This window comes from Aquarana catesbeiana, linkage group LG08 (assembly GCF_042186555.1).
Source record: "Aquarana catesbeiana isolate 2022-GZ linkage group LG08, ASM4218655v1, whole genome shotgun sequence".
NCBI classification, from domain to species: Eukaryota; Metazoa; Chordata; class Amphibia; order Anura; family Ranidae; genus Aquarana; species Aquarana catesbeiana.
The window spans coordinates 53,149,110-53,437,467 of NC_133331.1; the positions used below are offsets into that span (position 1 = coordinate 53,149,110).

The following is a 288,358-nucleotide window of genomic DNA, read 5'->3' on the forward strand; positions in this document are numbered from 1 at the left end:
AATTAAAGGCAGATTTTTTAAACAACAAACATGCCATACTTACCTGCTCTGTGCAACGGTTCCTCCTCTTCTCAGGTCCACCACCAGCACTCCTGTCCCCTCCCTCGTGCTCCCATAGCAAGCAATTTGCTTGCTCCTGAGCCGCTGATTAGTGTTTCCATTCGCACAAGGAGCGCGGCTCGGGCCTGCCCCAATGGCTCCTGCTGATGTCTCAGCCACTGAGAAAGAAGAGAGCCAGGAGAGCCACTGCTCTTGTGCACGTTGCTGGATCGAGATGGGGCTCAGGTATGCAAAAAGATTTTTACCTTCATGCATATAATGCATGAAGGTAAAAAACCTTGAGCCTTTTCAACCACTTTCAAAATGTACTGGTGGGTCTTATGACTTGTGCTGCCAAGGCAGAGCAACAGAGGGGAAATGACTGGTTCCTCCTAAAAGATACCTTACTCTACTGCTTCCTCCATCCTCAGCCAGCATGTACCACTGTTAACTGCTCTCTATTCACTTTTGCTGCTGTAAGCATACCCAAGCTGCACTCAAAAAAGAGACATGAGCTTTAGAATCTAATCATTGCATCTGAGATGCTTACTGAGCTGCTCTTAGCTTCATTTATCAAACCATGCATGTTCAGGTATGTTAATCAAAGAGTATCTCTGGCTGACATAGGCAGCATCTACACGATTAACCATGACGCAAACATACAAAAACATAAACAAGTGATACATAGAACATTTTAATGAAAAGGAAACCTACAGATTGTATATATCAAATAACAGCACTTTTCCAACTGAAGTTTTATTATATAAAGACTTTTTAATGACAGATGAAAACAAGCAAGATACTGGACAGCCCTGGTCATATTACCATTTTTGTTGATTTTGTAAGTTAATAGGTAATGTGTATGTTTAGAGAAAAAAAAACAGCTGACAACTCTGCACTGAAATCCCAGCAATATTGCCGGTCCTGCACATTGCTCCGATTTCCTGCGTACCTGCAGGGTGTTCAATTTTGATTTTCAGTTATATTTTATGTTTCCTGGAAAGGTTTTGTTAACTTTTGTCTTTATGGTCAACAGAACAAGTAACTTGACCAGGGCACCCAAACCTCTTAATAAACTTTTATCTACAGGATGATAGAAGAGAACTAACTACAAGGCACACAGTTCACATTCCAACACAAAATGTTTCTGGATAAGCAGCTTCTCATTTGTTCTTCCCTGGCCTCTAATCCAGAGTATAATGACAGATAGCAGCAAGAGTTTAAAGGCTTAGTCCAACACCTTATTTTCTCATATGGGTGGAGAGTGATGATGTCATCTTCCAGCTTTTTGGTATCTCTTGAGGATTTTAGATGCAACATCTCTTCAATGGAGTTTCCACACCTACACCATCATGGACTCAATACTTCTATTTTACTCCATGTAATGCCAAATAAATGTAAAATCCAATACAACTGAACAAAAAAACACAATGCAGTTATGCATTTTCTCTACCGTCTATTGAGGAACACTAGCAAAACAGAAAAGTTGTAAACTAGTCCCCGTATAGCTCTTCCTCTACACAGCGTGCCCCAGTTTTTGCTAGCTTCCTAGGAAGTTGGGCACCTTTTATTCAGCTCTGCTGAAACAAATGCCCTATTTTTTTCAAAGGTAAAAAGGGATCCTACTGATACTTCTATAAACTTGGACTTGTCAGTGACTATTACCCATCCCTTAAAGTTGTACTGCTTTTGGATGTCCCAAATGTTCTAAATTCCTCTGCCTTAATGGAAGATGGAGAAAATTGGATTTTTGTACTCGTAACATTTTTTCCTTTGAGTACACTGAGGGACGTAGGTCCTGCCCCTTTGCAACTTTAGCAGGCCCTTTAGAAATGTTCCTCACTAAACAAAGGCATGCTGAGCAGGGGAGGGGATTATATAGGAGCTGGCTTATAATCATCAACCTGCTGCTACTGTCCAATTACAAGCTGGAGGCTGGGAGGTGACCTGTTTTACATAACGTCCTTAAAGAAAAATCAGATTACAAATCTAGCTCCCTTGGAGCTTTAAACTAAGAGAATTCCAGTTAATCAAAAAAAGAGTTTAACTTTGATCTGGGTCGCAGAAGCAGGATTGCTTTGCTGCTTTCCAGTCATGATGCCATGAACTTTTATGTCAACTGACGCATAATAGCCTGGGCTTGGACTCCAGATTAGGAAGAAGCTGGGAACTGTGAAGGTGGTGTCACCAGAGTCCCAGAGAGAAGGTACACGGCTGGCAAAATGAAATAAACAGGCATATAGCGCAAACTAATATTAGCAGTGTCCACTTCTAATGTAAAAAAAAAACTAAAAAACTAAAAAGCACAAGCATAAAACAACTGCATTGCATTTTTACCAATGTAACTTTACGATATATGAATAAAATGCAGCCGTTCTGGAAAAGTTTTGGGTGGACCCACCCAAAGAGGTAAATTCCGCTTCTTTGCACCGTGCCCCTCCACATTTGGGGCTTTGGGGGGGGGGCACCTGGTTTTGACCCGCTGCCACTTCCAGCTCAGATCACCGCGACAAACTGAGCCAGATGTTCAGCCCCTCCTCCTTCTGCCACCGTCTTCTGGATCCCTGGACAGGCAAGTGTCCTTTTACTAAAAGTCAGCAGCTACAGAATTTGTATTTTGGGGGGGCTGAATTCCTCCCACCATAATCCATATTAAAAGGGAAAAATGGAAAAAAGAAGGAGAAGGTATGGATAGCACAGAAAAAAATTAAGGGGTGTGACATAATAAAAATGTAACAACTAAAAGACAGTCCAGCATATGTTTTCTGGGTGTCCATCACCTCACCTAAGTGAGGAAAACACAGACTACGAATAGTAGAGGGTCCAAAGGATACACAGCAAGTGCCGAAGGGCCACACAAAGCCCCCGGGGCTGCAACTTTGGCTCAAATTGTGTAGGGGCCAGCAGATGAAACCATAAAGCCTAGTGAGGGATGTCGGTATCTGACAGTCCTGGAAGTATCAAATGCTGAACAGTCTTCAGCAAGTTTTCCTTTAATACAGCAGAATTTGGGGGTGCAGCCAAGGGACAGTTAACAGTAATAATTTCCTTGGGAAGGATGCATTCTGTCTTTTTTTTAATGACAACAGAGTCTACTAATATTTCTTAAATACTAAGCAAATTGCGGCTCTTTTTGCCCTCTCTCAGAATTGGCACTGCTAAAACCAGTTTAATTTTAACTGGCAAACTTTATTTGAACTACGGCAGGGGAATACGGCAGCGAAAGTCCTCAAGAGATAGAAAAAGCAAGGAGACTATTTTTCTCTCCACTTATCACAATGCTTTTCGGTCCGATTAACCTGTTTAATCGTCACTGCATGTAGCAAACAAACATCATCAGAGAATTACAATATAACAATAGTGCAAACATTATCGAAAAATCAAGTGCTTATAAATGAAATGTATACAGAACCTCTACAGTTGACATTAAACCTAGCGATTGCATGGGCAGGTTTATAAAAAGTCAGAAATGAGATCTGCTGTAGCGTACAGGAACATGTGCGGTTTAATCCACGCTAGAAAAATAAGTGGGTGCTATAGAAAACCAACATTTCTTGCTAGAAATTGCACCTTTGACCTCTATTGCGACATTATTTTTTCAACAAGCAGCTCCAGTTTCTCAAGCTGTTCAAAAACAGGAAAAAAACATTAGCAAGGAAGCTGAATATATTAACAAACAACACAATCAACTGTAATGGCCAGTTCCCACCAGTGTGATGTCCAACAACAGATGTGATTCGCACCGCACTCCAAATAACATGCAATGTGCGATGCGGTTTTAGCCATACAGATAGTATGGCTGAATTTGCATCGCATTTGGACCAAACTCACACAGGATCCTTTTCTTTATCATACATCACGGGACACAGAGCCATAGTAGTTACCATGTGGGTTATAAAGGCCACCTTTAGGTGATGGACATTGGCAGACCCTAAGACAGGAAGTTCACTCCCTATATAACCCCTCCCATTACTGGGAGTACCTCAGTTTTTTCGCCAGTGTCTTAGGTGTTGATCACGTGTAAAGATGTGCTATGCTGAGCTCCACTGGAGTAATCCTTTGCTGGGCAAGCTATGCAGCCGGATCCAAAGTGTCTTTTCAGGCCAAATTGAATGGTACCTGGGCGTTGTGGCGGAAGAAACAAGGTTTAGCCCGTAACGCTTTTCTTGTTTGAGAGATGGACCTTGGGATCCAGTGCTTTGGTTTTTTCAGCCATAAAGCTTCCTGGCGAGGTGCTATACGGGTCCAAAAAAGTGTAGAGCCCCTGATATAAAGGGGCCCCGGTCCTTAAAGGTTTTTTTTAACAGAGCCCGCCGTGAGGGGTGAAGATTGGGTCTGTTTGGTTTTACCACAGAATCCCTGCAGCGGGATAAGATAAGTGGAGATTCCTAAGGAATTTTACATTTTCTTATGGATTTTCTCCCTTAAAAGTAAATGTCATGCCTAAAGTTACCACTGGGGGCTGTATAGAGCATGTACCTTATCTTGCTTCCATACCTCGCTCTGTGTCCGCAGAAGCTGCAGGCTTCCTCCGGCTAAGCAGTCCCAAGCCTCGGCAAGATGTTGGAGGGGGGATTTTTTTTCTAAAAACACCCCCCACCTAGGCAGAAGCTCTCCCCTCTCTCAGAATAGGCAGGGGAAGCCCAGATGGCGGATGCCGCTCCACTCTTTCACCGCCTCGGACGGCGGTTCTCCATCTCCTCCTCCACCACCACCCCGCCCCCCACACGCCGATCCCATTGGATCGGAGGCCCGCTCACGCGCGGGAAAACGCTCTTTTTTGAAAAGGGAGGAGGGGGCATGGTGGGAAGACAGAGGGGGCATGGCTTAGCACGGCGTTGGCATGCGGCAACGTCCAGCGCGGGACTGCATAATAAAAGCTCCATTTGCAGACTGCAGGCTGACGGAGGGACATAAGAGCTGATGCTGAAGGAGGGACACAAGAGCAGAAGGGGGCATGTAAGTGGTGACATAGGCATTCCCTAGGCACATTTACTGAGCATCAGGCTGAGCATTAATAGCAGCGGCAGTTGCTGGACTATTTGCTCAAGCAGTGGGTGCATTTTCTTCTGGCAGCACCTCTGCGTCTGTGCATCGGACTATGGACAGAAGGGGAGGTGGAAAAACCCCCAAAAAAGGGCCCAAAAGTGTCTCCCTCAGGCTCTAAGGACCCTAGTCTCATCTCTATAATGTCATCCTCCCCTGAGAGATCTGGGGTGGCTGGTCAGGGTGACCCATCGGGGCCGTCAAATGTTGCAACTGTTTCCAACACTGCAGCCCGTCTATATTACTGAGGAGGTTTTTTCCTTAGCTTTGGTGGGATTGGAAGAAAGGTTAGCGGCTTTAATCACATCTTCCCAGAGTGGGAGAAAAAGCGACAGGTCCCCTTCCACTACCCAGGACCCTCAATCAGAGGAGCTGGGGGCGGGAGAAGATGAAATCCCCTCAGGGGACCGTGAAGAGGCTGATGACTCCTCTTCTGAGGAGGAGAAGGACTTCCTTCAGCTTCACAATCTGAAAGATTAAAAGTGCAATCTCTTACTGAAATGGTCGGCTCCACATTTATACTACCCTTAACTGAGTCGGTTGGTAAGCCCACTTCCTGTTTGGGTTCGCTAAAGCCTCCTCAAGCTGTGCATGCATTTCCATTCCTTGTTGGAACAGCTTATGTATTCTGCATGAGATCACACAGATAAGCATTTTTTTCCTCCTAAAAAGTTCTCAGTACTTTATCCCATGGAGGAAAAATTCACGAAAAAGTGGGGGATACCAGCAATTTATGCTGCTATATCCTCTGTGAATAAAAGTTTGACTTGTCCGGTAGACAATGCTCAAATGCTTAGGGATCCAACTGATAAGAAATTGCAATTCCTGTTAAAAAACGCATTTTCTTTGGCAGGTTCAATGACTCAACCTGCGGTGGCAGCAATTGGTGTATGTCAATCCTTGAAAGACCAGTTTAAACAGGTGATCCCTGATCAGCAGGCCTAGGATTTAGCCGAGCTACCAGGGGTTTTATGTTTTGCAATAGACGCTATGAGAGATTCTATTCTTCAAGCCTTGCGCCTTACGCTTGGGCTGGTGCATATGTGTAGAATACTATGGTTGAAAAATTGGTCAGCCGAAGTGCCATGGAAAAAACTCCTGGCTAGTTTTCCTTTCCGCTGTGAACGGCTGTTTGGGGATGATTTGGATAAATACATAAAAAAAAATTCTAGTGGAAAAAGTACCCTTTTGCCAGTTAAGAAAAGGAGTAAACGTATTTCATTTAAACGAGCTCCTTCTCCGTTGCCAGGGGCATCATTCTCCAGGCAGTCACGACAGCCTCCGCCGTCAGATTCAAGAGGTAAACCTCAGGGTCAACCCCAGGGACAAAAAGTCTGGGGGAGAAAACCTACAAAGCAAAATACTAAAGCCTCCTTATGAAGGGGCGCCCACACTCGCTCGAGTGGGGGAAAGACTTCTGCAGTTCTCAAGGGTCTGGCAGGAAGAGTGTCGAGACAGATGGGTGATTTCCTCAATAGCTCTAGGGTACAAACTAGAGTTCCGAGAGTTCCCGCCTCCTTGTTTTCTCAGATCAAACGTTCCCAGGGATCCAGAGAAAAAGTCTCTTTCAAGCATTGGACCGTCTCTTGTCTCAAAAAGTGATCATGGTGGTGCCCATGGAAGAGCAGGGGTTGGGGTTTTATTCAAACCTTTTCACGGTGCCAAAACCAAATGGAGATGTCAGACCCATTCTAGATCTCAAGGATCAAACCGGTTCCTGAATATGCGCTCTTTCGCATGGAGTCAATCCAATCAGTTGTCTCCATCCTACAAGGGGGAAAACTTCTGGCATCAAACGACATCAAGGATGCATACCCCCACGTGCCCATGGGGGGTATGCATCCCATGTGTCATTTTCAGTGTACAGCTCTGCCTTTCGGTCTAGCTACTGCACCTCGGGTGTTTACAAAGGTCCTGACCCCTCCTCTGGCCAGATTAAGGGCCCAAGATATAACGATTATAGCTTACCTGCTCTTGATAGACCAGTCGGTAGCTGCTTATACCAAAGTATGGTCACCACAGTCAACTACCTGGAATATCTAGGTTTGATTCTCAACCTAGAGAAATCTTCCTTAAAACCATCAAGGAGATTAGAATACTTGGGTTTGATCATAGATACAGCCCAGAAATGGTATTCTTTCCCCAGGCAAAGATCAGCGCCATAAAGGAACTGATTCAGGTGGTCAAAGCAAAGAAGAATCCTTCTATTCGGCTTTGCATAAGGTTGTTGGGAAAGATGGTGGCTTCATTTGAGGCTGTTCCTTATGCTCAGTTTCATTTGAGACTGCTGCAAAACAGTATCCTATCGGCTTGGAACAAGAAGATCCAAGCTCTAGATTTCCCAGTGTGTCTGTCTCCAAAGGTTCACCGGAGCCTTAGTGGGTGGTTGATAACCAAAAATCTGCAGGAGGGAAAATCCTTCCTACCAGTTACCTGGAAGGTGGTAACGGATGCCAGCCTTTTGGGTTAGGGAGCAGTCATGGAAGAGGCGACTGTCCAAGGGAAATGGTCCAGATTAGAAACTTTGCCCATCAACATTCTAGAGATTCGGGCAGCGCGCTTGTCCCTGAGGGCCTGGACATTCAGGTTGTGGAATTGTCCTGTCAGGATACAATCTGACAATGCCACAGCACTGGCCTATATCAATCACCAAGGGGGCTCAAGAGGTTGTGCGGCCCAGAGAGGTGAATCATATCCGAACTTGGGCAGAAAACAATGTACCTTTCCCATTGGCAGTCTTCATTCCAGGAATAGAAAATTGGCAGGCGGACTACTTGAGTCGCCAGCAGTTGTTCCCGGGAGAATGGGCCCTTCACCCCAATATCTTCCTGGCAATATGTCGGATCCCGGACGTAGACCTGTTTGCCTCCAGGTTCAACAAGAAGATCGACAACTTTGTGTCAAGAACAAAGGATCCGCTAGCATGCGGAAGAGATGCCTTGGTGGTCCCGTGGAATCCGTTTTCACTGATTTATGCATTTCCTCCTATTCTGTTGCTTCCACAACTTCTTCGCAGGATCAAGCAGGAAGGGAAGTCGGTGATTCTTGTGGCCCAGAAGATCTTGGTAGGCAGAGATCAAAAGATGGCTGTAGGGGACCCATGGACCCTTAAACCATGTCCGGACCTACTCTCGCAAGGTCCGTTATTCCATCCTTACAAACGCTAAATTTGTTTGGCTATTGAGGCCCACATTCTGAAGAAGCATGGGCTGTCAGGTTCAGTGGTATCTACCTTGATTAATGCAAGGAAGCCGGCCTCTAGAATTATATATTAGAGTGTCTGGAAGGCATATGTTTCCTGGTGTGAATCCAGGGGTTGGCATCCCAGAAAGTATGTCATAGGAAGAATCCTTGCGTTTCTGCAATTGGGGTTAGAGATGAAGCTGGCCTTCAGTACTATCAAAGGCCAGGTCTCGGCCTTATCGGTATTGTTTCAATGACCACTTGCTTTGCATTCTTTGGTCCGTAGCTTTATACAGGGGGTAACACGGATTAATCCTCCGGTTAGGTCACCCCTGAACCCTTGGGACTTGAATTTAGTACTGTCCGTATTACAGAAACAGCCTTTTGAGCTGATACGACATATTCCCTTGGTTCTTTTGACAAGGAAGCTAGTCTTTCTGGTAGCCTTATCTTCTGCAAGAAGGGTATCAGAGTTGGCTGCTCTTTCTTGTAAAGAGCCATACGTAATTATTCACAAGGATAGAGTAGTATTGCGTCCTCATCCTAACTTTCTACCAAAGGTAGTTGGAGGTTTTCATCTAAACCAGGATATTGTTCTGCCTTCGTGTTTTCCAGAACCCTGTTCTACGGAGGAAAAGTCACTACATTCTCTTGATGTGGTGAGAGCCGTCAAAGTCTACTTGAAGGCGACTGCTCAGGTTCTAAAAACGGATGTTTTGTTTGTGTTGCCTGAAGGTCCTATAAGAGGACAGGCAACATTGATGTGGATTCAGTGAGTAATTGTTCAAGCTTATGGTTTGAAGAGGAAGATTCCACCTTTTGAAATCAAAGCGCACTCCACCAGGGCTGTTAGTGCTTCATGGGCAGTGCATCACCAAGCCTCCATTACTCAAACCTGCAAGGCCGCAACTTGGTCTTCAGTCCATACATTTACCAGATTCTATCAAGTGGATGTAAAAAGGCATGAGGATATCGCCTTTGGGCGCAGTGTACTGCAGGTAGCAGTATAGGCCCTCTGGTCTGATGGTGTCCTACTTTTGTTGCATCTCCCTCCCCTCAGTTAGCATTGCTCTGGGACATCGCACATAGTAAATACTATTGCTCTGTGTCCCGTGATGTACGAGGAGAAGAAAATAGGATTTTTATAACAGCTTACCTGCTACAAAAACTGAGGTACTCCCAGTAATGGGAGGGGTTATATAGGGAGTGAACTTCCTGTCTTAGGGTGTGCCAGTGTCCATCATCTAAAGATGGCTTATTTAACCCACACAGGAGCTACTATGGCTCTGTGTCCCGTGATGTACTCCAAGAAAAGGATTTTACAGGTAAGCCGTTATAAAAATCCCATTTTTTTTAGTTCTCAGCAGAATCAGATTGCGTGGGTGTTCACACCCATGCGATCAAAGTCATATCTAAATTTGTAGTTCGCACTGCGATATGCGAACTGATTTGGGGTGTCATTAACATTCAACTGACACTCCAAGCAGTTTGCTTCGGGCAGTGTGAACTGCCACCGGGAGACATGCGATGTGGGAACTCACAGTGGATTTGCAGGGTTCCTGTATCGCTGCAGTGTGAACTGAGCCTTACACAGTTCACGATAACAGTGGCACTGTATTGCTTAGAACACTACAAGCTAAATTTAACAAGATCTGGGGACTACAAGATGTCTTTGCCCTATCAAAGATTTTCTTTTCACTCCGCATTCTAATATCACCATCATCAAATTTCACCAACAGGGACACAGACATAATACAAACTTAAATCAGAACACCATAAACACAGTTTTAAGAAATTCAGATTTTGCATAAACAAACAGCCAATGCGCTTCACGGGTTTAGAAGACTCCCCTTTCAGGGCTCTTGGAGGCAACTGATGGGGAGCCAGTGGTGTGTGGGATCGTGCCTTGAATCCTTGCTGTCAATTCATTATAGAGAATATACTTGCCGTGATCCAACTTTAGGCTGCTTGTTAAGAGCAGCAAGATCATCATCCAAAACAAAAGACTCCAACCCATACACATCAGTGGATCCATACCACCTAGGCTCCAGAGCACTGAAGAAGTTGGTGCCTAGGGATGTGCTCAGGAGTGTTCATACATGAGTTGTATGCATGGATAGACAAATATGCAAGGGGCGTGGATATGTGCACCTTTGGGGCAGAGATGCCACCTGCGCTTGTGTTTGGCTGTCAGCTTTGACAGTTTCCTGGTGGGATAGCTCAGGCGAGTTTGGACTTGTGTCCGAACATACCTAAGCTCATCACTGGCAGTGCCAACTATACTACTAAAAGAGTCGTTTGTTTATCATTTTAAAATAAAACATGGAAGTTGTAGCAACCAAAATTCTAACAAGTTACTACGACACTTCTCGCCTATCAACATCTGAGATACATGTGAGAACAGATTGGACCTCGACAGTCCCTTGAAGAGTAGAGCTAATGAAAAAGATGCCTCTTACACAATAGTCTCCACCGTTGCAACCTCTACAAACAAAAAGAAACTGAGTCCAGCCCACTTCACAACATCTTTCCACACCCTATTCCTTTATCTACGATTTAAGGGATATTTGGATTTGTAATATAGAAAGTAAAAATAACTGAATTCTTGACTTACCTGTAAAAGAAATTTCTTGGAACGCATCATGGGACACCGAGCAACTTAATAAAGCTTACTAGCAGGGTTATGCACCACCTACAACTGACTGGACACTGGTAAGAAAAAGACAGGAGGTCCAGGAACAGTCCCAGGACCCCTCCAAATGAACGCTCCAGATAGGGCTAGAATCAGATGCAGAGACAGGTGTTAAAATAAAATAGGGTCCTGTTCCAGGGCAAGGAAAGCAATGTCACTCTGACCCATTTGAGTGTTTTGCAGCCCATCAGCAGAGCAAATGTTTGTCTGCGCTTTTGCATCAATTACCCTGCACTCAACTTCCACCATTGAGGGTAGTCCCCTATAGAGGGCTTATGCACCCTACTGCAGAAATAGGGTAAACATATCAGAAGGATACACAGAAACCCAGGTGTTCATCATCCTGTCGCAAAGTCCTCTTGGCAAAAGGGAGGGAGTACCTTATAAGGGCCTGTGGGTGGAAGGGGTGGTAATAGTACGACCTGTGGTTTAATGCAACACACAGTCACACACTGCGCGACACCCTGCACAAATCAAATAATGAGAAGGAACTGATATCTGAAAAAAGACTAACAGCCCGATGTCTGACCCTTGATCGTGCTCAAGGCCAGATGTATCTTGACTAGTTTGAAGAAAGGCCAGAATATGGCCAACCAATGGCAAAGAAAAATGATTTTCCTCACACCAGAATATATAAGATTTCCCAGTCCTGTGATAGATCTTCCAAGAAGTGGCCTTCCTAGCTTTTATAAGTGTAGGAATGACTGAATCCAAAACTCCCCTGTCCCTAAAGACTGGCTTCAAAAAAGGCATGCCGTTAAAGTCAGCAATCGTAATAAAATCAGACCTAACGAAAGGAAGTAAGGCAATCTGAAAGGGTCCAGGGACTGTCCCTGAACATGTATTGCTTCTGCCCAAATCCTGCAAAGTAGCCATGAAAAAAGCTGAAGCAGAGAACTGGTCCCATGTAGTCATCACAGCATCCACAGCTAATGCCCGAGGATCCCTGATCCTGGAGGCAAATCTGTCCAGTTTTGTATTGAACCTAGACGCCAGAAGATCCAAGTGCACCTATCAGTTTTTCACTCCTGGACTGTGAACCGTGGACAGGGCAGAAACATGAAGCTCCACGCAGACAAGCATGAGATCCACTTCCTCTTGGGCCACTCAACTTCTAGCGCCTTCTTGATGCTTAAAGCAGTGTTCCGCTTAAAATTAAAAGTCAGCAGCTACAATTACTGCAGCTGCTGACTTTTAATAAATCGAACACTTACCTGTCCCAGGGTCCAGGGTTGCGGGGGATGGAAGCCCCGCTCGTCTCCCTTTCCGCTCGGCGGCGACGGCATTTTAACTGTGGGCGCCCGGCTGTGGCTTCGCCTCGCGCCGTGATTGGCCGCGCAATCATCTGGGACCTGTGACGTGTCCCAGATGATTGACAAGAGGAAGGGGGCAGAGCTGATCTACCTTCCTGCACCGAGGGAAGTGACGTCAAGAGGCGCTGAAGGAGGTAGACTATGAGGGACCCCCTAGCAACAGGCATTTAGAGGTGAGTAAAAAAAAAATATTTTTTTTTTTTTATGCACATAAATTACATTTTTTTTTTTTTTTGGGTGGAACTCCACTTTAAGGCAAGTCACTTGCAAAAACACTGAAGACTTTCTGTCAAGGAAGGGATTATGCCTGGGAGAGGACTTCCTGTCTTTTTCTTGCCAGTGTCCAGTCACCTGTAAGTGACGCACATAGAATTACTAAACTGCTCTGTGTCCCGTGATTTACAATAAGGAAAGGAAAGTAGTCTACAAAAACCTCAAAAGTGTAAAAATACAAATCTCTGGATAGGTTTTAAACAATACTGAATCACAACCATACACAACTGTAGACTGCAGTGTGTACAGAGAACATATGATTCAGATATTATGTCTGTAGTGGCTTATCAATACTAGTTTGTCCTCTAGGATTCTGAGGATTACAAATCTAAAGAAGACAAGAATAGGTCACTTTGTGGCTGGGGTAGATAGAGAGAGGTTTTTGAAGATATGCATACAGATTTGAACACACTTTCCCTAAAACTTGCCATGTAACTAAATCTGTGCCCACTGCACCCCACAAAAATAGTCTGTGACCTGTTGCGTCTCACATACATTCTATGCATTAAGGTATAAAATTTCTGGGTGCAGCTCCCTGCCCCCCCTTATAGTTAACTGAGCCCCCATCTCGCTTCAGCACTGTACATGAGAGCAGCAGCTCCCTCGCGTCTCACCTCATAGGCTCACACAGCAGTGGGATCTACTGGCTCCTGCTGATGGTAATCACAGCCAATGAGGAAAGAGTGGGAGGCCGGGCCGAGCCAAGCTCTGTTTGTGAATGAACAATGTCCAATGTCCATTCACAGGAGCGTGGTTTGGGAGCGAGTCTGCCTGAGTACCCCCATAGCAAGAGGCTTGCTGTAGGGGCCACTTGGGGGGGGGGGGGGGAGATTGAGGCTGCTTTATGCAAAAGCATTGCACAGAGCAGGTGAGTATGACATGTATGTTTGTTTTTTTAAAGAAAATCCCAACCTTTACAATCACTTTAAATGCTATCCCCAGAGTTCAGCTTTAATTGCTTCTATCAAACTTCACACTGCAGTTTGCAGTTTTTGTGACAGAACAGTCGTCACCCTCTGATGTGTACACAGCACAGAAGCTGCAGAACCAGCAGAAATTCAGGGACAAGTCAGAGCAGAGCATTCTGCATGATAATGGGAGGATGAACAAGACGATGATAACAGACAGTCTAGACAGATTTGGGTTTGTGCTGCACATTAAAACAAACATCAAATCTCTGCTTGTTCTACATTGACGCCATTAGTGTGAAAATTGCTTTTCCGTCTCAGTGTCAATGAAATCCTGCGTCTTATGCCAAGATAACCCCAAGCAAACAAGTCTCTCTGAAATCTTCCACAATGGCTGAAAATTAAGTCAGCTGGAATATCAAAGTGGAAAGCAAACGATTTTATTTTTTCACTTTATAATATCATGGCTATGACAGACGGCGCAGTCTTGCAGTTTACTTACCCTCTTTCTGAACTCCTGGCAGCAGCAGCCATCTTTCTCTATAACAATAATATAAAAAACAAAAAAACAAAAAACAACGGATTAGAGGGGAGGCAACAAATAACATTATTTACACACAGCTGGGCAATGAGTATCCATAATAACATATAAAATGACTGCACTATCATGAAAAGAAAAAAAGTACAGTAGCTGCTGCCACTACAATGTGACAAGATTAGTAAGTGTCATTAGAAAAGGTAGTAAACCCAATAAAGTTAATGAGTGCTAATACATCATGTGTGCAAAATCAATGACTGAATATCCCCTGTGTCTATCAACACAGATAAATATACCATCAAAATGTGAACCCATGACTCACTACCACTAGTACGTGAATACACAGTTTCCGGTAAGAGTACCTACACTTCCCCCTGGGTGATGGATACACAACTCCCGGTGAACCTGTTGCAGATAATTGTCCACTACTGTCTCCCCCTGCATAGACTTGATTCTCATCTTCTATCACTAGATGTGTTTTGTTTGTCATGTGAACATTTTGATATGGATCACAGGTGGACCTTTTTACATAAGTTGGACTTTCTTATTTAACATATTGTGACCACTAGCAATTGATTTTACACTTATGTTGTTTCATTATCTATGCACTTTATTATTGGTATACCCATTTCGGTTATTCATGGGTTCACATTTTGATGGTGTATTTAATTATCTGTTATTATTATTTCTCCAGGGTGTTGCTAACATTTTATTGGTATGCATGTATACATATTGGTACATATACATTTACATATAAGTATACAGTACATAAGTATAGGCATATATTTATTGCTTTTCTCAGAAAGCTACCGTGTATAATTTTGTAGTGCTGAATGTGATAATATAAATGTAAAGGGGAGTGAGTGACAGGTACAACCAGGTTTGCAGAGTACAAATGCCAGACAGTAGAAAATCCAGGAAGCAAGCGGAGGTCAGGGTGGGCAGCAGGCAAGCACAAACTGTAGATGAAGCTTGGGTCAGTACACGGGAAGTCAGACACTGAATACAAGTAATACTAAACAAACAGGAGCTCAGAGAACTAAGAAGTTGCTCAGGCAACACAGGCTGCACTGTGCATGTCTGATATAGGGAAGCAAACTGGGATGCGGGCCAGGAAGTGATAGAAGGGACAGTATAGCACAGTATAGCAGGTGACACCCATAGGTGAGCACAGAAGTCAAACGCATATGAAAAGAAACAGAGCAGAACCACTGCAGCAAGAAGGTAAGAATTTCACAGGCAGGAAACTGCAGGCTTAACCATGACACCTGGCCACAAACAGGGGTAACGTGTTGAGTCTGGAAGCCACAATGTCCACATCTGGGTCCTTCATTTTGGAAATAGGAGATTGAAGATGGAGGGACCGTTTCCCTTGGTACGGGTCATAAGGACTGAGGAAATCCACCTTTTTAAGTGTTCACTCCCAGGATGTGAATAGCAGAGATTGCAGATTTGCTTTTCCATCTAGGAGATGGTCAGACTTCCTTCCTTCAAGGCTTTCTGGCTCCTGGTTCTCCCCTGACCGATATAGGCCACTGCTGTGGAATTTTCTGATTGTAGCCTCACTGGGTGTCCTTGAAGATGCGGGTCCAGGGGTGCAGACAATTTTATTACTCTGAGCTTCAAGATTTTGATGGGGAGCTTTGTTTCCCTGGATGACAAGGTCCCCTGAGCTGTAAGAGGCAAACATTCCTCCATAGCCGGTGAAGCTGGCATCTTTTGTCATCACCTTCCCTGAAGGTTGGAGAAAGGACTTTCCCATTTCTAGTGCTTGGAAATCCCCAAGCTAGGGAGTTCCTTGTTTGGCTTGAAAGAAACATAGCAGTCAAGAAATAAAGTGTGTTTTTTCTAAGACAGCATTATGTTATGAGGGGGCATTGAGGGGAACTGAGCAAAGAGAATGCTTATTTTCTTTTCCAATATTTTTATTCTAAATTTTTCAAAAGATATAAGATTCAATTTTTACATATTTTGTTTAAGGTGTAAGAACCGATAACCAGTTATTTATACACAATAATCAAAAAAGAAAAAACAAAAAGGAAGAGATAGGGAGGTTACACGACATGTTGTTATTAATTCCTTTTTGTGTTTCATGTATAGCTCGAGGAGTCGCAGGAGAATTCTCACTCCCCGACTCCTTGGCTTGGTGCAACCTTCTAATGATACTCCAAAAGCAGCCCTAGGGCTTCGATTAACCCCATACTCTTCGAGGCTTATTATATATAGTAAGGTAGAGAGAAAGAAAGAAATAGGAAAATGAAGAGTAGAGGGTAGAAGAAGGTGGGAGAGGAACACTCCTGTCTTAGAGCGAGGGATTCCTAGGTATCCCGTCGCATTATGTATTCGAGATATATTTTATCCAAGGATCCCATATTCTTTCAAACAATGCCATTTTGTCATTTAAGATAGCGGAGAGACGTTCATTAACCATAATCCATGACAGTTTAGATTTTATGAGATGAAAGGGGATCGTTGGAGACTTCCATGATTTAGCTATCGCTATCCTTGCTGCTACAAATATAAAAGTTATGGGGGCGTGGCCTGACGAGCTATGGAGTAGGACGTCTGCATAGAGAGCTCCTCTGCCCAAAATCCTACAACAGCCATCCTGCCTGTATCCTGTCAATCCTACCCAAAAACACACCCCAGCAGAGATACCCTGGTGCCTGCAAAGCCTCTGGAGCGGTTGGATTGCCAGGAACGCTCCCCGAGGCCGCGAAAACCGGAGCGCTCCGTTCTGGGGCCGGAAATCTAGGAAAGTCCCCGGCTTCGGCCTAGTGCCTGGAGCGGCGGCCATTTTGCTCCACCCGGCGGCGGCTCCGATCCGTTCCACGGGCGTGCTGGGACCCCCCGTGGCCCCTGAAGCTGTGCCTCTGTGCCCTGTACCAGCCTGTGGAGCGGCCCGTGGCTCTGGCCTGGCCCTGAGAGTGGCGGCCATATTGCTACACCCAGAAACGGCTCCACTAGTTCCCCTGGCCTGCCTGGCTCCCCTAGAGAGGACTGAACCGCAAGAACCTGTACCCCAGGACATCCTCAAAGAGTGCAGCACCCCGGGGGGGGGACCAGGTATGTGGTAAAGTGTGAACCTGCACACAAAACCCCCAAAAAAAAAGAGATCCTGTGGAGCGCTTCACAGGAATATTCCACCCCACGGGCTCCCCCTCCTATCCCGGGACAGAAGCAGACTATGTCCCCACCGAGACGGAACACTGGGACGGCAGACAAGCTCGCTCAATATCGCCGCCAGGACAAAGACATGCAACAAGATAATGGAGCCGGCGCAAGCGCGGACCCCGCTCCTCAGGCGACAGATACCGCCAAAGTTCTGGATGCCATAGCCGCCCTACAAGGTACCTTGACTGCAAAGATAGACGAAGTGAAAATTGATATATCCCTGATAAGACAGGACTTCTCAAAACTGAAAGACAGAGTCACAGAGGCTGAAACCAGGATCAGCAACGCGGAAGATGCCTTACACCCCATGAGACATACTACAGAGGAGATGCAGAGACAGATACAACAACTCCATGCCCATCAAGATGACATGGAAAACCGCCTCAGGCGTTGCAACCTCCGATTCATAGGACTGCCAGAGAAAGAGGAAGGCGCAGACCCAGCAACATACCTAGAAACGCTCCTGATCAAAACATACGGCCGAGAAGCCTTTTCAGCAATGTTTGCGGTGGAGAGAGCGCACCGCATTCCCGCGCGGCCACCACCACCCGGAGCGCCATCCTGCACATTCATCGCCAAATTTCTAAACTTTCGGGACAGAGACAAAATCCTCAAACTCACCCGGGAAAGAGGAAATATACAGATCGGGAATAGTCAGATTGCAGTATTCCCGGATTTTTCCAGCGAAGTGCAAAGGAGAAGAGCACAATATCAGGAGGTGAAACGCAGATTGAGGATCCTCCATCTTAAATATGCCATGTTGTTTCCTGCTAGGCTGCGGGTGGAGGAGGACGGAAGAGTACAGTTCTTCGATGACCCGGCGGCAGCGACAGCATGGCTGGATCGCAGAAACGGACCCGCTTAATCTGTCTAAGAACACGTAACAACAGTGAGTACTTTCTGACTTTGAACAAAACTCGTTAATACTAGGGTCGCGGGATCCTTTTTTTTGGGGGGGAGCCGGAGTCCAGCTGAGGGATATGAAGAATGGGGGCATACACAGCTTGTGTGCGGGTGGGGCGGATGGGAACAAGAACGCTAGCTCATGTGTAACGTAGCTATGGAACTTGGGGGATTATAAAATAGGATTGCGCAGGTTACCGGTTGCGCCTTTACAGTTTGAAAAGATTGGGGACAGTTTAAAGTGATCCGCTTTGCAAGACCTCTAAAGAACAGGAACGAACGCTACTATAGTATCCTGGAACAAGGGACTTAAATTAACCCGCTGCAAAGAGGGTGAAAAGGGCAAGAGGAACTCAATAACTGCAATGTGTGGTAGTCCTGAATATCAATGCTCCACGTTCGACAGGGGAACAGTCGCCCCTTTAGCAAAGTTGGATCAGCACAAAAGAAAAACTCATTTATTGCTTTTAAGAAATGTGCCTCCAGTGGAAGGTAACCGCTGGATGATTTGTTATATGCTGACAGTTTGGGTTTATATGCTCACATCAGGTTGGGGAGATGTGCAGCTGGGAGGGATGGGAACAGTTAAAGGGATATGTTACATGTTTTACTTTGGGAATATAAGAATTGTTATGACCTTAAAGTGGCTGAATAGGCAATACACAGTCAACAACAAATATGCATTAGCACACTGGTACTATGGAAAAGGCAGACTGAGGGGGTATTATCAGTATGAGATCTTACAAGATGGCAAATACACTAATCACATCCAGAAACTAACATGGCCAGTGTAAAGTTTTTAACATGGAACGTCCGCGGAATGCGGAATAAGGTTAAGCGAACCGCAGCATTAACATTTCTAAAATCACAAAAAGCAGATATTATAGCGTTAACAGAAACGCATATCACAGGTCAGATGCAGGTAGCCTTAAAAAAACCATGGATAGGATGGCTATACCACAGTACGCATACCAATCAATCAAGGGGGGTATCGATATTAGTAGCCAAAAGAGTGCCCTTTGAACTAATCGCACTAGAATCAGATAGAGTGGGAAGATACATCTTCCTACACGCCACCATAGGAGGCAACTCCCTATTGATTCTGGCATGTTATATCCCCCCCCCCTTTTTCGATTGAGGTAGTATTGAAGGGATTGGCATTCATGGCACAAAACCCATCAGTTCCAGCTATTTGGTTGGGTGATTTTAACCAAACCATGAATCCAAATTTGGACAGACCAGACCTGGGAGGTGCGTCCAGGAATGTGCCGCACCAAACCAGACTCTGCAGACTTTTTACAGAATTTGCGTTAACAGACGTATGGAGATGGCAAAACCCGACCAAAAAAGCATACACATGTCACTCGGTAAGCTGCGACACGATGTCCAGGATTGATTTTATAATGGCCTCAAATGCACTGCTACCCAAAATTACAGGGTCGGGTATGGCTCCACGAGCTCTATCAGACCACTCACCTTGTTGGATAACAGCATCTCTATTAAAAGCAGTGCCCACCTCTGGGTGGAGGCTGAATCCATTCTGGTTATCGGTCCTGCCAGATCTCGAGAGCGTGGGGCAAGAACTACAGTATATGCTAAACAACTTAATAACCACAGATTCAGATACTGCAGCATGGGACAACTTCAAAAACCAAGCCAGTAGACTATTATCACTAAGAATAAACAGATTTAAAATTTCATCTAAACTGCTATTACAGATGACCACTGACAAACTACAGGAACTGGAACAGGTATACGCACAAGAACCCAATACAGATAATCTCCATAAAGTACAAATGCAATCCAGAGTAATAACCCAAATGCACATAGAGAAAGCTAAGCAACAGGTTTTTTTCAAAAAACAAAAAATTTTTGAACACGGGGAGCGAGCAGGTAAATTACTGGCATATTTAGCACATTTAAATGAAAAACCCCCAGTAGTGGTGACCCTAGCCACCCCACAGGGAGAAGAGGTGACAGACCCACACCAGGTAGCAGACATATTCCTAAACTTCTACAGGAATTTATATAAAACTCAGACAATATACTCCGCACAAGAAATTAAAAACCACCTACACAGAATTCAGTTCCCTAGACTCACATTAGAACAGGCCAAGCAACTAGACGCCCCCATTAGCCAAGACGATATATCCGAAGCACTGTCCCAACTAGCTAAATCTAAGGCCCCCGGACTAGATGGCCTGCCACTAGAATTCTACACTGCATTCCCTGAAATACTAGTCCCGAAATTGCAAAAACTATACCAACAAATATTTGAACATACATCACTCCCTCCATCAATGCAGGAAGCACAGATAATAGTTCTACCTAAACCAGGAAAAGACCTCAGATACCCCGAATCCTACCGCCCAATCTCACTACTTCAAGTGGATATTAAGATACTGGCCAAAATTCTAGCATCCCGCCTAAACAAAGTTATTCTTTCCTTAATACACCCAGACCAAACCGGCTTTATGCCTGGGAAAAATACGGCCATGAATATAAGAAGACTTTTTCTAAATATTCAAGCACAACACGACAATCGAGGTACCAGAGTAGTGGTGGCCCTAGACACAGCAAAGGCCTTTGACTCAGTGGAATGGCCTTTTCTATGGGAATGTCTACAGGAATATGGATTCGGTCCCAATTTTGTACAGTGGGTACAAATACTCTACCAGTCACCAAAAGCACGAGTTTTCGTCAATGGTTGTATGTCAGAGCAATTTCCCCTTGAGAGGGGCACACGCCAGGGGTGTCCCCTCTCTCCACTGCTATATGCCCTGGCTGCGGAACCATTGGCCATAGCTATAAGAGCTGACATGGATATAGTGGGTCTCAGAATAGGCGACTATATAGAGAAGATCGGACTTTACGCTGATGACACGATACTCTATTTAGCGGATCAGGGCCCATCACTTCAAGCAGCTCTAGACACAATAGACAAAATGGGGAAGTTCTCAGGCCTACGGATAAATTGGGAAAAATCACAGATACTCCCTATAGACCAATTTCCCCCAAACAATATACACCCGGAACTACCATTAGTCAGAGTAAACACTATCAAATATCTAGGGGTACTGGTTACAAGAGACTTACGCAAATATACAGCCAATAACATAGAGCCATTGTTTAACATGATAAAAACCAAAACGCAAGCATGGTCCAAACTACCTCTGGGAGTAATGGGGAGGATAAATATTATAAAAATGATTGTCCTACCTAAGATCCTCTACATGGTATGGCATGCCCCACTATATATCCCCATAGGGATTTTCAAAAAAATGGAATCTATTTTGAACACCTTTGTCTGGGGACATCAAAGACATAAGGTAGCTTGGAATATCCTTAAAAACCCTACAGATATGGGGGGGAACATCACTGCCAGATCTGCAGGCATACTACATAGCGGCACAACTGTCACATATGCACCACTACCATAACAATGAAAGACAAAGATACAGTACACTAGTAGCGAGTAGCCAAGACAGTCCCTTATCTACCCCTCTTCAAACTATACTACGAGGGGGTCAGGTTCATAGGAAAGGTCCACAATTTAATGACGGGTTACTTAAACATCACCAACGAATATGGGGACTGGCCCAGAAAAAACTTAAAATAGGGAATATCCACACGCACACTCCTTTATGGGCTAACGACCAGCTTGTGGAACTCAAAAAAATCCCAGACCCTATTATGTGGGCCAGATATGGAATTATATACCTGCACTAAGTAATGGTAAGCGCTAGGCCCAAAGCGTTTCAAACTCTTAAGGAAGAATACTCTATTCCGCAACAATTATTCTTTAAATACCTACAACTCCGACATGCCTTACGTTCTCAATTCAGAAACGAAAGTAGCATCTTGGAATATCCCCAAATCCTGGATATAATTATGGGAGCCGATTCGCAAAAATTGATATCCAACCTTTACTACTCTATAAGATTACCCAGAATTAGAGAAGTGATGCAAAAAGCCAAAACAAAATGGGAAAGAGATATAGGAGCCATTGGTGAATCAGACTGGGAGGAAATTCTAGAAAATGTTAAAGTAACATCTCCAAAACTGTCTGACAGGCTAACACAGATATACATCATCCACCAAGCATACCTCACACCTAACATAATAAGGAAATTTCAACCTACACGGCCCGTAGTATGTCCTCACTGCCAGGCAGAGAGAGGTAGCTTCTTTCACTTAATCTGGAAATGCACTATTATTCAAACATACTGGAGTCAAGTGATTAAGTTCTTACACGACAAAATGGGTTCCCCTGTGGTGCTGGATCCAAAACTGTGCATACTCGGTCTTCTTCCAGACGTGGATATTGATAAATACCAAGCCACATTTATATCTGAAGTCCTGTTTTTGGCCAGGAAAGTGATTGCTAAGACTTGGATGCAGAATGTAACCCCCACCATAACAAGCTGGAAGAGGGATGTTAATAATTCCCTCCCATACAAGCAGTTGATCTACAAACACAGGGGAAACAGTCACAAATACTCAAGGATATGGGACGGATGGTTGGGAGACGGGGAGACGTGTATAGTAATGCGTGAAAACAAGAATATCAACACCTAATAACCAAAACGCACAACTATATAATAAACGTTCCAACTCAGTCTGTTAGAACTTTACAGAGCTATTAACAATAGATATATCTTTGCTATGCAATGCCAGCCTTGTAAGGCGCTAATGTATGTAATCGTACCACATGTAACAATATTGTATGTATCTATGCATAGATCTCAAATGTGCTGTATAAATTTATGCCTAATTTCAATAAAGACTATTTTCCCAAAAAAAAAAAAACAGAATCACAGATATATAAAAAAAAAATATAAAAGTTATGAGTTTTCGCATGTATTTCGATGCTTCTTCCACTGGGCGACCCAACAATGCCTGCAAGGGTGACTTGATAAGGTTCACTTGGGTTAATGAGTATATAAAGTTGTATGTACGGATCCAAAATCTACGCACTTTTGGCCAGGTCCACCAAGTGTGTATCATGGTGCCTTCAATGTTGCATCCCCTAAAGCACTGCGGGGAGGCCCCCGGAACAAAAGCTGCCACTTTCACTGGGACCATATACCATCTCACCAGAACTTTATAGTTTGCTTCTATCAAAGAAGTATTGATATAGGATTTGGATGCCTGGAGAGACAGTTTGTGCCAGTCTTCAGCTGTTAGGCTGATACCTGTATCTTGTTCCCATTTTTGCATATAAAACAATTTCTGAGAGGTTGATGATAAGATACTATATATCACTGAAATATGACCCAAGTGTTTGTCTATGGTTCTGCAAAAATTTTCCATTTGGGTGGATTTAGTTAAATCTGAACTACGGTTCAATGTATTTAAGAAGTGCGCTATCTGGGAATAGCGGTATATTTCTGAATTTGGTAATTGGTACTTTTCTTGCAGAACCTGTTTCGACATAACCCCTCTGTGGTCGCATAGATCAGCTATCCGTAGCAATCCCTTGTTGGTCCACCATTTAAATTCATGGGGACGGTGACCCGGGGTGAACATAGGATTATTTAGTATTGGGGCCAATGGGATATGAGGAGATTTAAAATTATAGGTAGTAGCCAGTCTATCCCACAAACCTACTGAAAAGGATAAAGTCGGACACATTATTGCCGGCCTATCCTTCAGTTTCATCCACATTAGGTGGCTAATCTCCTTATTTGGAAATAACGCTGTTTCCATTGTCATCCAAAGTGGATTTGATTGTCGGTATGGAATCGTACTAACTGAGATAATTGCGCTGCATGATAATATTTTATCTTATTTTATCAGGTCTGGAGAATGCTTATTTTAAACTTTACAGGGCTCTTAGTACCCAGAAGTGCCTGGCAAGACGGAGAATCAAGTGCAACCATAATCAGGCTCTTGCGCACAGCAGAAGAGAGCATATCTACATTGGCAAGCATATTGCATGAAGCCATAGCATCACGTGTCTGCAAGGCTGGGGATGGAAAATCTTCTGTGCCCTCCTCCAACACTGCCTTGGGGTCTACTTCAAAGTTTCCCATGTCTACCTCTTCAAAATGAAGTTAAACTTTCAAGTAGAGGTGCTGGAAGTGAAAAAAAAAGCCTGGTGCCTTTAGGTTCTGGGCAGAGATGGCTGAATAAAGGCCGGTACAAGAAATTCTGATAAGGTTGAAAAGAAATCTACCTTGGTCAGATAGGTTCACTTGTTGCAAGCCTGGGATAGAGGGAGAATGGAATGCAGAGGCCATTGTTAAAATACAGTGGGGACAGAAAGTATTCAGACCCCCTTAAAATTTTCACTCTTTGTTATATTGCAGCCATTTGCTAAAATAATTTAAGTCCATTTGTTTCCTCAATGTACACACAGCACCCCATATTGACAGAAAAACACAGAATTGCTGACATTTTTGCACATTTATTAAAAAAGAAAAACAGAAATATCATATGGTATTTAGACCCTTTGCTCGGTATTTAGTAGAAGCACCCTTTTGATCTAATACAGCCATGAGTCTTTTTGGGAAAGATGCAACAAGTTTTTCACACCTGGATTTGGGGATCCTCTGCCATTCCTCCTTGTAGATCCTCTCCAGTTCTGTCAGGTTGGATGGTAAACGTTGGTGGACAGCCAGTTTTGGGTCTCTCCAGAGATGCTCAATTGGGTTTTAGTCAGGGCTCTGGCTGGGCCATTCAAGAACAGTCACGGAGTTGTTGTGAAGCCACTGCTTCGTTATTTTAGCTGTGTACTTAGTGTCATTGTCTTGTTGGAAGGTAAACCTTCAGGCCAGTCTGAGGTCCTGAGCACTCTGGAGAAGGTTTTTGTCCAGGATATCCCTGTACTTGGCCACATTCATCTTTCCCTCGATTGCAAACAGTCGTCCTGTCCCTGCAGCTGAAAAACACCCCCACAGCATGATGCTGCCACCACCATGCTTCACTGTTGGGACTGTATTGGACAGGTGATGAGCAGTGCCTGGTTTTCTCCACACACACCGCTTAGATCTAAGGCCAAAAAGTTCTATCTTGGTCTCATCAGACCCTAGAATTATGTTTCTCACCATCTTGGAGTCCTTCAGGTGTTTTTAAGCAAACTCCATGCAGGCTTTCATGTGTCTTGCACTGAGGAGAGGCTTCGGTCAGGCCACTCTGCCATAAAGCCCCGACTGGTGGAGGGCTGCAGTGATGGTTGACTTTCTACAACTTTCTCCAATCTCCCAACTGCACCTCTGGCGCTCAGCCACAGTGATCTTTGGGTTCTTCTTTACCTCTCTCACCAATGCTCTTCTCCCCCGATAGATCAGTTTGGCCGGACGGCCAGCTCTAGGAAGGGTTCTGGTCGTCCCAAGCGTCTTCCATTTAAGGACTATGGAGGCAACTGTGTTCTTAGGAACCTTAAGTACAGCAGAAATTTTTTTGTAACCTTGGCTAGATCTGTGCCTTGCCACAATTCTGTCTCTGAGCTCTTCAGGCAGTTCCTTTGACCTCATGATTCTTATTTGCTCTGACATGCACTGTGAGCTGTAAGGTCTTATATAGACAGGTGTGTGGCTTTCCTAATCAAGTCCAATCAGACTCAAGTCCAATCAAACACAGCTAAGCTTAAATGAAGGTGTAGAACAATCTCAAGGATGATCAGAAGAAATGGACAGCACCTGAGTTAAATATATAAGTGTCACAGCAAAGGGTCTGATTACTTAGGACCATGTGATATTTCAATTTTTCTTTTTAAATAAATCTGTAAAAATGTCAACAATTCTGTGTTTTTCTGTCAATATGGGGTGCTGTGTGTACATTAATGAGCAAAAAAATTAACTTAAATGATTTTAGCAAATGGCTGCAATATAACAAAGAGTGAAAAAATTAAGGGGGTCTGAACACTTTCCATCCCCACTGTAGGGTGCTGCTGCAGGACAGGAGAAGTAGAGGCACTCTGACTGGTTTGAGTGCTATGTAGCCCATTAGCAGAGCAAATGTTTGCCTCAGCTCACCCCCCCACTCCCTTGCTCCTGGTTTACACCATTGCTACCAGTGAATGTATTCCAAAAAGGACTCAGGAGGACACCGGCCAGACCACTCGGTGACTGGAAAGTGGAGAGCTGTCAAAACCTGCCCAGCACAGTAACCAGGCTTCATCAGATTTTGACAGCTCTCCACCTTCCAGTCACCGAGTGATCCGGCCGGCGTCTTCCCAAGTCCCTCGCGAACATGGCTGAGGCTAAAACAGGGCGCCTGCTGATGCTCCTTTGGGCTTCCTCTTACTGACACTGTTCACCTGACAAGCCTGTTACACTTACTACAATGTGAGTGCATTTTTTGCTTTTTATTATTGCACCTATGAATAAAACGTTACTGCACTACAGATGGCTTGGTGCTTCTCTCTCTCCCCTTCCCCCCTGCATTTTGTTTTTCATACCTTCAAGTGACTGGACACTGGCAAGCTTTTGAGGACAAGCCCACTGGGCACCTCCCCTATAACCCTACCGCATTCTGTGAGTCCTCAGTTTTTGTAACAAGCAGGAATGGAATAAGTGAGGGTGGCCGGTGTCCTGTACTCAAAGATAAGGTATTTACAGGTAGATCAAAATTCCTCTTATCTTAATGGTAAAGTACAGGCCACGGGCAAAGTATTAACAGAAACTGGGACATTCCAAAGCAATGAATAAGGGTAGGCAAAAATTTGGCAAAAGAACTGTGCCAACAGACCCAAAAAGGGTCAACAGACCTAAATTTTAAGTGCAGCTGACTGGATTGGACATTCACCTAGTAAAAGTTTAAAAAGGTAAGAACAGAGGACCAGGAAGTGCCCATACAAAGCAAGACTACAGAGGACTGGTGCCAAAAAGGCCAAGAAATGTCCACCAGTCTGGTGGAATGAGCGCTTAACAACTCAGGAGATATGTCCTGTAGGCCCCTTTCACATGGGGCTGTCCGTTTTGATGGACATAGATAGATCCATCATAGATAGATCCATTGATCCCCGCTGACCGGACGGATGACAAAACCGTCTCCACTCACTGTGCAGAGACAGATGTCAGACCCCAGCTCTCCTTTATGGGGGATCAGGCGGTCCGTTTTCATCCGATCTGATGGATGGATGGAAAATAGGGTTTCCATCCGTCTGGATTTAGCAGATCGGATGTCAGCGGACATGTCACCACTGACATCCGTCGCCCCATAGAGGTATATGGAGCGTCTGCTCAGGTCCGTCTGAAAAACTAACAGGCGGACCTAAAAGGTCCGCATGTGTGAAAGAGCCCTTAGAGTGTAAGCTCTAGTGATTAGTGTTCTTCAGTGATAGCAAACTATGAAGCAGGGTGTCCTTTGCAAGGCCCGAGAAGAGAATAAATAGGGAGTCAGTCTTCCTGATGTAAGCTGTTGCTTTGAGGTAGACTAATGCAGTGTTTCTCAACCTTTTTTCAGTTAAGGCACCCTTCAGAACTAAGCACAATTTATCTGCACACCAGTCTGATGGCTCATTCACACCAGGAGGCGTTTCCGGGTGTCATGTTTTTTTAATGGGCTGATCTATGCACATTAAACATGGAGAAAAAAAATATCGCCATGATTATTCAAATCAGCCTGCACCAAAACGCATGGCACTGCGGAACTATGCATTCTATCAGGTGTGAATGCAAATGCATTTACTAGATGCTTGTGGGTGCCATTAAATTTCCCCTCCTAGCACAAATCTGCTCCCCCCCCCCCCCCCCCACATCGCTGCTCCTAGCAAAAGTTCCCCTCTCCAAAATCTCCACCCTACCGCAAATCCTCCCCTCCTAGCTCAAATCCTCCCCCAACCCAGCACAAATGTGGGTTGTGCTCTCCTTCCCCCCACCCCCACCCAGTCTGTATACAGGAGATGACACGAAACTCTCACATTAGGATAGTCTAGGGTTGATTAAACACCCCTCCTCACCCACAATTTCTGCTGCTGGGCAGCAGCAGTCTGGGGAGGAGATGGGGGCAGGTAATTAAACCCTGTAGATGCCGATCTCGGTGTGTTTTGTCCTAACTCCTGTTTACAGACAGGATGAAGAGAGAGCAGCCTGCATCTCCTCCTGGCTTTATCCTCCTCTCTTTACTTCTGTCGGCAATCCGGAAAGCTGTACGGGCACCTGAAAGTCCTTAGCAGTCAATAAGTTCAACGGTTGGTAGGATCTGGGCAGGCACAGCTTTCTGGGATGCAGACAAGGGTACAAATAGGAGCAGAAAGGCGTGAGGAGGTGTGGGCTGTGCTCTCCCCCTCCTGCCTGTATACAGGAGTTAGGACAGAACACACCGAGATCAGAATATACAGGCTCTTTGCGGCAACCCAGGGTGCTGCGGCACACTGGCTGAGAAATGCTGCTGTAATGGCTCTGACTACATCCAGGCAATGCAGAGAGATTTACTTTTGATGCTTTTGAGCAGGGAATAAGGATGGTTAAGACTATGTCTTCACTGAGGTTGATGCATCAGGCCACCTTAGGAAGAAAGGATGGTCTTGGACGTAAGGTTACCTGGTCAGTGTGAAAAATAAGGAAAGGCTCTCTGCAAAAAGAACTACTGGTCTTGGACACAAAACTACCGTGTTACTATGGAGAATGAGGAACAACTCTCTACAAGAGGACTACATTTTCAGACACAGACATCTGACAGGCATAACTACCAGAATGGGCACATTGCAGGAGAGGTCACCCACAGTAATAACTGTGATGGGTTCAAAGGGTGGTTTCTGCAAGGCAGAGAGAACCAAGTTGAGATTCTAAGGGAGCACAGGTGCTGTAATTGAGGTCTGATGTGACATATACCTTGAATGACAAGGAAGAGGTTTTGAAAAAAGAATAGACAAGGTTCAGAAAAATATGTTGCAATAGCTACCTTTATGGACATTTGTCGAAGAAACGGCTTCAGCACACTTTGCTGAGCCATCCATTACCAGCTTCTGTCCCACATCTATGTTTTCAGCTCCCTGCTTCTTCTCCATAGACACAGAATATATTCCAGCTTCCACTGAATGAGCCACAAGGACAACATCAGCTCCCAGAAGCAGACTGCTCAAGACTTGTGTCCCCTCAGAAGACCACTGATGGCTAACTGGGGCCACACCTGTGGGAGAGAAGGGATGTAATGATAATCTTTACAAAAATGTCAGATTTTATTATACTGACATTTAGGAATATCTTACCATACAGGCGACATCGTGTGATCTGCATGGGGGTGCACAGGAAGCTTTCCTTTACTGGGCGAAGGCAGGAGAAAGGGAGAGTCTCCAGATTTCCATAATCTGCATAAGCTATTTCCACTGTGGAGTCCAAAACTTCCAAGATGACAGCTCTGTACCACTGGCCATCTGCTGCAGACACAGTCACATGACATGCATCAGTCTAAATCTGTGACTAAAGTGGACTTTCATTTACAATATTAATATATGCACAACAGGCACAAAATCTCCTATCAATTATATCCAAAATTTTGGCTGACCATCATATTATTTACCACTTGTCAACAGGGAAAATGTTTAAATCTGCAGAGACCCTGAAGAATAAAATAGTGGAAGTTGAAATTTCTTTAATATTGCATGTTTTTCTCACAGCTATTTATCAAATGCATATTTTCATAGAAAACCGCTAAAATCTAATTTTAAAGTGGATGTAAACCCTCACATATACCCAGTGAAGTGAGCAGCCTGATATGATACACAGAGATGAAACAAATCTCCCATCAGAAGTTATATTTTGTTTAGAAAGTTTGAATCATGTGAGGAGATTTTCACGTCCTGTTCAGCACTGCAATGAAGCCTGGGCACAGCCATGATAGTTAATTGGAGGAAAGGCACACACCCCCTTCTCCTCATAGGTAGAGACTTTTAAAACTGTTCCTTGAATAGTTCAGCACTCTGCTAATCTATTTATAGCATCCTCCCCAACACAAGTCAGGCTGCTTTTATTCCAGTTGAAGAACTTGTCAGACGTTATCAGGCTGGAGCAGGAGACAGCTATGGGACTTAGTGCGCTTTGAAGATATAAGAAAACACTGCAGATGTATGCAAATTTCACGAATAAGGTTTACATCCACTTTAATGCAAACACCAATTTTTAGGTAAAATATAAAGAACGGGGTTGTGCTACATAAATGGATACCATACAGGTCAAGCTTTAAAATTGTGTGCACATGATAATCGCAAAAAATTATGGTACGCAAAATTCTTCATAGGCTACGCTTTAAAAGCTTTTACAGGTTATCAGTTTAGAGTTAACCAGAAATTTAAGGCTCTAGAATTATTGCTCTCACTTTTGACGTCTGCAGGCATACCTCATATGCATGGTGCAATTTAGGTTTACATAAACATGAGCAACCTACGCTATGTATTTGCATTGGATGTTTACAGGGTTGACGAGGATGCTTTTAATTTAATTTTTTTTTTTAACCCCCTAAAAGTGATCACTTTCACCTGAAAATCCATTGGTGGCTCTAAAAATCCATACCAAGCTCATGGCTTCAGCAGCAACCGTATTTTTTAACTCCTTGAATACCAGGACATTTTAAATGTACTTTGGTAGATAAGGGGTTAAGCTGGATTGCTTCGAAGGCTGTTCCCCTACAGAGAATGAGTTGAGTTGAATCTTAATATAGTGCGGTCTTATCCCGAAGGCAGTAGGGCTGCAACGAACGATTATTTTCATAATCGATTAAATGGCCGATAATTGTTTCGATTAATCGGTTGATAGGCTTAAAAAAAAAGTGTTGTGTATAACTTAGTTAATATGTAAAGTTTTTAAAAAAGGCAATTTTATTCTTAAATATCTCTCTGCAGTGGTAAATATAAATAACTATATGGTTAGGGAGCAAAATATCTAATCCACTCTGAGAATAACAGACAGAAGAGATATACTGTATATATTAGAGGAGATATACTGTATATACTATTAGAGGAGAGATACTATTAAAAGGGTGAATCTGGTAAATATCATCAGACTCAGAGATCATTTTTTTTTTTTTTTATTTAAAAACAAACAATGTCTTCCTTCAAAAAAAAAAAAAAAAAAAAAAAGGCATTTTAAGAACGTTTGTTCGATTTTCTAATTGTTAGTGGGGTCAAATTGACGTTCATTTTCAACCACGGTGACAAAAATAATAGAAAACTTCTTGGTCAATTTTCAGACGGTGTATGTAGTTTTCGTACATTTTAAAAACACAATGTTAAAAACAAGTGAAAATTTCAAACATTCTTTCATTCAGCGAATGTACAAAGATTTTTCGCCTGAATATTCTCTTCTGAAAATTGATCGGTGTGGCCAGTATAAGGCTCAGTACACATCTATGCAGTTTGCTTTTGATATGTTTCTGCAGTGCTTTTTGCTGTACGTTTTGATTTTTGCACACGTGATTTTGCTGCAATTTGCATTTTTGCATTTTTTTGGCCAATTTGTTGTTGGGCAGAATAAAAAACACAAATTGCTGCAAAAACGCATTACATGTTTTTCTGCAGCTTCTTCATTGAAGTATATTGAACCAAAAAAGCACCATTTTGCGTTAAAAAAAAGTCCTTGACCCTTTCCAAATACGCAGCGGCTGAAAAAAAGCATAGATGTGAATGTGTCCCATAGGAAACCATGTAAATGAACTGTAGTGCGTTTCTGCAAAAAGCACCAAAAAACAAATAGATGTGAACCAGGTCTAAGAGGTTTAGTAACATAATGGGGTTAAAATAAAACTAAAATTAGCCCTTTATAGTACAAAAAAACAAAAAAAAAACAAAAAAAAAAAAACAGATAATCTCTATTGTAAGGAGTTAATTTTTTTACTGTAGAACTGTGAAAGTAACATTTACAGTAGTGATTATTTGCTCTTTTTTACTATAAAAGGCTCAATTTAATTTTTTTAACCCCATTATGTTACTGGCCGATTAATCGATTATGAAAATAGTAAATGGATTATTTTCATAATTGATTAGTTGTTTCAGCCCTAGAAGGCAGTCTTGAGAAAGATGCAGATATGTTAAACATAGCAAGGGTGCCACACCAATGTTGATTAGAGCCCAGAAGGATGTTTTATTAAATGATAGACCAAATAAAAGAGCCAATGTGTTTCGGGGGGGTTCAAACACACCACCTTTCATCAGGACTCAAGTATAATTTGACTTCAGCAATAACTGGACTCACAGCTGTTGGGAAATTTTATTAGATCTAATATGAGAAGTTGGCATAAACTTTTTTAAAACTTACTTAAAAGCAGATCTTGGGATTTCCCTTTCCCAACTGATCCCAGGCATTAGAAGAAAAAAAAAAATGTTAAAAAGCTTTGTTTTTTCACCTAAAGCTATGATCACAAGACAATTCAGTCTCCTGATCTGTCTACTTTGGATGTCCACAACACTGCCTGCATGACCTGGACACTTCCAATTGCATATCCAGCAGCGGGGTCCTCTCAAGAATAATGTCAGTGCTAGGAGCCAGCATGGGCTTATTTGCAGTGCTGAATTAGTGGCCGCCTGCACCCGAAAACCGTGCCAGTGAGGGAGTCAGACAGCTGAATTCAATGAGTATATCTTGCTTTACAAGCTAAAAAAGGGGAGGTTAATATTTGCCAGATGATAGATGGGCATAATAAAGCAGTTCCGCATCTTGGGTCCTCCACTGAGGCATCCTTTCGACACTGCAGCATTATGAAGTCCAGAGCCACATAGCCTCTTCCTGTGCAGCCACCCGGTCACATATACACCCTCTGTAGTTCTCTGGACTGCAGGGGTGATGTCCTGATACCGGTGTCACTGCCAGAAAATTTTCCAAGGGTCCCAAAATATTCTGCTTCTTCCATACTTTAGACTGCAGTACACCCCCATCATGCCTACTGGGACACGCAATGCACAAGTGTTGCACATGTCACTTGAGTGAGAGCAGTGTGTTCTGCCCAAGGCTCAATGGCATAGGGATTGTCAGTGAAGGTAGGGTGTTCATGTGGCTGCAAATTATAAGTCGAATTTAATGGTGCTTTCAAGGCAAAGAAAATAAAAAAGGTTGCACATTGGCCAAGGGAAGAGAGAGCAAATGTGGGGATAGACTGTGCAAACTGTTGGCGCTATATAAATTGTGTATAATAATAATATAATAATTGATGTTTTATAAGCTTCAGAACAGTTTTCATTTTACTGACCTGAAAATTTGGCACAGCAAGCATCACCCACAGATGGTATATAGGCAGGCTGGTCTGTCTCCGCATTGCAATAACTAAACATATCCATCATAACTTGCTGCAGCTTCTCCACATCCACTGGAAGCAAACAGAGAAAATACGATACACTCAATGGCCACTTTATTGGTAAATCTGATTGTAAATGCAAATAATGTAATATTTAGCTGCAACTTAATATATAAAGCATGCAGACATGGTCAAGGAATTCTCCACTGAAGAACAGATGTTTGATTTAGGCAACTGAAATCAAAATAGCTGACCACCTGGGATATGCTATACCCACTACAAGCTGTACAACCCACAAGGAATGATGGAGAAAACAAACACAATTCAGTAGACAGCAATGCTATGGAGTCGAGTTTGACTCACTACCAGTGCCGTTGTCCATAACACTTGCAGGACTGATGTTAGTGGGGGGTGGGATGGAAATACAGCAGAAGTTCTGCAGTCTGGCAATGATGAAACAACTTTTCAAGCTATAAGCAAGCAAAAATTAGATTAATACATCACATCAGGTAAACAATTAAAAAGCTCTCAAAGCTATTAAGAAAGGAGGTTCCCTCTCCTCCAAGTCCTATCCTGCTATCCTCAACTCCCATTCAGATATACCCCTTTCCCATGTAGATGCAATTCTTTCCCCCTTCCCTTTTTCCATACCCTACCTATTCTTTAATATACGCAACCTCCTTACCACCAAATTTTTCCTTTTAAAAACAGAAGTTTGGACTTTTTTTTTTTTTTTACCGAATCATACTTACCTAGGTGGCTGCAGCATCGGTCCAATGCTGCATCTGTCCCCCGTCGGCTCGAACACTGAGAACCGAGCACTCAAACACCGCTGATCGCTTGGTTCTCAAAGCTCCCTGAGCAGAGAGCTCACTGGAGCACTGGGCTGTGGAGGGGGCTGGATCAGGCAGCTCAGGCTCTCAGCGGCTCACTAAGAGCCTGAGCCAGGTACCGATCCAAGCATGTGGGCGGATCCCGACGTCATTGACGTGATCTTGCCAGAGCCTGGACTGGCTCTGTGACGTCAGCCCGTTGTCAGGTGAAAACAGGTCACAGAAGTGCAGAAAGAACTGCACTTTTGTGATCCAAAGGAGAAGTACAGCCAAACGAGCTTTGGCTGTACTTCTCATTTAAGTACCGATCCCACACATCCAAAACTATCTTTTTTTTTTTTTTTTTTTTAAATACGGCTTACGCCCTACTACAACCTTCCCTGCACATCCCCCTAGACCTTCTATACACCCTATCCTTTTCCATACATTCCTAAACAGACCAAATTATCCTTGGACATAGCCGATTGGTTCTCCTTGGACAAATATAGCATCATATTGACCAAGAAAGAACCATCCTGAAGTTCTACCCATTCCACAATATAAACAAGTATGCACAAAAGACGGCTTTTTACTTTTCAGGTCAACGTGTAAACAATGAATAAACCGAGAACTGTCCAGGCACAACTATCCTCACTCCAATTTTAAATGGAAATATAAAAGGTAGAGCCTGAAGTTAGGCTGTATTACCAAAAGAACATAAAATTTCATGCCATAGTATAGTTGATGAGCATAAAAACCATTCAGGGATTTATGGTAGTTACTATGGAATTTGCTTCTTGGCAGGGAACAATGTAAATGGTTCTATATACTTTGTAAAGCTACGAGTACTGTGTTGGATTTATCACATAAATATACATACATATTTCTATACTAGTTAACAGACACAGATCTCTAGTTTTTCTCACCTCTGTTTTCTTTTGGGAAAACATATATCAAGTCCGGACTTCTCACTTTTAGTACACACGCAGCAAGCGGCTCATTTAGCTGCAAATCAACAGACGCCCAGCTTTGCGCCACACTGACTCCTAGAGATGCAAGAATGGGGTTAGGGATGCAAATACCACACCAATCACCATGTAAAAAAAGATTACTACTGCATTATCTGGAAGAATAAACCATTTATGTACAATCCAGGAAAGATTTCTAAAAATCACTTCAAGAATCCAAACAGGCACTAATGAGGTTTTACTTACACGTCTTTTCTATTTGATGTCAATGTGTAGGAGCTAAAGATTAATCTGCTTATAGGTTTTCTTTCCTGGTTCCCCTCTCCACCTTGATCAACATGCTAATGAAATTTTTAAAGAAAAGCTGTTTCATTACATACCTTATTTTAAACCCAGTGACAACATTCAAGCCTATGTGCTTCTCTATGAAATGCAGGCTGATCACGGCTGGTGGGAGGGGCCAGCAGGATGCTGTACAGAACTTCCTGAAATCATCACAGCAGTCTGCCTTAGTACTCCTCTCAACAGCCCTCCGTCCCGATGCAAGCAGGGATTTGGCTCTTGGGAGGAGTTGTGTAAATGTAAGTGCAGACACTTTCCAGAAATATACAGAATTGTGCCAAAATTCAGAATCACGGCTTAAAGAACAACTAAAAGCTATTTACGTCCCAGTACTATTGTAGTCACAGTAACCTATGGCCAAAAATCTTTCTTACCTACCTAAATCAAGAGAAATGTTCTCCACTGTCATTAAAGTGGTAGCAAACTCTGATCTACCACTTGTACCTACAGACATGCCCATAGTAAGAAAGTCTTACCTGTAGGTACTCTGAATATCTCCTAAGCTTGCACAGTTTAGGAGATATTCAGCGTGCACGCAGACAGTGACATTACCAGCGCATGCACTCTGAAGGTGCCCGTGCCGTAAATGGTGGCTCATGTGGGGGAGTGACGTCATCGCGCCCCCGGCCACTCTTGTAGCCAGGGGACACAAACCCGTAAGGAAGACCGGGGGAAGATGTCCGCTCTCTTAGCGGTGCCAGCGCGGCACTGGAGGTCTTTGTTCTAAGGCAAGTCTCTCATAATGTGCTAGTATGCGAAGCAATGCATACTAGCACATTATGACATATTGACATTGCCTTGCGGGGGGGGGGGGGGGGGTGTTTCTAACATCAACAGCGCTTTACTACCGGTTCAACACACTCCTGAACCATGAAAGGTATGACGAGAGGCTTATGCAAACGTAGTCCTCATTTAGACGTGCTTGAATTCTGAATGCCTATTATTGGATTAAGATGCGTCTCTGATGCAATTATGATGTGCTTGTAACATTTGCTTCACGTTATATAACACTTTGTTTTCTATTCTATGGATTCTTGTACTATCATCTTGGATAGTAACGCTTTAATAAACGCATCTCAAAACGTGCTGTAAACACCATAGGGACATTTATGGCACGTTTGCATCAATGGAAGCATTTGGGGAGCAGTAAAGCCTGCCAAACAACACATTGGGTCAATTTTAGAGTGATGACACAGAGGCAACCATGTTAACACTGGCCGCTCCAATGTATACAATTCTGACTGGCGTTCGTGGGGCTTCAAATACACCCATGAAGTGCCTGCTTTTAAAGCTAGTGTAAACTTAACCTAAAGCCACACAAGCCAATACAGTAGAAACTGGCCGACCTGCGGCCCATACGTACAGGTCCTTGTCCGTCAGAAGCCCATCTCATGACTGACTTCTGTGGAACGAGCATGCTGGAGAACCAGCAGCTGATCGGCATCTAATCAGCGAGAGCGCTGACAGGTGCGTTTTGGCGGGGTCCCCCTGTTAGAAGAACACAACAGCAAAGCGGGGACATCGCTGTACTAACATCAAATAGTTAAAACATTGAATAGTTAGTACAGAGACCTCCTCAGATTTTTGGTTTAGCCCGCTGGAATGAATTAAAGAAAAAAAGAAAAACATACTGTGTGTGCCAGGCTTTAAGCTGTCATATTTGGCTACCCTGCTGGTTGTCAACAAAACTAATGGAAAGAAGAATGGCGGCACATCCAGAAGTAAAATGCAAATCCAAAATGCCAAAAAAACGAAATCTCCCATAATGCCATGCATTAGAATGATTGACTGGCATGTGTTAACGGGAAGCAGTGGGAAGAGAGTGGACTAGTAAGCAGGCATGCATGGAGCTAGGCTTGGTGTACCAATGGCTTATCAGCATTGACTTGGAGGAAAAAACAGCTGTGACATCTATGCACCAAAGCTGTAGTTCTAGAGAACACATGTGACGAAAAGTGGCAACGCTGCATTATGCTGACTAAGCGGCAGCGGTGACATATGATTAAAGGAAGTGAGATAGGAGCTTTACCAATGCACAGATCAAAAGGTACCTTTATAAAATGTTTAGGAAAGCTAGGCAAAACATCCAAAAAAAACATTTATCATGCATAATTTTTTTTTATTCTACTTAAAGTGTTTGGTACCCTTAAAAAAAAAAAAAAAATGGATCCTGTTCCCTTAAAGCATGTAACAGCACAGTGCTTGTGCTGGGTAATTTGGCCCCCTGTATCACCTGAAATACCTGGCTGATTCTGCCCTCCCCCCCTGTAAACTGACCACGGTTTAACATGGCTGCTGAGCCCTGACACCGTGGTCAATTTACATGCCTCCATCATCCGCAGCCCTGTTCTGTCCTCCCTCTCCCCCCCTCCCTGCCTGTCAGCTCTGTCCACTCCGTGATCCTCCCCTCCTGCTGTTCTCATAAAACAATAACCTTGCAACAATCCCCTCTGCCATGTTAAAAAATGTCCCCAGTGCATTTCTTTTTTTTAAAAACGCAGCTGTGTACCTCATTTCAGAGCACCGATCACTGCACACATGACCAGTCGCCTCTCTCCCCCTCCTGGCTGATGTCAGCAGGGGGGTTCTCAGCCCCACCCGCTTTGCTGTCCGCTCAAAAGAGGAGAGAGGCGGCCGATCATGTGTGCGCCCATCGACACTCTGAAATCGGGTACACAACGGCATTTAAAAAAAAAAAAAATGCACTGGGGACATTTAACATAGCAGAGGGGGTAGTTGCATGGCTTAACCACTTTAATTTCAGCAAACTCCACACAATAAACCCAAGCTACTTTTGCCACCTACAAATACACAAGTCTGCTCATAGATTATTTGAGCTCTGCCAGTATTGCAAATTTAAAGTATAACTAAAGGCAAAACCTTTGTTTTAGTTTTGGATAGAGTGGAGAGTGATTAGGACTCCTATTAGGGTTTTATTGCTGTTTGTGCCCCCATTGTTTACCATTATTATTGAAAGTAAACGAAAATCCCAAAGTTTGGGTTGACACCAGAACAGGAATAGAGGGGAAATCTTCCAAGGGGAACTAGTTCCGTTGACATCCCAGGATTTCATCACTTTGTAGGGATTAGCTCTCACTTTCTGTTTTGGCTATGGGACAGAAGTGAAATCTCCCCAATGGGTCACTGATGGCAAAATAAATATATAAAAAACAGGTTATAAACATCCCTTACTGTATCCAAAATGGGGAAAAAAAAATGCCTTTTATTTTATTTTAAGTAAATGAAAAGGAAAGGGGGGCTGCAAACAGGAGGCCTATGCCAGTTTATCCTGGACCAACAATGGCAATTAAAGTGATTGTAAAGGTTCAGTTTATTTCTTTAAAAATAACAAACATGTCATTATAACTTGCTCTGTGCAATGCACTGTGTGCCCCCATAGCAACACGGATACCCAACACCATCTTACAGATGTGTGTATATTTACCTCTAGCCTCCAGAAAGGCTGATGACTGCTGATGACTGACCCGTGTGGACTTCAACTCTTGTGGTAAAGATGGAGAATCCTTAACTGAGACTAACCCATTCTTCAAAGGAGAACTAGTAGCATGGGTAGACACCAGCCTACCTGGTGATCGTACAGGTGAGTTGAACCCTCTTTGACTTGATGGTTCAAGATTAACAGAAGTTGATCTTCTGTGAGTAGGCAACCTGCCATTTACAGAGTTTGCACTTTTAGCACTAGTGTTAAATTTTGTCTGATAGGTTGGTGAAGAGTAACTAGAGTTGAATTCTTTAGGAAGCGATGGTGCAGCATTGCCAGAGCGGTTTACTCCAGAAGGAGACGCAGTGCTATTATGGGAAAATGATTCTTTAGGAGTAGTGATTGTTGCAGCCTTAGCAGAGCGGATTTCTTGAAGTGCAGGCTGAGTAGAGTTCAACTGGACAGGTTGAGAAGAATATAGATCTCTGTGAGATGATCCTACTTGTTCCTTTGCAGGAAAATCCTGAACGGGAGATACTTTTGTCTCCTTGGTTGGATTGGGTTCCTTGTTAGAGCAAACTTGGCTGCTGCCTTCATCTGTTTTCTTCGCTGCCGAGCCCGGGCCAGTCTCCACATCAGTGTCGTCCGTTTTAGAATCATCAGGAAGAGCAACTTTTTCAGCGAGGAGAACATCGGTTACGGCTTTACCGCTCTCACTCACCACCAACCTGACAATGTACCCATTTTCCTTTCTGCAAACTGCTTTAGCAAGCAACTTTATTCCAGCAACAGAGTCCTGAAATTTTTTAGATGCTATTAGATCCCACTTTTCGCCATGAGGCTTCACACCTTAAGAGAAAAAGAAAAACTATGAATTATTTTTCTTTTTTATTCTAAAGATTTATTTTTATAACATGTTATACTTACCTGCTCTGTGTAATGGCTTAGCACAGAGCAGCCCGGATCCTCTTCTTCTCGGGTCCCCCGCCGGCACTCCTGATTCCTCCCAACAAATGCCCACCATCCTATGGTGGTAATTTGTGCTGCCTCACTCCTAAGGCACCTCCTACCTGGCAGTGATTGACAGCTCCCGCTGCTGTCTCTTAGCCAATGAGAAGTGAGAGAGCTGTAAAAGTTCCGGCTCTAGTGCACATCACTGGCTTGAAATTGGACTCAGGAGAGTATAAGCGGGGGCTCAGGGGAAGCTGCACTCAGATTTTTTTTTTACCCTCATGCAAAGAAAGAATGCATGAAAGTCAAAAACATTCTACCTTTACTTCCACTTTAAACCATTAAAGGCATAGTCCACATTTTAAATCAGCTTTCATATTACACCCATATTCAGGGTGTAATCTGATGCATACAGTAGGTGACCGCGATATTGTGTCAATCTTGCCGCATTTCTCAGCGAGATTTGACACCTGCGAGCCCCGTCGCGGGAGCCAGCGCCGAGATGGCTCACTCATCGGGAAAGGAAAACTTTTTTTCCTTTCGCGATGAGCGACAGGCAGTGCTGACAGCTGTCTGGTATGAATCCTGAGGGGGGAACGCCGCGCCAAATTTTAAATAAAAAACCGGCGTGGGTCGTCGTCACCCCCCCCCCCCCCCCCCCCGGGGGGGCATACCAGGCCCTTAGGTCTGGTATGGATTGTAAGGGGAACCCCCTACGCCGAAAAATCGGCGTGGAGGTCCTCCCCAAAATCCATACCAGACCCTTATCCGAGCACGCAGCCCGGCCGGCCAGGAAAGGGGGTGGGGACGAGCGAGTGCCCCCCCCCCCGTCCTGAGCCGTACCAGGCCGCATGCCCTCAACATGGGGGAATGAGTTCCTTGGGGGAGGGGAGCGCCCTGCGGCCCCCCACCCCACCCCAAAGCACCTTGTCCCCGTGTTGATGAGGACAAGGGCCTCTTCCTGACAACCCTGGCCGTTGGTTGTCGGGGTCTGCCGCTGTCTCGCCTCTTTCTCTTCTTCCGATGTTGACACAACACTCTCTCCGGCTGGAATGCTGTGTGCGAGCTGCGGAGCCATTTATATAGGCGGTGAGCCTGCCCCCTTGTGACGTCACGGTCCCAGCATGCACAGGGACTCAGGTCACGCCCCCTTATGACGGAAAAGTCGGAAGGAGACCCCCCCGAAGTCGGAAGAAGACCCCGGAGCTGCCTAATAAAATTATTCTTAAAATCTGTGTACTGTGTTTTTTTTTTTTTTATTGACACTTTTTTTCCCTAGGTGAATGGGTAGGTGTACCATGTACCCCATACTCATTCACATAGGGTGGGGGGCCGGGATCTGGGGGCCCCCTTATTAAAGGGGGGCTCCCGGATTCCGATAAGCCCCCCGTCCGCAGACCCCGACAACCAACGGCCAGGGTTGTCAGGAAGAGGCCCTTGTCCTCATCAACATGGGGACAAGGTGCTTTGCGGTGGGGAGGGGGGCCGCAGGGCGCCCCCCTCCCCCAAGGCACTCACCCCCCCCATGTTGAGGGCATGCGGCCTGGTACGGCTCAGGAGGGGGGGGCGCTCGCTCGTCTCCACCCTCTTTCCTGGCCGGCCGGCTGCGTGCTCGGATAAGGGTCTGGTATGGATTTTGGGGAGGACCCCCACGCCGATTTTTCGGCGTAGGGGGTTCCCCTTACAATCCATACCAGACCTAAGGGCCTGGTATGCCCCCCCGGGGGGGGGGGGACCCACGACGTTTTTTTATTTAAAATTTGGCGCGGCGTTCCCTCCTCAGGATTCATAGCAGACAGCTGTCAGCACTGCCTGTCACTCATCGCGAAAGGAAAAAAAGTTTTCCTTTCCCGATGAGCGAGCCAGCGCGACATGCACAGTACCCTGTCGCCGAGAAACAGCGCAATGGTATCGCGCTGGAAACACAATCGCGCGGTTAGGTACTGTAGCTGCGCACACCAGCATCCTAAACTCAATCCCGCCGCCCCCTCTTTACCTAAAGATTAAAGGGATCATTCAAGAAAATCCTGCCAAATGCGGCAGAGGGACTCAGCAGAATGCAAAAAGATAGTAAATGCACATTTTTTATTATAGCAACATTTGTACATTTACTAATTTCTGCAAAAGGTGGGCTATGCCTTTAACGTACAAACCATATAAATTATATGTATAACCAATTCCATCGTAAAAAAAAAATCTATGTAGAAAAAAAAAGCGATAAATCTCTACATAAATGTTTCCATTGGTATCTACTATTAGATGTATTTACACTATTACCATCAACTAATCCTATGTCAATCACAGACTGTAATCGAAAAAAAAAAATGTGTTTCTGAAGAGCCATTGATACAATACAGCAGGAACCTTTAGGTGCTTGCATTTCAATTAAGATTTTGGAGATTGCAAGAACCAAAGGAACTCACATCAGTACATTTCAACCTACCCCTGTGGTTGTGGGGCTGCCCCTTTCCCACATACCAGTCCTATCGCTGAGGGTGGCTTCACTGGCAAATAGTCACAGGAGGTGCCAGCTAACCACAGGAAGTTTGCATACCAGAACTTTGGGGGTCCTAGGACCTTAATAGAGAAGCTGGAGTTGTAAACTATCAGCATAAATGGATCTTTCAAGATTAAAAAAAAACACTTCTGATTCGGTTTAAAAATAGATATTTAGGCAACTGGAGGTGTTTGTGTGTATTTCTGGACATTTTCATGAGTCCCCCAGGAACCCTAAACCCAGGACACACTACTAGGCAAAATACCAGTCCTGTTAAAAACAACCGCTGGCCAACCCCTTCCAACTTTAATTTTTGGTCTATCACTCTGACAGGCAGGCTCAGTTGACAACAGTGAGGTACCTGCCAGAGCTCAAATGTATCTCTCGGCCAAAGAAAGCCTACAAAGTCCCAGCTTTCAGGACTACAGAACTGATTGTGAGATTTATTGTAGCTGTCTTGGAAGGAGGTTCTTCAATATTGGCCATCAACAGACAATCCATGGCAACCTGTGCAATATCATAAACAGTGCAGAGATTGCTCACCTGCCAAACTGCATTTAACAGCTTGGAAAGGAAGCTGAAGGAAGTCGGAGGGGATTTTGCAGAGTTTATCCACCGATACTTCTTCTGTGTTTCCATAATCCAAAAAGTGTACCGTAGCTGCACCAGCAGAGGTAAAATCCTTCACCTGCCCACGATACCAATTGCCGTCATCTGTAGAAGCAAAATTATAAAATTTGGGTAAAGTTTTAAACAAGAGTAAGCAGCAACATGGTATTTTGTCCAGACTAGTTTTTGCTAAATTCACCTTTTAAAATGTCTGCAACAAAACCACTTTATACAGGAGAAAGCATCTATGCCCAAAAAAATGTAAGGAGGGGTTGAGGAAGCATCAATGGCACTTTCTGTTCGTGTTCGTTGTTGCTGTTTAAGACTACAAATCCTATCGTGCAATGGAAAATGTAGCATGCAATGGGTGGGCACATATTCCAGCAAGTGTTCATGCGTGTGGCAGACCAGGAGTCTCCTGGCTTCTCAGCCAAGCTATGGCTATGACCAGGAGTAGGCAGGACAGACTAGGATTCTCCTGGCATATCAAAGTTACACAGTGAGAGTGGGTGGACTGGTCCTCCTACTACAGTGACACTTCCGCTGTTGAAATCAAACTACAATGGAAAAAACACAGGACTGGTGGTCAGGAAAGGAGTAGGTATTTTCCGCCAGATTCGCCGACAGATTTGGTAATGGAAGGGATGTTCAGTCACCTGTGCATGCATACACCCGCTAGCAAGTTGCCTAATCTGACAGAACACTGTAGTCAGAAGAAGACAGCGGACCTCTTACTACACCCAGCTCCATTTTTAATTTTACAGTCATTTTAGCAATAAAGTTAACATAATATTTATATACATAAATCTACTGTGTTGACGTTGGTCATGGTTATTTGATGTTACATTTTGTAAGCCTAAAGTTTTAGCGCTGAGCATTACGGGGTGTACCAATATGGCCTTCATACTCCTGCCAGCTTGTTTCACAGATGTTAGTATACTATATTTATATACGCTGACTTAATTGCAAAAAGTACTCTCAAATTGACAACATAGGTGGGTGTACTAAAATTTCTGCTGCTGCCTTCTTCTGTCTCCATTGTCCAGTCAGATTAGGCAACCTGCTAGCGGGTGTACCCATGCACATTCCGTTACCAAATGTGATGGGTCGCCAAATTTGACGGACCACCAGCATAGTAGCCACCTGGCTAACATACTATAATATTAGTATGTTAGCTATACTGAGCCCTTGAAATTCTGCATTTCAAGTGAAACTTTTTTTTTTACTTTTGGATATATCAGAGAGGGATTAGTACATCTGTCATTTTTTTTATTCCAGTCTGTGCTCCCATTAGGGATATTCATGCTCTCTATTTGTCCTATTTCCTGTTATCACCGACAGTGGAAGAATATCCCAAATTTTGAAATGTCCCCAGAACAGAGGATGAAAAAACCTTCCAATGGGGACACTAGTTCTAGTGAAATTAGGGACAACCAGGGATTCCCTCACTTTGGAGGGATTTCCTCTCACTTCCTGTTCTGGCTATGGGACAAGGAGTGAAGGGAAATCTCCCCAATGTAATACTGATGGCAAAAAAAAAAAGAAAATACAGGGCAAGTTTTGGCTTTAAAGGGGTTGTAAACCCTCGTGTTTTTTCACCTTAATGCATAGGACAGTCACCGAACTACCAGCATCCCCCCGCCCGTTTTACTTACCTGAGCCCCTTCATCTGTTCTACAGATCTGTTGTACTGGGACACACTCTCCCTCTCTCCATGGGGTCTCGGCTCTTGATTGGATAGATTGATAGCTGCGCAGCCATTGGCTCCCACTGCTGTCAATCAAATCCAATGACGCGGGCGCCGGGGGGGCAGGGCCGAGTCTGGCATTCGTGTCTGTGGACACAAATGCTGGACTTGGGAGCACGCTCGCAAGTAAACCCCCTCTGGAGAGCACTTCTCCTAGGGGGTTATCCGGTGTGGGGAGGAGCCACGAGAGCCGCCGGGGGACCCCAGAAGACGAGGTTCGGGGCCACTCTGGGCAAAACGAGCTGCACAGTGGAGGGAAGTATAACATGTTTGTTATTTTAAAAAAGCAAAAAACGATCCTTTACAATCACTTTAATTCTTACGTTAAAAATTGAGCAGTAGCTGATGCTTTTATTGTTAACAGATACTGTATTTATTAGGGGTGCAACGGATCAAAAAACTTACGGTTCGGATTGTTCCTCGGATTAGGAGTCACGGTTCGGATCATTTTCGGATCAACAAAAAAAAAAACCTTAGCTAGACTTACCGGTGACGGTATTTCTACGAGCCTTTCAGGACAGCACCTTGGAGAGAGCGTAGCTCCACCTCTTAGACAGGAAACACTGCGTGACAACGCCCCTTTAAAAAGCAGCTGCTTCCACCATGCCATCAGTTGTTACCGAGAAATCCTCCGACATGCTGGAAAATATAATCAGACAATTACCAGGTCCTATAATTATACTTTACATATGATAACCAAGGGAGGGAAGTAGGCTGCTGTCCTGAAAGGCTCGTAGAAATACCGTCACCGGTAAGTCTAACTAAGGTTTTCTCCCTTCGCCTTTCAGGACAGCACCTTGGAGAGGATAACCGAGAAACTTACTTCAGGGTGGGACTACTGCCTGCAAAACCTTCCTACCAAATGATTGGTCCGAGGCTGATAGTAGATCCAAGCGGTAGTGCCTTATGAAGGTCGAAAAACTGGACCATGTGGCAGCCTTGCAGATTTGCTCAGGAGATGCCCCAGCCCTTTCTGCCCATGATGCCGCCACTGCTCGAGTAGAATGAGGTAATACCCCTTCCGGAGGTTCCAGACCCAAAGATATGTATGCCTCTTTGATGGCCTGCTTTAACCATCTTCCAAGGGTGCTTTTGGAAGCTTTACCTCCTTTGTGAGTACCTTCCATTAAAACAAAGAGTGAGGATGACTTTCTGATTTCCTTTGTTCTTTCCAGATATTTAAGCAGGCACCTCCTGACATCAAGGGTATGGAAAGCTTCTTCTCCTGCTCCCGAAGGTAAAGGACAAAAAGTAGGGAGAATGATTTCCTGTGTACGGTGAAAAACTGAAGCCACCTTTGGTAGAAATGCTGGATCCGTCCTTAAGACTACCCTATCCTGTAGACATCTCATGAAGGGCTCTTTAATTGAAAGGGCTTGTAACTCACTAATTCTACGTGCGGAAGTTACTGCTACCAATAAAATAGTCTTTAACGTCAAGAAACGTAATGATGCTTCTTCTATGGGTTCAAACGGTGCCATAGTTAGACCCTGAAGAACTAAAGATAAATCCCATTTGGGAAAACTAACAACAGGTCTAGGCTTTACTTTTGCCATTGCCCTAAAAAATCTGATTATTAAAGGTTCCCCTGACAGGGTTCTTTCCAAAAAAACTGATAAAGCAGCTACCTGCGTCTTGAGCGTACTTGCTGCTAACCCCTTCTCCAATCCCTCTTGAAGAAATTCCAAAACTGAAAATGTGGTACGAAAATCAAAGTTTTTACTGGAACACCAAGAATTATAGATCTTCCAGACTTTAAAGTAAATGTCTCTCGTCACTTTTTTTCTACTTGCAAGAAGGGTAGAAATAAGCCTCTCTGATAAACCCTTCCGTCTTAAGATTTGTTCTTCAGAAACCAAGCTGTTAGTTTGAGGTAAGCTGGATCTGGATGGAGAATTCGGCCCTGACTCAACAGGTCTGTCCTGATTGGTAATCTCCAAGCAGGTTTCACTGAGAGGTTCATCAAGGTTGAAAACCAGGGTCTTTTTGGCCAATAAGGAGCTATTAATATTAGCTCCGTGGACTCCAATCTGAATTTGGCTAACACCTTTGGTATCAGTTGGAACGGGGGAAAAGCGTAGGACAGATGGAAGTCCCATTTGTGAGCTAACGCATCTACTCCGAGAGCTTGATCCTGTCTCTGAAGAGAGAAGAAGACTGGTATTTTTGCATTTTCCTCTTTTGCAAAGAGGTCCACTTGGGGATGACCCCAACTCTTGGAAATCTTTTCGAATAATTCCTGATTGAGAGACCACTCTGCTTCCCTTATTTCTTTCCTGCTGAGGAGATCTGCTAAGGTGTTTTCCGTCCCCTTTAGATGGACTGCTGATAGAGAGGCCACATTGTTCTCTGCCCATCTTAGGATCTGATGCGCTAGACCCATTAGGGTTTTGCTTTTTGTGCCCCCTTGCTTTGTTAAATATAATACTGTCGTCATATTGTCTGACAATATTTGGACATGTTGATTCACTAGAAATTCCTGGAGGGAGAGGAGGCTTAAGTGAACAGCCTTTAACTCTCTCCAATTTGAAGATCTTCTTGCTTCTGGTTTGGTCCAAACTCCCTGAACCGTTTTTTCTTCCAGGTGAGCTCCCCATCCCCAGGCGCTGGCATCTGTAGTCAGCCTTCTGGTTACCGGAAAGACCCAAGGAAGCCCTTTTGAAACGTTTCCTAGGTTCCTCCACCACCAGAGAGACCTTTTTGCTCTTGCCCCCAAGTTGAATTTCTTCTCCAGAGGTTCCTGGTATGACCAATTCATCAGGATATCCGATTGCAGAGGACGGGAATGCAACCTGGCCCACTGTACCGAAGGAATTGCTGCTGTCAACAGACCCAGAGCAGACATGGCTTGTCTTACAGAGATCTCTGCGTTGGATTGAAGTGTTATCAGGGTCAACTGCATCTTCTCTATTTTCTCCTGGGGTAGAAAAATTTTCTGTTCTATCGAGTCTATTTCGTACCCCAGAAACCTTACCCTTTGAGATGGAATTAAGTTTGACTTCTGAAGATTGAGAAGCCATCCCAAACCTCTTAAATGTGTTTGAACTGTCTGTAGGTTGACCTCTACTTGACCCCTTGAGTCTGCAAACAGTAGCAGATCGTCCAAATAGGGTACTATTGAAATCCCCTTCAGTCTCAGGGGCTCCAAAGATTCCGCCATCACTTTTGTGAATACCCTGGGAGAAGAGGAAAGACCGAAAGGCAGAGCCCGAAACTGCAGGTGCCAAATCTCCCCTCCCCCCAGATTGACTGCAAGACGCAGGAACCTTTGTGATGGGGGCGCTATTGGTATATGGAGATAGGCATCTCTCAAATCGATGGAAGCCATATGACATTTGGGGGTTAGCAAATTCCTTACTGAGAAAATCGTATCCATCCTGAATTTTTTGTATTTTATGGATCGATTTAGAACCTTTAAATTGAGAATCAGGCGGAACTTTCCTGATGGCTTTTTGACCATAAAAATGTGGGAGTAAAACCCCTTCCCCTCTTGATCTTTCGGAACCTGGGAAATGACCTTCTGTTGCATCAGTTCCTGTAACAGAGACTTCATGGCCAGAGCCTTTTCCCGATCCTTTGGCAGGTTTGTGATGTAAAACCGACTTGGGGGGCTTTGTGAGAATTCCAATTGATAACCCTTTTTGATTAACCCCAGAACAAAAGGACTCTTTGTTGTTTTTTCCCAGATTGGTAAGAAGTCCTGTAGTCTCCCCCCTACTAGATGGTCATTGTTTTTTAGGGGTTTGTTCTGGGGTTCTAAAGAGTACCCCACCTCTACCTCTTCCTCTCTGAGAAGACCAGGGTCTCTTCTGTGTGTGGTCCTTTTCCTTATCGGTTTGTCGAAAAGGACGAAAATTTTTCCTTGTCTGCTGTCCTGTCAAGGACAGTCTCTAGTTCTGGCCCAAACATCAGGTCTCCTGAAAAGGGAATTCCGCACAGTTTTACTTTAGAAGCTGAATCCCCTGACCAGGTCTTTAGCCAGAGTGCTCTTCTTGCTGAGTTAACAAGCGCAGAGGACCTGGCTGACATCCTGATAGATTCTGCAGAGGCATCTGCCATATATTTTACTGCCTTAAGCAGGGTAGGGAAGGACTCCAATAAGTCCTTTCTGGAGGTACCTGCCACAACATGATTTTTAAGTTGCTCTAACCAGCACTCCAGATTCCTAGCCACAACCGTAGCCGCCATTGCTGGCTTAAGATTAGCTAGAGATGAGTCCCAGGCTTTCTTCAGTAGCCCATCTGCCCTCTTATCCATAGCATCTTTGAGAATACCCATGTCCTCAAAAGCTAAATCAGTCTTCCTAGATACTTGAGAAAAGGCAGCGTCTATTTTTGGTTTTTTATTCCACAATAGTTCCTCATTCTCCTCAAAAGGAAACCTCCTTTTGAGGGTTTTAGAAAAAAACTGTCCTCTCTCTGGGTTCTTCCATTCCTTTTTAATAGTGTCTGTTAACACTTTATGCACAGGGAACACCCTGTGTTTAATTTCCTCCAGCCCCAGGTACATCTTATCATGCACAGACAGCTGAGCCTTTTCTTCCTGGATCTCCAGGGTAGTATAAATTGCCTTGAGTAATTCATCCACCTCCTCAAGTGACAGCTTATATCTAGATGATCTTGACTCTTCTTCCACCTCCTCCTCCTCAGAGTCAATGGTTGAGGGTGGAATGCTTTCCCTTTCCTCCTCCGACTCACTTTCCACCTGTCTGGAAGTGGACTGAGGGAAACTGGAGTGAGAACTCTGCTCTTGGCTGGAACTCTGGCCGTGCTTTACAAGGGAACGCACTGTCCCTAGGGCCTCTGCTAACTCCTTCCTCACAGAAGATAAGAGCTCTTTGCACTCGTGAGGATTCTTCTTTTACTAAATCCACAATGCAGGATTTGCACAGTGGTTTGGGCCAAGAGTCCCTTAAAGGATTTTTGCATGAGGGGCACTTTCTCCCTGTTCTCTCTGATTTGGCAGTAGCTTTCTGAAACAGAGAAACAAGAAAAAACCCAGGTCCTTTAGAACTAAGGCTTCAGAGAAAAGTAGTACCTCCAGCCAACACCCTAAGTGCCCAGAGTCTCACTCCTTTGCTGAACTGCTAATGGAAACTGTTACCCCATAGCAGACAGCAGCAGGTTTTGAATAACCACATCAAAGATAAAACACCCAGTGATATAAAAGGAAAGAGGTGCCACCGCACCTCTCCTACCTGGGCCTGGCCGGGAACCTGGGCGCCTGCATCCGCCATTGCTGCTGACGATTCCGCTGTCTCCATAGTGCAATCCGCAGCTGCTGCACTGTGTACTAGGCTCCATGTGCCAAACAAAAGGAAGTCCCGGCCAGAGGACCCGCCCCTTCCTCCTGCGTTCCAGCAGCAGGAACCAATCGCTGCTACGCCCCGCCGGAAGTATCCGCCCACCGGAACTGACATCACCTGCTGTCCGGGATTCGGCGCCGCCATGCAGAGGCCTGGCATGGACGCTCTTACTGAGCACAACCGCGGCCCCCCGAACACCCCGGGTGGAAAACTTCCGGCAGACCATTACTCCTGTGAGCCGGAGAAGGAAGGGACACCGGAGCACCCTCCTCACGTAAGGGAAGGAGCTGGGTTGGTCTGAGTACCCAAACGTGGAGGTCCTGCCAAAACCCTCTCCTTGGAGAGAGCGCAGCCCCTCTGGTTCCCCAAGCAGTGCTTCCACCATGGCGGAGGAAACACTAAAAACTGATGGCATGGTGGAAGCAGCTGCTTTTTAAAGGGGCGTTGTCACGCAGTGTTTCCTGTCTAAGAGGTGGAGCTACGCTCTCTCCAAGGTGCTGTCCTGAAAGGCGAAGGGAGAAAATCTCCCCCACTGTAATATCCACAATCTCCCTATTGGCAGGGTGTGGCAGGGTATTGGCGGGTATATTGGCAGAGTATTGGCAGGGTATGGCAGAGTACGGCAGAGTATTGGCAGGGCATTGCAGAGTATTGGCAGGGCATTGCAGAGTATTGGCAGGGCATTGCAGAGTATTGGCAGGGCATTGCAGAGTATTGGCAGGGCATTGCAGAGTATTGGCACTGCTGCCATCCGATCTCTCCCCTCCACTGTACAGATCAGTACACAGAGGGGAGAGAGGAAGCGGCTTTGTTACAAGTGATCGCTCCGTCATTTGACAGAGCGATCACGTGCTAAACGGCCGCCGGGTGTACCAAGATGGCCGCCGCTCCGGAGCTAGGCCGAAGCCGCGGCCTTTCCTATGGCCGAGGCCACAGAGCGCTCCGTGGATCGCGGGTGTCCCGTACGGATCAACCTCCGCGGATCGGATCACGGATCGATGACGATCCATTGCACCCCTAGTATTTATTGGCGAACACCACTCACTTTTTCAACATGAAAATCGGGTGCAAATAGCGTGCGCGTGTTATACGCCAATATTTCAATTTTAGCTGCCTCGGAGGGGACAGGGAGGGGGGGTGACCAGCGCCGTCAGATTACATGCAGTGAGGATCTTCTGTTTACTGGGTGGCCTCTGTAATAGGAAGTCCAATCTCCTGGGCCACCATTGGATCACTGTTCTGTCTATCATAGGAGATTCTCACTGTATGCAATCTGTCGGCGCTCGTCCCGCCCCCTTCCTGTCCCCTCTAGGCTGCAGATGAGCATCGATCAGGCTGCACTGATGGCAATGGTGAGGCTGTTGCAATGATGGCAATGGTGAGGCTGTTGCATTGATGGCAATGGTGAGGCTGCTACATTGATGTGGACTGATGAGGCTGCATTGATGGCAATGGTGAGGCTGCAGATGGGCATTGATCAGGCTACATTGATGGCAATGGTGAGGCTGCAGATGGGCATTGACCCTTATTTTGCTTCAAAGTTCCTTATTTAAAATTTAAGTTTTTTTCCTGAAACTTCCCCCTTAAAATGAATGAATGTGTTATACGCCTGTGCGTGTTCTAAGCCGATAAATACAGTATGTTCTTTTCTTTACAACAGAAACAATCTTTTTATTGCCGATAAGGAAAAAAAATTTCTTGGAGATAAGCTTTATTTAGTGCACATTAAAATGAATCTATAAAATGGACACTTATTCTAATTGAGGTGCCGTGGACAAACTTTAGAAGGTGATAACAAGAGCACCTTGCTCACAAAATTACCATTGGGCTGTTTCCTACCTGGAAAGCTGTGGATAACGGTAATGCACACTGAGGTCATACCCACTGAATCCTCTATTAAGATCTAGCTAAAGTTAAAAGAATGGATAATAGAAAACAAATGCAAGTAGAAATATGAAATACATATATAGCATAAATCCTTGCATGCATATACTCTAGTTATTCTGGAAGGGTTATTACTGCCTCAACAGAAGTGGAGCATCAAGCACATCATCCTCAATTCCAACTACTACTAGTTTGCAGAAAATAATTATAAATCTTGCCTAGACTCACTGGATCCTGTAACAGTACTATGCACTGAAGAAGAATTGTGTCACTTACCAGAGAAGAAAGCTCCACACACGTCTCCTTTAACAGGTGTGTAGCCCTCAGACACATGCTGAACGCAGTACTGTCCCAGCGAGACATTTAAATCATTCAGAGAGCTTAAATCTGAAAATCATTCAAAAGATTTTCATTTACTTAGTGGAAAACAACTTACAGTCTATCCTTTGACAAGATTAAAAACCAAAAATACATAGTCTGTACATCTCTGCAATACTCGCACGTACAGTACCTTATCGTACAGTACCAAATCACTGCAACTGCATAAAAATAACTGGTAATTTAAAAGAAATCCAGTGATATATTAAAACTGGCACTAAACCCACCTTCTCCTTTTCAGTCAAGGAAGCCGTCATCTTAGCTTCTGTTTGTCTGGCAGCTACCATGGTGTTGCACATGTGATCAGTTATGACACCAGCTATTTGATGGTTTGACAGTTTGGTTGGGAGCACAAGTAAATGTGACAGTCAGCATTCCCAGCATGAACTGCTTTGTGAAACTGTTTAGAATCAATGGGTTTGGTACCACTATAACTTCCTGTAGTGAGCCAACAACCATGGCTGTACTAAAACCCCAAAAGTTGTTAGCCCTTCTCAGTTCTCCACCTTATGTCATTGCAGGAGGGGTTCTGTAGTTCACATCGGAGAACTGGGCAGGGCTGACAACACTCCTTGCCAATTCATTGAAGCTGAGCTATAGTTGCCAGTTCACTGCAGGAAAGGCTAGCTTTGCAACATCCAGTCCACCAAGGTCCAGGTGCGGCAAACCAAACTCAACAGGAGAAAAAAGGTCCATCTGTAGACCAGATATGTAGAGACCAGCCCAAGCAGAAATGTAGCGAGGAATCATGATTGAAGAAAAAAAAATAACAGAAAAGGGTTAGACTTTATCTTAGCAGGGCGAAAGAAAAGATGATCATCCTTCTACGAGAACAGCAAAAAAAAAAACGAAAAAAAAAAAAAAAAAAACTGATGGATGTTGGTAGTATAGGGGTTATCCTGGGCTGGCCTACAATTTTTGTGTCCAATCCTCCAGTAGGCAGCAGTATAAACAGTACAAGCCCTCCTGTGTTCTTTCATTCCTGGGAAAACAGAAACGTGATGGCAGAAAAAAGACCAAGTGGTTTATCAAAAATTATTTTTTTTTAATTGATACTAGAGCTGCACGATTCTGGATAAAATGAGAATCACAATTATTTTTTTGCTTAGAATAAAGATTATAATTCTCTCTCAATTCTCAGCGTAACATCATCTTTCACATTATACAAAAAAAAACTAGGCTAACTTTACTGTTTTTTTTATTTTAAATACATTAGCCACTTGCCGACCAGCCGCCGCAGTTGTACTGCAGCAACATGGCTCGGCTGCGTGAATCGCCATCATTTTACGTCAGTTCCTGAAGCGGCCACTAGGGGCCCGCTGCTCGCCCCAGGAGCCGATGCGAGACCGCCGGGCTCCCGCGATAGCTTGAAACATGGCAAGAAGCGGGACCCTCTGTGTGTAAACACAGAGATCCTGGTTCTCTGAGGGGAGAATTGACAGATCGTCTGTTCATACAAAGTATGAACAGCAATCTATCTCTTCCCCTAGTCAGTCCCCTCCCCCCTTCAGTTAGAACACACATTAGGGGAACACATTAACCCCTTGATCGCTCCCTAGTGTTAACCCCTTCACTGCCAGTAACATTTTTACAGTAATCAATGCATTTTTAATCGCACTGATCGCTGTATTAATGCCAATGGTCCCAAAAATGATGTGTCCGCCATAATGTCGCAGTCACGATAAAAATCGTAGATCACCGCCATTACTAGTAAAAAAAAAAATAATAATAATAAAAATGCTATAAATCTATCCCCTATATTGTAGACGCTATAACTTTTGTGCAAACCAATCAATATACGCTTATTGCGATTTTTTTTACCAAAAATATGTAGAATACATACCGGCCTAAACTGAGAAAAAAATGTGTTTTTTTTAAAAAAAAAAAAAAATGGGGATATTTATTATAGCAAAAAGTACAAAGTATTGTGTTTTTTTCAAAATTGTCGCTCTTTTTTTGTTTATAGCGCAAAAAATAAAAACCGCAGTGGCGATCAAATACCACCAAAAGAAAGCTCTATTTGTGGGTAAAAAAAGGATGTAAAATTTGTTCGGATACAGGGTCAGACGACCGCGCAATTGTCAGTTAAAGCGACACAATGCCGTATCACAAAAAAATGTGTATTTTTTTTCCCAAAAAACTACGTTTGAAGGATTGCTGAGCAAATCAGTGTGACATAAAATATTGCAATGACCGCCATTTTATTCTCTAGGGTCTCTGCTAAAAAAATGATGTATGTTTGGGGGTCCTAAGTAATTTTCTAGCAAAAAAGACAGATTTTAACTTGTAAGGAACAAGTGTCAGAAAAAGGCTTATGCCCCGTACACACGTTCGGATTTTCCGACGGAAAATGTGCGATCGGAGCGTGTTGTCGGAAATTCCGACCGTGTGTGGGCTTCATCGGACTTTTTCCATCGGATTTTCCGACACACAAAGTTTGAGAGCAGGCTATAAAATCAACAAAACCCATTGTCGGAATTTCCGATCGTGTGTACACAAATCCGACGCACAAAGTGCCACGCATGCTGAGAATAAATAAAGAGATGAAAGCTATTGGCTACTGCCCAGTTTATAGACGCGACGTACGTGTTTTACATCACCGCGTTCAGAATGATCGGATTTTCTGACAACTTTGTGTGACCGTGTGTATGCAAGACAAGTTTGAGCCAACATCCGTCGGAAAAAATCCTAGGATTTTGTTGTTGGAATGTCCGATCAATGTCCGATCGTGTGTACGGTGCATTAGTCTTAAACCACTTCCATCCCGGGCCTATTCTGGCACTCCACTCCTACATGTAAAAATCATAATTTTTTTGCTAGAAAATTACTCAGAACCCCCAAACATTATATATGTTTAACTGGCAGACACCCTAGGGATAAAAATGGTGGTCATTGCAACTTTTTATGTCGCACAGTATTGGCTCAACAATTTTTCAAACTTTTTTTTTTTTTTAAGTTTCATGAATTAAAAAAATAACAGAACAGTAAAGTTAGCCCAATTTTTTGTATAATGTGAAAGATGATGTTACGCCGAGTAAATAGATACCCAACATGTCACACTTTAAAATTGCGCGCACTCATGGAATGGCGCCAAACTTCGGTACTTAAAAATCTACATAGGCAACAATTTAAAATGTTTTACAGGTTACCAGTTAAGAGTTACAGAGGAGGTCTAGTGCTAGAATTGTTGCTCTTCTCCAATGCACGTGGCGATACCTCACATGTATGGTTTGAACGGCATTTACATATGTGGGCGGGACTTACGTGTAAGAGAAGCAGGAAGAAAGTGAGGGAGGAGAATAGAGATACAAATTAGGGGGAAGGAAGGAGAGAAAGGAGCAAATGAGGTGAGATCAGGTAAACGTAAGGGCAGTGTTTGGAGCAGTCACATTCTCTGCTTTGGCAGATTCCTGCTTCATCTATTTCTTCCTCCTCAGTTTGGAACACCACACAGTCTACGCGCTGGTGGATTACAGATTTAAAGCTCTCAGCCTCTTTTCGTACTAACTACATCCAGCAACAGGTACAGCCAAGGTCTCACCGATCCCTCAGCTCACTGGCGTGTGCACTATTTAAATGGTTTCTGATAGAGTTCAACTGCATTGTTTTCTCTAGACCTGTTTGACCCAAACTCTGCTTGTTCCTGACCTGGCTATCTGGATTGCCGCCTGACCAGGCCTCTGCTTCTTAAGGACCATGCAATTTGGATTGCTGATTGACCCAACCTGTGCTTGTTCCTGACCATGAAATATGAATTGTCACCTGACCGCTGCTTGTTCTTGAACACACTGTTTGGATTGCTTCCTGACTCAACCTCTGCTTGTTACTGACCAAGCTATTTGGATTGCCACCTAACTTGACACCTGCCTGTTACTGACCATGCAATCTATTTGTCATCAGTCAGCTTGTGATCAGTCTGCTGACTGCACACTAGTTGTTAGTGGTAGCACCACAGTTTTCTGATGCTCCTCCAGGGCATTCCATTGACTTAGAACACCTCTACCATCAGACACATTTGAGATCTAGCACCACAATTGGCTGTACTCTGCCCACAAGCGGCATGTGACTCTCTGGTCTTACCTTTACCCAACAGGTAGGAAAAGAAAGGGGAGGAGGGACAAAAGAAGAAATGGATTACGATAAGAGTAAGGCATGAGAAGTAAGGTGGGAATAGGTTGAATGGAGGGTAGAAAGGTTAAAATGTAATGAAGGGGGAAGCAGATATGTAGATCATAAAAAAAGGAAGGGTCCCTTACCTGTAAGATTATAAATGTGGCAGAAGAAGTCTCCTGGAGATTGCAGCATGCACACTATAACCTCTCTTTCCTGGCCAAGTGGGAGCTGTGTCCATCCCAGCTGTGAAGGTTCCCTGGGCGACACTTCTTCCTTCTGGACAGTTGGAACAGAGTCACTGGAAAATTTATCAGCCTCGCATAAACCAGCAGCAATAAGATGCTGTAAGACAGCCACTGGAGGTGTAGATGATTCGTCAATCAAATCCAAAGCAAGAGTGCCTTCAGACTCTGAAACCACCACAGCTGTGAACACCTTGTTCATAACAAGGGTGCCTATTGTATGAATGGCTTCTGAGCTCCATGTTCCAGATGGAGGCTTCACACCTGTGTCAGAAAAATCATTATTTTTCATAGATTCACACAGTCTGCATTACTCCCATCACTTGCAGGTTCTGTGAAATGAGGCCAAAGTGCTAGCCACTTGAATCAGTATGACCCACCTTGACAGAGAATTGTCACTTACCGGCCAAAGAGCACTGGATAGCGTGAAAAGGAGTCTGCAACATATCAATGTCAATGGGGCGCAGTCGTGATATATGCAAAGTCTCTGTGTTCCCAAAATCTAAATATCCAACTAGCGCTGTGTCTTCCGATATGTGTTTTACAATGCTAGCTCTGTACCAATTGTTGTCTGCTGCAAAAGGTAAAGGACACAGATTGTATACAGGCAATTTATCACCATCAGCCAAAACACTTAAAAGATAAACTTCAAGCTGCTTTAAAAAAAAAAAAAAAAAATCAATCAAGTAATGGCTCTCGGTGTTCATTAGTACATCATTAACCACTTGACCTCTGAAATGTTTTACCCCCTTCATTACCATGGCATTTTTTTACTATTCAGTACTGCGCTACTTTAACTGGCAATTGCTCGATCATGCAACACTGTACCAAATGAAATTTTTAGAATTTTATTCAGATAAAATAAAATTCTTCATGAATTTAGGCCAAAATGTATACTGCTACATGTCTTTGGTATAAAAAAAAAATTTCAGTGAGTGTATATTAAAGTGGCGTTCCACCCCCCCCAAAAAAAAAAAAAAATAGTAATGTGCTTAAAAAAAAAAAACATTTGGACAAATTTTTTTTTTTTTTTACTCGGCTCTAAATGCCTGTTGCTAGAGGGTCCCTCGTAGTCTGCCTCCTTCGGTGCCTGGGCTCCTGACGTCACTTTCCTCCTTTTTTTTTTTAAAATGGGAAACCCGCTTTAACTGATTTGTGCAAAAATGATGGCGTCTAGAAACTATGGTATATTTACGCAGCTATAGATGCTATACAGATCAACGACTTATAGTGTGACTGTGATAGGGTGGCGGGCAATCTGGTGTTAGCAGACTATATGGGAGGGTCACTGACATGGACATTGCTAGTGACACTAATACAGTAATCAGTTATACTGTACTAATGACACTGGCTGGGAAGGGGTTAACATCCAGGGGCAATCAAGGGGTTAACTGTCTAATAATGTATAAGGTGTGTCATGTGTGCTGTTTTTACTATACTATCTTCTTTTATTTTTCCCCCTGCTTTGTAGGGAGACGAAACAGCCAGATTGCTGTTCCCTATACAGTACACAGAGTTCTGTGTTTTTTGTAAACACACAGCTCTGTGTGAGATTGGTAACAGCCGATCAGCTGACTTCAGCCAAAATCATTGGCTCAGATCAACTGCCAAACAAATGTTGTGTCCAATCACAGCACGGGTCGGCAGGGGGCATGCACATGTGCACCCAAAACCTGAAAGAAATCCAGCCACTAACAGCTACCTTGTCCAGCTTGCCTGTGCCACCCGCAGTAAAACTACTGTGAGCGGGCAGCAAGTAGTTAAATATATTTTGTTAAATGTATTCTGCTTAAGTACCTGAATCTTACCTGGTAAGATTTACTCACTGTACAGCACATCGAGAGAACGAGGAGCAGCATAAAAAGTCAATTGACCGCAGCATCATTTGTCTTCTTAGACTTGCACATCCTTTGACTCTACAGTTTCAGTCTATCTGTTGCTATCTAAATACCCACACTGTCTCCCTGCTCCAGAAATCACCTCACTACAGGGCTGTGTCTTGTTTTGCACACTCAGAGGCTGGGATTACAGCATGGCACTTGAAGGATGGCAACTCTCTTTATGTTATCTTTGACTCTTTACCTCTACAACCCTTAAGCCTAGTACACATGGGCCGAATGTCAGCTGGTTAAAAAAATAAATAAATAATAATTCGGCCCATGTGTAGGTTTGTTTGACAGACGAGCATGCTGGAAAACCAGCAGCCGACCGACTCCTGATCAGCACTCTCCGCCAATGCCAGGGAGCGCTGATCGGAGTGTTCTGGCGGGGTGCCGCCCCCTGTCAGAACACAACAGCTCAGCGGGGGAAGTCGCTGTACTAACTTCGCACAGTAAATAGAGGCTCCAACCGGAGAGGACAGTTTTTTTACGTTCAACCTAAAAATGAGTGGCGCATACCAGGCTCTAACACAGATCTGATAGGTCTGCGATCGTGCTGAGAAAATTAAAATAAATTCAATTTATGTGCATCTTTTTCAGTGAAGTTTAGTTTAGTCTCCAAACAACGAAAACATTACTAAATAGAAGGGAGAAAATACAAATCTTTCATAAATAAAGGTTCTTTCACACGAGAGTTCTGTCTGTCTGTTTTTCATCTATCCATTGACAGATGAAAAACTGACAGCAATGCACTCCTATCAGCAAACAGATGATCAACTACAGTGCCTGAAGTCTAAATATTATAATATCTTACATACCGTGTATACTTGAGTATAAGTCGAGTTTGCACTTTTCTGGTGCAAAGAATGACATTTTCCAAACCGAATTTGGGGCCCCGTATCTCGGGGCCACCTGGTGCTAGGAACCAATTTGGTGAGCAAACGCAGTGGACCTAGCACTACAACATATCCAAAGCTGGGGTTCCTATGACCAAGTGGCCCCGAGATATGGGGCCCCAAAATCGGTTTGGAAAATGTCATTCTCTGCTGCAGAAAAGTGCTTAACATTTTCCAAACTGACATTGGGGCCCCGTATCTCGGGGCCACTTGGTGCTAGGAACCCCATGTTGTAGTGTTAGTTCCACTGGGTTTGCACACCATATTTGGGGTTCCTAGCACCAAGTAGCCCCAAGATACGGGGCCCCAAAGTCGGTCAACTGTGACCATCTGCAGCAATGTCATTTCGGGACCCTTTAGGTCCAGAGACCCCAAATTTTGGCTGCAGCTAGGGGGCATCTAGGTACCCTTAACAACTGAGTTTGAAGTTCGGGGGACCTATGGCTGCAAATGGGCACAGTGAAACATGCAAATGGGCACAGTGAAGCTGCAAATGGGCATTGTTGACCCTTTTGTCCATTTACAGTAGTTGCGCATTTCTCACCCTAGGCTTATACTCGAGTCAATGAGTTTTCCCAGTCTTTTGTGGTAAAATTAGGTGCCTCGGCTTATATTCGGATCGACTTATAATCGAGTATATACGGTAAGTCCACAGGTTTTTTAACCCCTTGGTGACAGAGTAAAACAAATGCTAATGCCTGAAAACAATTTTGACATGCTTTTCTAAAACTGTACATATCATTGTAACTACTGCAACAAGTGTATCCAGGTAAAAGATACCTCGTTTTTTTTTTCAGGACAAACTGGGCTTTCATTTGGTGATAAATGGTAATGGATATCCCCTGATCTTTGTTTTATTAATAAATAACTGGTTCAAAATAGTAAAAAATACAAATATTTTTTAAATTTAGCTGTACTTTATACAACAGATTCGCTGTTCTTGACACATCCAAGGTCTCTTAACTGTTCTCGGTCTGGCAAAGGGATATTCCAGAGCTAGCGGACGATGACTGGGAGGAGGGAATTCAGCGACATCTACCCCTGATGATATTGTCACGAGATAGATTTATTCAGTTGAAATTCTTACACCACACTTACTACTCCCTGGCACGCTTGGCGAGAATCTATCCTGAAAGAACGTCCAACTGCCCTAAATGTAGCTCAGAAAACGCTGACTTTTACCATTTGGTCTGGTCCTGCCCTAGTATAGTGGAATTCTGGAAGGCAGTCTTGGCTGACATTAACTCTATAGGGGAAATAAACATTCCATATAGCCCTATCCCCCTCCTTCTGGGTATCTGCGACTTCCTAAGGGTCCTTTCACACTGGGGCGGGGGCGTTTGCGGTAAAGCGGCGCTTTACCCGTTTAGACTACTGGAACACTTGTCTACTGCATTTACTGTTTGTTACACGCCTGTACTGTTTGCACCCCTGCTGAAAATTTTTCTGTCTGGGAAGATTTGTAACCCTTTTCCAATGTCTGTTCATTTGAAAAACTTGAATAAACGATTTGTTAAAAAAAAAAATTTAAGCTGTACATTTCTTGCTATTAAAATAACTTGCCACCAATGAACAAACCAAAATGACTTCTGCTCACGACGATCGCAGATATACACCAAATGTGTTCATTATTTGATGCTTGTACCCGTAGTAGTGCCCAGAAACAATAGGACGAATTTTGCTCATCTTTCCTAAAACACACTGACACTGGACCTTTGATCCTGACACCAACACTAACCTAGATCAAACCTTAATCTAGATATTGTTTATTTGTTTTTCACTCACTTTTGTTTGTATATATCATCCTCTTCTGCAAGGAGAAAACGATACAATTACTGTATATAATGTATACTGTACATATACAATGTATCTTTCTCTCCATTCAGACGATAAAGAAAACACAGGGGTGGGCTACACTGTGACTGATCACTGTGACAGCCAATCAGAGGCTATCGCAGTCATCAGGTGACAGGCAGTCCCGGGTCACAATTGTTGGGGAGAGCCCGGTCTCTGTGCTGGGAAGCGAGCGGTGCGATCAGGTATGCATACATATGGCCTCACAGATAAAGACATACTTCTGCGAGGTTGCAAATCTGTGTACAGGTGGCATCAAGGGGTTAATAAACAGCATCTGAAAAAAGTATGAATAGCTAATTAAAAAAAAATAAAAAGCCCTTAGTCGTTTACCTGTGAACTGGGCGCAGCAAACATTCCCAGGTTCTGGTAAGGAAATCACTGTTGTGTTTAATGCGTTGCATTTCTTGTTCATTGCAGCTACAAGCTCAGCAAGTTGTTCTAACAGAAAGGGGACAATTAAAAAAAAAATCTGAACGCACAATAAACAGAAGATATTTAGATAACCCAAATTAAAAAAATCCTTAAAAAACACAAAGTAAAAATGATGAGGCTTACTTGCAGTCTGAACTTTCTGACAAAAGAACATCTCTGGGTTATGGAAGACGGTGATGAGAGCCTCAAACTGATCTCCAACACTAAAGGAGTAAGGCTTTCCTTGCATGTCTGGAGACTCCGAACTGATGCAGGACGGCTTCTTCTCTATGGGTTCAACTGGGGATTTCTCCAGTGTGGGAACTAAAGGAACATGGTGGTAATGTTCATGAGATGGACAAATCACAGTCATTGTAATGTAGCCCGAGTTGAGTTTGAACAATACTACTTTTTTTTTAATACATAAACTAGACATGGAAAAAAAGTAGTTTTTATTTACAAGCTCTGCATGCTCACACAAGGGTCTGATATGGATTTTGGGAGGGGAACCCCACATTTTTTTTTACAAATTCCTATAAGGATTTGTGAATTGACTTTCACTCCTGTTTTATGTGGTATTTACCGAACGTTTTTGCTTTATGCGGCTAATGTTAGCAACAAACACATACGGGAAAGATAAAAACACTTAACTTTAAGAGAGCAAATTTTCCAAGGATGAGGGCTGCTCTCCAAGACTTAGACTGGAGGAAATATTGGCATTGAACACAAAACAGAAATGTGAATTCTTCAATGCGACTTAGAGCTGCACAATTCTTTTCAAAATGAGAATCACAATTTTTTTTGCTTAGAATAAAGAACACGACTCTCTCACGATTCTCACGGCATTACATCATCTTTCACATTATACAAACAAATTGGGCTAACTTTACTGTTTAGTTTTTAAATAATTAAAGTGTGTTCCCCCCCCCCCCCCCCAAAAATATGTGTTAGAAAGACCGCTGCGCAACGACAGTGTGACATAAAATATTGCAACAACCGCCATTTTATTCTCTTTGGGGGTTCCAAGTAATTTTCTAGCAAAAAATACCAGTTTTAACACGTGTCAGAAAAAGGTTTGGTCTTTCACTGGGTAAACTGACCTCATTTACAGACTGAAGTTCATTCCTTTGATCTAAAAGGAGGAAGCGTTACAATGTTTCTCATTATCTCTAGGAGGTTGTCTGTTTTTTTTTTTTATTGTATTTTGTTTCTTTTAACCACTTCCCGACCCGCGCACGCCGATGTACGTCGGCAGAATAGCACAGCTGGGCAAATGGACTTACAGGTACATCCATTCGAATTCCCCGCCGTGCCATAGCGTGCACGTGTCGGGAGCTCCGTGAGTCGGGTCGCGGGTCCCGCGGACTCTATCGCCACGGGGATCTCCGCGATCGCCTCACGGAGAGGACGAACGGGGAGATGCTGATGTAAACAGCATCTCCCCGTTCTGCCTAGTGACAAGTGTCACTGATCTCTGCTCCTTGTCATCGGGAGCAGTGATCAGTCTAGTGACACACACAGCCCAACCCCCCTACAGTTAGAAAACACTCCCCTAGTACTGATTAACACCTCCCCGCCCCCTAGTGGTTAACCCCTTCACTGCCAGTGTCATTTACACAGTAATCAGTGCATTTTTAATCGCACTGATCGCTGTATAAATGACAATGGTCCCAAAAATGTGTCAAAAATGTCCGACATGTCCGCCATAACGTCAGGCATTCTATGGGTACCTACAAATTCGACATTATGCATTGACTATAGCCCCGAACTTGCAGTTCTCTTCCCCATCCCCGTTTGAAACTATAATTTTAGCAGGTAACACACAGAAAGGTATCATATCGGGAATCTATAAGATTCTAAACGCCATCTCCCTTGAAGAGCAAGGCAAACACTCTTACATGCTTAAGTGGGAGAAAATCCTTGATGAGGAACTCCCACTAGCACAATGGCAGGCGATTTGGACCCAGACAGCAAAGAGTTCAATGTGTACACTTTATAAAGAAAATGCATATAAAATTCTGTTCTTCTGGTACATGACTCCAGATGTGCTCCATACAATTTTCCCTACTAGCTCAGATAAGTGCTGGCGATGTCAGGGAGCAAAAGGCACCTTCATACATATTTACTGGGATTGCCCACTGCTTACCCCTTATTGGAAAAGGGTCCAACACCTACTATCCCATCTTCTGGAAATGCAAGTTCAAGCATCCCCAAAGTTCTTCCTACTAGGACTATCACCACTAAAACTCCGCACACCGTATAAGAAACTCGTACGGCATATACTCACAGCAGCCCGATGCCTTATAGCCCTAAACTGGAAACGCCGTACTCCACCCTCTGCCGAAGATCTTTACTCTAGAATTAAAGATGTTGAACTGATGGAGAAAATGAAGGCTAGATTGCAAGACAGATTGGAGGCACATAACAGGGTTTGGGAGCTGTGGCATCTCCGGGAGGATCCACCATGACCAAGTACCAACCTTACTCAGATGGCTTACTTCATCTTCTCTCCCCTTCTCCTTTACTCTCTTCTATCCACCTATACTACAGGCTCTAAAGATGTTTAATCATAGGCATCGATTTGCAACTGCGTAACTGAATTAACATTTCTTATCAACAAAAGGAACTGCTAAAAGTTATACGTTGAGATATCATTGAAAATTAGCACAAACTCAATACCTTTATCTCTTGAGTATATGTTTGACATTTTAGATAGATATGCTGGATAATATTTGAGATTTTTTATGCTTCTCTATTCTGTATTGCTAACACGAATAATAATAAAAACTGTTATTTGAAAAAAATAATAATGAAGGAACACCATCATTGTTTAAATGTTAAAAGAATATAACAGAATATGTAAAAAGAAAATAGACACAAAAGTTCAAAAAAAAAGACAGATTGCAAAAGATAGGACAGACGCCAAACAATTCTACAAATATATTAATATAAAAAAGGTCAGTTCTGAGCATGTAGGCCCATTACAAAATAATCTAGAGTTTGTGAATGGGGACAAAGACAAGACAGGGCCCCAACAGGACCCCAGGAAACCCTATTTAACTCCCACGGTCCTCCTCCTGTGCCCTCCACTCCCCCAAATTGTCCCCCTGTGCCCTCCACCCACCCGCAGTGTCCCCCTGTGCCCTCCACCCAGTGCCCTCCACCCCACCCCCCACAGTGACCCCCTGTGCCCTACACCCCCCCCATAGTGTCCCCTTGTGCCCTCCACCCACCTGCAGTGTCCCCTTATAAGACCCACCCACCGTATCCCCCCTGTGTCCTCCACCCACCGTGTCCCCCTGTGCCCTTCATAACCCCCAGTGTCCACCTATGCAACCCAACCCACCTCCCCCCCCCCCCCGTGTTCACCTGTGCACTCGAAACCCCCCCCCCCCCCCCCCCCCGTGTCCCCTTGTGCCCTCCACAGCGTCCTCCTGTGCCCTCCACCCCCCCACAGTGATCCCCTGTGCCCTCCACTCCCCCACAGCGTCCTCCTGTGCCCTCCACCCCCCCCCAGTGACCCCCTGTGCCCTCCACCCCCCCCACAGTGACCCCCTGTGCCCTCCAACCCCCCCACAGTGACCCCCTGTGCCCTCCATCCCCCCAAATTGTCCCCCTGTGCCCCTCAGCCCCCCCAGTGTCCCCCTGTGCCCTCCACCCACCCGCAGTGTCCCCTTGTGCCCTCCACCCAGTGTCCCCTTATGCCACCCCCCCCCCGTGTCCCCCCTGTGCCCACCACAAACAGTGTCCCCCCCCTGTGCCCTCCACCCACCTAGTGTCCCCAGGTGCCCTCCACCCCCCCAGTGTCCTCCTGTGCACTCCACCACCCCCCCGTGTCCCCTTGTGCCCTCCACTCAGTGTCCCCCTTATGCCACCCACCCCCACAGTGTCCCCCCTGTGCCCTCCACCCACCCAGTGTCCCCCCTGTGCCACTCTGAGAGACACTGCGCTGAGTCTGGAGAATCCCAGTGATCTACTGTGTGCCCTGTGTTTTGGTATTTGCCCTACTGCGTGCCCCATGGCCTGTGATGTGCCCTGCTGTGTACCCCCTGATATGCATGTGTGCCCCTTGCCCTGCTGTGTTCCGCCTGTTGTGCTCTACTATGCGCCCTGTGATGTGCTCTACTGTGTGCCCCATGCCGTGATGTGCTGTGTACTCCCTGATGTGTCCTACTGTGTGTCCCATGCCCTGGGATGTGTGCTTCATAGCCTGTGATGTGCCCTGCTGTGTACCGCCTAATGTGACCTGTTCACCAATGATGTGCCCTACTATGTGCCACATGCCCTGTGATGTGCGGCATGCCCTGCTGTGTACCTCCTGATGTGCCCCGCTGTGTACCTCCTTATGTACCCTGTACCCCCTGTGATGCACCATGCTGTGCTCAATAATGTGCCCTGCTGTGTACAGCATAATAAACCCTGATGTGTGCCCTGTGATGTGCTTAGTTCCCTGCTGTGTGCCCCATTATGTGTCCTCCTGTGCGCTCCGTGCCATCCTGTGTGCCCCATGATGCGCCCTCCTGTGTGTCCCATGATGTGCCCTGCTGTGTGCCCTGTAATGTGCCCCATGCTCTGCTGTGTGCCATGTGATGTGCCTTACTGTGTGCCCCATGATTTATGTAGTTGGGGCTTTGTATAAGTGTGTCTTGCGTGTGGGTGGGGAAACAGGGGGCCCCATGATCTTCTACTGCCGGGGGCCCCATGAGTTGTCAGTCCACCCCTGTACAGGTGTCCACACTTGTAGGAAAATTGTTGATCAGGAAGACACCTATATAACCCTCTAATCACTGACGGCTCCCCACATGCTAAAGAAGCTCATCAGAGAGCGTAATGCGTACATGTGGGAGGTGCCGCCATTCAGGGCGTTTTTTGTTTTTTTATATCAACATGGAGAGTTGATGATATGCAAGTTTTTTTTACATACCTATGTGGGTATTTTTATCCTTGTGTGCATTTTTAATAAATATTCGAAGAGAGCACTATGGTGTCCCCTTGTTATTCTGTAGCCATACACGAATGATTGAGATCCCAGGAGGAGTTTAGCGTGGTCCAGGGACGCCAAGAGGAGAATCTATCCCGTGGCACTCAGAGACATACTATCAGGCGTTTGGGACTCTGTAGTGGGGTCAATATTTGGAGGTGAGCAGGCATTCCAGCCAGAGGTGGTGGTCACTGGATATTATACATTTTTAATTTTATGAATTATCACCCTGAGTTGTACAAACAGTGGAACTTTCACATTGTTGGGACTTTATTTTGATTTTTCCACGATTGTGTTTTTCATTGGTTGCGCTAGACCAGTTCTGTTTGAATCTTTAATCACTAGCATAGTACCACTGGACTGGCGCATGTGGTGGAAGCAAAATCTTTACCAAGTAACTATAGACCTGTTATTTTAACTTCTGTAGTTGGGAAGATACTGCAGAGCTTAACAAAAGACCACAGAGATGAGTTCTTGCCGGTAAAAAAAAATTTTAAGCAACAGACGGCATGGATTTATTAAAGACAGAAGTTGTCAAACAAATCAGATTTCTTATTATGAGGAGGTAAATAAAACCTTAAACAGAGGGGTGGCTGTGGAGGTGGTATACATGGATTTTGCAAAGGCGTTTGACACAGTTCCCCAGACACGGCTAATGTGTAAGGTAAAGTCCACAGGCTTGGAAAGATCAGTTTGTAAATAGACAGAAAGATGCCTAAAAGACCGAATTCAGAGAGTAGTGGTTAATGATTCATACACTGAATGGTCTAAGGTTATCAGTGGTGTACCCCAAGGTTCAGTTTTAGGACCCTTACTTTTTAATATATTTATAAATGATATAGGGTCTGGGATTTAAAGTACCATTTCGGTCTTTGCAGATAACACCTAGCTGCAGTGCCTTGAAAAAGTATTTATATCCCTTGACATTTTCAACATTTTGTAATGTTACAATAAAAAAACAAATGTATTTATTGGGATTTTATGTGTTAGACCAACACAAAGTGGCACATAATTGTGAAGTGGAAGGAAAATGATAAATGGTTTTCAACATTTTTTACAAATAAATATGTGAAAAGTGTGGCATGCATTTGTATTCAGCCCCCCCCCCCCCCCCCGAGTCAATACTTTGTAGAACCACCTTTTGCTTCAATAACAGGTGCAAGTCTTTTGGGTATGTCTCTACAAGCTTTGCACATCTAGAGAGCACCATTTTTGCCCATTCTGCTTTGCAAAAAAGCTCAGGCTCTGTCAGATTGGATGGAGAGAGTTTGAACAGCAATTTTCAAGTCCTGCCACAGATTCTGAATTGGATTTAGGTCTGGACTTTGATGGGGCCATTCTACTACATGAACATGCTTTGATCTAAACCATTCTATTGTAGCGCTGGCTGCATGATTAGGGTCAATGTCCTGCTGGAAGGTGAACCTCTGCCCCAGTCTCAAGTCTTTTGCAGACTAACAGGTTTTCTTCTAAGATCGTCCTATATTTGGCTCCATCCATCTTCCTATTAACTCTGTCCAGCTTCCTTGTCCCTGCTAAAGAAAAGCATCCCCACAACATGATGCTGCCACCGACCATGTTTCATGGTGGGGATGGTGCGTTCAGGGCGACGTGCAGTGTTAGTTTTTCGCCACACATAGCGTTTTGCTTTTAGGCCAAAAAGTTCAATTTTGGTCTCCTCTGACCAGAGCACCTTCTATCGCGTTTGCCGTTTCCCCCACATGCCATCTCGCAAATTGCAAACAGGACTTTTTATGGCTTTCTTTCAACAATGGCTTTATTTTTGCCACTCTTCCATAAAGGCCAGATTTGTGGAGTGCATAACTAACAGTTGTCCTGTGGACAGATTCTTCCACCTGAGCTGTGGATCTCTGCAGCTCCTCCAGAGTTATCATGGGCCTCTTGGCTGCTTCTCTGATTAATGCTCTCCTTACCCGGCCTGTCAGTTTAGGTGGACGGCCATGTCTTGGTAGGTTTGCAGTTGTGCCATACTCTTAACATTTTCATGTGATGGATGGAACAGTGCTTCATGAGATGTTCAAAGCTTGGGATATTTTTTTATAACCTAAGCCTGCTTTAAACTTCTTGGCCTTCATGATGCTGCTTGTTCACTAAGGTTCACTAACAAATCTATGAGGGCTTCACAGAACAGCTGTATTTATACTGAGATTAAACTACACACAGGTGGACTCTGTTTATTAATTAGGTGACTTCTGAAGGCAATTGGTATCACAAGATTATTATGTGCCACTTTGTGTTGGTCACATAAAATCCCAATAAAATACATTTACATTATTGGTTGTAACGTGACAAAATGTGAAACATGTCAAGGGGTGTGAATACTTTTTCAAGGCACTATAAGCAGTGGAATAATGTCCTTTCATGATGTTGCCTACTTACACGCCAACCTCAATGCACAGATTCACTGGGTAACTGTGTGACAAATGACTCTGAAAAAGTCACCTGTCTAGTGATGAAACCGGTCGGGAGGAGCCAGTGACGAGCAGTGCTGTGTGTACACTGTTGGCGCGTGAGGAGATCCCAGCTGTTAGCTGTATTCAACTGACCTTACCATATACGATTTATTCTGCTGAAAAGTGTGAGTGAATCTTTACCCTCAATTTATAGGGATTACATATCACACTGCCTGCGCAATGGTCCCTCTTCTTTTTTTGTTGTTTCATACTGCGGAAGTTCTTTGAAAGCCAGGAGCCAGCCCATGCTAATGAGCAGCTGAATATATCATCAGGGAATCAGGCAGAAATGTTTTTCCCCCTGCTGCAGCAAATTGGATCATGCTTTATTGGGGTTTTTTTTGCCCATCTCTGGATCAGCTGTGGGTATAGGACTGTGTATGTATATGTATGTATGTGTATATATATATATATATATATATATATATATATATATACACGGCTTCCCCTCCTATTGATTGCACTAGATCAGGGGTGCCCAACTGATGGCCCGCAGTGCCCTCTGATGTGGCTCGCCACCTCCAGCAAGCCCAGATCGCGGGTTTCCAACACGCCATCCCTGACCATCAGAAGAATGTGACGAACAGATCCAGTGCTAGAGGAAGCGGAGCTGATGCATTCTGTATAGTGCCGGCTCCTGTCATAGGCAGAGTGATACCAAATGCACTCCGCCTGTGACAGGAGCAATACAGGAAGCATTGGCTCTGCTCTCTACCGCAACTGCATGCTTCCTCCAGCGCCGGCTCCATTCACACTGATGCTGGGGATGGCCGAGGCTGCACTGATGGGCACTGAAAGGCTGCACTGATGGGCACAGATAAGGCGGCACTGATGGGCAGCACTGGTGATAAGGCACTGATTGGTGACATTGATAGGTGGCACTGTGGGCACTGATAGGTAGCGCTGGTGGGCACAGATGACTCCACAGCTGCTCTCCTTTATCGGGAACAATGCCCATCTGACAGCAACCGGTGGTCAACATTTTTTTTTCTCCTCACAAAAATAGCCGATTACCGGCTCTGTTTACATCACATGATCAGCGGCCATAGGCCGACAGTTGATCACGTGGTAGGGGGTCGGGATTGACCCCTTACTCCGATCTGTGATCAGCCGAGTCTCATAGACTCGCTGATCACATAGCACGCCGCGTGCACCCTGTCCGCGCTGTAGCCATCATTCGGCTATAGCGCGGACGGGAAGGGATTAAAAACACATGTACAAAAAATACCAAATGGCTGCTTACATTTAAAAATGCCTTCTCCTGGCATTGAGGATACTCACTTGTATTACTGCGCAGGGATCATCAGCCGCCCAGCTGATTAAAAAAAAAAAAAATTGTCACTTTTATTCCTATTACAAGGAATGTAAACATCCCTTGCAATAGAAAAAAGCATGACAGGACCTCTTAATATGAGATCTGGGGTCAAAAAGACCCCAAGATCTCATATTTACATTAAAATGCAATAAATAAATAAAAAAATTGTCATAAAAAAAAAATGTCCCTTTAAGAGCTGTGGGCGGAAGTGACGTTTTGACGGCGCTTCCGCCCTGCAGTGTCATGGAGATGGGTGGGCCATCTTCCCCTCATTTGTCTCCATGCACAGCAAGTGACAAGACGCGATTGCCTCCGCCGTTGCTGACGGCTCCGGTAATCGGCGGAGGGCACCGGATCACGGCAGGAGGGGGGGCCTCTCCCGCCACCAATAAAAGTGATCTTGAGGCAAATCCGTCACAGAGACCACTTTTATCTTGTAGCGGACCACCCGCTGAAAAGGAGGATACCTGGGTTATAGCAGCTAGTTGCTGCCATAACAATGATATCCTCCTTCTAACACCCAATGTAAAACTGCGGCGGGTGGTCCATAAGTGGTTAAATGTATTAATTATTTATCTTCATTTTTTAATTTTTACACCGTCTGTTTACATTTTCTTTTATCACTTTTATTCTCATTACAAAGAACGTAAACATCCCTTGTAATAGAAAGAAGGATGTCCTCTTTATGGGGCGAACCAGTAATGGTAAGCCTGAGAAGATCTGGCGATGGGGGGGTTCATGCCCCCTCCCCCCACTTCAGAAACCGTCCCAGCGGGCTCATGGAGCTCGAAACCGGTTTCATGGGAAAGCAGGTCATCTGGTGTTCAACCCCGGTAAGCCACTTGCAGACGGCAACGAATATATACGCATTGTGGTCAGCAAGTGGATAAACTCAACTAAAGCTTTTAAAAGTTCTCAATAGTATAATATTACTTTCCTTTATCAATATCACATATACTGTACTTTTAACGTTTTCCTGCAAGATGCCTCATGCAAAGGGAACTTTAAAAGAGAAATATGGGTTTTTTTTTTAGTTTCATACTTAGGTGGAAGCAGCATCTGTCCCCCGCAGTCTCTGCACTGAGAACCGAGCGATCGAACATCGCCAATGGCTCGGTTCTCTTAGCTCCCCGAGCAGAGAGCTGCTGACTGTCAATCAGCAACTCACCGCTCCGCTCTCCCTCGCTCATTGGAGTGCTGAGCTGTGGAGGGGTGGGGGGGGGGGGGGGGGGGGGGGGGGGGGCGGCCAGCTCAGGCTCTCAGCGGCTGAGACGGGGTGTCAGTTCAGGCACTTGGCGGATCCAGACTTCCATTGTTGGGATGACGCGGTGCCGGGACTGATTTCTGCGACATCAGCAGAGGGCAGACTTCATCCCGCTCTCTGCTAAAAACGGGTCACAGGTGTGCAAAACGAACTGCACTTCTGTGATCCATAGGAGAAGCCCAGCCACACGAGTTTTGGCTGGACTTCTCCTTTAATCTATGTTACCCTTTTAGATGTGCACACTCCTACCTGTAAGATCTCACTGCCACCAATGGCTCTGGGTCTCTACAAATCAGCAGTGTTCCCAATAAAGAGATCACAATGTCAGCAATGACATTTGAAGCAAGTCTGTTAAATAAATAAAGCCACGCCAATGACAGCTGCAACTGTATTGCTTTTCAGGTGAACTCTATGCAGAACTTTGGGTAGAGTCAAAGCAAGAAGAAAGGGCACATGCTTTACCAACAAAAAACAGTATCTGGTAATTAGAAACGTAACTGTTTTGGGTTATGTACAGTACGCAATTGCATGTACAAATGTAACCCAAAACCTTCCTCCTCACTTAATTTTTTTTATCTTGTTCCTGTAGCAGGAAACAGCTCCCCTTCAAAATGTATTCTTTCAGGACAGCTGCAGGGAAGTCAGATCCTACTGACATAGGCATGCCCCCAGAGCTACATCTCCCTAGAGCCTTTTCTCTACACACAGGAGTTGGCTTAATAAAATTAAAGAGTGCAGAATCTGAAACCAATCAGCTTCCATGTTTTTTTTTTGTTGAAGCTTAATTGAACAAGCTTTGAAAAAGCTTCCAGTTTTAGTAAATCAACCCCACAGTGTGTAGTAGTGTCTGTCACAGGGTAGTCTCTTTGGAGTCAAGGCAACAAGGGGAAGGAAGTCAATATATGCATGCGGAGAGGATTATAAAGAGGCAGAGATAGACAGAAGTCTGTAGAACATTAGCCAGGGTAGACAATCCTCGAGTTAGCAGTGCAGCAGAGATATATTGGGGTTGAGTTACTAAAACAGGAAAGTGGTTTCTGTGCAGAGCAGCACCAGATTTTGCAATCAGCTTTCAGCTTTTTTTTTGTCAAAGCTTAATTAAACAAGCTGAAGTTACAAGTGGATTGGCCACCATGCACAGCTGCACCAGATTTTGCACTCTCCAGTTTTAGTAAATCAACACCATAGTGTTGTCAGTTCAAAAGTTAGGAGCTCACTTAATCTCTGAAGCATCAGTAGTTTTTTGCATTTACAGTGCAATAAAACATGGGAAAATGTGCTACAGAGATGTACTGATTTTTTTTTTTCTGCCAAGACAAAACACTTCAATTACAGAAAATTAAAAAAAAAATAATTGTGTTTTAGCGTTTAGTGCACTGTGATCTCCCTCTAGTGGATGTCAGTATCTATACTGTTCTCCAACTATGCACATTTATCAGAAGTCATGGGAAAGCCTAAATTTAGAAACAATTTAGAAATAGAAAATAATTTAGAAATACTTTTAGGAAAAGTCTAAATTTAAGATACAGAAAGTCTACATTTTGTAATACTGTGCTGAACAAATAGAATTATTTGCAGAAGTATAAATTAATATAGAAGACAAAAATCTTTCACGCACAAAGCATGCGTACCAATCTGTGTCATACTTTTATCTATGAATAAATGCCAAAGTTAATAAAAGCTTCCTAGCAGCAGAGGAAGCTGGCCCATAAAAGGCTCAGGTTTTTCACGTTACAGAAACACTTTGTATGAACACTGCTGTGTAAACAGCCATATAAGAGGCACCATCTATTAGGATAACTGGTAGTCATAGAATCATCTCACCTGCTTCTGCAGAGTTCACTTCTGAATTGTGTGATGGAAATGAATATCCCTTCTCCTCCATTAGTTTATGCAAAAGCTTCCCTGTTTCAAAATCAAAGGCTGAGAATTTGCTCAGAGAAAAAACACAAAAATAAAAACCTAAAAAAAAATCATGTGCGAATATAATCGTTATTTTAAAAGATGGTACTTAAATGGAGCCCTAATTTTACAAGTCTGCATGAATAAATGTTTCAGAAAAACACAACCTTTTATCATTCCAAAGATGCTGAAAGCCCTCCCATATTTCTAATCAGACAGGTTGGCATTAAGGCTCGGTTCACACTGCCACGACCTGGGATCTGACTTGTGGGACCCCAAGTTGCATGACATGTGAAATCCAAGGTTAGTCAATGAGAACGGTCTTAATTAGCACTACTGAAGTCACTCCAACTTTGGATAAGCTTCTTGTACTACTTTAAGGCGACTTCTATCCGATTTGTGCCCATAGACTTTAATGGAGGTCACCTCCAAGTCGGCTCCTCATGTACAATGATGCGATTTGGATTCGACATTACAGGCATTCCTGAAAGGCGCGTCTAAAGTCGCATCAAAGTCAGTTAGCCAATCAGGAGAGAGAGAGGGGGCAGGTCCGAACCAGGGCTCCATGTCTAAATGGACGCAGGGAGCTGTGACTCAGCTAGGGTGCTCCAATAGCAAACTGCTTGCTGTGGGGGCACTCAACAGGAGAGCCAAAGAGGGACTCGAGAAGAGGAGGATCTGGGCTAATCTGTGCAAATCCACTGCACAAAGCAGGCAAGTATAACTTGTTTGTTATTTTTAAAGGGGAAAAAAACGAAACTTAATCACTTTAAAGCTCAACTCTGGAAATTACAAAAATAGGAATATTGACATACCTGTAAATTCTATATCTTGGAGTATAGTGTAGGACACGGAAGTTTCTAGTTAGACTACGTGGGTTACATGCCACTCTCTTCAGATTGGACACTGGCAAAAGTGTAACTGAACTGCCCCTTCTCACTTAGCATGCAAAATAAGATGATCAAAGAGCAAAGGAGAGGGGGGAAATAACAGTGTCCTTTCCTGTACTCTAAGATATGGAATTCACAGGTACAGCAAAACTTTTATCATCTCAATTGTATGGTACAGGATCACAGGAATTGGTTCTTTGACCACGGGGTGTCCCCAAGCAGTAATTCGAAGGGTGGACAACAAAATAGACAAATCAGCAGCAACAGGCCCACAGAAAAAAAACAAGGGTCAATGGACCCAGTTTCTAGTGGAGGCACCAAACAACCAAACTCAAACAGCGAAAGGACAACAAAAATTTTGAAAAAATGTGAAAAAAGGAGGTGGCCCTGCAACCTGTGAGAAAAACAGATGCTAAATGCTGTATAAAAGTCCATGAACCCCAACATCTCTGGAAAAATGTGCTTAAATAATGAAGAAATGTATTCCCGGGGCAAAAAACCCTAGAAAGAGTTCAAAATAACCACCCAGTTAATTGGAGGAGGAAGAAGGAATCCCGTAAAACAGACTTCCCTGTGAGGAAACATGAGAGAGGTCAGTTCCACAGGGAAGATGTGGCAGGTAGGCATAGATAACCCCACCACCCATGAAGGTGAATTGTAAATTTTTAGACAAGCATTCAAGGAAGGACGTGGGGAGGGAGAAAGACATCCCACAGAAGGCGTTAGAAGAATATAGGTGAAGCAAGAAGAACGGCTTCCAGGATACTTTGTCCTTGTGTAACACAAGAAAGAGGATGCCCCCAAGAAAGAAAAAAAAAAAAAAGAAGAGGAACCAAGGCAGAACTAAAGCTGGCCATACACCTATAGATTATCTGCAGATTTTCTATGGTTAGATGGAAAAAGTGGGAGATTCCTCCATCCACACAGTTTAGCGAACATGGAGAAATCTGTTGCACTTTTTCCATCTAACCATAGAAAATGTGCAGATAATCTATAGGTGTGTGGCCAGCTTAAGGCTTCCAGGGGCAACAGGGTGAAAAAAAGCTTGGCTCTAACGAGCGAACGAGGACCTTTTAAAGGAAGTAACCACCTTGAACTCAAGGAAAGGCTTTGCATTGGCAAGAGTCTAAGAAGGCCCCAGGGAGACCCAAAGGGTCTGCAGAGAACAACGAAGAGGAGCCATTTCTTGCAAAGAGATTACGCAGGGAGTGCAAGAGCCAAGATGTTTGGAAGTTACAAGGCCAAACCAAGTCCTGCAGGGTACCAAGGAACAAGTTCTAGGATGGGGTTTCCCAATTGTCGTACTAGGTGAGAACTACAGTCCCTTGAAAAAGTATTTATACCCCTTGTAATTTTCCACATTTTGTCATGTTACAACCAAAAACATAAATGTATTTTATTTGGATTTTATGTGATAGACCAACACAAAGTGGCACGTAATTGTGAAGTGGAAGGAAAATGATAAATGGATTTCACATTTTTTTTACAAATAAAAATCTGAAAAAAAAGGAGTAGGGTGCATTTGTATTCGGGGCCCCCTAGAACCACCTTTCGCTGCAATTACAGCTGCAAGTCTTTTTGGGGATGTCTCTACCAGGCGCATCTAGAGTGACATTTTCGCCCATTCTTCTTTGCAAAATAGCTCAAGCTCTGTCAGATTAGATGGAGAGCGTTTGAAGAGCAATTTCCAAGTCTTGCCACAGATTCTCAATTGGATTTAGGTCTGAACTTTGACTGGGCCATTCTAACACATGAAAACGCTTTGATCTAAACTATTCAATTTTAGCTCTGGCCTTATGTTTAAGGTTGTCGTCCTGCTGGAAAGTGAACCTCCACTCCCAAGGCTTTTGCAGACTCTAACAATAGGATTTTTATAACAGCTTACCAGTAAAATCCTTTTCTTGGAGTACATCATGGGACACAGAGCACCATAGTAATAACTATGTGGGTATATGGGCACCTTCAGGTGATGGACACTGGTATACCCAATACAGGAAGTTCACTCCCTATATAACCCCTCCTCCTACCAGGAATACCTCAGTTTTTGTAGCAAAGAAATATACCTAAACCCCAGAAAGAGGGGAGGGACCTCTGTGTCCCATGATGTACTCCAAGAAAATGATTTTACAGGTAAGCTGTTGTAAAAATCCTATTTTCTTTATCGTACATCTCGGGACACTGAGCACCATAGTAATCACTATGTGGGACGTCTCATAGCAATGCTATTTGAGGGGAGGGAGAGACAACCCGCAGGGCACCCCCAGACGTAGCCTCCCTGGCGGTTTTCCCGAGTGTGGCTCGGGGTTAAAATTCAGGACCATTAGCGGTAACCCCGAGCCACACTCGGGATTACATCGCAGGGTCCTGGTGCCTCCTTACTTACCTTGTCCCCGGGATCCTGCGATGTCCCCCGCAGTGTCCGAGGGCTCCGTCCTCCTCCGAAGCCTCTCCTTGCCAGGCTCCGTTCCCTGCGAGCGTCGCGACGCACGGGGGGCAGAGCCTAGCGGCAAATTAAAAAAAAGTAAAAATCATAACACATACAGTACTGTAATCTTACAGATTACAGTACTGTATGAAATGATTTCACATCCCTTTTGTCCCCAGTGCTTTGGCCCATGCCCTGCATGCAGTTTTACATGATATACACTGTTCTTTCTGCCTGGAAACTGGAGATTGTCCATAGCAACCAAAAAGTGTCCCTTTACGTCAAAAATGGCTTTAGACCAGCTAGAAAACAGCGATAGTAAATTAGAACACTTGCAGAATTGAGCGATAGTGAATTGTGGGGAAATTTATTTTATTACTATTTATTTTTATTTTTTTTAATTATTTATTTTTATTATAATTTATGTTTTTGTGTTTCAAACTTTATCATACCCGGGATATCTACTAGACTCTGGTTTGGACAGATTTAAGTGTGTTATTGTTAAGATTTACAGACCTACAATATAAAACGCCAAATTTCCATGCAAAATAATTGTACCGCTTTCAGCACCTAAAATCCGCAATAATCATACCGCCAGGGAGGTTAAAGACTTATACTGCTGCCTGCAGCACACTGCGCTCAAAGGCGATATCCTCATGCTCTCTTACATCCACCTGATAAAACCTGGTGAACGTATGTACTGAAGACCAAGTTGCCGCCTTACAGATCTGAGCCATGGAGGCCTGGTGACGCACTGAACAAGAAGCACTAACCGCCCTGGTAGAGTGCGCTTTGACTTAAAAAGGTGGAATCTTACCCCTTAAATCAGAAGTCTGAATTCTAACTTGTGAATCCACCTAACGACAGTGGATTTCGACGCTGCCTGTCCTTTCTTAGGACCCTCTGGCAGTACAAATAAGACATAAGTCTTCTGGATCTGAGCAGTCTTCTTTAAATAGACTTTGACCGCTCTCACCACATCAAGACAATGTAGTGACTTCTCTTTCCTGGAACATGGTTTTGGAAAAAAAGAAAGAGCAGCCAATTCCAAAATCCTCCTTCCTGAGGATATAGCAACCAAGAACACTAATTTCCTTGTCAGAAGGACTAAGGGAATATGCTGTATCAGTTCAAATGGCTGTTTTTGTAACACTGACAAAACTAAGTTCAAGTCCCAAGGGTTCAAAGGTGATCTAACTGGCGGATTAAGCCGCATCACCCCTTGTATAAAACCCCGCACTAAAGAATGTGAAGCAAGCGGTCTTTGAACTAAGACCGATAAAGCCGAGACTTGGCCCTTAATAGTACTTAAGGCCAACTTCATCTCTACCCCTACTTGTAGAAAGGCAAGAATTCTGCATATGATATACCTCCAAGGGTGCCATCCCTTGGATTCACACCAGGAAACATAAGCCCTCCAGACTCTATAATATATATAGTTTATGGAAGCTGGCTTCCTTGCATTAATCAAGGTAGAGATAACTGACCCGGAAAGCCCACTATTTTTCAGAATGTGGGTTTCAATAGCCAAGCCATTCAATTTAGAGTTCGTAAGGTAGGATGGAATATCGGCCCCTGTGAGAGTAGGTCTGGCCGTAGTGGAAGGGACCATGGATCCTCCACCGCCATCTTTTACGATTTCTGCATACCAGGACCTTCTGGGCCATGCTGGGGCTACCAGAATTACCGTCTTTCTTTCCAGCTTGATCCTGCAAAGAAGTCCTGGCAGCAACTGAATAGGGGGGAATGCATAAATCAGTGAGAACTGATCCCACGGGGTCACCAACGCATCTGTTCCGCATGCGAGTGGATCCCTTGTCCTGGACACAAAGTTTAACTTCATGTTGAATCTGGTCGCCAGAAGATCTAAGTCCAGAGTCCCCCATCTTTGGCAAACAGCCTGAAAAATGTCAGGGTGAAAGGATCATTCCCCCCGGGAATAACTGCTGGCGACTCAGGTAGTCCGCCTGCCAATTCTCTACTCCCGGAATAAAGACTGCCGACAGGCATGGAACATTCCTTTCTGCCCAAGTTAGAATATGGTTCACTTCTCTCTGCGCTGCAAGACTCTTGGTGTCCCCTTGGTGATTGATATAGGCCACAGCTGTGGCATTGTCAGATTGGATCCTGACAGGACAATCCCATAACCTGAAAGTCCAGGCCTTCAGAGCCATACGCACTGCCCGAATCTCTAGGATGTTGATGGGCAAGACTCTTTCGGTTCTTGACCACTGTCCCTGGACAGTTGTCTTCTCTACCACTGCTCCCCAGCCTGAAAGGCTGGCATCTGTCGTTACCGCCTTCCAGATAACTGGTCTGAAGGATTTTCTTTTCAGCAGATTCTGGGTTAGTAACCACCAACTGAGGCTTTGGGACACCCTTGGGGACAGCCGCATTGACAAGTCTAAAGCTTGAATCGTTTTGTTCGAAGCAGACAGGATACTGTTTTGCAACAGTCTCCAATGGAACTGGGCATAGGGAACCACTTCGAATGGAGCCACCATCTTTCCTAACAACCTAATGCAAAGGCGAATGGAGGGATCTCCTTTCGACCTGACCATCCGCACCAGCTCTTATGGAGTTGATCTTTGCCTGAGGCAAGAACACCATTTTCTGGGCTGTGTCTATGATCAGACCCAAGTACTCCAGCCTTTTTAGCGGTTTTAAGGAAGACTTCTCTAGGTTGAGAATCCAACCCAGACTTTCCAGGTAACTGGTTGTAATGCGCACGTTTTGCTCCAAACGAGCCACCGACTGGTCTATTAACAATAGATCGTCTAGGTACTCCAAGACTGTTATGCCCTGTGCCCTTAACCTGGCTAGAGGTGGGGCCAGCACTTCTGTAAAGACCCGAGGTGCTGTAGCTAGCCCGAAGGGCAAGGCTACAAGCTGAAAATGCTGCTGTTCTACCTCAAACCGCAGAAACCTTTGGTGAGTGGGAAATATAGGGTAATGCAGATATGCATCCCTGCTGTCAATAGACACCAGAAGTTCTCCTCCTTGTAGGACAGACACCACTGACCTGATCGACTCCATGCAAAATGAGCGGATCTTCAGGAACAGATTCATATTCTTTAGATCTAGAATGGGTCGGACATCTCCATTTGGTTTTGGTACCATAAAGAGGTTTGAATAAACCCCCAAACCTTGCTCTTCTGTGGGGATTTGTACGATCACCCCGAGCCAGTAATCGGTCTAGTGCCCAAAACAGAGATGGCCTTTTCCCTGGAACTTTGGGAACGTTTTACCTCAGAAAAAGAGATGGTGGAAACTCCCGGAATTCTAGTTTGTACCCTAGAGACACCGTGGAGATGACCCATCTGTCCTGAATTTCCTCTTGCCAGACTTCTGAGTATTGCAGAAGTCTTCCCCCCACTCTGGCGATTGCTTTGCAGGTTTCCGCCCCCAGGACTTCTTTTGTGCCTGGGTCTGACCCTGAGGCTTTCCTCTAGAGTCTGATGGTGGAGGCCGTCGCCACTGCCTAGAGGCGGATGCCCCTGGCGCAGGAGAAAGAGTACGCTTAAATGAAGGGAGTTTATACTTTCTTTTGACTGGCAAGAGAGTACTTTTCCCACTAGAAATCATTTGGATGTATTTGTCCAAATCACCCCCAAATAGCCGATCCCCATGAAAAGGAAAACCAGTCAGGAGTCTTTTGCATGGTGCTTCGGCTGACCAATTTTTTAACCAGAGAATCCTACGTATGTGTACTAGCACAAGCAAGGTGGGACACCTGGTGAATAGTCTTCCATGGCGTATATGGCAAAACATAGCGCCTTGGTAGTTCACCAAATCGCGGGCCTGTTGTGTTGTCCTTAACCTCCTTAAAGAGGAGTTCCACCGGGGGCTCCATTAAAAAAAAAAAAAAAAAAATTAAAAGTCAGCAGCTACAAATACTGCAGCTGCTGACTTTTAATTGGACACTTACCTGTCCCTGGGTCCAGCGATGCGGGGGATCGAAGCCCCGCTCGTCCCCCCCCTCCGCTCGTCGGCACCGGCATTTTAACTGTGGGCGCCGGGCTGTGGCTTCACAGCCTGGCATCCACTGCGCATGCGCGAGCGGCGCCGCGCGCCGTGATTGCCCGCTCAATCACCTGGGACCTGTAATGGGTCCCAGATGATTGACAGGAGGGAGGGAGCAGAGCGGAGCCCTTCCTGTGCCTGGGGGGAAGTGATGTCACCAGCCCAGGCAAAGGAACAGGCAGACTACAAGGGACCACCTAGAAACAGGCATTTAGAGGCAAGTGAAAAAAAAAAAAAAATATCCAAATGTTTTTGTTTTTTTTTTAGAATTTTTACAGGTATTTTTGTTTTTTGGGTGGAACCCCACTTTAAGGGCCTGTCTAAACTGGTCCTTTAGGGACTGACAGATGCCTATTGCAGTGACTGCAGGCTGAGTAACAACACCTGCCAAGGAAAAAAAGGATTTTACAGGAATTCCAACCTTTTATCTGTTGGATCCTTAAGCATTTGTGCATAGTCTACTGGACAAGTTAGACTTTTATGCACACTGGAAATTGCAGCGTCAACTGCTGGTACATTCCATTTTTGGTGAATTTCTCCTCCATGGGATAGAGTGCTGTGAATCTCTTTGGAGGGAGAACAAGTTTATCCGGGTGAACCCATTCAGCATAAATAAGCTGTTCTAGTAATGCATGGACAGGAAACGCATGCAAAGGCTGTGAAGGTTTTAAGGAACCTAAAGAATAAACAGAACTTTCAGCTAACTCCGTTAGGGGTAGCTTGGAAGTGGAACGAACCATCTCTGTAAGAGATTGTACCAGCAATTTCTCAGATTGCGAGGCTGAAAAAGGTTCATTCACCATTGTCTCCTCTGCAGATGAGTAATCGGTTTGTCTTTCCTCCTGATCGCCTGAGGGTAACACCTCATCCTCTACCCACTGTCCCCTTGGTAAAGGGTCTGAGGTGGGGGAGAGGGATCTAACACGCTTCCTATCCTTTTGGATGGAGGATGCTATTAAAGCCGCTAATCTCCCTTCTAGGCCCTGCAGGGCAGAGGAAAAGGCATCTTCAGTCAAGTATACAGGGGCTGAGATGTGAGAAGCAGCTGCACCAATTGGTTCCAATGACTCAACCCAGGCTTGCCACATCTGGTATTTCAGGAGAGGATGACAGTGTGGAGGCACGACTGGAGTTCCCAGGGCCTGGGGGTGGAATTTTTGGTACCTTCTTTGTGGTGTCTTTTTTGGAAGCCATAGTGCTAAGCACAAAAGCAGAGGCACTAAGTAAAAGCACTATTTGCTGAGCAATAGTCTAGCAATACAATGCTGCTATAAAGTTCAGCTTGGTGCTGAGTAAAAATGTATTTCCTGTACTGGAAATGCCTGTATGCATCCCTTACGTGCCCCAGCGCTCCTGTGTCCTGTGTGTCAGACCTCCATCTCTCCAGTTGCATCTGATAGAGATCTTCTGTTAATGAGAAGCATCTGTTTTAAATCCCTCAGGTGCGAGCTCTCCTCGGCGTCCCCAGCGCCTAAGCCACACCCCCTCGCCACTAACCACCCTCTAGTTTCAAATTAACAGCAGTCCGCGCAGCATTCGGGTCTGCAGGGGAGGACAAGGGGAGGCTGGGGAGTAATAAAGCTTCACTTTATGGCTATGTGGGGAATAAATACAACAAAGGGAAGCCGCCACCTGCACCCCCGAGAGGAGGGGGGAGTACAAACTGCTGTTGTACCTCCCAGCCCCTTAGTTCCCCCAGGGAGGAGAAGAACATGCTGCAAACTTTGTTCAAGATTAAGAATCCCCCCTGGCTGCTGAGACCACACAGGCTTCTTCCCTTACCTTATCCTTGCCGCAGGATACTGCTGTAACAGACAGATCCAAACTTCGCCCATCACGGCGGGCTGCGTTAGCAAACCTTCAAGGACCGGGTCCCTTTTTATCGGGGTTCCACTCCCTTGGACCTGTATTAGCGCCCGCCAGGAAAAACTTTAGGCAATGTAAGCATGACCAAAAAGCCCTGGGTCCAGCCCTGCAAGGAGAGGCGTTACAGGCAAAACCTCGTGCTTCGAATACGAGGCCCGGGTACCATCCACCTTGGCCTCAGTGGCACTTTGGATGGATGCAGTCTATGGAGGCTGTTTAAATCCGGCAAGGATCCCTCCAGTGGAGCTCTTCAGAGCACATCTTCACTCGTGACCAACAACTTAGACACAGCGAAAAAACTGAAGTACTCCTCGTAGGAGGAGGGGTTATATAGGGAGTGAACGTCCTGTATTGGCTATACCAGTGTCCATCACCTGAAAGTGCCTATACCCACATAGTGATCACTATGGTGCTCTGTGTCCCATGATGTACAATAAAGAAAGGTTTTCTTCTAAGATTGCCCTTTATTTAGCTTCATCCATCGTCCCATTAACTCTAACCAGCTTCCCTGTCCCTGCTGAAGAAAAGCATCCCCACAACATGATGCTGCCACCGCCATGTTTTACGGTAGGGATGGTGTGTTTAAGGTGATGTACAGTGTTAGATTTCTGCCACACATAGCATTTTGCTTTTAGGCCAAAAAGTTCCATTTTGATTTTACCTGACCAGTGCACCTTCTTCCACATGTTTGCTGTGTCTTCCATAAAGACCAGATTTGTGGAGAGCACAACTAATAGTCGTCCTGTGGACAGATTCTCCCACCTGAGCTGTAGCTCTCTGTAGCTCCTCCAGAGTTACCATGGGCCTCTTGGTTGCTTCTTTGATTAATACCTCTCCTTGCCCAGCCTGTAAGTTTAGGCGATCAGCCATGTCTTTGTACATTTGCAGTTGTGTCATACTCTCTACCTTTTCGGATGATGGATTGAACAGTGCTCCCCGAGATGTTCAAAACTTATTTTTTTTTATAACCTAACCTTGCTTTAAACTTCTCCACAACTTTACCTCTGACCTGATGGTGTGTTCCTTGGCCTTCAGGATGCTGTTTGTTCACTAAGGTTCTCTAACAAACCTCTGAGGGCTTCACAGAACAGTTGTATTTATACTGAGATTAAATGACACACAGGTGGACTCTATTTACTAATTAGGCGATTGGTTTCACTAGATTTTAGTTAGGGGTATCAGAGTAAAAGGGGCGGAATTCAAATGCATTCCACACTTTTCAGATATCTGTAAAAAAAAAAATTGAACACCATTTATCATTTTCCTTCCACGTCACAATTACGTGCCACATTGTGTTGGTCCATCACATACAATCCCAATAAAATACATTTACGTTTTTGGTTGTAAAATGACAAAATGTGGAAAAATTCATGGGGTATAAATACTTTATCAATGCACTCTATAACGTACTACAGATCCACGTGATGATCCAACAAGGCATTTGCAGCCAGGACACAATATTTAGCGGAACAGGAAAACCCTGTCTAACCTTGTCCACACTGCTGGTCTTTAGGGTCTGAATGCCATAGGAATGGGCCAATCCCTGGACCTATACAGCACCCAGCCACCAATGCACTTGTTAAACCACAAGTCAAGGAAAATGCAAAATATAGGATACAGTGTGGAAGCAAACATAACTGGCCAACCCTGCTGCCATGGAGTCCATGTACGGCTTCCAAGGTGTACACTGAGGGTAACTGATCCATAAGCAGTCAGATTTTGACAGAAGCGTCAGTTGAGGAAGGAAGGGGAAACTGATAATACTCCGAGGGGCAGTCCCAGCAAAATCTTTTACTCACGTCCAATCACTTGAAGGTAGCAGCATTTAACCCATTGTCTAAGATTTAAATCCTGTGTTCTGTACAAATAAGATAAAACTACTAATAATTTTACTCTGAATGCTCCGGTGGTGTTCCCTAGCCTGTCAAGCCAAGTTGTATGATGCATGGTGTGCAGGACAGACCAGGAAACAGACCACCGGCCTGTCAATTAGGTTAATTACTGATGAGAGTAGGCAGGATGGACTGGGAGACTGAGATGCCGGATATTCAGACTACAGCACGTCGCTATTGGAATTAAACTACAAGGGTGAAGATACATAACCGGTGGACAAGGAAAGGAGTGGGCACATCAAATTACATAAAGGATGTTGGCTACACTGAACCCTGGAAATACTGCACTCTATTAAAGATTAAGCAGTGGCTAATGCTTTGATTGCAAAAGGAAGACCATATTTATTGAATGTAGGAACAGACTTTAAAAAAGTTAAAGTATAACTAAAAGGCAAAAACGTTTTGTAGTTTTGGGTAGAGTGGAGAGGAATTTACAACGCCTTTCAGGATTTTATTAGAGTCTGTACCCCAGTTAAGGAGATTCACCCTATTTGTCAGGTTTACTATATTATCAAAAGTGAAAGAAAAAGCTGAAATTTTGAGTTGTCCCCACAAGAGTGCCAGTGGGAAAATGTTCCAATGGGGACACTGGTTCTGGTGGCCCTGGTGACAACTAGGGATTCCCCTCACTTTAGAGGGATTTCCTGTTGTACCTATGGGCCAGGAAGTGAGGGGAAATCTTCCCCATGGGGTACAGAAGGCAAAAAAACCCGATAGGGGTTATAACCCTCCCTTACTCTAACCAAAACAAAAAAAAGTTTTGCCTTTAGTTCTACTAGTGGTTGAAAACCTCAGACATCTGAACAAAGCATATCCTTCTATAGTGTGTACTTGTCCCAGTACAGAGCACTAAGTGTCATTTCTGTCTGCTGCCCCATTTCTCTACAAACTGCATGAATTATTATTATACAGGAGTTATGTAGCTCCCACAGTTTGCACAGCACTTTACAAAATAACAGTTAATAAAGTTGGGGGGGGGGGGGGGTGTCCCTTCCCTCCAATTAGCTCTTAGAGCTCTCCTCACTGAGCTCTCTGCACCCTTTTTTCTGTCACCTCAGACAAGCTTTATACATTCTGGACTTTAAACGGATGTACAGAAGAGATGACTGGAGGTAAACAGGTACAACTTATGTAGGAGGATTTGTTTCATCTCTGTGTATCACCTGAGCCAGTCACTTTACTGGGTATATGTAAGGGTTTACAACCACTTTAAGCTTTAACACAAGTACAGGCTCTATGCATTGACCCACAGTTTTCTGCAGTGCTGTAAAAGACAAGCAGAAGTTCACACCTGACTTTGGTAAAGTAACTTCAACCGAATATCGTGGCAGTTCCTCCTCTTCCACCTGGACAATGCGGAATAAAAACTGCTGTCCCATAAGTAATCTCTTCAAATCTACAAGACATTCAGGAGACCAGCCGCAGGGTGGCACAAGGGCATGGGCGACACGGCAATTCACAGCCTACAGAAGAACAAGGACACTGATTGCTGTGTAAAGCACAAACATAACCCTTCTTCCTTCCCTCCATTATAAACACATTGGCCAAAGCAATAAACTTTATACACAATATAAAAAAAAAAACTTTTACATATTTAAAATGAGTACCAACTATTTTGGATTTGATTCAATTTCCTGGCAAACATGGTGGAATACGAGTTGCTCGATAATAAAAATTTAGCTTTAGATCACCAGCACCAGAGTGCTTTCTCCGCATTGAAAGAAAGGAGTGAATCCAGTTTGTTACATTTATGGAAAATTATATTAACCACTTCCTTACTGGAAAAATGGAAATGGAAAAAGACCGGGAAAAAAAAAAAAACCCTTTCAAAGTTAGTTATAACATTTTGAAAACAGGTAATTTTTCTCCTTCATTGATATGCGCTGATGAGGCTGCACTGATAATCACTGGTGGGTGACACTGATTGGCAGCACTGTTGGGCAAAGGTGGGTGGCACTGTGGGCACTGGCAGGTGGCACAGAAGATGGCAGCTGCGGCTCTCTGTGTGAGGGACAGATCTCCCTCCGACAGAAGCCGATGACAGGCTCCCTCCCCCACCACCACCACGCTTATAGCATGAGGGGAAAAAATAAACAGACTACCAATCTTCTGTTTACAACACGTGATCAGCTGTCATTGGCTGACAGCTGATCACGTGGTAAGGGGCCGGGATTGGCCCCTTACTTTGATCTGCAGGAGTATCAAAATGGGATTTTTTTTCCCCATTTTTTTCTTGTTGAAGTCTGAGGCTAATTTATTGAGACGTCCTCTGAGGACTGTCTTATGTGCAAGCTAAAGGGTAGTGGGTGAGGTGTCAGGAGGGGAATTAAGCGTTACATTATATTTAATGCGGAGGCTATTTCTATTTGATGAGTGGGGTCTGTTAATAAGGCTTCATTGAGTCTCCAGGAATATGATGTTGATGTGAGGCCGATAAATCTGGTATTTAAAGTGCTCAGGCAATGATCTGACCAGGAGCAGGGGACTATATCACTGGTGTTCGCTAAAATTATTGGTGTGCAAAAAAATGTAGTCCAGACGCGAATATGAGTCACGAGGGTGCGAGAAGAATGTATACTCACGTGCTCCAGTATTTAGTGCTCTCCAATAATCAATAAGTTGTAAAGCATTCAGGTGAAAAAGTTTTAGTTAGGGTTTTGTTTGCTACGGTCTAAGTTGGGTTGCACATCCATGCCATGCCTCCACGCCTGTCGCGTTATCTCCGCGACGCAGCGGAGTCATCGCGCTATGGTGTGACTCTACGCCTGCTGTATGACTTCTGCGCTCCAGCGGCATCTTCACGTTATGGCGTGGCTTGTCCATCACAATCGGCTAATGGGGCGTACACGCAGTCGGACTTTTCGACCGGACTGGTCTGACGGAGACCGACTGACCAAATCTGGCGGACAATACGATCATGTGTGGGCTTTACTGGACCTTCAGTGGATTTTTCCAGTCGCAAATCTGACGGACTTTAGATTTGGAACAGGCTTCAAATCTTTACGTCGTAACTCCGCCGGACCCAGAAATCCGCTCGTCTGTATGCTAGTCCGACAGACAAAAACTGAGGCTAGGGCAGCTATTGGCTACCGGCTATCAACTTCCTTATTTTAGTCCGGTGTACTTCATCACGTACAAATCCGTCGGAATTTGGTGTGATCGCGTGTAGGCAAGTCCGTTCGTTAGAAAGTCCGTCGGAAGTCCGAAGTTTGTCAGACCAGTCCGGTCTAAAAGTCCGCCCGTGTGTACACGGCATAAGAGACGTTCACACACATTTCTCATTTCCAGGTAGTGAGTGTCGTTCACGCTCACACAATCAGCCACCTCACATGGCGTTAGAGGTGTAGCTTGCGGCACCCGTTGGGGGTTTTAAGTGGGAGGGTTGACATGGGGCTTCCTTTTTTCCCCATCGCCTTTCCATTTCATATATGAAGGACATACTTACTGGTAAGCACTATACATCCCATTTGCTGAGATACTCCTATGCACATTTTTACACCTTGCACTTTAGGTTATGCTTTATGGGTTTTGTTTCTATGTCATAATGGTATCAGTTTTTGATTCCTGCTCTACATTCAAGCACCTTTCCTTGCAACTCACAGCACTCCCCTTCTATTTATGTCCACAGTACTGAGGGATTGCTCTGCATAATATGTAGATTTATCCATTACTAATTACAGTCTGCTATAGCAGTATTTATGGGAATATTAATTAAATTATATATATATATATATATATATATATATATATATATTATATGTAGTGAGGTACCCCACCAGTACACGGGTCCAGGAATCTCAACCAGGCAGGGCTCCAGGGTATTTGCATGTTTGAGAGGTAACTGGCTTTTCAGTTTCCTGATTATTTAGTAAAGTCCGCTTTGGGACCTGGAGCCTGGGGATTTCTTAGAGATCCGGGTGGGATGAAATCCCTAGTCCTGGGTCCAGGTTTTTAGACTCACCGGCACGCTGATTGTTCAGGTGTGTGTGGGCCTGATGGTAGAGTCAGGACCATGGTTCTGGGATCCACCCTCCCAAGGAGTCCAGGCTTGCAAGGGAGAACCCAGAGAGTGCAGGTGTGCACTGAAGTAGCCAGGGAGTGCAGGCTGAAAGCTTAAGACCGGAGTCTGAGGTCGCTGACAGTAGTCAGGAAAGCTCCGTGTGGGAGCCTGAGCAGTGGTGCGTCTGCTACTGAAGAGAGCCAGGTGGGCTTGGTATTTTTGTTTGTAATGCTACATGTGTAAGCCAGAAAGCTGAAAGCTGGAACTTTGATTATATATATCCCAAGGCCGCCTCCTGAGGGATCACCTTTTGGAACCTCGGCTTAGCCGATTTGTAAGTATGGGGCTCTTTTGGGGCCTCTATTTGCAAAAAGATATTGTTTGTAATATATACTTTCAGTTGATACTTTGTTGTTTAGATGTACTGCACACAAAGTTCTACTCCTGAAGAAGCGAGCAATGGCTTGAGAAACACGTTGAGTTTTAGACGCTTGTATAACTCTATACAGCCAATACAACACATGTGAATGTTTTTAAGCAATTTGTCATTATGCTACCTCAATAGCTTGGCTTTTATGTCCATGTATTTACTCATGTTTTTAATAAACTATGTAACCATATTTATTTATACTTTTGTTGTCCCCCGTGCACCCCTCAATCAAAGTCCCATTTGCTATTTTTTGCTTTGTTAAGTTGGGTTGTAGGGCTGAATTGAAATCTCCAATATCATGTGTTGAGCTGTACCATTGTAGGAAAAATAGAAATAAAATAAAAATAATTTTAGAAAAAAGTTGTTTGCGCTTTCTTCGACGCATATACCTTAGCAATTGTTAGTTCTCTTTCAGCGAAATTTTCTTTAACTATAATGAATCTACTCTCAGTGTCCCTGTACACCTGTTGAACCTCCATATAAAAAGAATGATAGAGAAAAATTGCAACTCTTTTGGTTTTGGAGGTAGCGGTGGTGTAGAAAGATTGGGAGAATGCTTTTTGTTAGAATGTGGGGTGGTTATAAATTTTATATATTTTTTGAAACAGATAGAGCTTTCTTTTGGTGGTATTTAGTGACCACTAATGTATTTTTTCTTTAGCTATATTAACCACTTGACCTCCAGAAGATTTACCCCCCTTCATATCCAGGTAATTTCTTGCGATATGACACTGCCGTACTTTAACTGACAATTGCGCAGTCATGCTTATGTCCCTTTTCACCACAAATAGAGCTTTCGTTTGGTGGTATTTGATCACCTCTGCGGTTTTTAGCAAAAAAAAAAAAGACCGACAATTTTGAAAACAATTATTTACTTTCTGCAATAAAACACACACCCAATTAAAAAAAAATATTAAAAAATCTTATTTCTTCATCAATTTAGCCCAAAATGTATTCTGTTACATATTCTTGGTAAAAAAAAATCCCAATAAGCGTATATTGATTGTAGGCGCTATAACTTTTGAGTAAAGCAAACAATGGGATATTTTTATATTTTATTTTTTTCAGCGACTTATAGCGGGACTGCAATATTGCGGCAGTCGGACACGAACACTTTTTGAGGACCAGGGACACGAATACTGTGATCGGTGCTTAAAATGTGCACTGTCACTGTACTGACACTGGCTGGGAAGGGGTTAAACATCAACGTGATCAAAGGGTGTTGTGTGCCTAACCACTGTTTTAGTGTACTGTGGGAGGTGCTTTTACTAAGGGAAGACGTGGATCCTTGTCTCTGCTTTGCAGGAACACAGGATCCATGCCATCCCTCCTGACAGAGCGGCGATCTGCCTTGTTAACATTAAAGATCGGCGGGTGCCGGCGGACATAGAGTCCACGGTTCCCACAGTGTATAATCACAGCAGTAGCAGGCAGACAGCGCGCATGCGTGTTGCACTCAAAAGGTTTTTACCTTAATGCAGGTAATGTAACTTTAACCACTTAAGGACCCAGGCCTATTTTTGAAACTTGTTGTTTACAAGTTAAACATTTCAGCCCTGGAAGAATTTACCCCCTTCCTGACCAGGCCATTTTTTGCAATACGGCACTGCATCGCTTTAACTGACAAACAAAAGATACATCCTTTTTTTTCCCACAAATAGAGCTTTCTTTTGGTGGTATTTGATCACCTCTGCGGTTTTTATTTTTTGTGCTATAAACAAAAGAAGAGCGACAATTTTGCAAAAAAACACAAAATTTTTTACTTTTTGCTATAATAAATATCCCAATTTAAAAAAAAAAAAAAAAGAAGAAGGAGGGGGGGGGGGGGGATAGATTTGTCATTTTTTTTTTTTACTAGTAATTGACTACTGCGATATAGTGGTGGAAAAATCGGACACTTTTGACCCTTTTTTGGCATTGACATTTATACAGCGATCAGAGCTAAAAATAGCCACTGATTACTGTGTAAATGTCACTGGCAGGGAACGGGTTAACACTAGGGGCAATCAAGGGGTTAAGTGTGTGTGTTCCAACTGTGAGGGGATTGGACTGACTGGGAGAGAAGACAGATTGTTGTTCCTACTTAGTAGGAACACACGATCTGTTTCTCCTCCCCTGACAGGACAGGGGTTTGTGTGTTTACACACACAAATCCCCGCTCCTGCTCTCATGCCCGCAATCGCGGCTGGCCGGTGCGCTTGCTATGGCTCTTTACAGTAGCCGTGGTATATATACACGGCGATTCGTGCAGAAGAGCCATTCTGCCGCCGTATATATACACAGGAGCCGGTCGGGAAGCGGTTAAAATCTGTGTTTTTTTTTTTTTGCTAGAAAATTACTTAGAACCCCCAAACAATATATTTTTTTTTCCCAGGCAATAGTTTATGTCACACCGTATTTGTGCCGGGGAACATAGAGTCCGCGGTACCCGGAGGTCAGCTCCTGTTGTATCTAATCACAGCAGGAGCGGGTTGCCAGCGGCACGCAAGTGCGCCCCAGACGAAGTGTCGGATCACGTACTAGGTATGTGATCCAGCGCAGAGCAGCCGCCCTGCCGCAGTATATCTGAGGTGGGTGGTTGGGAACTGGTTAAAGGGGCATAAAACGAAAAGTCTGATTTCTTGACCATCACGCTTTTGGAGACCCTGAAATGCCAGTACAGTAGACCCCTTCTTTCCTGACACCATTTTGGAAAGCAGACAGGTATTTGCCTAGAGATATGGTGAGTCTTTTGAAGATTTGACTTTTGCCACCCAATTGTAAACATTGGCTATGTCTGTGATCAGCAGCACTGGCTATGGTTAGCAACCTTGGAAACACTGCCTGGCTACACTTGTGATGGCTGTGATTGTTTTCCAGCCATCACAAGGTAGAGAGCAACTCAATGGCTCGTTTACCTGTGATCAGAGTTGACCAAAGATGTACTATAAGAAAGGACATTTTAAATAGTCCAATTAGAATATGGTGTTCCTATAACATAACCACCCAGCTAATACTGAGTAGGTCCCTCTTTTGCTTTCAAAAAATTCCTGACCCATAGAGGCATTGACTCCACTAGATGTACAAAAGGTATGCCGTGGTACCTGGCACCAAGTCATCAGTAGCAGATCCTTTAAGCCTCCATTGCACTGCCTTCATTCCGCAGTGCATCCTGGTTATCTCTCCCCCACACACGTACCCGGCCATCCACATTATGTAAAGGGAAGTGTGATTCATCAGACCTGGCCACCTTCTTCCATTGCTCCATGGTCCAGTTCTGATGTTCACATGCCCGTTGTAGGGACTTTTGGCTGTGGAAACGTGTCAGCATTGGGCTATGCAGCCACATATGCAACACACTGCAATGCTGTGTGCGTTCTGACACTTTTCCAATAGAACCAATACTACCTTTTTAAGTAATTTCATCTACAGTTGCTATTCTGCCACTCTAATCACTTCTACTGAACAGAAAATCGCTGGCTGCAGATTTTGATAACGGGATGATGTCTGATGACCTAAGGACGTCCATGGGCAGCCTACGGTCCTGAAGTGGTTAAAGGAGAAGTTCACCTTTTGTAATGTAGCGGTTGACGGCTTGTAGTTCTCAATGAACTACCATGGCGCTGTTGAGTGATGTGGTAGTTTATTGATGCTTCCTGTTAGCATGTAACCGTTTGGCCATACGATGTACGGCAAAATAGCTTACACACGGTCTGCAAGAGCCCTGCATAGCACTCACGATCTGCTGATCGTGGGTGCAATGCTTTCCAGGCTTCCAACAAAAAAAATAACAAATGTACTTTTTTTTACCTGCAAAAAGGTGTGCATTTATTATTATTTTTTAAAAAAGGTGAACTTATCCTTTAAGCAGGAGTTACAGACTCAGAAAGTCCTCTATCCTTTAATACCTGGGTTTCAACAGCCATACCAGTAAAGCCAGAGACTGTGAAAGTGGGTGGAAGAGAGGGCTTTGAGATAAGATATCAAGCCTCTTTGGAAGAGGCCAAGGACAGTCTGCTGGAAGTTTGAGTATGTCTGTGTACCAGGTTCTTCTTGGCCATTGCAAAAAGCCACTAGAATCACAGTTTTCCTTTCTTGATTTAATCTATGGAGCAAGTGAAACAGAATCCACAGCACAGGGGAGGCATAAATTAACCTAAACTGAGACCAGTGCAGATAATTGGAGCATCAGGAGGAGGATCTGGAGGATCCCTGGTCCCTGCTGGTGTATATGGCGGTCAGATGTCCACATCAGAAGTCCCCCACCTCTGGCCTCTCAGATTGAAAACATCTGGATGAAGAGAAGAGACCATTTCCCTTTGTCCAAATGGTGATGGCTCTGATAATCCATCTGCCAGTTGTCCACTATTAGGATGTGGACCGCAGAGATAGGATGACAGTAAGTTTCTGTCAGAAAATCTTGTTTGCTTCCTTTAAGGCAGCAAGGCTTCTCGTGCCATCCCCCTGATATATGCCACTGTGGTGGCATTGTCTGACTGTACCCAGATTAAGTGTCCCTTGAGTAGTGAGGTCCAGTGCAGCGGGACAACATGGCTGTTCTGAGCTCAAGGATGTTGATGGGGAGTTTGGTTTCCTCCTCAGACCATTGCCCCTGAACTGTCACTGAATGGAACACTCCTCTCCAGCCACAAAGACTTGCATCTGTTGTAAGGCCTTTCCCGTGGAAGGGAAGGAAATACTTCCTATTAGAACTTTGGTGGTGATCTACCAAGATAAGGACATTTTTGCTGGGCTGGATAGGTGCACAAGTAAGTCGAGGGAAAAAGTCTGCTATTACCATAACAAAATGCACTGAGAGTTTTTGAATGGAATTTGGTAAAATATACCTTTCTCTAAGGAGGCTACCATTAGGCCTAGAACTAGAAGAGAATCTCACTGTTGGATTTCTTTTAGATCCAAGTTGTCAAGCATGTGCTCTTAAGGAAAGAATTTTCTTTTCTCGATGAAAGACTTTTGCTTGGGATGTGTCCAGTATCAGACCCTATTTTTCTAGGCAAAGGGAAGCCTGGAGAGCGGATTTATTGAAATTGATCGCCCACACAAAGGTCTGGAGCAGCTGAAATGTCCTGTGGACACTTTCTGATAGCTGCAAGGGTAATGTATGCTTCAGGAGATGGATTCAAAACTGGCTACAAGGGTGAGTTCAGAGGGTGGTGATAAATAGGGAGTACTCAGAATGGTCAGGGGTGGGTAGTGGGGTTCCCTAGGGTTCTGTGCTGGGGCCAATCCTATTTAATTTGTTCATAAACGACCTGGATGGGGTAAACAGTTCAATCTCTGTATTTGTGGACGAAACTAAGCTAAGCAGGGCAATAACTGCTCCGCAGGATGTCGAAAACTTGCAAAAAGATCTGAACAATCTAATGGGGTGGGCAACTACATGGCAAATGAGGTTCAATGTAGAAAAATTTAAAATAATGCATTTGGGTGGCAAAAATATGAATGCAATCTATACACTGGGGGGAGAACCTCTGGGGGAATCTAGGATGGAAAAGGACCTGGGGGTCCTAGTAGATGATAGGCTCAGCAATAGCATGCAATGCCAAGCTGCTGCTAACAAAGCAAACAGAATATCGGCATGCATTAATTGCTTCAGATCAACTTCAGAGATAAACGATAATTCTCCCACTCTGCAAGACTCTGGTCCGGCCGCACCTAGAGTATGCTGTCCAGTTCTGGGCACCAGTCCTTAGGAAGGATGTACTGGAAATGGAGCGAGTACAAAGAAGGACAACAAAGCCAATAAAGCGTCTGGAGGATACTCGTTATGAGGAAAGGTTGCGAGCACTGAACTTATTCTCTCTGGAGAAGAGACACTTGAGAGGGGATATGATTTCAATATACAAATACTATACTGGTGACCCCACAATAGGGATAAAACTTTTTCACAGCTGACCCCAGCCCTCCTCTGAATGACCCTGCACTTTCTGCTTCCCATCTCTACCCCCGACTCCTTCCCAGCAGCAGCACAAGATAAGGGGGGTGCACTGTGATATAAGGGAGGGTGGGGGACTTCTGATGGTAGGGAGCTCTTAACATATGATGTAAGGTGGGGGGATCTCTGGACTTCTAGTCTCACGGATACAAGTGTCCCTTTGAGGGCAACCATAATGCAGTGATGAAAAAGTGGAGATACCCCTATTTTAGGGCATCAAAAAAAAAAAAAAAAAAAACAAAGAAGGCGGCAGCTTCCATAATTGCTCTGTAACTGCATGATACTGAAATACAGGGTCATGCTGGTTGTTCATTGCCCTAGTCAAGTTAGCTGCAGTTTGACGTAAAAAAATTGCTTGAGAGCTGGTTACAGGTTTGAGCCTGCCAGGTTAAAGCAAACTTTTATGAGAATCTAAAATTTTCTATCTGCACAATCTTTGAAAAATAAACTGCAATAGGTACAGTGAAATGTTTGTATAGAAGGGGAGAAGGGGAAATCTTCCAATGGGAACACTAGTTCTGGTGACCTGGTGGTCCCCAAGGAATTCCCTTAATTTGCAGGGATGTTATCTCACTTCCTGTATAGGCTATAAGACAGGAGGTGAAGCCAAATCCTCTCAATGGGACACAGATAGTGTCCATGGACATACCCCAGGGCACACCTCCCGCACCCCTGGGGCACGGATTGGGCATGCCTTGTGATCGCTGTGTTCTTCAGACACAGCTGATCACAGATCGAGGTAAAAAGCCAATCACAGTGGCCCTTTATCATGTAATCAGCTGTATCCGAACACAGCTGATCACATTTAAAACAAACTTGCCATTTATCGGTAGTCCTTTTCTCATGCGCTGTCACAGCGCCAGGAAAGGAGAGCCGGTAAACGGCAAGTGTGAGAGAGGACATTTACACAAATAATCAGTGCAGCACCAACAGTGCCGCCTATCAAGGGCCATCAGTGCTGCTTATCAGACTCTCATTATAATCCAAACAAAAGAGTTAATACACAACTTACACAAGGAGGGGTGGCCAGGTCTAGATCTTTATGCATTGGCTGCAATTCACCAAACGCCAAAGTGTCCTGGCTTCCGTAGTCAATGTAAAGGACCTGCGCAGTCTTCATATTCATCTCCAAGCTGCAAACCAGAACACGATACCATTGCTAAAACAAAATAGAGCATGAGAAGTATATTACTTTTAAGGAATATCTACAACAATCTATCCCCAGATTAAAGTGTCACTAAATCCACATGATAAAAACGATCAATTAATGGTGTTATTACATGTTGTTCTTACCCGGTCACTATGGGATTCGTTTTCTGTATTCTGCAAAAAACCTGCTTAATTCGCTGTTCTGTCTCCCTCTTCTGTCCAAGTCCCCAATTCAGCTAAGAATTTTGCAGCTGTGGTTGCAACTCTGCACATGCTCAGTTTACAGCAAGTTTCTATGCTGAGCATTTTCTTCCCCATCACATCTGAGCAGCCCATGTGACTATAGAGTCACAGATGTGGGTGTATACAAAGTGGTAAAATGACAGCCCACTCCCTCCCTCCTCCTCCATGCCCACTAACCAGCTAAACACAATTGGGGGTGGGATATTACGTGTAGATTGGTAGAGCCTTCACCTCCCTCTTATTCTAAGACACAGGCTGGAGGGGCGTGACGCAACCTGCGTCTGCCAGAAAGCCACCCGACACCATGTTGTTGGCAAAAAATAATAAAGATTTAATTTCAAATATATATTTGTATGACAATTTAAAACTGTTTATTGATTTTAATTATTTTTACTCTGTATTCCAAAGGCTGTTTTTTTTTTTTGAGCATGTCAGCAGCAGCAGAGGACTAGAAGCTCCTGCTTATGTTTCCCTGCAGACAGACTGGGAAGGATCTGGGTCATGTGACAAGTATTCCAAAAAAAAAAAAAAAAAAAAAAAAAAAAAAAAGGTGCTTAGATGGGTTTTTTATTATTATTATTACAGTGCCACCATCCACATACAGAAATAGAAGGAATAATGTCATTTACACAGTGTGTGCTTAGCATCACTTTAAGTTAAAGATGAACTCCATACTTCCCTTCAGTCTTGGACACAGTTGTACTGGCTCCTCTACAGTACCAAAATTGTTTACTCAGATTTCACTGCACACTGTGAGCTTCTCACAAAATAAGCTGCAGCAAGTCAGATAGTGCTAGCTTAATTTCCTGGCTGGAGGACATCCAGAACCATCTAACCCTGTCCTCCAGAGTCTGACTTGTCCCTGGACCAACCCATTCATTCATTGGATTTTAGTTCTTTCAAATCATACAGGGTCAGGATTACATGCGGGCATTTACCTAGGAATACATGCAAAGGCAGCCTGCTTAGTAAAGCCCATTCCCCCAGACTAACATCCAGGCATTTTAATGTTTGTACATTTCAGAGAAGGACCAAGACAGGAGCCTGTGATGTTTTCAAGAAGCTATGGACAGCAACCTGTTGGGCCCTTCCTACCAGCCATGATCTACCTGCCTTGCACAGTGAAGCACAGAGACCCAGATTACATTACTGGTCAGAAATAAGGTATGCAATAACAACGAAAAGGTTTTATATAAAATTCTAACTGGTGTGTGGATAAATAAATGGAGATTTTAAAGTAGGGAAGACAAAAAAAAAAAAATTTGACTTACCCGTAAATCCGTATAACCCTACCCTACTCCTCAGTTTTATAGCAAGCCATGCAGAGTATACCAGGTAAAGAAAGGAGGGGGGGGCGTGGTCCGGACATGGCCGAGTGAAGTCGCGTTTGCACAGAGCTCCCGGACTCTCCTAACCCATCTTGGCAATTTTAGCTCTATTCTCGCAGAATGCTCTCAGCTAAGAAGCGCACATACAGACGGAATAAGAAGAAGCCCAGCCCGGCTCCTGTTACGCCTGCATTGGGGGACTTAGAGACTTTTTGGCAGGTCTCGCCCCGACTCTCCGGACCTTAAAATGGCAGACCCGTGCACCTCCCGCTCGCAGACCCCGGACCGCATGGCGGCTCCGGCCTTTTTTGAGGGATCCCGTAGCCCGATGCTCTTCTCCAACACTCCCAGCCTAATCGAGACAATCCCTGATGGCTCTCCCCGCCAGCCATTTATGGTAGGAGCGGACGCGGAACTAAAGGCTCTCTTACGAGCACTGCCGACCAGAGCAGATATTGAGGCCCTCGTGGGGAAGGTGGAGGAAGCCCATAGGAAAGAGCTTAACGCAGTGAAGCAAGAGGTACACTCGCTCAACACGCGCCTGTCTTCAGGAGAGACTTCGCTCGCGGCCCTGGAGAGGAGAGTGTCTTCCTTAGAGACGACTCAAGTAGACCACAACGCCTCAGCAATAGAACTCCAGCTACGAATGGAAGAAATGGAGGATAGGAGCCGTAGGAACAATCTGCGGCTCCGAGGCCTCCCAGAAGCCACGGGTCAAGCAGATCTCCAGGCCACAGTAACGGATATCTTTCAGGGAGTGGCGGGAGACCATTTACCGGAGAGGGTCGAAATCGACCGAGTTCATAGAGCCCTGGGCCCCAGATCATCGGATCCGACTAGACCCAGGGATGTGATTTGCCGCCTTCACCACTACACCCACAAGGAGGTTACTGCATGAGGAGCCTGGGAGGCGGGAGAGATGGAATTCGACGGCGCGCAGGTGAAGCTACTACCGGATATATCAAGATCAACCCTTATCCGCCGAGCCATCTTGAAACCCTTGCTGGACCTGGCACGGCGCTGTAATGCCACTTACAGATGGGGCTTTCCACTGTCAGTCACTTTCGTCAAGGAACAGAGATCCTTTCTCCTACGCTCCCCGGACTCCCTACCAGCCTTGTTTAACTTTCTAGGCACAGATCCAATCGATATACCCAACTGGCTGGACTACCTGCCTAGAGTACCTGGCCACCCCAATGCGATGCGGCCATGGGCACCGAGACCGCAAAGAACACAGAGAGGTGGACGTCGCCCCCGGTCTCTCTCCCAGGAGAGCCAGTGTGAAGTGTGAGTAGGCTTTTGTTTATCCCCCTCACAGAAGGAGCTGCTGGCCCACATCACTTGGACAGTTGTTGAATTATCCCTCCCACCATCCCCCGGGGGTGATCCCCACTGACCCCATGTGAACGTTCCCCCCTCAACGACTCTTGTCCCGCACGAGCTTAAACTATGTCACCTCGAAATAGAAGTTTTTTTTAAGCTCAGACGCAAACTCCTGACCCAATGTGGATGCCTGTCCGAGTGTACCGGTGACGTTTACCCTCATTTGCAGTTTATGCGGTGGCAGCACCTACCCATCTACCTATCACCCACGATAGGTTCCCTGGCGGCTTTCCTTTTGACTCTCTCCAGGCTTAGCACAAGACACTCCGGTGGCCAAGTCACTATCCTGCCTGCAGCCGCCGGCCCCCGGCTATCTTGGAGAGCCCAGTTGATCGGAGAGCACACCGGAGAATGACCCAATCTAGCCTCATTAAAACTTTCCCCATGGGTAGCTGACTTATCCTTTTGTTAGCAAGTCAGATGTGAGGTACCCAGAGCTTTACACCCGCTGAAGTTTTCTTTTTTATTGGTATATTCAGTATTATGTTTTATGGAGGTTTGATACGTGGAAGAAATCTAGATGGGGACTGTAATATTAACTCAAATCTTGTTATGTTATAAAATGCACGGTCACGTGGGAGCACATCATGCCTAACAAGAGAGAAGTTTGTCCGTGTGGGGAGGGGGGGGAGGGGGGATGGTTTAGGATAAGCTATGCTCATGCCTTCTGGGGGGGGACGGGCTTCCTCTCCCAGCTGATGACTTCGGCAAGGGACGAGTTTGACTGGACCTGCCATTGTATAGCTGTGTTGGTGGTCGCTTGGGGGTAACACCCCAATCTACATTGCTGAAGCAGAGATGTACCTTGGGTGTTGCACAATTACGGTGTGGGTCTATAGACGTACACACGATGGATCACCAATAGCCACCAGGCGGTGGTCGCGGGGGAGGGGAGGGCACCCCTAGGCGACCTCCCTAAGTAGACAGGTATTGGGGCAGCCGGTTTGACCACTTTTCTTTTTTTCTCTTTTTTTTTTTTGTTTTTTTTATTATTTGTTATGATGGTGGTTAATTTCAGTTTTGCTTCTTGAGTGGACCAAGATGGGTGGGAGACCCGGGACCTCTCCCGCGGGCGATGTCCACCCACACCCCACATAGGCCACTGCATATACCCTAGGTTTGGGGTACTATGCTCCATAGGTAAGCATTGTCTTACTGATTTAGATTTATAATTAGGTGTAGACAGCTGGAGTGTGAGTAGTCGCTGTTATAACACCTTTGTACTCTTCCTTCCTTTTTCTCTTCTTTCTACCCCCCCTCCCTCTGCTTCTCCCCCCCCATCTTTCCCTGAGTGCGACCCTTGTCAGTCTTTCCCTTTACCCTTCCTGAAGGCATGGCAGTGGACACTTTCAAGGTGACCTGCCTTAATGCTAAAGGCCTCAACACCCCGGAAAAGAAACGCATATTATTGCATGATCTTAAAAAAGCGCACACAGACATTGCGCTTATACAGGAGACCCATTTCAAAACAAATAAATCTCCTGCACTCCAGAATAGATCCTTCCCACATGTCTATCATTCTACAAACTGCAACGCCAAGTCCAGGGGGGTGTCGATCTTAGTCTCTAATAGGCTGCCTTGGCGATTCCAAGAAATGCTAGCAGACCCCGAAGGTCGCTACCTATTCCTAAAAGGGACATGTGGGGGAGGCTCAGTTCATGCTGGCCACCCTTTATGCCCCCAATGAGCAGCAGGCAAACTTTATTAGGAGAACGATAAAGAAACTGATGGAATACAAAGAAGGTCAGCTGATCCTGGGGGGAGATTTTAATGCACCCCTGGATCCCTCAGTGGACACCTCTTCTGGCACCTCCTCTTTGTCACAGTCTCAACGAAAATGTATCAAACAAACAATCTATGCACGAGGCCCATCTAATTGATATTTGGAGACTCCAACATTCGGGAGAGAGGGATTATACCTTCTTCTCTTCCCCTCACAAAGTATACTCCAGAATAGACCTATTCCTGATGCCACATGACCAACTACATCTGGTGGAAACATCCACAATTGGTCAGATCACATGGTCAGACCATGCGCCAATCCACCTCACATACACACTCACTGAGAGTCCCTCACCGAGGTCTCTCTTCTGGCGCTTGAATGAGAGCTTGCTGCAGATTCCGGAGGTGCTGGAGGATGTGTCTAAAGCCATGGACGCATATTTTCAGGAAAACGATTCCCAGGACTGTGACCCCGGTATCTTGTGGGAAGCGCACAAGTGTGTGTTACGGGGTGTGCTCATTAAGCATGGGGCCACTATTAAAAAAGAGAGGAACGCACAGCTTGCCAGGTTGCTCTCTGACCTATCTGTATTGGAATTGCAACATAAACAGTTGCCCAATCGAGACCTTGAACTGAAGTTGGGGACTTTGCGTGCACAAATTACAGACCTACTTCTCTATAAAGCAAAAGCTGCTCTGCAGTTCTTACGCAAGATGTCTTATGAGTCGGGAGAGAAATGTGGTAAGCTGTTGGCTAGATCGGTAAAGGAAATTAAGGCAGCCTCGTACATTCCGCAGATAACATTACCAGATGGTAGGAAGGCCTCCCTGCCGAAGCAAATCGCACAGGGTTTTCAAACCTTCTATTCTGACCTATACAATCAACCCCCCCACCCCCCTCTAGTCTAGCGGATATCGACAAATACGTTTCGGAAGCCCAAATACCCTCACTGCCTGAGGAAACTCAGTCTTTGTTAGAGGAACCAATCACATTAGAAGAAATACAAACAGCAGTCAAATCCATGAAATTAGGTAAAGCTCCAGGTCCGGACGGCTATACAATCCAATACTACAAGACTTTCTTATCGGTATTAGGCCCACGACTTGTGACATTTTTCAACACACTAGGGACGAGCTCTAACTTCCCTAACGAAACTCTCAAAGCCCATATTTCTTTAATCCACAAGGAGGGGAAAGATCCATGCTCATGTGGGAGCTATTGTCCCATTTCTCTTTTGAACGTCGACCTTAAATTATTCACTAAAATCATAGCAATTAGATTAGCGACACATCTCAATTCCCTGATCCACCTAGATCAAGTGGGATTCATCCCTACCAGAGAGGCCAGGGATAATACTAAGGTCCAGAACCTTGTCCACGTAGCAAAGACTAGAAAAATTCCCAGCATTTTTGTTAGTACCGACGCGGAAAAGGCCTTCGACAGGGTGCACTGGAACTATATGTTCTCAGTGCTCCGTCAGGTCGGCCTAGGAGACAGAATGAAGTGGATTGGTAGCATCTACTCGACTCCATCAGCACAAGTGAAAGCCAATGGTATACTCTCATGCCCCTTTCCCATTAGAAATGGCACGAGACAAGGGTGCCCCTTGTCTCCACTGCTCTTTGCCCTTTCCCTTGAGCCCTTCGTATGCAGGATCAGGTCGCACCCGGACATAACAGGACTTCAAGTAGGGAACACGCACTGCAAAATCTCAGCTTACGCTGATGATCTCTTGTTTTCCCTAACAAATTCTAAAATTTCCCTCCCCAATCTAATGCAAGAGTTCAAAACATATGGGGCAATATCAAATTTAAAAATAAACTTCACTAAATCTGAAGCTATGGGTGTTTCAGTCCCCCCCAGCATACTAACTGACCTCCAGTCAAACTTTAAATTTAAATGGACCTCATCAGCACTAAAGTATTTGGGCACGCTTATCCCCCCAGATGTAACAAGAACATTTGATCTAAACTTTCCTCCACTATTGGCAAAGACCCGGGCATTGTTAGATAGATGGCACTCAGGCTTCCGCTCCTGGTTCGGGAGATGCAATTTGCTTAAAATGAGTATTTTTCCTGAAATTCATTTATCTTATTCAAGCCTTACCAATTCATATCCCGTCCTCTTTCTTTAAACAGACCCACGCACTCTTTACCAGATTCATATGGGCACACAAAAGACCTCGCTTACGCCGCCTACAGCTAACCCTACCCAAACAACATGGGGGATTGGCAATGCCCGATATTCGCTTGTATTACATGGCCTCGCACCTGGGCCGTATACTCGACTGGAGGAGAAATAGTACTTCCAAACTATGGATAAAACTTGAACAATCACAGTCTGGCGTGCCTCTTGGGGGGGCGCTGTGGTGTGTTGGCGATCTCCCAAGCACTCTGAAAACCCACCCTCTTATAGGAACCACCCTGAGGAATAGCCACCAAATCACCTTCCACACATCTCTCACATCAACGACCTCACCCCTATTTCCTATTTTGGGCAACCCAAAATTTGAACCAGGTATGGAAGTAGTGGAACTAACGTCTCTTAGAGAGACAGGAAGGGATTGTGCAATTAAATTTATTAGCGGTGGGAGATGGCCGACTCTAGCAGAGCTCTCTAACCCAATGGGTATGTACCGTCTCACTTTCTGGAAAGCACGGCAACTACACCACTTTCTCCACTCACTTCCAGACCCGCATAACTTTACTCGAGACCTAACGTCATTTGAGGCACTCTGTTCGGAGGACACCCCATTGGCCCACATTTTATCACAAACATACTCCTTACTAAATACACCAACGACGCAACCCCACTTAACTTGTCTTGCCAGTTGGGAAAAAGACCTAAACTGTGCTTTTTCACCCTCACAAAGGGCTCGGATCATTACCCTCTCCCTCAAATCCTCGCTTTGCGCTAAGATACAAGAATCCAACTTTAAACTGCTCACTAGGTGGTACATGACATCTAGACTTAAAAAATGCTTCCCGGAATCCTCCGGGTTGTGCTGGCGATGTGAGGAGGAGGAGGGAACTTTGATCCATGTCTTTTGGACATGCCCTAAGATACAGCCCTTCTGGGGTGAAGTTAGGCGAATCACACAAAAATTCACTGAGTACATAGTGCCAGAGGACCCCGCCTTTTTTCCTTCTTCACCTCTCCTCGGTACCCATTAAGACATATAAAAAATCACTCGTGCGACACCTACTCAATGCAGCGAAGGGGTGTATCCCCATTTTTTGGAAGTAGACCCTCCCTCCCCCTATAAAACTCTGGCTTCATAGAGTGGAGGAAATTAGGTGGATGGAGGACTTGGTTTTGACAGAGCAACATAAGCAAGAGACGTTTAAACAGACTTGGGACAATCGGAATATGTTCATATTCTCAGATGAGGGTCAGCGACTCTTGAGCTGAGTCGGTGGGCCTCGTCTTTTTTGCCGGATATTGCGAGTGGACCTGTCTACCGTCATGTCTTCTCTCCCCCCCCCCCCCCCCTCCCTTATCTTCCCCTTATTTCCTTGTTCTTTCCCCCCCACTTCTCCCCCCCCCTACACATTTCTCCTTTTTCTCTTTTCCTACATCTTCTTGCTATCCTTTGGATACTTTTGTTTCTTCTTAGAGTAAAGTGGAAATTGGGTGCGGACCACTATAAACAGATAACTTTAATTCTAATACGAGCTGAGAATTACCACAGAATGTGCCTTAATGTTAGACAAGATATTTGTTTATGAACCTTATGTTTTGTAAGCCTGTTTGGCACTGGAATGCATATTTGTCTTCTACAAACCACAATTGTAACATGGTTTTTCTCAGTATAATTGTTTGCATCAGTGGGATCTCCGCCCATGTTTGGAGGTTAATAAACTTTATATTTGAAAAACAAAGCTTTAAGAAGAGTGTCTGGTGCTAAAATGATAGCTCTCATTCCTGCATGTGCGGCAATATGTAACGCAATCGTTTTCAGGCATAGACGTGTTTGTACGTGTGTATGGTTGGAAGTGGGGAGGCCTCAATCTTTTTTTTTTTTGGGGGGGGGGGGGGGGGGAATTTATGTGCTGGGGTTTAAACTTTACATTTTTACAACAAAAAAAGAATTTACTTTTTTTTTTTCAATCATGTGGTGATTATTTTGGTGACAGGTTCTCGTCAATGACACATCCGTGGTCCAAGACCCCAGATGTCTTCCCTGTGGTCCATGGAATGTAATGCAGATCGCACTGCATTACATTCTTTCCCAGCCTTAATGACCGAGGAAACTCAACAGAGACACAGGAGTGACGTCATATACATCACTTTCAGGTCAGCAACAAGATCCGGCGGCACCTATGCTGGTCCCGGGCTCGCAGATGGGCAAGCGGAGCCCAAGATAAATAGCTGGAGGAGCGCAGGGTGTGTGGCACAGCCAATTTGTCCTCAGGGAGCTCACCATGTAGCCCTTGGCGGCGATGCTCCATCCTCCTCCAGCCCAATCCCCGATCACCTTGAGCCGACAGCCCGCACTGCCTGCCTGAGACAGAGCCGTCCACCTCTCCAATGGCGACCTGGCGCCTGGTCCAGGGAACAGGCTGAGTATTCATAGACCCTGGGACACCCCCAAGCAATTAATAAGAAGGGTGGGTAACAACTAGGCAAACAGAACTGTGTCAACAGGCTCAACAACAATGGTTAACAGACCCAATATAAGAGTGATGCAAGACCCTTGTGGGCAAAAGCTGCATCCACAGTAGGTTGGGCATCCACCTGGTGTAACTTTGAAAAGGTACAACAGGGGACCAGGTGGCACCCTTACAAAGTTGGGTAACAGAAGCCAGCTGCCAGAATGCATAGAAAACACCCACTGACCTGGTGGTGTGAGCAAGCAAAAGTGCAGGAGGAGTTTTTTCCTTTAGCCCTGGTTCACACTGGTGCGGCTTTGAAATCATGCTACTTCAGCACAATTTAAAAGCTGCAGATCAGTGCGATTTGCACCTGTGATTTCATTGCGGCTTGCGACTTAGTTTAACAAAAGTTAATGCAAGTCACAATAAATTAGTCAAAAAGTACTGCAGAAAACGTTGACATGAGTCACTGCACTTTTAATTGGTTCCATGGCAATGGGGTGCAACTTGGAACTGTCAAATCGCATTAGTGTGAATGAGGGCTTAGGACCTGGACCTCCATCGATAATTTGTCTACCCTAACTAGCGATGGTGAACCTAAAAGCAGGAAGTCTTTTGCAAGGTCCTGAGGGCAGGACGAATAGGATTTCTGTCTTCCAGATAGAAGCTGTTGCTTTGAGGTAGACTCTTTATGCTTTGACAGTGAAAAAACAAAAATTAATTTGGATGCTTTGGAGCAGGGCACAATGATGGCAGGACTGGGTCTTCATTGGGGTGGAAGACTAAAACAACTTTAGAAAGAGAAGATGGTCATGGGCATAAGACTGTCTTGTCTTTATGAAAAATGGGTCCTTATGAGAAAAGAGTCGTTAACTCAGACATGGTAATATAATGTCCTGATTCAAGTGGGTTGAAGAAACCACTAGGTAAGAAAGAGGACTAAGGCCTCCTGGCAAAGAACCAGAAAAGGTTCACTGAAGGAATACGCAGCCAACTCTGAGACCCTGTGAGCCAAAGTAATGGCACTAAAACAACTTTGCATAAGGAGCAACAAGGGAATCTCTTGGAAAGGTTCAAATGGAGAAGTCTGCAAAACAGACAAGACCAAGTTCTGGTTCCATGGAGACAAGGTAGGTGGCACAGGCAGAACAAAGAATGAGATGCAATAGGTCTCTAAAAAAGTCAGAGATCTGTCCCTTCTGTTACTTAAAGCCAGGGATATCTTTACACCAAACTGGAGAAGGGTCAACATGCGCCTTGCAACATACTGTTGAAGATTAAACTTTTATACCTCACACCAGGTGAAAAATGCAATCCATGTATGGTGTGTACACCTTACTAGAGGTTGACTTTTTTGCTTGGAGGAGGGTAGAGATTATAAAGTCAAAGACATGCCTATCCCCCAGGACTTGGGTTTCAGCCATGCCATTAAAGCTAGCAATCGTAAAGCAGAATGGAAGAAGATCAGACCCTGAGACAGCAAATCTGGCCAATCGGGAAGATCCCATGGCTCATCTGTCACAAGATTTACAATGTCTACATAGAACATTCTTCTTGGCCACATAGATGAGCAGAATCACCAGAATGCCCTCCACCTATATCCTGCTCAATAGGCTAGGAAAAAAAAATGAAGCGGAGGGAAGGCATAGATCAGACAAAGCTTGCCCGAAGATAGCCGATTTGGGACTCAGACCTGTCCAATTAGTTATTAAATCTGGACGCCAAGGGATCCACATTTGGCACCCCCAACAAATATCTCCCAGCACTTCCGGATAAAGGGCCCGTTCTTCCAGTTTGCCATTATCCTCGCCGGGAATCTACACAAAGGAGGAGAGGGCCGGAGAGTGAAGACTGCCCAAGACCAGATCAGATTATCTTTTTCCTGAGTAGAGGGACTTCTTGCCCCTCCTTGTATGACAGCTGTAGCACTCTCTGACTTCACCTGGACAGGGCAACTTGAAGGTTATCAGAGATGCGCAAGATCATGATCCACATTTGGTCATGCTGCCTTGGCACACTGTCAGTCGGGCGGTGGGGGTTCCCTCCTGGTCCTGTCCAGGAGAAGGGCGAGTTGACCCCCGGGGTCCTCTGTCCTCGTCCGCCTCTGCAATGCGTCAACGCCAGTAGGTCATGGATGTTAGAGGTCTACTTAGTTGCACGTACTAGCCTTAAACACAGTTGCGTTTATGGCTGTTATGCCCAGTTTTGTGGTAAATCACACCTTATTTACGATGGTTAATGTATTGTTTTTCTCAATGTTTCTGATTCTGAAGGCCTTCCACTCAGTGCATCTCCCTACCACTCCCAAAAGTACCTTTTTATATTGCTTGTCTTGCTTACTTAGGTGATAGCAAAAACTTTTTGTTGCGCACTTTGACGCATCGACCACCCCCCCTTAGGGCGACCTCCCGGTTGCTGCACAATTCCTTCTGTGTCTCAGCCGGGAGCTCATAGAGTAGTCACTTGACCAACTTAGATTGCTCCCTCCCCCCTTCCCCTTCCTCCCCCCCTTACTTACCCTCTCCTCCTCTCTCTCTGATCCTGTCATCTCCTTCTTTATCCCCCTCTATTCCCCGGTGCTGTTGCTCTCTAGTTGGGTGGGGACGTGAACTTAAACTAAAAGTGATTGTCCTCCTCATCCTGTCAACGATTCTCAGCGCCCCGGCTGCCACAATGGCTCTCCTAAAGGTGACCTCCCTCAATGTACGGGGTCTCAATATCCCGGAAAGGCGTTCTCAGCTCCTAGCTGACCTACGCAGAACTAAAACCCAAATTGCCTTTCTACAGGAAACCCACTTTCATGGTGAGCATATTCCTAAACTGACTAACAATCTGTTCCCGATGGCATACCACAGTATCTCACCTATCTCCAAATCTAAGGGGGTTAGCATTTTAGTGGCAAAGTCTGTACCTTGGGAGTTCGGGGCGCAGCAGGCGGACCCCCAGGGCCGCTTTCTCCTGATTAAGGGCAGGGTGTCGGACGTTCAGGTCACTCTTGCCAATATCTATTTCCCCAATGCCGACCACGCACAGTTCCTGCGTGGGCTGATACCCAAACTGCTTGAGTTTACGGAGGGGATGCTCATTTTTGGGGGTGATATGAACTTTGCGATGGACCCCCTGTTGGATACCTCACGGGGTGCCTCCCATCTCTCATACGCTCGCCTTAAACGAATTAAATCTGATCTTCACTCACTTCGTTTGATGGACCCCTGGCGCCTCTTACACCCCAGGGACAGGGATTACTCGTACTTTTCACAAGTTCATCATTCGTACTCAAGACTAGATTACCTGCTCCTTTCCCATAAGGACCTGCCAAGGGTGGTGGACTCATCCATAGATGTCATTTCCTTTTCTGACCATGCCCCAATACACCCGACGCTCCAAATGGGACCAATGTCTAAATCTCCACCTTCGTGGAGACTGAACGAGTCACTGCTTCAATCTGCAGAGATCCGCGCGGAGATCCAAGCCAAACTGCAGGAATACTTTGCACTTAATGAAGCCTCGGTCCCCAACCCCTTGGTGATGTGGGAGGCACACAAGCCAGTTATCAGGGGCATTTTGATAGGCATTGGGGCACGTCTCAAGAGGGAAAGAATCCGTAGAACTGAAGAACTTCTACTTCAGATTAAGACCCTTGAATGTACACATAAGGCTAGCCTAGCACGCTCCGTATACCAGGAGTTACTTAAAGCACGTGAGGAGCTTCGCTCGCTTCTGTTGCATAAAACTAAAGAGAGGCTAGCATGGTCACGTCGTACAATGTATGAATTCTCTAACAAACCTGGCTCTCTTCTAGCCAGAGCTTTACGCGGTCCCCGTACCAAAACTTTCATCCCCCACATTCTGTCCCCTTCGGGTCGGAGGGTCTCTACCTCAACAGAAATGGCGGAAGAATTCCGTTCATTTTACAGCGGTCTCTATAACCTAGACAGACCCTCTCCCGATGCCCCTAACCCTACTGGGGGATCCACCCCACATGAATATCTAGCCTCCTCTGGCATGCCATCTCTACCGGCCGATACCGTGGAAGAATTGGAAGACCCCATTACGGTGGAGGAGCTGGGGGTAGCACTGACGAGTTCCAAGCCTAAGAAAGCCCCAGGCCCTGATGGCCTCACTCCAATCTATTTCAAAACATTCTTTGAGACGCTCTCTAAACCGTTAGTGGCTGCACTTAACTCAATCACGAAAGGTAACTCCTTCCCCATAGACTCCCTTAGGGCTTACATTTCTCTCATCCCTAAAGAGGGAAAGGACCTACTTCGGTGTGGAAACTACCGACCGATAGCTTTGCTAAACACTGACTTGAAACTATTTGCCAACTATTTGCCAACAGATTGCTCCCACACATACCAAACCTAATTCACAAAGACCAAGTGGGCTTTGTCCCCCAACGGGAACCACGTGACAACACAATTAGGGTGCTGAACCTCATACATGCCGCTAGGACCACGCGACGACCCCTTCTCCTGCTGTCAACTGACGCAGAGAAGGCTTTCGACCGTGTAGATTGGACGTTTGTTAGAGCTACTCTCGAACACATTGGCCTCCGGTCGTCGATGCTCAGCTGGATTTTATCACTCTACTCTAGCCCCACAGCGGCGGTTAGGGTCAACGAAACCAGGTCGGGTTATTTTAACATTCGGAATGGTACCAGACAGGGTTGTCCCCTGTCTCCCCTAATCTTTATTCTTACCTTGGAACCCCTGCTCTGTAAGATACGGGCCAACCCCCACATAGAGGGCTTCCGTAAAACATCTGGAGCCCACAAGGTCGCCGCTTTCGCAGATGACCTTATCTTCTTCCTGGCTGACCCCATTGCCTCACTCCCCGTCTTGCTCCATTCTTTGAGGGAATACGGGGCTCTGTCTCTATTTAAAATAAACATGTCTAAATCCTCCATGCTTAATATCACACTGAGCTCGCAAAATATCCGACAATTGCGCCTGAACTACCAGTTCCACTGGGCAACCGATACCATTCCGTACCTAGGAGTGGCCATCACCGCGGACCCCGCCGACCTTTACCAAGCAAATTTTGCCACTCTTCTACACAGACTTAAAACAGACCTGCAGCATTGGCACGCCCTCACTTTAACGTGGTTTGGACGCTGTAATGCCATCAAGATGACAGCTCTCCCGAGGATACTCTATCTTCTACAGGCCCTCCCCATACATCTCCCGCCCTCCTTTTTCAAGCGAATCGACACACTCCTCCGAGAATTTGTCTGGTCGCACAGGCAGCCACGCATCAAATTACAACTACTTTATATGGCAAAACGCAGGGGAGGGGTGGGTCTACCAGACGTAAAAGCCTACTACAGGGCAACACATCTTACCAGACTAATAGACTGGTACTGCCACTCAGAGGCCAAACAATGGGTCACTATGGAGATAGAGGACTCCGATGGTACGGCCAGGAGTTGGCCGTGGCTCTCCACTCCGATCCCGAAGTTCATCGCCGAACACCCAACTCTGGGAAACACATTGAGAGTGGTCAGAGAAACCTTTCGTAAAACCCGGATATCACCTATTCCTTCCCCTATGGTGCCGATCCTGGGCAACCCTGACTTCTTGCCGGGCTGCCAGGGGCCGATTTATAGAGCCTTATCAGCGGGAGATAGATGGCCACACCTCCACGACTTCCTGGATTCCGGTGGCCAGCTCAGGACGACCGCGGGAATAGAAGACCTGGACACGCCATTGGACTTCCTGAGCGGTCTCCAACTGCGTAACTTTTTACGCCGAAGCGCTCGAACTCTAGGTCCCCCACGCCCACTCACGGAATTGGAACGTATCTGCCACCGCAGAGAGCCCGTACGCCACTCTTTATCCCTGATCTACCTCTCTCTGATCGCCCCGGCTGAAGGCTTTGTGCCCCCCTTCCTTACTAAATGGGAGACAGAATTAGGAGCACATTTTGATGAAACACAAAAGGGAAAAGATCTTACACTTTGCCCAAAAATCTTCTCTAGCCACAAGGGTCCAGGAGACATGCTACAAGATTGTGACCAGATGGTACAGAGTACCATCCACTCTTCACAGGTTCCTCCCGCAGGTACCAAGTCTATGTTGGCGTTGTGGAGCAGGAGAGGGAACAATGTTGCACATTTTCTGGGACTGTCCCAAGATTAAACCTTTTTGGAAAGAGGTGACGGATACGGTCGAGCGTTTGACGGGTGTCGCACTGGAGGGAGACCCCGGGGCCTGTTTGCTGCACCCATCTAGAAGTCCAATTAAGAAGTATAAAGCTTCACTCACCATACAACTACTTAATGCGGCTAAGGCCTGCATCCCTCTATTTTGGAGATCGGAAATCCCACCAATGAAGATCCAGTGGTATGCCAGGGTTAACGAACTGCGGGACATGGAAGATCTTACGGCCACCCTGCATGACAGGGAGGAAACCTTTCGGGAGACCTGGCGCCCCTGGCAACAGTTCATCTACTCCGAGGCCTACCTCCGGGAGGTGACTTAGTGTGGACACTCCTTGATACGAGGGCCCCGCCTGGCTGGAGGGTGACACCACCACCCTCTTCTCTTTACCTCTCTCTTCCCCCCTTTTCTCTTCTACTTCCCCTCTCCACCTCTCCTCTCTATCTTTCTTGCCCCTCCCTCCCTATTGTCTCCCGCTTTTTCCCCCCTCCCTTCCCCCCCCCCCCCCCTCCTCCACTCTTCCTAGGTTCTCACACAACCCCCTATCCTTTTCCGGCTAAGGGAAGATCTGATCAGATATATTGAATATCATGGTCTACATTACTCTACGTTAGTTGCCCCTTGCCGGACTCTACTGATCGGCAAGGAATATCTCCACCCCCGGTCAGTGGAGAGCTTCTCTCTTTGTTATTTTGGTTTACTCTTATACCTGTCGATAAAGGATAATTACACGAGTCATCAGTTTACACAAGGCATATCTCAGGGAACTGCTTGCAAATGGACACTATGATAATCATTACATTAGACTCTCCCATGCACCCAGGCTCTGCCTTCACCATACAGATTGTGTAAACAAGAGGAATGTATATGTGTTACATCTTTAGTCGACGGTAGTTTCTGTTAAAGTCCTCTCCCTACTTCTGTTTTATATTATCCATTAAATGTTATAGATCTTGATAACATGTACATCAAACTGTAACATGCATTATTGAAAATAAAATAAAGGAATTTGAAAAAAAAAAAAAAAGAGATGCGCAAGAGTCAGCCAAATAGCCTGTAGTTCCAGGATGTTAATCAGTAACGTCCGCACACCTCCCAACAGCAAGAATCTCTGAACCGATTCTCAAAACAGCTGCAGCCTGACATGCTGGCATTCATCAGGATGAATTTCTCAGTACAGTACAACAAAAAAAGCAAATGCTCTTGCGCACAGGTGTGTTGGCTAGGTGGTCAAAAAAGATCAAAATGGATAATAGCTTTCGGCCTTGCTGCCCTCCAGGATAGGGATATCCTAGTAGTAAACAAAGACACAAAGAAAAGAGGGCGCACCAGCCTAGTGCATTATCTTTTGGTACATTTATTCAGAAAATATATTGAAAACTACTCACAAAAGTAGGAGACAATCACGCTTAAAAAAGGTCTTTGACATATGGCAGTCTGTCTACTGATTGCAGACTCTGAGTCCTGGAGAGCATACATACGAACCGCGACTGGCTGACGCGTTTCGAAGGCATTCCTTCTTCAGCAGAGCCTCTTATTTCTGAATAAATGTACCAAAAGATAATGCACTAGGCTGGTGCGCCCTACATAGTTACATAGTTACATAGTAGGTGAGGTTGAAAAAAGACACAAGTCCATCAAGTCCAACCTATGTGTGTGATTATGTGTCAGTATTTCATTACATATCCCTGTATGTTGCGGTCATTCAGGTGATTATCTAATAGTTTCTTGAAGCTATCAATACTCCCCGCTGAGACCATCGCCTGTGGAAGGGAATTCCACATCCTTGCCGCTCTTACAGTAAAGAACCCTCTACGTAGTTTAAGGTTAAACCTCTTTTCTTCTAATTGTAATGAGTGGCCACGAGTCTTATTAAACTCTCTTCTGCGAAAAAGTTTTATCCCTATTGTGGGGTCACCAGTACAGTATTTGTAAATTGAAATCATATCCCCTCTCAAGCGTCTCTTCTCCAGAGAGAATAAGTTCAGAGCGGCCGGACCAGAGTCTTGTAGAGCAGGAGAATTATTGTTTTATCTCTGGAGTTGATCCCCCTTTTAATGCATGCCAATATTCTGTTTGCTTTATTAGCAGCAGCTTGGCATTGCATGCCATTGCTGAGCCTATCATCTACTAGGACCCCCAGGTCCTTTTCCATCCTAGATTCCCCCAGAGGTTCTCCCCCCAGTGTATAGATTGCATTCATATTTTTGCCACCCAAATGCATTATTTTACATTTTTCTACATTGAACCTCATTTGCCATGTAGTCGCCCACCCCATTAATTTGTTCAGGTCTTTTTGCAAGATTTCCACATCCTGCGGAGAAGTTATTGCCCTGCTTAGCTTGGTATCGTCTGCAAATACAGAGATTGAACTGTTTATCCCATCCTCCAGATCGTTTATGAACAAATTAAATAGGATTGGTCCCAGCACAGAACCCTGGGGAACCCCACTACCCACCCCTGACCATTCTGAGTACTCCCCATTTATCACCACCCTCTGAACACGCCCTTGTAGCCAGTTTTCAATCCATGTACTCACCCTATGGTCCATGCCAACGCACCTTATTTTGTACAGTAAATGTTTATGGGGAACTGTGTCAAATGCTTTTGCAAAATCCAGATACACCACGTCTACGGGCCTTCCTTTATCTAGATGGCAACTCACCTCCTCATAGAAGGTTAATAGATTGGTTTGGCAAGAACGATTCTTCATGAATCCATGCTGATTATTGCTAATGATATTCTTATTACTAAAATCTTGTATATAGTCCCTTATCATCCCCTCCAAGAGTTTACATACTATTGATGTTAGGCTAACTGGTCTGTAATTCCCAGGGATGTTTTTTGGGCCCTTTTTAAATATTGGTGCTACATTGGCTTTTCTCCAATCAGCTGGTACCATTCCAGTCAATAGACTGTCTGTAAAAATTAGGAACAACGGTCTGGCAATCACCTGACTGAGTTCCCTAAGTACCCTCGGATGCAAGCCATCTGGTCCCGGTGATTTATTAATGTTAAGTTTCTCAAGTCTAATTTTAATTCCGTCCTCTGTTAACCATGTAGGTGCTTCCTGTCTTGTGTCATGAGGATAAACACTGCAGTTTTGGTTACTGAAGCCCCCCGATTCACTTGTGAATACTGAGGAGAAGAATAAATTCAATACCTTTGCCATCTCCCCATTTTTTGTAACCAGATGTCCTTCCTCATTCTTTATGGGGCCAATATGGTCTGTCCTCCCTTTTTTACTGTTTACATACTTAAAGCGGGGTTCCACCCAAATTTTGAACAATATCTGTATGTATTCTCTTCCTTGCCTAGATGCTGACATGCCGTTTAAAAAAATTTAAATCGCCGTAATTACCTTTTATTTTTCTATTCTTCTTTGCACTTCCTGGTTCTCCTCCCGTGGGATTAGGCGTGTTTCTAGCCTCTCCCAGACTCCTGGGAGCTAGTCTCAGGCTTCCCAGGATGCCACTGAGCATGTGCGGGAATGAGCGGTGAATGCTGGGAGCCCCGTACACACGGTCGGATTTTCCAATGGAAAATGTGTGATAGGACCTTGTTGTCGGAAATTCCGACCATGTGTGGGCTCCATCACACATTTTCCATCGGATTTTCCGACACACAAAGTTTGAGAGCAGGCTATAAAATTTTCCGACAACAAAATCCGTTGTCGGAATTTCCGATCGTGTGTACACAAATCCGACGCACAAAGCGCCACGCATGCTCAGAATAAATAAAGAGATGAAAGCTATTGGCTATTGCCCCGTTTATAGTCCCAACGTATGTGTTTTACGTCACCGCGTTCAGAACGATTGGATTTTCCGACAACTTTGTGTGACCGTGTGTATGCAAGACAAGTTTGAGCCTTAGCCAATATGGAGGAAATCTCCCCTGCCTCCTCTGTCCCAGTCTTCTACAGGTGATGCAAACATGGTCTTGGTTACAATTGAAATCAGCAGAACATCTCTATTAGCAAGGATTGATCATCTGGCGGAAGACTGCAATCTTATTATGAATGATCTAGATAAAATGCCAGGCCTCCTCTCGGAATCTGAAATATGTATCTCGGTGGTGGAGGATCGAACAGGGCAACATACTGACCTGCTCACTGAATTGAAAAACACGGTAAAATCTCTAGGGGAGGAATCGGATGATGCAGAAAATCGTATGAGATGTAATAATGTTAGGGTGCTGGGCCTCCCGGAGGGTTTGGACGGGGATCGTCCAGTGGATTTTGCAGAAGCCCTCTTAAAAAAGACCTGCTGGGGTTAGCTAAAGTCTCCCCGACATATGTGGAGGAACACACCCACCGAGTCACAATGGGTCGACCTACCCCAGGGGCCCCTCCTTGTTCTTTTCTGGTAAGTTTCCTAAACTAACGCGATCAAGACCGTATATTCTCGGAGGCCAGGAAGCACCTGAATATACAATATGGTAACGCACACATCATGCTGTTGCCCGATTTCTCTCTGGAACACCAGAAAAAGCGTAAAACCTTTACTGATGTTCGCCCCCGACTACGAGACCGCAATATTAAATATGGAATGCTCTACCCTAGTTGTCTGCAAATTCCACATGAGGGCCCCACCAAATTTTTCGACACCTCAGCTGAAGCAGATGCCTGGCTCAATAAGCTATGTTAAAGACAGTGTGCTGTTCTACCATGTGAGTCTCGGGGGCAACTCTGCGTATTGTTCTTACTCTAAATTGTTATGCATTTCCTGTGGTCTATACTGACTTGTGCCTCAGTTTTTTCATCTTCATTTACGGGGCCGGGAACTGTGGCTCCTCATCATTAGACCGCTCGGACAACGGATATGGCCTACAGGGGTCACCCTCTAAAATGTGTGGGGTATTCACGGTCTCTTGTCAATTTGGGGTTTAATCTATGGATGAATCTCCAAGTTACCACATCTTTTCCCAATTGCCAAGTTCCCATCCTTTCATGTCTAGAAGCTTCTATGTTAGGAGAGCTGTTCACATAAGACTGTACAAGTTGGACTTCTACACCCTTCTACTGGCTTACCTCGGTGGTAACAAAAGCTTGTGCTTGGGGATGTGAATTTTTCTGCCTTTTGTATCTGTTCTATTGCTATACTGTTATCCTGTTTTGGTCCCTTATTTTTGTGTCCGAGATATGGATTTAAAACTGATATCCTGGAATGTCAGGGGTCTTAATGACAAGTTTAAGATCGCTCATGTTTAAATATCAAACCCGTTCTAGACCACATATAATGTTTTTACAGGAGACTCACTTAATGGGCAACAAGATATTGGAGTTACTCAGGTCATGGGTACAACAAGCCTTGCATGCTACATACTCAGGATATGCTAGAGGTGTGTCTAGCCTTTTGAATAAATCACTAGCGTACAAGGTCCTACACATTATTACTGACCAAAGAGAGATACATTGTTCTACTGCTTGAAATTAAGGCAATAGTCTTTGCATTTATCCCTCTCTCCTTTCACCAGCAGCTGCTCTATGCCATTATAAACTGGCTCCCTTAACCTTCTCCTTGTCATACATTGCTGGAGACTTTAACTCTACTATGGATGCACAGATTGACTCCTCTAAGGGCTTATACTCCTGATTTGGCCAACCTGTCCCAGGCCTTTGACTTTACAGAGCCCTCGTGTTGGAAACACCCTGAGACTAGGGCCTATTCACGTTTCTCCACTACACACGTATCTGGTTCCCGCATTGACACAGCTTTTGGTAACTCCCAGGCACTAGCAGGAGTCAAGAGTGTATCCTATCTGCCTTCGGGCCTGTCTGACCATGCCCCACTGGAGTTATGCATCACATTGAAAAAAGTCAGCCACTCTAACTGCTGGCAGTTAGCGCTGAAATGGGTGCAGGACCTGAAGGTTGGGGAGTTAGTCTCTCCCAAGATGACACAAGATTGGGAACTTAGTGATGGTTCAGCTTCTCTCCCAGTGGTGTGGAATGCTTTTAAAAGCACACATATCCGCAATTAAAGCTGCCAGATCTGATCAATCCTCCCAGATACAACAGCTGGAGTGTGAAGTTAAGGCAGCTATAACTTTTTCTGAGTCTCCGAATTCAGACAACTTTGGTATGCTTGCACAGACGAGACTCGATTTGTCTCACCACATGCCCTCTGTGACACATCTCGATCTGCGTTCCTTAGCTGGCAGAATCTTCAAATCCGGGGACAAGAATGGGAAATTTTACTGACTAACATTATCAGGCAGATGCTAGGCCTCAAACTGTACATTCGGCCATAAGAGGTGCTGATGGCATCTTTACCTCCGACCCTGCTAGTATATTGCAGAGGTTTATGCACTATTTTGGCACTCTATGAGAGCCCATTTCGGGCCCATATGATGTCGCAATCCAGGAATTTTCGGGCGCTTTGAATTTGCTTACAGCAGATGAGGCTCCTCTTCTTTTTTTTTTTAACAGAAAATAGGCTCCTCTTCTTTAATCGAGCCATCACGATTGAAGATATTGAAGCAGCGATTTGCTCCTTTCCTCCCAAAAGATCACCAGGCCCTGATGGCATCCCATGAGAATGGTACAGGATGTATGCATCCACTCTTGCACTCAAGCTCCATAGTTTATACTCTCACTGTATAGAACATTTAACCCTACCCCCTTCCATGTATCAATCACATATTGTGTTAATTCATAAATCAGGGAAAGATCTGTCCAACTGTGCCTCATAATAGGCCCATCTCCTTGTTAAACTATGATCTAAAAATCCTAACTAAAAATAGGCTTTTTATAACAGCTTACCTGTAAAATTGTTTTCTTTTGAAGTACATCATGGGACACAGAGTCATAGTAATTACTATGTGGGTTATGGTCTACCTTCAGGTGCTTAACACTGGCACACCCTAAACAGGAAATTGTCTCCCTATATAACCCCTCCCATACCGGGAGTATCTCAGTTTTGTAGCAAAGCAATACACATGTATAGCAGAAAGAGGGGCGGGACCTTTGTGTCCAAAGATGTACTTCAAAAGAAAAGGATTTTACAGGTAAGCGGTTATAAAAATCCTATTTTCTTTAATCATACATCACGTAACACAGAGCCATAGTAATTAATATGTGGGATGTCCCAGAGCAATGCCAACTGAGGGGAGGGAGACACAACAAAGAAGGGCACCATGAGATCAGAGGACTTTTACTGCTGCCTGCAGTACACTGTGCCCAAAGGCGACATCCTCACATCTTTTTACATCCACCTGATAGAATCTGGTAAATGTATGGATTGAAGACCAAGTTGCGGCCTTGCAGATTTGAGCCATGGAGACTTGGTGATGCACTGCCCACGAAGCATTAACAGCCCTAGAGGAGTGCGTTTTGATTTGAGAGGGTGGAATCCACCTCTTGAAACCATAAGCCTGAATGATTACTTGTCGAATCCATTTAGAAACAGTAGATTTCGATGCTGCCTGTCCTCTTTTAGGACCTTCAGGCAACACAAACAAAACATCCGTTTTTCAAATCTGAGTAGTCGCCTTTAAGTAGACTTTGACTGCTCTCATCACATCAAGAAAATGTAGTGATTCTTCTTCCATAGAACAAGGTTCTGGAAAAAAAAATGAAGGTAGAACAATATCCTGGTTCAGATAAAAACCTGATACTACCTTTGGTAAAAAGTTAGGATAAGGACGAAATACCACCTTATCCTTGAAAACAATAATATGGCTCTTTACAAGAAAGAGCAGCCGATTCTGATACCGTTCTTGCAGCAGATATGGCTACCAGAAAAAATAGTTTCCTTGTCAAAAAGGACTAAGGGAATGTTGTATCGGCCCAAAAAAGGGCTGTTTTGTAATGCCGACAAAACTAAATTCAAGTCACAAGGGTTCAGGGGTGACCTAACTGGAGATTAAACCATGTTACCCCCTGAATAAAGTTACGAACCAAAGAATGCAGAGCAAGTAGTCGTTGAAATAATACTGATAAGAAACCTGTCCTTAGAAAGCACTCAAGGCCAGCTTTATTTCTCACCCCATCTGCAGAAAGTCAAGGATTCTATCTTTGACTTATTTCCTGAGGTGCAACCCCTGGTTTCACACCAGGAGACATATGCTTCCCAGACTCCATAATATATAATTATGGAGGACGGCTTCCATGCATTAACCAAGAAATTAATCACTGAACCTGACAGCCCACGCTACTTCAGAGTGTGGGTCCCAATAGCCAAACTGTTAAATTTAGCGTTTATAAAGTAGGATGGAATACCGCACCTTGCGAGAGAAGGTCTGGCCGTGGCGGTAGGGTCCATGGATCCCCTACTACCATCTTTATGATCTCTGCATACCAAGATTTCCTGGGCCCCGCTGGGGGCCACAAGAATCACCGACTTCTCTTCCTGCTTGACCCTCCGAAGAAGTCGTGGACGCAGGCAGAATAGGAGGGAATGCATAAATCAGTGAGAACCGATTCCACGGGAATTGCAAGGCATCTGTTCCGCATGCTAGCAGATCCTTTGTTCTTGACACAAAGTTGTCGATTTCTTTGTTGAACCTGGATGCAAACAGATCTATGTCTGGGATCGCCCATCTTTGACATATTGACAGGAAGATATCGAGGTGAAGGAACCATTCTCGCGGGAACTGCTGTCGACTCAAGTAGTCCGCCTGCCAATTTTTTTATTTCTAGATAGGCAAAGTACATTGTTTTCTGCCCAAGATAGGATATGATTCACCTTTCTCTGGGCTGCACAACTTCTTGTGCCCCCTTGGTGATTAATATAGGCCATTGCTATGGCATTGGGCAGGACAATTCCGTAAACGGAACTTTCAGGCCCTCAGGACCAAGTGCTCTGCCTGAATTTCTAGAATGTTAATGGGAAAGGCCCTTTCTGATCTGGGCCACTTCTCTTGACAGTTGCCTCTTCCAGGACTGCTCCCCAACCCCAAAAAAGGTTGGCATATGTTGTTACCATTTCCCAGGTAACTGAAGGAAGGATTTTCCCTTTTGCAGATTTTTGGTTATCAACCATAAACCGAGGCTCCAGCGCACCCAGCCTACAGCACCTGGTATTTCCAGGCGGTCTCCCATCCAGGCACTAACCAGTCCTGACCCTGCTTAGCCTCCAAGATCCGATGAGATTGGGAGCTTTCAGGGTGATGTGGCCATAGGCTTTGGAATCAGAGACATTAGGAATCTAGAGCTTGAACCCTTTGTTCCAAGCTGATAGGATACAGTTTTGCAGCAGTCTTGAATGAAACGGAGCATGAGGAACGGCCTTGAATGAAGCCACCATCTTTCCCAACAACCTCATGCAAAGCTGAATAAAAGAATTCATCTTGCTTCGATCATCTTAATCAGTTCCCTTATGGCGCTGATCTTTGTCTGGGGCAAGAATACCCTTTTCTGGGTGTATCTATGATCAGACCCAAGTATTTTAGCCTTCTTCCTGGTTTTAAATAAGATTTCTTCTAGGTTGAGAATCAGACCTAGATATTCCAGGTAGTTGAATGAGGTGACCATACTTTGGTCTAAGCAGGCTACCGACTGGTCTATGAAGAACAGATCGTCTAGGCAAACCATGATCGTTATACCTTGGGCCCTTAATCTGGCTAGCAGAAGGGCCAGAACCTTTGTAAACACTCAAAGTGCAGTAAGCTAGACCAAAAAGCAGAGCTACACACTAAAAATTAAGATTTTCCACCTTGAAAAGTACATATTACTAGTGAGCGAGGAAATAGGCATATGGAGGTTTGCCTCTTTGATGACGATTGACGCCAGAAGTTCTCCTTGTAGGAGAGAGATAACTGATTGGATTGACTCCATGTGAAAAGAGTGGTTATATTCAGGAATTGAATTTAGATTTTTGAGATCCAGAATGTCCATTCGGATTTGGAACCGTGAAAAAGAGGTTTGAACCAAACCCAAAAGATGGTCCAATGCTTGAGAGAAAGACTTTTTTCTTTGGATCCTTAGGAATGTTTGATCTGAGAAAACGAGGAGACAGGGAACTCTTAGAACTCCAGTTTGTACCTTGGAGCTATTGGACAAGTCCCCCATTCCTCTCGACACTCTTCCTGCCAGATCCTTGGGAACTGCATAAGAATTCCCCCTATTTGAACGAGCGGGGGCGCCTCCTCATAAGGAGGCTTCAGTATCTTGTAGGTTTCCTCCCCCAAGACCTCTTTTGTCCCTGGGGTTAACTCTGAGGATTACCTTTTGAGCCTGACGGCGGAAGCCGTCATGACTGTCTGGAGGCTGATGCCCCTGGCACAGGAGAAGAAGCTCTAAAACAAAAATACCTTTACTCCTTTTCTTAAATGGCAAAAGGGGTACTTTTTCCACTAGAATTTGTTTGGATGTATTATCCAGAACATTCCCAAATAGCTGGGTGCTTAGCGAAGGGTACAAGGCCTGAAGGATAGAATCTCTCATAGCAACTATTGCAAACATAAAGCTGCCAGATCCTGGGCCTGCTGAGCAGGATAACCTTGAACACCTGTTTAAACTGGTCTCTCAACGATTAACCAATTACTGTCACCGCAGGCTGAGACACTCAATCTGACAGTGAAAAAAAGTGTTTTTTTTTGTTTTGTTTTTTTTTTAAAGGAATTGAAACTTTTTATCCGTTGGATCCCTAAGCATTTGAGCATTGTCTGCCAGACAAGTCAAACTCTTATTCACAGAGGATATAGCAGCATTATTTGCTGGTGTACCCTACTTAGTGAATTTTTTCCACCATAGGATAAAGTGTGAAAACAATTTAGGAGGGAAAATAATGCTTATCTGGGTGATCCAAAAAAATGCTTTTCCAGCAATGAATGGACAGGAAAAGGCATGAACAGCTTGAGGAGGCTTTATCGAACCTAAACACTCAGTTAAGGGTACATAAATGTGGAGCAGACTATTCAGCAAGAGATTGCACCATCAATCTTACAGATTGTGAACGCTGATCCTCCCGCATTTGACACCTCAGAAGAGGAGTCATCAGCCTCACCACGGTCCCCTGAGGGAATTCATCTTCTCCTGCCCCTAGTTCCTCAGTTTGAGGGTCCTGGGTAATGGAAGAGAACCTGTTGCATTTTGTCCCACACTGGGATGTGATTAAAGCCGCTAACTTTTTTTTTTCCAATCATATTCTGGCGGGGAAAAAAAAAAATATTTTTAATAACAAACAGGGGCTGCAGTGTTGAAAACAATTGCAAACATTTCATGGCCCCGATGCTCACTCTTACCAGCCACCCCCTGTCAGGTGGAGGATGCCATTTGTAGAGATGAGTAGGCTTTCCAGAGCTTGAGGGACACCCTTTAGCTCTTTTTTGGGGGTGTTTTAACCCCCCCTTCTGACCTTAGCCCAATGCACAAAGCAGAGGTACTACCAGAAGAAATCGCATCCACTGCTTGAGCAATAGTCAGGCACTGCCGCTGCTATTAATGCTCAGCCTGATGCAAATAGTAAATGTGTCAATAGGAAATGCCTGTGTCACCAACCTCTCCCTCTTTGCTCGTGTCCCTCCGACAATTTTTGCAGCCAGCACAAATGGAGTTTTAACAACACACTCCCGTGCCGGCGTTGAAGGACGCCAACGCAGCGCTAAACCCCACCCCCTCCATCGCATTGCGCCCCCCTCCTTTCTCTTTGGAAAAACATTTTCCCGCGCGAGCATGGGATCAGTTTATGTGTGAGGGAGGGATGGCGTGGAGTAGACCTGAAAACGCACCGCCGTGCAGGGGCAGTGAAAAAAAAAATCGCCAATTGTTTTATTTAAAAAATTTTTAGCTCTCCCTCAACCTCGTGGAGAGGGGAAGTGAACGCCCAGGTGGGGGGTGTCTGGTGAAAGCAACCCCTCCCCCCCCCCCCCCCAAACTTACCGAAGGTCTGCCTGCTATCCGGAGGAAAAAAAAGTCTGCTGCTTCTGTGACACAGCGTGATCTCTGAGCAAAGCATGAGAAGGCTCCATACAGCCCCCAGTGGTGACACTTACGCACGACAACATTTACTTTTAAAGGAGACATTTCATAAGAAAATTTTAACATTTCTTAGAAAAAACACTTACCTTTCCCGCCGCAGGGTTTTCTGTGGTAAAACCAACAGACCCAATCTTCACCCTTCACCGTGGGTTCCGTTAACAAATGTTCAGGAACCGGGGATGCTCAGGGAACCCACAATCCTGGGCCTGTAATAGCACCCGCCAGTAAAACTTTATGGATTAAAAAACCAAAGTACTGGATCCCGGGGTCCAGCTCTCTAAAAAGAGAAGCGTTTACAAGCAAAGATCTCGTTTCTTCGGACACAAGGCCTGGGTACCATTCAATTCGGCCTAAAAGACACTTTGAATGGATCCGGCTGCATAGTTAGCCCCAGAAAGGATTGCTCCAATGGAGCTCAGCACAGCACATCTTTACTCGTGACCAACACCTTAGACACTGGCGAAAAAACTGAGATACTCCCGGCATGGGGGGGTTATATAGGGAGGCAACTTCCTGTTTAGGGTGTGCCAGTGTCCAGCACCTGAAGGTGGACTATAACCCACATAGTAATTACTATGGCTCTGTGTCCCGTGATGTACGATTAAAGAAATTCTTGCTACTAGATTGAGGATACTCTGGAATTTTCTTAGCATAGACCAAACTGGTTTTAAGCCGGGGAAATCAACTGACATCAATATACCTAGAGTATTTACTCACCTACAGTTGCCCTCAGTTGATTCTACCTCCAGAGCCTTAGCTGTACTTGATATTGAGATGGCTTTTGACTCGGTAGCCTGGCCATACATGTTTACAGTCCTGGATTTAAAGGGTTTTGGGCCAGAGATTCTAAAATGGGTTAAGCTTCTCTATTCCTCTCCATCAGCCCATATTAAACTGGGGGGTGAACTCTCTGAACCCTTTCGAGTTAGGAGGGGGACACAACAGAGCTGCCCTCTATTGCCAGCACTGTTTGCCATAGTGATGGAACCTGTGTCACTGGCCCTGAAGCGTGCCTCTACTGTGGTTGGCATCCGGGTAGGCACTATAGTAGAAAAAGTAGCTATGTATGTGGATAACCTCTTAAAGAAGCCCTTCATATTCTTTCAGATTTCTCTCAGTTTTCCAGATTAAAGGTTAATTGGGAAAAATCGCAACTCCTTCCCATCGACCTCGAGGCATCCCGTTTAGTTGATCCCACTTTAACCCTCAGGTGGGCAGATAACATTAGATACCTGGGCATTGTAATTTCCCAACCCCCTCATTTACTGTTTAGTCCCCTTACTGAGGAATATGAAGACCAAACTAAAGGCATGGGCCAACCTTCGGCTTTCCTTAATGGGACGTATTAATCTTTTCAAGAGGAAACTACTACCCGAGTTTCTTTACGTTTTACGACATTGCCCTTAGTGGATCCCAAAAAAATTTTTTAAGATGATCAACTCCTGTTTAGGTTCAGTTCAGAACAACAAACTGAAATCTTTTAGGTGGAAGTAAAAATTAAAAAAAATAAAATAATATGGTTGCATAAGTGTGCACACCCTTAAACTAATACTTTGTTGAAGCGCCGTTTGAGTTTATTACAGCACTGTCTTTTTGGGTATTAGTCTATCAGCATGGCAAATCTTGACTTGGCAATATTTGCCCACTTTTATTAAGGGTGTGCACACTTATGCAACCAAATTATTTTAGTTTTACTTCCCTTCACCTAAAAGATTTAAGTTTGCTGTTTAAATTTAATTTAAGTTGTACAGTTTATAGGTCTCACAAAAAAGGTGGAAAAAGTTCTGAAATGATTTACCTTGGTCTCATTTTTTTACATCACAGAAACCTGACATTTAAACGGGTGTCTAGACTTTTTATAGCCACTGTAGCAGGACAGTATACAGCTGACGGAAGGCTTACTGAGATGGTCAGCTGCAAGTGGTTCTATTAAGCAGTAAACCTTATGCCGAAGGCAGTGAATGGGTTAAAGTAGAACTATAGGCAAAACTTTTTCTTCATTTTGGATAGAGCAAGAGAGGGTTATAACCCCTGTCAGATTTTTTTTTCACCATCTGTGTCCCATTGTAGAGATTTCCCTTCACTTCCTGTCCCATAACCAAACAGGAAGTGAGAGAAAAAAAACCTGAAAATGGAGGGAATTCCTTGTCACCAGTACTAGTGCACCTATTGGAAGATTTCCCCTCTATTACTTTTCTAGGGACAACCCAAAATGTGGGATTTTTTTACTTTCACTTTCGATAAAAGGACAAATAGAGAGGGTGAATCTCCCTAACGGGGGCACAGACAGCAATCAAAACTGACAGGTGTTTTAATCCCTCTACACTTTATCCAAAACTAAAAAAAAATGTTTGCCTTTAGTTACACTTTAAAGCAAACTTGACATAAGAAAATTGAGGCCGTGATAGAGCCTTTACATAGTAGGTGAGGTTGAAAAAAAGACAAATCCATCCTGTGTGTGTGATTATATGTCAGTATTACATTGTATATCCCTGTATGTTGCGGCCATTCAGGTGCTTATCTAATCGTTTTTTTAAACCATCAATGCTTCCAGCTGAGACCACCGCCTGTGGAAGGGAATTCCACATCCTTGCCGCTCTTACAGTAAAGAACCCTTTACGTAGTTTAACGTTAAACTCCCTTCTGCGAAAAAGTTTTAAATTTTTTATTTATGAACACAGGCAGAGCGAGTCCACACGGACCAAACAGTACATCCAACAATACATCTCCATCACTGACTTTCTACTTAATACAGTACATTCAAGACAGATATGTTTGTGGAATCTTGGTGGATTAATTAGTATAGTCCCATGTGTTCTCCCTCTCCTACTTTTTTCCCTTTTTCCAAAAAGTTATAGAAGGGTCCTGCGAGCAGGAGAAGAAAGGGGTAGCAAGGAGAAGAAGAAAAGAAGAGATATTGAGTAGGGAGATATGGGGGGAAGGCAGAGGTGGGGGGGGGGAAGAATCCCCAGGATCATGGATCGAATTTGATGTAATGTAGCAGCAGCACTGAGCCCACCTCATCCAGCACGCGGCAAATCAGGTTAAATTGGCATAGTTGTTTGTAAAGCCTGTCCTTCTTTGGAGAATATAAACATGTTCCACAACTGCCACATTTTGGAAAATTTCTCTTGTCTGTTTTGCGCTGTATGGATGAGATCTTCCATACGTTTGATTTCCTCTACTTTTTTAATCCATAATGTTATGGGTGGTGGAGTTGTGGATTTCCAATATAGTGGGATACAGGCCTTAGCTGCGTCTAAAAGATGTCGCAGGACTGACTTTTTATATGTTTTCATGGGAATGTTTGCCGCATGCAGGAGGAAGAAGGCCGGGTCATCAGTTATATCATATTCTGTAAATTTTTGTATGGTCTGTTTTACTGTTTGCCAGAAAGCTGTCAGACCTGGACAAGACCAAAAGATGTGTAATAGTGTTCCTTTTTCCGTTTGGCATCGCCAGCACAGGTCAGATGTCGTTGGGAAGAATCTGCTTAATTGTGTTGGGGTTCTGTACCAGTGTGATAAAATTTTATAGTTCGTCTCTTGAGTTTTGGCACATATAGAAGATTTGTGTGTGAATTTTAGAATCTGTTGTTTCTTGGCTAGGCTGAATGTTAAGTTCAGTTCTTTTTCCCATTTGATCAGTCCTGGTGGGACAAAATCTGTTTGGGGAGTGTTAAGGATGTTGTAGGTCAGGGAGAGTGTGTGTGGTATGACCCCCTGGGTTGAGCATATGTCTTCGAATTCGGTGAGTATCTGTTCGTTCGTTGGGGGTTGAATGGTTTGGAGGAAATGACTCAGCTGGAGTGCCCTCAGGAAGTCTAGTCTGTAGGTGCCTGCAGGATCAGTGAGTTCTGCGGTCGTTTTCCAGCGCCCACCCGCACTAAAGTGGGATGCTTGGTAAAGGTCCAACCTGGTCAGGTTTCCAAACACCTGATCCTGCAGCCCCGGTGTGAACAGCGGGTTCCCTAGTATTGGGTATAAAGGGGAATTCAGTGATGACAGGTTTGTCCTTGTAAGCAGTCTAGCACAAACCAGTATGGTGTTCCCTATTAATGGGTGTCTCTTAATCTCTGCTGGTATGGCTGAATGGCACCAAGGAGCTCTTCGGAGCGGGACTTGGCTTTGGTTTTGTTCCAAGCTAGTCCAGAGCTTGGTCTCTTGGTGTCGACACCAGTCAATCAGTCTGCTCAAATGGACCGCCTGGTAGTAGGCGCGAACGTCTGGTAGTGCTAGGCCGCCATACTGCTTGGGGAGGACTAAAATTTTGTGAGCCAGTCTCGGTTTCTGTTTAGCCCAAACAAATTCCGAGAACATCGATTGTATTTTTTTGAAATAAGGTGCAGGAATGTTCACCGGTAGCGCTTGCATAAGATAGAGGAATTTGGGGAGGATGGACATTTTTAGTATGTTGCACCTTCCCACCCAGGAGTGCAAACCCGCGCCCCATTTGTTCAGGAGTTCCCTTGTCGTTTTAAGCAGTGGCGGGAAATTTAGTGCGTAAAGCTGTGATAGGTTATGGGGGATTTGTGTGCCCAAATATTTTAGGGACTTGTTATTCCATTTCAAGTGAATACTGGATTGAAGGTGCACCAGCTGTGGATGTGGTATTCTAACTCCCATAGCTTCTGATTTGGCGAAGTTTATCTTTAAATTGGTGAGACTGCCGTATAGTTCGAACTCTCTCAGTAGATTAGGTAGGGAAATGGTTGGGTTTGTAAGTGAAAACATGAGATCGTCCGCATAGGCGGATACCTTGTATTGGGTTTGGTTTAATTCCACCCCCTTAATGTTGGGGTTCAATCTTACGTGGCATAGAAAGGGTTCGAGAGATAGGGCAAAGAGGAGGGGGGAAAGTGGGCAGCCCTGTCTCGTTCCGTTGGTGATCGAAAACGGGTCAGACAGCATCCCGTTAGCTCTGACTCTGGCGGATGGTGACGTGTAAACTGCCATGATCCATCTTAGCATCTTCCTCCCAACCCCTACGTGTCTGAGTGTTTCGAACATAAAGGCCCAGTTTACACGGTCGAATGCCTTTTCCGCGTCTGTACTGACGAAGACACTCGGTGTTTTTGTGCGGTTGGCTGTGTGAATTAAGTTCAACACCTTAGTGGTGTTGTCCCTCGCCTCTCTAGTGGGCACGAAGCCCACCTGGTCTAAGTGTATTAGGTACGGGAGGTGTAGCTGTAGTCTGGATGCTATGATCTTAGTAAATAATTTGATATCCGTGTTGAGCAGGGAGATTGGCCGGTAGCTTCCACACTGGGTCGGGTCCTTCCCCTCCTTAGGGATGACCGAGATCTGGGCTTGCAAGGAGGAGTCATGAAACCCGCCCCCCTCTGTGTGACTATTAAACAGCTCCACCATGTGGGTCCCTAAGGATGGTAGGAGGGTTTTATAGTACTGCACAGTTAGACCGTCTGGGCCCGGGGCCTTTCCCGATTTGGTGCTGCCTATTGCTGCTTGTAGTTCAGTTAGTGTTATAGGGTCTTCTAGTAAGTCGCGTGTTTCATTTGACAATGTGGGCATTAAGGAGTTGGTTAAATATTCTCTCATTCGCTCTGTCGGTGGGCTTGTCGTGGGGATATTGTATAGCTTTTCGTAGAAAGATTTGAATTCGTTTGTAATTTGTTGTGGAAGTGTCATTTTGTGGCCTAGGTGTGTATAGATATGTGGAATATAGGAGGCCGTCCTCTGATTCTGTAGGGATTGTGCCAACATTCTGCCACATTTGTTACCCGATTCGTATACTCTTTTCCTGGTAATTTGCATTGCAGCTTTAGCTTTATAATAAAGTAGGTCAGTGATCTGCGCCCGAACCGTATTCAGTTCAGTCTCCACTTGTCTGGTTTGGGTCTGTTTATGTGTAGTCTCTAGCGTCTGTAATTTCTTTATCAGTAGGGTCATTTGTTCAGTCCTCTGCTTCTTAATTCGTGAGCCATGTTGTATAAGGATACCTCTTATCACTGCCTTGTGGGCTTCCCATACGAGGCCCTTGTTATTGTCTGTGGTGTGGTTGTCTTGGAAGTAGTGTGTTATCTCTTTGGTGACAGCTGTAAGCGTCTCCTGGTCTTGCAGTAGGCTCTCGTTCAGTCTCCAAGGACTCCTCTGTCCTTTGCAGAAGTCTGTCAGAGCATAGCGCATCATGACTGGGGCATGGTCTGACCATGTTATGGAGCCTATAGTGGTGTTTTTGACTGCTTGGAGTTGTCTATGGGGGATCAAAAGGTAGTCTATACGTGAGTATGATTGGTGCGGTCGGGAGAAAAAAGTATAGTCCCGTTCTCCGGGGTGTAAGAGCCGCCAAGTGTCTATTAATTGGGTCTCATGTAGGGCCGAGTAAATAGTTCTACGTGTGTTTTTGTGTGTGGAGGATGTTCCCGTTGAGGTGTCTTCTGAAGGGAGAAGGGGGACATTTAAATCTCCGCCCACAATGAGTTGGCCTTCTGTGAATGTTTGGAGGAGTTTCAAATGTTTCTTGATAAAGACGTCTTGGTGGCAGTTGGGGGCGTATAGATTGGCTATAGTCACCTTCACATCACCTATCATGCCCTTGAGGAAGAGGTATCTTCCTTCCGGGTCTGTCTTTATATCAGTCAAGGACCAGGGTATTTTGGCTGATATCTGAATGGATACCCCTCTTGATTTGGCCTCCGAATATGTGGAGTGGTATACCGTCGGATAGTGTCTGTTTTTTAGGATGGGAAAAGCATTTTCCCGGAAGTGAGTTTCTTGTAGCAGAACTATGTCTGCTTTCATGCGTCTCATATCATTTTGTAGCATTCTTCTTTTTTCTGGGACATTAAGTCCTTTTGCGTTTAAAGTCACGATGTGGAGTTCGTCCATGGTCCTGGGGATTGGGGGGGGGGGGGGGGGGGGAGAAAGGATAGTAGATGGTGGGGTTGTGAACAGGAAGGGGGTAGTGGGGAAACAGGTAAGTATAAGAAATCAGAGAAGAAATAGAGGTGAGAGTAAGAGACTTTCAATCAGCGTCTCAAGCTCCTAACTAGGGTAGCAAAAACTCGCTTATACGCTCTGCAGGGTAGTCTGCGTGTTGAGCGTGTGCCTAAGTGGGAGTGTGATCAGCGAGGGACCTGGGAGGTATCCGGGCGCCGCCCGCCCTCCCCCCACCTTGGTGTATAAATAGATGTAGGCAGGTGCAACACTGACATGTATGTCTTTGACAAGAGATGAACATGTATCATAACCTCAGAAAACAACACTTCTACATAACATTGCTAACATGTCTTAATACAGACTGCAATACTTGTATGGTGATATAGGAAAGCAGTTCAGGCATGTAGTTAAAACAGTAACTAGAACCAATCTCCGGTGTGGAACCTCATATCCCTCACCCCCCGGAACCCAACCAACCGCCCGCCGACATCCCCCTCCCTTGGTAACGTGCAGTCCGCGCGTCGATGGCCATTGGCGGGGTGGAGGAATTATGTCCTGGAAAAAACCCCCCCTGGCAACCCCTGCCCCCATCAGCTTCCAACACATGACCACCCCATGGAAGCTCCACTCTCCCGTTTGAAACCTAGCCAGCGTCTCCTCTTATACATGCATGGTATGCGCAGAGATCAAACTTCGACGGTTCTCTTTGTCAATAGTCGTGAGGCTTCCTGGACGGTCCGCAGTTAAATTGTGTGATGTGGGCTTAGTTGCCGGGTGGAAGAAGTCAGATCTTCCGCCTGTGCCCCTCCGTTATATATCGTGTGTTAGCGTGGTCGCTTTGAGTATGTCATCATTTGAGATTACTATCTTGACGCGTAGTTCGTGTTGGGGTGGGGGAAATCCTCTGATTGGTTGACTGCGGGTACTTGCTCCAGATGCAGCGTCTCATGAGACAATCTTTAGATGTACCTTACGGTTGGGGAGGTTATGGGGGGACCCCTCTTGCTCATCCCTTTCTGACCGTGTGGGGTTGCCTAGGCTGAACTTAAACTGTAACTTGGCCCTAGTATAGCAACATACACATGGTCCTTTCATAGTTCGGGGTGACCTGGCAGTGGTATAGGAGGCTGTTGGCATTATTTAGAATTCTGGCTTACAGTGTACATATTGGAGATGGCGATGAGGGGGGGGCAGCTCCCAACCCCTCCGTTCTCCCCTACTTTTAATGTGTTGGCCACTCGCCTCAACCAGGTCTGTGTGGTGAGCAAGGTGGGTGCTGAGTGAGTGAGTGTCCCGGAGAACTTGGTACCAGGGGAGAGCCCCCATGGTAAAACATAGAAAGGTATAACATAACTATGCCCGCCTCCTATATCTTTTTAACCGGTCATGTACAAAAGTCAAGACTCACGTGAACCATTGTTGTTGGTGACTCTAGAACGGCCCCGATTTCTCTGGGATCTTGGTGGCAGGCTGTATCCAGGCGGCAGGGGTCCCGCACGGCCTGTCGGTCTCGGGATTTTCAGCAGCCAGTTGGGTATTGGGATCGGGTCAAACCCCATGAAAGTGAAGCAGGCAGGGAGATCCGCCGGCGACCGCAGTGTGAATGAGGACTGGTTGGATCGAAAGATCACTGCCAGAGGGTACCCCCATCTGTAAGTGTATCCATGTTGCCTCGCAGCTTCCAACAGGGGTTTTAGCATCGCTCTGCGTTGGAGGGTAGCTCTGGATATATCCGGTAGGATTTGAATTTGTGCTCCGTCGAATTCTATGTCTCCGCTGCCCCAAGCGTTGCGTAGTATGGTTTCTTTTTGAGCGTATCGGTGCAATCGGCATAGGACATCTCGGGGTCTAGCCGGGTCTGTGGATTTTGGTCCAAGGGTACGGTGGACCCTGTCAATTTCCAAAGAGGGTGCGGGGTTTTCCAGGAGTCTCTGAAATATGGCTGTTACTGTCTCCGCCAGGTCCTCTGGTCCCGTTGCCTCCGGGATCCCCCGCAGCCTAAGGTTGTTGCGGCGGCTACGGTCTTCCATTTCTTCGATATGCAGCTGCATTTCTTGTAATTCCATATTGTGTGATTCTTGGGCTTGTTCCAGGGATAGAACTCTGGATTCTAATGTGGTGGTCTGGGTTTCCCCAGCGGACACTCGGTGGTTAATCGTGTGCAGTTCTGACCTGATCTCCTGTATATCCTTGTTGTGTGCTTCTTCCACACGTTGGATCAGGGCCTCAATGTCAGCCCTGGTAGGGAGAGCCTGCAGCATTGCGCGGAGGTCATCTTCTATCCTTATCTGGCTGTGTGAGGGGGTTGCAGGCACCGCTCTGAATGCAGCTGGGGTCTCCATGTGTGGATCTGCTTCCATATCGCTATCTGGGGAGAGTGTCTGTGTCACAGGAGTGTGCCTCTCCGTACCGTGTGTACGTGGTGCAGCTGCAATGGCGCCTGGGGACGTCTCCTGCCTGTCTCTTAGAAACCTTCTTATCCCGTGCTGTGGGATCGGGGTTCCGGTTCTTTTGATTTTCGCTCTTGTCCTGTAGTGTTTAGAGGTGGACATGCCGTGTTCACCTGCTGAAGAAGAGGGATGTTTGGCAGGTGAAGCGCGGAACGGGCCCGGAGCTCCTTCAGCTCACGTCTTTACTCGGCCATCGCTAAGCCACGCCCCCTGCGAAAAAGTTTTAACCCTCTTGTGGGGGTCACCAGTATGGTATTTATAAATTGAAATCATATCCCCTCTCAAGTGTCTCTTCTCCAGAGAGAATAAGTTCAGTGCCCGCAACCTTTCCTCATAACTAATATCCTCCAGACCAGGGGTCCTCAAACTTTTTAGACAGGGGGCCAGTTCACGATCCCTCAGACTGTTGGGGGGCCGCACTATAGTTTAAAAAATATGAACTAATTCCTATGCACACATCTTATTTGTAGTGCAAAAAAAAAAAAAAAAAAAAAAAAAAAAAAAAACCAGGAAAAAAAACAGTACAATATTTAAAATAAAGAACAATTGTAATCAATATGAACTTATCAGTATTTTACAGACTCCCCTCATTACAGAACCACTCCTAATCACAGACCCCTCCTCCCCATCACAGACTCACCCCATAACAAAGCCCCCCCCATGACAGATCCCCCCCATCACAAAGCCCCCCCAACACAAACTCCTCTCCATCACAAAGCCCCACATAACAGATTCCCCCATATCACATACTTCCCCCTTACAGACGCCCCATCACAGACTTTCCCCATAACAGACTCCGCCATCACAGATCCCCCCATATCACAGTTCCCCCCCATCACAGATCCCCCCATATCAGTCCCCCACATAGCACAGTCCCCCACATAGCAGACTCCGCCATCACAGATCCCCCCATAACAGACTCCGCCATCACAGATCCCCCCATATCACAGATCCCCCCATAACAGACTCCGCCATCACAGATCCCCCCCATAACAGACTCCCCATCACAGATCCCCCCCATATCACAGACTCCCCCATATCACAGATCTATCACAGATCCCCCCATATCACAGACTCCCCTCATTGATATTACACTGCTGCCCCTTGTATAATATCACAGCACTCCCACTCCCCTCTGTTACCTGTATCACACAAGACACGAAGCATGGTAGGTCCGGACAAAGGGCGGGACTTTGCAAGTGAAAGGCAGGTGATTGATTCCTGGGATCGCCTAGTAACCAATCACCTGCTTAACACAAAAGGTCCTTTGTCCAGACCTGTCATGTTTCCCGTCCTGTGTGATAAAAGTAGCAGAGGGCAGGGGGAGTGCTGCGATGTTAAAGGGGCAGTCCGCGGGCTGGATAAAAAATGCTGGAGGGCCGGATTCGGCCCGCGGGCCGTAGTTTGAGGACCCCTGCTCCAGACCCTTTATTAGCTTAGTTGCCCTTCTTTGTACTCACTCCATTTCCAGTACATCCTTCCTGAGGACTGGTGCCCAGAACTGGACAGCATACTCTAGGTGCGGCCGGACCAGAGTCTTGTAGAGTAGGAGAATTATTTTATCTTTGGAGGTGATCCCCTTTTTAATGCATGCCAATATTCTGTTTGCTTTGTTATAGGGTTTTCCCTGATGTTCAGTATTTTGCATAAGTAACCACTGGGCTGCCCCTGAATGAATAACTGGACAAAGGTCCAAGGGTGATGAAAAGCACTGTACATAACCACCTAAAAGTATTATTGGAGACAGGACTTACATTATAATAAAACAAAAATCTATTTCTGAAGGATGTAAAAGGTGTGCCAATAAAAAAAAAAAAAAAAAAAAAAACACCACACAAAAATTATGCTTCGATGGACACGAATGACGGATTAGTGTCAGTGCTGTGGTTTACCTGATCCTGGGAATACTTTGCTGCACAAACCTCCTGAATAACCGGTATATAGTCCTTCCTTACATTCTCCAGGGATGAATAGATGTTGTTCAGCAGGACTGAAATCTTTATGATCTTTTCTACTGATTTTGAACTGCAATCTTGGACAAAGAAATTAGTTGGGCTTGAAAACTCCGTAACACAACCCTGAAAATATAAAAAGGGGGGGGGGGGGGGGGGTCCAAATGTCAAGTTAAAATGAAATTCAAGCTCTATTCAAACACCTGCTACATATGAGTTTTTAAGCACACCTCATTTAGCATTCCTTCAGCTACCCTTCTCATGTAGACTGGTGAAGATTTACAAAATGAAAAATGCTACTAAAGAGGACCAAACCTTAAATTTAATTTTGACTTTCCTTAAAATTCACTATCTTGGGTTACAGTACAGGACACAGGCTTGATATTCATAGTCCCTGGGTTACAGACTGGTATCAGCTTCGAGGACACGCCCCCTGGGCATCCCCCTAGAACCCTACACCACAAGTTCTGAGGTTTTTTTTTAGCAAGCAATGCAGATTAACACAGGAACAGAGGGGAGGGTGGCCTGTGTCCACAACAGGTCTCCAATATATGGAATATACAGGCAAGTCAAAATTCCTCTTTTCTTATTCGAATAGTACAGGACACGGGCTTGATATTCATAGACCCTGGGATGTCTCCAAGCAATGAAACAGAGAAGCATGGGCAACAATAAGGCAAACCAAATTGTACCAACAGGATCAACAGTAACAGGGGGGCAACAGACCCAACTCATAGTGCTGTGCCAAGAACCTCACAACAAAAGTTGCATTTATAGAGGACTAGAAAATTGCGCTGTCAAAACATAAAAAAGCAGCCAGCACAACAAATGACAACTGCAAATAACAAAATAAAGAAAAGTGCAGTGCTGAATAAAATTGGTGTTAAACCATATGGCAATGACTAATGTACACAAAATAGGAAGGGCAAAATTAATAAAATGTAAAGTCCACACTGTGAAAAGTGAGTGAAAACAATAAAATATAGTCCAAAAAATAATAAGTGAAAAAAAACAGCAAAAAAGTGTTTAAGTGTTGATCCCGGTGAATAGATATCAACCTCCAGGTATGGACACAATAATGCGTGAAAATAATGTAATGGGAGAAACCACCACTGATAAAACTGAGGCTTACCAGAGCATATGGACTCAACAAGGCATATGCCAAATGAGTCGTCAAAGCTTTGTGGTGACAATGCACCGATAATTGGGAACGTCAACATTTAGGGATGTTTGACACTGGAAGATGGTAGCCACACTTTCCTCCAGGGGATACACATCACAAGAGCAAAAGTCTGAGGTAGAATCCGTTGCATGGGTTCACAGTTTTTAGTCATAAACGAAATAAAAATTCCACATAGTGTGAATCCGCTTAACATGAAATTTATTTAAAAAATAGTAGAAAACACTCACATTTGAGTAAAAACAACAACACTTGTATAACAGGAAAATTAACGCAATGGAATCAGAAGGCTCGACCCGACGCGTTTCATCTGAGAAGACATCATCCATATAAGCATAGATCACTCCATAAAGTAGAACAGGTCCATCACCCAAGGCCACCAGCAAAAAAATGAGGACTCACACCTAAGGGGGCATGCCCCGCAAAACTTTTGCCACTGTCCGATCACCTGAAGGTAGCAGCCCATAACCCAGAGTCTGAATATCAAGCCTGTGTCATGTAATGTAAGAATACAATAAAAGTAATTTTATGGCCAGGATTCAGTCTGGTATGACCTTTAGACTACAGCCATACAAAGGGGCTGTGGTTGCAGCTGTGAGCTGCAGGTCACTTTTAAAGACCCGAAGTTTACCTGAAAAACACATGAAAATGTGCACAGCATGTATAAAGCAACCACCTGTATCTCTGTTTCTTCACAAAGGGTCTCCAAGTTCAAGTCACACAGCATGAGCCGCCTTCCATCTTCTTTTTTACTGGGTGTAGAAACTGAAATACCTGAAGGCTACAAGAGGAGGACAGTTAAATGAGCTGCAAGACATGCTAAAAGATCAAAGATACAAGCCACAAAGTAAAAGGAGCAAAATTGATTCTGGAATAAACCACTGTCTGAAAAAATCTTATATAAAAATAAAATGTGGCTGCATTTGTTTTAAATAAACATCTTTCTTTTTTAAAAAATGGAAACAAAAGACATTTTAAACAATTGTGCACCTCTAACCGTGTGGTAATTTGGGAAAGGCCCGTTTCCGTTTAGCAAGACTTTGAGCCAGGAAGCCAGCTCCATAATGACATACAATATATTGTCAAAAGTAGTGGGACACCTGCCTTTACATGCACATAAACTCTGATAGCATCCCAGTCTTAAGGGCCGTACACACAATACGAAAATCGGAAGTAAAATTTTGTGCCGATTTTTGGATCGTTAGTATGGTGCTTTCAACAACTGATTTTGATTTTGTGTATGACAAAAGCTGGATGTGCAGACTATAAAATTTTTGTCGGATGTGAACACGACGTCCAATTTTCGTTTAATTAGTACGTTTTCATCTGAAAAAAAATCTTAACAGCAAGACTAAGCATGCTCAGAAACTAAAGAATACATAAAAAACTAGCAACACATTACGTCACTTCTGAAGTTGTATTTTGTCGTACGAGAATTTTTGTATGGCGAGTAACCTCTTCGTTTTGACGAGACTAGCATGCAACAAAAAACAGACGAACGTTTGTCCGAAAATCTGATCGAGTCTATGAGGCTTTAGTCTGTAAGGTTCAATTTTGAGTTGGCCCACCCTTTGCAGCTATAACAGCTTCAACTCTACTGGGAAGGCTGTTCACAAGGTTTAGGAGTGTGTCTATGGCAGTGGTCATCAACCCTGTCCTCAGGGCCCACTAACAGGCCAGGTTTGCAAGATAACTGAAATACATCACAAGTGATATCATTTGCTGCTCAGTGATTGCAGCATTCTAGTCTGCATCTCCCCAAGGTAATACATAAAACCTGGCCTGTTAGTGGGCCCTGAGGACAGGGTTGATGACCACTGGTCTATGGGAATGTTTGACCATTCTTCCAGAAGTGCATTTGTGAGGTCAGGCATTGATGTTGGACGAGAAGACCTGACTCACAGTCTCTGCTCTAATTCATCAAAAAGGAATTCTAATCGGGTTGATGTTAGGACTCTGCGCAGGGCAGTCATTTTCCTCCATCCCAAACTCGCTCATCCATGTCTTTATGGATCTTGTTTGTGCACTTGTGCGCAGTCATGTTGGAACAGGTGCAAAAAGCAAGGTCCATAAAAGACATGGATGAGCGAGTTTGGGGTGGAGGAACTTGACTGGCCTTCACAGAGTCCTGAGCTCAACCAGATAGAACACCTTTGGGATGAATTAGAGCGGAGACTGCAGCCAGCCCTTTTCCAACATTGCCTGACCTCACAAATGCGCTTCTGTAAGAATGGTCAAACATTCCCATAGACACACTCCTAAACCTTGTGGACAGCCTTCCCAGAAGAGTTCAAGCTGGTCTAGCTGCAAAGGGTGGGCCGACTCAATATTGAACCCTACGGACTAAGACTGGGATGCCATTAAAGTTCATGTGCGTGTAAAGGCAGGCATCCCAATACTTTTGACAATATAGTTTTGTTTAACCAGTCTGCTATAAAGGAATGCAAGTGGCCTGTACAGTGCTCTGACCTTAACCCTATGTAACCCTTTTGGGATACATTAGAACACAGATTGAGAACAAGGTCTTCTCATCCAACATCAGTCCCTGGTGTCACAAATTGGCACAAATTCCCACCAAAATCTTGTGGAAAGGTTTTTATAGCCGCAAAGGGAAGCAACTCCAGAAGAGGAGGTTGTCGTCAGATCTGAGTATGCAATAGGTAGGGCAAGGGTAGGAAGAGGGACAGATGGCTCTAACTATTGCTATCTTTTAATTCAGGTTTGCCAGGTGGAGAGAGCACAATCTCTGAAATACAGTATGTTGATGAAAGCGACACACAAAGCTGAAAATCTGCAGGCTCTGAATAATTGGGTCATATAGGTCATGCAATGTGCAGAAGGGGTGCTTGGATTGCATAAGAAATTACATATACTGTTCTTTATCAGTAATAAATGGATTTTTAATACAGCTTACCTGTAAAATCCTTTTCTTGAAGTACATCACGGGACACAGAGCAGCATGATAATGAATAATTGGGTTATACGCTACCTTTAGGTGATTGGACACTGGCAACCAATAGTAAGACGGTTCCTCCCATATAACCCCTCCTATACAGGAAGTACCTCAGTTTTGTAGCAAGCAATGACGATCCCAGAAAAGAGGGGAGAGACCTCTGTGTCCCGTGATGTACTTCAAGAAAAGGATTTTACAGGTAAGCTGTATTAAAAATCCATTTTTCTTTATCGTACATCACGAGACACAGAGCAGCATAATAATGACTAATTGGGATATCCTAAAGCAATGCACCTGAGGGGGGGGGGGGGGGCACCATATCCCTAAGCCCAATGGGCTAGAGACTTATAAAGCTTTCTGCAACACGCTGTGGCCAAAAACAGTCTCCTTCTGAGATCTAACATCCACCTGGTAAAACCTTCAAGACACTGGCGAAAAAACTGAGGTACTTGCTGTATAGGAGGGGTTATATGGGAGGAACCGTCTTACTATTGGTTGCCAATTGGTTGTCCAATCACCTAAAGGTAGCGTATAACCCAATTAGTCATTATTATGCTGCTCTGTGTCCCGTGATGTAAGATAAAGAAAATATTTAATCTGTCTGGCTGAAGTTCCCATATATCTTTTGTTTAGATAGCTTAGTACAATATGTTTGTTTACAATACTGTAGTTTGGCACTTAGATACTGCTTGAATACATACCATACTACACCTATGTATGAAACAATTTACGAATGGAATGGGTGGACCTTTCAATCATCCACCAGCCCTCCATTCTTAGATCACCTTCCATGCAAAGAAGCTGTAGTGCCGCTGGGAATAAAGAGGAGGGCATAGTCGGGCACCCTAGACGAGATCCCTCGACAGTCCCTTAGCTGTACTAACCCCTGACGCACTAAATTATTACAGTGGCAGAGGTGGGGGTGATGTACAGAGAAGGATTTCACCTAATAGAAGAGGCATCAGCACAAAGGACACATCTTACTAAGTTATGTCCCTTGTGATGATTTTTCTGCATTTTATTTTGGCTGCGTTTAGGCTTTAGAAGAACAGTAGCTAAAAATAAGATAAATAACCCATAAAAGATAAACCAAAATAACCGTTTCTACTGCAATAATCACCTTCAACTTAGAGATTTACCCCACAATACTTTATTTCTGCTGCTAATGTCTGCAGTCTGATGGCCATCATTACATAAGACAGAAAAAAAAAAGATATAACAATGGGACTGTGCCCCCAGTAGTGAATATATCCGCCATAACACATCACTATTTGTTCTGCAAAACGTATAGATCTGCCTCTAATCTGTATTGTGTTAACAATTTAAACTCCTGTAATATTCCGGTTTTAATGTGCTTTTTGGCAAATTTTGTATACTAAACTGTAATAAAATATTGTTTAAGTTTTATATTCACTTCTTTGTGTGGATGAATCATATATTCACTACTGGAGGAAAAAAAATCAAAGTCCAATTGTTATATTTTTTTGTCGGATCATGTAGGGATGGTACCTCCTGTAGTGTACTACAATCAGCGCCCCACCTCAAACATTGTATATTTTGGAAATTGCCATCATCATATAACTCCCTTCCTTTGAGCCCAGGTCATTCTGGACCTGTTCCAAGCCTGTGAATGAACATTGAAAGGAGAAGAAACACAAGGATGACCTCATCTCTGCCACTCTGATTTTTCCTTCTATCAGCATGCCTGTCGTCAGAACATAAAACTAATTCGCTCCTTGCTTGCTTCCACTACTATTCCAACCCTGCTGTACATGGACTGCAAGAGGCAGATACCAGGAAGAATTCAGTTATTTGCATTGCTTGCAATAAATAAAATTTCATGATCTAACAGTGATTACATAGCTACAAAAATGTGTTCATTTTGTATCTGCTGAGCGTTCATTAAACATCACTCGTTCATTTAAAACAGAGACTGAGAAAAAAAAAAAAAAAAGAAAAACCGAAAAAGATTGCGATGACAGCAGGATTATACCTGGAGTAAGGTGTGACAGATGTCAGTGTCACCAGTTAATAAACTTTATTAAGACCAGAATGTCCTCTATATCTTGCCTGTCAGCATAAGATTAAAACGGAACACCAACCAAACTACACAGCTGAAATACATAGATGTCAACTGATTTCCCTGCCAAATTTTTGTAATTCCATACAATCCCCTCCAGAGAATACCACACTCCCACTACATTGCATAGCCTGACTTTTCTCTTTAAGGTTAGATTCACACTAATGCGGGGCAGGAAACGTGGTAATCTTACCGATAATCTCTAAACGTGGGTCGCAAACACAGTGTATTTGTTGGCACCAGATCGCATGGTACAAAACACCATGCAATATGGTTACAGTGTGTTTAGAAAAATGCTGCATGCACATCTTTGGTGAGATGCAGTATGATTTGAGCCCATTCAAAAAGAATAGGCACAAATCGCACCACACTGAATCGCATGTGAATTGAACAGGAATGCGGTGCGAGCCTTATAAAAAAAGACCGAAAATTTGGGGGAAAAAAAATGTTTCTTTGTTTTTGTTATAAAATTTTTGTAAATAAGTACGTTTTCTCCTTCACTGATGGGCACTGATATTTCGGCACTGATAGGCATCGATAGGCGGCACCGATAGGCACTCATAGGCGACACTGATGGGCTGCACTGATGGGTACTTACGGCTGGCACTGACAGATTTCACTGATAGGCATCACTGGTAGGCATTTTTCATTGGCACCAATTGGCAGCTGCCTGGGCACTTCCCTGGTGATCTAGGGTGGCATACCTGGTGGTCCTGGGCGGGCATCCGAGGTGGGGCTCAGCATAGACACCCCCCCCGTCAGAGCAGCCGATTGGCTCTCCTCTACTCGCGTCTGTCAGACACGAGTGATGAAAAGCCAATCAACGGCGCTTCCTGTTTACATCGCGATTGGACTCGGTTGATCATGTGGTAAAGAGTCTCTATCAGAGACTTTACCTAGATCGGAGTTGCAGTGTGTCAGACTGACACGCGGCAACGATTGCCGCGATGCGCACCTCTGGGGGCACGCAGCGGCTTGTTATCCTGACCACGTCCTATGACATCCAATCAGGATAACACAACCACTTTGCCAACGTCATTTTGCTATATGGCGAGCAGCAAGTTGTTCACCAAAGAAAAAAAAAAAACCTGCACGACAAAAGGCACAATGAGCTAGTATACTAGCTCATTATGAAATACTTATCTTAGAACAATGCCCTGCAGTGCCACCCACACACAGCTCCCACGGGACGACATCTTTCACCAGTTACTTCTGGGTTCACAGGCTCCGTCGTCGTCATTGGCCGAAGCCGCGATGACGTCAATATGCATCCTATGCATTAAGGTGAAAAAACACCTGGCAGTGACCCCCCCCACCCTGTTTTACTTACCTGAGCCCCGTATTTCCATCAGCGGAGACACGTTGCCTCTCTCTGCATGGGGTCCCGGCTCTTGAATGGATAGATTGATAGCAGTGCAGCCATTGGCTCCCGCTGCTGTCGATCAAATCCAATGATGCGGGCGCAGGGCTAAGTCCAGCATTCGTGTCTAGTGAAGCCGAATGCTTGGCTAGGGAGCATGCCCGCAGGGTAACCCGCCCAGGAGAGCGCTTCTCCTAGGGGGTTATCTGATGCGGGGAGGTGCCGCAAGAGCCGCCGGGGGACCCCAGAAGAGGACGATCAGGGCCACTCTGTGCAAAACAAGTTGCACAGTGGAGGCAAGTATGACATGTTTGTTATTTTACATTTAAAAAAAAAAAAAAAAAAAAAAACACGAAGGTTTACCTTTGTGAAGGCTTTTGCCTCTCTGTCATTATGAGATTTCTCCTCATCAGTCCATTTCCTGAAATTAATAATTTAAAAGAAATTGACATAAATGCAATTAACCCATTGTAAAAAGTAAAAAATGACTTGCAAGTTATAGGGAACGTACAGTATTTTTTTGTACATATCCTCTTACTTTAGACTAAAACAGGAATTTTGTACTTCCTTCTTTCTTGGAGTCCACTAATAGACACAGGAAGCCATTCACCTTGGGGTTTACTGCCACCTACAAGAGAAATGGACACGGGCAAAGAGAAAACTGTAGGCCCTGGTCATAACCCCTCCTACAACCAGCATGCCATTAGTGGCAAAGCAGAACAAAGAACATGTCCATAGACACATTGGGGTGGTGGGTCCTGTGTTCCTAAATGGACTGCAAGAAAAGAATTGAATGGTAAATGCAAAAATACGGTTTTCTTTCTCATCCATTGATTGACACAGAAGTCTGAAACCTTCAGAATGTCCAAAAGCACTTCAACTAAGAAGTGGGCGACACAGCAAAAAAATGGCTAACAGCTCCAACGTAAACAGACAGCTGGGGAAGCCTGCAGCTCAAAGAGATAACTGAAGTATCTTATGCCCAAAGTTGACATCAGATGAGGTAGAACAGTCCATCTGGTAAAACCTATAGAACGAGTTAACATTAAGCCAGGCATAGATTATACACTTTTCTTGTACAGTTTAAGTGCAATTTCATTTAGATTTACCTTCAATTATATAGTGCAAGGGCCTGCCTGATTGGATACGAAATTAAAGTGTTTTTTAGGTATGACCTTATATTATAAAGGTTTTTGGTAAATCTAAAGGAAAATTGTACAAGAAAATTGTATAATGTATGGCTAAGTGGCAGCTTTGTAGATACAAGAAACAAAAGCTTCAAACAAAAGAACACAAAAGGCACTTAGGCCGGCCATAGACGGTGCAAATTTCTTTCCTGAAACCCAGGAAATTTTCACGATTCCACCATCAACACAAACTGTCCCAACATGGGAATCCCTCTTGCTGAGAAGACAGTGATCATCGCTAGCCGCTATAGCAGCCACTTGCGATAATCGCAAGTGAATCCTGCAGGCTGGTAGTAACCAAGTTGACTGAACAACTTGGTACATTCAGCCTGCCCATTAATGGTTCGAATCTCGGCCAGTTCAGATTCAGTCTATGGCCGGGGCCTTACAGATACAGAGGAGTGTGCCTTGGCAGGAAAAGGTGGTAGCCAACCCAAGGGTGGGCTCCCTCCAGGCATACCTGCCCTTAATCTATCCATTATTATATATGTGCTTCAACTCAGGAGACAATTAAAATTATAGTGTTAGGACTGCAGTGCACTGGGGTGCCGTAGCCGATGCAGCTTACACATGTATTCGCAAATGTGTGAAAATTAAACCCCTTGGGTTTTAACGTGAACTGTTAGACAGGGTCAATTTGGTTTGTTGCAGGGTGGCTGGTAAGTGAGCTGGGAATTTTTGTTAGCTTTTTTTTTTTTTGACATGTGTCGCCTTTCCACGTGCTCCTTGCTGCAAAGGCCAGTTCTAGGTTTTGGTGGTTGCTATTTGTTTGTAGTGCAAGGGCCTGCCTGATTGGATACGAATTGAAAGTGTTGTTTAGGTATGACCTCGTATTATATGGTTTTTGGTAAATCTAAAAGGAAAGTTGTATAGCATATGGTTAGGTGGTAGCTTTGCAGATCTAAGAAACAAAAGAACACAAAATGTACCTACAGATCTAGGGGAGCCTGTATTGACAGGATAATGTGGTACCTGATCCATTAGACCATAAGCTTGGATTAATGATCTGAGCTACCAAGAAATGGTGGAACGAGAAGCTGGTTTTTCTATTCAAAACTTTATTCAGCAGAGACAATATACACATACAGAATATCGGGTAGGTGAAACATCATTTAACACCTCTTGGTCAAAAAATCCCAAGAGGCATCTCAAGGGGGAGCATATATTGGGAAGGTCGAAGGTGTCCGCTATAAATTCAGTCACCATAGACCACAATGGTCTCACCTTGGCACATTTCCACACCATGTGAACAAAAGAGCCACCCGCCCCCAAACATTTATGGCAAGTAGCGGAGTCTCTCCTGTGCATATGGAATAGTCTGACCGGTGTATAATACATCTGATGGAGGTATCGTAGCTGTATCATCCAATCCGTTGAAGAGATGACAGAGCCCAGATAAGTATCCAATGCCTCCTGCCACAGCTCCACAGACAATTCTAGCATAAACATTTCCCAACAAGACCTGGCCCTTGCTATCAACCTGGAGTCCCCTGGGCCCACCTCCCTATATATCTGGAAACTCTTTTGACCAGGTCAGGATCCCCAAGGACCCTTTCCAATGAGGTATTCTGTACCTGTACTTCCCCTATACCGAACTGCGCCACCGCCGCATTGCCGCAGCTGGGTGTATCGAAAACACTAAATCCTGGGTATCCCAAACAGTTCCCTCAGCTGAGCAAAGGTACACAGCTTACCTTACTGAAATATGTGGTGGAGATATTTAACCCCATACTCTCCCATCCTCCAGTTTGGAAACCTCCTTGAGGGTTTCATTATACCACAGAGGGACATTAGGTGAATTCCATAGGGATCCATCTTTCTTTTGTTGGGCGCAGATATGAAATATCCATCCAGGCAGAGCCATCACCGAATCCAGCCTTCTACTCGGCACTTCCTATAGACTATATTCAGAAGAGTCTCCTGCGAAGTAGCCACCAGATTCCAGCAGCGTAGTAGGATTAGGGATCTGAGGAAAAAATCTCCAATGCAGGAAGGACAGCTGTGTTGCAAAGAAGTAGGCTCGTAAACCCAGAAGGGCCAGTACCCCCATTGTAACAGGCAATTTCAGTACGGCCATGGAAACCCTGGGGGCTCGAGATACCCACAAAAATCCCACCACAACAGAGTCTATGTTCCTGAAGACCTGTTTTGACACATAGACAGGCAAGTTCGAGAGGATGTACAAAAACATAGGGAGAAAAATAATTTTAAACAAATTAATCTCAATCTGTAAGTGGTAGCTCCTGCCATTTTTGCACCTTCTCCCAGAGAGCTCCTATACTCGGTGTCAAAGTTAGCACCAAAAACCTAGGAGGTGGGGAGCTGTATCTGAATCCCTAGATATTTAAAAGATCCAGACAGTGGAACGGGACAATCAGTAGGGGCCACCACCTGTTCATCAGTGGGAAATAGAGACGACTTGGCCCAGTTAATCCTGAAGACAGAGAAGTCCCCAAATTCCTGAATCAACCCAAAGGCCGCTGAAAGCAAGGGACCCGGATACTGCAAATACAGCAGTATGTTATCTGTATACAATGACATGCGTTCCTCCAGCTGTAGAAACCGGAGGCCAGAGAAAGTATCACTAGACCTCAACTTAGTCGCTAGGGGTTCTATGGCCAAGGCAAAGTGGAGACAATAGGCACCCCTGTCTAGTCCCACGAAAAATAGGGAAAGGCTCCAAGATAATACCATTAACCCCTAATCTCACCAATGATTGGGTGTATAGAAGTTTCACCCAGGAGATAAAAACAGGGCCAAACCCATAGGACTCCAGAAGCTGAAACAGGTAGGGCCACTCCACTGAGTCAAAAGCCTTCTTTGTGTCTAAGGAAGCCACCACCTGTGTCCCAGAGTTGTCGTGTCTAGCCTGATGGTTCCAAAATAGTCTCCAAATATTCATTTGAGCACACCTACCTGGGATTAATGCCATTTGATCTGCATTCACAAGCTTTAATATCACTGTCTGTAACCTCCCCGCTATAATTTTGGCCAGGATTTTTGTGTCCACATTCATCAGCGAGATGGGACGGTAGGAGTCACACAACCTAGGGTCCTTCCCCCCTTTTGGGATCAGGACCACCAGAGCCTCTCCCATCCGACCTGCCAAAATATCCCTAAAAGTCACGTACCACTCCGAGGGGAGACCATCCAGACCTTGAGATTTCTGGGGAGCAAAAGAGGAGACTGCCACCGCCACCTCCTCCACAGTAATATCTTTTTCCAGAATGGTGCTGTCTTCATCAGTCAGTACTAGCAGATCAATATTTGATAATTAGGTTTCCAACGCCCCCCCCACCCCCCCCCCAGAGGTGCGCGACACATACAGTTCCCTTGAAACACGAGAATTGTGTTGGGACTTTATATGAGACCATGACCATCCATTACACAGGTCTCCATGCCTTATTACATGAGAAAAACAGGGGGAAAAATCAAGGGGAGAAGGGGCAATTGGGACTTTATATGAAACACACACTAGGGCAGGCTGAGTCATCAAGTGTAGAAAAATTATTGAATTTATTGATACCTCATGAAGGCAAAGCGCTATAAATGACATTCACATAAAATCAATAAAATATGATAATAAAACATATAATAATAACATGGTAATATGTTAGACATTGTAGCACAAGGTAAATGGCAATATCGTCAACATTACACCCAACATCTGTATACATAATCAATATAGTATTACCATCATGTTGATGACTACAACACTAAAATGCCCATGGTAGATGCATCATTGCTGTGACATGTCATCTGTTGTAAATGCTCAATTGTAAATGCTCGTCGCGTTTTGTGGAAGTTTGTCCACTCATCAGGAGCAGGTAACTGGAAGTATCTAGAGTATAATATAAAGTAGTAATTAATGGTAATTAATTACAACAGGAAGAGGGGAGCAAAAATGCTAGTCCTAACACTCTTACCTGTGGGTGTATGGTATAATGAAGGTAGAACGTATATAATCATGTTAATGGTGGTAGGAGGTTTTATTATCATATTTTATTGACTCTGTACCACATCCATTGATTTTATGTGAATGTCATTTATTGCGCTTTGCCTTCATGAGGTATCAATAAATCCAATAATTTTTCTACACTTGATGACTCAGCCTGCCCTAGTGTGGGTTTCATATAAAGTCCCAATTGCCCCTTCTCCCCTTGATTTTTCCCCCAGTTTTTCTCACATACAGTTCCCTGTAAAATTGAGCAAAGTTGTGTAAAAAATCTCATGAGTCACATACTTCCGCCCCGTGCCTGTCACATACACATTATATATATGGACATAATACGGTCGGGCCAGGTACGCCAGCAGTCTACTGTTCTTGTCCCCCAACTCAAATATGTGCCGCAAGTCGAAGTTTAGTGGTCTGATCAGTGAGGAGGGCACAGTATTCCCTAGTTGTCCCCAGAAAATACAGCAATCCTGCCCTTGTCAGGGTCCTAACATATTCTGCCTCTGCCAGTGACACCTCTGCTTCCTTCTCTTTCACCTCAGGTGAGCTGCTTCTTGAACCCACTCACTTCCATCATGAAAACAACTCTTAGAGTGGGTTTGAAGCCCTCCTACTGAAGTAGGGGGTGGGGGGGGACCAACTTTCTTATTTTCAACCCAAAAGGTGCCAATAGCCTGAGTACAATTAATCTTCACATATGCCTCTTGTAACCAACCAGCTAAAATGCCCCAATGGCAGGTTTAGGTCCCAACCTAAGGTCTAGTACAATGGGAGAATGGTCAGACAGTGCTCTAGGCAAATATGCAAACTTGCTCACTAGCTCCAGGCCATCTCCCTCAGCATGGACAGTGTCTATTCTGGATATTGATTTATGCATTTCAGCGAAGCAAGAGTATTCATTGGTGTCCAGATGATGAAACCACCATACATCCCAGAAGCCATAGATAGACCATCCCGCCAAGGGGGCCAGAGTACAAAGAGATGTCCCCAGCCTATCCATAGTCGGAATAGCCACTGCATTAAAATCCCCCAAAATGAAATCCTCCCATCCGCTATCTCATACGTAGCATGTAACATATCATCTAGATAAGAAAGCGCAAAGGGAGGAGGAACATATAAATTCATAAAAAAGTCAGACACTTATTATTTTGAACATCCAATTTAATCGCCTGTATAGCTATGGGCATTGCTTTGGTAACCAAGGTAGATACCCCATTGGCATAGGAGAAGAAACTGGCATGGTAAGCTCCAGCAATATGGGCCTTCCTGAGATAAGGAACCCTGGCGCCCTGTAAGTGAGTCTCCTGCAGCAGAATCAAGTGTGGTTTATATATTTATTGATATAGTTAAAGACTAGGGAGTGTTTAAATTTAGAGTTGAGGCCTCTGACATTCAATGACACCATTCTAAGATTTACTTCCATTTCTAATGATTCCAGCACAGCCTGAGCGCAGGTCACCCATCCCCCCATTAATGCAGGGGAGGATACCAGGGCCCCAGGGCTTCCCTCCCACCAGGAGCCCACCAAAAACATGGGAGACATACTGTAACATATCCAAAGATGAGATACACGTTCCCCATAAACCACAAAGAACTTGAGCCCAGGTATAAAAAAAAAAAAACCACAAACACAAAAAAAACATTGTTTTTGGCGGTGGTGGTCCGTATTTCACCATATTCAGAGGTGTCCGCAATCGTCCTGCACACATTCGCCCGCAATTCGGACCAAAATCGGGCAAACTGTTCCCAGGATCAAGGCAGGATTAGTGATCTATGGACGGAGCTCTGTCTCTGCCGTCCCCACATGCTGCGTGCCGGCTCCTCCCTGCCCAAGTGAGTCTTACCAGATTGGCTCAGCATGCCCCCTTGGGCAAATCTGAAAATGCCAATCTGAAATCTCAACCGTGAGAAGCAACTGAGGAAGAAGAAACCCGCCACAGAACCTGGAACGCCTCCAGATACAAAGACCACTCTTCCTGTTCCAGACACTACCCACTGGGTAAATCTGCCTGCCATTTGTCTACATTAGCATTTCTCTGTGGAGAGAGGAGAACTTTCCACAAAAACAACCATCTCTGCAGCATTTCACCAATCAGGCCTGTATGGTAGAGTGGCCAGACGAAAGCCACTCCTCAGTAAAAAGGCACACGACAGCCCACCTGGAGTTTGCAAAAAGGCACCTGAAGTACTCTCAAACCATGAGAAACAAAATTCTCTGGTCTTATGAAACAAAGGTGGAACTCTTTGGCATGTCTGGAGGAAACCAGGCACCACTCATCACCTGGCCAATACCATCCATGTTTTTCAGCGGCAGGAACTGGGAGACTAGTCAGGATCAAGGGAAAGATGAATGCAGCAACGCACAGAGACATTCCTTGATGAAAACCTGCTCCAGAGCGCTCTGGACCTCAGATTGGGTACAAGGTTCATCTTCCAACAGGACAACGATCCTAAGCACACAGCAAAGATAACAAAGGAACAAAGATTAGAAGTGGAAAAATTTACTTTATAGGCACCACTGGTAAAAACAATTTATACATAAATTCTAAAATGACATAAAAACAATTCTGTAGCAGTCTACAGTGAAAAACGTAAAATCTCCAATAGTAGCCGTAAATGTGGAGAGATGCCAGATACCAAGTAACTTACTTCTATTGGTATCTAGCATGTCATTCTATCCACAGCTCACCACACATGCAATTCCTCTTGGTTTGCTGGGTTCCACAGTCATGTTATGTTGTCTGTAATATACCGCCTAAATATTAAACCCTACATACACATATACTGTACTTGATGTCGTTTTCTATCTAGAAAATGTATATAACTCCTGAAGAAACTGTTCCCGCAAAACATGTAGAACTTCCGCAAATGTTACTAATCTATCTATCCAGCCGTGGTCCATATATCTGGATTTTTCAGGCACTGCATCCCTAATATTTACGGCTACTTTTGGAGATATCAAGTTTTTCACTGTAGACTGCTACAGCAATGCTTTTTTTTGTTTTTATATGTCATTTTAGAATTTATGTATAAATCGCTATAAATAAAAAAATCTTTCCATGATTAGGACATGGCACTGTATTATCCTAATATACACCCACAGTATTATCCTGTGATGCTGTATGTAGCTCTTTGATACACGATAACAAAGGAGTAGCTACAGGACAAAATTGAATGGGAATGTCCTTGAGTGGCCCAGACTTGAACCCGATTGAACATCTCTGGAGAGATCTGAAAATGACTGTGCACCGACGCTCCCCATCCAACCCGATGGAGCTTGAGAGGTCCTGCAAAGAAGAATGGGAGAAACTGCCCAAAAATTGGTGTGCCACGCTTGCAGCATCATACTCAAAAAGACTTGAGGCTGTAATTGGTGCCAAAGATGCTTCAACAAAGTATTGAGCAAAGGCTGTGAATACTTATGTACATGTGATTTTATTTTTTTATTTTTAATAAATTTGCAAAGATTTCAAACTTCTTTAGCATTGTCATCATGGGGTATTGTTTGTAGAATTGAGGAAAATATTGATTTTAATCCATTTTTGTATAAGGCTGTAACATAAAATGTGCAAAAAGAGAAGCGCTGTGAACACTTTTCGGATGCACTATATAAACCATTTTTAGCCTGCTGCTTATCGGAATAGCATGGATTTATCCTTTTGTTTTAAACCTGTGTTAAATGCAAATAATCGATCTTGAAAATCGAAATGAATTAACTCTTCTGTAATCCATCCCCCCCTGAATCAAGATAATTACTTACGTAGTTGTTGGTTTGCAAATAATGGAGTGCATCTTCCAATCTCGCTTCTGGCACTCTATAGAGCAGTAATAAGTATTGTGGCACCGAGAACACCTACGGGACCCTGGACAGAAAACACACATTTTATAGAAAAGTTCACCAGAAATTGACCTGCTTTTGTTCCATGCATTTATTAGGTTTTCTTTTTCTTGTTGTACATACCTTAGATAAAAATAAGCGTTTATATTTTCAAACACCTTTACTGTACAGAATTCACATTATACATTTGGCTGTAATTCTGTTGATTTGTACCCACACCTGCCACATCCATGGTGCTCAACCTGATGGCCCTTTGGTATGTGATGTGTGAGCTTCGGACCTCAGAAATCTGTACTGGGAGCACTGATCTCTACTAGCCTCATGTAACATGTTCCCAGATTCGTATGGTCTTCTGTGGCATATCACAAGACCAAAACGTAGCATGTCCACACTCTCTGACGCTCAGTTCCTCTATTTGGTCAGCAGTCTCGGTCAGTCCTCTCAAGCATTACATACACTATATTTTCAAAAGTATCAGGACACCTGTCTTTATACGCACATGAGTTGTGAGGTCAGGCACTGATATTGGACAAGAAGGCCTGGCTCGCAGTCTACACTCTAATTCATCCCAAAGGTGTTCTATCAGGTCGAGGTCAGGACTCTGTGCAGGCCATTCATGTTCCTCCAGCCCAAACGCACTCATCCATATCTTTTTGGACCTTTCTTTGTGCACTGGTGTGCAGTCACGTTGGAACAGGAAAGGGCCCAATCCCTAAACTGTTCCCACAAAGTTGGGAGCATGAAATTGTCCAAAATGTCTTGGTATGATGACGCCTTAAGAGTTCCCTTCACTGGAACTTGGGGGCTAAGCCCAACCCCTGAAAAACAACCCCACACCATAATCCCCCCTCCACCAAATGACTTGGACCAGTGCACAAAGCAAGGTCCATAAAGACATGGATAAGCGAGTTTGTGGACAGCCTTCCCAGAAGAGTTGAAGCTGTTATAGCTGTAAAGGGTGGGCCAACTCAATATTGAACCCTACAGACTAAGACTCGGATGCCATTAAATTTCATGTGCGTGTAAAGGCAGGTGTCCCAATAATTTTGACAATATAGTATATATAATGAACATTATTAGGTGTGGTACTTTGGTGATGCCAGGGGCTGCATTTGAAGCTTTTAGCTTATAAGTTGACAACCACTACACCATGCTGTATAGCAAAAAGGTGACATTGTTTCCAACTGCAGAGCATCAGTTTCTTGAATCCCCCATGCCTGCTCAGTGGACCATACGCTGGTCAGTCTGCAGAGCACCATCAGTGACAGATTGTTACACCCACAATGCACCACAGAGTGACACAGGAAATCATTTTTGTCTGCGGCGATCAAGATACTGTATATAATTATTTTCTGTGAGGGCTGGAGGTGAAGATTTAATTCTGGTTTATAATCAGGATTTTGTGTTTCTATAGTATGTTGGTATTGTGTTGGTGTTAGAGTTAGTGGTCTATTTGTATTTGGAAGTTTGTCTGTTATTTTAATCTGTGTTATTATATGTTGTGTTTTAACCACTTAAGGACTGGAAGATTTTCCCCCTTAATGACCAAGCCATTTTTTGTGATACGGCACTGTGTTGCTTTAACTGACAATTGCGCGGTTGTGCGACGTTGTACCCAAACAAAATTGATGTCCTTTTTTTCCCCCACAAATAGAGCTTTCTTTTGGTGGTATTTGAGGACCTCTGCAGTTTTTATTTTTTGCACTATAAACAAAAAATAGCGACAATTTTGGAAAAAAAAAAAAAACTATATTTTTTACTTATTGCTATAATAAATATCCCCTCAAAAAATGTTAAAAAAACAAAATTTCTTCATCAGTTTAGGCCAATATGTATTCTTCTACATATTTGTGGCAAAAAATTTATAAATTAAAAAAAAAAAATCGCAATCAGCGTATATTGATTGGTTTGCGCAAAAGTTATAGCACACAAGTTATATACAAAATAGGAGATAAATAAAAATGCCATACATAAATCTATTTTATTTTTTAACTAGTAATGGCGGCGATAATCGATTTTTAGCGGGACTGCAACATTGCGGTGGACAGATCGGACACCTGACATTTTTGACACTTTTTTGGGAACCAGCAAAAATTATTACAGTAATCCGTGCTAAAAATATGCACTGTAACTGTACTAATGACACTGGCAGGGAAGGGGTTAACACTAGGGGCGATCAAGGGGATAAATGTGTTCCTTGGATGTGTTTACTAACGTATGGGGTACTGTGTGACTGTGGAAATACACAGATCCGTCTTCCTGCATAGCAGAAAGACAGGATCTGTGTGCTCTCCCCTGTCAGAACGGGGATTTGTCTTGTTTACACAGGCAGATCACCGTTCTTTCACTGCGGGGAACGATCACGGGTGGCCACCCGCTGATTGGCTCCCCTGCTAGCCAGTGGGCGCGCTATGAGCTGATGTACAATGACGGTGATTCGTGGGATCGAGCCACATTGCCGCAGTACAACTGCGGCAGCTGGTCCTTAAGTAGTTAATTGTATGGATGTTTTATTTGTAGTGTAGATTTAAATTTTGTTTATTTGGTGCTATAGGGCTGTTCTTGGTAATTTTGTGGTGTTTTTGGATCTTGTTCAGTTTAATGTTGTGATCTTGTGTTGTCTTTGTCAAGTTTGTCTGTGTCGTAATAATTTCCCAATTTCCCTGGGAAATTAATAAAGTATTCTGTATTAATGCATATCAATAATCTGCTGAGGTCTGTACTTTGCTCTTCCCAGTCGGTTAGCTAAACACTATGCCCTCAGAGCCGGAAACATATTAGATGGCAATATTGGGCAATGCAACAAATACTAAATTTGTTCACAGCATACAAAGCGTTCTTTCAGCCTAATTAGTGACCTGCAAAAATTATGGAAATGTAGATCAGGTAATCATACCAAAATCAAATAAAATATATTTAATGCTGTTTACATACGAAATAAATGGATGTTTATTTGCTTTAAAAAACATCTTTACATTTCCTTTTATGCATGGCATTACATGCTTCTAGGTACACATTACTGCAGTGCACCAGACTCCCCACCACCCCCCCAGTTCCATACCTACTTGTCCCCTCTGTTCAGTGAGAGATCAGCTGTGCAGCACTATGAGGGGTGCACATCCAATGGTCAAAATCCTACCAGCCAGGCCCACGCATGCCCTGTACACCCCCAATTGAATCATATGGAGAGTTTGTATCCTGCACTTTGGAGAAATGAGGATCTTATATTGTGCGCTCTCTCTGGTCAGAATTGCTAGGTGATTTTTTTTTTGCTGAGGACAGGTCAGCATACAAAAAGCCTTTTGTTGTCTTCCTTGTGGAGGAAGCACTTTATCGAACTCTCTGATTATGTGAATGCATATCTCTGTCACAAACATTTATAGTTTTGTGGGTTTTTTTCTGTTTTTGCTTCACTGCAAAACACAAAAAAGAGAGTGCAAAGCCGCCCCAGTGTAACTTGGCTTTACTATGGTATAGTTAAAAAAAACTACAATGGTCAAACTCACATTGTGTAAAGATAGATACAGCATAAGGCCCCTTTCACACTGGGGCGGTGGGGGCGTCGGCGGTAAAACAGTGCTATTTTAGCTATTTCTAGCGGTGCGGTTTTAACCCCCGAAAAAGGGTTAAATCTGCTCGCATAGCGCGGCTATAGCCGTGGTATAGCCACGCTGCCCAATTGATTTCAATGGGCAGGAGCAGTTTAGGAGCGGTGAATACACCGCTCCTTCACCGCTCCAAAGATGCTGTTTGCAGGAGTTTTTTTCTTCTCCTGCCAGCGCACCGCTTCAGTGTGAAAGCCCTCGGGCTTTCACACTGAACAAACAGCAGCGGCTGTTTTGGGTCGGTTTGCAGGTGGTATTTTTAGCGCAATAACGCCTGCAAACCGCCCCAGTGTGAAAGGGGTCTAAGGATTCCACTGTGGCCGCACTCCTATAACCACCTCAAGATCCCAGAAGGGGGAGCCGTGGACATTCAACCTAGCTGCCAGAATCCTGGCAGCACATCCGAGGCTATCCACCACCACGCTCGACGTGCAGATCCTAATGCGTATGCGTCCAGCCGGCTCTGCTCTTCGACGACACATGAACCCAGACAAGCAGGATACATGGATGGGGGGGGGGGGGGGGGGGAGTGAGGACATCACACGGTTTTCCATGACAACGCGTTTCGGAGGCATGGCCATCATAATGGCCTGAGGAAGAAGGCCATGTCTCTCAAACGCGCATAGTGCCCCATCATTGGTATCAGTGGTCATAATAGTGCCCCATCATTGGTGGCTCCCCCTTCCCTACGGGATCTTGAAGTGGTTATCGGAGTGTGGCCACAGTGGAATTCTTATGCTGTATCTATCATCACACAATGTGAGTTTGACCATTGTAGTGTTTTGTTTGTTTTTTTTTAACAGAAAAGTTTTATTGATAACAAAATATCAGTACATCTTAAACATACAGCGGTGAGGTATTCAAGACATTGAGGTAGCATAAGTAAATACATACAAGTTAGTGATGCTGGACATTACGAGATCTAGAGTGGGCAAACAGGGCGAGGAAATTTCTAGTAATAATACAATTCAGATACTTCAATTAGTGTGGTGATCCACTAAAAGAAAAAAAGGGGGGAAAAAAGGGAATGGAAAAGAGTAGGGGGGGGGGGGGGAATCTATGAGGATCTAGGAGGTGCCGAGAACGCACCTGGTTCACCGGGCATTATTTGTATACACCTTTTACCCCTTGGGGCAAGATCAAATTCAGGGGAGGTGTCAACGCATGAAGGTGCGGGGAGAGATAAACCAGGAGGAAGAGATACGTGTCGCTTTTTTGTTGGAAACGGGGGTAGGATAATGATTGGTAGGGGTCAAGCCTGATCAGGCGTAATCGGTAGTCCCTGTCTTGTATCGGAGAATCAGAGGCTTAGCACAAACCCACGGCAGGACACCATCAGCCCGTCTATCAGTGCACACACATTTATACACTGAGCGATCTGGCAGTAACCCACGAGCCCCAAAGCTTTTCAAATTTTTGGGGACACTTGCGGCCCATGCATGTAAGTTTGTATTGGGGCAGCACAGAATCCATCAATGTGCGCCACTGGGCCACCGTGGGGGGAGTCACCAGTTTCCAGTGCTGTACATAGAAACACAGATAGAACAGTAATAGTTTTGTGTGTGTTGAATGTGTCACTGAGTCTGCATTGTAGTGTTTTTAACTTTACACTATTAAAGCTGAGTTACACTAGGGCGGCTTTGCGCGTTCTTTTGTGTTTTATCTAGATGTGTTCCTGCCACCCAGAGGATTTATAGGTAAACGCGCACATGAAGCGGATGTCAGATAACGCCTTGATGCATTTCAAGCCTAACAGAGCAAATGAGCCCCACACATTTGCACTCAGCTGAGCAACCAATTTTAAGGACTACAGAAGACATGTATGCATCCAGGTGGATCAATGGTGTCTGCACCAGGCCACATTTAAAGGAGGTCACAAGCCTGTTGAGGGATAGTGACACAACAGCTTGGACGTTAACAATGATACGGTCTGCAGACTTACCAAACAAACCACAACTATGGCAGCTTCTGGCAGGTTCCCTTGTCTCAAAGATGGCTGGATCGTTGCCAATGGAAAAGACATTATTACTAGTTTTTTGCTGCTGCTTTTCCATGATGGGCTGGGCTATATTCCTTGGGTTCTGCACAAGAGAAAACTATCATTACAGGAACATTTACATTGCAAAATTGTGTATTTTGGCCTATAGAGGAGAGATCAGGACCAGCTAAGCGTTGGCTTATCCTGGGGGAAAAACAACGGAAGTTGGATGTTAAATCTTTTCTGCCCAATCACGTCAATCTCTGGGAGAGCCCATCGAAAAGATGTTGGCAAGGGCCTACAGACAGAACAAGGATCCCCTAACCTACAATTAAAGTGGTTGTAAAGTCAGAAGGTTTTTTATGCATTCTTTGTATTAAGATAAAAAAAAAAAAAAAAAAAAAAAAAAAACCTTCTGTGTGCAGCAGCCCCCCTCATACTTACCCAAGTCCTTCTCGATCCAGCGATATTGCAGGAGAGTCTCGGCTGCCCGGGGGCTCTCGCTCCTCATTGGTTGAGACAACAGCATGGCGCCACTGGATGCTGCCAATCAAAGTCAGTAAGCCAATGAGGAGGGAGGAGCCAAACTGCAGCTCCGTGTATGAATGGGGACACAAAGCACCGCCTCTGCTGCCCCCCATAGCAAGCTGCTTTCTACAGAGGTACTCCGCAGGAGGGAGGTACCAAGAGCTCCGGTGGGGTACCCAAGAAGAGGAGGATCGAGTCTGCTCATTGCAAAACCACTGCACAGAGCAGGTAAGTAAAATAGTTTTTTTATTTAAAAAAAAAAAAAAACAAAAAAAAACTGAAAGACTTTGGTATCACTTTAATAACCAGCATTGGATATTGTTCTCACAAATCTGTAGGTACTGTACCTTAAGTTTGGCCATGCATGTTACCAGCTCATTGCACCATCTACCACAAAACTTGATGGAAACCCGATCACCACACTTATGATTTTACTGGACATATTATTCAAAAACAATGGGAATTAACCCCTATGTGCCTAAGGGTATAACAAATGTTAATGCTGAAGCACAATTTTGACATGTGTTAGAAAAACTGTACATATCACAACTACTTTGTGCATCCAGGTGAATTATACAGCATTTTTTCAGGACAAATTTTTGCATTCATTTGGTGGTAAATGGTAATGGATATCTCCTGATTTTTTTTTTTTATTATCAAAAAGGAAAAAACTGGCCCAAAATAGTAAGAACAATCTTTTTTTAATGCAGTATACTCCTTGCTACTACCATAACCTACCACCAAATAACCACCAAAAATAAAATTCTCCTGCTCCTGACAATAGCAGCCATACCATATATGTGTAGGTTAGTTGTTGTTTGTACAACTCAGAAAAAATAGTGCGCATTTTGTTTTTTCTTTATCCTACCTAAAATACACGGACACTAATTTGAAAAAAAAAAAAAAAAAAAAAAAAAAAACCCTACCCAAAATATACTGACCAAGACCTTTGACCCGTACCTAAACCAAAACACTAACACTAGCACTGACCTAGGTCAAACCTTGATCTGGCCTATTTTTTTTTTTACATAGTTTTGTTTGTTTCTCCCTGTGAGTAGACCCCGGTCTCTGTGCTGGGAACACACATCTAGCACAAATATAGACAAATATGCAGCCCCACGGGACAAGCCAAGTTCAGTGAAGCCACCTATATGCGTACTTGTCAGTGGGAAGGGGTTATTTACAACATGGACAACGCTATATGCATTCTCTAGTTTAGCAGTAAATGTACTGCGGTGGGATGGCAAGCAGTTAAAGGCCAACTTCCCCTTAAAAAAATAAATACAAATTATTTGCTTTTTGCACATATGTTGGAAAGTAAAAAAAGTGCATTTATTATTTGTTTTTTTCCCCAGGAGCCTTCAGAACATTGCATCCATGATCAGCAGACAGCATGTGCAATGTCAGGCTCCTGCAAACACTGCCTACAGCTTTCAGCCTGTAACTCTGTATGGGCTTTCTGTTTGAAAGCCGTAGGACATATCAATGCACTACGAGAGCGTTCATCAGCACTCTCTCAGTTCATTGGGAGCTACAAGTTATCTAAACCTCGCACAGGTGCGCTGTTTTTAAACTGTGGCATCAGGAGCAGGGAAAAAGTCCCACCTATTGTCACTTGGGGGGGGGGGCATCTAGGGGTGTGGGCTGGTGCTCTTTATTCACTTGTTACATTTTACACCCTAAATACTGGTGTAGCATGAAACAAGTTACTAAAGGTAAACTTATCCATTAAACGAATATTATTAAACACTTTCAATTATATAATTACGAGACCAAAAGGCAGCAAATAGGAGAAGCATATTGTTCATATTTAGAAACCTGCCAAGCTTTAACCGCATTGGGGTTTATTTACTAAAGCTGGAGTGCGCAAAATCAGGCTCACTTCTGTATAGAAACAAACCAACTTGCAGGTTTATTGTCACAGTTTAATTGAATAAGCTGAGGTTAGAAGCTGATTGGTTTCTATGCAAAAGTGAGCCTGATTTTGCACTCTCCAGCTTTAGTAAATAAACCCCAAATGCACTTGGATAAATTCTTTAATTTTTCACACGTTAAAAAACTATTTATTGCTACAAAATTACTTAGAACCACCAAACATATTTTCTGAAAGCAGAGGCAGCCCCCGAAGAATCAATGGTGGCTCTAGCAATTTGCATAGTCGCACAATATCTGTGCAGCTGTGTATCAAAGCATAATTTTCAGGACAAGATACACCAAAAGGAATATCACGGTACTCAAACACAATAGAACACCTACTTTTTTTGACAAAATCTAAAAGATGTGGCTGTGTCAAGCAATTAGATACCAAACATGTACTTAAAGTTGCATGGAGTTGTGAAATGGCAAAAAACTACAGTACTGAAAATGTTTCATCTCCCCACACGGGTTATCAGTTTAGAGTTAACCCTGGATTGTAGATTAAGGCCATAGCAGTACTGTTCCCCGCTCCGACGTTTGCAGTGATGCCTCATATGTGGTGCAACTGCTGTTTACATATAAATGCGGAACCTATGCGCATGTATACAAATGGGGGAATAGGGGCACAAGCTTAATTTGGCTACCAATAAAACGATCAAGTGGCTGCTCCATCTGAAGATATTGGAAGTATATTAACCCCTTCATGCTTAAGGGTAAAACAATTTGAAATGCCCAAGCACAATTTTGCGACATTGATATGTGTTAATAAAACTGTACATATCGTCACAACTATTTAGTGCAGTGGTTCTCAACTCCAGTCCTCGGGACCCACCAACAGGCCAGATTTTAAGTATTACCTTGGGGAGTTGCAGACTAGAATCCTGCAATCACTGAGCAGCAAGTGATATCACCTGTGATGTATTTCAGCTATCTTGCAAACCTGGCCTGTTGGTGGGTCCTGAGGACTGGAGTTGAGAACCACTGATTTAGTGTATCCAGGTGGATAATACCTTGTTCTTTTCAGGATTTTTTTCAAAGAAATCTGGCTTTCTTTCGGCGGTAAATGGTAATGGATATCTCCTGGGTTTTTTTTTTTTATTATTATGAAAGGAAACCTGGCCCAAAATAACCGAAAATTTAATACATTTAGCTGTATATTGCTTCCCATTATCATAATTTACCACCAAAGAACAACCCAAAAGAAATTCTCCTGCTCCAGATAATTGCAGCAATACCACATATGTGTATGTTGGTTGTCTGTACCCATAGCACAGCCCAGAAACAAAGGCAACATTTTTTTCTTATCCTGCACCATCACCGGCTGCATTTCTTGTGAATATCCCCCAAACAGTACAAACTTAGTGGATATTGACTGTGCCTACAGGTAAGCCTTATTATAGGCTTACCTGTAGGTACAACTTAAAAAAAAAAAAAAAACTTTACTTCCACTTTAAAAAACAGTACAGCAATAAAAACTAACAAGTCTAGTTACCAGAACAGATCAGAAAGAAAATATTTCACATACCAAGTTTGAGTCTCCTGCAGAAGGTAACCCATTCTGGGCTCTCCTATCTTGGTGGATGATTCCTGGATGTAAATAGATATACATGGGAAACATTATGCAACAAAAAAAGTTGGTGTAATATAAAATTCATGACAAATTAAGGATTAGGAATACATTGATTTCTTTAACCACTTGCTTACTGGATACTTAAACCCCCTTGGTGGGGCCCATTTTCAGCACTGTCACTCTTTGAATGACAATTGCGCGGTGATGCTACACTGTACCCATATGAAATTTTTATAATTTTTTCCACACAAATAGAGCTATCTTTTGGTGGTATTTAATTACTTCTGGGGTTTATCTTTTTTTTGCTAAACAAACAAAAAAAAAAAGACCGAAAATTAAAAAAAAAAAAAAAAAAAAAAAAAAATGAATAGTTTGTTATAAAACTTTGCAAACAGGTAATTTTTCTCCTTCATTGATGTGTGCTGATAAGGCTGCACTGATGAACACCGATAGGTGGCACTGGTGGGCGCCGTTTAGCAGCAGTGGGACTAGAGTGGGCGGGACCGATTTGCGGTTTACTCCAGATGGTAATTGTAACGAGCCCCTTGCTCGCTCGGTTCCACTCTCCTGACACCACTCTGCAGCTATAGAATCAGATTGCAGATCTCAACATCTGATGGTTCGGTCATCCGATGCTCCGGGACTAGAACTACAGCTATGTGCCGTTCTAATCCAGTTGTGTAGCTCAGACAAAACACCAGGCAGGCTGTATGTAAGTTCAACCAGGAATCTCTTTTATTGAAAAATACAGGCTCTTTTATACAATAAAAGAGGAGGTGCGTACCTCCTGCTCATATTACTCTGAACATACACCTGTGACCAGAAACCTAACTAACATGGGCTAATTAACTAATCCCTTTAGACAGCCTAGATGACTCAGACATGACCTTTAGGCCAGACTGGCCGTCTCGTAGCTCAGAAAACCCAATCAACATTATCACAATAGCAGAGTTAATTAACACAAACAATGGGGATCTAATGACTCTTAGATCCCATACTAAAGACTTATTTACAATACACATTCTAGCAGGCAACAGACAGACAGGTGGCTGGAATTGACATCAGCATCTCCTAACAGTATTTGTCCCAGCATTATGAATCAGCCACTATTTCTAATATGGCAAATCCAGGGTCCCCAGAGTCTGCGTGTCCTGGGGGACCAGGACCCGAATCCACAGTAATACCACCTCAAGGGTCCCCAGGCATACAGCTCACAAAGAGCACCGTTCACCCAAATGCCAGGGCCCACGATCGATCGGCAAGAGGCTAGCATTCAGTCTCCTCCAAAAGTCTCTCTCCCGGCTAGGTCTGTCACAGTAATCAGCCTTTTTTTTTCTCCTGCTGACAGCTGATCACATGGTAAGGAGCCGTTAAGGCCCACCGATCACAGAGCGAGCTGCGCACGCCCCGCAGGATGTGGGCAGGCATCTCATGCACAGGGGAACATACATTGATGCCCTCCAGGCAATTTAGGTAGGCATTGTAGCCGTCTTTCGGCTACAGCGTGGGCAGCAAGAAGTTAAGACAATGGTCATCAACCCTGTCCTCAGGGCCCACCAACAGGCCAGGTTTGCAAGATAACTGAAATACATCCCAGGTGATATAATTTGCTGCTCAGTGATTGCAGTATTCTAGTCTGCATCTCCCAAAGGTAATACATAAAACCTGGCCTGTTAGTGGGCCCTGAGGACAGGGTTGATGACCACTGGGTTAAGACCTAAACTGTTGAAGCTGTGCCAAAAAGCGAGCAGAGAACAAAGGACTAGTCACCTGTAGCCTCCATGCAACTATTTTTTTCCCTAAAAGGCCAGGTTTCAGCTTGTATAAGAGCAGTGTGAACAGCAAGCTTTAATAAAGCATCTGCAGAGCTTTCAGTAAACTTTTTTGAAGCTTTTAAAGTACCATTCAACTCGTTTGCAAATTTTGAACACAGATGGTAGTGCTAATTGCCACTTAAAATGCTTCAGCAGGCTTTTAACAAGCTTCATGAAGTGCTAGCAGCTTGTTTTAAGTGGCAAATAGCGCCCCCATTAGGATCTGTGTTCAACATTTACAAACTGAAGTTTAAAGGTAGTTTAAAAGCTTCAACAAAGCTTGCTGAAAGCTCTGCAAATGCTTGGTCAAAGTTTGCTGTTCACATCGCTCGTATCCAAGTTGAAGCCACTGTGAAACAGACCTTATGGACTTACCTTACCTTGTCCTGTACGATCTCTCTAGTCACCTTGGTTGAGGCAGGGCTTTGCTTCCTCATATCACAGCTGCCCCTATGATAATTAGTAATCTGATGACCAGTGGGGTAATTATCAAGACGCAACAGAAGAGGTGGAGGAGCACAGATAAACTGAATGGATGAAGCAGAGATCCTTTCACCGTAGGTCCTCAGGTACAGTCTCTTCCACAGTGCGAACAGTAAGCAGCACAGCAATGACATCACCAAAATAAGATTTTTGTACTCGCCGCAAAATCCTCTTCTTGGAGTTCATTGAAGCACACAGGAAGTCCTAAACCTTTGGGAAATACCGACACCTACAGGAGGACTGGACACGGACAAAACAACACGTAGGCCAGGCTAGGATAACTCCTCCAACCTTAAGCATGCTGCAGTTTTGGAGGGTTGGGAATTTTATTCTTCAATAGACTCCAAGAAAAGGACTTTACGGTGAGTACATAAATCCTATTAGGTTTTGCATCCATTGAGGGACTCGTAGTCCTAAACCTTCAGGACTTCCAAAAGCAGTCCAGCTGGGGTGGTGAGCAACACAGCAAACAATAGCTAACAAGGTCCAAAATTATCAACAGAGAACTGGCTGCCACTCAAAGAGCCAACCAAAGGACCTTAAGCTCAAAGCTGGCAATAAATGAGGCTGCAGTATCCATGCTGAATATCTGCTTCCCCGCTGGGCACTGTAGTTCCTCTTGCCACTCATTTCCTGCAGAGGCCAATAAGGGATGAGCTTAGGTGTGTTTGGTTCCTAGTCCAACCCCACCTGAGCTATCCTATCAAGAAGCTGTCATTGCACACATACAGTATCTCACAAAAGTGAGTACACCCTCACATTTTTGTAAATATTTTATTATATCTTTTCATGTGACAACACTGAAGAAATTACACTTTGTTACAATGTAAAGTAGTGAGTGTACAGCTTGTATAACAGTGTAAATTTGCTGCCCCCTCAAAATAACTCACACAGCCATTAATGTCTAAACCGCTGGCAACAAAAGTGCGTACACCCCTAAGTGAAAATGTCCAAATTGGGCCCAATTAGACATTTTTTCCTCCCCGGTGTCATGTGACTCATTGGTGTTACAAGGTCTCAGGTGTGAATATGAAGCAGGTGTTTTAAATTAGGTGTTATCGGTCTCGTTCTGTCACACTAGTCACTGGAAGTTCAACATGGCATCTCATGGCAAAGAACTCTCTGAGGATCTGAAAAAAAAAAAAAATGTTGCTCTACATAAGGATGGCCTAGGGCTATAAGAAGATTGCCAAGACCCTGAAACTGAGCTGCAGGAAGCCTGTCGTCCCAGAAGGAAGCCTCTTCTAAAGATAATGCACAAGAAAGCCCGCAAACAGTTTGCTGAAGACAAGCTGACTAAGGACATGGATTACTGGAACCATGTCCTGTGGTCTGATGTGACCAAGATAAACTTATTTGGTTCAGATATTGTCAAGAGTATGTGGCGGCAACCAGGTGAGGAGTACAAAAACAAGTGTGTCTCATGCATTTTGGTGGAAGCGTCATGGTCTGGGGCTGCACGAGTACTGGCGGCACTGGGGAGCTACAGTTCATTGAGGGAACCAAGAATGCAACATGTACTGTGACAAACTGAAGCAAAGCATGATCCCCTCCCTTCGGAGACTGGGCCACAAGGCAGTATTCCAACCTGATAACGACCCCAAACACACCTCCAAGATGACCACTACCTCGCTAAAGAAGCTAAGGGTAAAGTGATGGACTGGCCAAGCATGTCTCCAGACCAAAATCCTATTAAGCATCTGTGGGGCATCCTCAAACAGGAGCATCTGTGGGGTGTCCTCAAACAGGAGGTGGAGGAGCGCAAGGTCGCTAACATCCACCTGCTCCATGATGTCGTCATCATGGAGGAGTGGAAGAGGACTCCAGTGGCAAACTGTGAAGCTCTGGTGAACTCCATGCCCAAGAGGGTTAACGCAGTACTGGAAAATAATGGTGGCCACACAAAATATTGACACTTTAAACACAATTTGGACATTTTCACTTAGGGATGTACTCACTTTTGTTGCCAGCGGTTTAGACATAAATGGCTGTATGTTGAGTTATTTTGAGGGGACAGCAAATTTACACTGTTATACAAGCTGTACTTTCACTACTTTGTAGTAAAGTGTCATTTCTTCAGTGTTGTCACATGAAAAGATAAAATCTTTTCAAAAATGCGAGGGGTGTACTCACTTTTGTGAGATACTGTATATGTGCCCCTTGAACACGTGCGGCTGCAGAGCAGGGGTATGCCTCGGACCTTTATGACTGGCAGTGTGGAGTGACCGGTTTTTGGCGAGACAGCCGAGGTGGGTACTGAATAGGCTCCAAAACACACCTGAGCTCATCCCTAGAGCAGTGTGGTCAGACTGCTTGCCCCACTTCAGTGCTGTCTGACCATGCTGCTAGAGAGATGAGCAACACATAATTAGAGCTGATTGATCGCTCTGTCCTCTGGCAGCAAGTGTACACCAAAGACGAGAACAGTCATTCAGCACAGCAGGGGGCAAAGTCAGTCCCATTCATTAGACAAGGCAATAATAAAAGCTCAGTCAGCAATGTAGAGCTGTGTGTTCCATCTAACAGCTACTAAAAAATCCAAAATAACAATGGCAGATAGATAATACAGCTCCACCAGAGATGAATGTTCATTCACAAATTCAACAGGACAGCAGGATTCAGCCTGCACCCATCCCTGACTGAGCCAGAAGGAGCAAGGCATCTTGAACGGATTTTGTGCTGCCACCTTGAAGCTTGTCTAGAGAGGAGTGAGAAGCCAGACCACGGGAGGTGGGCACTGATATGGAGGTACACACGCTGGTGGCAAAAGGAAAGCTAAGAAACCAAGCCAGTGCTATCAGAAACTGCACAGCCAACCCACACCTGCTGCTGCAGCCTCCTCCTGCAATGAATCAGCTGGGCACATGCCTACTGTCCACCCCATCCCTGGCATGGCTTACCAGACTATGCATGACCAGCTAGTGCCCTCTCTTATGTGAGAACCTCTGCCCACAAGAAACCTTGGGCAACGTCAAAAGCAGGCACTGTCATGTCTCATTGCCATTTATGGAGCACTGAACCCCAGGGGCCACCATCCTGGGCTATGTAGAGATACTGGACTCTAGGGGTGCAACGGAGCAAAAATCTCACGGATCGGATCGATCCTCGGATCAGAGTCACGGATCGGATCATTTTCTGATCAGCAAAAAAAACCCAAAAAAAAACCACACAAATCTTGTTACACCCACCGGAGTTTTAGATTTAAAAGCTATTTTCAACACAAAACCGAGCTTATATGCATAAATACAGTATTTGTGCATATAAGCTCAGTTTTGTGTTGAAAATGGCTTTTAAATCTAAAACTCCGGTGGGTGTAACAAGATGTCCGCTTGCCCCCTTCTCACTCTATCATTATTGTACTGTGCAGGAGTGTGGGGTGTAGCAAGATGGCGGTGACGAAACGTCACTTCCTGTCGAGACAGCGGCCGCTTCCGGGTGTACTAAGATGGCCGCCGCTCCGGAGCTAGGCCGAAGCCGCGGTCTTTCCTATGGCTGAGGCCGAAAAGTGCTCTGCGGATCGTGGGTGTGCCGATCCGCGGAGGGTGATCCGTACGGATCACGGATCGGCAACGATCCGTTGCACCCCTACTGGACTCAGAGGATGACTACCGTAGCGAAAACAAGGATAGCTGGTAAAAATGTTCTGTAAAGGGGGACAGAAGTATACCAATCCAGTGGATAAAAATGTGCTGCCATTCCTCAGTGTAGTATCAGTTATTAGTATTTATCTGATCACCATATAATTTACTATTGAATTTGTGAATCAACAGTCAGCACCGTGAGGCTCTGTTCTTGATGCCTTGCTCCTTTTACGCAGTCCTGCCAGCGCTGTTTTTTCATTCACCAAAGTAAGTGCTGCAGGGCTGTGTAACCTATCTGCTATTGCTGTACTTGTGTACTAGCAGCTAGCAGATCTATCACACAGGATTGCAGCACTGAATGATCAATTACTTTAAATTTGTGAACTGTACGCACTTTGGAGGCTGTACACAGTGAAAATTTTAAAGAGGGAGCAGTGCCTAGTACTGTATCATCTCTATAGAACAGCTCATAAATTGGGCTCCATGCTGGGGTGGAGCTACAGCACTAACAGAAATAAAAATATGTTGTTTATACAACCGAAAATGACAGTTTGTAACCGCTTGCCGACCAGTGCACGCCGATGTACATCTGCAGAATGGCGCTGGTAGGCAAAAGGGCGTACAGGTACGTCCCCTTTAAGAAGCGGTGTCACGGGCCCGCCGTGGTCTCCGTGACTGTGACCGCGGGTTCCGCAGACTTGATGTCCGCCGGGTGCCCTCAATCGTGTCACAGAGAGGAAGAACGGGGAGATGCTTTTGTAAAGCAAACATTTCCCCGTTCATCCTAGTGACAGGACAGAGATCACTGCTCCCTCTCATTAAGAGCTGTGATCACTGTCCTGTGTGTGTTCAGCCCCCTAACAGTTAGAATCACTCCCTAGGACACACTTAACCCCTTCACTGCCAGTGTCATTTACACAGCAATCAATGCATTTTTATAGCATTGATCGCTGTATAAATGAAAATGGTCCCAAAATAGTGTCAAAAACGTCCGATGTGTCTGCCATAATGTCACAGTACCGATAAAAAAAAAAAAAAAAAAAAAAACACGCAGATCCCCGTCATTAAAAATAAAAAAAATAAAAATGCCATAAAACTATCCCCTACTTTGTAGACGCTATAAATTTTGCGTAAACCAATCTATATAAGCTTATTGCAATTTTTTTTACCAAAAATATGTAGAAGAATACGTATCAGTCTAAACTGAGGAAAACATTTTTTTTATATATATATATTTTTGGGGGATATTTATTGTAGCAAAAAGTAAAAAATAATGTGTTTTTTTCAAAATTTACGCTCTTTTTATGTTTATAGCGCAAAAAATAAAAACCGCAGAGACGATCAAGTACCACCAAAAGAAAGCTCTATTTGTGGGGGGGGACATCAATTTTGTTTGGGTACAACGTTGCACCTCCGCGCAATTGTCAGTTAAAGCGACGCAGTGCCGAATTGCAAAAAGTGCTCTGGTCAGAAGGGGGTAAAATCCTCCGGGGCTGAAGTGGTTAAACGTTATTTTATTATATATATATATATATATATATATATATATATATATATATATATATATATATATATATATATATAAAAAACATTGCACTCCCAGCACAGAGAGGTACAAATATATGTGGCCCCACAGAAAAAAGCCCAGTTCAGTGAGACTGCATATGTTAAAAAAGGGTTAAAAAAACAAAAAAAAAGACTTTAAAAACACTTTAAACCTAGAATGGATACAAAGGTTCTATCAGACTATTGGGAGACACCCCCCCCAATCGGAGAAATCTTCAGTGATCTATCCCCCCCCCATAACTTCCCTGTCCCCAGCTCCTCATTGCAGAAATCGATTTATCCTCAGTCAGGAGGGTCGCATTGGCCATTGTTTTGAATCTCTTTTCTGCACTTTCTATACCCTTGACGAAACCCACCTCCCATAGACAGCTATGTTTTGTACTTATTAACTCACCCCCCCCCCCCCCCCCACCACCACCACCACCACCGTTTTTCTTTTCCATGTGAATTGTTCAAATACCCTCATTATTTTTTGGGGAATTCACCAGTTACTTGTTGTTTATTGTCAGAAGAAGAATTGCATTACGAAGAGTACCTGTTATGGGATAGGAATCTCTTCCAGGTCCAGCTGCCATACTCCCAAACATCTGAGGAGGAGAAATGGGTTTCCTCAGAGAAAGATGTTGAATGCCAGCTCTCTTGTCCATGGTCCACAGAAATTACACTAAAGAACCTTAAATAAATTCTGCCAACTAGCTACCAAAAAAAAAAAAAAAAAAAAAAATCAATTTGGCATAAGCAAAGCAATGAATGTGACAGTTACCAAAAAAAAAAAAATACAAAAATTAAAAATAAAAACACTTTTACTGTCAGGGATGTTTTTACATTTTTTTTTGCACATGTTTAAATGCCCTGAATATGGGATTTATTTTTTTGAAAGAGAGCCTTGGGAATAAAATGGTAATAGTTGCACTTTTTGTCACATGATATTTGCACAAATGTTATCAAACCCAATTTTAGCGCACATAAACACTCTACATTACCCAATTTTTCATAATATATAAAAGACCCTCTCTCTTAGAGCCCTTTCACACTGGGGCGGTTTGCAGGCGCTATTGCGCTAATAATAGCGCCTGCAAACCGACCCGAAAGTGCCGCTGCTGTGTATCCAGTGTGAAAGCCCCGAGGGCTTTCACACTGGAGCGATGCGCTGGCAGGAAGGTAAAAAAAGTCCTGCCAGCAGCATCTTCGGAGCGGTGAAGGAGCGGTGTGTATACCGCTCCTTTACCGCTCCTGCCCATTGAAATCAATGGGACGGCGCAGCTATACCGCCGGCAATGCGCCTCTGCAGAGGCGCTTTGCGGTGGTATTTAACCCCTTCTCGGCCGCTAGTGGGGGGTAAAACCGCCCCGCTAGCGGCCGCATACCGACGGCCGCTATTATTAGTTTTAGTGCCAACGCCGCCCCAGTGTGAAAGGGCTCTTAGAATGTAAACTCTAACGAGCAGAGCCCTCCGATTCCCACGGTATTAAATGGTATTGTAACTGTACTGTCTGCCCTCATGTTGTAAAGCGCTGAACAAACTGTCAGCGCTATATAAATCCTGTATAATAAAAATAATAACAGAAGAGGTTGTGTCAAGTACACAGATACCAAACATGTCAAGTCTTAAAATGTGCACACCTGTGAAAAGGCAATAAACTACGATACCCAACATTGAGCTTGGCAACGCTTTAAGAAGAGAAAAGACTTTCATTAACATATGGAAAACCTGACAGACTGGTTGTACAGAAGTTGATCGGTAGATCGACTTCTGTAAAACCACAGTGCCCATACATAGATGGAAATTTGACTTGTCCCTGCTGAACCTGCTGAATTTTGATCCATGTACAGCCAGCTGAAGTCTGTTTTCCAAAAAAACAAGCTCTCCTGCAGTCACAGGGATGAGACGAACCATTTACCACTGACAGGGGAGCTTACAATAGTCGACTTTAATTTATACAATACCTTTATCCCAAAATGAAATACCTGTTTGCTGTAACTGCTTAGAAAGGGTTAGCTGGGGTTTGGCTTCAATTCATTAGTGCTTTTAAATCTGCTAGTGCATCTAACACTCCCCTCCAGACAGACAATGCTGCTGTCCAAAGGTGCCTCTTGTGCTCCTTCATCCAGTGTGGGGGCTCTAATACAAGAGGTGCATTACTGGCCAAATCACCAGGTGAAAAAAGGGAAAAAAGCCTGAAAAAAAAAAAAATAATATATTGCAGCCACCACATCTAGCAATTGGTAAGTTGCAAAATATTACATTTTTGGTTTTGGGATTAATCCCACTTTACCCGTGAATGATACTTAAGATATATTGCTCTCACTCCTGTTTAACTGCTTAAGGACCGCCCCACATATATTTACTGTGGCAGGGTAGCCCTTATGTGCAAAATCACGTACCTGTACGAAATTTTTTTTAAGGGCTCTGGGGCACACGCGCCAGCCCCGCTGTGATTGGGCACAGGGGGAAGCCAATCAGTGGGTCCGGCGGCCGGCCCCTGATGTTAACCCCCTTCCCTGCCAGTGTCATTAGTACAGTGACAGTGTACTTTTTTAGCACTAATCACTGTATTGGTGTCACTGGTCCCCAAAAAGTGTCAGATTTGTCTGCCGCAATGTCACAGTTCTAAAAATCACTGGTCGCCATTACCAGTAAAATACATTTAAAAAAAAAAAAGTCCAAAAATCTATCCCATAGTTTGTAGACGTGATAACTTTTGCGCAAACCGATCAATATATACGCTTATTGGGATTTTTTTTTTTACCAAAAATATGTAGCAGAATACATATTGGCCTAAATTGATGAAAAAAATTCAAGTTAGTCTTACCGGTAACTTGTTTTACAGAAGTCTTTCAGGACAGCACCTCAGAGATAGTGACTCCTCCCACCGGACCACATGAAACACCTTCTTCCTCCAGATCTTTAAAGGGAGGCACCTCTCTACCATCATCAGTTGTAGAAGAGAACCTCTGGCCCCAGCTGGAACACATAAGCACATGTTAATCACAGCAAAGTATATAAAACTAATAGGGCGGGTCATTGCTGTCCTGAAAGACTTCTGGAAAACAAGTTACCGGTAAGACTAACGTGAATTTTCCCAAGGCGTCTTTCAGGACAGCACCTGAGAGGATAACAGAGACTTACCCACTTAGAGCGGGACAACAGCCTGCAAGAGCTTCCTGCCAAATGCCTGATCACTGGCAGATGTGAGGTCCAGCCTATAGGGTCACACAAAGGTGTGTAAACTTGATCACGTTGCCGCCTTGAAAATTTGTTCAGGGGTGGCACCAGCTCTCTCTGCCAAAGTGGCCGCAAGCGCTCTGGTTGAGTGTGCACATATTCCCGCTGGTGGGGACAAACCTGCATGTGAATGAGCCTCCAGAATGGATAATTTCAGCCAACTGGCTAAGGAGCCTTTTGAAGCCTGGCAAACTCTCTTGTTGCCCGAAAAAAGAACAAATAGTCTGTTCGCCTAAAGTCCTTTATTATTTTTAGGTAACATAACAAAATCCTTTTGATTTCTAAACATATGAAAACAGGTCTCCTTCTCCCCCGATGGGTTAGCACAGAAGGTTGGGAGAACAATGTCCTGGGAACGATTATGTATCGAGGCTACCTTGGGTAAGAACTTTGGATCTGTCTTGAGTATAACTCTTTCCGGAAACAGACAGGTAAGGTATGTAGCTCACTGATCCTACGTACAGAGGTAATGGCGATCAGAAACACGGTCTTAAGAGTGAGGCATCTCAGAGACGTCTCTTCCGGAGGCTCAAATGGACCCTTTGTTAGGGCTTGTAGGACTACTGAAAGATCCCATTTGTGCAAAGGTTTGACAAACCCCTAACTACGTTTGAGGACTACTGCTCAGCAGACGGTACACTCCCGAGAACGCTGTCCGTAATGTATTACCTCCTAATTTCCCCGACGGATAACATGCACCTGACCTTCCTGAGCGAGAGGGAACTGTACATTTACTTCAAACCAGACCCAACGTATCATAACATTTACCCTAAAATCCTCCATCTGAACAAAAGTACAGGAAACCAATTGTAAGCTACTAACAAGGTGGTATTTAACCTCACCTGCTCTACATACCAGAATACCCTAGCACTTTGCTGGAGATGTCAGGGAGATAGGGGTACGTTACTATATATATTCTGGTCTTGCCCGAAGCCATCCCTTTTCTGGTCTACAGTCAGAACTATCCAGAAGTTTACGGAAAATAATATCCCTGACGACCCCGCCTTTTTTCTATTGCACGTAAACACAATATGCCGTTAAATGCCGCTAAATCCTGCATCTCACTTCAATGAAATGTCAAACCCCACCAACGGTGGCTAGTTGGATCCGGAGGGTAGAGGACATTAGTGAAATGGAAGACCTAGTGCTCACTGTGCTACATGGGTGCTTTGGCACCAATTCATTCTCTCTTCAGAGGGCACCACCCTTTGGACGTCTTGATGAGGTCAATACCCCAGTAAACATGGAATCCAGGGCCATCCTGAATCAACCAGGGCCCTCCCATACCCCACCCCTGTACCCCCTTCCCATTCCTACTTAGATTCCACTCCTTCCCTTCTGTGTCCCCTACTCCCTTTTCCCTGCCCCCCCTCCAGGCGAGGGAGTTCCACTAGGGGTGCAATGGATCGTCATCGATCCGTGATCCGATCCGCGGAGGTTGATCCGTACGGGACACCCGCGATCCGCAGAGCGCTCTGTGGCTTCGGCCACAGGAAAGGCCGCGGCTTCGGCCTAGCTCCGGAGCAGCGGTCATCGTGGTACACCCGGCGGCCGTTTAGCACGTGATCGCTCCGTCAGCGAGCGATCACTTGTAACAAACCGCCGTCATGTCGCCGGTTCCTCTCTCCCCTCTGTGTACTGATCTGTACAGTGGAGGGGAGAGATCGGATGGCAGCAGTGCCAATACTCTGCAATGCTCTGCTGCAATGCCCTGACAATACTCTGCAATACTCTGCCATACCCTGCCAATACTCTGCCAATATACCCGCCAATACCCTGCAATACTCTGCCACACCCTGCCAATAGGGAGATTGTGGATATTACAGTGGGGGAGATTTTTTTTTTTTTGTTGATCCAAAAATGATCCGAACCGTGACTCCTGATCCGAGGAACGATCCGAACCGTGAGTTTTTTGAACCTTTGCACCCCTAAGTTCCACCCGTTGGGGTGGGAGAGGAGATAGAAGCTTTCCTTCCTCCATCGCCTTCTAGTGGAGGATCCACTGATGAAGGGGGCTTCAGCCTCTCAGAATTAATTTACGCTGAATTTCACGCTGAACTCCAGTATGAGTTAAAATGCCTCGCTGCCCCCAAACCCCATTTGCAGCAAAAACAAATTTTAAGGGGAAGTAGATACACATTTGCCTGCTGGGACATCATTAGCAGTATCTCCAGACACACAGAACTTCATGTCCCATGATTCTCTGAGACCATTCAAAGAAGCTGTTACTATAGCTTCCATGACTGAAATGGGATCTATGAATGGATAACGGGTGAAATATTGATTGGTCAAAGTTGGAAAAGTTTTAAATGTTTATTGTGTGACTATTTTATCTAAAATGGAGACTGATTTTTAAAATGGCTTCTAAGGACACGTTGCTTTAACTTGTTTTTTGTCTATTATTTCAACTAACTGCCCAAGGCCAGAAAACCACAAGCTTTGCTATACAAGGGAAAAGATTGTAAAAAGACGCTGCTACTAGACCCCTAATGTCTCCATATAGAGGACCTGTCAGGTGACCAAAGCCATCACAAGGGAACTTGTTTGCCCCTTTTAAAAAGCAAGAAAGTTACATGAAAAAGCATTTTAAAAAGACGTAAATAAAAATAAAAAAAATAAATAAATTCAGGAGCCTTCAATAAAGCGCATTGCGCTGTACACATGTAATCACAAAACATTTACATATAAGTGCAGAATATAGAATAAATTTTTTCTAATTTTTTATTTTTTTTTTATATGGATCTGAAGAAGGCGCAAGATTATTGATATTTACACAGCTGTGTGGATGGGACAAAAGTATACATCTGTGTTCAGATCCATAAAAATAAAGAAAAAACCCTGCATGGAAAAAACGCTGCATTTTTTGTGCCTGTGTGTTAAAGTGGTTGTAAATGCAGAAGGTTTTTTATCTTAATGAATTCTATGTATTAAAGCGGATGCAAACCCTCACATATACCCAATGAACAGCCTCAGATGACACACAGAGATAAAACAAATCTCCCTACATAAGTTTTACATGTATATCTGTCTTTAGCTTTCTATACTCTTTAGAAAGTGCACATCCTGTTAGAATTTTCTGTTCCCGATTCACCTGTGGGTGTGGATTCTTGCCATACACCGAGACAGCTGATTGGAGGAAAGGCACACACCCCCTCTCCACATTGGCAGAGACTTGCAGAGCTGTGCTGTGAATAGATCAGCTCTCTGCTAATCTATTTATAGCACCCACCTTGAAACAAAATTCAGGCTGGTTTTATCACAGTTGACAGAGAACTTGTCAGAAGTTATCATGCTGATAACAGAAGAAAAGGAGTAGGTGCAAGCTACAGGACTTGGGGCTTTGAAGAGAGATAAGAAAACACTGCAAATATACAGTTGTGCTCAAAAGTTTACATATACTATCAGAATTTATGATTTCTTGGCCATTTTTCAGAGAATATGAATAACACAAAAACATTTTTTCACTCATGTTTAGTGTTTGGCTGAAGCCATTTTTTTATCAATCAACTGTGTTTACTCTTTTTAATCACTTCAGCCCTGTAAGATCTGTCTGCTCAATGACCAGGCCATTTTTTGTGATACGGCACTGCGTCACTTTAAATGACAAGTTGCGTGATCGTGCGACATTGTACCCAAACAATATTGACGTCCTTTTTTCCCCCCACAAAGAGAGCTTTCTTTTGGTTTTTGATCATCTCTGCGGTTTTTATTTTTTGCGCTATAAACAAAAAAAGCGACAATTTTTTTTTGGGGGGGGGGGGGACACAATATTTTGTACTTTTTGCTATAATAAATATCCCCATTTTTTTTTTAAAAAAAGCTATTTTTTTCCTCAGTTTAGGCCGATATGTATTTCTTCTACATATTTTTGGTAATAAAAATCGCAAGCGTATATTGATTGTTTTGCGCAAAAGTTATAGCATCAACAAAACAGGGGAAAGATTTATGGCATTTTTCTTTTTCTTTTTTTTTACTAGTAATGGCGGTGATCAGCGATTTTTATAAGGACAGTGACATTATGGCGGACAGATCGGAAACTTTTGACACATTTTTGGGACCATGGGTATTTATACAGCTATCAGTGCTATAAAAATGCACCGATTTCTGTGTAAATGTCACTGGCGGGGAAGGGGTTAACACTAGGGGGGCGAACAAGGGTTAACTGTGTTCCCTAGGGAGCGACTCTAACTGTGGGGGGGGGGCAACGGATCTGTCTCCTCACCCCTGACAGCACGGAGATCTGTCTGTTTACATTGACAGAGGATCATTCTTTCTCTATGTGGAGCGATTGCGGGTGCCCGGCGGTCATCGCGACCGCCAGGCATGTGCATCGGCTCCAGCATTGTGCCGCAGGCGCGCGCCCTAGTGGTCAAAAAGTGAACAGTTACGCTGGTTCGCCCAGGGGAGCCAACCTGCCGCAGTGCAACTGCAGAGGCTGGTTGGGAAGGGGTTAAATCATAATCACAACAGAAACTACCCAAATGACCCTGATCAAAAGTTTACATACCCTGGTGATTTTGGCCTGATAACATGCACACAAGTTGACACAAAGTGGTTTGAATGGCTATTAAAAGGTAACCATCCTCACCTGTGATCTGTTTGCTTGTAGAGTGTGTGTGTGTGTAAAAGGTCAATGAGTTTCTGGACTCCTGACAGACCCTTGCATCTTTCATCCAGTGCTGCACTGACGTTTCTGGATTCTGAGTCATGTGGGAAGCAAAAGAATTGTCAAAGGAACTGCGGGAAAAGTAGTTGAACTGTATAAAACGGGAAAGGGATATAAAAAGATATCCAAGATAAAAGATATCCAAGGAATTGAGAATGCCAATCAGCAGTGTTCAAACTCTAATCAGGAAGTGGAAAACGAGGGGTTCTGTTGAAACCAAACCACGGTCAGGAAGACCAACTAAAATTTCAGCAACAACTGCCAGGAAAATTGTTCGGGATGCAAAGAAAAACCCACAAATAACTTCAGGTGAAATACAGGACTCTCTGAAAACATGTGGTGTGGCTGTTTCAAGATGCACAATAAGGAGTCACTTGAACAAAGATGGGCTGCATGGTCGAGTCACCAGAAGTAAGCCATTACTACGCAATTGCCACAAAGTATCCTGCTTACAATACACCAAACAGCATAGAGACCAGACTCAAACCTTCTGGGGCAAAGTCATTTGGAGTGATGAGACCAAAATTGAGCTTTTTGGGCACGACCATAAATGCTTCATTTGGAGAGGAGTCAACAAGACCTATGATGAAAGGTACACCATTCCTACTGTGAAACACGGAGGTGGATCACTGATGTTTTGGGGATGTGTGAGTATGTGTGAGCTACAAAAAGGCACATTTGGTCAAATGTGATGGCAAGATGAATGCAGTATGTTATCAAAAAATACTGGAGGAACATTCGCATTCATCAGCCAGGAAGCTGCGCATGGGATATACTTGGACATTCCAACATGACAAAGATCCAAAAAACTCAAGTCCAAATCGACCTGTCATTGGCTACAGCAGAATAAAGTGAAGGTTCTGGAGTGGCCATCTCAGTCTCCTGACCTCAATATCATTGAGCCACTCTGGGTAGATCTCAAACGTGCAGTTCATGCAAGACAGCCCAAGAATATACAGGAACTGGAGGCTTTTTGCCAAGAGGAATGGGCAGCTTTACCATCTGAGAAGATAAAGAGCCTCATCCACAAATACCACAAAAGACTTAAAGCTGTCAAAGGGGGCAATACATGGTATTAAGAACTGGGGTACGTAAACTTTTGATCAGGGTAATTTGTGAAGTTTCTGTTGCCATTATGATTTAAAAAGAGTAAACACAGTTGATTGATAATAAATGGCTTCAGCCAAACACTAACCATGAGTGAAAGAAAAGTTTGTGTTATCATTCAAATTCTCTGAAAAATGGCCAAAAAAAAAAAATCATAAATTCGTATGTAAACTTATGAGCATAACTGTATGTGCCCAGGTAAAATTTCATGAATCAAGTTTAAATCCACTTTAGAAGAAAACACCTTCTGTGTGCAGCAGCCCCCCTTATACTTACCTAAGCCCCATCTAGATCCAGTGATGTTGCAGGCGTGTCTCAGATGCCCTGGGCGCCCCTCATTTGCTGAGGCAGCAGAGTGGCGCCATTGACTCCAATTGCTGTCAATCAAATTAAGTCAGCCAATGAGGAGACAAAGGGGGTGGCTCCATATCTGAATGGACAGTGAGCTGTGGCTCAGCTCAGGTGCCCCGAAAGCAAGCTGCTTGCTCTGGGGGAACTCAACAGGAGGGGCCAGGAGCACTGAAGAGGGACCCGAGAAGGAGGATTTGGGCTGCTCTGTGCAAAACCATTAAACAGAGCAGGTAATAAGATGTCTGTTTTTTTTTTTTTTTTTTTTTTTTTTTTTTTTTTAGTTAAAAATAAGTAACTTTGGTATCACTTCAACCTCCATACGGGCAGACAGTTACTCAGCGAACTTCAAGGGTGCTGATGAGCACCATGGTAATTCGTTGAGAACTGCAAGCCGTTTGCCGCAATGGCAGACGGGATTTGTAGTTTATTCATTTAGAGACTGCTGTGATTGAGTGAAGTGGCTATGAGGGTGGACAACCGCATAGCTGCACCGTTTTTAAAATGTGACATTGGATAAAGGGATGGGATCCCCGGCCTGCTGTCACAATGGGGGATTGGGCAGTTAACAGGGCTGCTGCATTAGTAACATATTACACGCTGAGTAACCACTTCTTGTCCAGTACTAGATTGGAAGAGTGATCGCTGCAGCAACGACCAAGAGATTTAAAAAACATTTTTTTTTTTTTAGTGCCAGCGATTTCCTTGAATGTGAAAGTAATCCTGATGACTAAGAAGCATCTGAGGTCCCACTCTCCTCCCATCACCACCTTTACTGGGCTCTCCTGTTGCGATCAGGGAACCCGATAAGGATGCAACCGCTGGCATACACTTTCTGACTTCAGAGACTGGAAGAGACGAGGATTTCATCACTTCCGGTTTCGGTCTTAAGTAAACAAGCCATTACCGGCTTCAACAAGCTTCAGATCAAACTGATCTCGGTTTTATCAGATGCTTTGGAGACCAGCGGATAGATATGGGATCTAATAGACTGCAGTTCTCTGCATAAAAGAGGATCTGTCACTGCTATCACTAGGCATGTTGTTCATCCCTTCTAAAGAAAATTTAAAAAGATAATGTACTTTTTTTTTTTACTATAATAATAATAATAAAAAAAAAAAAAAAAATGCACCCACATTCCCCGTGCTTGATTAGGTCCCACATGCATATGTAAACGGTGATTGCACCACATGTGAAGTATCTCTGCAAACGTCAGAGCGGATTTTTTTTTTTTTTTTTTTTGGTACTGTAGTTGGTCGCCGTTCTACTATTGTAAAATGTGACATGTTTGGTATCCATTTACTTGGTGTAACATTTTTTATATTTTACCAAACAATTTGGCATTAGATGGTGTAAAATTCATTAAAGTGTATTTTTTTCCCAAAAAAATGGAGTTTGAAAAACTGCTACGCAAATATAAAAATATGAGATGGTCAGGGTGCACAGGCAGATACAACAATAAGCCAAACTCTCGTGGGAGGATGGTAAGTGCGTAAACCTTCCCTTTTTGCCAGCTTGCACCACGCGACCTGAGGAAGGGGTTAATCCCCGAAACATATAGTCCTAAGTTCGAGCCACCAGCATCCCCTTATCCTGGTTCCTTTTATTTTTCACAGCTTTGTCTCCAGTGTCAGGCTCCTGAGCTCCCCAGGGCCCTCACAGAGCGGTTCTTCTGTGGAGTACTCCCACCAGCATGTGACGTTTCTCCTAGGCCCCGAGTGGTTCATTTTCAACCCGCTGGAGCGTCACATCCGGATCCTCTGTCCGTTGCTGGCTCCTTCCATCCTCCCGGTTGTCATTCGGCCCTTATTTCACTTCACAGAAGTTCCCGGGATTTGAGCCACCCATCTGGCCCCGTGTTCAGATGTCACACTTACCATCTACCCACATGAGAGTGGCTTATTGTGCCATCTGCCTGTGCACCTTGGCCATCTGGTATGATCTTGTATATTGCTTTTTATCCGCGAATACCTTTTAACCACTTGCCTACAGGGCATTTACACCCCCTTCCTGCCCAAGCCATTTTTCACTTGCGCAGTCGTGCAACGATGTACCCAAATAAAATTTATGCCATTCCCCCCCCCCACTATAAACAAAAAAAAAAAAAAAAAAAAAAAAAGACTGACAACTTTTGAAAACAAACAAAAAAAAAAACAATATTTTTTACTTTCTGCCATAATACATATCCAAAAAAAATAATAAAAATGTCTTCATCAATTTAGGACAATATGTATTCTGTTACATATTTTTGGTAAAAAAAAAAAAAAAAAAATCCCAATAAGCATAGACTGATTTGCGCAAAAGTAGCTAAAGCGTCTACAAAATAGGGGATAGATTTAGGGATTTTTTTTTTTTTTTTTTTTTTTTTTTTTTTTTTTATTGGTAATGGTGTCGATCTGCGATTTTTAGCGGGATTGCAGCAGACAAATCTGACCCCAAGTGACCTATGAAACAGACAGAAACAGAAAACGCAGTTAAAAAAAAAAAAAAAAAAAAAGAAGGATCGTGATTCAGCTTAGCTGAAAAATTATCTCTCTTTTCCTCCCTGACAGATCAGCGGTGTGCTTTGTTTACATCGGCACACCGCTGCTCCGCCTCTCCTATGAACGATCGGCAGATCGCAGCCTAACTGGAGCCGCTGAGTCCAAACACAGCGGGAGCGGCACACGTGCACCCCCTAAACCGCATGCACAAAGTCACATACAGGTACATGATTTTGTGCACCCAGGCCCCCCTGCCAAAGCAAATGTATGTGGGGCGGTCCAGAAGTGGTTCATTTTCAGGGATTTTTTTCATTTATTTAGCACATAATAAAAAACCCAGTGATGATTCAATACCACCAAAAGAAAGCTCTATTTGTGTGAACAAAAATGACAAAAAATGTCTTATGTGTACAGTGTAGCACTAAAAACTGGCCTGGGCAGGAAGGGGGTGAAAATGACCAGTTATGCCGCGTACACACGAGCGGACTTTCCGGCATACTTGGCCCGGCAGACCAGAGTCTGCCGCACAATCCGATCGTGTGTAGGCTCCCGCTGACTTTTTTTTCCCAAAAGTCCGCCGGACCTAGATTTGAAGCATGTTTCAAATCTTTCCGCCGGACTCAGCTCCTGACAGAAAGCCCGTTCGTCTGTATGCTGGTCCGACGGACCAGATATGACGCAAGGGCAGGGTACTGCATTTCGCGCTCGCTGCATTAGGAAAAACAAATTTTCCTATTGTGCCTAGCGCAGGGCATACTAGGCCCTTAGGTCTGGTATGGATTTTAAGGGGAACCCCCTACTCCGAAAAAAAAACGGCGTGGGGTCCCCCCTACTATCCATACCAGACCCCGATCCGAGCATGCAGCCCAGCCAGGAAAGGGGGTGGGGACGAGCGCGCCCCCCCCCCCGAACCATACCAGGCCACATACCTTCAACATGGGGGGTGGGTGCTTTGGGGGAAGGGGGTACCCTGCGGGGCCCCCCACCACAAAGCACCTTGTCCCCATGTTGAGGACAAGGGCCTCTTCCCGACAACCCTGGCCGTTGGTTGTCGGGGTCTGCGGGCGGGGGGCTTATCGGAATCAGAGAGCCCCCTATAATAAGAGGGCCCCCAGATCCCGGCCCCCCACCCTATGTGAATGAGTATGGGGTACATGGTACCCCTACCCATTTACCTAGGGAAAAAGTGTCAATAATAAAACACACTACACAGTTTTTAAAGTACTTTATTAGACAGCTACGGGGGGGGGGGGGGTCTTCTTCCGGCTTCGGGGGTCCCTCCGGTTCCTCTTCTCCCGGCGTCCTGTTGGTTCTTCTCCGCTCTCTCTGGCCTCTTCTCCCGGTGTTCCAATACTTCTGCCAGCTCCTCCGCTATCTTCATGCCGCTCGTTTGTTAGCTGGGGCCCGGCCTTCTGGCTTCTTCCGATGTTGACACGACGGTCTCTCCGGCTGGAATGCTCTGAGCGCTCCGATGTGACTTATAAGGGGGCGGGGTCTCCGCCTATATGCGACTGTGGTGTTTTAGGGGGGCGTGGTCATCACCCGGTGACCACGCCCCCCTAAAACGTCACAGTCCCAGCATGCCCAGGGACTGTGACCTCCCTTCTGTTTGCCCCTGCCCCACTTATTGCCTTCTGATTGGAGCCCTCTACCTCCTCGTCTTCCTCTTCAGAACCCTGAGAGGTTGGGGACTTTTGGGGTTCAGTGCGTGTGTATCTACCCCTGTATGTGGATGAACCCTCTCTACTAGGGCGGGACTCTTCCTGTCTAATTTTTAGAGTTGCCTGGAAGGCCTTGAGGGTAGTTAACATTTCTGTCTGTAGTGAGAGAAAGTCTCTCATGACCTGCGAGGTCTCCCTCCTGGATAATTTGTGTATACATTTGTAGCAAAACGGCTTGGTGTGATCTGGTGCCAATTTTTCATTGCAATAACCACACCTCTTAGACCGGGAAGGAGTCTTAGACCTAAGTCTACTGGCGACTCCCTCGGCAATAGCTTCAGTTTCTGCAAGAAAGAGTGCCCATTAGCCTAATGCTGGCCATACACTATACAGAAAATCGGCCGAACCCATTTTCGAAAAACGAACGTTCGACCGTGACCGCAAACGATCGTGCCATCATATAATGTCCGATAATCTGTTCAGTGGACATGAATAAATAATTTTGTGTTCGTTTTTTTACATATACCTAGTGCAGGCAGTTCGGACGGGAAACACATTAACCTTGCAATTTATCGTACGTTCGGCAGAAATTTTCCAAACATGCCGTTCGTTTTTTTTCCACAAAAACGTCACAAACGATTATCGATTTGTACCCACTAACTTGCCGAAAAACGAACGAAGTGTCCATACGAACGATTTTTCGGCCGATTTTTCGTATAGTGTATGGCCACCATTAGACAGAAAAAAAAACACCATGGTATCCTGCGAGACTAAGGGCTAGGGGACCCACCCCCTCCATTACCCCCACCAGCAAGGTAGACTCACCCCCTGTGGTCTCCTGAACTGCTGTGGCTGTTGTCGGCCCCTCCTCTTGTTCCATGATCGGGGTTCCCCCCTCTGGCAAAATTAGCTGTGGACACCTGCTCCCCACCGATCGATCTCCTTCTCAAGCTGTGAGTTTTCTCCCTCTGCAGCGCCATTTGAATGCTGCGCCACCATCTTTCAAAAGCTCTGGAAACCAGAAGTGCCCTGCTCTAGCGAGGCGCACAATGTGACTCACTTCCAGCGCCCAGAAGGAAGTCTTCAGAAAAACGGCAATGGAAAACACACACGCCGTTCGAACGCCGGCTCCTCTACCTCTTCGCTTCCTCCTGGAGGAGCAGAGAGTGGCACCAACCGAGGGAGTCCCTAGGAGACCTTCTGACCGGCATACTCCTGTAAACTGACTCTAGCCAGGTATAGAAGGGGGAAACACAATCAAAAGGACACAGAAGGACAAAGGGAGGGGCGGGGTTTTTAACTGCTATCTTGATTGTGTTTCCTGTCAGGTGGGACCAGTCATCTCTCAGGGTGCCGTCCTGGAAGACAACTTGAGAAAGTGCTATTATTAAGAGGGTCAGGGTAGAGAAAGCAGCACCATGCCTGTTGATACGTATGACCCTTATTGCTGCCCACGTATTATGAATGCTGTCCACATATCAATCAGACTGGTCGCGCGCTCATTGCACATAGGGCTGCCTGCCCATCATTAACCACTTGCCGACAGCATACTGTATATATATATACACATACAGGCAAGGCACCTCTCCTGCACCGGATCACGTATCTAGTACTTGATCCCGCACTTCTGGGGGTCACATGCACGAGCCACCGGTGGCCTGCTCTCTCTGCGATTAGACACAGCGGAAGCTGATTGGCGCATACAGTGGACTCGATGTCCGCTGGCACCCGCCGATGCTTCGGTACACTGACAGAACGGCGGTCTATGTGAAGACAGATCACCGTTCTGTTAGTAGGGTGCGTCTCTGTAAAACAGGGGGAGCAATCCATGCCTTCTAGTAAAAGCACCTCCCCTCCACTGTACACAAAACACTACTAGGAGCACCCTTAACCCTTTGATTGCCCCTGATGTTAACCCCTTCCCTGTCAGTGTCATTAGTACAGTGACAGTGCATATTTTTAGCACTGATCACTGTATAAGTGGCATTGGTTCCTAAAAAGTGTCAGTGTCCCGACTGTCCACTGCAATATCGCAGTCCTGCTATAAGTTGCTGATCGCCACTCATAAAAAACGGAGTTACTTACCGGTAACATCCTTTTCCAGGAATCTTTCAGGACAGCACCATAGAGAGAGACACCGGCTCCTCCCCTCTTAGGAAACACCGCCTTCCAATTCAATATTTAAATCTCATCCTCCCAACGGCCCCTCAGTTCTTCACGAGTTCCTCCGGCCAGCTGGGGAGACACAAGAATACGTCATACAAATCTTTATCTTACCTGACGTTCTCATGCGATGAGTTCTCATAGATAATCAAAAACCTGGGTGGGTACTAGTGCTGTCCTGAAAGATTCCTGGAAAAGGATGTTACCGGTAAGTAACTCCGTTTTTCCCCATTCATCTTTCAGGACAGCACCATAGAGAGGATAAGCGAGCACCTTACCTTAGGGAGGGACTACTGCCTGCAGCACCTTACGCCCAAAGGCTTGGTCTTTGGCTGACAGCAGGTCCAATCTGTAATGCTTCACAAACGTGGAAAAACTGGACCACGTTGCTGCTCTACAGATCTGCTCCGGAGAAGCACCAGCCCACTCTGCTTGAGAAGTTGCCACTGCCCTGGTGGAATGTGCTTTAATACCCTCCGGGGGCTCCAAACCCCCGATTACATAGGCCTGGCTAATGGCCAACCTTAACCATCTGGCTATTGATCGTCTAGAGGCTTTGAACCCTTTCCTAGCCCCTGAAAACAATACAAAAAAAGAATCGGATTTCCTAAACTGTTTTGTACTATCTAAGTACTGAAGGACGCACCTTCTAACGTCCAGTTTGTGAAAAATATGCTCCTGTTCCCTCACAGGATTCGAACAGAAGGTAGGTAAAATAATTTCCTGGCCCCTATGAAAACTAGAGGCCACTTTTGGTAAAAAGGCCGGATCCGTTTTAAAAATCAAACGGTCCGGAAAAACCTGAAAAAAAGGCGCCCTAATAGAAAGGGCTTCGAGTTCACTTACTCTCCTTGCTGTGGTGATCGCCACCAAAAACACAGTTTTGAGGGTGATCAACTTCAAGGTACAGGATTCCAATGGCTCAAAAGGATCCCCTGTAAGAGACTGTAAAACTAAGGAAAGATCCCACACTGGGAATGGGGAACTTTTAACAGGCCTCTGTCTGCCTAAAGCTCTAAAAAACCTAGCTACCCAAGGATCTATAGCTAGCGGCTTTTCCAGGAAAACGCTTAGTGCCGATACTTGTCCTTTCAAGGTGCTAAGGGCTAATCCTTTGTCCGCTCCTGCCTGCAGAAACTCCAACACTGCTACAGAACTTCGTACATCGAAGGAGCTTTCTGTGCACCAACTGTTAAAGCGTTTCCACACCTTTAGGTAAATGGCTTGCGTCTCTCTTTTCCTGCAATTTAGGAGAGTTGTCACTAGCCGATCCGAGAAACCTTTGCCCTTTAGCAATTCTTCCTCAGTAGCCACGCTGCGAGGTTCCATCGCTCCACCTGAGGGCAACAGATTGGACCCTGAGAGAGAAGATCCTCCCGGATAGGCAGAATCCAGGGAGGCTCCACTGTCAGACTCTTCAAGAGGGAGAACCACGGCCTCCTTGGCCAGTGTGGTGCGATCAGAATGAGGGTTGTGTCTTCTAACCGAAATTTTCTCAGAACTGCTGGAATCATTACGGGAGGGGGGAAAGCATAACACTTTGAGAAACGCCAGCTCTGAGCTAGTGCATCCACCCCGGCTGCTCCGTCCCATCTGTTTAGGGAAAAGAACAGACGAGCTTTCGTATTCGCCTTTGAGGCGAAGAGATCCACGGAGGGGACCCCCCACTTCCGAGTAATCATCTCGAAGATGTCCTGGTTCAAGACCCAGTCGCCTTCCTTCAGCATTTTTCTGCTCAGAAAATCTGCTACGTGGTTCTGCTCCCCCTTCAGATGTATTGCAGAGAGAGAGAATGCTCCCTTCGGCCCACCTGAGGATGGATTCTGCCAGACCCCACAAGGATCTGCTCCTGGTTCCCCCTTGCCTGTTGATGTAGGCCACTGCTGATGAGTTGTCCGAACGGACCCTCACATGCTGCCCCAGGAGTTCTCTCTGAAAAGCTCTGAGAGCCAACTCTATTGCTCTCAGTTCCCTCCAGTTCGAGGACTTCTTTGCGTCTTCTTTTTCCCAGGTGCCCTGCATCATCTTGGAATCTAGGTGTGCTCCCCACCCTGTGCCGCTCGCATCGGTCGTAACCGTTATGGACACTGGAAGAACCCACTCCAGGCCCTGTGAGAGATTGGACCCTTTCCTCCACCACCAGAGGGACCTTTTGACCTGACTTGGCACAAATATAAGGGAGTCCAGAGATGCTGGACTGTGGTCCCAGACACTCAGAATAAACAGCTGTAGGGGGCGAAAGTGCAGCCCTGCCCACTGAACTGCCGGAAGCGTGGAAGTCAGTAAGCCCAGTGCTGACATTGCTTTCCTTACTGAGATCTGACTGCTGCCCTGGAGCAGTAATATTGCTCTGTCCACCTTCTGGATTTTTTCTGCTGGAAGGAACACTTTTTGTTTTGTCGAATCCAGTACATAGCCCAGGAAGGTGACCTTTTGGGCCGGAACCAAACTGGATTTTTCCAGGTTCAAGAGCCATCCCAGGTTTTCTAAGCTGTCTCTTGCTACCTGAAGATCCTGGTACAACTGCTCCGGGGAAGGAGCAAACAGGAGTAGGTCGTCCAGGTACGCGACTACAGAGATGCCTCTGAGCCGCAAGAAAGCCAGGACCTCCACCATCACTTTGGTGAAGATGCGGGGGGAAGAGGATAGTCCAAAGGGGAGTGCTTTGAACTGTAGATGAAACGTTCCTTCCCCAGTTTTCACCGCCAGTCTGAGAAACCTCTGGTAACTTTCTGCGACTGGAATGTGCAGATAAGCGTCCTTTAAGTCTATTGACGCCATGAAGCAATTTGGGGGAAGAAGCGCTTTCACCGAATAGATAGAATCCATCCGGAATTTCCTGTAGGTAATTGAGACATTCAGAGGCTTCAGATTCATGATAAGCCTGAATTTTCCCGAAGGCTTGCGGACCACAAAAATGTGGGAGTAAAAGCCTCTGCCTATCTCCTCTACAGGAACCCTCACTATCACCTCTTGTTCCTCTAACTCCCGTAGGGAGGATAGAAGAGCTGACGCTTTCTCTGCACACTTTGGCAGCTCGGTGACCAGAAGTCTGTGCTGAGGAGGTTCTGAGAACTCTAGCTGGTAACCTCTTCTTATGATCCCTAACACAAACTGGTTGGAGGTGATCATCTCCCATTGTGGGAGGAAGGCCCCCAATCTTCCTCCCACCGTGGTTACCCCGTCATTGGGTCTTCTTGGGCTGTTCAGGAGGGCGAAAAATCGCCCCTCCCCGCCCCTTGCCCTTCTGCCCCCAAGCTTTTTTCTGCCGCTCTCCTTTTGGGGTTTCAAACTTTCTCTGGGGGCGAAACTTTCTTTTAGCCTGCTCCCCAAACTTCTTTTTAATGGGAAAGGCCTTTTTCTTATCGGCCGTCCGGTCTAAAACGGTCTCTAACCCTGGGCCAAACAAGAGATCTCCTGTGAGGGGAATTCCACAGAGTTTAACTTTAGACGCGCTGTCTCCTTGCCACGTCTTAAGCCATAGGGCCCTTCGAGCCGAATTAGTGAGGGCTGAAGACCTTGCGGACATGCGCACTGATTCGGCGGAAGCGTCCGCAATATACGCTACACCCTTAAGTAGCATGGGAAAGGAAGCCAAAATAGTCTCTTTTGGCGTTCCTGCCTCAATATGCGCCTTTATCTGCGTAAGCCAATATTCCATATTGCGGGCCACTACTGTGACCGCCATGGCAGGCTTAAGGTTTCCCTGTGACGAATCCCAGGACTTCTTTAAGAGAGAGTCCATCCTTCTGTCCATGGGGTCTGCAAGAACCCCCATGTCCTCGAAGGCCAGATCTGTTTGCCTGGAAACCTGAGAAAAAGCAGCATCCAGCCTAGGGGTCTTATTCCAGACTAGAGACTCCCCTTCTGAAAAAGGAAACCTTCGCTTCAAAGCCCTTGAAAAGAAAGGTTTTCTCTCAGGATCTTTCCATTCATTCTTTATGGCCTCAACCAATACATCATGGACTGGGAAATCCTTCCTTTTTTGTTCCCCAAGACCTTTGTACATTTGGTCATGGAGCGATAACACCTTCTTTTCTTCCTGAATTCCCAAAGTGGTGTGAATAGCTCCCAAGAGCTCCTCCACTTCGTCCAGGGAAAGCTTATAGCGAGAGGTTTTTGTGGATTCCCCATCCACCTCCTCCACATCCGATTCCCTTTGAGAATCTGAAGCGGTGCTATCTGGCTCCTCCTCAATTTCCACTCTGGAGCCCCCTGGTCTCTCTCCACTAACAGAGGGAGTATCCACTGGGCTAGGTGTAACACTCTGCTGCACTGGTAAAGGACTGCTTTGGGCTTGCGGCAACTGGAAGCTAGAAAAGAGTGCCTTAAAGGACTGAAAGGTGCTAGAAAGCTCTTTGACGGATGCAGCAAGATCTGTACCCTGTTCTGCTGCCTGTTCCCTGACTAATCCATCAATGCACTCCTTGCAAAGTGCCTTGGTCCAGGATTCCCCCATACTAACTCTACAAGAGGGGCATTTTTTCTTTGAACCATGAGGCGACTTGCTTTTCTCTGTGGCTTTCTGAAAAAGAAAGAGAGAGAGTCGCCATAAATGCCCAATCCCACCAGTGCTTTTACAGAGGACCACCAGGAGTGCCCCCCCCAGGACCAACCATCACCAGGGTCCCAGACACACTCCCCTTCCCCCCAACCACCAGTGAGGGGAGAACACCCGTGAAGCTATCGGGATTTAGGTAAGGGAACACCACCCCAGGGTTCCACTTACCTTAGCATGGCTGGTGCTACTGTCTCCTGGAGCAGTTCTAGAGACCTCTGTCTCAGACATGTCCGCTGAGGATGGTGGTCGATCGTTTCCCCCGACAGCTGACTCTACAGCAAAGCAAGAGGGTCGCACCAGCCGAACGCTCGGTCCGTTTTCTTTCCCCGCGTCCGGAACCGGAAGACGCGGAATCGTCGGAAGTGCCCGCCCTCGCCGGAACTGACGTCACCCGTCATCCGACCCGGCCATAGAGCTTCAAACGCTGGCTGCTTGAACAAGCAGGAGAGACTCAGGCACTTCCCACAGCGCCCCCCTGGGCAGAAGAAACACGGACCTCCTCAGCTGTCTCTTTCCCCAAGAGAGGCTGAGGCGCGCCAATTCAGTTTTAAAAACAGGTAAGTATGGCTTCCCCAGCCTTTACCTAACTGAATAAACAATAGTAGAGGGAAAGAGCTAGAGAGACCCGACTCCCCCTCTTCCTCACACCAAATCTTTGGCTTCAGTCTCCCTGACTGATCCGCCACGGTTCCCAAGCAGTGTCTCCCCACCGGAGGAAACACCTGAACTGAGGGGCCGTTGGGAGGATGAGATTTAAATATTGAATTGGAAGGCGGTGTTTCCTAAGAGGGGAGGAGCCGGTGTCTCTCTCTATGGTGCTGTCCTGAAAGATGAATGGGGAAAAATATATATATATCCCCCAGTTTGTAGACGCTATAACTTTTGCGCAAACCAAATCAATATACAGTAGGGACAGAAAGTATTCAGACCCCCTTAAATGTTTCACTCTTTGTTATATTGCAGCCATTTGCTAAAATCATTTAAGTTCATTTTTTTCCTCATTAATGTACACACAGCACCCCATATTGACAGAAAAACACAGAATTGTTGACATTTTTGCAGATTATTAAAAAAAAATAAAAAAACGGAAATATCACATGGTCCTAAGTATTCAGACCCTTTGCTCAGTATTTAGTAGAAGCACCCTTTTGATCTAATACAGCCATGAGTCTTTTTGGGAAAGATGCAACAAGTTTTTCACACCTGGATTTGGGGATCCTCTGCCATGTGCCATTCCTCCTTGCAGATCCTCTCCAGTTCTGTCAGGTTGGATGGTAAACGTTGGTGGACAGCCATTTTTAGGTCTCTCCAGAGATGCTCAATTGGGTTTAAGTCAGGGCTCTGGCTGGGCCATTCAAGAACAGTCACAGAGTTGTTGTGAAGCCACTCCGTTATTTTAGCTGTGTGCTTAGGGTCATTGTCTTGTTGGAAGGTAAACCTTCGGCCCAGTCTGAGGTCTTGAGCACTCTGGAGGTTTTCATGATATGGTTTTCAGGATATCCCTGCATTTGGCCGCATTCATCTTTCCCTCGATTGCAACCAGTCGTCCTGTCCCTGCAGCTGAAAAACACCCCCACAGCATGATGCTGCCACCACCATGCTTCACTGTTAGGACTGTATTAGACAGGTGATGAGCAGTGCCTGATTTTCTCCACACATACCGCTTAGAATTAAGGCCAAAAAGTTCTATCTTGGTCTCATCAGACCAGAGAATCTTATTTCTCACCATCTTGGAGTCCTTCAGGTGTTTTTAAGCAAACTCCATGCGGGCTTTCATGTGTCTTGCACTGAGGAGAGGCTTCCGTCGGGCCACTTCGCCATAAAGCCCCGACTGTTGAAGGGCTGCAGTGATGGTTCACTTTCTACAACTTTCTCCCATCTCCCGACTGCATCTCTGGAGCTCAGCCACAGTGATCTTTGGGTTCTTCTTTACCTCTCTCACCAAGGCTCTTCTCCCCCGATAGCTCAGTTTGGCCAGACAGCCAGCTCTAGGAAAGGTTCTGGTCGTCCCAAATGTCTTCCATTTAAGGATTATGGAGGCCACTGTGCTCTTAGGAACCTTAAGTGCAGCAGATTTTTTTTTTTTGTAACCTTGGCCAGATCTGTGCTTTTCCACAATTCTGTCTCTGAGCTCTTCAGGCAGTTCCTTTGACCTCATGATTTTCATTTGCTCCGACATGCACTGTGAGCTTTAGGCTGGGTTCACACTGGTGCGACACGACAGCCATCCTACTTTGGATCCGACTTTGCCCTGCGACATGAAGCTGGCATGCGTCCGACTTTCAATGAACGGGGATCCGACTTGGATCCCCGCCAATGCCTGGCACTGTGTTTGGTATGAATCTTGAGGGGGAAACGCCGCACCAAATTTTAAATAAAAAACCGGCATGGGTTCCCCCTCCAAGAGCATACCAGGCCCTTGGGTCTGGTATGGACCTCAAGGGGATCCCCCCACGCCGAAAAAACGGCATACCAGACCCTTAACCGAGCACGCAGCCCGGCCGGTCAGGAATGGGGGTGGGGACGAGCGAGCGCCCCCCTCCTGAACCGTATCAGGCCGCATGCCCTCAACATGGGGTGGTGGGTGCTTTGGGGCAGGGGGGCGCCCTGCGGGACCCCCACCCCAAAGCACTTTGTCCCCATGTTGATGAGGACAAGGGCCTCTTCCCGACAACCCTGGCCGTTGGTTTCGGGGTCTGCGGGCGGGGAGCTTATCGGAATCCGGGAGCCCCCTTTAATAAGTGGGGCCCCCAGATCCCAGCCCCCCACATGGTACCCCTACCCATTCACCTAGGGAAAAAGTGTCAATAAAAAAAACACACTACACAGGTTTTAAAAGTAATTTATTAGGCAGCTCTGGGGGTCTTCTTCCGACTTCGGGGGTCTCTCCTGTGTCTTGATCTTCTGCCGGCTCCTCCGCTATCTTCTGCGGCTCTTTTGCTAGCAGTGGCCCGGACTTCTGCCTTCTTCTGATGTTGACACGACGCTCTCTTCGGCTCTCGTTCGTCCCCACCCCAATCATGACCGGCCGGGCTGCGTGCTCGGGTAAGGATCTGGTAAGGATTTGGGGGGACTCCCGTGCAGTTTTTTCGGCGTAGGGGGGTTCCCCTTGAGGTCCATACCAGACCCAAGGGCCTGGTATGCTCTTGGAGGGGGGAACCCATGCCGGTTTTTTATTTAAAATTTGGCGCGGAGTTCCCCCTCAAGATCATCTGAGCACAAGTCGCATGCCGAAGTCGGATCATGCGAGACGGTGATCCGACTTCAATGATAGTCAATGGGCTGAAGTAGGATCAAAGTCGGACCAAAGTAGTACAGGGAGCATTTCTAAAGTCGAAACGACTTTTGTCGGACCAGTTAGGACAGCTCCCATAGGGAAACATTGGATTTCACACGTCATGCGACATGAGCTCCCAATGTCGGAGCGTTTGTCGGAGCAGTGTGAACCCAGCCTTAAGGTCTTATATAGACAGGTGTGTGGCTTTCCTAATCAAGTCCAATCCGTATAATCAAACACAGCTGGACTCAAATGAAGGCATAGAACCATCTCAAGGATGATCAGAAGAAATGGACAGCACCTGAGTTAAATATATGAGTGTCACAGCAAAGGGTCTGAATACTTAGGACCATGTGATATTTCAGTTTTTCTTTTTTAATAAATCTGCTAAAATGTCAACAATTCTGTGTTTTTCTGTCAATATGGGGTGCTGTGTGTACATTAATGAGGAAAAAAATGAACTTAAATGATTTTAGCAAATGGCTGCAATATAACAAAGAGTGAAAAATGTAAGGGGGTCTGAATACTTTCCATCCCCACTGTATTTTTAGCACTGATCACTGTATTAGTGGCATTGGTTCCTAAAAAGTGTCAGTGCCCCCACTGTCCACTGCAGTCCTGCTATAAGGCGCTGATCGCCGCCATTACTAGTAAAAAATTATATATATATATATATATATATATATATATATCCTAGTTTGTAGACGCTATAACTTTTGCGCAAACCAATCAATATACACTTGAGCTTTTTTTTTTTTTTTTTTTTTTTACATGTAGCAGAATACATATTGAAAGAAAACATATCCAATTTTTTTTTTTTTTTATTGGAAGTTTTATAGCAGAAAATAAAAAATATATTTTTTTTTTCAAATTTGGTCTTTTTCGTTTATAGCGCAAAAAATAACAGCAGAGGTGATCAAATACCACCAAAAGAAAGCTCTATTTGTGGGGGGCCAAATTTTATTTGGGTACAGCGTTGCACAATGGTGCAATTGTCAGTTAAAGTAACTCAGTAGTACCATATTGCAAAAATTGGCCTGGTCATTTTGAGGGGGGGGGGGGGTAAATCTTCTAGGGGTCAAGTGGTTTAAAGTATAACCAAAGGCAATTTTTTGTAACCAGTCAGGCTTTTATTGCTGTCTGTGTCTCCCATTTGAGAGATTCATCCTCTATGTCCTTTTTTTTGAACATCCCAAACTTTGGATTGTCACCAGAACAGGATTAGAGGGGAATCCTCCAATGGGGACACTAGTTCTGGTGACTGTCTCACTATGGAGGGGATTTCCTCACACTTCCTGTTGTGGCTATGGGACAGGAAGTGAGGGAAAATCTCCCCAAATGGGACACAAATGGAAATATGGGAAACTAGTCCTGACAAGCTGGGACGCTGGCGTTATGTCAATGAGTGACGCTCTGCAGGTATAGGACGCTCGCAAAGTGCGCACGTGCGTGATACAGACAATCTTCCGGTATTAGAGTTGTCACCTCATCCCTTTAAACCTGATCACATATGAATTACACAGATTCTGAGGATAATTTAATGCAGATAAGGCACCAAGAGAGTTTAATTAGCACCTTAATCATCCACAGAACCTGTGTAATTAATATGTATTAAGGTTTAAGGGGGTGAGGTGGGAACCATATCCGGTATGCGTCCCATACGCTTTCCTTTGCGATGGCATTCTGATGATATTGAACGCTCTCAATAACGCATGCGCAGCTATGAGCGGCGTTTAAAGAAAAGCCGCTGATTTCCTAATATAGGCCGCTCACGCTTGTGCTATTTGAGAGCGAGCGGCTTTTCTTTAAATGCGCAATTCGAGAGCGAGCGTTTCATGGTGACAGAACACCGGTCGCAAAGCAAGTGGCACGCAGAACGAAAACCGGATGCTTGTATGTCCCACGCGCAGTTGGCAAGCACCCCATATCGACATAAAACCATCCCCCCACTATGGAGGCGATTTCCTCTCACTTCCTGTTTGGCGATGGCACAGGAAGTGAAGGAAAATCTCCCCAAATGGGACACAAATGGAAACAGGGGAAACTAGTCCTGACAAGCTGGGACGCTGGTGTTATGTCAATGAGTGACGCTCTGCAGGTATGGGACGCTCGCAAAGTGCGCACGTGCGTGATACAGACAATCTTCCGGTATTAGAGTTGTCACCTCATCCCTTTAAACCTGATCACATATGAATTACAGATTCTGAGGATAATTTAATGCAGATAAGGCACCAAGTGAGTTTAATTAGCACCTTAATCATCCACAGAACCTGTGTAATTAATATGTATTCAGGTTTAAGGGGGTGAGGTGGGAACCATATCCGGTATGCGTCCCATACGCTTTCCTTTGCGATGGCATTCTGATGATATTGAACGCTCTCAATAACGCATGCGCAGCTATGAGCGGCGTTTAAAGAAAAGCCGCTGAGTTCCTAATATAGGCCGCTCACGCTTGTGCTATTTGAGAGCGAGCGGCTTTTCTTTAAATGCGCATGCGCTATTCGAGAGCGAGCGTTTCATGGTGACAGAACAACGGTCGCAAAGCGAGTGGCACGCAGAACAAAAACCGGATGCTTGTATGTCCCACGCGCAGTTGGCAAGCACCCCATATCGACATAAAACCATCCCCCCACTATGGAGGCGACTTTCTGTTTGGCGATGGCACAGGAAGTGAAGGAAAATCTAAACTAAATGACTATATAAATCATTCCTCTAAAGATGAACCTCTGGCCACACCCCCAACTTACAGAGGTAACATTGACTGGGCAGGGCATGATTTCCACCCCAAAATAAAAATACACTTTACAGCTCTGCTGAGGTTGTGAACATCCTCCGCCCTCCACACACAGGAAGCTACACCCTATAGAAGTCTATAGACCCTCCACGTGTCCCCCCACCACACTCACCCGTCTGCCGCTCCACTCCGCGCCAATCCAACAACGTTCCGCGCTCCGCCCACCACGTGACACCGCACGTGCGACTCCTAGATCCCCGCCCCGCCCTGCTCAGGAGAGGGAGGGGTTCAGGGAAGATGGGGCGTGTCTAACCAGTGCTCCTGGCTCAGTATACCCCAATATGAGAAATGATTGATGACCCCCCTCCCCCCCCAATAGGGAGATCCCCAGCAATAAATCCTGGTACTGCTCCATTCTATAGGAGAGACAATGGTGGTGGGGGTCAGCCATCTTTATCAATGGCAGCTGATATCCCCATCATTTCTATGGATGGCCTGTCCATTATAACATCTATTGGCCCAGCACACGACTACTCTGTGTTTTTTTTTTTCTTTTTTATAATGGTTTTCTATGGTAATATTGCTTTATTTCATTATGATGCATGTTATTATGTCCAGATTTAACCACGTATCTGGCACTTTTACCCCCCTTCCTGCCCAGGCCAATTTTCAGCTTTCAGCACTGTCACACTTTGAATGAGAATTGCGCGGTCATGCAACACTGTACCCATATGACATTTTTATCATTTTTTTAAAAAAACAGATAGAGCTTTCTTTTGGTGGTAAGTAATCACCACAGTTTTTTTTTTTTTATAAACAAACAAAAAAAAAACATTTTGAAATGTTTCTTCTTCACTGATGAGGACTGATGAGGTGGCACTGAAGGGGACTGATGAGGCAGCACTGATGGGCGCTGATAGGTGACACTGATGTGCACTAATGAGGCTGCACTGATAGGCGGCACTGTTGCGGACTGATGAGGTGGCACTGATGCGGCAGCACTGATGGGGACTGCTGAGGCAACACTGATGTGCGCTGATGAGGTGGCACTGATGGGGACTGTTGAGGCGGCACTGATGTGCGCTGATAGAGGGGACTGATGAGGCAGCACTGATGGGCGCCCTATAGGTGGCACTGATGTACACTGATGAGGTGGCACTGATGGGGACTGATGAGGCGGCATTGATGGGGACTGATGAGACAGAATTGATGGGGACTGACGAGGCGGCACTGATGTGCGCTGATGAGGCAGCACTGATGTGGACTGATGAGGTGGCACTGATGAGGCGGCACTGATGGGGACTGCTGAGGCAACACTGATGTGCGCTGATGAGGTGGCACTGATGGGGACTGTTGAGGCGGCACTGATGTGCTCTGATAGAGGGGACTGATGAGGCAGCACTGATGGGCGCCCTATAGGTGGCACTGATGTACACTGATGAGGTGGCACTGATGGGGACTGATGAGACGGCATTGATGGGGACTGATGAGACAGAATTGATGGGGACTGACGAGGCGGCACTGATGTGCGCTGATGAGGCAGCACTGATGGGGACTGATGAGATGGCACTGATGAGGCCGCAATGATGGGCGCTCATAGGTGTCACTGATGGGTGCTGATGAGGTGGTACTGATGAGGTGGCACTGATGTGCGCTGATGAGGTGGCACTGATGTGCGCTGATGAGGTAGCACTGTTGGGCGGCACCGATGGGGACTGATGAGGTGGCACTGATGGGGACTGATGAGGCGGCACTGATGTGTGCTAATGAGGCTGCACTGATGGGCGCTGATAGGTGGCATTTATGGGGAATGATAAGGCGGTACTGATGAGGCAGCACTGATGGGTACTTATAAGGTTGCTCTGATGGGGACTGATGAGGTGGCACTGATGGGGACTGATGAGGAGGCACTGATGGGCGCTGATAGGTGGAATTGATGGGGACTGATGTGGCAGTACTGATGAGGCAGCACTGATGTGCGCTGATGAGGCAGCACTGATGGGGACTGATGAGGCAGCACTGATAGGGACTGATGAGGAGGCACTGACCGGCGCTGATAGGTGGAATTGATGGGGACTGATGAGGCAGCACTGATGCGTGCTGATGAGGCTGCACTGATAGGGACTGATGAGGCGGCACTGATGTGTGCTGATGAGGAGGCACTGATGGGCAGGACTGATGAGGCGGCACTGATAGGTCTGACAGGCAGGGATTTAACTTGGATTGGGGAAAAGGGACACGGGATACCCAGATAATTGATCTTGTTGAATTGAACAAACGATTGTGAATCTACATTGGCAGTGTCTAAAGCCCCCCATGCTCCTCCAGCACATCACTTGAGTAAACTCCACTTTCTCTAATGCACAATCATAGTTTTCTGATACAGCTAGCACGTGTTTAGGCCCTACTCTGAATAAGTCCTAACAGTTCAATAATAGCCATTTGCTGGCAGGGGTCTGCAGCCCCTGTTGATTTAGCAACCAATAGCAATTAAAAGAATACTTCTTGTGCTAGCTGCGAAGCTTGGTGTCCTACTGGTCCCAGACAGTCCTGTGCAAGTCCCGCCAACGCTCCTGGCTGCAGCAACATAACTCAAACAACGTTGACATCTCAGCCTCTCCCTCTGGCTTTACATCCAGTCCTGGCATGTCTCTCCCAGACTTCTCCACTGTGCCTGTCACTCATCGGCTTTGGAATGGATCCCTCCTAGTGACTTGCCCGGCAATGCTCCCCGCTGTCTTCCTCCGGTTCCAGACACCTCTCGATGACCGTGTATAGAGAGGTTCCTTCCCAGCTCCCGAGCTCCAGGCCCAAATTCACCACCCCAAAAAAGGGGGTTCCCTCAAGGACCACGACATCCTAACAATCCATCACTAGTTTTTCCACCCCAAAACTCCTCCCACAACAGGCTGACCATGAGTATATATAGGAGGCCTGCCCCCTGCCAATCCTAGTTGGGGATTGGTCAGGGCTCCACTCCATGCCACTCCCATCCTCTGCCCTGCCTCTTTTCCAGAACCCTCTATAAACAGAGGAGGTGCCAGAGAGATGACATACATGTCAGTCACATACTGCTATACTCAAAACCACTCCCAGCCCCCAGTTCAAAAACAAACAGGCCTAGCTCATAGCTAGGCCTGCCTAAATTTACCTGCACTTGCTGTAACAAAAACACAACTACTCTAGCAACCTACCTAAGGTAGAGGGTGCTACACAGCTTTGACCAAAGTTAAATCGGAGCTCCACCCAAAAGGGTAAGCTCCACTTGTTTGCACCCTCCACTACCACATTTGGCACTTTTTGGTGGTGGAGTGGGTACTTGGTTTTGACATCTAATCGCTCCTAATTCTGGCTCAGATCACCGGAAGTTTGGACACCTCCTGACTGGCAAATCGGTTTGGGTGAGGACATCGCTGGATCCCTGGACAGGTAAGTGTCTATATAATAAAAGTCAGCAACTGCAGTATTTATAGCTGATGACTTTTATGATCAGACCATTTTTTGCTTTTTGGCACTGCATCCCTTTAACTGACAATTACGCAGCCATCCAATGGTGTACAGAAAAAAAGATTTATATCCTTTTTTTCCCCACAAATAGAGCTATTTGTTGGTGGTATTTGGGGTTTTTTTATTTTTTGTGCTATAAACAAAAAAAAAAAAACAACAATTTGGAGAAACAAACAATATTTTTTGCTTTTCACTTTGAAACAAAAAATCAAACCTCTTCATAAATTCAGGCCAAAACCTATTCTTCTACATATTTTTGTAAAAAAAAGATCCTAGTAAGCGTTTTTTATTGATTGGTTTACGTGAACGCTATAGCATCTACAAACTATGGGATATATACTGGGATTTTTTTTTTTTTTTACACTAGTAATGACGGCGATCGGCGACTTATAGTGGGACTGTGATAGTATGGCGGATAGTCTGACACTTAAGGCCCATACACACGATGGGACTTTTTGACAAAAAACATGCAAATGACCTGTTTTAAGGCAACATCCGACCGATCAGACGCTCCATCGGACATGTGTACGCTCCATCGGACAAACTTTTTCAGTTTTCATGGGACAAATGTTGGCCGTGCGAACAGACAAACTTGGCGGCAACAAAAGTCCGATGCCGGCAAGTCTGATCATGTGTACACAAAACCATCGGACTTTAGTACAAAGTACAAACACGCATGCTCAGAACCAATGCAAAAGATCAGAAAACAATACAGAAGTTGACCAAAGGGTGGCGCCGGAGAATTGAACGTCCTCTTTTGAAGTGTCGTCAGTACGTTGAAACGTCACTACGTTCGTGTTTGTTGCCTAAAAAGTCCTGCCGTGTGTATGCTTAACAAGTTCACGGCCAACGCCCTTTGTACAGAAATCCACGGAAAAGTTTGTCTAAAGTCCGATCGTGTGTACGAGGCTTAACTAACACTTTGTGGGAACCAGTGACACTAATACAGTGATTGGTGCTAAAAATTTGCACTGTCACTGTACTAATGACACTGGCTGGGAAGGGGTTAACATCTAGGGCAATCTAAGGGTTAACTGTGTACCTAGCCAGTGTTTATGTATGTAATATGTGCTGCTAAATTACTAAGGGATGTAACGGTTTTTATTCCCTGCTTTGCAGGGAAACAAAAATCACCACATCCCCACTGACAGGACAGAGCTCTGTATTGTTTACATATACAGAGCCCTGTCCTGTCGTACTCCTTGCCGATCAGCGGGTTCCGATGATCATTCATTGACTGGCATCTGCTGATCAGTTTGTGTCTAATCACAGCACAGCCAGTGCGCTCCCTACCCGGAAGTGCAGGATCACGTCCTAGGTACGTGATCCGGCACAGAAGATCAGCTCTGCCACTGTATAATGGCATCATGCGGTCAGCAAGTAGGTATATAATGCTCTTGCTAAAGGTGTAGCCCAGTTATTTACTGACAGAAGCGTGACTGAAAAACTCCCAGAGATGGCTCTCCCCATCCTGCCTTGTTGCTAAGACATTCCCAGCTGATTCAGACACCCATACGTGTGTTCTCTCTCCCCTGTTGCAGTAGCTCTGAGCTCAGTGATGCTGCAATGGAGGAGATAGTGGGCCATACACATGCAGTTTGAGAGCTCACTTTTGTGATGATGGGGTTAAACAGTAGCAGCTGGGAGTATCATAGCAAAGTTCTAGCAAGAAGGCAGCATAGGCGTGCGCAAGGGGTGTGCCAGGTGTGCCTGGGCACATCCTAATCCTGGAGTTGGCAACCCATTAATTGTGGGCAGGTCAGGGAAGCCGCGATCCTTACTTGCCGACCCCCAGAACCTGGACAGGATAGGCGGCTGGAGTGGAAGGGACCGATCTGTATTTTCTTCTGCAGCAGCTGAAAGTAGGCTTCTCCTCCTCTTCCTCTCGCCAATATTCAGCTGCCATGGGAGGAAAATACAGGGGATTGGTACCAATGTATGCCACCCCTCTTGTCCCAGTTCCTTTTCTTTCTGCTACCCAGGACCCCCTGTGTGCTCACCTGCTCCACCCCCCCCATTGTTTTAGGATGATGAGTGGGGAAGAGGCTGGTTAATATGTCACATAGGCATATGTGTTGGAGCTTTGAGGTGCACACCCTAATACAATAGGCTGCGCACACCTATGGAAGGCAGGATGGGATGATGTTATCTCCGGGAGTTTTTAGGCCAGACTTTGGGAGGTACATTAATGGCCTACACCTATACCTGTAGCAAGAGCCTTATCCAAGTTTAGTTGTAGCTGTAAAGTTTGTTTTTATCTACAAGCGCCTGTTACCTGCATAGGCATTTTGTTTTGGTAAAGGTGAACTAGCCCTTTTGCAGCCGATGTGCCAAAACATCCTGAAAACTGTGACGTCTGGCAAAATTTAGAACGCGCCACCATGCACAATAGTGGTTTGCTCTGTGTTAAAGAGGAACTCCATCCTTACTGTGGAAAAATACATTTTTTAATCAGTAAAACATGTCCCTGCACAAAAGTAAGGAAAAACATACTTACTAGTATATGGAGTCCAGCGTTGTCTCGCTTGTAGGGAAAGTTCTCCTTACACTACTCCTCCCCGGTGCTATCATCTTGAATCCATGTCCGGAACATTCGCAGAGTTGCTGCAGAGATCTTTGTCAGGTCTACCAGACCCTGAAGATCCCATGGCTTGTCTGCACATGTGCGGAAACACTGCGGGTCCTGCCAGGAGACCCCACACCGTGTCTGCTCATACTCCTGAATGCTGCCCAGGCATGTACTGGCCATCGGGACTATCGGGAGTTTCCCGGTGGGCCGATGGCTCAGTGGGCCGGTTTCAGTGACAGCCAGTGGGGGTGGCTTTTGGGGCTATAGCCCTGAATCTTGGGGCCCATAGCCCCGAGTCCCAGGGGTCCCAAACCATGGGGCCACGGCCCACTACCGGGCCGTGGCCTCTCTGTAGCCATGTGGCGGGCAGCACGGGAGAGCCGCAGAGCAGGCAGGCAGCATAGGAGAGCAGGGCAGGCGAGAAAGCAGAGAGGTGACATCATCTCTCACCGCCCACCCTGCATCACCGCTGTTCCGCCCTCACCGTACAGGCGCAGGCAGCAGAGAGATTACATCATCTCTCACTGCCCGCCCTCTCTCTGGTGACCCTGATGTAAGGAGCGGCTCTCTGGGAACTCTAAGATAAGGAGGGGCTCTCTGCAGACCCTGGGTGGCTCTCTGTGGACCCTGATGTAAGTAGGGGGGGCTCTCTGGAGACCCTGGTGTAAGGGGGCTCTCTGGGGACCCTAATGTAAGGGGGGCTCTCTGGGGACCCTGATGTAAGACTGAGGATCTCTGGGAACCCTGATGTAAGGGGGGGCTCTCTGGGTACACTGATGCAAGACTGAGGCTCTCTGGGGACCCTGATGTAAGGGAGGGCTCTCTGGGGACTCTGATGTAAGGGGGGGCTCTCTGGGGACTCTGATGTAAGGGGGGGCTCTCTGGGGATGCTGATGCAAGACTGAGGCTCTCTGGGGACACTGATGTAAGGGGGGCTCTCTGGGGACCCTGATGCAAGACTGAGGCTCTCTGGGGACCCTGATGTAAGGGGGAGGCTTTTTTTGCGCAATTGCGTATAGTTTATATACTGTTTTTGTGCGTGTTTTCAAAATTAAAGTGGGCCAGGATGAAGTCCAGGGCCAAATTTTTGTCCCAGCCCAGCCCTGATGCTGCCTCATAGGATGAGTGACATAGAAATCCCAGAAGGCAGTTTGCATGACCATGCGCATTGGATATAATGCATAATGGATCCCGGAGTGACCTGCGGCGTTCCTGTGCAAGCACAGGGTCTGGATGTGTTATCCTCACCTAGGTGAGAATGATGGACCTGACTTTAGGGAAAAAATATATATTTACTACAAAAAAAATTATGTTATAGGGAAAGGGGAGGAGGCATGGGAGAGGAACATTAAAAAAAGGATGAAGGTCCACTTTAAAAGGATGGTTCACCCATCCTAAAAAAAAAAAACTGCCTATGCGGGTAAGGGAAGTCCACTTCCTGCAAAATCACGTACCTGTACGTCATTTTGAGGAACTGGTTGTACCGGGATGATGCGTGCAGCTAGAGGCATCACCCCGGTACTGTTGTCTAAAGCGGACGATCGGTTTTCATGTGATAACAGCCAATGCGGCTAATCACATGAAATCATAAGCATCACAAGCAGCAGGAGGGAACATCTCATCCCTCCCCCAGCTTCGCCTGGATCTCCCGTCCCACTGGGAGACCCAAGCAAACTGCCGGCACGCCCGCAGGCTTGCCAGGGACCCTAACAAAGCCAGAATCGGCTTCAATCGGGTCTCCGATGTAGTAACCTGGAAGCCACGTCACTTCCGGTTTACTCAGCAGCCGACACCGATTTAAAAAAATGCAAAGTATTCAAAAACGCAGATGAATACTTTTAAAGTGCAAAGGAGGGGTTTGAGGTCTTTTAGATCCCAGATCTCTTCATAAAGAGTGCCTGTAACTGCCTATTACTGTCACAAGGGATATTTTTTAAAGGGACCGTGTAAAAATAAAAATTACATAAAATTAATAAGGGAAACATTTTTTTTTTTTATAGCACCTCTATTCCCGCATGCTCGTGCGCCAAAAAAAAAAACACATACGTAAGTCATGCCTGCAAATGTAAACAGTTTAAATCACACATTTAAGTTATCGCCTCAATCATTAGAGCGAGAGCAATAATTCCAGCAAAAGACCTCCCCTGTAACTCTAAACTGGTAACTGTTAAAAATTTTCAAATCTTTGCCTATGGAGATTTTTAAAGTGGTGTTCCGACCGAAATGATACTTTTTAAATAAAAATACCCCTATAATACACAAGCTTAACGTATTCTAGTAAAGTTAGTCTGTAAACTAAGGTCTGTTTTGTTAGTTTATAGCATTAGTTTGTTATTTTATAAACTTACAGCAGGCCGTGGCCATCTTAAGTGTGGGCATCTGAAGCCAGACTGTATTTCTTCCTGGATCTCATCCTTGCAGATCTCGCACATGCTCAGTGCAGCACAAGCAGTGTAATAGGTTTCAGGTCAGGTTTCCATAGCAATGGCAGTGTCAGAGGAAGTTGCCGCCCCTTCCCAGAAGGCATTGCAAACAGGAAATGATGCGATGGGCCGCGGCCAGGGAGGAGGAAGTGAAAAATGAATACAGCAGATATACAGTAGGTGCTGAGAAAAAAAATATCCAATTCGTTTACAGTGCACAGTTTAGTGAGGGATGCTAAAGAGTTGTAAAAGTGGGTGGAACTCCACTTTAAGTACCGTAATTTGTTGCCATTCCACAAGTGCGTGCAATTTTAAAGCGTAACATGTTAGGTATCTATTTACTCGGCGTAACATCATCTTTCACAATATACAAAGCAAGAGGGCTAACTTTACTGTAAATTCAGTGAAGTGTATTTTTTCCCAAAAAATTGTGTTTGAAAGACCGCTGCGCAAATACCGTGTGACATAAAATATTGCAACAACGCCATTTTATTCTCTGGAGTCTCCACTAAAATAAAAATATATATACAGTATCTCACATAAGTGAGTACACACCTCACATTTTTGAAAATATTTTATTATATATTTTTATGTAACAACACTGAAGAAATGACACTTTGCTACAATGTAAAGTAGTGAGTGTACAGCTTGTATAACAGTGTAAATTTGCTGTCCCCTCAAAATAACTCAATATACAGCCATTAATGTCTAAACCTCTGGCAACAAAAGTGAGTACACCCCTAAGTGCAAATGTCCAAATTAGGCCCAATTAGCCATTTTCCCTCCCCGGTGTCATGTGACTTGTTAGTGTTACAAGGTCTCAGGTGTGAATGGGGAGCAGGTGTGTTAAATTTGGTGCTATCGCTCTCACTCTCTCATACTGGTCACTGGAAGTTCAACGTGGCACCTCATGGCAAAGAACTCTCTGGGGATCTGAAAAAATAATTGTTGCTCTACATTTCTACATTGTCATTTCTACAGTGTTGTTACGAGGGGTGTACTGACTTTTGTGAGATACTGTGAGTATATATATATATATATATATATATATATATATATATATATATATAAAATGTTTGGGGGTTCTAAGTAATTTTCTAGCAAGAAATACAGATTTTAACTTGTAAGCAACAAATGTCAGAAATAGGCCAGGTCTTTAAGTGGATAAAACAAACTGTGCAGCTCTGAATAATACCCTTGCTATAGGTGTAGGCCATTTCCATACCTTATGCTGCCTGACTTGAATACTCCCAGGACATTGCTAAGTGAGGCCTAGTCATCACTGCTCACCATCACAGGAGTGAACTCTTTCTGATTCAAATCCAACCCCCCCATACTTTTTCTCTCCCCTGATGCAGTACCGTTATGTCGTGTACAGACGATCGGACATTCCAACTTAGAAATTTAGAAAAAATTATATTTTCTACTTTTTGGACAATGGATCCTGTTCACACAGCCCTGGGATGGCTGTGGAGTGAATTGCACAGTCCTGTGTGTCTTCTGGTCTGTTTCAGGTCCAAATTCGGACAAAAATTCAGACCGAAATCGGACCTGAAACGGTGAACCGGAACCCCTACTGTGAGCCGCTTCGCACGGCAGTGTGAACCCAGCCTTAATATTTAATTTTTTTGTCACAAGTGTGTGAAAAATGACATATATATATATATATATATATATATATATATATATATATATATATTTTTTTTTTTTTTTTTTTTTAACCACTTCAATACCAGGCACTTAGAGACCTTCCCCCCAGACCACTTTTCAGCCTTCAGCGCTGTCGCAATTTGAATGACAATTGCGCGGTCATGCTACACTGTACCCAAACAATTTTTTTATCATTTTGTTCCCACAAATAGAGCTTTCTTTTGGTGGTATTTGATCACCTCTGCGTTTTTTATTTTTTGCGCAACAAATAAAAAAAGACCGAACATTTTGAAAAAAAAAACCAAGTTTTTCTTTGTTTCTGTAAAAAATTTTTGTAAATAAGTACGTTTTCTTCTTCAATGACGGGTACTGATATGGCTGCACTGACGGGCACTGATACGGCTGCACTGTTGGGCACCGATGAGGTGGCACCAATGAGGTGGCACTAATGAGGTGGCACTGATGGGCACTGATGATGGGCACTGATAGGCGGCACTGATGGGCACTGATAGGTGGCACTGATGGGCACTGATAGGTGGCGCTGGTATGCGGCACTGATGGACACTCATAGGTGGCACCAATGGGCACTCATAGGCGGCACTGATGGGCACTCGTAGGTGGCATTGATGGGTACTTATGGGTGGCACTGATGGGTACTTATGGGTGGCACTGATAGGTGGCACGGATGGGCACTGATGGGCACTGAAGATAGCGGAGGAGCCGGCAGAAGAACCGGACACGGGAAGAAGAGATCGAACACCGGGAGAAGGTGGCCGGAGAGCGGGAGAAGAACCGGACACCGGGAGAAGAGGCCGGAGAGCGGCGAAGTCAGAAGAAGACCCCCGGAGCTGTCTAATAAATTACTTTAAAAAACCTGTGTATTGTGTTTTTTTATTGACACTTTTTCCCTAGGTGAATAGGTAGGGGTACTATGTACCCCATACTCATTCACATAGGGTGGGGGGCCGAGATCTGAGGGCCCCCTTATTAAAGGGGGCTCCCGGATTCCGATAAGCCCCCCGCCCGCAGACCCCGAAAGCCAATGGCCAGGGTTGTCGGGAAGACGCATCAATCGGGAAGACGCATCAATCATTGTCCTCATCAACATGGGGACAAGGTGCTTTGGGGGAGGGGGGGGACGCAGGGCGCCCCCCTCCCCCAAAGCAACCACCCCCCCATGTTGAGGGCATGTGGCCTGGTACGGTTCAGGAGGGGGGGCGCTCACTCGTCCTTACCCCCTTTCCTGACTGGCCAGGCTGCGTGCTCGGATTGGGGTCTGGCATGGATTTTGGGGGGGGACCCTTACGCCATTTTTTCGGTGTAGGGGGTTCCCCTTAAAATCCATACCAGACCTAAGGAATATCGTCACCTCCCCCTCACGCTCACCGCAAAATTTGTTTTTCCTATTGCAGCGAGCGCGAGATGTAGTACCCTGCCCTTGCGTTGTATCTGGTCCGTTGGACCAGCATACAGACGAACGGGCTTTCCGTTAGGAACTGAGTCCGGCAGAGTTACGACGTAAAGATTTGAAGCAGGTTTCAAATCTAAAGTCCATCGGATTTCCGACCGAAACGGTCCGTCGGAGGTCCGATGCAGCCCACACACGGTTGGATTGTCCGCTGGGTTCGGTCCATCGGACCAGTCCGGTCGGAAAGTCCGCCCGTGTGTACACGGCTTTCTAAGGGTATAAATTGCTCATTTCACTTCCTCACAACCTATCACAGTTTCGGAGGTCCTGAAATGCCAAGATAGCCCCCAAAATGACCCCTGTTTGCAAAGTAGACACCCCAAACTATTTGCCGAGCACTGCAGAGCAGGGAAACGCCAACCTCCGTGTTTTTCTATACTTTTACGGAGAGATATATCCTTTGGACCTGGGAAGTTTGCAACCTCACATAAACTTGGAGCCTTATTTAAGGGCTTTGGTTAATGCTCCCAGCCTAAACAAACCCTACACATTCTGTTTTGGCAATTTGCCGCTCTTGAGCCCCTGTGATCAGCAGGCAATTGTAAATTTAGGGACCATTTTTTCCTAACCTTACCGTATTTGGTTGGTGTTCATCTGCACCCCCGCTGGTACTGCTTCATCTATTCCGTTAGGAATTATTTGCATGTAAAGACCAAATTATGACCATACATACTCCTACTTTTTACCCCTGACGAAGGTGCTTTAACCAAAAACACGTCGGGTACCGGGGATTACTATATACCGGAGAGTAACAATCTTTTTGTCATACACATAATGTAACTTGTCGTCTTTTATTTTTTGTTTTGTTTTTGATATCTTCTATATTCTTGCAAAATGTTCTCATGCCTCTTTTAACATTGGTCATTATATGATCGTACGTTTTTATGTACATTTAATAAAATATATTTTTTTGACTATATACATGTGTTCGTTGCCTTTAAAGTTCCAAGGAAGGGGGATTTCTCTTCTTTCAATTTGCCGAGAGGCATGTTGAGCCCATGGAATATTATATTTTTTATCACAAGTTTCTGGAAAATTACAACAATTTATTTTTATTTTTTTTACACAAAGTTGTCACTTAAATTACATATTGCTCACATATGGTATGGATATATGTGGAATCACACTCCAAAATATATTCTGCTGCTTCTCCTGAGTATGGGGATACCACATGGATCCTGAAAACCAATCACCGCCTTCAGGATTTCTAAGGGCATAAATTGCTCATTTCACTTCCTCACTACCTATCACAGTTTTGGAGGCCCCAAATGCCATGTTAGCATGAAACCCCCAAAATGACCCCTTTTTGGAAAGTAGACACCCCAATGAATTTGATAAGAGGTAAGTATTTTGGGGTGTGGTAAGTATTTTGCAGATCTCACTTTTTGCCACAAGGTGTTTCGTTTTCTTTCTTCATTTTCCAAAAAATTGTGGCAACAAATGAGATCTGCAAAATACTCAACATGCCTCTTAGCAAATACCTTCTGAAAAGGGGTCATTTGGGGGGTTTTGTGCTATCTTGACATTTCAGGGCCTCTGAAACTGTGATAGGTCGCAAGGAAGTGAAATGAGCAATTTACGCCCTTAAAAAGCCTGAAGGCGGTGATTGGTTTTCGGGGTCCTGTACGCAGCTAGACTGCCAAAAAGTCTCACACATGTGGAATCCCCGTACTCAGGAGAAGCAGCAGAATTTATTTTGGGGTGTAATTCCACAGAAACCCATGCCATGTGTGAGCAAGATATAATTTAAGTGGCAACTTTGTCTACAAAAATAGAAAAATACCGTATTTATCGGCGTATAACACGCACAGGTGTATAACACGCACATTCATTTTAAGAGGGAAGTTTCAGGAAAAAAACTAAAATTTCAAATAAGGAACTTTGGAGCAAAATAAGGGTCAGTGCCCATCTGCAGCCTCATAAATCCACATCAATACAGCCTCACGATTGCCTTCAATGCAGCAGCCTCACCATTGCCATCAGTGCAGCAATCATCAGTGATTGACGTCCACCTGCAGCCTAGAGGGGACAGGGAGGGGGCGGGACGAGCGCCGACAGATTACATACAAAGAGAATCTCCTATGATAGACAGAACAGTGGTCCAATGGCGGCCCAGGAGACAGGACTTTCTATTACAGAGGCTGCCAAGTAAACAGGAGATTCTCGCTGTATGTAATCTGACAGCGCTCGTCCGGCCCCCCTCCTTGTCCCCTCTGAGGCAGCTAAAATTGAAGTATTGGCGTATAACACGCACACGCTATTTGCACCCGATTTTCATGGTAAAAAAGTGAGTGTTATACGCCAATAAATACGGTATATATTTTTGTCATTTTTCAGAAACTTGTGGCAAAACATAAAATATTCCATGGACTCAACATGCCTCACAGCAAATAGATTGGGGTGTCTACTTTCCAAAAAGTGGCCATTTGGGGGGGGTGCTATCTTGGCATTTCATGGCATCTGAAACTATGGTAGGTAGTGAGGAAGTGAATTTAGCAATTCCAAAAAGGGGTCATTTGGGGGGTGTTTGAACTGTCATGGCAATTTATGCCCATCATTAGAAGCTTATGCTACAAATCACCCACTCTTCTAACCACTTGAAAACCAAGTCTTTTCTGACACTTTTTGTTTACATTAAAATTTTTATTTATTTTGTGATAGAAAATTATTTTGAACCCCCAAACATTATATATTATTTTAAAACAGAGGCCCTACAAAATAAAATGGTGGGTGTTGCATTTTTTTGTCACAGTATTTGTGCAGCGATTTTCCAAATGCAATTTTTTGTGAAAAATACACTTTTTGAAATTTTAATGCACAAAAACACAATATACCGTATTTATCGGCGTATAACACGTACCTTCAATTTTAAGAGGGAATTTTCAGGAAAAAAATTAAATTTGAAATAAAGAACTTTAAAGCAAAATAAGGGTCACAGTCCATCAATGCAGCCTGATCAGTGCCCACCTGCAGCCTCACCAGTGCCCATCAATGCAGCCTGCACAGTGCCCATCAGCAGCCTCTCCTTTGCCCACCTGCTGCCTCCACATTGCCCATCTGCAGCCTCACCATTGCCAATTAATGTAGCCTGCACATTGCCCATCTGCAGCCTGCACATTGCCCATTAATGCAGCCTGCATGGTGCCCATCTCTAGCCTCTCTATTGCCCATTAATGCAGCCTCACTGTTGCAAATAATTGCAGGATGCACATCCCTGCTCATCTGCATCCTCCTCAGTGCCGCATTACACAGCGCCGCGATCTCCTGTGTACCCGGCGATTAGTCACACACAGTGTGATAGACAGAACAGTGATCCAATCCTAGGCCAGGAGGTGGGATTGTGTGTGAATGATCGCCGGGTACATAGGATATTGCCGCTCTGTGTAATCTGGCTGCGCCTGTTCCCTCCTTCCACTCAGAGACAGCAGGAGTTGGCGTATAACACGCACACACGATTTCCCCCTGATTTTCAGGGGGAAAAAAGTACGTGTTATACGCTGATAAATACAGTATTACCCAATTGTTTGGTAGAATATAAAAGATGATCTTACGGCGAGTACATAGATACCAAACAGCTTTGCTTTAAAATTATGCACGCCAGTGCAGCGGCGACAAACTACATATATTTTAAAAGCCTTTAAAAGCTTTTACAAGTTACCACTTTGGATTTATAGAGGAGGTCTAGTGCTAGAATTACTGCCCTCAATTGGGGTCTATTATTAAAATCTAGATCTCTCCTCTGCCCTTAAAGTATCTGACCACACCAAGATCCGTGTGATAAGATGCTTTCCCAATTTAAAAATGGTGTTGTTTATATCCGGCGAAACCGAAGTGATGAAATGCTTGAAGCTTCCAGTTTCTTAGAGAAGATTGCAGCCATTCCAATCCCCGATCAGCTCTATGGTCACCTGGTGGAACCAATGGCTGCACTCTTGGGTTCCCTGGTGGGACAGGAGAGCCCAAGAAAACCACTGAAGGCGGCGGGAGGGGGGGGACGTCCCCTCCCACTGCTTGTAAAAGCAGTCTAGCAGCTAATTAGCCACTAGGACTACTTGTCCATGAAACTGCTGGCTGAAAAAAACAATACCAAGATGATGCCTAAACCTGCAGGCATCATCCTGTTATAACCACTCAAAGTCCAGCGACATTCCAGTACGTTGCTGGTTCTTGTTGGGCATATATTGTAATTTTCTTTTTTTTCCCATGCAGCCTGCGGGCTGAATGAAAAAAGAGAACCTAACAGATTCCTCCATTCACATCGATCGGTGTGGATGAAAAAATCTCTGCCAGAAAAAATGTGTGGTGTGCCCACCATTAGAATATACCGCCCTGCATCCGCCCACTTCTAATGATTGGCATACATGCAATGTTCTTTTTTTTTTTCCTTCAGCCCATGGGCTGAAGGAAAAAGAAAAAGAACCTAACACATCCCTCCATTCACATCGATTGATGTAGATGAAGAAATCTCTGCCAAGAAAACTGAAAAAAAATTTATGCCGAAGCATAGGGAAGATCTGCCCTCTGTCCACCCCAGACCCTATGCTTCGGCATAAATGCACTTTTTTTAACTGCGATGGTGAAATCACCTCCTACAGCGCTGTACTCACTGATTTATGCATGCTGAAAGCAAACCCTGTTGCTGTCAGAATAAACAGATCAGTACTGCAGCTGAATTGCATACCTGCAAAGCAAACAACAGTTAACAATAAAACATTGACTCAATAAAACAACAACTTTTTTTTATTGCAATCTGTGCCAAAAAAGAGTGAAAAATATATGGCGAAGCATATGGATAATCCGCCCTCTGTCCACCCAAACCCCTATGCTTTGGCATAAATGCACTTTTTTTTTTAACTGCGGTGGTGAAATCACCTCCTACGCTGAAAACAAACCCTGTTGCTGTCAGAATAAACAGATCAGTGCTGCAGCTGAATGGTGGACCTGCAAAGCAAACAACGGTTTACAATAAAACCCCAATAACAATAAAACATTAACTCAATAAATTAACAACTTTTTTTCTATTGCAATCTGTGCCAAAAAAGAGTAAAAATATATATAACATATATATATGTTCTTTTTTTTAGCTGCGGTGGTGAAATCACCTCCTACAGCGCTACACAATTTTGGTCTTGCTGTGCATGGCGGAGTGAGAGCGATAATTCTAGGTACCTTGTTTACTGATGAGCTGTGAAGATATTTAAAGTGTCTCCGAAAATTTGGGGCACCGTAATTCTTTGCAATTTCATGGGCACATGCACATTTGAGGCCTGAAAAGTCCAGCATCTGCGCCACACAGCCTAATCTTTTGTTTTGTAAAAAATGGGAATTATAATATGTTTGTGTGAACTATAATTAATTTCAGTGTATTTTTTTCTCTGAAAATATACATTTGATAAACAGTTGTGCAAATATCGCACAACATAAAAATTACAACTACCATCTTTTTATTGTACTGGGCCTCTGAGTTCAAAAAAATACATCATATTCTGGAGGGTTTTTAAATATGTTTTTAATATGAGTGCAAAAAATGAAAAAAATTGCTCCAGAGGGGAAGTGGTTAAACTTCAACTACTTCCCCTCTGGAGCATTTTTTTAAAATTTTTGCTTCCACCCACTAACTCACTCACCACCCAGGAGATCACCAATCAATTCAAACAGAAGATTGAAACAATTTGTGAGATCTCTGCTGTTCAGATACCTTCCACGCTTTACACTTCATGCCCACAGATACAATCATTATTTCCCTCATTCAACCCCACCACTATAGAGGAGGTTGCTAAACTACTTGCTAACATCCAGCTAACCACCTGGCCTCTGGATCCAGTTCCCTTGCAAATGCTACGTTCTGTCAGAAACCATGAAATCAGGCCAAGACAGAAGTACAGTTAAATCACACTTGTTTAATAATAAAAGAACAAACGTAGTCAAAACATAACCAAAGTTCAGTAATCGGAACGGATAGTCAGCCAAGCCAGAAGTCAGGGATCAATGTAGTGGAACAGCAAGCAGGATCTGGAGCCATAAGGGATGTCAGCAAAGCAAGTCTTGAACAGGATCGCAGGAGATAGTTTCTGTGATGTTGACCAAGGCAAAGGCAGAAATTCTCTGGACTGGACGGCTTAAGTAGGCAGGACTGACGAGCAGGATATCATCAACAGCTGAGTAACTGTGGAGAGATAGGAGCTGGCAATTAGCCGACAGCTGAGCTTCCAGCTCAGAGATGGAAGGGCTGAGCCCAGCCCTGACATGTTCACCCTCTGACTCTATTCCACACTCTCTAACTCACACCTTCAATTTCTCCCTCTCTTCTGTCATCTTCCCCAACTCTCTAAAACATGCACTAGTCAGCACCATACTTAAAAAGCCTTCACTGGACACAACCAATCTTAATAACCTATGCCCCATCTCCTTGCTCCCCTTTTTATCCAAACTCCTTGAAAGTCTGGTCTACAAACGACTCAGCGACCACCTTGCCGAGAATAGCCTTCTTGATCTCATTCAGTCTGGATTTCACCCTCAACACTCCACAGAAACTGCTCTCCTAAAACTCAAAAGATCTACTAACGGCCAAAACCAATGGACACTATTCTGTACTTCTACTCCTGTACCTCTCTGCTGTCTTTGTGTCAGGGCTGGGCCCAGCCCTTCCTTCTCTGAGCTGGCCGCTCAGCTATCGGCTATATGGCAGCTTCCATCTCTCTCCACAGTGACTCACCTGTTGATGATCCTGCTCGTCGGTCTTGCCTACTTAAGCCGTCCAGTCCAGATGATCGCTGCCTTCGCCTTGGTCACATCTCTAGTAAACACTCTCCTGTGTTCCTGTTAAAGACTTGCTTGGCTGACATTCCTTCTGGCTCCCTGACGTTTTGGCTTGTCTGACTATTCATTCCTGAACTCTGGCTATGTTTTGACTACGTTTACCTTTTTTTTTTTATTATTAAACAAGCTTGATTTAACTGTACTTCTGTATCAGTCTGATTCGTGGTTTCTGACACTTTGATACGGTTGACCACCCCCTCCTCCTCCAAAAACTCCATGCCGTTAATCTCAGTGACTGTACTCTTCGCTGGTTCCTTCCTACTTATCCAACCACACCTTTAGCGTTACTTACAATTCTACTTCCTCCTATCCGCTTCCTTCCTCTGTTGGGGTCCCCCAAGGTTCTGTTCTTGGGCCTCTCCTATTTACAATCTACACCTCCTCCTTGGGTCAGCTGATAGCCTCCCATGTCTTCCAATAACATCTCTATGCTGACGACACCCAAATCTATTTCTCTACCCCTCAGCTCACTCCCTCAGTCTCCTCCCCATCACTAATTTACTATAAGATATATCAGTCTGAATGTCACTCCACTTCCTCAAACTCAATCTATCCAAAACCAAACTTATAATTTTTCCTCCATCACGTGTCTCTTACCCTGATCTCTCTGTCAAAATCGAAGGCACAGCTATCAGCCCATCCATGCATGCCATGGTCCTAGGTGTAGTCCTGGACTCCCCTTAAAGCCCCACGTCAAGTCACTGTCCAAATCTTGCCGCCTCAACCTCCGCAACATCTCCAAAAGACTCCCCTTTCTAACCAATGACACCACAAAGCTCTTAATTCACTTGCTGGTCATCTCTTGCCTCGACTACTGCAACTCCCTTCTCATTGGCTTATCTTCACATAGGATATCCCCCTTCAATCCATCATAAATGCTGCTGCCAGACTCATCCACCTTACCAACCGCTCTGTGTCTGCTACCCCTCTCTGTCAATCCCTCCACTGGCTTCCGCTCACCCAACAAATTAAATTCAAAATACTAACAACTTACAAAGCCATCCACAATTCAGCCCCCAGCTACATCACTAGCCTAGTCTCTAAATATCAACCTAATCATTCTCTTCGTTCCTCTCAAGACCTCCTGCTCTCTAGCTCCCTCATCACCTCCTCCCATATCCGCCTCCAGGACTTTTTCAAAGCCTCTCCAATCCTATGGAATGCCCTACCCCAATCTGTCCGATTATCTCCTACTCTATTAGCTTTTAGATGATCCCTGAAAACCCTTCTCTTCAGAGAAACCTACCCTACCCACACCTAACAACTGTATGTCTATTTTCTCCATCAGCTCATCCCCCACAGTTATTACCTTTTGTATCACTTGACCCTCCCTTCTAGATTGTAAGCTCTAACGAGCAGGGCCCTCTGATTCCTCCTGTATTGAATTGTATTGTAACTGTACTGTCTGCGCTCATGTTGTACAGTGCTGTACAAACTGTTGGCACTATATAAATCCTGTATAATAATAATAAAATAAATATTTTTTAATGCAATCTATAGACAAAAATAAGATTTTTTTTCCCGGCGGTGATATTGTCAGTAAAAGAAATATTTTGTAATGCAATCTATAGACAAAAAAAATATATTTTTTTTTTCCGGGGGTGATATTGTCAGCAGATTAAATATTTTTTAATGCAATCTATAGACAAAAATACGATTTTTTTCCCGACTTGCTCAAATTGATTTGGTTATGTTAGTGAATTGAGTTGACTCTGCATAAGTTTGTACTGGAATTTTATGTGTATCATAAAACTTATCAATGAAAATTGTTGGAAAAGAAAAAGTCTTTCCTCTAGATATACTTTAATATTATAATACTCTTTATTTTTATTTATTTTTTTAGCTCCCCCACTTTGAGGTGACCCATAGTGGAGCTCAGTGCCCGATAGAGGGCACTCTAGTTGCTGCTAGTCCGCTTGTCTCCGCCCTCTCAGGTACTCTGCTCGGCTGATCCCCCCTCCGCCCCTCAATCCTAATGATCGGGCCAGTCCCTCCCTTTTGAAGCATTGACAGCGGTACGGCTCCTCCCATTTCGGTCACCTTGCAGTGCAGTCGGAGGTGCTCTCTGACGTCAGCGGGATTCTATGTGCTGATTGGAGGTGAGCGCTGCAGAATGTGACGGCACGGCGGCCATCTTTGTTGATGTGTCAGAGTCGGGGATGGATCTGCAGTGAGGGGACACCGGCAGGTGAGAGAGGAGCACCATAGACACCGAGCTACACCGTGTACCGGGGGGTCATTGTCAGGGCAGGGTGGGGAACGGGGCTGAGTACCGGAGGAGATAATAGTGATTATATATATATATATATATACCACAGGACGTACGGGCAGTGCGACCGGACTGGGGGAGGGAGACTGGCACTGAGTGATATGAAGGGGGGGGGGGTGACTGGCACTGAGTGATATGAAGGGGGGGGGGGGACTGGCACTGAGTGATATGAAGGGGGGGGGGGGGGAGACTGGCACTGAGTGATATGAAGGGGGGGGGACTGGCACTGAGTGATATGAAGGGGGGGGGGGAGACTGGCACTGAGTGATATGAAGGGGGGGAGACTGGCACTGAGTGATATGAAGGGGGGGGGACTGGCACTGAGTGATATGAAGGGGGGGGGAGACTGGCACTGAGTGATATGAAGGGGGGGGGGGACTGGCACTGAGTGATATGAAGGGGGGGGGACTGGCACTGAGTGATATGAAGGGGGGGGGGGACTGGCACTGAGTGATATGAAGGGGGGGGACTGGCACTGAGTGATATGAAGGGGGGGGGGGACTGGCACTGAGTGATATGAAGAGGGGGGGAACGGCACTGAGTGATATGAAGGGGGGGGGGAGACTGGCACTGAGTGATATGAAGGGGGGGGGGGAGACTGGCACTGAGTGATATGAAGGGGGGGGGGGGGAGACTGGCACTGAGTGATATGAAGGGGGGGGGGAGACTGGCACTGAGTGATATGAAGGGGGGGGGGGAGACTGGCACTGAGTGATATGAAGGGGGGGGGGGGAGACTGGCACTGAGTGATATGAAGGGGGGGGGGGAGACTGGCACTGAGTGATATGAAGGGGGGGGGGGACTGGCACTGAGTGATATGAAGGGGGGGGGGAGACTGGCACTGAGTGATATGAAGGGGGGGGGGAGACTGGCACTGAGTGATATGAAGGGGGGGGGACTGGCACTGAGTGATATGAAGGGGGGGGGACTGGCACTGAGTGATATGAGGGGGGGGGAGACTGGCACTGAGTGATATGAAGGGGGGGGGAGACTGGCACTGAGTGATATGAAGGGGGGGGAGACTGGCACTGAGTGATATGAAGGGGGGGGGGAGACTGGCACTGAGTGATATGAAGGGGGGGGGGGAGACTGGCACTGAGTGATATGAAGGGGGGGGGGGAGACTGGCACTGAGTGATATGAAGGGGGGGGTGACTGGCACTGAGTGATATGAAGGGGGGGGGGGGAGACTGGCACTGAGTGATATGAAGGGGGGGGGGAGACTGGCACTGAGTGATATGAAGGGGGGGGGGGAGACTGGCACTGAGTGATATGAAGGGGGGGGGGGGGAGACTGGCACTGAGTGATATGAAGGGGGGGGGGTGACTGGCACTGAGTGATATGAAGGGGGGGGACTGGCACTGAGTGATATGAAGGGGGGGGAGACTGGCACTGAGTGATATGAAGGGGGGGGGGAGACTGGCACTGAGTGATATGAAGGGGGGGGGAGACTGGCACTGAGTGATATGAAGGGGGGGGGAGACTGGCACTGAGTGATATGAAGGGGGGGGGAGACTGGCACTGAGTGATATGAAGGGGGGGGGGAGACTGGCACTGAGTGATATGAAGGGGGGGGGAGACTGGCACTGAGTGATATGAAGGGGGGGGGGGAGACTGGCACTGAGTGATATGAAGGGGGGGGGGACTGGCACTGAGTGATATGAAGGGGGGGGAGACTGGCACTGAGTGATATGAAGGGGGGGGGGGGACTGGCACTGAGTGATATGAAGGGGGGGGGACTGGCACTGAGTGATATGAGGGGGGGGGGAGACTGGCACTGAGTGATATGAAGGGGGGGGGAGACTGGCACTGAGTGATATGAAGGGGGGGGGGGGAGACTGGCACTGAGTGATATGAAGGGGGGGGGGAGACTGGCACTGAGTGATATGAAGGGGGGGGGTGACTGGCACTGAGTGATATTAAGGGGGGGGGGAGACTGGCACTGAGTGATATGAAGGGGGGGGGGAGACTGGCACTGAGTGATATGAAGGGGGGGGGGAGACTGGCACTGAGTGATATGAAGGGGGGGGGGGAGACTGGCACTGAGTGATATGAAGGGGGGGGGGGAGACTGGCACTGAGTGATATGAAGGGGGGGGGGAGACTGGCACTGAGTGATATGAAGGGGGGGGGGGTGACTGGCACTGAGTGATATGAAGGGGGGGGGAGACTGGCACTGAGTGATATGAAGGGGGGGGGAGACTGGCACTGAGTGATATGAAGGGGGGGGAGACTGGCACTGAGTGATATGAAGAGGGGGGGAGACTGGCACTGAGTGATATGAAGGGGGGGGGACTGGCACTGAGTGATATGAAGGGGGGGGACTGGCACTGAGTGATATGAAGGGGGGGGAGACTGGCACTGAGTGATATGAAGGGGGGGGAGACTGGCACTGAGTGATATGAAGGGGGGGGGGACTGGCACTGAGTGATATGAAGGGGGGGGACTGGCACTGAGTGATATGAGGGGGGGGGGGAGACTGGCACTGAGTGATATGAAGGGGGGGGGGGTGACTGGCACTGAGTGATATGAAGGGGGGGGGACTGGCACTGAGTGATATGAAGGGGGAGGGGGACTGGCACTGAGTGATATGAAGGGGGGGGGAGACTGGCACTGAGTGATATGAAGAGGGGGGGCGGAGACTGGCACTGAGTGATATGAAGGGGGGGGGGTGACTGGCACTGAGTGATATGAAGGGGGGGGGACTGGCACTGAGTGATATGAAGGGGGGGGGGGACTGGCACTGAGTGATATGAAGGGGGGGGGGGGAGACTGGCACTGAGTGATATGGGGGGGGAGATCTGACACTGAGTGATGTGGGGGACAGGAAGTCCGGAGTGCAGGAATGGGGTTGGTCAGGGGAGGTTGTGCTATCCAGCAGAATGAAGGTGGGATCCCTCTGGGAATTCCTGTACATGTTTGTACCAGGCAGTGATTGAGAAGAGGAAGTCTCTGGTGATTGTAGATGTGGGAAGTGTCTGTATGATTGATCACTCCACTCTTTGGTACCGCACCTTCAGCTGTATGGGGTGAAGCCCGGGGATGTCGTTCTGTCTGTCCGGGATGCCAGCGGTATTGGTATATCTCTAGCATTGTGTGACCCCCCCCCAACACCTGTCCATCATCATCCCCAGATGTTATTGACTGACATATTATTGATTCCAGGACATCAATATTCTCCATCATTTCTGGAAGCCATTGCATTTCTTCCCGGTATTGATTTTGTTGGGGTAAAAGGGAACTCTGAATATCATTGGTGGCACATGACATTCCTGTGATGTCATTGTAGAGGAGGAACAGCACATTGTGGGCTGCTAATGCCTCAGACACACTTTAAAGCTGGAGTATAATTGACCCGCCTAACAACAGGCTAACACTTTTTTTTTTTTTTAAATAAAGTTTTCTATTTTCATTACTTACCTTAGTTTAGAACCCAGTGAGGTCATCACTGGATCTCTGCTCTTCTCTATACAATGCAGATCATGGCTGGTGGGGGAGGGGCTGGCAGGGTGCTGTACATGGCTTTCTGAAAATATCACAGCACCCGGCCTCAGTACTCCTCTCCAGCCCTCAGTCCTCATACAAGCAGTGGGCTGGATCTTGGGAGGAGTTTTGCAAACAGCAAAATGCCTTGGTGGGTGGGTGTCAGCCTGGAGGAGTGGGTGTGCCTAGGTAGACTTTGAAATGAAGAAAAACGTGGGGAGACCGAGGACTGTGATGTGAAAAGAAATGGGAAAAATACCCTCTTATGGGATTTTGTATGAAACCAAAAACGAGAAATGTATAACCATTTATATATAAAACCACTTTTTATTACAAACTATAAAAAGACATAGCCTTGTTAAAGACACACGCGGCCATATTTAGGCCAAGATTGGACACAATCATATGGGATGTACTAAGGAGCAGACCCGCACAGCTTGATTTGTGTGAACAGCAGTGAGAAATGGGCCTTGTGTCATTTTTCCATGGTATGGGAATCTTTAGGATCCTAGGAAGTCATGATTCAGCCCTGCTCACAAGCGAGTGGATGTTGATATGGGCAGTCATCATGAGAAGTGGTAATATTTTTTGATAAATTCAAAGGCATCTAATCATTCCTGAGGAAGAGATCAATAAATCTAGAAACATGTTGGATGTATGATGCCCAAGCAAACTATCTGCTGAACATCAAATCCTTCAAAGAGGAGGATACTGTAGCTGCTGACTTTTAATATTAGGACACTTACCTGTCCAGGGATCCCGCAATGTCGGCACTCCAGATGATTTTCTGATTGGCTCTCGGGTGCTGCCGCCACCATTCATAGTAAGGGAAACCATCATTGAAGCCTTTTGGCTTCACAGCCAGTTCCCTACTGCGGATGTGCAAAACGCTCTGTTCTTTCTAACTGGCCTGGCGTCGGAGGAAGGAAGAGGGGGGCCGAACTTCCAAGGAATCTCACCACGGCGAGGTTCCCAGAAGTGGGGACAGGTACCTGTCAAAGGTACTTGCTCCCCCCCCAAAGGTGCCAAACGAGGCACCAGAGGGGGTAAGCAAACAAGCGGAATTTCCCTTTTTGTGTGGAGCTCTGCTTTAAGGAGGAGAGGTCCAGGTGAGTGTTGGCTTACCATTAAAATGCTGTTTTATTTTAAATCCTGCAAGAGTGCAAGGTAAAGCCATAATGTGCTAGTATGCATCGCATGCTAGCACATTATGTGAAACTTGGAACAAAGCCATCCAGTGGCGTGCTGACCATATGGGCTAGACAGCTTCTGATTGGTCAGCGCCGTACATGTGATAGTACTGACCAATTAGAATCCCTGTAGTCCATACGGTCATGCTGGGGGGGAGAGAGCCACTGGAGATGTGGGGAACAAAGCCATAGGAAAGGCAGGAGGAGCCCAAGCCGCAGATGTCCACAGTCGAATGGGGAGCCAGAGCTGGTGGGACCCGTCATGCAGGGAAGTTTCCCGCACCGCTCCTGTGTGAACTTAAGCTCAAAATCACTATGACAAGTCTGGGTTCACACAGGAGAGCGGCGCCATAAACCGCATGTGATTCGGACAGGAATCGCACCGCATTAAATGTTCAAATCGCATGCAGTTCTTTGCAGTGCGCTTTGCGCCCATTCATGTATGGACGCAAATCGCATCACAACGTATCTGATTCAGGTATCAGGAGCATTTTCACGAGTATAAGTACCCGTGAAAATACTCAGTATGGACATCAGTGCTTCCCTAGTGCTCAGTAGGTTTGAGGTCAGAGTTCGTCCAGGCCACTATAGTTCCTCCACACCAAACAGGTCACACCATGGTTTTAATTCACTAAAACTGGAGAGTGCACAATCTGGTGCAGCTCTGCATAGAAACCAATCAGCTTCCAGGTTGTTTTTGTCAAAGTTTTTAACCCCTCGACGCCTAAGCCCTTTTCTGACATTTGTTTCTTGCAAGTTAAAATCAATATTTTTTGCTAGAAAATTGCTCAACATTATTATATATATATATATATATATATATATATATATATATATATATATATATATATATATATATATATATATATATATATATATATATATATATATATATATATATATATATATATATATATATATATTTTTAGCAGAGAACCTAGAGAATAAAATGGTGGTTTTTGCAATATTTTATGTCAAACTGTATTTGCGCAGCGGTCTTTCAAATGCAATAAAACAAAAATACGCTTTCATGAATTCAAAACCGTGACGTTGGCCCAATTGTTTTGTATAATGTGAAAGATGATGTTACGCCAAGTAAATAGATACCTAACATGTCATGCTTTAAAATTGCGCACACTTGTAGAATGGCGACAAACAAAGGTACTTAAAAAATCTCCACAGGCGGTGCTTTAAAAAAAATGTAATGGTTACCTGTTTAGAGTTACAGAGGAGGTATTGTGCTAGAGTTATTGCTCTCACTCTAACGATCGCAGCGATACCTCACATGTGTGGTTTAAACACTGTTTACATTTACGTTGCGAGTTGCGTATGCATTCGCTTCTGCGCGTCAGCACGGAGGGATGGGGGCGCTTAAAATTTTATTTATTTTACACTGTCTCTTTAAAAAAAACAAAAAAATTTTTTGATCATTTTTATTGCTGTCATAAGGAATGTAAGCATCCATTGTGACAGCAATAGTCAACTTGTCAGGTATTTTTTTGGAGGGATCTGGGATCTTTAAGACCTCAAATCCCTTTTCTGCACTTAAAAGCATTCATAACGCCAAGTTTGGTTGTTTTGAATGCTGATTTTTTTTTTTTTTTTAAATCTGGCGCCTTTAGGGTTTCAGTTAACCAGAAGTGATGTCATGACGTCACTTCCGGGTTACTCGATCCAAGACCCGATCAAAGACGATTCCAGGGGCGGGCCGCGGAAGGCTGTTTACCTGCACCGACTTCTCATTCCTCTTACCAAGTATTGGAGAGTGACCTGATTGGTCCCCCATTTTTCGTAATTTACTGTATATGTATGTAGGTGGTGTGTTATTCGTGCTTTAAGGCATTTTTGTGAATAGTCGATGAATTTTAATGCAATTGTCTTGTATGTTTTTGTAATTAATTTTATTTGTAATTCATATCTGTGTTTTGCCTATAAAGTCCATCATCTACAAACCTACTAGGGTTGCACCGATACTAGTATCAGTATCTGTGCCGATACCGAGTATTTGCACAAGTATCGGTACTCGTGCATATGCACCGCTCGGCTCTAAATTGGAGCTGTCAAAAAAAAAAAAAAGCAGCTGTTGGTTTATTACCAACATTGCTCAGCCCTGAAACACTACAATAAAAAGAAACATTGTTTCTTTTTGTATATTTCTGTTTCTTCGGCCCCTTTCACATGAGGCGGACTCCGTTTCTACGGAGCCCGCCTCGGTCCACCGGCTCAGCGGGAGATCAGTCCGTTGATCTCCGCTGAGCCGGCGGATGACAGGTCCCTCTCTGCTCACTGAGCGGGGAGGGGCTTGTCAGGCGCCGCTGCCGCCTATGGAGGGATCGGACGAAAACGGACAGCGTGTTCGTTTTCGTCAGATCTCACCCGATCCGATCCGCCAGCGACGGACCTGGATGTAGAGCCATCCGTCTGCTTTTAGCAGATCGGACGGGGTCGGATGTCAGCGGACATGTCTCCGCTGACATCCGACGCTCCATAGGCTAACATGGATCGCCCGTTCAGGTCCGCCGTCGAAACTGACAGGCGGACCTGAACGGTCCGATCGTGTGAAAGGGGCCTTCATCTGCAGATCAAAGGGATGAACAAATGTTTCTCTGTTTAACCCCTTAATAACCCTTAATTTACTCTAATCAGCCTTAATTAACTCCATATTCTCCTCCATTTAATTATTATTTTCCTGCTTTTTTTTGTTTGCTTTGTTAGTGAATATTTTTACACATATATATATTTACACATTTCACATTGAAAAGGCACTAAATTAAAAACAAAATCTATTCATTTCATTTGTAAATGATTATTATTATTATACAGGATTTATATAGCGCCAACAGTTTACGTAGCGCTTTACAACTTGAGGGTAGACAGTACAAATACAATACAATTTGATACAGTAGGAATCAGAGGGCCCTGCTCCTTAGAGCTTACAATCTAAATAACTTTTCAATGCTTTGTACCATTGCTGACAGCTGATGTTAAAACAAAACAGTTGTGGTATGTATCGGTAATTGGTATCGGCAAGTAGTAAAAAAAAAAAAAAGTATTCTTTAAATCGATTATCGATTTAAATCTTGAATCGAGTTGAGAGGTCAAATCGATTCAAAATTTCAGCAAATTGATTTTTTTTTTTAGATTTTTCTTTTTTTTTTCACCAGGACTGGCGCTGACACCGCGCCGGTCCTGAGGAGCTGCGGGCAGGAGTACATGGTAGTCCGCGAGGCCGAAGCCGCGGCCTCTCCTAAAAACTCCTGCCCGCAGCTCCTCAGGACCGGCGCGGTGTCCATAAAAGAAAAAAACTCAATTCGATTCATTAATCGAGTTTTTTTTAAACAAATCGCAGATATTTTTTTTTTTTTTTGAGAAAATCGCCCAGCTCTAACTCGTAAAAAAAAATGGTATCAGTGCATCCCTAAAACCTACTCTTTAAAATACCTGCATCAGTTGTTATTACAAGAAAGCCGACCATTGGCCCTAAAAAAAAATGGTACTGGGGTGATGCGAGCAGCTACAGGCATTACCCGGTACAACCCGTTGCTTTACGTCGGCGTTTAGGGGTTGATTGAACAAGCTGAAGTTAGAATCTGATTGGCTACCATGTACAGCTGCACCAGATTTTGCACTCTCCAGGTTTAGTAAATCAACCCCCATGTCTTTATGGAGCTGGTTGTGTCCACGGGGTCACAGTCATTCCAGAGCAGAAAAGGACCTTTCCTAACCTGATACCACGAGGCTGGAAGAGCTCACTTGTGTAGATCTCTTTGTATGATGTAGTATAAATGGTACTAGTCACTGGAAACGCCTGAACTTGTGTTGGCCATATATTAGGTGTGATGGTCAGGTCATGGCACAGCATTGTCTTGTGACCGGTTCCCTTTAACTCGTGTTATTGCTAAAACATGTCGCCGGTATTTCCCTGATCCTGACAAGCTGTACTTGTTTGCTCTGGCACAGGAGCTCTTTTGTACGAGGATAATAAGAGTTTGTTGGCTCGTCCTCCTTCGTCTCGGAGCCTGCTCGGATAATTGCTTTCCGTGGGGCGGAAGTCCACATACAAACAAAGCTACAACAGCATATTCCATTCTGTTTAGATAATTACTGCAGCAACTGTGACAAGGCCGCATGGAATTCTCATTGCTGCATTCCTACAGCGAGTGTCAGAGAAATGGGGCTCCAATCGCTGCAGAGGACGGGCGCTTGTACATCAGGTTTTATCACCTAGATAGAAAATGCTGTCATAGAAATGTCAGTGTTACTCAGTATTAATCTGCTTCCTCTACAGGTTTGGTATACACAGCGCTGATTGACTGGGATTGGGCTTTTCTTTTAGCCCTCATGCACACAGGCTGTTAAAAAAACGTTATGAAAACGCCAGTATCTTTGCAGTGATTTTTTTTAAACTTTTTTCAGCTTTTTTCTGCGTTTTTGCAATAGCGTTTTTGAGCGTTTTTCCGCGTTAGCTTTTTTGAGCGTTTTTTTTTTTTTTCAATGGATCAAAAACGCTAAAAAACATTGGTGAATGGCGTTTTTGAGCGTTTTTCAGCGTTAGAGCGTTTTTACAGCTGAAAAACGTCTTTCAGAACCCACTGGTCCTGGGTTTTTTTTTACAGCTTAAAAACGCCTATGCCACTTGCAGCTCAAAAACGCCTAGGTGGGCATGAAGCCATAGACTAACATAGACAGGCCTTTTTAAGCTGCAAAAAAAGCTCAAAAAAGCAGCTGTAAAAACGTCCGTGTGCATGAGGACTTAAGGTTTTTGTCCTAAATTGGAACCCCAAAAAAGTCATATAAACCTGCTCATTAAATTCTCCTTTAATGTGGTAATGGCCTTTCAAAAGTTATTTTCAATTCTTTGAAACCTATAGCTTTAATTAAAATGGTTGTAAAGGCAGGAGGCTTTTTACCTTATTACCTTCTCTGCATTAAAGTAAAAAAATCTTCTGAGTGCAGCTCCTCCCCATACTTGCCTGAGCCCGATCTCGATCCAGCAATGTGCATGGGAGCAGTGGCTCTCTCCGCTCTCATCCTCCTCATTGGCTCAGAGACAGCAGCAGGGCACATTGGCACCTGCTGCTATAAATCTCAGCCAGTGAGGAGTGAGCGGTGCCAGGGCCAAGCTGTGTTCTGTGTCTCTATGGGAGTGCATGCACCCACAGGTGCCTCCTATAACAAGTGGCTTGCTATGGTGGGTGCTCAGCGGGGTTGGCCAGGAGCATCGGGTATAAGAGGAGGGTCGGGGCTTCTCTGTGCACAACGGTTGCACAGCGCAGGTAAGTATAACGTGTATGGTATTAAACCGTGAAGGTCTTTACTGCAAGGATAGATTTTATTTTTCCATGCCATGGGGGACGTTTTAATTTTACTTCCTGTCCTGTAGACACAAAAGGAAATGCTCTCCAAAGTGATGGAAATCCATATAACTGTTGAAGGACTTCCCCTTTTATTCCTGTTTTGGGAACAACTCTAAATTGGTAGATTTCCCATTAACAATAATCACCAACACAAATTTATTGAGTAAATCTAAGGCCGGCCATACATCTTTCAAATGTTGGCCAGTTCAGCAGGAACCAGCCGAGATTCGAGCCATGTATAGGCAGGCTAACTGTACCAAGTTGATCAACAAACTTGGGTACAACCAGCCTGCCAGATTTTACACGCAATTTATTGCTAGCGGCTAGTATAACCGCTAGCAATAATCACTGCCTTCTCCCAGCAGGGGCTTTATCCCATCCCTTGACTCCCTTCCTGGGAGAATACAATGGCTCCACAGGAGGGATTCCTACATCAACACTGTCTGTGCTGATGGGGGAATCAAGCAAATTTCTTTCCTCCAACCCGTATTTGCAGGAAAGAAATTTGCACAGTATATGGCCAGCCTAAGGCCTCGTTCACACAGGAGTACTACTGTGTACACTTATGCAATGCCTAGTTAGCCTGCATGGGAATGCACAGGTAGTCCCATTTATGTCATGTGGGACATATTGGCTCCACCGTCACAGCCGCTGCTCCTAAGTGCAAACCATGTGCTTTCGGGGGCCGTGAATCTGTACCGACATGGCTGTCAGATTGGAAGCACTGGTTGTGTATGTGCAGCCATTGTGTCCCAATTGACAGGAATCGGACTGCCTGCATAGGGGTGCACAGGACACACGCGCACCCCACAATAGAGAGAGCCTCTCTATTTGTCCTGTTTTGCCATTTTTACCAAGTGAAATGTCACAAATTCAGGGATGTCACCAGACGAGGAGTAGAGAGACATTTTCCAATGGGAACGCTAGTTCTGGTAACAATAATGGATTCCCTCACTTCCTGTTTTGGCTATGGGACAGGAAGTGAAAGGAAATCTCCCCTATGGGACACAGATGGCAAAAAAAATGATTATTACCCTCCCTTACTCTATCCAGAATGGGGGGCGGAGTTTTGCCTATAGTTCCACTTGTTCTAGCTATGGGGAAGGAAGTGAAGGGAAATCTCCCCAATAATGCACAAAGGTTAAATTTAAAAAAAAAAAAATCTGACAGGAATTCTAACCCTCCCTTACTTTATCCAAAAGAAAAAGTTTTTTTTTTTTAAAGAAATTAAACAAAAAAAAATGGACACAGGGGGGCCCTTTACTACAATCCGCACCAACTGATTCTCCTGTGTAGCCCAAAGCATATTATTCCTTAGTGAATGCTTCTGTCTGGACAGTGTTACGGGGCACATTTTTTCATAGTCGTAGTACCCATGTTTATTAAGTTTTTTAAATTTTAGGTTGTTTTTTTAACCGGTATCTGTCATGGACCTCATTACAAAGCTTTTAGTACACGGGGGCTGTTTGCAGATTACAAATCAATTGCTTTGTGAAAAGTATACAATTTTGGCCGTTCATTGTGAGCATCACTATGTATATGAATAAAGTCTGTATGGCTGTTCTGTGTTTACCTTGAAATAATTGTTGATGATTGTGTTGCAGATCTACATTTTCTGAAGCTATGGAGGAACCTGGTGGTCTTTGTGAGGACAGTCCGACACCCCTGGATGACCAGTCTGTTGCCCCGAGCTGTAATGGCGATTTGGGAACAATAAAGGAACAGCAGCATATTGCAGAAGAAGAAGGCAGCAAACCTCAGGAGGAATCGGTCGGAGATTGCGGGCACTCATCAGAAGACACCGTTGAAATATGTGAACTTCAGCAGCCGGTCCAGCAGGAGCCAGAGGCTGGAACTGAGCCCTGTGACTCCGACTGTCCAGATTCTGTACAAGTAGCAGCGTTGCCTGAAACCTCATCGAATGAGGAAACGGAAAACGGCATTCCCGAAACTTCTCCTGACAAGGACACTCCAGATGTGAAGGACGATGTCACAGAGAGTTCAGACACAGAGAGTCCATTTAATACAATCAGCACCAAAGAACTCCTCTCCAAAATCCACCTTCCATTGTCTCAGGAGACTTTATTAGACGAGATTGAATCTGAGCTCCAGTCCACCGAAATGGAGCTTAAGCAGCAAAATGGACTGACGAAAGGTGGGCTGGCGCTTTCTGTGCTAGAGCACTGTGTCCAGGAGAAGTATCTTCAGCAGGAGAATACCATCAGAAGGTGAATATGTCAAGTCCTTGTGCATTTAATGCTTATTGCTCGCTTTGCTGTGTTTAATGGGCATGGCAGGTCCAAGGGGTAGGCTAAGGAGGTGGCCACCTTGGGTACTTTGGCAGGAGCGGAGCATTAAATAATCAGGACCTGCAACTTATGCTGCTAAAGTAGTTCACAGCCCATGGGGGGTAGAAGGGGGCGCATATTGGTCTGTTCACCTTGGGTGCTAAAGGACCTTGTCCTGTTTAGGGGTTTGTTGATTTAAAGTGAACTTGGCCGCCGGATAAAAGCCTAATGCCCAAAAACTGTGTTTTTTTTTTTCCTCAGTGGAGAGGAGAAGTGTTACAACCTGTTAGCTTTTTAGTGCTGCTTTCAAGATTTATGAGTTCACTGGGATGAGAATTGAGGATGAATTATGCCAAAGGACATAGCTAGCAACTTGCAACTGCTAAAGGTTTTAACCCTTATCTATTTTAATAAAATCAGGTGCTTTCATTGCTCTCTGTATCCCTGTTAAAAAGATTCCTTTAGGCTGGGTTCACATCTGGTGGTGCGGTCCGTCCCTATTCACTGTTTCAGGTCTGAAGTTTTGCCTGAATTTGAACCTGAAGCAGACCAGGAAGATTCACCGGACCCTTCTGCAATTCGGACCGCAGCAGCCCCGGACGTGTGTGAACCGGCTCCATTAAGGGGCCGAACGGGGCCGAATCTATGCCTGAATTTGGCCCTTAAATGGAGCTAAAGACGCACAGAGTTTCTGTGCAGTGCGCTCCGCTGCCGCAACGGAGATATGTGATCCGGCTCCATAGGGAGCCGGTCACATGCTCCTGCTATGTGAATTGGATGTGTGGAATCCCGCATCTAATTCGCATAGGTGTGAACGGGGCCTGAGAGCTGGTCACACTCTCCTGTCATGCAAATTGGAGGCAGAGAAACCGCATCCAGTTCGCATCATTGTGAACCCGGCCTTAAAAGAGAAGTATGGGCAAAGCTTTGTTGGACATGTCTTTTCTGGGTCACAGGAGTGCCCTTATTTTTTGCTCTGCTGTGACCGAGTCAATTGAGCTAAAGCTTGCTGACAGCTAATGTCACAGAGCCACTCCTGACTTTGGAAGGACCCCAATAATATTGTTGGGATCCACCCCAATGCCTGATCGGCAGCTACCACACACGGCCGAGAGCCAGAGCCAGTGACCACTGGAGGAGCAGAGAGAAGGTGACTGACAGCTCTGAGCAGACCAGGAATTGTGCGATCAGCAGTCATGAGATTGCTCATTTCTTGGTGTTGGAGCTGATGTGGGACAACAATCTCCCTCTCCCTCCTAAACACTTCCCCTGTCACTGGATCCAGCATTGTCTGAGCTGCTGAACCATTCCTGTTTTCACAGGAGGCACTGAGGGCAGCTGTCAATCAAATTCCTGTGACTAGGGAGGGGGGAGTGTGTCTATGGACGTGTACAGCCTGGTCTGGGAGCACGCAAGGATGCCTCTATAGCACCCGGCTTGCTAGGAAGGAGCAGACAGCACCAGCAAGGGACTGCCAAAAGAAGTGTCTTTTTTTTTTTTTTAAATCCAGAAAATTTTATCTTTCAGTATCACTTTAAGGTTCGCGCCCCCCCCCCCCCCCCCCACGGGCTGTGTACTACTTCAGCAGCATAAGTAGCAGGTCCTGTTCTTTTTAGGCCTCTCTTCTGCTGAAGTGGAAAAAAAAACAAGCAGTGTTGAGAACTGTAATCCTATGCGGTATGTACATTGTACATTTCCTTTCCACTTGTTCATCTCCGATTACATAAAATTATTATTTAGATATGAAATTGATGAGCACATCAACAATGTTCCAGACATAAAGTCAAACTGAAAGTGCAGTGGCAATGAACAATGTAGAGCAAACCACAAGTGTACAAAACCTCCGAGAACGACTCTCAAGAAAATTCTGTTATGAGCAGTAAAGAAAAGCTGTTGGGGGCTTGTTGTTGTTTGACTGTTGTGTTCCCGGACCCTCGCAGCAGACAAGGGCAATCCTGGGTCAGTGTGTTTTTAGGCAGTCTCTCCTTTTTTAACTTAAGTCCCGGTTCACACTGATGCAGTGCAGGATTTGCAGCGATTCCTGTGCGCTTTCCACACCACATCACAATCGCACTCCCTTCATGCGAACAGCTGGGGGTGTGAATGTTAAGTTAGCGACACCCCAAAAAACAGTTCTAAAAACACAATTCGATTTAATTCCAGTCCGACAAGAAAAAAGGTGCATGCATCTTTCTCATGTGGGTGCGGTGTGAGTTGAGCCATACAAAATGAATAGCCTCAAATCGCACTGCAAAGAATCGCTTGTGATTTGAACAGGAATGCTGGGCGATTCTTGTCTGAATCACATGCAGTTCCCCACACAGCATCAGTGTGAACCCAGGCTGAAACTGAAGTATGGAGGGAGAGATGAGGGCGCTATGGTGAGGCTGGTTATCCTTGGTAGCAGTGGAGAGATGGCTCTGTGCTTTTCTATGCAATGCATGCAGATCATGTCTGGTGGGAGGGGCTGGCAGGGTGCTGTACACAGCTTCTTGAAAACATCACAGCACCCTGCCGCAGTACTCCTCAAGAGCCCTCAGTCCTGATGCAAGCAGCCTAAACACTCTTGTGAGGGGTTAAAGCGGATCTCCACCCAAAAAGGGCAAGCTCTGCTTGTCTGACGCCCCCCCCCCCCGCTGCCACATTTGGCACCATTTCTGGGAAAAGGGGGCAGGGGGGCACCTGGTTTTGACAAGTACCCAAACCCACTTCTGGCTCAGTTGATCGCAGTGAATTGATCCAACAGTTCGGCCCCCCTCCTTCCCCTGCAGCATTCTGGGACACTACACAGGTGCCAGAAGACTGCAGACCAATCACAATGTGCAGCATACTTCACGCATGCACAGTAGGGAACTGGCTGAGAAAGCCAGCACCCGAGAGCTGATTCAAGAATGGTAAGTACGTACGCCACTGGATATCCTAATATGAAAAATATTTGTAGCTACTGACTTTTACATTTTTTTTTTTTTTTTTTTTTTGGTGGGGGGTGGGTTGGAACTCTTCTTTAAGCAAATTTCAAGTATACCTTCATGGGCCAGTGACAGTCAGTGGGCATTCACTTTCAGGAGTGTCAGATACCTGTATTGTCTCTGCCACATACTGTGGCTACATCCTCCTACCTCAATGTTCCTGCTCTATATTGCAGTGATAAAGGTGACAACCACTTCCCCATTTGTATTAGTGTCACTGGGACAGGACATACATTTCAAAGTGTTTTGCATTTAAAGGAGTTGTAAAGGTAAAAGTTTTTTTCACCTTAATGCATTCTATGCATTAAGGTGAAAAAACATCTGACAATACCAGCCCCCCCCCCCCCCCCGCTTTACTTACCTGACCCCTCGAAAGTCCCGCGCTCGCCCCCGACATCCTCTTCGCCGCTCAGCCTGGCCGTTGATTGGACACAGTGGATGGACTGAAAGCAGCGCAGCCATTGGCTCGCACTGCTGTCAATCACATCTAATGACGCGACGCGGGGACGAGTGATTCAGTGAGCGGCTATGGCCTCCAGCTGCATCACGGGAGCGCACCCGCAAGTACTCAACACCATGCGAGGGAGCTTGCATGAAAGTGTTGAGTCCTTGTGGGGGGGGGGGCCGAGACAGCCGCCGAGGGACCCCAGAAGACCAGGTTCAGGGCCACTCTGTGCAAAATGAGCTGCACATTGGAGGTAAGTATAACATGTTTGTTATTTAACAAAAAAAAAAAAAATTTACTTTAGTCATCCTTCCTTTAAGAAAAAGGAAAAATTAGGAATGGTAAAAAGCTTCGATGTTAAACCTTTTTTCTAATTCTGGGACCCCTCTCTGAGCTGGGTGACTGAGATGAGTCGCAGCGTGGAAGCTGTGGTCAAATGAGATGGGTGGATGTCAGTCTGGAGAGGTGGGCGCCCCTAGGCAGGCTGTATTTGCATTCAGACCACCCTAAGTAACGCCTACATGGGATACTAATTGAAAGAACTGAAACCCAATGAGTGAGGCCAGGGACAGTCAAGACAGAGAGGAAAGAGCTAAATGATGCTGGACATCCTCCAGCCAGGAAATGAGGCGGACTCTATCTTGAGCTTGCTGCAGCTTCTAATGCATATTGTGAGAAGCTCACAGTGTGCAGTAAAATCAGAATTAAACAATTAAACAATGCCAGTACAGGAGAGGAGCTGGTACAAGTGTGTAAGACTTTTTATTTCTGACTGATGTAAAGGTGGTTGATGTTGCCGTTTCGGTGAAGACCTTATTACTTCATAGATATTTTGAAGTTTGAGTGTTTTCCTCAGAAGTGACTGTTGTGGATCTTCTCCAGAACGGATGGGGATGGGTACCTGCTATTGAAATCCTATTCTTATGAAGCAGTTTCCTCACCACAGCAGGTTTGCTGCAATGACAACACCTGAAATAAGAATTACCTGCATGACGATTCTTCCTTTTTTTTTTTGACAGCACAGGTAGTAGTCAGAAATGTTGAAAAATAAGCCCTTTTATCAACTGCGGGAAATGCTTGTTGGCTTATAATTTCGCAGTTGCTAAGGAGGGAAATCCTATCGATCTATCTCTATATACAGTGCCTTGAAAAAGTATTCATACCCCTTGACATTTTCCACATTTTGTCATGTTACAACCAAAAAAGTAAATCTATTTTATTGGGATTTTTGGTGATAGAGCAACACAAAGCGGCACAGAATTGTGAAGTGGAAGGAAAATGATAAATGGTTTTCAACATTTTTTTACAAATAAATATGTGAAAAGTGTGGTATGCATTTGTATTCAGCCCCCTTTACCCCGATACCCCTAACTAAAATCTAGTGGCACCAACAGCTGAAGTTAAACTTTGCAGAGCTCAGTGAGGAGAGCTCTGAGAGCTGATTGGAGGGAAGGGACAGGACACGCCCACCTGCACACAGGAACAGAGCTGAGGCTGTCAATCACCTGGAGGTCCCTCCACGTCACCATTTTTCTCTTGGTGTCAGGAAAACTTGTCAGAAGGGATTCATGCTGATAGCAGAGAAAGGAGGCAGCAGACAGAAATGACACTTAGGACGGCCATACAGCGTTCAAATCTTAGCTGGTTTAACAGGAACCGGACCAGATTCGAACCATGTATGGGCAGGCTGAATGTGCCAAGTTGATCAATCAATTTGGGTACAACCAGCATGCCAGGTTTTACCTGAGATTTTCGCTAGCGGCTGCTATAACCTCTAGTCTTCTCCCGGTGTGGACGGCTTCCGATTTCATGCATGAGGTTTACAACCACTTTAAAGGAAACCCCTCAGTATACTGCTGGTGCTATACAGGCTACAGCGATAAAATGCAGACGCCTGGCACTGCCAATACATACCTTTTTTATACAAGCCTTTCTAGTAGGGATGCACCGATACCAAGTATTTTGTCGAGTACATGCGAAAATTCTTCCAATACCGAAACTGATACTTTGCAGTGCGATTTGTGTCCATACAAAATGAATGGGCGCAAATCACACTGCAAAGAATATCATGCGATTTGTACTGGAATGCAGTGCGATTCCTCCTGTCCAAATCGCATGCAGTTTCCCGCACCGCTCTGTGAACCCGGGCTGAAATCACTATGACAAGGCTGAGTTCACACAGGGGCAGTGGGGGAAACTGCATGCGATTCAGACAGGAATCCCACTGCATTCCTGTTCAAATTGCATGCAATTCTTTTTGTAGTGTGATTAGCGCCCATTCATCTTGTATGGACACAAATCGCACACCAAAGTATTGGTACTTGGAATCGCTGAGTGCTTGACCAAAATTATCGGTACTCGCTGATAAAAATCCGGCATCGATGCAACCCTACTTCGTAGAGTATCTGTCGCCCTGAATTCTCTTGAGCTGTAACATGCGAATGTGGAGTAGTGGGAGTAGTAGGGGCTAGCCCGCCCCTTCCTATTTTTTGCAGGTTTCTGTTGGCCAGCTGTACCTTCCTGCTTAGTGATGAGCCAATAAGAATGTGCCACAGGGGAAGGGATAACCCTACCAAGTAGTGTCAAATTTTGCATGAGGCAACGACTGCTTTGTAGTTCCATATAGCTTTCAGTACCGCGAGGCTAGTGACCAGTTTATATTGTCAGAATGAATTGTAAGCAGCTACAGCCAGAATGCAGGGAGCTCCTCACATGGTCAGTGGGAGCGTACAGTACCTCCTGAAACACTGTGACCCACAACAAAAATGACAGAGGCCGCTCAAGGCTCCACCAGGTCCTCGTGCATGACAAACTGCTAGGACTGCCAACAAGGACAGGGCTCAACCCAGCTCAGAACATCAATGTAGGGAAAGGAAGTCCTAAAATACGCACATCACAGCAAAACCCTGTAAGGGGGTGTATGACAGCTTCAGCCCGGGCTCCAACCAGGCCACGCCCCCAATGTGTATCACTCCCCCATCGAAGCTTATTCAGAGGGATCCCAATGATTAGGCTCTGGGGGCGGAGTGATACACATTGGGGGGTGTGGCCTGGTTGGAGCCCGGGCTGAAGCTGTCATACACCTCCTTACAGGGTTTTGCTGTGATGTGCGAATTTTAGGACTTCCTTTCCCTACTGAAACACTGTGCTGTAGAAGACCTTTTCAACTGTGTGTGTGGGTAGTGTTGGTAGTATGATGGCCAATGGCATCGGCCTGCTGCAAGCAGGAGGAAGCACTGCCTCAGTCTCTTCTCCCTGTGATGGACTGTGACAATATAGTGTGGATGAGCAAGTTTGGGGTGGAGGAACATGAATGGCCTGCACAGAGTCCTGACCTCAACCCAATAGAACACCTTTGGTATGAATTACAGTGGAGACTGTGAGCCAGGCCTTCTCACCCAACATCAGTGCCTGACCTCACAAATGTTCTTCTGGAAGAATGGTCAAACATTCCCATAGACACACTCCTAAACCTTGTGGACAGCCTTCCCAGAAGAGTTGAAGCTGTTATAGCTGCAAAGGGTGGGCCAACTCAATATTGAACCCTACGGACTAAGCCTGGGATGCCATTAAAGTTCATGTGTGTGTAAAGGCAGGTGTCCCAATACTTTGAAAAAAGTGGTGTCTCTAAGCGATGCTGAACGTCCTCTAGCGTGAAAATTAGGTGAGTTCTTTCTGACTTGCTGCAGCTTCCAATGCACAGTGTGAGAAGCTCACAGTGTGCAGTGAAATCAGAGTAAGCTATTTCAGTACAGGAGCCTGTACAACCGTGCAAGACTGAAGGGAAGGCTGAGGTTCATATCCATCTGATGACAGGTCCACTTCCATTCAGACAGTCCCTCCAATATTGGAGCTAAACCTTTCCTCTGAAAGGCAATCTATAGAAGCAGTACAGAAAAGTCAACAAACTTTATCAGTGTGTAAATAAATGTGCCAGAACACTGTTGACTGTCACTGTGTATGTCTATGGGGTCAGCTGTGTTTCCTTATTACAGAAGGATTAACATGGTAACAAATCTAAGTCTAAATCATCATTAGTTTACCTCTCTCCGTACCACATGTAATCCAGAGGATGGCGGTAAAATTAATGGGAGGCGGATTAAAATGAGGAATCATTTTGATTGCGCTAATGCGTTTTTGTTGCCTCTTAGGACTGAGCGGGGGATGCACCAGATTTATGTATAGCGCCTCTTTACTCCATTATAAAGGATTTGGAGGATAGAAATTTACATTTTTCTTTTCCGTTTTAACCACTTGCTCTCCAGGGCCATTTTTCACATGCAGAATTTTGTTTGCTTGAAAATTACTTGTATTTCCTGAAAGCAGAGGTCCTGAGTAAATAAAATAAAATGGTGGCTGCTGCATTTTTTTTTTTTTTTTTTTTTTTTGTCACACAATTTTTACTTGAAAGTTAAACAAATACATTTTAGTTCACACAAACACAATATAATACCAATTTTTTTTTTTTTTTTGTTAAATATTAACTACTTTAAACCCCCTCCCCATGACCAGGCCATTTTTCTCAATATGGCACTGCCTTACTTTGACAATTGCGTACTGCAACACTGTAACCTAAACAACATTTGTTTTCCCACAAATAGAGATTTATTTTGGTGGTGTTTAGAGGGGAAAAAAAAAAACTTTTATTTTTTTACTTTCTGCTATAAAACATATCCAAAAAAAAGTAAAAAATCGAATTTCTTCATAAATATAGGCCAATATGTATTCTGCTACATATTTTTGGTAAAAAAAAAAATCATATTGGGCGTATATTGATTGGTTTGTGCAATAGTTATAGCATCTACAAACCATGGGATATGTACTGGAATTTTTATTTATTTATTACTAGTAATGGTGGCGATCAGTGACATTGTCTGGGAAGAGGTTAAAGTGATTGTAAAGTCTCTTATTTATATAGAAAAAAACAAAAACAAAAAACCTTATACACTTACCTGCTCTGTGTAGTGGTTTTGCACAGAGCAGCCCAGATCCTCCTCTTCTCGGGTTCCTCTTCAGTGTTCCTGGCCCCGCCCTCCTGCCAGGCTCCTCCACAACAAGCAGCTTGCTATGGGGGCTCCCGAGCCTCGGCTTCGTGTATCCATTCAGACACAAAACTGCGGTTCGGCACTAATGGCGCCGCTGCTGTGTCTCAGCCAATCAGGAGAGTCATGGATGGCCAAGGCACTCATTGACATCTCCGCATCGAGATGGGGCTCAGAGAAGTATTAGGGGGGCTGCTGCACACAAAATGCTTTTTATCTTAATGCAAAGAATGCATTAAGATAAAAAGCCTTCTGTGTGCCTAGCCAGTGTTTGTGTAAACAGGGTGGTGCTTTCACTAAGGCAAGTAATAGATTGTATTCCCTGCTTTGCAGGGAAAGAATATCCATTACTTCCCCACTGACAGGACAGGGCTCTGCCTTGTTTGCATAGGCAGCACTCTGTCATGTGTAAATTCTGGACGATCAGTTGATGCTGGCGGTAATCCATTGGCCGGCACCCACTGATCGACATCTATTGTGTTTAATCGCAGCACAGCCGGGTCGCTGGAAGTGTCAGATCCACGTACCTAGTATGTGATCCGGAACAGCAGAGCCGCCTTGCCGCTGTATATCTGTGTTATACGGCCAGCAAGCAGTTAACCACTAGCTCTCCTGGGCCATTCTTCACATACATGTTACATTCAGAATTTTGTTTGCTAGAAAATTGATTAGAACACACAAACATTATATATTTTCTGAAAGCAGAGGTCCTGGAGAATAAAATAGTGGATGTTCCATTTTTGTTTATTTTTTTTTTTTTGTCACGCAATTTGTTTTCACAATTGTTAATCAAATGCAGTTTCTCAGGAAAAAATATATCACCCAATTTTGTTTGGTAAAATTTTGAAGATGTCACGTCCAGTAAATAGATACCAAACAGTCCTCAGCGGGAGTATTAATTTGCAATAGCTGTGATCTCTAGCAGTTTCATGGAACATGTCCCCAGTCTCTGACAGTTTGACTCCAGTCTTCAACAACTCCTATAGCAGTCTACTCCTTCTTTTTTTTTTTTTTGTAGCAATACATATTATAAATATTGCATGGGACACTGTGGTGGTATCAAGAGTCGTACTTCTGGCCCCATATACCTTTTATATGTTGATAACGACTGCTTTAAGGTGATCATTATAGAGTTAATTGTGAACAATAATGCTAGAATTCTTGATCACTCATTTGCATGTATTTATATTACTATTACAATATACTTATTTACCTTTTTTAGTTATTGTTATTTTTGCCTTGTGATAGCTTTGGGCAGGTGACAGGTCCTCTTTGTACACAGTCCATATTCCCATCACATTTGTTCCTGGAATGAGCTCTCAAGGTACCGGGTGCTGTAGCGACCACCAGCTGGATACTGCAACGTCCAAACTTTTTATTTTATTTTTTTACTTTTTATAGAAGAAAGATCACATCACAATAGGTCCCCCTGATGTCTCCCTTGCCCCCTGAAGCAACTAACCAAGCACAGAACATGCTTGGTTAGCTGCTTCCCTGGCTGTAACATTTAGGGAATGACATCTCTTAAAGGGAAACTCCACTTTTGTGGGGAAAAAAAATGAGCAAATAAAAAAAATTTAACCTAGTATATATACAGTTGCGAAATAAATCACATTGTCATTGAATGGTATGTAAAATGACCTTTTCTTTTTAATCTGCAGCTGCTGTAATTTTATATAAAATGCAATATGGCAACCTGGAGGTGTTTTGTACACAGATGGTATACAGAACGTCCTCCAGATATGTAATTTCCTGCCTGTGTGATTGGCTCGCTGACTTTCCCAGAAGTCTGCACTAAGATACAAATCCGATTTTGATCATCCCCTGCAACAGAATGTCATTTTAGGTGAGGTACTCCCAAGGAAATCGCGTCTAAAGGGATGCAGTCTCTTTAATAATTATCAGTCCCTGATAATTACAAAATGACTCCTATACAGGTTCACTTAGCACATGGACACAGACAAACCTCTGTTTCTTCAGAATAACACAATGAAGGAATCTGCAACAAAGTTTAACCACATACTGCTCGGCCTATAGCAGAATGACAGCCGGGCGGTGGTTTCATTATCCTGACTGGGCATCATATGACGTCCAGCAGGATAAGCCTCTCGTGCGCACCCCTGACCCACCGCATCTCCGATCTCGGTAAAGAGCCTATGACTTAGGCTCTTTACCATGTGATCAGCTGTGTCCAATCACAGCTGATTACATCAAAACCAGAAAGTGACAGTTATCGGCTATTCCTCTATTCGCGCTGACAAGGGGCGAGTAGAGAGCAGCTGATAAACAGCTCTCCTGACGATTATCAGTGCAGACCCATCAGGGATGCCCATCAGTAATGCCTGTCGGTGCCTCCTCTTCATCACTGCTGCCTATCCGTTCCACCCATCAGTGCCGCCTCATTAGTGACAGTCAGTGAAGGAGAAAACGTACTTATTTAGAAAGTTTTATAACAAACGTAAAAAACATTTTTTTTTTTTTTTTTAAGCAAAAATTAAAAAAAAACAGCAGTGATTTAATACCACCAAAAGAAAGCTTTATTTGTGGGGGGGAAAAAATTATAAAAATTCCCTATGGGTACAGTGTTGCATGACTGCGCAATTGTCATTCAAAGTGGGAAAGCGCTGAAAATTTGTGGGCTGTCCCCTCCAATTGTTGTAAAAGTGATCACTCTTATACAGGTTGGATAAAAATTAATGATTCTTTAAAATTTAAAAAAATTAGATTTTTTTTTTTTTTTTTAATCAAATTAATTTTAATAAAATGCTTTTGAACATAAAATTCTATCTAAAGATAGATAGCTTTCTATTTTAAGATGCATTATTAATTTTAGTTTATTCAGCATAAAATGGAGCTTAGTTATGTAGCATGAGGTTGTATATTCTGCAATATTTACATTTTTGGTAAACTCATGCAATGAATGTCAGCTGAGATTCACACAATTTCGCAGTAACCATGAGAGAAAACAAAGTTCAGGAATATACCTTTATCCCATTGTTTTGCTAACCTATGTACACTACAAACTGTATGATTGAATCGGTTCTGATATCGCTGGTTTACTAACCTGACAGCTTATAAATCTAAATAGGAAACCTTCTATCTGTTTGCAAATATTAAAGATTCTAACTACCAGCAAGAATAAGTCCTTACATTTTAAAGTGCACCTGTCATTTCAGATTCATGGCGGCGCCTGTTAGCGGGCATCCACTCACCTGTTGCCTCCACGTCCCTCACCTTGTTGTGTCACTGCCGCATAACCAGCCGTCCCATTAAAGTGAATGAGACTGTCGGTGAGTCATCAGAGGGTCAGAGGAGGAGCCGCTGCGGGACAGAGATGACAGTCGCTCTTTAAAAATTATGATTTAAATCCATCCTGCTTTCACACTTACACTACTTACACTTGTACGTTTATATGCATACATCAGTCAGAAAGTGGTTTGATAAAAGGGAAACACAGGAGAAAAGCAAATGCAATGCATAGAAAATGAGCTTCAGCTCATGCACTGTATGTGAAAAGCACTTGAGTTGTTCTAACGCTCTGCTACACACGTGTATGAAAATGCAGCAGTCTAACATGCACAAGGGTAAGCTGGATTAGACATCAAATCCAGAACAGATGTAGTTTGGGATGGATGCCCACAGAGCAGATACTGGGTGCTTATATGTTCTCCACGAGTGTTCTCAGCTCTACCCATCTGTCATTGGCAATACAAGTTGATCTACGTTTTGCTCCATTTACACCTGTGCAGGTGTGGCATTAGGGCAGCCCATCAGGCCAATGGACAATTTGGGCACGGCCACTTTTTTATTTTTATTTATTTTTCCTCACTGTTTGTCACTTTCAACTTTTGTGTGTGTTTTTTCACTGGATGAAGGGTGAGAAGTCCTCTGGTTTACCCTTGACGTCTAGGGGGACTAACTGTGACCTTCTGGTTCCTTCCTCCCCTGCCTCTGGGGCGTCTCTCTTTGGCAGAACTCCCCTGACCTAGTATTCGGGGATGGCTTCGGCTGTCCTAGTAGAACGGGGTCTGCCAGGTCTTCTGGCTAGGTTGACCATGTTGAACCTATGTCCCAGTCAGAAGCCTAGTGCCCTGGGGGTCAGGGTACGTGTCTACCCCTTTCAGGGGGTGGACAAAAAGCACACTCTTAAAGTGGAGTTCCACCCACTTTTACAACTCTTCAGCATCCCTCACTAAACTGTGCACTGTAAACAAATTGGATATTTTTAAATTTTTTTTCTCAGCACCTACTGTATTTATTTTTCGCTTCCTCCCTGGCCGCGGCCCATCGCATCATTTCCTGTTTGCAATGCCTTCTGGGAAGGGGCGGCAACTTCCTCTGAAACTGCCGTTGCTATTGAAACCTGACCTGAAACCTATTACACTGCTTGTGCTGCACTGAGCATGTGCGAGATCTGCAAGGATGAGATCCAGGAAGAAATACAGTCTGGCTTCAGATGCCCACACTTAAGATGGCCACGGCCTGCTGTAAGTTTATAAAATAACAAACTACTGCTATAAACTAACAAAACAGACCTTAGTTTACAGTCTAACTTTACTAGAATACCTTAAGCTTGTGTATTATAGGGGTATTTTTATTTAAAAAGTATAATTTCGGCCGGAACACCACTTTAAGTGCACTTTTTTGTGTGTGTTCACATGCACGTTTTTTGTACACTTGCAGGTTTTTCCTTTATAGGATTTTTGCACCACCGCGAATCCTTAAAAAAAAAAAAATTAGAGCAACCTATCGCTTCTCGGCCTTTAGGCTAATATCAAGTAGTATCTGTTCTTATCGGTGATCCAGTGGAGGCGCTGTACTACCATCCTGACCTGACCAAGGTTGGAGTGGCTGCTGTGCAAATTTGCTGGAGTGATGGGGTCTTTGAAGGTTAGTATCGGCTGGAACAGAAACTGGGGCGCCCACAGGCAGGTGGGGCATGGGAATAATTCCCCCGTGAAAGCTGGAAGAGCCCATTACCTCCCTGATTTGAACATTCTACCTTGTCTGGCCATGGGCCAGGAAGGCAGAGGGTCCGCGATGCCTGTGCCCCCTGGGAGTAGTCGCCCTAGGGGATCTCTAAGTAACACTTGGGTGTGGGACCCCACGTGTGAAAAGAACTTGCGGTAACAACACTAAATTATGCTTTCCCTTTTGCTCTGCGCCTCATGGGCTGAGCCTTCTGGCTTAAGTCCGGTGCAGTTTTTGCTTACCAGGCCTCCAGGGCCCGGCCAGTGCACTATTTGGCATGGCCACTTTAAAAAAAAAAAAAAAAAAAATTTATTTTTCTCTCACTGTTTATCACCTTTCACTTTTGTGTGTGTTTTTTCACTGGATGAAGGGTGTGAGTCCTAGGGTTTACCTTGACGTCTAGGGGGGGATGTGTGACCTTCTGGTAGGGCTGCACAATAAATCGTCAAGAATTGTTATCTTGACTAAAGTGTTTCACAATTCTTTCTATGCAAAGAATTCTCTCTGCTCTTCTGAAGCCACAGCCCTCAAAAGAAAGGAATAGAAAAACTGGGCAGTCCGCCAAGAAACAAAACATTCTTTATCAGTTGAACTTAAGTATATAAACATTGTAACAATTTTCAATGGAATAGACATTGTGTGTAAGTGAAAAAAGTTTAACCACTTAAACACAACCTTTTTCTGAAATTTGTTGTTTTCAAGTTAAAATCTTTTTTTTTTTTTTTTTTTGCTAAAAAAATTACTAAAATTATTAAAAAAAAAAAAACAAAAAAACCCCAAACATTCTATATATTTTTTTAAATAGACACCCTAGAGAATAAAATGGTGGTTATTGCAATATTTTATGTCACACTGTATTTCTACAGCGGTCTTTCAAATGCAATTTTTTTAAAAATAATTACTTAATGAAAAAAAAAAAAAAAAAACCTAACCAGTAAAGTAAGCACATTTTTTTTTTTTTTTTTTTTTGTATAATGTGAAAGATTTTACGTTGTGAGAATCATGATCTTTTTATTCTAAGAAAAAAAAACGTGATTCTCATTTCAGCCAGAATTGTGCAGCTCTACCTTCTGGTTCCTTCCTCCCCTGCCTCCGGGAGGGTCTCTTTTCGGGAGAGCTCCCCTGACCTAGTATTTGGGGATGGCTTCGGCTGTCCCAGAAGAACGGGGTCTGCCAGGCCTTCTGGCTAGGCTGACCTTGTAAACTTTATGTCCCCGTCAGGTGCCTTGCACCCCTGGGGTCATAAGGTGGACAAAAGCACACCCTTAAAGTGGTTATAAAGGTTTGGTTTTAAAAATAACAAACATGTCATACTTCCCTCCGCTGTGCAGTTGGTTTTGCACAGAGTGGCCCCAATCCTCCTCTTCTGGGGTCCCTCCGCAGCGCTCCTGTCTCCTTCTCTTCTCAAGTGCCCCGTCGGAGAAGCGCTCTCCTTTGTGCACACCCATGCGGGCGTGCTCACGTGTCCTGCTGCTGCATCCGTAGACGTAGACAGCAGGACTCGGCTCCGCGTCATTGGATTTGATTGACAGCAACAGGAGCCAATGGCTGCACTGCTATCAATCTATCCAATCAGGACACTAGACACCGGCCGGAGCTGGTGTGCTCGTTTCTGTCATGGGAATTACGGGGCTCAGGTAAGTATAAGGGGGGCTCGGGGGCGCTGACGCAGCACAGGAGGTTTTTCACCCTAATGCATAGGGTGCACTGCTGTGTGTGTTCACATGCACGTTTTCTTGTACACTTACGGGTTTTTTCGTTGCAGGATTTTGCACCACCGCAGATACAAAAAAAATAAAAATTAGGGCAGCCCATTCACTTTCATTGGGTTTGTAAAACAGAACTCCTGTAGGGTTTTTTTGCTGTCTGTGTTCCATTGGGGACATTTCTCTTCACTCCGTGTCTCCTAGCCCAAACTGGGATTGTGAGAGAATCCCTCCAAACTACAGAAGTCCCTGATTGTCACTAGAGGAGCACCAAATGGAAATTTTGGTGCGCAAACCGAAAAATCAGAATGCACTTGGCTGAAACCGAAAATGACAGTTTAGAATACAATTTTTTATTTATTTTTTTTTAATTAATATCCTGAATAAATTTGAATTTTATTGTCAGCCATTATCAGCACCCTTACCGCAAGAAAACCTCAAGAAAAATGCATCCCTCTAAATTCTATGTATGTCTTCACACTGGTCCATGTGGTGTTACAAATCTTGCTTGCTGCATTTTGTCAGTAAAAAAAAAAAACGCACCTCCCCTTAGAAATGCATTGAAAACGCAGCAAGAACGCATCAATAACACACCATAAGCACAGTAAAATTGCGTGCGTTTTCGGTGCCATTATCTGCACCTTTTTCTCTGTCGGCAAAATGCCGAAAACACAATTTTCGGCTCGTATGTTTCAGCCACCGAAATTTCGGGGTATCTGTAACTTGTCACTAGATCTAGTGTTCCCATCAGAAGATTTCCCCTCTATTCCTGATTTGGGGACAATACAAAATTAGTGATTTTTCTTCCACTTTCGATGATAACCTTGACATAAATAAAGAGGGTGAATCTCCCTAAGGGGGATAGAGACAGCAATAGAAACCTGACGTGGGTTTTTATTGCTCTTCTGCCGGAACCGAGGAAGGAAATAATGTACAAAAGTTCTCATACTTTTTTTTTTTTTTTTTTTTTTTTTTTTTTTTTTTTTGTTTCTGATCATGCACAGTCTTTCATATTTCTGGTTTTCCTTGTACAAAATTAGTACAGTTAAAATGGAAATTGTTTTGTTCACGTATGAGAAAAAAGTAGCATATTGTCCCTTTGGAAATTTTCATTTGCAAAGTCTGAATCAGATGTGGAAAGTTGTGTACACACTGTACGAAAATCGAGCGATCATTCCTCGTACGGATTTTTCTTCCGAGTTTTCTCATAGTGTGTACCCTACTTTAAAAAGGTAAGTTTTGCCTTTTAGTTACCGTATATTTTTAATGCTCTTATGTTTTACATGCCCTGGTGTCTGTTTTAACTGGACTATTAAGCCTGGGTGGCAGGAATGTCTGCATGAACACTTGACCACTGTGATTGGCTGTCACAGCAGTCACATGATCAGGAGCTGGTCCAGCCAGTTCCTGATCATTACTAGAGACCAGAAGGTGTCTGACAGCCCACTCTCTGTGCTGGAAGTGCGCTCTTTGCACAGAAACCTCTGCTGTCTATGTAATCATATGTGAAGCATGTGTGCCTTTTTAAAGCCCATTCCCTTTGCTGCTGCACATATAAGTTTAACATGGGCAGCGGGAGGTTCCAGTTTTCAATTGAACCTTTCTATTACATAACAATAAAAGCACTTGGTCTCTGTGCTTCTGTATGCAATGCAGGCGGATCAGAACTGTCCTGAAAACATCACAGCCCCCTGTCTCAGTACACCTCTGGAGAGTCCTGATTTAAGCAGTGGGCTGGCTCTTGGGATGGGTTATGAAAGTATCAATATGCCTTGATGAGCCTCCGTGATTGAAAGAACTAATACCCAATGAATGAAGGGGGCGGGACAGGGACAGTCAGGCTGGGGAGGAAAGCGCTAGATCAGGGATATGCAATTAGTGGACCTCCAGCTGTTGGAAGACTACAAGTCCCATCATGCCTCTAGCTTGTGGCTATCAGAGTCTTGCTATGCCTCATGAGACTTGTAGTTCTGCAACAGCTGGAGGTCCGCTAACTGCATATCCCTGCGCTAGATGATTCTGGATGTCCTCCAGCCAGGAAATTAAATGGGCTGTATCTGACTGTAATGGAAATGGGTTTTGTTAAAATTTTAGCATGTTGATGAGGGGAGAGGGAGGAACCAAGTAAGTGAAATAAAGGCAGATTAAGGGCCAGTTCACACCAGATGCAGTTCCGTGTTCTTTTTTTCTGCACTAAAAATGCATGCAGTGTGTTTTCCATGTATTCCTATGGCTCTAGTTCACACCAGTGCAGTCAGTTTCCCGTGCAAGAAACTGACTGACTTTGATACAATTTGCTAGGTTCCAGTACAGTTCTGTGCAGAAAAAATGCAGCACGCTCATTTTTTTTTTTTTTTTTATGGCACTGGTGTGAACTAGAGCCATTGGAATACATGGAAAGCACGGTACATGCATTTTTAGTGCAGAAAAAAGCGCACAGAACTGGTGTGAACTAGAACTAGGGCCGGTTCACACTGCTGCAAATTCTATTGCAAACTTGAGCCATTGCAAAGTCATTTTAATAACATTGCTTTCCATGAGTGCCGTTCACATCAATGCGTTGCAAATCTAAGCTGCCTAAAAAAAGGGTCCTGTCCGAGTTTGATCCACGTGCGATGCGAATTCAGCTCCATAGACTGCAAAATTTGCAGTAGAATCGCAAGAACACATAAAGAAGTCGCAATGCAAATTCACTACGCGGTCGGTTCACGCTGCTACGGTGCGAATTTTGCGTGAATTTGATCCGATTGCGTTGCGAATTTTCATTGCAAGTTCTTTGTGTTCTGGCGAATCTACTGCAATTCTACGGCAAATATTGCATTGAATTCGCATCACACACGGATCAAACTCGCACAGGACCCTTTTTGAACGCAGCTTAGATTCGCAACGCATTGATGTGAACGGCACTTATGGAAAACTGTTATTTAAATGACTTGCGAATTTGAGCGATCGCAACGGCTCAAATTTGCAATAGAATTCTCAGCAGTGTGAACTGGCCCTTTAGGGATATTAAAGGCGTTTTTAAATAAGAAAACATGTTATACTTGCCTGCTCTGTTTTAAAACCATTACACAGAGCAGCCCCGATCCTCCTCTTCTTGGGTCCTTCGCCGGTGCTCTTCCCTTCTGCATTTAGAACCACTTTAAGCTTCAGATGAAAGTGAATGCAGCAAGTCGCACAATGAAGCCTTAAATGTAGGAGATGCTGAGACTTATTTTCTGTTGTTCAGGTTGATTGAAGAGAATAAGAAGCACCAGCAACTGATCCTGGATATCTGCTCTGAAAAGGACAATTTAAGAGAAGACCTGAGGAAAAGAGGAGAGACGGAGATTCTTCATCTGACCTCCATCAAACAGGTGACAGTCACAGCAGTGCTTACAACTCAACTCCAGGCTGATATGAAGGACACAAATTAAAGGAGAAGTATGGCCTGAGCTTGTTGGGCTGTGCTTCTCCTATGGATCACAGGAGTGCAGTTCGTTCTGCATTCCTGTAAACTGTTTTCAGCCGACTGCAGGCTAAAACCCTCTGTCAGCTGACGTCACTCAGCCAGTCCTGGCTTGGGAAAGATCCTCACCATATGGTTGGGATCCACCCAAATGCCTGTAGCTGCACCTGCCTCAGCCTCTCAGCTATCCGCCGAGAGCCTGAGCCAGCCGCTCCCTTCCCCTCCACAACCCAGTGCTCCCAATGATCAGAGCGGAGGGGACAACTGAGCGATCAGCAGTGGTGGCAGGGGACAGATGCTGCATCCACCTAGGTGCGTATAGATGTTAGGTTTGGAATTAAAAAAAAAAACTATCTTTTAATGCAGCTCTGTACTCAATACTTCACTAAATTAAAAGTACCTGAATTTTTAACTTGGTATCGGCTTCTTCCAGTCCCTATACAGCAGAGCTTAGACTGAGAGACAGAAGCAGCACAAGAAGCCAATCAGTTGTAGTGCAGGAGGAATATGCTGATAGGAGATGAGGAGCATAACAGAGAGGTGAGCTCATCAGTTTGCTGCTTCTCCTTAGACTGTCCAATCACAGGCTGGGGAAGAGAAAAAACCTTTAGTCTTAGTTCACCCTTATGCAGGTTGCGGTTGATGCATTTTCCGGATGTGTTTTGCATTGTTTTTTTAGGAGGTGTTTGCTGTTTTGCGGGAGAAACTAGCAAAAATGCAAGCACTGTGTTTTTGGTGTGTTTCCTTTAACTGCTTACCGACCAACCGCCGCAGTTCTACTGCGGCAGGTTGGCTCCCCTGCGCAAGCCGTCGTAGCTATACGTAGGCTCGTGGGGTCGGGATAGCGGGGGCGCGTGCGCCGCCGCACAGCAGGGGGCCAGTGCCCGCGGCCGACGGTCATCGCGACTGTGAGCAGGAGAGACAGAACAGGGACGAGTGTGTGAAAAACACACACTTCCCTGTTCTGTTCTGACAGGAGTGACAGATTGTGTGTTCCTATTAGCTAGGAACCACGATCTGTCATTTCCTCCAGTCAGCCCCCTTCAGTTAGAATCGCCTACCAGGGAACAAAAAAAAAAAAAATGCTATGAATCTATCCCCTATTTTGTAGACGCTATAACTTTTGCGCAAACCAATCAATATACGCTTATTGCGATATTTTTATTTTTTTTTTACCAAAAATATGTAGAAGAATACATAGGGCCTAAACTGAGGAAAAAAATAGTTTTTTTGTATATTTTTGGGGGACATTTATTATAGCAAAAAGTAAAAAATGATGCTTTTTTTTTTTTTTTCAATTTTGTTTGGGTACAACGTCGCACGACCGCGCAATTGTCAGTTAAAGCGACGCAGTGCCGAATCTCAAAAAGTGCTCTGGTCAGGAAGGGGGTAAATTTTTCAGGGGCCAAAGTGGTTAAAATATATGGAACCAAAAATGCAACCTGCTGCGAGCAAAAAAGTCCCTGACCTTTTCCAAAAAATTGAATTGGTGAAAAACACACACAAATGTAGACATGACCCATAGGAAACCATGGCAAATGGACTGTAGCTTGTTTCTGCAAAACTCAAAAAGCACTGGAAAACACATAGGTGTTAACCAGGCCTTAAGTGTTACTGAACTGCAGCAGAGACAAATCCAGTCTGTCCAAAGACAGAGGCGGAAGTTAGGACACTAAATGTCATATAATTCTCTACACACCTCGGTCTGCAAGAAGCATTTCAATAGCTTTGCATAGGAGGTTTATAGATCTGGTTTGCATCTACATGTGTACAGTGGAGGGTGTTGACATTTGTTTAGCATGGCGTCTATTCTAATAAAGACAATTTTTTTCCTGCAGCATTCCCTCTAAAATATAGAGCAGGACTTATTGGACTTCTTCTGAATAGATAGACCCTCCACCCTGCCCTACAAAAAATGACGATAATATCTAATACAAAACGCATGAACAAGTACACTTGCCTATATCCATGCTGCTTTTCTTTCCTTTTGTGCCTATTTCAGGATACCTATAGAGGCAGCCAGCACCCGCTTCCAGGACGCATGCAATTCTTTATTTTTACAAAGAAGGAATACATGTAGTCCTCCACGCTCACACGTTTCAGCGCTCAGTGGGCCTTAAAGTGGTTGTATACCCCCAATGCGGAAGTTGTACCCATAGGTAAGTCTTACCTATAGGTACTGTAAATATATCCTAAACGTGCGCTGTTTAGGAGATATTTACCTTGTAGTGCGCTGATGATGTCATCAGGACATGCGCTGTGAAGAAATGGCCCTCCGTGTCGTATCTTCACTCACAAGTGCTGTGACTGACTGCCCCTGCACGTATATGATGTCACGCGACTCCAGCCAGTCACAGAGCCGGACTCTGCGGCCCTGGAGGAAGCGGGGCAAAGATGTGTCCACCAGCGGGGACTTATCGGGCTTCGTTTGCAGGTAAGTGGCACATAATGGGCTAGTATGTGACGCATACTAGTCCATTAAGCTTTTACTTTGCAGGGGATAAAAGAGGAAGTAAAACCCATTTTTAAAAGAGAAGTATGGGGTTGGTTTTCTCTTCTAAATCATGCTTACCTAGGTGGATGCTGCATTTGAGCAGAGAGTTGGTGTCAGTCAGTAACTCTCTGCTCTGCATTTCCGTGAGTGCCAGGAAAGCGCGTGTGACACATGTTTGCCCTGCTGACAGATGGACTGTGCAGCTGCTGCTTCCAAATTGACATGAATGGGACTTCCTGCCCACTCTGGCTGTGCTGGAATGATGGACTTCTGTGCCCATGCGCAGGATGACGTCATTCCCTTTACAGCCCATCAGAAGGCAGAAAACCCAGCACCTGAAAGTAGGCGAGGAGAAGACAGCGGCTGGCGAGGGATTCACAGCCACATCGTTAGAATGTGGATTTGAGTATTTTTGTGAGTTTATTTCTGCTTTAAGGGTTACAGAAGCTGCTTTTACCTATCCCAATATGGTGCTTGTGCTAAATAAATGTTATTAGTCTCATTATTTTGTGGTAAAACAGCACACAAATTATAAAATGCACAAAAAAAGGAAAAACACAAATGAAATGAACATATAAATAAACTAAACTATGCAAAAATAATAGTAAATCCGATTTTTTTTTTTTTTTTAACAACAAATTTTCATTAACCAGCAAATAAGCAAAATTTCACTAAAATCGCACCGTTCATTACTATTTGTGAGCCTTCATTGTCATTCTGTCTGGACCTCTTAAGAGCGTCCCAAGTCCAGAGGTCTGAAGTGCATTGCAATGGTTAAAGACTGAATTATTGTAATTTACAACCTGAGGAAAGTCCATTCTGTGTGTTTAACCCTCCTGTAATTTTGTGATTTCCTCACCTGTGATTTGCTGTTATGTGCTCTCTGCAGCTCATAGTATTGGTTTTATGTACAAGGAGTGTCAGTGCTTAGAATCTGCAGAATTAACTTTATGTATTGGCTTAACGACAACTAGTCACCTTGCCCTTTTTATCTTCCAACAACAAAGTAAAGGATAAAAAGGGGATTGGGTTGCTACAGGGACACAGTTCATTGTTTAGAAATGGTCCTACACAAAGCTCATGTCTTGTAATCAACCACAGCTTCATGGTAAAATGGCAATTAATCCAAGCATTGAGCATTGTTAAAGTGGTTGTAAAGGGTGAAGGTTTTTTTTTACCTTTTTTATGCACTCTTTGCATGAAGTTAAAAAACCTTCTGTGTGCAACAGTGCCCCCCCCCCCCCCAAACACTTACCTGAGGCCGATCCTGATTTAGCAATGTGCCTGGGCTCTCCTGTGTCTCTTCCTCCTCATTGGTTGAGACAGCAGCGGTAGCCATTGGCTCCCGCTAATGTCGATCATAGCCAATTAAGGGAGAGGCTGAGGGGAGGGAGTAAGCCTGCTTGGGTGACCCAATACCTTGCTGTTGGGGGCACTAGGCAGAAGGGAGGAGCCATGAGGGCCGGCGAAGGACCTGAGGAGTGAAGGATCAGGGCTGCTCTGTGCAAAACAACTGCACAGAGCAGGTAAGTATAACATGGTAAAAAGAAAAAAAAGACAAGCGTTTTAAAGCGGGTGTATACCCACAGACAAAAAATAAAACATAAATAAAACCTGTAAGGCAAAAACATAATGAGCTAGCATGCACCACATGCTAGCTCATTATGAAATTCTTACCTTAAAATGAAGCCTCGACATTGCATCCTGCCGAGGGAGCTGACATTTTCCCCTCTGCGTTTCTTTCGTGTTCTCGGCTCCAGCGGAGTGAGTGGCCGGAGCCGCGATGAGGCCACTCCCGCGAATACGCCCGGAAGTCCCCTGTTGCGGCACAATGCTCCGGACCTTCACTGTGCATGCAGGGTGAATACCTCCTTAACCGTGTAGGTTTAGGAGATATTCAATTTACCAACAGGTAAGCCTTATTATAGGCTTACCTGTAGGTAAAAATGTAAAAAAGTGGTATACAACCACTTTAATGTGACTTCAAAGCTGAAGTTTGAGCTGCTTATATTTTGGGTTCCCTGGTTCCCACCTTCCCCCTCATCATGCTCCTAACATTTTATATAAAACCTTTTTGTTTTTCATTGCATGACCTATTTTTGTCCCAATGGTGTCATCGCTGGGTCTCTGTGCAGTTCTGTGAAATGCAGGCAAATCTAACGTTTGGGCAGAGCCAGCAGGGTGCTGTATAAAGCTTCCTGAAACAGTCACAGCACCCGGCCTCAGTACTCCTCTTAAGAGCCCTCAATCCTGTTGCAAGCAGTGGGCTGGGTCTTAGGAGGAGTTATGCAATTTTCAAAATGCATTGATGGGTGAATGTCCAGTCTGGAGGAGTGGGTGTTCTTAGGCAGACTACATGTGATGCTGAGTCTCCATCATTGAAAGAACTGGAATCCAATGAATAAAAAGGGTGGGCCAGAGACAGTCAGGCTGGGGAGGAAAGGACTAGATGACGACGGCTCAGAGAAATGTACTGATATTTACAGCAGGTTTGTCTATGCATCTATGAGGTGAAAGTGGATTTTCACCCACTATGTCCTCATCCTTCCACTGCATGATTGGGGATCCTTTTTTTTTTTTTTTCCCTTTTGTCAACCTACCCGCACGTTATTTGCCTGTTCCCCCTTTGCCTCTTGGGATATGAACGTTGCATATCCAAGTAGGCAAAGCCTTTCATTCAGTAAAAAAGAGGGCAGGTCGTCATTGAGAGATGTGCTGGCTGAACCCCGAGCAGCCAGCAGCCTCTTGATGATGTCACCACAAAACATGGCAGCGCGTGACCAAGCGCTGCCAGAAGAGAGGAGGATCTGGATAGCGCTGGATCCGCTGGGTGGGTAAGTATCTAAAATGTGCAGATCTCACCACCTTGAAGGTAGGGGTTTAATATAAAAAAAAAAAAATGTGTGATGGGGAGGGTGAATATTAACTCTTAGGAGACGTTCAAAATTCTTTGCACCCCAAGAACCATTAAAACCATCTTAACCACTTGCTGCCCGCGCTATAGCCGAAAGACTACTACAGCACAGGTTTCGTCCTCCCGTTCTCACGCGGCACTCTGATTGCTGAGTCTGTGAGACTTGGCTGATAATAGATCGGGTAAAGGACCAGCATGAAGGAAAAAGAGCTGCAGCTTCTGTTTAGAGGGACATCAGTACCCTTAGCGCCCGCATGTTCTGCTAATCAGTGCCACCTATCAGTGCAGCCTCATCAGCGCACATCAGTGAAGGAGAAATATTAACTGTGTACAAAATGTTCTAACAAAATATGAAAACATTTTTTTTTTTTTTTAATTTTTGGTCTTTTTTTTTTTTTGATTAAATACTTCCAAAAGAAGCTCTATTTGTGTGAAAAAAATGATACAAATGTTATGGGTAGAGTGTTCATGACTGCGCAATTGCCATTCAAAGTGTGACAGCGTCGAAAGCTGAAAATTTGGCCTGGGCTGGAAGGGGGTATAAGTGAGGTAAGCAAATGGTTAATTTTGCCTTCCTTGTTGACTACAAAGCGTTTAAATAAAATGTCCCAATTTTGGACAAAATGTTCTGCAAAGCAAAAAAAAACATCCAATTTTGCCGATCTTTACCGCCGAGACAATCCTGTTCAGCAGCTACAATGGATGCATTTCTTATCTTTCCTGTCAGGTTTCTGTAATGGTAAATGGAAGGAAATCTCCCCAAGGAAGACTCAAACAACCAGATGCTTCTCACTTTTCCATGATCTGTCCAAAATAAAATGAAAGTCTGGACTGGTGTTCTAGTTTAACCCAGAATGTATGTTTTGTAAGATCCGGTTGAATGTAGATGCAATTTGGGCAGTGTATATTTGTATTCAGTTTTGTGAGCATTGAATTTTGATGAGAATACCAGTGTTCAGAGTTTCAGGGAGATGACGTCTGCTAAGAACATCACATATGATGACTTTCACGTGTGATCCTCTGTGGAATGCGAGGCAGCAGGAACACGCCTGTCAACTCACCCTGTGGAATGACAACACCTGATGAGTGATGAGCTAGTAGTATTTACACACATTCAACTGGACTTGTTCTGTAATATTGAAGATGTTTTGGAACTTCCCAAAGCCGCTTCTTCAGTTCTAATAAGGTGAGGACTACGCAGTCTCCCCACACCCCGAGGAAACGGGACGTTCTTTGTAGGGCAGCGAGGTGCACGTTTTCATACAGAACGTTTTGTTTGCAGGAGGTGTAAAAGAGATCAAACTGGAACAGCCATCCCTGATCGGGGAGCCTTCAACAAAATCTGTCTTCCTCATATAATATCATTTTAACATCTTTACCCTGGCAATTTCCAGTTCTAAAGACTGTCCGGAACATATAAATCCAATACTTTATAACCACATCCACAGACCATTTAATTCAAGCACCATGGAATGTGTAGATATTGGTTGTCCAAGTACAGGATGGGAGGTGTGAAAGACATGGAACCACACTGTTCTAGTGGTATAATTCCAGCCTTGGTGTAAGAGGCCTACATGGGTGTCAATCTTTCTATTCAAATGGCTGAAGTTGTGGATTGTTGTTATATCTCCGAGGGTAGAGATGCTCCTGCAGTCTCTCTCTTGATATGTTTCATCATCATCATCATCATCATCATCATCATCATCATCATCATCATCATCAATCAAGAGTCCCCCACCATCCCTTATATCACAGTGCACCCCCCTTACCTTGTGCTGCTGCCAGGAAGAAGTTGGGGGCAGAGCTGAAAAGCAGAAAGTGCAGGGTCTGCCGGAGTCTGATCAATGCTGAGACCAGGGGAGGTGGAGATGAGGGGGTGCTGTGGCTGCATGGAGAAGCACAGGATCTTGTGCTGAGACGAGTTGGGGGTGGAGACGGGGGGGGGGGTGTCGCAGCTGCAGGAAAGGTGCAACAGCCACATGAAATGGCCTGGCGGGCTGGATTAGGCTCACGGGCCTTGTGTTTGACCCATGTAATGTAGAGGAAACTGGTCCTCCTTCCTCCTGCTGGCGATGCACCCCACAATTGTATTTGCTTTTTCCATTGCCAAGCCACAATGTTGGCTCACTTTCCTGTCATCTGAAATAGGAAAAAAAATATTTACTGTAAAACTAACACATTTCCTCTTGATACTTTCCTTGCATCTCCATTCATCTATCAAGCCCCATAGTACTTCTGGCTTTGGGGCACCATGCAACTGTCCCCAATATTTCCAATGAAGCAGGTCTGAGTGATGTTGTGGTGGGGTCATGTAATCAGCCGTGTAATATAAGGACCTACAGTTAAAGATACAAGTTGAATGAATTGTTTAGGTTTGTCCTATTACAGAGTTTTGATAAACTTAAAGGAGAAGTACAATCATACTCGCCTATATGGATGCAGCAGCTGCCCCCCCCCCCCCCCCCCCTACACCGAAAAATTAGCAATCACTTGACCACTGATCACTCACTTCTTGGTCTCCAGTGATCATAGATCTGGTGACTGTCAGTTACTGGCTGTCTGCTCTGCCCCTCCAGTGCTCACTGGAGTGCTGGGCTGTGGAGGGGTGGGAGCTGCCGCCTCAGGAGGCCTGCATGGCAGTGATGAAGAGGCTGGACTGAACCAGCTGCTGGTCAGGCATCTGGTGGATCGGAACATTGTCAGGATCACTGCGGAGCTTGTACTGACTCTGTGATGTGAGCTGACAGTGGGTCTCAGGGTTGCTGAAATAAGAAGTATGGAAAAAAGCTTTGGTCATACTTCTTTCTTATTTAAATGAGATTGTACAGGGATTTTGCAAACCAGTTATAGTTTGCATGACCACCCTAATGGCCTTTTTTCCTTGTTGTTTTTAAAATAACTTGAAATATGTACTGCAATCTGTTCTAAATGCAATTTAATTTTTTGCTGAAATCTTGAACCGTTAGCATGACATCAGTCTCTGGCAAGTACAGAACTGAGGATGGACAAATTTATCACCGGCCCTGGTTTGTTTTAGGATCTACACTCACCGGCCACTTTATTAGGTACATCTGGCTAGTACCGGGTTGGACCCCCTTTTGCCTTCAGAACTGCCTTAATTCTTCGTGGCATAGATTCAACAAGCATTCTTCAGAGATTTTAGTCCATAGTGACATGAGAGCATCACGCAGTTGCTGCAAATTTGTCGGCTGCACATCCATGATGTGAATCTCCTGTTCTACCACATCCCAAAGGTGCTCCATTGGATTATGATCTGATGGCTGTGGAGGTCATTGGAGTACATTGAACTCCTTTTTTATATTCAAGAAACCAGTTTGAAATGATTTGATCTTTGTGACTTGCTGCATTATTCTGCTGGAAGGAGCCATCAGAAGATGGGTTCACTGTAGTCATAAAGGGATGGACATGGTCAGCAACAATACTCAGGTAGGCTGTGGAGTTTAAAACCTTTTTGAACATATTACGTGTTATACCCATATTTAGGGTGTAACATGTTCAGCATCAGACCCATCTCCCCACGATCCCCCCCCCCCCCCCACCCCTCCTCTATATGGCAGTGAGTCTGGGATCTTCTCATACTCGCTGCCACAATTCAAAGAGAGCGAGGCTCTGCCCACACAGCCACATCATTGATTCAAAGATCCCTGTGAGTCAATGAACTGACTGATAGAATTTGCGGCTGCCGTCTTTTTGATCTCAAAGAACTACCACGACCCTGTTGAGCACTGTGGTAGTTCATGGATTCTAACACTGGCAGTCTGCAGGAGAACTGCATGGCATCAGATCTGCTGGTTGCTGGTGCAATGCTTTCCAGGCTCCTAAAAAAAAATGCATTTGCTATATTCTTTCTCCTCTTCTTCTTTTTTTTTTTTTTTTTCCTCCAAAAAATTGCAATTATTATTTTTTTGTTAAAAGGTTAACCTATTTTTCAGGCTGGCCGTACATCGCTCGAACTTTGGCTGCTTCAGCAGGTACTGGACACTTTTTTGATCAGTGTGGGGTCACCCCCGCTTCATAGAAGTCGATCAGACATGTTGGAAACATTTTCCAACATGCTCAAATGCAAAAGTTTGGGCATGTAGGGCTACCCTTAGGGGAAACATCACTCAGTCCTAGCTTTCTATGGGACAGCATGGATTTCTGTTCTTTTTTTTGTTGTTTTTTTTTTTAATCCGTAAGAAGTACTAGACTGGACTGCTTCTGTCTGCCGGGCCAATGGCAGAAGAAACGATGACCGGTTCTGAATCTGACACCACAGAAAGTGGGCAGATGCCCCCCTCACCCTTCATTCTCAGGGACACATCCGCCTGTGTATGTATGGCTAGCCATATATTGCATCAGAACTGCAACTTGCTTTTGGATTGGTGTCATGCAGCTGTAAGGCGAGACGTTGCATGTGTGTCCCTCACATATTCAGAATTGTCACTTGCAGCTGCGGAGATGGTGCACTGAAACTCTGCATTCCTTGCTTGTTAAAGGCTGGATTAACGTGCGGGCACATAATCATATATAATAATGATTATAGTGAGTGACGAGCTGGAGACTCACCCAGCTCTGCTTGTAATTTCATATACAATCAAAGCTTAGTATGCTGGGAGTTGGTCTAAAAATAGTATGTGACACACGATAGCGGGGTAATAACGAGGCCAAGAGTTATGAAATGACTTCCTGATATTGCAGCATGTGAGCCGGTCACCTGTGCTGGCAACGACCTGCAAGTGCTGCTTTGCTGAGTCCTAGGCAGACTTTCTTTTCTTTGTTGATTTATTTTCTATTCCATAGGATTATTTCATATTTACCTTTTTAAAGTTGGAGATGGGGCTCGAGGCTCCTTTCCACATGTTTATCACATGAACCTTAAAGAGGTTTTAAAGCTGAACTCCAGGTCTGATCTTTATATATGAGTTTGCATGTTCTCGCTGTGCCTGCGTGGGTTTCCTCCGGGTACTCCGGTTTCCTCCCACACTCCAAAGACATGCTGGTAGGTTAATTAGATCCTGTCTAAATTGTCCCTAGTATGTATGAATGTGAGTTAGGGACCTTAGATTGTAAGCTCCTCGAGTGTAGGGACTGATGTGAATGTACAATGTATATGTAAAGCGCTGCGTAAATTGATGGCGCTATATAAGTACCATAAATAAATATTGTATACTTAGATTGGTCCAGGTTGGCCCAATGTAAGTATGCATATCTCATACCTGAGGGGCCACTGGGGAAGCTGGCAATCACTGTAGTAGTTGGTGCTAGTTGCGGCTACTACAGTGATAGCCGTGATCTTCAAAGACGTGTGCCAAGCGGAAGAGAAAACTTTTTGTGGACAGGGTAACACCAGTCTCTCTCAAAAAAAAAATATTAGACTTTATTGGCTTAGCATAGGAGATGACATCTAGTTATAAAAAGTAATTAATAAATGTATTTGTTTATGTTAAAAGCACATAATTTACAGATACAAAAACACAAAACATCAAGTGACAAATTGCCCCCTAGTGACCTGAAATATAATTAGGGTCTTATGTTGAAAAACTGGCTCAGTAAACTGGAAGGGTAAATATTTACATACAATCCTATGTAAATATAAAGGTCAATTATTCCGCGCTTAGGAAAAAAAGGGAACTGCAGCCCCCCCAGCAAAGAATATCACCTCAGTGAAATTCAGAAAAAAGAAATCCTATTATGGGGGAATTGGCACTGTTCAAAAGTGTTCAACAAATAAATAAAGGTAAATGCAAATCAATAAAAAATAAAAATAAAATTAGATACTCCAAAAAAAAAATATGAACCCAAACACGCTGATGTACTATAAAGTGCAAAGTGTTGGAAGATATGTGATCTGAAATATATATAAAATAAATAAATACAATTCATGAAAAAAAAAAAAAAAACTAAGAGCCCTTGCACACTGGGGCGGGGGGCGGCGTCGGCGGTAAAACGCCACTATTATTAGCGGCGTTTTACCGTCGGTATGCGGCCGCTAGCGGGGCGGTTTTACCCCCCGCTAGCGGCCGAGAAAGGGTTAAATACCACCGCAAAGCGCCTCTGCAGAGGCGCATTGCCGGCGGTATAGCCGCGCCGTCCCATTGATTTCAATGGGCAGGAGCGGTAAAGGAGCGGTATACACACCGCTCCTTCACCGCTCTGAAGATGCTGCTGGCAGGACTTTTTTTACCGTCCTGCCAGCGCATCGCTCCAGTGTGCAAGCCCTCGGGGCTTTCACACTGGGATGACAGCAGCGGCACTTTCGGGGCGGTTTGCAGGCGCTATTATTAGCGCAATAGCGCCTGCAAACCGCCCCAGTGTGCAAGGGCTCTTACAGTGATTTTAAAAACACCAAATAACGTCCTGTAAAAAAGCTGGAAAATAAATAAATAAAACCAAAGTTTTTCAAGTGAATCCGCAGCAAACCACAGTGAAAAAAAAAATGATAAAATGTGATATGAAAAATACTGTGTGTAAATATGATAATAAGTCTCTGTGTCCTGGAAAGAATTATTACAGTCAGTGAAAAACTATTGTGCCTCAATCCAGAAATAAAACTCCAAAAAAGTTCTTAATGTGGTGATTCATCAAGTGCTCCCCGCCTTCAACTGCAACCCCACTTGTGCCCGCACTCACCAGAGCGCCTAACCCCTGCAGGGGTAATAGGCGTGTAAGCTAAGATCCAGCAGTGATGTTTCCTGGTAGTGGATGATCCTTCACACGGGTGCCGTTATCTTCCCCCTTTTTTTTCCTTTATATACCACGGAAATCCTCTTATTAGTCCCCAGCGATAGACATTGCTGGCTCCTTTTCTCTCAATGCTGCTTCTCTGAACTCCTGGTCTCCACAGGAAAGACCTCTCATATCATATTTACACACAGTATTTTTCATATCACATTTTATCATTTTTTTGCTATTTTTTCACTGTGATTTGCTGCGGATTCACTTGAAAGACTTTGGTTTTATTTATTTATTTTTCAGCTTTTTTACAGGACGTTATTTGGTGTTTTTAAAATCACTGTTAGTTATTTATTTTTCATAAATTGTATTTATTTTATATATATTTCAGATCATATATCTTCCAACACTTTGCACTTTATAGTACATCAGCGTGTTTGGGTTCAAAATTTTTTTTGGAGTATCTAATTTTATTTCTATTTTTTATTGATTTGCATTTACCTTTATTTATTTGTTGAACACTTTTGAACAGCGCCAATTCCCCCATAATAGGATCTTTTTTTTTTTTTTTTAATCCCATGTAAATGCATAGCATAATCAAAATACTTTGGTTTATACACTTCCAGTTGTAGAGGTCAACGCGTTTTACCAGAATATGGCTTCTTCGGGACCAAGGATATTGAGCGGAAATCACTAGATGAAGATAATGGCACATTATTAGCACCAATCATTTTTTTACATAATATATATAATCATAAATAATTATATCTTTACAACAAAAAAGTGCTCACATCAATGTGGTTGATCGTAAAGCCTAAACATTAGCCTCGGGGGCAGGCACAGGAGTAAATAATCATAATTATTTAGTGGAATCCAAATAGGGCTAGAAAGGCCCACATGTGCCCAACAGAGAAGTATATATGGGCTAAAATATAGATGGCCCAAGAATGTAATCGTAGGCCCAGCAGGGAAGAATGGTCTCCATAAGATTAGGAAACAAATGGACATCCATCTAGGCATAAAAACACCAGGGCTTAAAATGATCAAGCTGCTCTCTGACTCGCCACGCCAACTGCCATGATGCACATGTGCCAAGCAGATTCCTATCTACACACTGACCACAAGGGGTCACTTACACAACACTGCTGCCATTAATAACATGTCTTGTATTTTTTAATTGGTCACAAGCCAGTCTCTGATTGGACAGGGCACAGAGGAGGGGTGACATCACGATCTCTACCCTGTCCAAACAGAAAATACTTTATATTCAATGGAAAAAAAATAAAAAAAAGTGTGACCCCATGTGATTAGTGTGCTGTTGGGGAGTAACCTGGCACAGGACTCAAACGATGGCGTCTATCACTATAGTAGCGTTGACTACTACAGTGGTTGTCTTTCGCAGTGGCCCCTTATGTATGAGATTTTCAATGCTTACATTGGTCTGTGCTGGATCATTGTAACTATGTAATACAGAACATAAGAGGAGTTTGGATTTAACACTTTACTCATTCAGGGCAAACAGTCAGAATCGGTGGAAAGCAGTCTATAGCTGGCTATCAGCTGGTGTGGGGGAGCCACTGCAGGTTCTGGAAAGATCCTGTTCAGTGCTTCAGTGAGTGCTGGAAGAGCAGAGCAGAGACATTCGCAGCTCTCCGCTCTGAGCAGATGGAGAACCGAGCAATCAGTGGTCATTCAATCGCTCCCATCTCATCTTCAAGCCAGCCTCGGACAGCTGCAGCATCCCACCAGTGTTGCAGCATAGAGGTGAGTATATGTTTATTTTGTTTGCAAACGCCAAACTTCTTTAAAGCCCAACTCCGGGAATCTATGAAGTTATCTCTTGCAGTGGGGCTACGCCCACACTGCAAAAGGTTAGCTGTTAGTTTTGTTTAGGGGAGAGAAGAGCAGAGAGCAGTGATGGAGAGTCCCAGCTATCAACTCTGAGCAGACCGAGGTCTAGGGGACACACAAAAGCAGATTTACTTACCCAATACTCTGCTTCTCCCTGCTTCTGAATCTTCTCCCCTGTGCTTTATCAGGCTAAGGTCCTCAATTCATCAAGAACAGTGCAGGCTTAATTGCTGTGCACTAGATGTGAGGATATTGAAGGGGACAGTCCACTGCTGGGGTGTGGGGAGCACCATCTGCTGGTATAGTGAAAGATCAGAGACGAAAAGGGTGAGTCTTCTCTCCCCTAAACAAAACGAGCAGTTTGCAGTCCCACTGCAAGGGATAATTCAATAGCTTCCCAGAGTTGGGCTTTAAAGAAGAAGTTTGGGGTTTGCAAAAAATGAATGAATATATATATATATATATATATATATATATATATATATATATATATATATATATATATATATATATATATATATATATATATATGTATATGTATATATACACACACATACACACACACACACATACACATACACACACACACACACACACACACACACACACACACACACACACACACACACTCACCTCTATGCTGCAGCACTGATGGGATACTGCAGCTGTCCTACGTCAGACTGAAGACTGGGAACTGAGCAATTGCGTGACCGTTGATTGGTTCTACGTCTTAGTGGAGAGCTGTGAATGTCAGTCACTGCTCTCTGCTCTACTCTTCCAGCACTCACTGGAGTATTGGGCAAGGGAGAGGGTGGGCACAGCTGACTCCGGTTCTTTCAGGATCTTTCCACAGCTCCACCACGTCAGCTGATGGCGGGCTTTAGCCTACTTTCATCTGATTCTGGGTCACAGGAGAGCAAAAGTAAGTGTAAGTGCACTCCTTTGACCCACAAGAGAAGCATGGCCAGAAAGATTGTATTCTCCTCCATGAGACACAGAGGGTATATACACTTCCATTTGAGAAAGGAACTGTAGTAGCACACAACGATCAAATGATTTGCGTTAAGCTCATCACATTTATTTTATGTATTTACTGTATATATAATAAAATAGTTAGAAAGTGGATGAGCACAGAATGCGTTCCAGAGGGAGAAGTTGCTGGAACGTGCAGCCCGTTCTTTTATTTAGGTCAGCTTTGTTGTGACACACCTTCTACTGTTATAGTGCAAATGGAGACACTTCAAAGCTGAGCAAAGATCAAAGTCACTATAGACACAGAAATCTAGATAAAGAGCATGAAGGTTCACCCAGTTGGAAACACAGCCTGCATCGTCCTACGCAAAAGTGACAAGAAGTCAGGAGCTGGGGAGCTGAGAAAACTGCTTTGCTTCTACCTGTCAGACCCACCAGGGGCCAGTCAGATATCTGGGTTGTATTTATAAGGCTCTGTTCACATATATTGGAATTGTATGCGTTTTGAACTGCATCCGATCCGCATGACATGTGAATCGAGCCAGTTAACATGAATGTGTGGTGTAGTGGCAGTCTGAATTCGCTGAAAATTTTAAAAGAGTCCTGTGCCTTTTCTGAGCACTACAGTGTGGTTTAGAGGCAAACTCTGGGCTCATTGCCTTCTATGGGAATGCATCTGAATCGCACATTGGATCAGTTTTGTACACTAATTTGATTCCACAAAAAAAACAAGCGGTTTGGATTTTGAGCGGGGGGAAAAAAAAATGGCATGGGGTCCCAACAAAATCCTTACTAGACCCTTGTCCGAGCATGCAGCCTTTCAGGCCAGAAATGTGGGGGAGGGGGGCAAGAGCAAGCATCCCCCCCCCCCCTCCTGAACCATACCAGGCCACATGCCCTCAACATGGGGTTGCTCTGGGGGGGGGGGGGGTGAAGCGCCTTGTCCCCATGTTGATGAGAACAAGGGCCTCTTCCCTGCAACCCTGGCCAGTGGTTATGGGTGTCTGCAGGCAGGGGGCTTGTCGGAACCTGGAAGCCGGCATCCCCCTATGCTCATATACACCTCTACTCATTCATCAAAAAAAGTGCCAAAAAGAAATAAAAACACAGACACAGTTTTTGACAATTCTTTTATTCAAAATAAAAAAAATGTCCCCCAGTATAGATCCATCGTCAATCATGATGTCCGCCAACCCGAAAAAAGAAAAGAAAAGCTCTGCTCACACCAAGCAGTTCTTAATTGGCTAAGGGGCAGGGCGACCTGGTGAAGCCACCGGGCAGAACTGAATAGTGCATGCTGGGTCGTGACATTGTACGGGGGCGATGCCACCAGGTGACCCCGCAGGCAGATAATTACAATGCTGTTCTTAAAAAAGGAAGCATCACTTCTATTTAATATGAGCATTTCTATTCAAGGGTGTCAAGAAAAAAAGTTGTTTGTCATTGCATCTCTGGACATTTTAAAAGGACTGTCATTTGAGGTGTGCCTGGACTTCTTAGCTCCAAGTCAATTGCCCCAATAACCCTTCCAATGACTAATTTCTATCTTTATTGCCTAACCCTTTACAAGAGTTGTTAGTGTCAGGAAAAATGGTCGTACTTCCTTCTTTCTTCTTCTTCTTTTTTTTTTTTTTTTTTTTTTTTTTTTTTTATATTAGTTATGTATTATTTATTTTGTAAAATTTAAAAAGTACTGCGTTTCAAAAACAATATCTGAATAGTGCAAAATATTACATTAAAAATAAAATACAGTGCATAACCACTCTAGAGATTCAGTGACAAGGTAACCTTTCCTAAATTTTAGTATTTCATAATAAATCGGCCCCAAAGAAAAAAAGGAATCCCAGATGTTCATATGAACAAGGTGATAATGTGCAATCCTAACGTGAAACCTTTACCATCCCATTTGGGCACTCTCTCAACTTTTTGGGGTTAGACCCTCGCTACAAAGGTCTCAAGCACATGTCCGTTTTTAAATCTTAGGGTCAGGCTTAAGCATTCCTCGTGGATCCAACCGATAAGGCAAATACAGGGCAAATCGGCTCAAAAGACAAAGATAATGCTCTCTGTTAAAAAAAAAAAAAAAACATTCATTACGTCACCAAACACTCACATGAGCACAAGGTGACCTCATTCATTTACGGTGCAAGGCATAAGGGAAGAAGCAGTGCTGCCTGTGTGTCACTGCAAAGCTGCTGGCTAATCCTAGATCTCGTCCAGCCCTATGTACCTTCTTCTCACAGCAATCACTAGACTCTTCTCAATGCGTTTCGTCATTGCTGATGTCATAAGTTATCATTTTTTGTTCTTCTTTGTAACTCGGTGTGTAAATATGTGGGTTTCAGAATTGTATATGTAGAAGAAATTGAAGGCATCCTGAAAGCTTTCTTCTTTATCAACTTAAAGCTGAACTCTGGGATAAGCAAATATTGTCTAGATACAAGAGTCGTATATTCTTCCTGGAATCTCGGTGGGATTTGTGTATTTCTTCCAGATTTGTGCAGCAATCCAGTGTGAGACTTTTCTTGTAATAAAGACCGCTCACTGCTGCTCCCTCCTTGTGCAGGGTGACTGGTCTTGTCTCCGCCCCCTCCTGTAGTTTTCTTCAGGTAGCCTGTAGTGGGAGGAGCCTGATTGGTCCCTCCCATAGTTCTGCTCCCTACACAGGCTATGTATATTTTAGAGATGATGTCACTGCAAATTTACAAGGTTTATATCTGGGTTTGCAAAGGCACACGAAAAATGGATATTATCCTTGTGGCTATTGGGAAAAAGGAATAAAATGTAGGTTTTTGAGCCTATTGTTCAGCTTTCAGCTAACCAATATTAAAGGTTATTAATTAAACTCCAAACGTTGTGTGTTAATCCAATAATTTTCCTTCATCTTTCCAGCTGGAGGGAAGAATAGAAGAACTCAACCGAGAGCTGAAATCAGCGAAGGACAGGATGGTGGCACAGGACGCCGCTGCTAAGAACGCAATCCAACAGCTTCACAAGGAGCTTTCCGCCCGGACAGAGCAGGTAATTGGCAGCCATGAACTGCTATAGAGAAAAACCCAAAAAATTGCATACAGCTTTGGCCGCATAACTTACCTGTAATGAACGATGTCCCACATTGGGAGATAGCTGGATCCTGGAGAATTCCTCACTTCAAGGATGCCTGTCCTCTTCCTGTCTCTGAACTTCCAATGCTGCAGTCATTAACAGCTTTGGGGCTTCAGGCAGAACGGCAGTACAGATGGTCTGACAAGGACACGCCCCCTCCTTTCTGCTCTTCCAATGAGACAAGTTTTTTCGTTGATATCACGATCTGTAAATGGGGGAGAGAATCCTGTGACTAATCAGACTTTCTCCCCCACTCCCCTGTTCACAGATAGTGTTGCAGGTTGTGCAATATATATTTTAGGGCGTGTTTTTATATATATATATATATATATATCTCTTTCATGTGACAACACTGAAGAAATGACACTTTGCTACAATGTAAAGTAGTGAGTGTACAGCTTGTATAACAGTGTAAATTTGCTGTCCCCTCAAAATAACTCAACACACAGCCATTAATGTCTAAACCACTGGCAACAAAAGTGAGTACACCCCTAAGTGTAAATGTCCAAATTGGGCCCAATTAGCCATTTTCCCTCCCCGATGTCATGTGACCTGTTAGTGTTACAGGGTCTCAGGTGTGAGTGGGGAGCAGGTGTGTTAAATTTGGTGTTATCGCTCTCACTCTCTCATACTGGTCACTGGAAGTTCAATATGGCACCTCATGGCAAAGAACTCTCAGGATCTGAAAAAAAAAAATTGTGGCTTTACATAAAGATGGCCTAGGCTATATAAAGATTGCCAATACCCTGCTACTGAGCTGCAGCACGGTGGCCAAGGCCATAGAGTGGTTTAACAGGACAGGTTTCACTCAGAACAGGCCTCTCCATGGTCGACCAAAGAAGTTGAGTGCACGTGCTCAGCGTCATATCCAGAGGTTGTCTTTGGGAAATAGACGTATGAGTGCTGCCAGCATTGCTGTAGAGGTTGAAGGGGTGAGGGGTCACCCTGTCAGTGCTCGGACCACTCCGCACACTGCATCAAATTGGTCTGCATGTCATTCCCAGAAGGAAGCCTCTTCTAAAGATGATGCACAAGAAAGCCCGCAAACAGTTTGCTGAAGACAAGCAGACTAAGGACATGAATTACTGGAACCATGTCCTGTGGTCTAATGAGACCAAGATAAACTTATGTGGTTTAGATGGTGTCAAGCGTGTGTGGCGGCAACCAGGTGAGGAGTACGTAAGTGTGTCTTGCCTACAGTCAAACATAGTGGTGGGAGTGTCATGGTCTGGGGCTGCATGAGTGCTGCCGGAACTGGGGAACTACAGTTCATTGAAGGAACCATGAATGCCAATATGTACTTTGACATACTGAAGCAGAGCACGATCCCCTCACTTCAGAGACTGGGCTGCAGGGCAGTATTCTAACGTGATAATGACCCCAAACACACCTCCAAGATGACCACTGCCTTGCTAAAGAAGCCGAGGGTAAAGGTGATGGACTGGCCAAGCATGTCTCCAGACCTAAACCCTATTGAGCGTCTGTGGGGCATCCTCACACGGAAGGTGGAGGAGCGCAAGGTCTCTAACATTCACCAGCTCCGTGATGTCGTCATGGAGGAGTAGAAGAGGACTCCAGTGGCAACCTGTGAAGCTCCGGGTGAACCCCATGCCCAAGAGGGTTAAGGCAGTGCTGGAAAATAATGGTGGCCACACAAAATATTTGTCACTTTGGGCCCAATTTGGACATTTTCACTTAGGGGTGTACTCACTTTTGTTGCCAGCGGTTTACACATTAATGGCTGTGTGAGTTATTTTGAGGGGACAGCAAATTTACACTGTTATATAAGCTGTACACTCACTACTTTACATTGTAGCAAACTGTAACTTCTTCAGTGTTGTCACTTGAAAAGATATAATAAAATATTTACAAAAATTTGAGGGGTGTACTCACTTTTGTGAGATACTGTGTATGTATGTGTGTGTGTGTGTGTATATATATATGTTTAAGTTTCTTAAAGCTGAACTAGCGTCACTATACTCACCTGCTCTCTAATGGTCCGAAGTCCGTGAAGGGGTTTCTCTTCCTCACCAGCATCTTCTCCCCTAGTGCAGGTCTTCAGGCTCTTTTATTGGCGGGTGTGGAATGACGCAAGTCCTGCACAGAAGTCGTTCATCCCAGCACACAGGGACCGAGCTGGCAGTGTAAGCGGAGCTGCACGTGTGCATCTCCTCTTACATGCTGCAGGAGATTGAAAGCACGCAGGTAGTTGTGTTTTATTGCAGACAAGCCATTGCTTGTCTCTTCTGTGATAGCCTGCTTGCTCACATGGTTTTTGTTTCAAATCATTAAAGTGAAAACTGTATTAAATTCACATCCTAAAATATATATAATATAATATGCAATATATTGCAGCTTACTAATCATTAGATGTGGTAGCTGCGTTCTTTTTCTTTTTTAGGCTTTTTTCCTTCTTTTTTTAGTTGGTGATCTGGCCAGTAACGCACCATCTGAAGTAGAATGCCCCCACTCTGGATGAAGGCACAACAGAGACCCCTATGGACAGCAGCATTGTCAGTCTGGGGGGGGGGGGGGGGGGGGGAGTGCGAGATGCATTAGCAGATATAGTAACACTAACAAACTGAGACCAAACTCAAGATGACACTTTATAAGAGGTAACAGCAAGTGTTCTCTTTTCCTTTTGGGATAAAGATTTTACACAAAAGCTGAGCATTCTGTCAGTGGTAAATGGTTTCTCTCAACTCTCTAACTGCTACATATTCAGGACAGCTTGTTCTCTTGAAAAACATTAGACGTACTGGCAGGATCACCAGATGAAAATAAAGGAAGAATAAAATGAATGCAGCCATCACAGAATTGGTAAGCTGCAATATAAAAATGTTTCCTTTTGGGTTCAATATTACTATAACCACTTCCTTTCTGCGCTATAGTTGAAAAGTGGCTACGGCACAGCTTTGTTCTGCATGGATGCCCTCCCAGAGCCACGCTCCCTGGAGTCCTTTGGACACAGCCGATCACAGATCGGGGTAAAGAGCCAATCGCAGTGGCCCTTTACCATGTGATCACAGCTGATCACAATGTAAACAGACTTGCCAGTTATCGGCAGTACTTTACTCACATGCTGTTACCGGCCAGTGTCACGGGACATGTAAACAGATAATTAGGGCACTGATTATCAATGCAGCCCCATCAGTGCCCATAAGTTCCGCATATAAGTGCCCATCGGTGCAGCCTCATCAGTGCACATCAGCGAAGCAGAAAATTTACTTATTTGCTAAATTTTATAACAGAAACTAAAAAAAAAAGTTTTTTTTTTTTTTTAGAATCTTTGGTCTTTTTTGTGTTTGTTTCTTTAGCTAAAAATATACAATCCAGTGGTGAATAAATACAACCAAAAGAAAGCTCTGTGTGAATATGATAAAAATGTTATTTGGGTACAGTGCAGCATGACCGCGCAATTGTCATTCAAAGTGTGACAGCGCTGAAAGCTGACAATTTGCCTGGGCAGGAAGGGGTGAAAGTGCCCAGTAGGCAAGTGATTTAATAGTGTCATATAAAATATATTTTCAGGTGGGCAAGTCTTCAGCTGAACGCTGCACTTGTCCTTTCTGCGTGCAAGGGGGGGCCTTAAGTATGCACTATATATTTAGGTAAAAGCTAATGTGTTAATGACAGAAGGATCCATTGCCTGTGTCAGTGTTAAAGTGTTACTTAACCCAGGACCCTGCATTCACTATATCTGGTCTCCCACAGTACACAGAACATGTAAATGCAATTATTTTAGTAAATATAAACTGCTAAATACCCTTTTCTCATCAGCAGTTAGAGCAGTTCTGTGACTTCTGTCAGTGTCTGGTTAAAGCTTGTAGGAGTAGTTTTCATTCTCCCCTGACTGTCCTATAAGACTGCAGGACCCCTGACTTTGTGTTTGGATAGTGCTGATTGGCCCTGTCCTGATCACATGAACATTCCCAAGAAAAGAAAAACTCTCTAGCAATACACACCAAACTGAGCATGTGCAGGCTGTCCCCTGGCCTCTTTTAATGTCCAGAGATGAGTTGGAGACACTGGAAGGAGGTAAGGATGAGAGGAGACAGCATCAAACAGCTTTTTTACACAATGCAAAGAATTAACTCCTTGGTTTCTACAGTGAGTATAACAAGCATGCTTTGCTGCATATACAGACTGATTTTACTGTTGTTGGTTTAGTAACACTTTAGGTAAAGTTGACCTTTTTAATAGCATACTTCACCCTAAATACAGGTGAAACATGTAGCTAATGCAGCGCCCCCCCCCCCCCCGATCCCCCATTGTGGCAGCTGGTGGGGGATCCTCTACCACAATTTAAAAACAGTGCAGCCGTGTGGGGCCCCGCCCACACAGCTCCATCTTTAATTTGCAGAGTTCTGTGAATGATCGAACTACAAATCCTGTTTTCCACTGCGACAGACAGCTTGTAGTTCTCGATTCATTTTGAGGTCGCTGGTGAGCGCTCTAGTAGTTTTGATTCTTTTTTTGATCTTCCATAACTACCCATTTGGGAGGTATGGGCAGACCACTGTACTGAGTGTCTATGGAGCCTGACATTGCACCACGATGTGCTGATCAAGGATGCATTACTGTGCAGACTCCATTGTAAAAAAAAAATTATTAAAAGCACATTTTTTCGCTGCGTGTGCATTTATTATTTTTTACGCACTTCGCCTTTAAGAAGTTTTAGAATATGTAGTATATTACTTTTAGTAATTATTTTTTGTTTGTTTTTTTTTCAGGCAAATAAGAAGTGCGAGGAGGCTCGACAGGAGAAAGAGGCGATGGTCATGAAGTATGTCAGGGGGGAGAAGGAGTCTCTGGATCTGAGGAAAGAGAAGGAAGTTTTGGAGAGGAAACTGAGGGAAGCAAACAAGGAGATTGAGAAACACAACAACAGGATCAAACTGCTAACTCAGGAAAAAGGCCGATTACACCAGCTGCATGAAGCCAAGGTAGAAACTAGGACCGGGACTCGCAAACATACATTGTCTCTCAATATTGTTACACCATAATGAATCACATCCAGGCTCGTCTGTCCGCAGTGCTGGAGGATGTGTCTGCTCAATCCACTTAGTATCACGGCACTGAGTTTTACTACAAACTCCTTCCATATATCTGTATCAAATCTACCGGTAAAACATTCCGTGCCTCCTGCCCACTTCACTCCTGTAAGTTTCCCAAATAACTGTCCCACAAAGGTATTGGGCATTTGATCCCAGCGCATATATTTAATTGATAAAATAATATTCAGAAATAGAAGTGTTAGGCTTCTTGCAGCTTGAAAAAGCTCAGTACAGCTTTTTTAAAAATTTTTGTTAATTTTTTTTACGGAGCTAAAATACTGTCTTTAATTGTAATGTGCCCCTGCACACAGGTGCGTAAACAAGCGCTGTGCATTCTTCAGTTAAAAAATAAATAAATAGAAAAATCAGCTTTTTTGGTCAGTAATTTACACCCCATGCACGCAAATATGTGCGACTGTGCACAAATGTGAGCAAATGGCCATTTACATATTGTGCAGAATGAGAAACCGTGAATCTGTTTTTGTGCATTTGAGCGAAATTACATGAACGCATATACGCGAAAATGCGTGTAAATACATGCAAATACATACAAAAAAAGAAGTAGATGCTGAAACGAGTATCATGTGCAAGAGACCTTTAATAGTTTATTTTATCAAAAAACAAAAGAGAAATTCAAATGAAATCAATATTTGGTGTGACCACCTTTTGCCTTCAAAACAGCATCAATACTTCTAGGTACACTTGCACACAGATTTTGAAGGAACTCAGCAGGTAGGTTGTTTCAAACCTCTTGGAGAACTAACCACAGATCTTCTGTGGATGTCGGCTGCCTCAACTCCATGATGATATCAGGGCTCTGTGTGGGCCAAACCATCACTTCCAGGACTTCTTTTTTTACACTGGAGATAGTTCTCAATGACATTGGATGTATGTTTGGGGTGGTTGTTCTGCCGCAGAATAAATTTGGGGCTAGTCGCACCCCTCCCTGATGATATGGCATGATGGATATCTGCCTGTATTTCTCCGCATTGACCAAATCTCCAACTCCATTTACGGAAATGCAGCCCCAAACTTGCAAGGAAACATGCTTCACTGTTGCCTGCAGACCCTCATTATTGTACAACTCTCCAGCTGGCGAATACAAACTGCCTCCTGCTACAGCCAAAAATTTCACATTTGACTCCTCATTCCAGAGCACCTGCTGCCATTTTTCTGCACCCCAGCTGCTATGTTTCATGCATAGTTGAGTCACTTGGCCTTGTTTCCATGTCAAAGGTATGGCTTTTTGGCCGCAACTCTTTAATGAAGACCACTTCTGGCCAAACTTCTGCAGACTTTAGATGGGTGTACCTGGGTCCCACTGGATTCCACCAGTTCTGTGCTGATGGTGCTGCTGGATGTCTTCCAATGTTGAAGGGAAGTAAGCATGATGTGTCTTTCATCTACTGCATTAAAGTGGTTGTAAACCCTTACATATACCCAGTAAAATGACCAGCCTCAGGTGATACACAGGGATGAAAGAAATTCTCCTACAGACGTTGTAGCTGTTAATCTGCAGTCTTCGCCTCTCTATCACCGTTTAAAGTCCTGAATTCATAAATCTTGTCTGAGCTTTTAGGGAAAAAGGGGGGGCAGGGAACTGAAGTTGCACTCTGCAGAGCTCAGTGAGGATAGCTCTGGGAGCTGATTTGGATTGGATACATCCCCCTTTACACAGCTCGCAGGAACAGAGCTGAGGCTGTCAATCGCCTGTCACCATTCTTCTCTTGGTGTCAGGAAAGAAATGACACTTAGTGCTCTTAATTGAGACAAGTACATACTGAAGAGGGATATGCTTTGTTCATATTTCATGTCTGAGGTTTACAACCACTTTAAGTTTCCTTGGCTGACCACTGTGTCTACAATCCTCAACATTGCCTATTTCTTTGTTCTTCTGCAAACGGACTTGAACAGCACATCTTGAATCCCCAATCCGCTTGAAATCTTTGCCTGGGAGAGACCTTGCTGATGCAGTAGAATTACCTTGTGTGTTGTTGCTGTTCTCAGTCTTGCCACGGTGTATGACCTGAAACTGTCCTCCACAACCTCACCTTAGTAGCAGAGTTTGGCTGCTCCTTACCCAGTTGTAAAGGATACGTTCACCTTTACAAAAAAATATAAATGCACATCTTTTTGCAGGTAAAAAAATGTTCACTTATTTCTTTTTTTGGGAGCCTGGAAAGCATTGCACCCATGATCAGCAGATTATGTGTGTAAGCTGTTTGGCCATACGGCCAAGCGGTTACACGCCAGCAGGAAGCATCAATGAACTACCACGGCGCTCAACAGGGTTGACAAGCCAACTGCCGCAAAGGCTGTCAGACCTTGTAGTTTTTTGATTCACATAACCCTGTAATTGGATTGAGCCCCGCACGGCTACATCTTTTCCAAATTGAGACAGCTAGCAGGAGGGAAAAGATTCCCCGCTAGCTGTCAGACTGGGTTTGGGGGGAGCGGGGGCTAGTGCATCTGTAATGTGGTCCATAAAGACATGGATGAGCAAGTTTAGGGTGGAGGAACTTGACTGACCTGCACAAAGACCTGACCTCAACCTAATAGAACGCCTTTGGAATGAATTCGAGTGTGGACTGTGAACCAGGATTTCTCATCCAACATCAGTGCCTGACCTCACAAATATCCTTCTGGAAGAATGGTCCAACATTCCCATAGACACACTCCCAAACCTTGTGGACAGCCTTCCCAGAAGAGTTGAAGCTGTTATAGCTGCAAAGGGTGGGCCAACTCAATATTGAACCCTACGGACTAAGACTGGGATACCATTAAAGTTCATGTGCGTGTAAAGACAGGTATCCCAATACTTGTGACAATATAGTCTGTGTGTGTATACACACACACACACGAGAAAATTATTATTTGATCCCCTACAGATTTTGTAAGTTTGCCCACTTTACAAAGAGTTGATCTATCATTTTTTATCATAGGTGTATTTTAAATGATAGAGACAGAATATCAACTAAGTATCCAGAAAAAAAAAAAAAACACGATACAAATGTTATAGAGTTGCAGTTCAGTGAGTAAAATAAGTATTTGATCCTCTACCAACCAACAATAATTCTGGCTCCCACAGACTGGCTACAGTATGTGCTCATGTGGTACACAGATTAGTCCTGTCAATTTAAGAAGGTCCTCCTAAAGGCAACTCGTTATGTGTATAAAAGACACTTGTCCACAGAATGTTTCTTTTCATTCAAACTTCACCATAATGGGCAAGACCAAAGTGCTGTCAAAGGACGTCAGGGACAACATTGTAGACCTGCACAAGGCTAGAATGTGCTTCAAGACCATCAGCAAAAAGCTTGGTGAGAAGCAGACAACTGTTGGAGCGATTTATTTGCAAATGAAAGATTTCGCCTCATGGGGTAAGGATGATTATGAGAAAAGTGAGGGATCAGCCCAGAACTACACAGGAGGAGCTTGTGAATGATTTCAAGGCAGTTGGGACCACAGTCACCAAACAAAACATTGGTAACACAATACGCTGCCATAGATAGAAATCCAACACAATCTACTGCGCTTTGGGGCTTAGTCTATAGGTAGGTGGTGCAGCCAACCCTCTGGATAGAAAGTAAAATGCCTGTGGTCTTGCTGCCCTCCTCAGAACAATGGGTATCCTTAGAACGGAAACATAAGATGGATAGAAATCCTGCAGTGCCCGCAAGGTCCTCCTCCTCAAGAAGGCACATGTACAGGCCCATCTGAAGTTTGCCATGAACCTCTAAATCTTTCAGAGAAGGATTGGGACAAAGTGCTGTGGTCAGATGAGACCAAAATTGTGCAATTTGGCATTAACTCGACTGGAGGAAGACAAATACTGACTATGATCCTAAGAACACCATCCCTACAGACAAGCACGCAGGTGGAAACATTATGCTTTAGGGCTGTTTCTCTGCTAAAGGTACAGGCTACCTTTGCCGCATTGAGGGGCCAATGGGCGGGGCCGTGTATTATAAAATCTTGGATTGGAACTTCCTTCCCTCAGCCAGAACACAGAAGATGGGTCGTGGATGGGTTTTCCAGCAGGACAATGACCCAAAACACACTGCCAAGGCAACAAAGAAGTGGCTCAAGAAGAAGCACATTAAGGTCATGGAGTGACCTAGTCAATCTCCAGACCTTAATCCTACAGGAGGGAGCTGAAACATCAAGTTGCCAAGCGACAGCCAAGAAACCATAAGGATTTAGAGAAGATCTGTAAAGAAGAGTAGACCAAAAACCCTCCTGCGATGTGTACAAACCTACTACAAGAAACATCTTACCTCTGTGCTTGTCAACAAGGGTTCCTCTACCAAGTACTAAGTCACGTTTTGCTTGGGGATCAATTACTTATTTTACTCACTGAACTGCAACTCCATTTATAACATTTGTATCATGTTTTTTCTGGATTTTTGGGTGATATTCTGTCTCTATCATTTAAAATACACCTATGATAAAAATCATAGACCCTTCATTTCTTTGTAAGTGGGCAAACTTCCAAAATCTGCAGGGGATCAAATAATTTCCCCACTGTACACACTATATACAGTATACATAATATAAATATATATATATATAATCAGTACAGTATGTATGCATTCTGTAGGAGGGTGAGGTCTGCATACATCAAATCAAAAGTTATGTTGTTGCTAACTTTTTGGATCTGGCTCCTCGATTTTTGGAGGCTTTATTTTAGGCCTCATATATATTAAGCAGATTATATTCAAATGGGAACTTTAAAAAGACTAATTATTCCACTTAGTGTAAGTATTATCGGCTGAGTAGGAAGAGCTCTGTCTTTTTCTGCCATCAATTAGTCTTTGATTTTTGTAAATTAGAACTAATTATATAACACCCGTCTATTCTAAATCCACAGCTTACTTAAGCTACTTTACCAAGAAGTTAAATCGCTTTCCAGGGGGGGTCCAAAAGCTTTGATTTACCTATTTTTTTCTTTTTAATCTAGGAAAATGAAACTAGCAGACAGAGCCGTGACATCGAGAAGCTTAAAGAAGAGGTTAATTCATATGCCATCAAAGTGAAGTGGGCTCATAACAAACTTAAAACAGAGCTGGATGCGCACAAGGTTAGTGGAGGAGTCTGGGAGGAAGTTAATGTGCAGCATTTTTATTCTGTAAAGAATCCCTAGAACTCTATTTGGGTCAGTGGACGAATCTGGGAGGACAGCAATGTGTGGGGATGTTTGTCCTGTATAGAATTGTTTCCTATCTGGGCCAGTGGAGGAGTCTGGGTGGATGGTGATGTACAGTAATGTACACTAATCAGCTATAACATTACCACTGACAGGTAAAATAGCTAACATTAATTATCTACTTCCAATGGCATCTGAAAATGGGTAGGATATACCGCATTTCCCCAAAAATAAGATCGGTTCTTATTGGCTACAAAAAACACACTAGGGCTTATTTTCAGGGCATGTCTTATTTATTTACGGTATGTACAACAATATACATTTATTCAAATACAGTCCTGACTATCTTAAAGTGGTTTTAACCCCAAAAAGAAAAAATAAATATCATGATCCTTTAAAGCATGATAGAAAGCACAGTTACCCACCGTAGCTCTTCTTCCCCCGCTTTGAGCACTGCAGAGGAAGAGGGCGCTCACGTCGGCCGGAAGGAGAGGAGAAGATCTCCGGCCGGTCACGTGAGCTGCAAGTGAGGTCTTTTCCACAGTAAAGTTACAAAAAGAGACACACTGCACATTATATAATCCTTTTACAAAACGCATTACATGTATTTACGACGACTTTAACTTGGGCTTATGTTCGGGGTAGGGCTTATATTGCAGCCATCCCCGAAAATGATGCTAGGTCTTCTTTTCGGGGAAACGGGGTATTAGGCGGCCAGTGTAAGGATTTGTGCAAAACTGTAATGGCTAGAAGACTGGGTCAGAGCATCTCCAAAATTCAACTCTTGTGGAATGTTCCCAGTCTGCAGTTTTCAGGACTGACCAAAAGTAGTCCAAAGAAGAAAAACCGTCGAAAAAAATACTGGGCCATCGGCGGCCAAGGCTGATTGAAGCACGTGAGGAGCAAAGTCTGGCCTGTGTAGTCCGATCCAATTGAAGAGCTACTGTAGCTCAAAATGATGAAAAAGTTAATGCTGGTTCTGATAGAAAGCTGTCGGCACACACATTGCATTCCAGTTTGTTGCATATGGGACTGCGTAGCTGAAGACCAGTCAGGGTGCCCATGCTGATCTGTATCCAAAGCCAAAAGCGCATATAATGGGCACATGAGCATCAGAACTGGACCACAGGAGAAATGGAAAAAAACTACGTGTTTGAGGTGTTTACTTGCCCTCCAGATCTTAATCCAATTGAGCATTTGTGGGATGTGTTTGAAAAACAAGTCCGATCCAGGGGGCCCCACCACACAACTTACAGGACTTAAAGTGGTTGTAAAGGCACAAGGTTTTTTCCTTCATGCATTCTGTGCATGAAGGTAAAAAAACCTTCTGTGTGCAGCCCCCCCACCCCTAATACTTACCCAAGCCCCCTCTCGATCCAGTGATATCCACGAGAGCCTTGCCTCTCCAGGGACTTGTACTCCTGATTGGCTATTGGCTCCTGTTGCTGTCAATCAAAGGTTGTAAGCCACTCTGGAGACTGAGAGGGCGGGGCAGAGCTGCAGCTCTGTACGTGAATAGACACACACAGCAGCGGCGTGGCTCAGCTCGGGTTCCCCCATAGCAAGCTGCTTGCTGTGGGGACATCCGACAGGGGGGGGGGGGGGGGCCCAGGAGCATGGGCGTGGGGCCCGAGAAGAGAGGAATCTGGGCCACTCTGTGCAAAACCACTGCACAGAGCAGGTAAGTAACATAACATGTTTATTAATTTAATGGGGGAAAAATATAAAGCTTTGCAATCCCTTTAACCACTTACCGATCGATTGACTTCTACAGCGTGGTTGGATAACTCTGGGATGACGCATGATGATGTCCTCCCAGAATCGCGCCTCCTAGGGCGCCCACCCGGGAATGAGTCTTCCAGACCCGGCGCGTCACAGATCTGGGTAAAGGGCCAATGACAGCGGCCCTTTACCATGTGATCTCCCCGTACAGTGACGGAGCGATCAGTTGAGCATATCCGGTTCAGTTCCTCCCCTCTCCTCGCACTGATCGGTACAGTGTGCAAGGGGAGGAGGGAGGCAGTGCAGCAGTGCTATGGGCTGGGTGTGAAGTTCCCACAGCGCTGATCTGTATCCATCCATCTATCCTCATCCATGGCTCATCCGTGCCACATCAGTGCTCATCCGTGCCACATCCATGCCACATAAGTGCCCATCGGTGCTACTACTGTGCCTCCCAAAAGTGTAATCGGTAGTCAAATTATATTTGAAATGAATGACCTTAGAACGCTTGATGGTGCTACCTGCATGTTGGGCCTCTGTATGTGGCCAGGCTGTGGTAAAGTCCCACACATGTGGTATCGCCATACTCGGGAGAAGTAGCCAATTTTATTTTGGGAAATGTAAAGCAAAACATATACAGCGCTGGTAAAAAAATATATATATAACCACACCATGAATATACTATATATAAAGTGCTCTGTGCAATATTGCTAAACGTAAATCCACGAATAACATAGGTAGTGAATGTTGGTATACAGTGGGTGCAATACACAAATCAGCTGCCACTTGCCAATAAACCACATACATAAAGTGCAAATTTCAATAGATACGCAATCGATGCTACCCAATTGCTAGTGAAATATATATTGTGTACTAACAAAGTTAGAGTAATAAGTGCTGATAAACAATCCTAAATCAATGCCATCAGCTGGGCTACTACACAGGGCTCTTAATAGCAGCTCCGCAATACTTCACTATATTGCTTTTCTCTTTTTTTTGGGTCGACATCTGCAAGTATATGACCTATCTGTTATGAACATCAGCCATTCATATCTGTATCTACATCAGAGGCATCACTTTACAACATCTATGGTGATTGACTGATAACACAGAGTGAAGAAATGCTGTTTTCTTTCCAGTGAGGCTGCTATTAAGAGCCCTGTGTAGTAGCCCAGCTGATGGCATTGATTTAGGATTGTTTATCAGCACTTATTACTCTAACTTTGTTAGTACACAATATATATTTCGCTATTTCACCAGCAACTGGGTAGCACCGATTGCGTATCTATTGAAATTTGCACTTTATGTATGTGGTTTATTGGCAAGTGGCAGCTGATTTGTGTATTGCACCCACTGTATACCAACATTCACTACCTATGTTATTCATGGATTTACGTTTAGTAATATTGCACAGAGCACTTTATATATAGTATATTCATGGTGTGGTTATATATATATTTTTTTACCAGCGCTGTATATGTTTTGCTTTATATTTTTCAAGTATTAGTACTTTTTTTTACAGCAGCGGTAACATATTTATCATTTGGTAATTGTCGCTAGCGCTGCTTTATTCACATATCTTCAATTTTATTTTGGGGTGTCATTTTTGCTATGTTAGAAATATCTTCTAAATTGACAACTTTGTATTAAAGAAAGTGTTTTTCATTTTCTTTCCACATTTTCTAAAAACTTGTGGAAAAAAATCACATGTTCAAAAGACCTATTATGCCTCATAGAATATACGTTTGGGTGTTTACTTTCCAAAATTAGGTCATTTTTTTTGTGCATTTTTTTTTTTTTTTTTTTTTATTGTCCTGGTGCTCCAGGGCCTTCAAAAGGGTAAGAGGTAGTCAAGAAATTGTATGTGTAATTTATGTCCCTAGAACACCTGACGGTGCTCCCTGCATTTTGGGCCTCTGTATGTGGCCAGGCTGTGTAAAAGTCTCACAGACGTGGTATCGCCATACTCGGGAGGAGTAGCAGAATGTATTTTGGGTTGTAGTTGCAAGTATGCATATGCTGTGTGAGAAATAAATTCTTATTATGACAATTTTGTGAAAAAAAGAAAAAAAAAAAACTAAATATTGCAAAGAATTGTGGGAAAAAATTACTACTTCAAAAAACTCACCATGCCTCTTGCTAAATACCTGGGAATGTCTACTTTCCAAAAAGGGGTCATTTGGGGGGTATTTATACTTTCCTGACATTTCAGGGCCTCAAGAAATGAAATGGGTCATCAGTACATCAGGTGTGATTAATTTTCAATGATTGGCACCATAGCTTGTGGACTCTATCATTTTCACAAAGACCAAATAATATACACTGATTTGGGTTATTTTTTACCAAAGATATGTAGAAGTAAACATTTTGGTCAAAATTTATGAAGAAAAATGCTCCTTTTTACAAAATTGTCTGTCTTTTTTTCATTTATAGCACAAAAAATAAAAAAACTCAGTGGTGATTAAATGCCATCAAAAGAAAGCTCTATTTGTGTGAAAAAAAAGATGTTTACAGAGTGCTGTTAAAAGAAGAGGGGATGCTATACTACTGTAATCATGGCCCTGTCCCAACTCTGTTTGTAATTAGGGTTGTACTTTGCCAGCTTTTGTCGCCCTGTCCCACCTTTTTAGAGACACGTTGATGCCATCAATTTTAAAATTCTTACTTTTTAACCACTTAATGACCACCCGACCGCATTATACTGCGGATGGGTGACCGCTTTAGGCAGAGTGATGTACTGGTACGTTGCTGCCTACTTCCAGGTTTAGGGCATGCCCCCTGGTTGGCTCTCTCTGTGATTGTACACAGCGGGAGTCTGTCAGCAAGTCCTGGACAATGATTCTCGGCCAGGACTTGCTGATTGGTTGTGTACATTCACAGCCGAGAGCGCTGTGTTGACATTAAGCACCTCAGAGCTCTGTACACAGGGAGCCATCTGCAAACCATGGATGAGAAACTGAAAGAGTAAAAAGCACGCATTACACATAGGCACATAATTAACCCCTTGAGCGCCGTAGATGTTAACCCCTTCCCAGCCAGTGTCATTAGAACAGTGATCATGTATATCTTTAGCACTGATCACTGTATTGATGGCAGCGGTGATGTCAGTGGCAGTTAGTTAGTTCCCCTCAGCGTCAGTTAGTGTCAGATTGACTGCCGCACTATTGCAGTTCCATTATAAGTCGTTTGATCATCACTATTAGTAGTATAAAAAAATAAGTAAAATCCAGTATATACCCCATAGTTTGTAGACGCTATAACTTTCACACAAACCAATCAATATACACTTATTGGGATTTTTTTTTTATATCAGAAACATGTAGCAGAATACATTTTAGCCTGTTTTTTTATTGGATAGGTTTTGTAGCAGAGTTTGAAGTGGTTAAAATGGTACATTTTCTCAGTTTAAACATTTTGATATGTTTTCTTTTGTGAATAAAATTTAGGTCATTGCATTCTGTTTTTATGTAGACTTTACACTGCAGCCCAACTTTTTTGGAAATGGGGTTGTAGAATCCAGAGATCTTTCCAATCTGTGTCAGTGGAGGAATCTGGGAGGATAGTTATGTGCGGAGGAATTATGTACATCATGTATAGAATCCAGAGAGCTTTCCTATCTCGGACAGTGGAGAAGTCTGGGAGGACGATGATGAACAGGGATGTATATCTTGTATAGAATCCAGAGAACTCCTCTGTCTGGGTCAGCGGAGAAGTGTGGTAGAATAGTGTTTGGGAGTATATATCCTGTAAAGAATCCTGAAGAACTCTTTTATCTGGGTTAGTGGAGGAGTCTGGGAGGACAGTGATGTGCAGGAATGTAAATCGTATATAGAATCCAGAGAACTTTTCTCTTTGGGTTAGTGGTGGTATCTTAGAGGACAGTGATGTACACTCACCAGCCACTTTTTTCGGTACCCCTTGCTAGTACTGGGTTGGACCCCCTCTTGCCTTCAGAGCTGCCTTCACGGGACTTTTTTTTTCTGGTTTTTGGTTCCATAGACTTCAATGGATTAAAAACCTGTATCGGAAAAACGCAAAATGCACCTGGAATATGCAACCTGCGTAGGTGTGAACCAGGCCTAAGGGTGTAAATAAGGTTCTGGAGGCAGGAGTTTTCAATATGAAGTGGAGATCAAGAACACAAGACATTACCTCATACTAGCTGGTGAAAAAATCAAGAGTAACCTTAGAGTGTGTTATTTTACTGAAATAGTAGTTGATGCTTAGAACTGATATGGAGATCACATGGCTTTGTTCAAAAACAAATCCATATAGCGGTATAGAATGTCACTTTACATGGCTGATTGTGTGAATTGTTAAATCACCGGGATAGAGAGGTTAAAACTGGTTTAAATATATGTAGAAGACAGATGGTGTTGACGGCCTCACCCCTGTTCTGGGGATGATTGTTCCAACCTGACATTGGTGGCCTTGCTCATGCCTCATGAGGTGATTCTACAACCATTACACCTTATCCTGTTCTTGGACAATCAGCATCTGTCTGGACACATTCCATGGTGATTGGAGTAAGGTCTATGCTATCTGTGTGGTTATAAATGTTGAAGCATCTTCTTGACACTCATTAGAACTGATGGAGTGGCTTGGAGAAATTGCAGAATGTCTTCAGTGTTACAAAAAAATCCAGCTGAATGTGACGAAGTGCTACTAGCTAAGGCCTTACTGCGCTTATCATTAATTAAATGGAGGTGGGGGAGGGTAAACATTCAAGGCATTGACAGGTCCACTTGAATGGTGTAAAAAAACAAATCAAAACAAAAAAAATAATTCTGTTTTCACTTTACAGGAAACCAAAGATAAATTGCGAGATGCAACAACAAAACTAAACAAAGCTAAAGAGGAGGCAGATCAGGTCCGGCGGAATTGCCAGGAGATAATAAAAACTTACCAGGTATGATATCTTGATTATTCACACTGAATCTATATATTCATGCTGCATGGATGATCTGAAGTTTCTTGCCGTTTAGCTGTCCAGAGAAATGGGTGGTTAGCCCCAGGGCATATTTAGAGTGTGCGGTTTGGTGGTGTAAAGCCAAGGGTTCTGTAAAGCTATGGTTGCAAGAAAGGGTAGTTTTCATTTCTTGGCAGTCAATGGCTACATGAGAAAAGCATTGTCTCAGTGTGCATGACATCATATGTCATGGGTTTTACCTTCAAACACGTCTCAGTTGCCTCCAGCAAGCTTTTCCTGAACATTCACAGAGCACCAGAACAGACTTAGAAATCTTTTCAGGTACCTTGAACATGAAAAGCAAAATTCTCACTCCTCTTAGAAGTATTTTAATTAGAAGGGATGGAAATGACTGACAGGGAAAGATTCTGAAATTCTATTAAATCTGTTCCTAAAGCTTTTGTCTTTTAGTTATGCAGTGTGGAAGTATTGTGACGCGTACACACGAGTGGACTTTCCGGCGGACTAAGTCCGACGGTCTTTCCGACGGACTTTCTGACTAGGTACGATGGACTTTCCGAACCAATGGACTAGGCCACACACGATAGGACTAAGTCCGTTCATAAGTCCGTTCAGTTTGAACGTGATGACGTAAACGGGACTAAAAAAGGAAGTTCAATAGCCAGTAGCCAATAGCTTCCCTTGCGTCATATTTGGTCCGTCTGACCAGCACACAGATGAACAGTTTTCCCAATTTTAGTCTGTCGGACAGATTTGAAAAATGTTCTATTTCTAGGTCCGTCGGATTTTTATCCCAAAAAGCTATCGGACTAGCCCACACACTATCGGATTGTCCGCCGGACTAATCCCGTCGGACCTAGTCCGCCGGAAAGTCTGCTCATGTGTACGCGGCATTCGACTCTTTGTACCTGCTGGAGAGGTTTTCACCATATTTGAGATACTATTTGTAGGATAAGGAAAATGGGATTTTTGGTTTACCTGTAAAAATCTTTTCTTGGTGTACATCACAGGACACGGGGATCCCACCCCTCTGCCTCTGTGGTTTATCGCTTTCATTAAAGACCAAAGCCTTGTCTGACAGGCAGAGGTTGCCTGAGGGGGGACTTCCTGTCGTCTCCTTTTTTTTTTTTTTTTTTGGTAGTGCCCAATCGCCTGAAGGCGGCAGCATAATCTTATCATAATGGAGGTGAAGATACCCAAAGTCCTGTGAAGTACTACAAGAAAAGGATTTTGCAGGTCAACCCAAATCCCTATTATTGATCTCCAGCTGCAGCTCATCCACCCACTCCGGGGTAATAACAGTAAGGCTTGGTTCACACTACTGCGACCTGAAATTCACGTGACTTATCATGCAACTCAGACGACTTCTTGGCGATTTGCTGGTGACTTGAGTATGACTTGATGTGATTTTTTCAAAGCGACTTTCCGGGAATGCCTGTTTAATCTGCCTGTAATGTCGGATCCAAATCAATATAGATGAGGATCTGACTTGGAGGCGACTAACATTAAAGTCTATGGGCACAAGTCAGATAGAAGTCACCTTGAAGTAGTACAGGAACCTTTTCTAAAGTCAGAGTGACTTCAGTAGTGCTAATTAGGACAACTTTTATTGACCAACATGGGATTTCACATGTCACGCGACTTGGGATCTCACAAGTCAGATTCTAAGTCGCGGCAGCTTGAACCGAGCCTAATAGTATTCCAACAGCTGCGCTTTAAATTACTAACCTAAGCCCATCAGATTCAGCACTCACCGGAAACGTCAGACCTGCATTTCTGAAGGCCCAAAAATGTTTGTGTTACAGCCTCCCTATCACTGCTTCTCCAGGTAATGTCAAGTAGCAACCGTCCTGTGCTGTTCTTGCTCCTCTTGGCTCTTTGATCACTTTCAAGCTCCACACCACCACAGAAGGATGGAATTACAGCTTCCAAATCTGTGACTTTTCACCTCTCCTCCAGTTTGTCAGACAGAATTTGGTACAGACAAAGATTTTATTTTACTTCAGTTCATTGAAGGATACAGTTGCATCCTTGTCTTGAATAAGGGGTGGTTATGCCACTTGCAGAAAAACGCAACCTGGGGACGGCTCCTGCTGTTGGCCAAACGCTCCTATCTGATACACACAGCTCAGTTTTTTTTCATATCACTTAGACGTCAGAACCTAAAAATTTTACTGCCAGGGCTCTGAGCGCTTCCTGGGCTTTTCATCACTGTACTTCTGTTTCTCAGGTTTGCAAGGCGGCTACGTGGTCATCTGTTCACATTTTTACCAAGTTCTACAAAGTTGACATTGCCACTTGTGCGGATGCTGGTCTCAGCCATAAGGTCTTGCAGGCAGTAATTTGAGTTCTGCTGGGGTGCGGATCTTTATTATGTTTAGTTGATTAACTCTGAGCCCACCCTCTTTGTTTCTGGCACAGCTTTGGGGCATCCTATGGCTCACAGTGTAACGATCTGGCTGTATCTTTAAGACTGCATTCACGCCTGAGCGTTTTCAGCTCATAAAAACATTGTAAAATGCCAGATAAAACGCGTGAAAAACGCCCGACAAGCAAAATCCCATTCATTTCAATGGCACCTGTTCACATCTGAGCGTTTTTTCACCTGAAGCAAAACTCCCTAAGATCAAAAAAAGAACATGAGCTTCTTTAATGCAGATTACAGGCATTTTTCTGCTTTTTACATTGGTGACCTGTACAAAATGGTGGTAAAAACGCACAACTTTGAAACACTCAGGTGTGAATGCAGCCTTCATGAATAGAAGAGAAAATGGGATTTTCGTACTTACCATGAAATCCTCTGCGTTCATTGAAGGACACCATACCCACCTTCTTCGAGTGGGCCTATGTCTCAGTTGTTCCCGTTTACTGCCGGCTACTAACTAAGCTGTGTGTTCGGTTTTCCTTTTTGTTTTGTTTTTTTTGGGGGAGGGGGGGGTTGACTATCAGCAAATTGAGTATTTTTTTGGGGGTACAGTATCTAGAATCCTATTCCTGTAAGTGGAATAATAACCCATTGATCATGATCCAAAGGACTGTATCCTTCAGTGGACGCAGAGAAAAGGATTTTATGGTACAACAAAAAACAATTTTTAGTTTTTGTCTTAAACTCTTTCATTGTGTAATCCTGCCTGATGTACTGGAATATGTGTGGAAAGTCCCAGGTGACGAGATTTCCTTTCACTAAAGGCTCCTGTATGAAAATCTAAACAAATTACAACTCCAGTAACTGATGCACAAGCCTCCTAAAGTTAATTAAAGTGGAGTTCCACCCAAAAGTGGAACTTCCACTCATCAGATTCCTCCCCCCCTCCGGTGACACAGTTGGCACCTTTCAGGGGGGAGGGGGGTACAGATACCTGTATATTACAGGTATCTGTACCCACTTCCGGCATAGATAGCCGCAGAATCTGCGGTTATTTACGCCACTTCCTGCTCCCTCCCCGCTGCCTGCTGGGAAACACACGGGTCCCAGAGGCAGCAGGGACCATCCGTATTGCGCTGCGCGACTCGCGCATGCGCAGTAGGGAACCGGGAAGTGAAGCCGCAGGGCTTCACTTCCTGATTCCCTTACCGAAGATGGAGGCGGCAGCACCCGAGGACGGAGAGACAGTTCAGCCTCGGGTGCCGACATCGCGGGCGCCCTGGACAGGTAAGTGTCCATGTTTTAAAAGTCAGCAGCTGCAGTATTTGTAGCTGCTGACTTTTAAAAAAAAAAATTTTCGGCGGCGCTCCGCTTTAACAAAAAAAACATCCTTTACCCTGTCTGAGTGAGACAAATCTTCCTTCGTTTATATCTCACGCGCTCCCCCTCCCAGACACTGCAGCTCACAGTGAAGGGGATGGGGGATCAGTAATGGAGGCACTAACAATGCTGATAGCTATGCACCCTGCAACATTTTTTTTCATCTTGCTGTAGTGCAAGTAGGCAAAGCCTACTTGAAAGATAAATCTGCTCTGAATTCAGGAGCAGGGCAGCAGCTTTGCCACCCCATCACAGGAGGTTGCAATAGATGGACTGCACTGGCAGGATCAGTGCGTATTTGTGGGGCTTTGCAGGGGAACTAAGAGAAAACTGTAAGTGCAGATGCTCTTATAATTAAGTGCTGCAGCTCATATTTTTTTTCCTTTTTTTTTTTTTTTTTTTTTTTTTTTTTTTTTTTTACTGGGAGGCCATAGTTCTATTTTTACACCTGTGAGGATAAAGCATTACTGTACAGAATCTGTGATTTATGGAATCCATTAGTCGCAGTGCTGTTATAACTTCATGTCTTTTGAACTAGGTAGCATGAGTTTCATATTACTAATGTATATCCTATTTCTCTTTAGGAGTCAGAGGAAATTAAATCCCATGAATTGGACGCTAAACTCCGGGTCACAAAAGTGGAGCTAGAGAAACAGATGCAGGAAAAAACGGACAACCTGGAGGTAAAAATCCAAAATCTTCCTGACTTTATTGTGTGTATGTATATGTGTGTGTGTATGTATATATATATATATATATATATATATATATATATATATATATATATATATATATTTTATTACCAAATATTTGTAATAAAAGTTGGACAAACAGCCTTGTCCATCCCAACAGAAGTACCACTGCAAGCACGGGGCTGACAAATCTTTCTATTTAAAGTAGTTGTAGAGGCTGGATTCACGCTGCTGTTGGATGCGTCTCTCAGCACGGGTCTGGTGCATCCCTGTTCTCTGTTTCAGGGACTAATCGGGGCCAAATGTTTCCTAATTTTGGCTCTGAAACGGAGCCAAAGACGCACAGGTCCCCTGTGCAAGCTGCTTTGCAGCCACCATGGAGATATGCAAGCCGGTCACAATCTCCTGTCGTGAGAATTGGATGTGGAGAATCCCGCATCCAATTCGCACTAGTGTGAACCCAGCCTGAAGGGTTTTAACCTTTATGCATTGTATGCGTGAAGGTAGAAAACCTTCAGCATGCAGCTCACCTACAGCCCCCCCTAATACTTAGCTGAGCCTGATCTTGATCCCGGGATGTGCACGAGAGTGGCTGCTGTCCCAGCTCTCTGCTTCTTCATTGGCTCAGAGACATTGGCTCCCACTGCTGTCAGTCACAGCCAGTTAGAGCGGATCTCGGCCCCCACTTGCTCCCTTTGTGTCTTATGGACATACAGAGCATGGCTCGTGAGCGAGCATGCCGAAGTGCCCCATAGCAAGTGGCTTGCTTTGGGGGCACTCATCAAGGGGGAGGAGCCAAGAGCACCGGTGGGGGACCAGAAAAAGTGGAGGATTGGGGCAACTCTGTGCATAACTATTGCACATAGCAGGTAAGTTTAACATATATTTGTTGTTTAAAAAAAAAAAAAAAAAAGCCTTTAGTATCACTTTAAAATAAACAAATGTGGTTTGCTGGGTAGGGCTGTGCTGGGAGTAGCGAAGGGAGGTGAGGAATAATGCGTAACGAGTGCTTCTCTCCTGCTGCCCAGGGCACTGTGCACAGTGTGAATGGATATGCAGGCAGATGCAAGGGCATTTTCAGAGGAGCATTGGACTCCTCTCTGCAGACTCAAGCTAGAATTAAAGTAAAGAAATCTATTCATGCACTTGGTGTTGTGCAGATGTGATAACGTAAGCTGATGGAGTGGTATCACAATTGGTCACCCTGAAGATACGAAGCAAGCTGCTGTGATCAGTCATATACATGGGAAATTGGTAGCCATATGACCGTCACAGGGCACTTACTCTACTACTTTGTGAGACTTGCAGGCAAAAAAAGGAAGGGAAATTGTTGAATGAAATGTACAGATCTTAATGCTAACCAATTGTTTGCTTGGAGTTCAGCTCTAAACAACCCAATTCACTCCAATATTTGCCCATTTTTCTGTCCAAGTATTTGTCGCTTTCATTTGGCATGGCTTAATTGCCAGAAGACATGAGTTCTTGGAACTGGGTTTTTCTCTACTTGGAAGCAAGTTCCCCCTTCCTGCTGCCCAGACCAGAGGCAGTGACAGCTGTCCTCCAGCCTCACTAACCAGTGAATAGGCAATTGATTTCTGTGCCATGGCAGTGAGCCACACACTACATATGACAAAGACAGAAGTCTACAGATTATAGATAACTATACGTATTCTATAAATTAGGCAATCTGTGCTTGGCTGTATGCATCTAGGAAGCGTCTAATGTTTTTTGTAAAGTCAGCTGAGAGCCCTATGGGACCACCAAGCAACTTTTGACTTGACTGTGTGAAGGTTCAGCTTTGTGTGCCTGGAGTGCATACAGATCTGTCTGTGAAAAGATGTCTCTAAAATCTTCTGTTGGCTGTCTCAGCTAAAACTTTTTTTTTTTTTTTATTTTGTCCCCGCCAAGGTTCATCAGGCAAAAATCAAGGAGCTGGATGATCTGAAAAGAACTTTTACAGAAGGAATGGATGAACTGCGCACCTTACGAACGAAGGTAGCTGTCTCTGGCATACCACTGGTCATACCACTTACAATGTTTTTTTTGTTTTTTCAGTGGAATTTTCAGTCGTGATTACATTTTTTTGTTGTGTTTTATAAATGACATGGGAGATATTGGAATGTCTACAATATGATACTGATCCACAGAAAATGAAGGATATGTCACTTGTCTTCTGTCGCTCAGGTGAAGTGTCTAGAAGCCGAGCGGCTCCGGACAGAGGAAGAATTATCCAAGTACAAAGAACTTATTAACCGGCAGAAAGCTGAGATCCAGAATCTGCAGGACAGAGTGAAGGTCGTGGATCAGCAGGAAGAGCGACACAAAAGGTATCTGACTTTCGTCCTGACCCACACAGCCTAATCCATAGTCCAGCCTCACAAAATCAAAAGTGCCTCATGCTAAGTATTAAACTAATGTAAATATGTGTTGTACAGCATGTGTGAATCATGACAATGTATACCAACCATCATATTTAAAGGGGAAGGAAATTTTATTTTAAGCGATTTAGGTTGGTATAAATATTACCAATCTGAATTAAAATTAAAAAAACTTTGTTTTGTGTATCATATGTGGCTATCTATGTGCATGAGAGCAGCCATATTTTCTCACTACATACCCTGCTTTCATTTTTGCTCTACACAATGGTTGTGCTTTACCACTCCTTACAATGTCTATGAGCTGGTCAACCTAATGGGTACAGTGCACTCCCTTTTTATGGTTGCCATTATCTCGTCGATTTTTGACAGAGTCATTGCACCAAGCTACAGAGTGGCTAACCCCAATCTTTAAAGGAGAAGTAGATCCAAAGCTCTTTTGACCCTACTTCTCCTGTGGGTTACAGGCGTGCACTTTTG

General features: G+C 44.6%; 2 protein-coding genes and 1 pseudogene across 2 annotated transcripts in view; 1 reads left to right on the top strand and 2 right to left on the bottom strand.

The window, feature by feature from the left end:
• Positions 1 to 18,902: 18,902 nt before the first annotated feature.
• Positions 18,903 to 163,179, bottom strand: TDRD1 (tudor domain containing 1). The gene is made up of 22 exons (XM_073597607.1): positions 163,123 to 163,179; positions 156,878 to 157,016; positions 151,253 to 151,355; positions 142,714 to 142,771; positions 136,589 to 136,738; positions 134,718 to 134,903; positions 95,984 to 96,130; positions 85,898 to 86,069; positions 73,433 to 73,513; positions 61,719 to 61,898; positions 61,494 to 61,601; positions 56,934 to 57,104; positions 56,432 to 56,794; positions 52,074 to 52,184; positions 42,796 to 42,966; positions 38,808 to 39,653; positions 35,267 to 35,348; positions 34,979 to 35,166; positions 33,196 to 33,312; positions 29,228 to 29,395; positions 28,921 to 29,148; positions 18,903 to 18,928 (listed from the first exon to the last, which is right to left on the bottom strand). The coding sequence occupies exons 1-22, from the start codon at positions 163,177 to 163,179 to the stop codon at positions 18,903 to 18,905; spliced, it is 3,852 nt and encodes a 1,283-aa protein (XP_073453708.1).
• On the bottom strand, positions 120,560 to 120,678 carry LOC141107005 (5S ribosomal RNA; annotated as a pseudogene).
• Positions 163,180 to 215,109: 51,930 nt separating the features above from the next.
• The window catches only part of CCDC186 (coiled-coil domain containing 186), a 127,695-nt gene continuing 54,446 nt past the window's right edge, over positions 215,110 to 288,358 (top strand). The window contains exons 1-10 of the mRNA XM_073595853.1: positions 215,110 to 215,222; positions 226,936 to 227,559; positions 245,982 to 246,108; positions 263,999 to 264,127; positions 268,945 to 269,157; positions 274,229 to 274,348; positions 280,941 to 281,045; positions 285,396 to 285,494; positions 287,412 to 287,498; positions 287,688 to 287,830. Of these exons, the coding sequence (XP_073451954.1) occupies positions 226,955 to 227,559; positions 245,982 to 246,108; positions 263,999 to 264,127; positions 268,945 to 269,157; positions 274,229 to 274,348; positions 280,941 to 281,045; positions 285,396 to 285,494; positions 287,412 to 287,498; positions 287,688 to 287,830 (1,628 nt within the window). The 5' untranslated portion in view covers positions 215,110 to 215,222; positions 226,936 to 226,954. The remainder of the gene's footprint in view (positions 215,223 to 226,935; positions 227,560 to 245,981; positions 246,109 to 263,998; positions 264,128 to 268,944; positions 269,158 to 274,228; positions 274,349 to 280,940; positions 281,046 to 285,395; positions 285,495 to 287,411; positions 287,499 to 287,687; positions 287,831 to 288,358) is intronic.

What these genes read in the sequence shown, in the direction of transcription:
- TDRD1 (XM_073597607.1), bottom strand. Translation starts at nt 163,179, where the DNA reads ATGAGGAAGCAAAGCCCTGCCTCAACCAAGGTGACTAGAGAGATCGTA. An exon ending in ATTTGCAAACCAACAACTAC is followed by an intron (nt 142,772 to 151,252) that starts GTAAGTAATTAT and finishes TATTAATTTCAG; the next exon opens with GAAATGGACTGATGAGGAGA. An exon ending in ACATCAAATAGAAAAGACGT is followed by an intron (nt 35,167 to 35,266) that starts GTAAGTAAAACC and finishes CAGATAATGCAG; the next exon opens with TAGTAATCTTTTTTTACATG.